This window comes from Biomphalaria glabrata, chromosome 6 (genome assembly GCF_947242115.1).
Source record: "Biomphalaria glabrata chromosome 6, xgBioGlab47.1, whole genome shotgun sequence".
In the NCBI taxonomy this organism is placed as follows: domain Eukaryota; kingdom Metazoa; phylum Mollusca; class Gastropoda; family Planorbidae; genus Biomphalaria; species Biomphalaria glabrata.
The window spans coordinates 25,443,264-25,699,012 of NC_074716.1; the positions used below are offsets into that span (position 1 = coordinate 25,443,264).

General features: G+C 34.6%; 7 protein-coding genes and 1 long non-coding RNA gene across 25 annotated transcripts in view; 5 read left to right on the forward strand and 3 right to left on the reverse strand.

Moving 5' to 3' along the window:
• The first annotated feature begins 234 nt into the window (after nucleotides 1–234).
• Nucleotides 235–27,077, forward strand: LOC106050821 (MORC family CW-type zinc finger protein 3-like). Of its 2 annotated transcripts, none has more exons than XM_056032864.1 (18): nucleotides 235–318; nucleotides 6,772–6,844; nucleotides 7,784–7,916; nucleotides 8,097–8,321; nucleotides 9,448–9,600; nucleotides 10,018–10,159; nucleotides 10,393–10,521; nucleotides 10,633–10,758; nucleotides 12,350–12,447; nucleotides 13,182–13,274; nucleotides 13,409–13,537; nucleotides 13,756–13,836; nucleotides 14,084–14,138; nucleotides 16,744–16,827; nucleotides 19,106–19,252; nucleotides 20,210–20,259; nucleotides 21,361–21,887; nucleotides 22,750–27,077. In XM_056032864.1, the coding sequence occupies exons 1-18, from the start codon at nucleotides 286–288 to the stop codon at nucleotides 24,261–24,263; spliced, it is 3,792 nt and encodes a 1,263-aa protein (XP_055888839.1). In that variant the 5' UTR covers nucleotides 235–285; the 3' UTR covers nucleotides 24,264–27,077. The 2 variants fall into 2 exon arrangements, with proteins under 2 accessions (XP_055888839.1, XP_055888840.1); XM_056032865.1 differs by having other exon boundaries at nucleotides 295–313.
• A 10,588-nt stretch (nucleotides 27,078–37,665) lies between these two features.
• Nucleotides 37,666–46,913, reverse strand: LOC129927020 (small nuclear ribonucleoprotein E). The gene is made up of 5 exons (XM_056034218.1): nucleotides 46,740–46,913; nucleotides 42,342–42,368; nucleotides 41,217–41,279; nucleotides 40,609–40,687; nucleotides 37,666–38,103 (listed from the first exon to the last, which is right to left on the reverse strand). Exons 1-5 carry the CDS (start codon nucleotides 46,791–46,793, stop codon nucleotides 38,051–38,053), a joined length of 276 nt encoding a protein of 91 aa, XP_055890193.1. The 5' UTR covers nucleotides 46,794–46,913; the 3' UTR covers nucleotides 37,666–38,050.
• On the forward strand, nucleotides 46,678–72,111 carry LOC106050823 (calcyphosin-2-like). Of its 5 annotated transcripts, none has more exons than XM_056034215.1 (19): nucleotides 46,678–46,696; nucleotides 48,976–49,082; nucleotides 53,856–53,926; nucleotides 54,037–54,159; nucleotides 56,580–56,631; nucleotides 56,849–56,947; nucleotides 57,235–57,363; nucleotides 58,977–59,132; nucleotides 59,315–59,382; nucleotides 61,894–61,992; nucleotides 65,306–65,380; nucleotides 65,520–65,612; nucleotides 65,749–65,842; nucleotides 65,968–66,086; nucleotides 66,850–66,935; nucleotides 67,086–67,240; nucleotides 69,276–69,395; nucleotides 69,855–69,951; nucleotides 70,477–72,111. In XM_056034215.1, exons 2-19 carry the CDS (start codon nucleotides 49,008–49,010, stop codon nucleotides 70,647–70,649), a joined length of 1,884 nt encoding a protein of 627 aa, XP_055890190.1. In that variant the 5' UTR covers nucleotides 46,678–46,696; nucleotides 48,976–49,007; the 3' UTR covers nucleotides 70,650–72,111. The 5 variants fall into 5 exon arrangements, with proteins under 5 accessions (XP_055890190.1, XP_055890189.1, XP_013061325.2 ...); XM_056034214.1 differs by lacking the exon at nucleotides 46,678–46,696 and adding an exon at nucleotides 46,801–46,919; XM_013205871.2 differs by lacking the exon at nucleotides 46,678–46,696 and adding an exon at nucleotides 47,116–47,218.
• LOC129927021 (uncharacterized) lies at nucleotides 49,708–52,432 on the forward strand. The gene is made up of 3 exons (XR_008778736.1): nucleotides 49,708–50,126; nucleotides 50,747–50,823; nucleotides 51,103–52,432. It is a non-coding gene; the product is annotated as an uncharacterized LOC129927021 (long non-coding RNA).
• LOC106050817 (trichohyalin-like) lies at nucleotides 71,906–130,279 on the reverse strand. 3 transcript variants are annotated; one of them, XM_013205863.2, is made up of 26 exons: nucleotides 130,170–130,279; nucleotides 129,373–129,569; nucleotides 128,750–129,055; nucleotides 122,595–122,746; nucleotides 115,117–115,293; nucleotides 114,711–114,799; nucleotides 114,428–114,607; nucleotides 112,581–112,835; nucleotides 112,100–112,151; nucleotides 111,466–111,578; nucleotides 111,186–111,251; nucleotides 110,835–110,920; nucleotides 110,638–110,710; nucleotides 108,406–108,890; nucleotides 105,200–105,322; nucleotides 104,811–104,973; nucleotides 104,593–104,696; nucleotides 103,860–104,057; nucleotides 79,701–79,796; nucleotides 79,262–79,431; nucleotides 78,419–78,569; nucleotides 75,835–75,903; nucleotides 75,288–75,400; nucleotides 74,610–74,712; nucleotides 73,993–74,186; nucleotides 71,906–73,810 (listed from the first exon to the last, which is right to left on the reverse strand). In XM_013205863.2, exons 2-26 carry the CDS (start codon nucleotides 129,448–129,450, stop codon nucleotides 73,696–73,698), a joined length of 3,711 nt encoding a protein of 1,236 aa, XP_013061317.2. In that variant the 5' UTR covers nucleotides 129,451–129,569; nucleotides 130,170–130,279; the 3' UTR covers nucleotides 71,906–73,695. The 3 variants fall into 3 exon arrangements, with proteins under 3 accessions (XP_013061317.2, XP_013061318.2, XP_055890187.1); XM_013205864.2 differs by lacking the exon at nucleotides 130,170–130,279 and adding an exon at nucleotides 129,689–129,708; XM_056034212.1 differs by lacking the exons at nucleotides 105,200–105,322; nucleotides 130,170–130,279 and adding an exon at nucleotides 129,689–129,727.
• Nucleotides 86,086–90,797, forward strand: LOC106050819 (uncharacterized). Of its 4 annotated transcripts, none has more exons than XM_013205866.2 (3): nucleotides 86,086–86,494; nucleotides 87,733–87,910; nucleotides 88,373–90,797. In XM_013205866.2, the coding sequence occupies exons 2-3, from the start codon at nucleotides 87,773–87,775 to the stop codon at nucleotides 89,723–89,725; spliced, it is 1,491 nt and encodes a 496-aa protein (XP_013061320.2). In that variant the 5' UTR covers nucleotides 86,086–86,494; nucleotides 87,733–87,772; the 3' UTR covers nucleotides 89,726–90,797. The 4 variants fall into 4 exon arrangements, with proteins under 4 accessions (XP_013061320.2, XP_013061321.2, XP_055890191.1 ...); XM_013205867.2 differs by having other exon boundaries at nucleotides 86,086–86,289; XM_056034216.1 differs by lacking the exon at nucleotides 86,086–86,494 and adding an exon at nucleotides 86,773–86,958.
• LOC106050818 (uncharacterized) lies at nucleotides 95,109–105,206 on the forward strand. Its single transcript, XM_013205865.2, has 3 exons — nucleotides 95,109–95,306; nucleotides 100,995–101,189; nucleotides 101,754–105,206. Exons 2-3 carry the CDS (start codon nucleotides 101,043–101,045, stop codon nucleotides 103,485–103,487), a joined length of 1,881 nt encoding a protein of 626 aa, XP_013061319.2. The 5' UTR covers nucleotides 95,109–95,306; nucleotides 100,995–101,042; the 3' UTR covers nucleotides 103,488–105,206.
• Nucleotides 130,280–160,763: 30,484 nt separating the features above from the next.
• The window catches only part of LOC106050822 (CUGBP Elav-like family member 2), a 186,560-nt gene continuing 91,574 nt past the window's right edge, over nucleotides 160,764–255,749 (reverse strand). Inside the window, exons 3-19 of one of the 8 annotated variants that reach the window (XM_056034063.1) lie at nucleotides 207,417–207,515; nucleotides 184,844–185,010; nucleotides 182,238–182,320; nucleotides 181,748–181,805; nucleotides 180,544–180,678; nucleotides 175,863–175,942; nucleotides 175,581–175,709; nucleotides 175,199–175,253; nucleotides 175,050–175,115; nucleotides 174,849–174,938; nucleotides 169,569–169,613; nucleotides 169,012–169,032; nucleotides 166,975–167,112; nucleotides 166,372–166,467; nucleotides 165,937–166,080; nucleotides 163,653–163,820; nucleotides 160,764–162,715 (exon numbers count right to left, since the gene is read on the reverse strand). In XM_056034063.1, the coding sequence (XP_055890038.1) occupies nucleotides 163,693–163,820; nucleotides 165,937–166,080; nucleotides 166,372–166,467; nucleotides 166,975–167,112; nucleotides 169,012–169,032; nucleotides 169,569–169,613; nucleotides 174,849–174,938; nucleotides 175,050–175,115; nucleotides 175,199–175,253; nucleotides 175,581–175,709; nucleotides 175,863–175,942; nucleotides 180,544–180,678; nucleotides 181,748–181,805; nucleotides 182,238–182,320; nucleotides 184,844–185,010; nucleotides 207,417–207,515 (1,534 nt within the window). In that variant the 3' untranslated portion in view covers nucleotides 160,764–162,715; nucleotides 163,653–163,692. Of the gene's footprint in view, nucleotides 162,716–163,652; nucleotides 163,821–165,936; nucleotides 166,081–166,371; nucleotides 166,468–166,974; nucleotides 167,113–169,011; nucleotides 169,033–169,568; nucleotides 169,614–174,848; nucleotides 174,939–175,049; nucleotides 175,116–175,198; nucleotides 175,257–175,580; nucleotides 175,710–175,862; nucleotides 175,943–180,543; nucleotides 180,679–181,747; nucleotides 181,806–182,237; nucleotides 182,321–184,843; nucleotides 185,011–189,071; nucleotides 189,223–207,416; nucleotides 207,516–255,749 lie in introns of those variants that run through there. The other 7 variants (XM_056034064.1, XM_056034062.1, XM_056034068.1 and 4 more) reach the window with 7 other exon arrangements.

The following is a 255,749-nucleotide window of genomic DNA, read 5'->3' on the forward strand; positions in this document are numbered from 1 at the left end:
ATAAATACAAAAAGCTATCCGTTGCACCAGAACTTAGCAAGATCTAAAATATCATGATGTTGGATGTTCAATATGTTTTCAAATTGTTTTCTAGTTTTTGCGATCTCATTGGGACGGACGGACAGACCACTAAAAACTATTATATAGTGGCTATTCCCTTTTCAGTGGCCGCTAAAAATAGTAGATCTAGATCTACTAGGTCTATAGGTCAGTGCTCTAAATTTCTAATATAAACTTGAATCGAAATCCCTTCGATTCACATTAAAAAAACCAGATTCCGTTAAGATGGCGTCCACATTGGGAATCCCTTTGAGTAAGGTAAACAAATTTGTAAATATTGAATTCAGATCTATCTATATAGATCTAGATCTATTTTTTTAGACTTTTTCTCTTATCAAAAGTTAGTTTTTATTGGTTGGGATAAGTGTTCTTTTTTTTTTTTTTTTATAGTAAATAGACTAGATGTAGAAAGTAGACTAATAAGTAATATAGATCTACACTGACTACAGTAACTTAGTACTTACGTTTATCGAACAAGTTAAGCTCATTCGCCGACATTTTTTATGTTTGAATTTGTGTATCTCCGTAAAAATTAGACCTAGAAAAAAACTGATTGTATCTGTGAACTCCTCATCCATTTTTCTTAAAAAGTAGACATGTTTTATTCTATTACTACTCATAGTTAAACTTATATTTGATGTTAAAATGGGTCAGGTTGATGATTTCAAAAGCTTAAATTATGGAACACTTTTTTACCTTTATCTTATCTTATCGAACATATTAAGAACTTATCGAACACACGAGAAGTATGGTGTTTTAAAAGTGTTATAATCTTAAAATTTTGTGAAAAGTATGGTGTTTCAAAAGTGTTATAATCTATATTTTTTTTTATTTATATATCATTTTCTTTTTACGCCATGTCAAGAAAGACAGATTTTTAGTCATTTTCAAATGGTCCACATCGAAGGAATCTATCACTGATCAGCTCTGCTTAGAAACTGACGGTGCTAAGCCCAGTAACGCATTACTTTAGTACTTATTTAGGTCTAAGCTATTTTGAGACATAAGGCCATTAATAAATTAAATCCAGATATTATTTATTTGAGGGAGAGCCTAATAAGCTTTGGTAGCCAATAGATAATCCCGCCCTCCCCAAGTCATTGCAGGACACAACAGTTTACTTGGTTGACCTAAAAACAAAACATACGGTACGCGGCCCTACGTAACTAGCCGCCGATCTAGCACGCTCAGTGTATATAACAGCCCAAAAATCAGTGCTAGATATTTTTCGATCTGGGCGGGGAAGGGGGGGGGGTGCTGAAAAGCTATGGTAGCTTGCAAGCTGTGTTACCTATAGATGTAGATAAATCCGCCCTCCCTAAACCACCTGGTTGACCAAAAAAAAACACCGTATTTTAGAGCACGCTTAGTATATGTCACACACACACATAAACAACATATCTATATATACTACGTATCTATCATGCCTAGTGTTTGTGACCTAATTAGCGGCTTGACCGTAGGTACTCGACTGATGGCTTCTCCCCCTTTCCCCTCAACATTGTTCTTACTACAACTTGAACAATGTTTTGGGGCCGTGTTGATGGCCTGGTTTACACCTGTGTGTTACGCTATCACTGACCATTTTTTTTTTGTTGTGTGTTAGTCTGGTGGCTGCGTTTGGATTGAGTCTTGATATTTACGTTGTTACTTTCCACTAAAAAAGTGTGAATGTTGGAGAGTGGAAGCGCGGGTAAGGGGGTGTAGGCAGAATAAGAGAGTGGTTAAATGTGTTATTGATATTATTTTGTGTATTTGTGATGTTTCAAAGGAGTGTCTTTGTAGCGCATTATGAGCTTTATCATACTTTATGACAAATATATATATATATATATATATATATGTAATTTTATAGACCCGGCGCCACACGTCTAGATCGAGAGGCACAACTGACTCTTGTATTTGAGGCTGACGTCAAATTCTAATGGTCGATCAATTAATTATTGATGATCTCTGGATACAGTGTCTTGACTGTTTCTCTCCCCCACCCCTCGACCTTTTCTTTTTTACCTGCCCAAGACATTTTTATTTCAAAATACCATATCTGCATTCTATACCTCCCCCTTTGCCCTTTCATTTTATTAATATCTCTTCACATCAAGCACATGCGCTAGGTATTGGTTTATAACACATAATTCAGAAGTTAATAGAATGGGGCAAATTCAGAAGTTAATAGAATGGGGCATCTAAAAAAGAAACAATAACTGAATACATTCCACTCTGTTCCTCCCGGCAGTTTCACATAGATGCTATTAGCATCAAGCTATAATATATGTATCATAAAATCAAGCTTTAAAAATGGGTACAATTAGTGCATATCGATGTAAATCTATTTACTTAAAAAAAATATAGCACATTTACGGTAAACCACAAATAGCTGATACAAATTGTAACATATGATTAATTTATATCTGTACTTTGCATTACATTATTTTAAAAAATAACAATTAAAAAATATATAATTTAAATATTTTGTCTTCTTTGGGTTATATCCCTTTGATGTTTATTTTTAACATTAAAATGGCGTTCGATATCTTACGAAGCTGAGATTGCTTATATAAAAACTGCTATTATCGAACACCCCCTTTTTAAACCTCAATTTTCATGTTTAGGTAACAAAGGACACTTTCAAATAAATAGTTGTAAATATTTCTCGGCCTAATTAGAAGCGTATTATATAGTTTTTTTGAGCTGAAGCATCATTAGCATTAAAAAATACCCTTAACCCGAGACTCACTCCACTCTTCCCAAGAGTTAAAAAAATGTGAATTTTTTATACCAATATTACCAATGCACTTTGAATATAAGTAAAAAAATGATCCTCGGGTGAAAATGAAACTAATTATAACCTAACTATAAAGAAATGGACGATGCACAATAAGAATGGACTAGTTTCTTTATAATCATCGAAATAAAGGAGAATTTTAAAAAATACAATGGGGTGTTCGATAAGTACCTTAAAACGAAGGTGTTCGATAGATGTAAGTTACTCTAGTGACAATCTAGTCAATCTAGAGTATAGAGTATAGACTTAGACTCGAGTCACAAGAGACAAGAGTCACAGTGACTAGACTTAGTCGACTTAGAGTATATATATCGTTTATAGTTTATTTATTTATATATGCCTACCTATATAATCTATGTGTATAAACAGACAGAAATAGATCTATAAATTAATTATTTTATTATAATTTAATAAACATGATATTTTCAACTAGGCTACATGTATTATCTCTCTCTCTTTTAATGCCCATTCAAGGACCCTCTTCTTTTCATAATTTGGATGTTCGTTTTGTTACACCTTAACATCCCCTCCCTCCCATAGATGCTTATAATTCTTTTCATGACTTTCTCCCCCTTCCCTCCACTGCCTGTTTGATAGGTTGTGACACTACACGCTTAGTGTATACCTCTCCTCACCGCCAGCGCTCGCCTGGCGTGATCACCTGCAGTGGGCATGGTCTATGTCTCTGGCTTCAAATTAGCAGCCCGCACTTTTTCTTTCATTCATAAATTATATATTCTAGATATCTCGATCTAGGTCACGTTTATTCATTGAAAAAATCATAGATTTATTAATCCCAATAATATTTATTACGATTTTGCTATGTGCACTATAGGAGAATGTGTTAAATTCATTATTATTCGTTGAAACACCTCCTTTTTTAATTTTATTTAACAGCTAACAGTATAAATGTGATTGGAATGTCTTTCTAAAGATGTTTGGAAGCTTATTTTGATATATCCACCAGCCTACGATCAAACAGGCTAATAATATCTAGCCTTCATCCCTTATATGGGTATGAATTGCCCGGGGAGGTTAAAACAATAGCTTTACATACTTGGTTACAGAGAATCTAAAAAACTGCCATCTGCTTTGGAAACGCGGAACGAAAATTCAGGAACTTATCTAAAATTGGACATGCGCTGTCCCGAAACGTCGTTTTTAGCTCCAAACATAATAACAAATGAATTATAAACAAAAAAAGTGATGCGTTTGTTAAAGGAGAATTCGGTGAGTTGTGCCTTATAAAAGAATCTACTATATATAGAGAAAGACTTAGACTACTAACTAACTTTAAACTAAATTAAACTTACAATTACAAGTTTAAGTTACTATGCCTACTTAGAGAAGTACTACTGTCAGTACTCATCATTGCATTATTTGTACTGACACTGTACTGTAATTTCTTAAAAGTACTTAAAGTTAATAAAAGTAGTCAGACATCATGTGTTATGCAGTCCAGATAATAAAAATAAGTGCACTGAAATTGTAAAAAAAAAAAAATTAAACCTAGATATAAAGATAGGAAGATAAGGTATATAAGCTAGATCTAAAAGGCTAATTAAATAGACAAATTACTATGGGGAAAAATGTTTTGAGAATCGTAAAACTTTTGAAAACAACTCACTAGACATGAGACATTGACTTGAGTAAGTTGAGTGAGTCTCACTAGTCACATTGTCTCACTAGAATTCACTAGATTCACTAGTCAATCTATGGTCTAGAGCACTGGCGGATCCGGGGGGGGGGGCGGCCGAATTTTATTATATAATTCACACAATTTGTATACGAATTTATTAAATGTTAAAAATATATACTAATTATTTATATTTCAACCTATTTTTAGATTTCCCCCCCCCCCCCCCCCCCCCAGTATGTTGGCCGATTTGGTGGGGTCGGGAGGGGGTAATGGTATCATTGCCTCCTCCCCCCCCCCCCCCCCCCCATACACTTTCGAGTGGGGGGGCGGTCCAATTTATTTGTAGAAATCACAGCTTGCTAACAGAATCATATTTTAACCGATCTTTATATTATGTCGTTCCTTGTTTGCCGATTGCTGGGGGGGGGGTGCGAATACCTCTACTGCCCTTCCCACCTAAACCCTTTGAGTGGGGGGGGGGGGGTCCTTTTTTATGGAGAAATCATAGTTTGTGAACAAAATTAGTTGAATTAATATATAAATTTTATATTATGTCGCTCCCTTTCTGGTATTTTGACCGATTCGGTGGGGTTGGGGGGAGGGCGATTGCATGTACTGCCCTCCCCACTCTAGCTCTCTGATTGCTGGTGGGGGGCGGTCCTATTTTTGTGGAGAATCATAGTTTGTGAACAAAATTAGTTAAATATATAAAATAATATAAACTACGTATTGATATGTGACCCATTGTATATTATGTCGTACCACACTCTAATCTCAAATTGTATCATTAGTAAATTTAAATGTCAATCTAGGTTTACTCGAGTCTAGTACTCGATTACTAGATCTAGCTGGTCTAGTCATTAGTGTCTAGTGATATAATGATATTATAATTATAATGATTGATTTATATTTTTCTTTTTATTATAAATGGATCTAGACTAAATCTAGAGTCCCTAGAATGATTAGATGATAGATCTAGTAACTATTATTTATAAATTTATAGTAATAAATATTTATTTATAATATTATAATTATTATTATTTAAGTAACTTAAGTCTAGAGTCAAGTAGATTCTATTAATTTAATTAATTTATAATAATACTAATCACACAATTCAAAACTTCTCTCTCTTTGATTTCTTACAATTGCACAGGTTTTTCTCTAACTCAAAAACTCATATCATTCTGACCAGTCTAAATGTGGACGATAAGAAGATATTATAAATTATGCTTTCTAAAATGTTAGTCAAGGGGATACAGCAGATTAAACAAAAATTATTTTAGCATATCCATTCTAAATCTAGATCTAGCCCATTTAAAATTCATTCGCTTTGCATTTTCCAATGGAACAGACATGCCCTTTTTACATTTTAATATTTTAATATGTTCTTGCAGGTTTATACAGCTATTCCTTTAAAAAAAAAAGTCCATACATTGTGTAAACAATTGTACTCATTAAATAAAAACAACAAGAAAAGGAAATTAAAACATAATACTATATTAAAGAAGTGTATATTTAGCCTTCAAAACATAATAAAAATAATGAACTAAAAATCTATATGGGTAGAGTTGACTGTTGTTGATAGTTTCAAGACATCTAATGCATAAAAAACTTTTTTTTAAGGTCTTGGGAGGAAAAACTAGATATAAATTACATTTTTTGTATCACTTCTAAATAGTAAGATTAGTGATGAGGGAGAGAATAATTTAGGGATTAGGATATAATACTGTTTTACCTCTGCAATGCACATCGCTGTCCAGGCTAGTTCAGAAGGTGCGCACTTCTAGAAACCAAACTGAGAAGGATGTCAACGTTGGGAAGAAGAGAACGATTCCCGCCCAAGTCTAGAGCCGAAGTGAAAGGACTGTGCTAGAGATAGATGTTGTTATAATGTATTTGTGATGTCCTGCCTCCTTGAGTTGCCTCCCTTAAGTTATTACAATACATAAGGTACAACTACTCAATCAAGAAAAATCTATTTAAATTCTATATACTCATTCTTTAGTTGGTAATTTTGTCCATCCATCCATCCCAGGAGCTCTGACTTGCCTCAACACATCCCTCCATTCAGATCTCTCCCTTTTGGTGGTGACTTGGCTACTTTCACATGGATTGTTGTGTTTTTTTAAACATGTAACATTGATGTTGCATCAGTAAATGTATGCAATGAAAATTAACTTAAAATTTGAAATTTATTTTTTTTTAATTGATAATTGTAATCATTCATTTAGTTTAAAAACAATACTTGGTTTCAGTTAAAGGGACAACTTTTATTTTTACATTTTAGGTGAGCCCAGCTTTCCTTCACGCTAATTCGACCAGCCATACCTGGGTATTTAGTGCTTTTGCAGAACTTATAGGTAATGTATTCTAACAAATGCTGGCAACCAGTAGACAATTATTTTTGGTTATCTGAAATGTCCTCTGCTCCGTGTCCTTGACATCACATGCTTGTACACATTGAGTCATTTCTGCATTTAGGGTTATGCTCTTCTGGTAACAACGTCAATAGCAATGCACCCTTTATAATGTTTGTGCATTAATGAACAAATAAGAAGTTGACTCTAAATGTATACAATACAAGAAAAGTGGACACACTTTTTTTGTGTGGAATATGTTAACAAGCCAACATGTTTGATCTGAAAAGAAAGTATGGCAGTGGTAAGGGCAAGTCACAAAGCTGCTCACATTTTAATGTGTAAATGCTAGCAGTGAGTGCAAAGAAGTCAAAGCTGACTGTTAAGTTGAGGAAAGGCACCAAAACAACTTCTGGTGCTCTTAAATGCTAATTTTAGTGTAAGACTATTCAGAAGCTGGTTTCCAATAAATTTCAAACATCCCATAAATTGATCTAGGTAGCCTACTACATTATCTAGATCCGCATTTTTCTAATATAATGGTTTCCTTTTTTATATTATTTCGGTAATGTGACCTGCGACACAAGTGTTGGATATTAAAGTGGCCTGCAGGCTGATTAAGGTTGGGCATCACTAGACTAGGACAAAAATTTAGTGTATTTGGGTATTGTGGGTCTACCTAGCTTATTTAATAAGGGTTTGGTATTTTTGGTATGGTCTTGGTGTTAATGCTTTCTTGTTGCACTAAACCATCATGATTTGAACTCATCATTCATGTTTCACCCATAGATAATGGGAAGCTGACATTTTGTAAGAAAAGTAAGGGAGGGTGTTTTTTTTCTTTCTTTTTGTGAAATTGTTATCACATTTTTAATGCAAAAGTAAAAAAAGAATCTCAGTTATGAAACAAATGTTTAAGTTGGTATGTTTTTAAATTTCCAGATAATGCTTATGATCCTGATGTAAGTGCTTCAGAACTTCTCATAGACCAGATAGATATCCGTGATACACCTAGTCTTATTTTCCTTGACAATGGAGCTGGCATGGACAGAGACCATCTTCTTAAAATGCTTAGGTGATTCGAGTGTTCTAGTTTAAAATTATTTTCAAATATGCGTATTTAGCAGTGTTGTACTTGGCTATATAAAGGTAATGGGATGAAATACAAAGCTGTTTTATTAAGGTAGTGAAATTCATAGTGAACTCTGTTTAAAATGACTTATTCACTAATTTTGAGTTATTTATGTATTTTCAGTTTTGGTTTTTGTGAAAAAGATATTTATGAAAGACAAGGATCCCATCAACCCATTGGTCATTATGGCAATGGTTTCAAGTCAGGATCAATGCGTATAGGGTTGGATGCTCTTGTTTTTACCCGAAGCCAGCGTAGCGCATGTATTGGCTTCTTATCTCAAACATACCTTAAAGCCATTCAGACAGATTGTGTTGTGGTACCGATACTGGAATATCGTTTGCCCAAACATATCCTTTAAAAAATAAAAAAAAATAACAGCTGAAAATCTTAGCTACTGTAACTAGTTGCAGGGCTAATGATGTGTGCATTTAATAAAAAAAACAAACAAAAAAAAACACTGCCATGCATAGATCATATTAGTAAACAAACTTTTACACCTCGCTTGTCACAGTTACCTGTAGTCACCCTAATTCACAGTCTACTATTGGTACACACACCCTGCATCCTACCCTCTTTTCTCTCACTTGTTTCCATTAGGCTTACCTTAATCTTGTCTCCTCTCTATCATCCACATCTACTTCATTGGCATCGCTTCTCAATGGGGAATAACTTATCTATAGAGGCTTTATAGTCTTTATTCCTTTATAATCTGGATAAGTCTATTATACTACAATGAAATATTTCTTACTTTCATGCCATTAATTAGTTATTATAGATGGTAGACTGAACAGAGAAAAATGATTATAAATTTGTAGATTTTACTTCCTCTTTGGTACATTTTTATGTATACTAGCTTAAAGGAAAATTCCAGAACTACTCACTTTCACCTCCACCTATCCCTTAATCTTTTGGGGTACAACATAAGATCTGTTGACAGTTTCCATTCCTCCCTGTCTTGCCTTGGATAGAATTTCATTCTCTGACAGGCCTGTCCATTTTTTAATGTTGTCTTCCCATTGCTTTCTCTTCATCTTTTTCCTGATACTGTTCCCTGAAGGAAGGTCTTTGCGAGCCCCGAGGACCTTGTGATGTGGCCATAGAGTGTAAGCTTGCATTTTTTTTTTGACAGTGGTTAGCAGGTTATTATGGAGTCCAATCGCTCTATTTATCCTGCTTCTAATCTCTTCATTTGTGATGTGGTCTTTGTTAGTGAGCTACTATTATACCTCAATATTATTGACACTTTATGCATCATTTTATTAAGATGTAATCAACTAAAATTATGAAGAAAATGAAAACAAAAAAGTATTGTCATTATTTTGTGTGTGTGTGTTGTTCTGTCTCTTAGCTTATGTCAGAGATGACTTTTGAATTGATTTTAACTTACACTTTAACACTTAGAATTTGGATATACCAATAAAAATATCAGAACTTATTACATATTAAAAATGTTTTGAACCTTAACTGGTCCACTAGAAAGGATAAAAAGTCAAGAGTCCAGAAATAATTTAAATGCTATTTTGCAATATTCTGTGTTTAAATATGAAGAAGAGTTAAAGGCAGAACTTAGTGCTTTGGAAGGTTCCAAAACTGGGACTAAAATAATTATATCCAATCTTAAAAGGTAATATTTACTTTTTTTGTTTTGTTTTTTAATTTAGAACAGGTAGTATGATAACATCCTATTATTGTGTTATAATTTTCAGGTCTTTAGTAGGATTGTAAAAATCCTTCATGAGTCTTGAGATACAATTTTAAAAAAAATGTAATAAGATTTTTGGTTGAGTTTATCACTCTTGTAAAAAGGTAATGATGTTAATCTTAAGAAATTCTTTTCATAAAGTAAAATTAATTGTTTTTCTACTCTTTGCCAGTTCAGTATTAAAAAGGTGCAATTTAGCACCTGTTTGTTTAATTAGCCAGGTGTGATTAGTCATCTGATGATTTTCCCTAAAGTATAAATAGAAACAGCAAAGATATAGACTTTTGTGTGCAATGTTTATAATCTCTGTTTCTAAATCAGTATTGTTTATTTGTGCAGACTTCAAGATGGTACTTATGAGCTTGATTTCTCTAGTGACCCCACTGACATTCGTTGTCCTGAAGCACACGAAATTGATCTGACTTCTGTTTATCATAGGCCAGTTCAACATAATGCTTCAGAGTATAAAAGTTCTTTGAGGGTAAATATTTGTTAACAAATTATAATTATGGTTATTTTAACAAATTAGAAAAAAACTTATTCCTTGATTTATTCAATAGGGTAGCAGGTAGGGGGAAGCCAAAATTTTGTTTATAATGTAAATGGATAAAGTTATGGTAATAGCATTTATTTAAATATTAGCATAATTTTGTTTAAAAAAAGCTATTGTGGTTTTTAAACAATAAAAAATCAGACTTTTTTTTTTCATTGCAGGAATATTGCAGCATTTTATTTTTACGCCCAAGAATGAAAATAACTATCCGAGGTGTACGTGTTAAATCCAAGTTAGTCTCCAAGTCCTTATCTAACACAGAAATTGATATGTATAAACCCACATGGCTGGTATGTTTTTGTTATCTTAATTGTATACTATTTCTATATTTATAATTGCTCTAAACATCAGTGTTTAACTCTTTTTTTTTTTTTAAATGTATTACTTTTGTCTTTTAATAGTCAAGACCTGTAAAGATTATTTTTGGTTTCACTTGTGAGACTGAGAAATCTGAAGATTACGGTATGATGCTATACCATAGAAACAGATTGATTAAGGCTTATGAAAAAGTTGGATATCAAAAACAGGTAAGAAAAGAAAATAAATTTTTAAATTATTACAAGTAAAATATCTAGTAGCTTTGTTTTAGAAAATTTCTTTTCCACAGATTTTTTGAAATCCTAGAAGTAATTTCTTTAATTGTAGCACTTTCTATCATATATTATACTTTGGCTCCCCCTCTGTCAAAAGCGACTTTTGATCAGGTCGTAGAAATGAGATGAATGCTTGGGCATTAACTATGGATGTAATGAAGTCGCCCACACAACAGTTCCCCCCTCTCCACACAGCTGAGGTCTCCGAACAGCTAATGCCAATACAGTTTGAAATCCAAGGCGTCGCAGGCTCTGCCAGGGTGTAGCACTGTGTGCTGCTAGCTGCCTAAGGGTCACCAGCTCCTGATTTTTCCTCGGGGTTGACTCCCTAAACCTTTCCCATATTTGTGTATAGCTGCTAGGCAGCAGAGGTTTGCATTGAGTTTTCCTTCTCCTAGATGGGTAGACAGCCAAGACTAATAAGCCCCTCCTGCCCAAAGCTTTCTGAATTAGGTGCCAGTTACTCGCCTATATCCTTCTCCTGTCAGTAATAACAGTTCAACCGGACCCAATATCTGATCCACACAAAAAGGCCACTTGGACTTGGAGTCAGGCTATTTAAATGCTATTTAAAAGAAACCTGTTATGCACCTTTGATATTTTTTCATTTTGTTACAGACCTAGGTACTGATTTGAGCTGTTGTTAAAAAATTGCTATTAAAAGGTTTTATCAGTTTTAGAACTATTAGTAAAGCAACACATTGAAATTTGCATTTACAAAACTTATATTAAGTTACACTGTCTGTCTGTCTTGTAAAAAGTTTGTACACTTTATTTTTCCGACACCCAATCTCGGATCAAGCTGAAATTTTGGACAATTATTTCTTTTACCTGACAACACAAGAATCAGTTTAAAAAATTAACCAATTAGTTAATTTTAACTATTGGTAATTAATTAGTTTGTTTGGTATTTCAAAAAAGGGAAAGAAATTGTACTTGACTGAGGTGGTGGTATAAGCTTAATTAATCCCCTTTATTGGTTGCCACTTTAAAGTAAGTTTGAAACAAACAATAGATAACTATACAATCTTCTATTTTCATACACACCTAACTAGGGACGTGTTTAGAATGTCAGCTTCAAGAGGCTTGAGTCATAAGATTAAATTCAGGTCATTCCCTCTTTTTTTTTTATTTATAAATGCTTTTAAAAAATGATTATGGTAAAATTCACCCAGAATACCTTTCTCTCTCTCCCCCCGCCCCCATTTCTCAACTGGTCCAGATAAGTAATAGGATCATTGCGTATTAAGAAAGCTAAAATCATGAAATAGCATTAGCACTAAACAAAAATAAAAATATTTCTAATCACACAGGTTCCTGGTTGTTGGTCTAGATCTATTACAAATTTCATTACGTGACTGATCCAAACTAATTGATACCTCTACACTTTGTATAAGCTTTGTTTTGTTTTGTTTTTTTAAAAAAAAAAGCATGTTTCGTGTTTTTCTTGATATCTTTTAATTTATAAATCTCTTTTAACTATCATTTCATTCTAGCTAATATATATTTCTTATTATTCTTTCAGCCTAATGAACTAGGTATTGGAGTGGTTGGTGTCGCACAGGTAGACTTTCTACAACCCATCCATAATAAACAAGACTTCAACAAAGATGAAAAATTCAAGTGAGTAACAAAAATGTCCAAATTGTTTCATTTATAGTCAAAACATTTCCTATTTAACAATTATTAATAAAAATGTAAGATAACAGCTCGTCCATGTTCAATGCATTCGACACCTTCACTAATTCACTAGGGAACTGGTTAGAATGCAGTGCATCAATTGCATACACTTTTTAATTGAATATGACTATGGTAACTGGCAACTCAAAAGCAATCTTTTAAAACTCAATTTAGCCTTAGAAATCTTTTAAAACTCAATTTAGCCTTAGAAATCTTTTAAAACTCAATTTAGCCTTAGAAATCTTTTAAAACTAAATGTATCCTGATGCCCCACCAGATATTAGAATTAAGCTTATCAATATAGTGCCTGATATCAAGAAGTTAAGCTCTTCAAGATTACAGTACCATCAAAGTCATTAAACCTTAATTTTTCTGATGCTTATGCTGTATATTTTATTATACAGTTGTTTTCTACTTAAAAATTAAGTAAAATATATAGGAATATGGTTTAATTATTATTATTATTTTTAAACAAATGGGGAAAAATCCAACCTATAAAATAAGCAAAAGCTTCTGCTAAATTCTTAGGAAATGGGAAGTGTTCTGTTAAAGAAAAAGTTTGGAAAACTCTGAACCAGATGATTAGAAACTGCCACCATCATCACAATAGATTGACATTAGAAACTTAAACATTTCTGTTAAACTGTCTATATGTACATTTGTGTCTATTGTTTCAGCTCTGTTATGGCTGCTTTTGCCCTTAAGCTAAATGAGTATTGGAACGAAAAAAAGGGCCAACAAGCAACAGCATCTACTTCTCAAACTCATCGGTATTTGTTCTAGAATAATTTTAAACAATATTTTATCAAATTAATGTCTTTGGCCATTATCAAACATCAAAAGAAAGATAGTTTGTGAAAATAAATGGATAACATTGATTTTTAATTTTTTTTTTGGTTGACAGCAATAATCCCGATTGGTTATGGGCACAGTGTGACCAGTGCCTTAAATGGCGGCGACTGCCTGATGGAATAGATGGAAAAACACTACCTGATCAGTGGTACTGTCGAATGAATCCAGATGCAACTCACAAGTAAGTATAATAAATTAAACCCAACAGTTCTTTGTTGGTTTGGTCTTTAAATATTTATTACTAGTTATTTTCATATAATTGTAAAGCTTGCTTTTAGAAATATTTATTTTTATGTTTTGTACACTGTAAATTGTTGTTTTTAAAGAAATTAGTCAATACAAGAATTACTTATAAAATTGGTTGACATAAACTTTGAAGAGAATCTCATTATTTTCTAGTCGTTGCGACATCCCAGAAGAACCTGAAGATGAAGACTTAGCAGTGAAGCCAACATATGAAAAGACTTTTAAGAAAAAAATGTGAGCATTTAAAAAAAAATTATAAATCATCTCAAGAGTCTTTAGTTTCACAAACATTTGTCATGTTTTACAAATATTGTTTGCATTATGTTTTTTTTAAAGTAGGAAAGTAGTAGTAAAGTAGTGTTGTGCTATAGCTTCCATTCTGTAATGCTTGATCAATGTCAGTGTATTCAAGTACTGTAACAAAACATTACTGGCTTATGTGAGGATATTTGTAATTAATTGTTATTATTCTTGATTTTAGGGAAGAAAGAAAGAGAATTAGGCAAATGGAAATGGAAAGAGAAGATGAAATCAAGGTCAGCTGCTAAGTACATTAGTGTTTAAAAAATTAATGTTTAGCAGTGATGTGAATTTTCCGAAAATTTTCAGAATTCCGAAAATTTCATCTGATCCGATTTTCTAGCAAAAAAATCCTAAATTTTCCCGACATTTATATTGGTTCTAGAGTCACTAGAGATGAAGATCCAAAGTATTAGATTTAAGTCGATAGATCAAGATTTATAGTGAAAAATATATACGTTTTTTCTATATCTAACTAATAACTAATCATTACTAATGCTTTAAAAGCCCAGTGTGGTAGAGATCCACTTCTTGTAAACAACTTGTATCAGCATGAAAAGAGTCACATAAGTATTTAGGAAGCCTCAATATACAGTTTTATTGCTAAACATTCTCTTCCTCTAAACATTGCTCCTCATCTGGTTGTTCTTGCTGGCCTTGCTTAAGAACTCAGCAGAGATTCAGCAGCTTTCTCTCAATTGCTTTTCAAAGCATTTTTGGTGGACTTAATGTGCAAAGTTTAATAAACAGTTTCTCCTGTACAAAATTTAATAATCAGTGAAACAAACAGAAGTGTAGCTCATACTTTTGAAGTATTTCCAAAACTAAAGCATGTTTTGATTTTCAAACACATTTATTCTTTATAGTTGTTTGAGAGAGAAGCTGTTACAATACCAGTAAAGCAGTTATCTATTATAGAATGCTTAGACTGCCTGGACCAGACATAAATTATAGAATCTGCAAAAAGCTTTCTCCTCTCATCTATATGTACAAACAATAGTGCCTTGCATGCATTTTGTGTGCATGTGTGCAGTAAAGCTTATACAGTGTAATTATTATGTAATACAACATTAATTAAAGAAAATATGAAATAAAATGATTCTACATTACTTTTAAAAATTCAGCAACATCTTTTTTTAAGTCGCCGCCAAGGCCAGTTAAAAAACGGGGGTGTGCATAATTTCCTAAAATCTTTTCAAAGTCTGTTCCCATCACTGGTTAAGCAACCCTCCTACTGAAGCATTCCTTTATTACAAAAAAAACAACATATTAACTCTTTGGCTCCGGAATTAATTCGGAATTATTTGCCACTTTTGGACGGAATTAATTTTTCCGCCATTTCAGAGTGCGCTACTTTGCTTCGATATAACTTGTATAACTTTTTTATTTATTATTGGAAAATAATAAACTTGTAATAGAATTAAAGAGAAATGGATGCTCTTTCCATTTCTTATGTTTTCTAGTTTGCAAATTATGTTGTTTTTGTAATTTTGGGTTTTGAATATAAAAATGAAAAATTAAAAACTCACCAACTGACATTGAAAATATCCATCCAAGTGCATGTTTAAAGAAATTTATTGTTCAAATTGAATTGAAATAGCTTTTTTTCTCATTTTTATCCATTTGTTTACAGAACACCACAGAAGAAACAGCAATAGATGCAAAAAATAATAAACTGGAACTAATAATCCAATGTCACTACTTTAACAAAAAAGCCCATAAAAAAAGCAACACTCTTGGAACAAAACACTTTTACCCTAAAACTAGTCCAACTGTACAGCATATATATATTTATATTATTTTCTTCTAAAGTTCTTCATGTACTTAGTATATAAATATCCCTTCTAGTTGTGATATTCATGGAAGCAGTCAATATGAATGTGTGGGTTCGACTCCCATCCAGCGCAAACATAAACCGTTCTCCCTGACCCAAAGTGTTTACATACTCTGTCTTTCTTTATAGTTATAGGTCTCCATTCTCTGAAAATGGATCTTATTCTAGCAGGGGTGTTCCATTTAATCCTATGGTCAGCATAGCTATTTATTTTGCTAACAAGACTATCAACAATGTGATTGTCAATGAAAAAAACATTCCATCTCAATAGATGCAGTGCTGACTAAGTCTAGGTTGACAACCCTATTTCTTGGTGGAACAAATCTGAAATTGTTCTGTTTCAGTGCCTAGATGATAGATCTAGAGATCTACATCTATCTGATTAGATTTAGATCTAGATAATGTAGAGACAGCTAAACTTGTTCTAGATCTACATTGAACATTAGCTGGGGGTGGAGCTGCTTCATCAGCTGATAAACTTCATCATTACTAGACCTAGACATAGGTCTAGACCTATAAATTAATTTACTAGATCTAGATTTATATAATTAGATTTATCAATATCACCATCAGATGAAACAAAACCACTGTCATCTGAATTCTTATACTTCTTTATCAAAGAAATATTTAGATCTACAAAGTTTATATGGCCTTGGTTGAAGCTCCATGTTAAAAAAACACGCACACAGAAAAAATAAATGTCATCTCTTAACAAACTTCGTACAAAATAAAAACACGTTAAATGAAGGAAATTCCGGATGTTTAGCTAAGGGAAACTATTCTAGATAAAAAATTAAGCAATAAAAAACAAGAATTGGAGAAATGAAAACGAAAAAAATAAAATTGAAATAGCCGATGCCCCCAGCGTTGGTCCGACTTTTTTCCCCCTTTTTAAAATCAACGTCCTGAGCGTTGTTGCCGAGCCAAAGAGTTAACTGTGTAAATATCTGAGCCCTAGATTTCTGTTAATTGGAAAGTTGAAACCCAATGTTTACTCTGCTCTACAGAAAAGAAAGATGATGGAGAAGGAAAGAGAGCTTAGAGAGAAAGAAGCAGCATTGAGAGCTATTCAACGTGTTCCTCCACCACCTGTTAGTAAAGAATATTTCTTTTGTCTACATTCTAATATTTTTAAATTTTTTTTTAAATTTTTGAGTTTAAATCAAGCAAAAGTTACATTTTAAAGACAAAACCCAATTTGTCCATTATCATGCTTTAATTAACAGGTTTAGTGATTACCAATTACTTTTATTTGCATTATTTTTTGTGTGCTCATATAAGTGTGGTTAACATTATAGTTTTGAAAATGCTATGTATACTCAATTTTTTTTTTTGTACAAAGCTTCTATCAACTCCCTCTGTCTGTCTGGTACAAAGCTTCTATCAACTTCCTCTGTCTGTCTGGTACAAAGCTTCTATCAACTCCCTCTGTCGGTCTGGTACAAAGCTTCTATCAACTCCCTCTGTCTGTCTGGTACAAAGCTTCTATCAACTCCCTCTGATACAAATAGTGTACACATTAGTTCTCTCACTTTCCATTTTCGGATCAAGTTGAAACATAGCACAATTATTGATTGCCCCTAACTACATGTGAATCAATAAAAAAACAAGGTTACATAGGCAGTTTGTGTGGAGACACAAACTCAGAATCAGCCCCCGAAGTGGTCCACCCAGGCAGGTAAAAGGCAGGTTTCAATATTTTCAGAAAGAACATCAGAATGAAATTCTCTTATAGGCAAATGACAGAGAAGAATGGAGAAAGAAGGTTGACGGATCTTGTGTGGTGCCCCAGCAGTCCACAGACCAAAGGATAGGTGAAAGTGAATGTGAACCTGGCCTAACTAATGTTTTATAATGAATATATAATTGCTTTAATTGTTTAGTAAAGGGACAATCTCTTATTCCTCAAGAAAAAAACATTTCCGTAAAAAAAAATAATTCTTTAGTTCAGTGCTCTGTCGGCATATGGCAACACTGCAGTTCACAGGATAATATGAAAAACTACTTATTAATTGTTTTTTAAAATTATGTCCAACTTATATGCATACTAAATAGATTTTTTATCTTTAAAAAAAAATAAAAAGATTTTTTTGGTAACTGTAGTAGTTATTATAACAGAACTTAACTTAACTTAGCACTACAAATGTAAAAAAAAAAAAAATTTTGACAAAAAAATCTAAAACCGTTTGCATAAATATGTTAATAATGTGGTTAATAGTCATAGTCATCTCCCCTATTAAGGAGCCTCCTGTATTTGTTGCTATTTATAGTGAATAGTTGTAAAAGTGGTGTATCTTTATGAAAAAAATGCTTGTATAAGTGATTTAAAAAATTAGATTTTTCACTTTCAGAAAAGAAAAAAGTAGCAGTTGCATCAGAACTTTGAATGGTCTAAAATATTATGATGTCGGATTTTCACTACCTTTTCTAGTTTATGAGATCTAAACAGGATGGACGGACGGACAGACATTTCACACAAAACTAATAGCGTCTTTTGCCCTTTCGGGGGCCGCTAAAAATTAAGTAATTTTGTTAAATGTAGTGACAGTACTAACTAAGGGGAGATAAGCCTTCTGAAGAGAATTAGGTCAATTTCAATTAACAACAGATAACAACTATAAACCCTTCTATTTTCATAAGCACATTTAGCTCAGTGGCTAGTGTGTCTGCCTTCCATCAAAAAGGTTTGAGATCTCATTTGAATTCAAGTTGAGTACCTTTTTTAAAAATTGTTTTTGAAAAGTCAGCATGTAAACCTTCTCCCATGGATACCCCCTCCCTCTCCCCTTCTGGTCCATACAAGTGATTGGACCATAGCACATTGAGCATGCATTAAAGCATGAAATTTTGTTAAACAAAAACAATTAACCGCACAAATTTATTATTGTTTTCTAGATCTATTACAAATTAATTATATGATTGAGTCAACATAATTAATTCAATTACACTTAATAAGGGGGCAGAGTGGCTGAGCGATCAAGCGCTTGGCTTCCAAATCTGGGGTCTTGGGCTAAATCTCAGTGAAGACCTAGATTTTGAATTTTGGGATTTTTAAGGTGCCCCTGAATCCACTAAACTTAAGTTGGGGAAAGGTGATTAGTCATTGTGCTGTCCACATGACGCCCTGCTCAATAAATATTGGCCAAAGAAACAGATGGCCATAAAATCATCTGCCCTTTAGATTGCAAGGTTTGAAAGGGGGAGCTTTATTTTTTTTTTTAAACCCTCACTGAACACCTTTCCCCCATTCAGTGTCTCAAATGTTCTACTTTCCATAATTATGAAATGTAACAACTACAATTAATTTATCAATCTAATGATATCTTAAGCATGTTCAGATAAAAAAAATATTTTTTTTTTTGGGTTCAGGATACTCACACTGTTACAGCTCTGCAGAAGGAATTGGCTGCTGCAAGGCAGCGTGAGGAAATGCAGCGACAGTTAATTCAACGCATCCAGGAGGAAAACAAAAAAATTATTGATAATTTAAAATCTTTAAAAGGAAAACCATCAAAGGTTGGATCATTTGTTATCTTAAGAAATCTCTAATGTTTCTGTATTTCATATAAAGTAAAGCTTTTTTTTGTGGTAATTGAAATTTAAAAAAAAACATTTTAAAAACACTTAAGAATTATTCCTCTTTTTACAATTCCTCAATCAGCTTTTTTAATTCATTAGTGGAGCCTGGATGGACACAGTTCTCAAAATTGGCTCTTACGATTTTCTTAGAAATTTGACTGTTGATGTATATCTTTAGGAAATGAATTGCTAGCTAATTGGACACACTGGGAAAACTCTAGTTTGACTCTTCTAATTTTTCAAAGTATAATAAAAAATTAATTTAAATTTGGCTAGAAGCCTAGACAACTAGACAATCTTTTTCTTGAACAGACATATGTCATAGAGTTTCCTGTTTGTATGCCTTATTCATTTAATAGTTTAAAAAATAAATAGACGTTCAGGAACATTTTGGGCATCAAGTCTGGATCTATAGGCCTATCAGAAAAATTGTACATGTTGTGAGTAGATTTATATATTTGCTTAACCAGATTTTTTTCTTGTGTAAGGGAAATGGGGCTGGGGTAAAAAAATGTTCCATTTTGTTTAAATCTTTGATTCACTAGTTGTTGAGAGTAAAATATTTGCTCTTATTAAAAAAAAAATCATCAGCTTCATAAAGAAGGAATAGTTTTATTTTTAAAGTATTTTTTTTAAATTTTGTTTACCTATAAAGTTCTTGACTCCCTCATTTATATTTTTTGTGTTTAAATAGAAACACTTCTGAATCTATTGGTTGACAGACCATTGAGAGTGAGAGACTATTTTTAGTCTGTTAGTTCTAGCTGATAGAATGCACAGCAATGGTCTATAGACTGAACTGATTTTGCATCAAAAGTTTGTATTCAATAAGTGATATTAGAAACACATTTTGACTAAACCCAACAATTACATGTCTTTTTTTTATATCACCAGGATGCTTTGGATCAAATGAATCGGATCCTAGAAAGTTCATTAGCTACTTTGTAAGTTTTAAATTTCAGTTACCCATTTGAACAAAATTATTTTGGAGTCTATAATTTTCCTTAAAATTACTTTTACATTAAATAGTTTAATAGTGTTTGTATAATACCTTCATTTTATCAAACAAAATATATTGCCCAGCTCAATTGTTCACATTATATGTTTCTTTAGTGTTAGTTGTTTATGATGTATTTTAAAGTTTTGTCCCTAGTAACTTTTAGTTAAGTGAATTTCTGTATGTCCACTGAATGAATCCAATAATACAAAACATATTTTCAAGAGAAAACATTTTTAAGTTCTTCACCAACTAACAAAATGTACATTTTTTTTATTTTTTAAATTTCATTAAATTGTAATATTTAGAAGAAACTTAGCCTTTCTGGCTTTTAAGAGAAATTAGTGAACTTTACTTCATTTTTTATTTTTCTTAGAGTTAGATGTCAGTCTTATCATGTTTATCTTCTATTCAAAGCTGCACTGTTCAGGATAATTTGAAAAGAAAAATCTATTTAGGTTTCTTAGTGTTTTCAGCAGGCATTTCAGACATAGTTCTTTTAATTGACAAAGTTTTAAAGTATCTCTAGACATTTACCTTTTTCCTAACAAGTAGATCTAATAAAATAAATATATTTTTCTTGATGTCTGTATAACATATAATGTAGAAACAAAAAGAAGCATATTTTACTATAATGTTTTTAATGTTGATTATGATCAGGAAATAGACTTGAGTATCTTTGAGTATGGGGAAAATCTGAGATTAGACAAATGCTGTTTTCTTTTCTAGCTTAATTTTCAGAACTGTATGTTTTATCAATCCTTTGACAATTTTATTTAACAAGATCTAAAAGATTTAAAACAGTGCTTATCAAATCTTGTAGGGAAATTTTAGGAAATGTATGATACTCAAGGTGGGGGTTGAGGTATAATTCTGCCATACTTCATGGCCTCTAAGGATTCTTGGTGCAAATTTCATCAAGATTCATTGAACCATGTTGATCTGAATCTATAATATTCACCAGCTTTTACATATTAGATACTATTTATGCGATTACTTAAGTAAAGAAATATTTTTTAAAACAATCTTTTTTAAAATGATTCTTCAGACCCAATACAAAAGATCTTCAAATGCACACTAGAAAAATCAGCAAACCAATTAATATTAAAACAGAGTCAGGAGAAGTTGTATCTGTTACCCAGAACAATATGAATGGTACAGATTATGATGGTGACGACAATGAAGATGTTGTTACTAAGCACAGTTCTCAGGGGAAAACAATTTTGCCAAAAAAAATCAAACCAAAAGAAGTAATGAAAGTGTCTACCAGCTTTGTACAGCCCAAATCAGACTTAAAGACAACAGTGAATGGTCACCCACTCAAAAAAACAGACGCTGTGTCAGACCCCCAAGCTTCTCGCCAGGTCTCCCGGCAGTCACGCCAACAGCGCAAAGCAGAGAAATTGTTGGCAGTGATAGATCTGACAAGTGATAAAGAGTTTGGAGAGCTGGTGGACATTAAGCCTGATCTAGATGAGCTGCGTTCATCTATACAAGATAGCCTGCTGACTGACAATGCTGATATCAAACCTGATAAAGGAGAACTTGATGCAGTCATTGCTGCTAACAGCAGTGGTAAGTCAGTTTGAGATGAATATAATTGATTTATTTTACAAAGGGTGCATGATACTTAAGTGTATTACATGATATACAGCAAATCTACTATACAGTACATACTTTTAGGAAACTTTGCCAGCTGTTGTGTTAAACAAATTGTTAATATTCCACAGAAATTATTACAAATCCATAATTTTTTTACATTTAATTCATGTACATATATAGTTTACTGTCACAAGACAGACCTTTAGATTTTTCAGTATTACTTGACCAAATCAATTTGAAGTCATTAGTATCTGAACTTATCATATGTTCTCTCTAGCTTTGAATAACTTGGTTTACTTTTACAGCTAATTTCTTTTTAATTCCTATGTTATACAAGTCTCCAGTAGCCATCTCCATGTATTCAAGGTCCATGGTGGATAAAACTTAATCATAGCCAGTAAAATAGTTGGCTGGCTGCTTTACCAAATCTTCATATGGTTTATATCACTTACTTGCAAAAGGGTTGTTTGCCATTGGTATCTTAATTGCAAATTTCAAACTGTGTTCATCATTATCAAACTCCATTTGAGTGAGGGCTTGAGAGGCTCAAATCCTCTCTTGCGAAAGCCCTGAACAGAAACCGTGTTAGGGTGCTTTGTTTTTCTAAAGACATAATTATTTATTTAGACAACAGTTTATTCAAGAACAATGGCCTAAATAATATTATTTACTTTAAAAGAAAAGTCAGTTCCTATTCATTGATGAAAGGTCATTAACACAGTATTTAGACATTTATTAATACTGCCTTAGGAAGATATAAAATATTGAATTTCTTAGCTACAAATGTAAAAACAAAATGAGAAAATATATCTATATATGCTTATTTATCTTTCAGATAAATCTTTGAAAGAAAAATCTGCTAAAGTCATCCCTGAGACCAAAAAGGAAATTATAGATTCAGCCTATTCTGAAACACAGCACAAAAATAAACTGCCTAAATCTGGGAGTGATTTAAAGAGTTCACCTGTTAAGACATCTTCTAGTCATCAGGATGTATCAGAAAAGTTTTATGACAATCTTGAAGCTGCTCTGGTGGCTGTGAGACAAAAAAAAGAGAAAGAGAGGTTAGAGAAAACTCAACAATTGTCCAATGGCTCTCTTGATCTGCCGACTTCGTCAGAAAACCTGGCTAGTGACCAGTTACAAAATTCCAATCCCAAAAGTCCTTTAGACAATGCTGATCCACTCAAAACAATGGACATTAAAACAGAGAAAGATGAACAGAGCATTGTCAACAGACTTAGAAGATCTATGAATGAGCAGTCACAAGATGACATGGAGGAAGACAACAATGACGACAGTAATGATTTTATTCATGATTCTTTTTCCAGTGTCCCTCAGGATAAAGACACAAAAGTGATCAGTGAGACTACACTTGAGACCACCATCAGTAGTACCGACCACTGTAAACCAAAGAAAAATTGCAAAGACAGCTCCAGTTTTCCATCATCAAGCATTCCCAATGAAGAAAGTGAGACTGAAAATAGTCTTCATGCCTTTAGTAGTGCAGATGATGAAGATTCCATTAAGACAAATGATCCTGAACTTGAAAATGAAAAAAATGATCATGTATCATCTGTTAGTATTAAAAGTGTGCAACATTCAAACAATCAAAATAGTGTTTCTCAGGAAGATATGACTTCTATAATTAATTGCTCTGTTAGGTATGATCAAACAGAGAACATAAGGGATCCAACTCTTAGCCCTGATGGTGACACAACAGATAGTTTCTCTTATATAATTCCATTGGCCAGCCTCTCAGATATAACTCCTGTAAGCAATCAAACTGAACAAGAAGTAGCTTCAGGGGAAGGCAAAATAATTGATGCAGGAAAACATACTCAGCATATTGGTGTAAATGAAGACCTATATGTGCATGGTGAAAATATTTCTTTCAAGTCCAAACAAAATACTACATATTCTTCCAGTCATAGTCAACTATTAAATCACAATCAACGTGTGTCAACAATGAAGAATGTGGCTTCTGGCAATAACTTGAACAGAAATGCTAATTCAAAGGTTCTAAGTGAGCAAACACAAATCTCTTCTTCCTGTAAACCTGATGTTGCAGTGTGTAATAAAGAAACACAGACTCTAACTGGAAATGTTTCAGTAGCAGAGGTTCAGACAGAGGAAAGCACTCTAGATTGTGAACTGAGGGAAAAACTAGAAAAAACTCAGTTAAAGCTTAGGAGTTTCTATAAAGATGTTCACCAACTGCTGAGGCTGAGTTATACTGACCTAATTCCAGGAAACGAAGAAGATTTGGAAAACATAATACGAAATTTGATAGAAGTTAAACAGGAACAACAAGATCAGCTTCAGACACAGACTCATGGAGAAGACTGATAATTCTCTGACAATTCTCAATAGGACATGTTACATCTGTGCAGCAAAGTAGAATTAATGTCTAAATGTAGTAAAAAAAAAATTATATGTTTTTACTGAAAGACTATATATTTCATATGGTCCTCTGTAAATGATTGTTTAAACTGAAAGATTATTTTATCTTGCCCTGTAAATTAACTAAACATTCTATGTGAAAAAGTCAGTTCCATTTACCTATACTCTTGAACTTCTAGGATGATTGCTTATAAATCAATTGTATTTGTTTATTGGTTTGATTGTCTATTTGGACTGTGATCTGGTTTAAGTGAAGTAATATGTACAAGGTTTTCAGATGAATGCATTTTGTGTAATGACCAGCCCCCTTATTTGTCCCTATAAGAGATGCAGATCTATTTAGTAGTTGTATGAAACCATTAAATACAAATGTACAACAGCATTCAACTCCCAGAACCTTCAAAACTGAAAACCTTTTTTTAGCATATAACTTTTTTTTCAGCTATGCTCTTAACTCAGGCCAATATTATGTGCAATATGTATGCCAGGTTTGTTTGTATTTTTAAAGTTTCTTGAAATATTGAAAAAAAAAATCTCTGTTGTGTTAGGGTGTTTATTCTTCCATTACCATTGTAATTAACATTTGTAAACAATGGTTGTTAAATGGCTTTATTGGAGTAGAAAACAATGGTTTGTTAAAGATATTGATTAATAGTAATATAGAATTCAAATGTCAATTATTATTATTCTACTATATCTCAGCTCACTTTGAACCAAGCATTGTCCAGTTGAAGAGTTTTAAAAATATTTTATTTGTTGAGCCTTGTGCTTGATTTCATGCTGGCAAAGAAAATGAATTAGAAGAATGTTTATAACACATTTCTTCTTCTTCATCGTTCTCATTGTTATGTTGGAGTGTTCATATGACTAGACCAATACATGAGATGAACTGCGCAGTGGTTTCCAAATCAGGGAGCTCTACATATAGTTTTCTTTCTATTGGGGTGATTTGGGGCCAATGTCTTATACGGGCCTCTTGGTAGAGAGAGCAGTTTTGGAGGACGTGGTCTGCATTTTCTGGTGATACTCCACATGGGCAGATTTCACTGGTTCCAATTTTGAGCTTCCGGAACATGTGTTGTCGCATTCTGTTGTGTCCGGTCCTGAGTCGAAAGATTAGACGTTGGTCTTGTCGGGATAGCTTATAGTAAGCGTCATCTTTCTTGTGATTTGGATGGGAGCTCGTCCATTTCTCATTTATTTTATCTACAATTAATTTCTTCATTTCTTCTGGATAGAATGCAGAGTTAGTTCTCCCACTCTTGGTGAGTGTGTCAGCCTTCTTATTTCCTGCTAGTTGTATGTGAGCTGGTATCCATTTTTATAACGCATAATTGAAGAAAAGTTATTGTAACAAGAGTTTTATTTCAGCAAAAAAAAATTTTTTAGTTATAATTGTTTCTGCACTATATAATTTTAATAGGTGGAATAATTCTGTGGAATAATTTTTCTTTTAATAAAAATGTCCTGTTTGTTTTTAATTGCATTAATTAGTATTGCAGATGCTCTATAAATTAATAGCTTTAAGTGTGATAAATATGTTGTGCTTTAATTGCTAATCACATGAATGATTAGCCCTGAAAAAAGCTTTACGTAATGGCATAGAATTCTAGTGATTGCATCTTTAGCTGAGAAGGAAAATACTTCTCATAATTGAACAGATGAACTAGCAACATTTTTAGGTCACTTTAAAATGTATAGAATGAAGCATATTGGCACTTAAACAGGACTTTATCATTGTAGCTAAGTTGTTCTAAATGGCCTACATACACATAGTGTAAGAAATTGTACACATTCATAGAATAAAAACCCAACCCAGTGTCAATAGTCATTACAGATATTTATATATTGAGAGTATGAGACTTTGATGATCTGTTTTAAGACTATCAAAAACTTAAGAAATGGTTGAGTCATGAACATTTTATTGTTTGCATTTCAAACATGAACAATTGTTTTTGTTAACTTTATTGTGTTTTAAAAAGAAAACAGCTATTAAATATTTGAATTCTTTTTTTACTTTCATTTACTTCCCTTGATCTGCTATTTTATTTCACTTGCTTATGGTGTAAATATTCAATCAGATTATAAATATAATGATGGTACTGCCAACTATTTCTTGGGGGAAAAAAAGCCATGTAGAGTGGTTTTTTTCCCCTCTGTACAGATTCTATAGACCTATAATTTTGTGTTTGATTTGCACAGGTATTCACCATTTAAAACAAAAAATCTTTTTCTATCTATTACAATGTATTCTAAGTTGTAAATAATTGAGTTTTATCAATGTGATAAAAGAACACACTATGAACATATTGTTTAAACAATGTTTCTTTTGTTCAAGTATCTGTACATTTCATTGGGTATCTTGCTTGTCTGACATGTTTGACTTGTGTTCTAGATTTTTCTAAAATATAACCATAGTTAAATGCTAATTCTCTAGCATTGTCAAAATGAGGCTTTCATTAAGAAACAGGACACCTATTTTATTTCTTATGTTTTCATTCTTCCAATATTTTTTAAGACTGTTAAAAACCTGAACATGCTTAATTTAGTTCAACTTCCATACTGGTGGTTGGGGATCTGAGTATTGTGTATATTTAATGTACCCATTTCTATGTTACATTTTTGTTATATATTTTTGTATTTTTAATTAATGTGCATATATGTTTGAAGTCTAACCAGTATGACACTATTATGTGTTCAGATAGTATGTCCAACATATTACAAAAGTTGTCTAATGAATAAAGTAAATGATTTTTTTCATTCAAGTTCTCTCATTGCTTCTGATGCTCTTCTGATTTAGTTAACTGAAAACAGAAATTACTTTTGCTACTTATAATTGTCATTGAAGTTAATCCATGTTCTGTATTTCAATCAATCAAATGTCACAAGTATTTAACTTTACTTCACATAGAAATGATGTTCCCATGGAACTAATGCTGTGGCCAACATTATATTAGAAAAGCAACCCAACAAAACATGAATAGTCATTACACTTAGGTAATTTTAGAGTTTTCTAACTGGTATCTATTTGGATTTGAATTAGAAGTCCAAGCTTTGACAAACAGATGTTTGCTATTAGCCACTATTAGCCACTATTGCATTACCACACTTTAAAAATTATTGTGGAACCCTTTTTTTTTTTAAATTGTAGGCCTTATTTTTTAAAATAAGAACTTCATTTAGTCTGGTCTGATTGCCCCAGACAGCTTAATATTGGTTTTAGCAAGTAACAAATAGCTGTTGGGGTGATACTCTGTCTATAGCCACAAAGACAACATTTGAACGTTAGTAAAAATGTTGGCTAGCTTCTTAGTTTATTGGCAATGCTTCCCAAAAATAAATCCATTCACAGAAAAGTCATCTTTGGAACTATGGGAAAGGACCAATGGCGAACGCTTTTGTGCCAGTTTTTAGTTTAGAATTTATAACTCCACATTAGTTAAACTTATTTAAAAAATGAAAACATCTGCGGACTCCTCAGCTATTGGGCGATAAAACTACATTGGACTCTTTTTTTCCATATCAGCTTTTAAATTTATAATTCAAGCCAACTTGCGGTAGGGGTGGGACCTAATCAGCGAACGCAATTTTCGCGAGAGTCATAATGAGCGAAAGGCCGTAAAAAATAGCGAAATAGCATGTTAAAATATAGGAAATTATGCTTCAAATAGTTCTATCATGAAGCATTATAACTATTGTCCTCCTTGTGGCATTAGGCCTAAATTTGTTTGCACTTTTCTCGTGCTCCACATCTCGTTTCTCTGCTTGGAACTGATGTCTATATAGCCTACGAAACTTGCGATCAATTTTTTTTTCTTAAAAGAAAGAAAGAAACTACAAAATTATATCTCGCCACCTTCCTATAGGCTAGTCCACGTCGTACTACTCTCCATTTCATAAACTCTCGTTACTGCAACTATTTTTTTTAAAAGAACTTATGTTCAATGCACTAAATCACCATCAACTCGATCTCCCCCCCCCCCTTACACACACACACACACACGCTGATTGACCCAAAGGCAGATCCCGAATGCGATGGATTGATGATGTATGGAGACAGATCTACAACAGCTTGGGTTTCGGGTATGGAGACGAAAGGCTCAGGAGAGATCTTGTAATTTTATACATGTATATTATATGGTAACTCTTATATTTATTACTAAATATATAGTTCGCGTTTTTTCCGATCCTGAAATCGAATATTTTCTCCTGGAAAACTCTTGGAAATCTACTGAAATCCTAATCTCAGAATGGTGGGGGGACCCTGTGAAAATGAATTCTGCACTTCTTTTAAACATTTATACACATATTAATATCATTAATTAGTAACAAGAGGTTAACCAGCCAGTTACAAAAAAAGGAGGACGGCAAAACAGAGGTCCCCCCCCCCCGTATAAGCGCTGTTAAGATCAACTGAAGCGTCATTTCACCCTCACTGGCAAAGAGGAAAGTAACTGCCAGCATATGACCTCTGAGAGACTGTTGGAGAGCTGCGAGTCAAACATTTTAGACGGAAAGAAAATGCGGGAAAATACGCTGGTCGTAACTGGGCGTAGTCATGTGAAACACGTACTGCAATCATCCTTAATCTTCGAAATCGAAGATATTGGGTTACGATTAAAAATAGGCCTATTATTTTAATATTTTAGTTTACAAACAATAACAATAGATAAGACAAAAAGAAAAACAGATTAAATCAGTAACTAAATTATAATTAATGGCTTTTTAAGCTTATAATGGGGACACGACAATTCGTTCACTGACATTTCGTTCACCGACAAATCGTTCACGACTTTTCGTTGCGCGACTATTCGTTCACCAGACATTTCGTTCACCCGACAATTCGTTCACGCGACTATTCGCTCACGGACTATTCGCTCACAGACAACTTGTTCAACGACAACTTGTTCAACGACAGTTGGTTCACGACAAATCGTTCACGCGACAAATCGTTCACTATCAATTCGTTCACAGACAAACAAATCGTTCACTGGATATTTCCAAAAACAAACAAGGTTACAAAAGACAGTTTGTGTGGAAACACAAACTCAAAATCGGCCCCCTAAGAGGTCCACCCAGGCAGGCTTCAATATTTTCAGAAAGAACATCCAAATAAAATTATATCAAAGACAAATGAGAGATAAGAATGGAGAAAGAAGGTTAACAGATCTTGTGTAGTGCCCCAACGGTCCCGCAGATCAAAGGATAGGTACGTGTAAGTGAATGTAAAGTTCATCTGTTTTTGTGGCCTACGGTTAGCCAGCACAACGACCAACCGCCTATACTTTCCCCCAACTATAATGTCAGGTACCCATTAGAGCTGAGTGGACTCAGAGGCGCCCAAAGATTTCAAAGTTGAAAATCCTAGTCTTCACCAGGATTCGAACCCGGGACCCCCGGTTCGGAAGCCAAGCGCTTTACCGCTCAGCCACAGCGTCTTCCCTGGCCTAACTGATGTCTTATAATTGATCTAATTGTTTTGAAAAGGCTCAATCTCACATTCGAATCCTCAAAAGAAAAAAATAATAATAATTTCCGCAATAAAAAATTTTTTCAGAAAAATGAAGTTTGTAAGATTACTATTCATTTTAAATTAGGTCTAATTTATAATTAGTTATATTTTTTCTCTTTAAAAAACTGCTTGCATAACTGATTTTAAAAATTAGATTTTTCGTTTTCAGAAAAACAAAAAGTAGCCGTTGCATCAGAACTTTGAATGGTCTAAAATATTGTGATGTCGGATTTTCAATATCTTTTCTAATTTACGAGATCTAAACGGGACGGACGGACAGACGGACAGACATTTCGCACAAAACTAATAGCGTCTTTTTCCCTTTCGGGGGCCGCTAAAAATTGCTAGAGATCGGGCCTGATCAGAAATTCTTTGTTAATTTTTGTTTGTTTGTTGTTAATATTTTGTTTACGAGGAAAGTATGTGATAAAAAATTATACTGAAAAGAAAAAAGAGATCTTACAAGCAAGCTGAAACATTTAAATAGGTCCTCCCTTTACTCTAGGTAACATTTTTACTTTCAATTATTTTGTTTTCAACGGAATGAATAGCCTCAGCTATTCTAGCTAACTATTTCCTCATCTATTTAGAAGCATAATATGCATTTTTTTTTCGGCCGATGTCCACTGGTGCTTTAAAATCGCCTTAAGTTCGGACCTATTCTCGTTTATCCGGAAACGTTTTGATAATGAAATTTCCATACATGTCAACTTTGACCTTCAGCTATGCTTTATTGTATGAGGGAAAACGAAAGTGAATATGTGGGAAATGTAGAAAAATGGAGTCTTTGTAATACCATTTTATTAGTTCTGCAGTTACTTTTGAAATAAATAAGAATGGATAAAAATTACGGGGAGGTGTTCGCTTTATATGCCATTTCGCTGATGGGCCTTTCCTATAGATGCAATTATTTTGTGTGGTACTATTTCTGTGGCAATTTTTGTCATGTGTGGAAACACAAACTCAAAATCGGCCCCCTAAGAGGTCCACCCAGGCAGGCTTCAATATTTTCAGAAAGAACATACAAATAAAATTATATCAAAGACAAATGAGAGATAAGAATGGAGAAAGAAGGTTAACAGATCTTGTGTAGTGCCCCAACGGTCCCGCAGATCAAAGGATAGGTACGTGTAAGTGAATGTAAAGTTAGATGTGAACCTGGCCTAACTAGTCGAGAAACCAGTCCTTCAATAAAATGCTTGTAGAGGCCTACACAGAGATCTAGAGCAATGTTTCCCTTCCAGAGTTTCCTAACGCTGAGTAACCCTCAATAATTAACGTACGTTGAAAATGTTTGTTATAAACTAGAAATAAATTTAATTGGATCAACGAGAAGGGGTGAAATGGTTTGTCTTGAGATGAAAGATCATCATAATTTGGTTTCCTGGTTGTTAATTTTAATCTATGATGCGGTTCCACGTCTGGAACATTTTTTTCGACTTAACAACTAATGCTGAAAAATACTTCACCTACACAGGGGTGGACTGGGTGTCTAAATCGACCCGGGCATTTCTTTACTATCCGGCCCTTAAATTGTATATATTCATAATATAAGATAAACGGATGAAATGAAACCTACAAGTATGTATGTAAGTTAATTGCGATCTATGGACTGTGGAGCATGGGCGTAGCCGGGGGGGGGGGTTCTTGGGGTTCAAACCCCCCCCCCCCCCGAAATGAAATCTCCCCCCCCCTTAGGGGGGGGGGGGGGGAGTCGGAATTTAGTGACTGATTTTTTGCTTTGATTTTGTTTATTTTAGGTGAGATTTTAATACTAAACCATCACTTGCCCTAGCACAACCAAAGGGCTTTTGAGTTTAAAACCCTCTACCAGGGGGGTTCGAGTTTAAAAACCCCTACCAGGGGGGTTCGAGTTTAAAAACCCCTACCAGAGCGGTTCGAGTTTAAAAACCCCTTCTAGGGGTTTTGAGTTTAAAAACCCCTACTAGGGGTTTTGAGTTTAAAACCCCCTACCAGGGGTTTTGAGTTTTCAACCCCATACCTGGGGTTTTTGCAGTTAACTCCCCCTCTTCTATAAAACAAAACAAAAAAAATGCAAACGAAAATCCCCTAATTCCAAGAGCACAGTTAAGGAAGATTTTGATTTTAAAACCCCGTCTAAAATTTACGATAAACCCCCTCTTTAATATAAAAAAAGCTAATTACGCACTCAAAATGTTATGAGCGTAGCTAAATGGGTTTTGACTCAGATTTCAGCGGGGGTTTGAAGGTAAATAATACCTCTTTAATAATAAAAAAAAAAGCAAATTATACACTAAAAATGTTATGAGTGTAGTCTATGGGGTTTTGAGTTTAAACTCCCCTCCAGTGGAGTTTGAAGCTAAAAAGTACCTCTTCAATATAAATAAAAGAAAATTACTCACTCTAAAATCTATGAGCGTAGTCAAAGGGGTTTTAAGTTTAAACCCCCCGCCATCTTCAGTGTAAGAAAAAAAGCAAATTACGCACTCAAAATGCTATGAGCGTTGCCGAAAGGGGTTTTGAGTATAAACCCCCATTCAGAGGGTTTTGGTGCTAAAAATACATCTTCAATATAAAAAAAAAAGCATATTACACACTATAATTATTTGAGCGTAGCCAAGCCAATCGGGGGTTTTGAGTTTCTTCTACAGATGGCTTTTTTTTTTTAAAGTTTAAAACCCCTCCAGATGGTTTTAAGTCTAAGATTCCCCTACAGAGCATTTTGAGGTGGAAAACCCCCAACAGAAGATTTTGACGATAAAACTTTTCTTTTCGATATAAAATCTAAAGCAAACTACAGTCACTTAATTCCAAGAGCGTATTCAAGAGAGGTTACACATTTTTACCAGTGGCAGGGCTCCATTAATAAACTGCAGTGAATAGTCATCTGCCGAAATTGAAAAACACTAAATGTGGCTCAACAAAGATGGCTAAGACAGATTCTAGGAGTCAGTTATAGAGATCGGATCTAAATCAAGGAAATCCTATGCCGAACTGGGAGTCGACCCCTTAGTAAGATTGTGAGAGAACGACGCATGAGATTTGCGGGATATGTTCTCCGACAAAATGAATTACGCATAAGAAAAGTTGCAATGATATCCTAGTACAACTTGACGCCACTCATTCATGGAGGTCCTCATGGTAGGTGGGAAGAGGCTTCAGACATTACCAGTGACAGATTTTTATGGAAACTGCTTGACGTCAAATGCTCCGAACGGCGTGGAGGGTCTAAGTCAGTAAGAATAGCACATTAGGTTTTTGAAATAAAACTTTTTAATAGCATTAAAATGGACTGTAGATACCTCAGAATATGCATTTTGTTGGCTTTCAATACCAGAAATAGTGCTAGGCGGCGGGGCTTCGCCCCGCGCTGGGGAGCTCCTGGCGCTCCCCCAGACCCCCTTGCTAGTAATGGCGGGGAGTCCACAATTTTATGGAAACAGCTTGATGGCAAATGCGCCGAACGACGAGGGAGGGTCTAAGTCAGTAAGAATAGCACATTAGGTTTTTGAAATAGAACTTTTTAATAGCAGGAAAATGCACTGTAGATACCTCAGAATATGCATTTTGTTGGTTTTCAATATCAGAAATAGTGATTGGCGGCGGGGCTTCGCCCCGCGCTGGGGGAGCTCCTAGCGCTCCCCCAGACCCCTTTGCTAGTAATGTCGGGGAATCTACAATTTTTTCACTAACTCATGGAAGAACCTATTCTAGGGCACAATAAACGTCTTCCGAAAGAATGAAGGGTCAGAATGTAATACATATACTTTTTTTCTCGGGAGGGGGGGGGGGGGGGAGAAAAAAAATCCCGAAAAAAAATCCTGGCTACGCCCATGCTGTGGAGTATGCCCTATCACTATGCTGAAAACGACCAACTGTCTTCACTTTTTCACCCAACCAATGTCAGGTACCCATTAGAGCTAGATGGATCCCGAAATTAAAAACCACAGTCACACTAGGATTCGAAAGCCAAGCGCTTTACCACTCAGCCACCGCGATTCTTGTCTACGGGTGTAGGCTAGTACATTAGTTCGAAAACAAAATGTGTTAGATAAAAGTAGTAGTACACTGTAAAAGATTATTTGAACACGAAAAAGTCACTTTTATAAGATTATATTATAAGACCTCAATCCATGAGGCCCTTTAGGTGCCCTACCAGCCCATTTTGGGTACCGGCCCACCGGGCACTTGCCCAAATGCCCATATAGCCAGTCCGCCCCTGCACCTACATATATGAAGTTGGAAAAGGAAAGATGTATTTCATAACATTTTCTCTAAAAATGTATGCACTTTTGTAACCACACTCTTTATGTTAATTTTTTGAAGAATCCGTCTGAAGCCAATGCCAACCATAGCTCTATTCCAGTGTGCCGCAAACTTTCTGGCAAGGATGTTGTTCAACGGATATCTTATCCATTCGATATTTTTGTTTAGATTAGGAAATAGTTTTTCAAGATCATTTGCTTATTATCTAAATGCTTGGCTATGCATTTCGGAGTATTAGCATCAATTTTAATAGCCGAAGAGAAGGGGGAAAAGTCTATTTCTCCAATAACCATCTCTCTTATGCTATAAATTTAGTTCACTTTATCTTGAACGTGATAAGTTGAGTCTAGTCAAAACAGAAACTAGATCTGCTAATTATGCTTGTTTAAATACATAAATAAATATAAAAACACCCGTTTAACTGTCGTGTACAATGTGTGGAAAACCTAGAAGAGTAATTTCAGATTGCAAGTTCAATTAAAATGGTATAAACTGTACAAAAATGGTAACAGACAATATTATATGGATCAACAAACCAAATGCAATGGAATAAATGATAATATAGAAGCCTCTGGTAGACGCATAAATATGAATAGTTGAAATCTATGCTCCAGTGACAGTTAAAACAACAACAGAGTTTTGGATAAATTAGGCTACTATTTCTATGTTCACGGAACCCGATAGTTTGATGCTGGTAATTATTTTTATTAGGTCTATATTAAACATACCATTAGCGGATCCAGGGAGGATTGCGATAGGGGCGATCGAAAATAAAGAGAGGCGCTGACATATTCTTTTGGAGAGTGTTTACAATGTGTCAAAAATGTGTTCGAGGGGCATTCAAATAGGATATGGCTTACGGTTTCAAAGGGGTGGGCGTAGTATCTGCCAGGGCGGAGTTGTGTGGAGTTTATTTTGTTCAGGTGGTAATTTAATAGTGGTGTGTGTCCAGTTTGTTAGGCGTAGTCATTTCTCTGTACATGGCTCTGCCTGTGTTTTCTGATGCCCATTGGTTGAGCCTTTCCTCTTTGTGATTGTTGACTAACATTGACCTTAGGGTGAGGTAGTTAACAGGTCTATCTGGTTGTTCCATAGATGAACCTGCCTTTGATAGCTTATCTGCCTTTTCATTTCCCATGATGCCAATGTGTCCATCAGGGATCCACTGTAGTGTGATATTGATATTTAATTTTGATATCATCTGATGGATTATCACAATTAGTGTTGTCAACTCTCTTTGGCTGTTTGAGGTGCTGCATGCTGTTAAGTGCTTGCAGAGTAGATTGGGAGTCTGTAAAGACAACAATATCTGATGGTGGTTGCACTCCTTCATATAATTTGTTTTCCACTGTCTATAGTGCTATGATAATTGCCTCAATTTCGGCTTGGAAGTTTAAGCAGTAATCGCCACAGGGTGCGCTTATTTATTTTTAGGGAAGACCAGGAAGGCACCAAGACCAGCATAGATTGTGGCTTTGAAAGCCGATCCGTCTGTATATATATATATATATATATATATATATATGGAGAGCTGTTTTTTGATAGCTTTCAATTGTTTCAAGCGTGCCTACTTTGAGCTCCAGTGGATTTGATTCTTTTGTTAAGGTGTTATTTAGTAAATGTGTTTTGATGGTTGGTTGTTTGTAGTTTAGTCCGGGCGTTATGTTTAAAAATCTGGTAATTTTTTCTCTGTTATTGGGTAGGTGGTGTTTTAGGGCTAGTTCGTCAGTAAGTTGGATCAGAGTCCTTTGCTTTTTTTTGTTGTTGTTTTTCCAATTTCTCTGTGTTAGTAGTTTATTTGGATGATCGTCCTCCAACCTTCTGTATCTCTCAATAGCTTCTAATGCTGCTCTGTTGCGCCTTAACTTAAGTGGTTCAATATTGGAGTCTATTTCACAGGCTGCTGTGGGAGTAGTTATCATACCTCCACTAATTAGCCGCAAGGCTTGGTTTTGGATTGTGTCTAATGATGATCGATAGGTTTAGTTGGCAGCTACTTGTATGGAGAGACAGTTATATATCCATTACAGATCTGACGTATCCAGTGTATAACAGTCTTAAGGTTTTCTTTTCAGCTCCCCAGGATGTTCCTGCTAGGTGTTTTATTATGTTTAATCTTTGTGATGCCATAAAGTGCTTTAGAGGCAGCCTTTGGTCTAGTTTGTAATTGCAATATAAAATGTCTGAACGTAAACATTTGAGAAGTTACACTACAAAGACTTTTTTCCAAGCTAATAATTTATTATAGGCCAATTGTTTCACACATAGCGCTGGATGAAATAATATGTAAAACGACTTGTGAGCTGCGGTAGGGTGACTTTAAGAGACTTTCTATTCTAAACGCTATATGCATGTACGATATTTAGAACTACGTACAGCTAGAACACAAAAAGATTTATTTTCGCCATTACAAAATATTTCCGACAATAAGATACAATTTAATAGAAATTTTAAGATTCGTTTTTTCACGAATTCAGGCTGCAAAAAATAAGAATATATATAACTTCGAATCCTTTATACAAAGTTAACTCATAGAGCAATTATTTTTCTCTTAATCACTAAAGAATGTTATGAAGTAAAGTTCCGCTTTCAGACCTAGTGGTCTTTAGTGCAGATGATGTAAAGGTCATCTGTTTCTGTGCCCTAGGTTAACGAGGGTGTCATGTGGCCAGCACAATGACCAACCGCCTTTACTTTTCCCCAACTAATGTCAGGTACCCATTAGAGCTGGGTGGACTCAGGCGCCCAAGGATCCTGAAATAAAAATCCCAGTCTTCGAACCCGGGACCCCCCGTTCAGAAGCCAATAAGCGCTTTACCGCTCAGCCACCGCACCTCCAAAGAATGTTATTAAGGGGACATTTTTTTAACCCCCTGAGAGATGGGGCGTCAGTTGGCCAGCTTTTATTCCCAAGGTACATTCACTGACACGAAAAATAAGCGATGAATTGAACAACTACCAGCTTGTTAAGGGTGGGTGAAAAATGTAAAGATTTATGTTTCATTCAAATTACAAGGAACCAGCAAAATTGACATTGTCAAAACTAGGGGGAAATTTTTTTTGTTGACATTTTCGTTTATGCTTTTTATATGCGACAACTATAGATAGAATAAGGGATATTAATTTATTTTCAGATTTTTAAAAACTTCCTTTTGACTCATCAATATTTTGCAGAAATAAAAAAAGTGCATTGCTATTTATGTAAAAACCACAATCATTTTAACAAAATCTTAAACTTAACTTTGAATAAAATCAAAAACATTAGGGCATATCTAATAGATTTAGCTTCAGGATTCATTTTTTGTACCCCCAATGCTGATATTTCAAAATAAAATAACAGATCTAGCCCAAAACTTCCGCCCATCACACTATGTATTTTGGAATATAAAAAGTAATATAATAGAGTGAACTTTGTGACCTAAGTAAGATGGAGAGAGATGTTAATGATTCTAAAATCAGTATTCACATTAGCTTCACTCTTCTCTTTGATTACATAAATATATTTATTTAAATACCTTCAATTATTATTCTAAAAACAAGGTCTAGATATATGTATTTATGTACTAAAACAAAAAAACGACCAAAAACTTGTATTAAAAATGATTTAATGTTGACTACAGATTTATGTACATTAAATGGATGCCTGCAGTGGAACATTAAAATGAGTAACATAGATGAAAATTAATAAAATAAAAAAAAAGGAAATATATTTTAAATTGCAAAGAACAAAATTTGTTTTAATGATTTCAAATAAGTCTGTTCTAGAAGTTGCCAAATGTTTGAAACTTGATATAAAAAATGAAAAAGAACCATTTCGTTTTTCAAAAAGTAGAATTTTTTTTCTACATAAAATTAGCTTTCTTGCAAAACTAAAACAAACAGTTTTTTTATTTTCTATCAATTTGTCAATGAAAAAAACAAACAATATAACAACAATCAAATTTACATTAAAACAAAATCTGTTTCAAAAATGTCACTGGACTTGCTGTATCAATGTGATGTTGTCACCTTTTAACATTATACGACCTGTGAGAGAAAACAATTATAATAAGTTAGAAAATTGAAAAGTTGGAGTTTCACGCTTCTGATCTAACAACTCAAAATGTAATTAATATTGAGATAAAGACTTCTAAAATAGGTTAGTTATATATTTTTTAAGCTACATCTAGATGATATGAATGTGTGACAATAAAAATAAAAAGTTTACATTCAAAAGGAATAGAATTGAGCAAGCTTCTCAGCTTTTAAAGCTTTCTCACAAGTGTTGTATTTTTAGGTGACACTTCAGCATCATCAAACACAATGTAAATCTCAATAACAGAATGAAATACATTATATTTTTTCTCTTGAAATGCTTGACTTAATATTTTCTAAGTAAAATACATTATTTTCATGCAATAATTTAAACTATTAAATCTTTGCAATAAAGAGGTTGAATAGATAAGCACTCATGAGCAGAAAGTTGTTACTCTCCAAGTCTCTGCACAATATAAAGAACTGCTTTATACATTTGTGTTGAAGATGTGGATTATATTTTCTAAGACAAGTGTTTTTGACTACCAGATAAGATGTAGAGTATTGAAAGCATGTCTAGCCTGGTTGATTTTGTGATCTGCCTTTGCTTCTCCCTCTTTATATATGATGGTTCCAAGGTAGACAAGGTTGTCAGTTTTTAATAGGTTTACTCCTTTGACACATTAAGATAAGATAACTTTATTGATCCAATCAAATGGAAATTCAGTTTGACTACAATTGACAACTTCAGCGTAACTAACGTACAATAACAATATAGATGCACATACAAACAACATTCACACACAAAAAACACACACACATTCATAACCAGCGCTTTATAAATAGACTTCTATATACTTCTCGAAGATGACAGAATGTTAATTTTTAATGTTGGTCATCCAGGTTCTATTATTACTGAATATTTTAATTTTCTTCTTTGGTACAATCATGTTTTCACAGAACTGGATGTACGAATTAACAGTTGTGGTAAGTTCATCAATGCCTGGGCAGTTGTTTACAATCTGTTTGCTCCAGACAACTTTGTAGCTGTAAAACAGCGTCGTCAGACCATGACTGGATGGACTGTACTTCGTGTTTTGTTGTTTTTAAAACCGGTTTGTAAATGGATTTAAGATGGATCATTGTGTGGTCCGACTCTCCGAGGGGAAATAACGATCAAGATGTGGAGGCCATTTTTATGTTGCTATAATACATGTCCAAGGTTTTATCGTGCCTTGTGGGGCGATTAACATATTGAGTATATGTTGACAAGTGTTGAGCTAACGAAAGATTATTGAAATCTCCCATAACTAGTCAAACAGCATCAGAACTTTCTGTCTCAATGATGCGTACAATGTCTAATTTATCTTTTGTTGTATTCTCTGTGTTGGCAGTGGGTGGTATAAACACAAGTATGACATAAAATTGTTTAAACTCTCTCAGCAGGTAGTATAGCCTGAGATTGATACATAGTAGTTCAATATCGGTTGTACACAATTTAGTTTTGATTCAAATATTGTTGAGACAGCAGTACTGTTTATTGACATAAATGGTCCTCCTCCTCTTGTTTTGCCAATATCTGTTGTTCTGTCCGATCTGTACAAAAGAAATGCATCCAAGTCTACTGATGCGTCAGGAATAATTTCATTTAGCCATGTATCAGTGAGACAGATTTGTTAGCTTTCACAGAATTGGTAGAAATGTCTGCAGCAACAATTAAGTTTGTCCATTTTGTTATTTAGTTAAGACAATAGGAGGCAGATAGACCCTTTGTCCCCTTTTCCTGCTTTTGACACGAACTCCGCCTCTACGGCCTCGTTTGTTTCTCTTTGTCTTTGTGTCGATGGGCTCATGGCGGTTTGTTATGTATCGGCCATTTGTTTCCAAGATGGCGGGTGTGTACATAGATTCATTGATGATCATATTATTCATGCTATCCACTGAAGCACTGGTTTTTAACATGCACACTAATAAAATAGTCCACAAAACTAGAAACACTTTCATTCCCTGAAACACAATAACACAATAGGAAAGGAATAATATAAATCAAATGATGATTATGTCACAATGTAATCTGCCGAGCGTGCACCTGAAGTAAAATCAAATAATAATTAAAAAATACTGATTTAAAAATATTCCTAAATGTCTTCAGCAATAATAATTAGGGCATTCACACTGATTGCACAATTATTAATATTAAAATTTGCCTAGTTTAAGAGCTTTTTTTTCCCAAAGCATCCATATAATGAACTCTCTAGGAAATAAAAGAACTACACTTTTGCTACTGACACTTCATTCAAAATTTTTCAAGGGACAGGCTCGAACTTAAACAGCTCAGCATACAGACAAAAAAAAAAACTTGCCTTGATATATTGTAAGATTTCAGAAATTGCTATCCTTAATCAATAGTGCTGTTATCATTTTTGTCCTTCACTATAATCAGCAAAAGTTTTTGCATTTAATAAACAGGAAATAAATTTTTTTAAAGAATATTATAGAGAACCCTGTAATACCAACCTAAACGTTTTCTGTGTTGTGTTTTGAGGTGAACCTCTTCAGCATCATCTAAAACAAGATTCATGTATTCATCAAAGCCCTAGAGAAAAAAAAAGCAAACGTTTTCTAAAGTAGTTAGAATAAAAGAATATAATAATAATTATATATTTTTATGACAAAACAAAAAAAAAAACATTTTAGTATTAATTTAATCATAGAATACCATAAAATTCTGGATTAATAAGAATACTTCTAGTTTTAATAACTTGCATAAAAAACAAATATTAAAAAGAATGTAAAGACATCAGTGAGTTAACCCAGTTTTAATGGATATATCTAAAGTTTCATGCTAATTCTAATTTATATGCACAATATATTTTTTTATCAGTCTTAAAACATAAGTTTTCTTTAGTAACAGTGCCTCTTTAATAAATCAATGAAAATAATTTAAACATAATAAAGGTAACAAAAAGTCACAGGAACATCATTTTAACAATGACTGGAGGAATGCACAGAGTTTTAAAAACAAAAGTTTATTAAGCATAAATACATGAACCTGATTTGATAGATGTGTTATGTAAATCAAAACTTATGATCCTGCTATACAACTAATTCAAAAGATTACATACCACTATGCAACCTTCAATGCGCAGATTGACCTGTTCGTAAAGCCATACTTGGATGCGTGATCTCTAGAAATAAAGCAATTTAAAGCAGATATAAACAGAATATGCAAATTTCTTTTTCACCCTCAAAGCTCATGTACAATACACCCTACATACTTGGATGGAAAATGATTCCCTTACTTTCTGCTAAATAAATATATATCCATATCTAAATTTCCCCTAAATTTTATGCCAATATGCTAAATATTGTAGCATAACCTTGTTTAGTCTGTTATTTTTAAACATATGATAGTAAGCAAAATGTTTGAACTAAATTCTACTAACATGTCCCCAAAACACTAGAAAGTTTCAATTGTGGCACACGCTGAATTACTTGACCTGAATGTAACCAGTAACACTTAAATTTAAAACTAATTTGTTTCATTCTTAGAAATAGGTGCCATACAATGTTACAGTGGTATACTATCTTAAAATAAAAATAATACTTTTCTTTTTCTGAAGGAACATTCATGCAACTTCTCATAGTTTTGTATTTTTAACCTCATCATTTTTTTGTTGGAAGAATAAGAGCTATGAGTTGTTCTTTTTTTGTTTGAAAACACTTGTTTACTTAGAGTACTTTTTATTGCAAGAAAAATATATGCACTGATCATAAATTCTCTCATGATTCTTTCTGAATACCAGTACTTCCAAATATTTCAAACTAGTATTTTACCACCTACATCTTTATCTTTAAAGCAAATATTAACTATTTATTAACTTTTTAAAGATTTCACATTCAAAAAGTATAAACAAACAATTATAAAAATTAAAATTGATAATAACAAATGTATATTCTTCAAACTTTTCCTAAGATAACTGGTTAATACAGAATAATTATAAGTTATTTAAATGTTCACAGCTAAATAAGTATATCTTCAATCATACTACAATCTTATCTCCCTTTTTACAGGATAAATATTGTTATAAAAAAAAAAAAAAATATATATATATATATATATATTACAAATAATTCACTTTAATTTTTACTATGGCAAAACAAAATTCAATAACAAAAATAGTACTATGCTAATTACTAATAAGTCACTAACCAACTGAAGCAGGTAAAAAAATAGCAAAGTTACTTACGTTCTGCAGATACCTAAAAATCAAGTTCTTGAAAAAGTTAAGAAAAATATATGTAACTTTCAATTTGAATGAATAGTAACATAAACATGAAATACACTACAAATTACTATTTGATAGGGTAGTAAAAAAAATCTATAGGGCAGATGATATCATCTGTTTCTGTGGCCCATGGTTAATGAGGGTGTCATGTGGCCAGCACATCGACCAACTGCCTTTACTGTCCCCAACTAATGCCAGGTACCCATTAGAGCTGGGTGGATCAGAGGCGCCCAAACATCCTGTAATTAAAAATCACAGCCTTCACCAGATTTTGAACCTGGGACCTCGGTTCAGAAGCCAAGAGCTTTGCCACTCAGTCGCGATGCCTCCTTGATCGGATGAAGACTTTCCGTACTATAGATATTAGAGAGAGAGAGAGTCTATATACCAGTTTAGCTTCATGTTGTTGGGGCATGTCAGTCGAATAATGCAACCCATCTAGAAGGAAAAATCTTTGACTCCAAACCTCCACTTTGTGGCGATACTCCCCCGTGTGGGTATCGGGGCTTGAAAATGACCAAGAGTAATAAATAACCCCATTGCCTTTCCACTTGCATTTCACTAAGCAAATAATAGTGGACCTTCCCCCCCCCCCCCTCCAGGTGCTTTTTGCCGGAGTTTTGGACTGCACTACTCCAGACGGAGGTCTAAGTCTCACTACACTCTACTGATGGATATAAACCCATCATGAAGAACTGATGAATGTGACAGCGTAAAGGGACCTGGATTCAGGATGTGAAGATTCCACAGGGCATACACAGGGCACAGTCCACCTTAAGCTTTCGACTGCAAAATAGTTTCATTTGGAATGCTCTGTGGATAGCGGAGAATGGACCATTGGCCAACCCCACATTGTCTCATGGATATTCCAGTTACAGTTTTAGACCCAAATGTTCTTTTACGTCAGTGTTGGAGCAAATTGCCATGACAGAAAACTTCCTTAAAATGTGGTGATTATATATATATAAAGCCTGAGAAAACACCCATTCTACACTAAATATATATGAGAAAGTCTCTCTCTTTATATATAAACTGTTATAAATCTGCTTCTAAACAGATTTATTGTGTGTAACAGCGCGCTGTGAAACTAAATTCAATACATGAACAGTGGAAAGATAAATCATTTATGTTGACATAAATCATCAGAGAAGAAGCAAACAGAGTTCCGCCCAAATATGGAGCCTATGGAGAAGCTAGATGCTGCAGACCTATTTATTTGTCACCATTTGTGATGTAATGTTAATAATCAGATTGATGCCCTACCTAGTTAAGGTCATATTCTTAATTCTTATAATGCTGGACGCTGACTGCAGAGTTAGAGAGGATGATCCTAGCAATGGAACTGAGAGTGAAATGCTACAAAAGTAAAAGGATCCTAGGTTTCACATTTAAAGGCTGCATCACAAACAAAGAGATTAGAGACGGGGTTACTACAGCTTTTGGACCCTACATTGACCTGCTAATTATTGTAAATAAACACAAACTCTTTGGCCATATTACAAGGTTTTCAGGGCTTGCAAAGACCTTACTACAAGGAACAGCACAAGGAAAAAGAAACAGAGGCAGACAGAAAAAGCAATGGGAAGACAACATAAAAGAATGGATGGGCCTGCCATTAAAAGAGGTTCTATCAAATCTATATAAGGCAAAAGACAGGAATGGAGAAAGATGGTCAACAGCTCTTACGTGGTGCCCCAACGGTCCAACAGACTAATATTAATAAAGACCAGTATACATTGAGATGCCTCCATTAAGATAATTAGATTTATTACAATACTTTTAAAACAAATTATTTGGTTTAATTAAATAGATTTGTGACAATATTATCAATATAATGGTGGATGTTAAATTTATTAAGTGTCAATGAAATCTTTCTAATCTAATTCTAATGACCTAATCATAATGTATGGCTGCCTGGTCCTGTGGTTACACACAGTTCACAAGACTACAACAAAGTTTTTTCATAGATCTATGTGCCTGCTTGAAAATAAAGTTAATACCAGTGTCAGTGGTCTTAGGTACGAACCCTGCCCAAGGCCTTCTCCTGTAATCCTGAATGACAGTGAAAGTAAATTCCTTCCCTTCATCTCAGAAGTAATGTCTGAACTAGTCCGAAGCATGTAGATCTAGATAGATTTCTAAAATACTAAAACTAAGTTACAATAAACTAACCTAGATTCTACAGATTCTATTTGTCTTTGTCTTATCAATGTGTTATTTGAAAATATTTGATAAGTAGATCTAGAGTAGTTTATGCTATAAGGACTCCTATAGGCCAAAATTTCAAAGTTTGACTTTGAAAGACTTTTAGACTTATGTTTGCATGATTAAATGTGTGTTGAATCCTCTATATTCTCTCATATAAATCTAGATCTAGGCATTTAACTTCATTCAATGTACCAACCTCACTCCAAATATTTGCCCATTTATTAAAAAAAAATATATTATATAAGTCGATAAGATCATTAACAAAGATGTCCAAAATTGGCTGTTTGAAATAAATTTTGGTAAGAAAATCATAATTTAATTCAAACACCTTATTAATTTCTTTTTTTTTATCAAACAACTTGGCTTGGCTTATGAATCAAATAAATCAGCTCCAAAAATGGCAAAAACAATAAATATTGCCGGGCTCATTAGCATCTAGTCTACTGACTTAGCCAATCAAAAAATATTATATAGTCTTAACCCTAGTCATCCTGGTAACATAGGAAAAAAACAACAACCTGACTTACAAATTTGAAATTCTTTTGACTTTTCTCTTACATAAAAACTTTAAAAAGATAGCTAGATCTATAGTAGTTTATTTATTTCGGACATTACATGAATTCGGACATTCGCTGTTTTTGTGGTCATTAAATAATTATTTTAATATTTATTACAAAACTAGCGCGCTGTATAATGTGCTTGTCCATTTTCCAATGATTCTGACCCAATTTCATTCCATTTAGCTGTATTTTTATGTAAGAAAAACGAATTTCAAATTTGGTAGTTAGGTTGTTGTTTTTTCCTATGTTACCCGGATGACTTTACCTCTTCCTAGGGTTAAGATTATATTTTTTGATTGGCTAAGTCTATACTAATGAGCCCGGCAAGATTTATTCTGTTTTTGGAGCTTATTTATTTGATTTATAAGCCAAGTTGTCTGATTCATGCAAATAAAAAATGAATAGGGTGTCTGAATTAAATTACGATTTTCTTACCAAAATTTATTTCGGACAGCCAGTTTTGAACATCAATAAAAAATGATCTTATATTATATTTGTTCATTTGTTGTTGTTTTTTTAATAGACAATAAATGGGTAAATGTTTGGAGTGAGCTTGGTACATTGAATGAAGTTAAATGCTCAGATCTAGACCTACTAGATAGATCTAGATTTATATAGAGAGAATATAGAGGATTCAGTTAGGCAAGAATGGCTATCCTAACATGTACTATACTACAAAAGATCATTGACATCTGTATAAGAAATTTATTAAATTAATAAACAAAACACAAACATTCAACACACATCTAATCATGCAAACATAAAATAAGTCTAAAAGTCGGTATAGAAGTCACTATCCCAGTGACCTAATTTAGGTAGAATGAGTGTGTTCATATTGTTACTTTTTGTGTTCGTATTTATGCATAATTTCAAAACATCTTAATGATTTAATGTGAGGGGTTATGCCTGGGATCTTAAAATTTAGTTAATGTTAGTAAAGAATTAAAATCTGAGTTTATTGAGGCCTAAATATAGAGACTGTCCGAAATAAATAATGGTGTCCGGAATCAAATAATGTGGGTCAAATTTGTCCGAATTAAATGAAAACACGCTGCCTCTTTGACCTTAAATATAATAACAAATATAGGTTAGGGGTACAAATTACTACAAATATAAGTAGTCATCCTTATTCTCCTTTAACTTAAGATTTTTATGCTTCACTTTCTTTTCTATGTCGAACCATTGTCAAATAATACACTGTCAAAGTCAAACTTTCAAATTTGGGCCTATAGGTGTCCGAATAGCATAAACTACTCTAACTCTAGTAAATGGAAGGGAATACTCCGAATAGCGCATAGGTTTAGAATACCGCCGTTGCCGTTAAAAATCATTGGAAAATGGAAGCACATTATACAGCGCGCTGGTTTCATATTAAATATCAAAATAAAGACGTAATGATCACAAAAAAACAGCGAGTGTTCGAATTTATGTAATGTCCGGATTAAATAAACTACTCTAGATCTATTCTAAACTAAAGTTAAAAAGGTAAAATTATAAAAAATTAGTTGTATCGAAAATAGGTTACCGGTTAAGCTTAACAAAAAATCTGTAAGTATAAAAATCACAATAATTGTACATTCAAAAAGGATACGATAGGCTGAACCATCACTTTCTGAACCTTTTGCCCTGCACCTTTATATGCCATTTTTATTCTTTCTTACGCTAATTTGGATGCACAAAATCTTTTAATGTAATCTAAATCTAGAAATTCACGTTTTTGAGACGCACCGGAAATCAAATTGTAATGGCCGCCATGCAAAAAATTCCCGGGGTTAAAAAAAATGCGTTTAAAATGTTTTCTTCAATTTCTTTTTATGTCATCACAATTCATCACATATTCTAGATCTACTACTTAGAGAATTTTACTTTTAGAATTAGATCTTTGTCTTTTTTAAATTCAATTTTTAAACAAATTGATACTAGCTTTAGAGACAACTAATATTTTTAATTAAGGAAATAAAAAGCGATATGAAGCGGAAGTGATTAAGGAATGCTAACGATCACTATATAAACAAACAAAACTACAAATCTAGATTTTGTTGAACATAAAGAATTAAAAGATTTATTATTGTATGGATACAAATTTAATATTGTGAGATAGATCTAGAGGAAAAAGATACATGATACTTAGTTATTCTACGTTAGATCTGACTATACTTTTTTCCTTTGATTTCTAGATCTAGATAGCAAGTAACCGTCAAGCTGAGTTATACTAACTTATACTAAACTTTAACTTATTAACTAAACTAAGACTAAGTGTCACTAAGTATAGTTATAGTTATAGTAATAGTTATAAGTTATAGTAAAGTTATACTTTATTATTATATACTATATAGATCTACTACGAGTACTAGTTCATACAATGAAATAAATGATTATGAGTATGATACATAGATCTAGTACTTTTTTAGTAGTTCAACTCCTACTAGGCTACTACTCTACTACTAGTCCTAGACCTGGTCTAGTATTTTAAAGTATTTAAATTTAATCCTTAATTTTAAAAACGTAACAAACAAATATGAAAATTATGAATATATTCTCTAGAATCTAATTCACATTTGAATTTGACTTATTATCATTGATATAATATCTATTATCGTATCTATAATCTTATAAAATACAGACATTACTTAATACTTCACTGTACACATTTAGTAAAATCACTAAATTTAGAAAGCTTTCAGGATAGAAAACTTAAGTAGTAAAGTAGCAATTATACATAGAAACACCTAATAAAATACTAAAAAAGACACAAAGATAAAAGCAGATGACAATTGGCAAAAGCCACATTCCTTGTTCCATAGGCTAGGACAAATTTGTACAAATGCTCCTTCTTCCATAGTGCTATTGGAGCATGAGCCAACCAGGACTTGGCAGAATTTAAGTTATTGATTAACATACATATATATATACAATATATAGATGCGTAGGACCTAATCATCATCTTTTTTGAAGTAACCTACTCTGTATTTTATAAGATAAGTTAATTTAAAGCCAGGCTATTTCACACTACTTCAGACTACTTCTACTATTATTAGTGTGCTTAGAAATTTATTGTACTTATTTATTTTTTATTATTTAATTTTTATTTATAATTTATTATACCTGTATCGATTATAATTAATAATAGTAACACTGCTCAATAGCCTTTCTTTTGCATCTTTTATGCAATAGGTATATTATTTAACACTTCTGTTCTCTAATCTATTAATTATTGATAGGGGGCTGCCTTTTATTAATAAATTATTAGTATAATGCAGATCTAGATCTAAATTCTAGACTAGATAGGGTAACCAAATTTAACTTATCATCACATGCACAAAAACAAAAAAAGGAGGACCAAAAGAAAAAAAAAACAAGCTTGGCTAAGAACAGACCTACAATCAGACATTTTAGGCCTAATAATATATATGAAACATTTCAGAAAATTATGGGCTGTAAAACAACTCTAGATCTATCAGATCTTCTGTGGCATTATAATCTCTAGATCATTAGTCAAACTTAACTGCAAAGCTGGTCCACTCCATTTGTGTTCTCTTTTGTCTTCCTTGTTTTCCTCAACCAAGTATTGGGCCATGTAGGTTTGTTCTTAAAGTTTGTTTGAACCAGCATTGTATTTTTGGCTTTGCCATCATTGACACATATCAGGCTTTCAGATGTCTCTTGGGGATCCACAGTTATACACAGTAATAATGCTAAAAAAAAAAGACTTTTTTCTCAGATGGCCAGAGAAGGAAGTTGAAAGGGCCAGTTGCCCAGGAAAAAGAATTTCAAGTGTCACTAGCATTAAAAATACTAACAAATATTTCTTATTTTGGTTTCCTTAGTTTCTGGTAGAAAGGAACTTAATGTGACTGGCATGGCTACAAGCCGCAATAATCAAAGATGTGTGTCAGTGAGAAATCAGAATGGAAAGCAAGTTAATCCCATAACAGTAAGTAAAATCTATTTTTAAACTGTAAGTAAAATCTATTTTTAAACTGTAAGTAAAATCTATTTTTAAACTGTAAGTAAAATCTATTTTTAAACTGTAAGTAAAATCTGTTTTTGTAAAACATTTTTGTTTCTGTAAAATCCCTGTGGATGTTGGTCAGTTTGAACTTGAAATCTTCATGTTTTGAAAGTTCTAAGAGATGCTGCTTAAAATCATTTTTACAAAGCTTATACCAACTATGTTTTTTCTCCCACTTCCCATTCTTGAATAAAGTGGAAACTTTGCATAATTATTCATAGTCGATGACATTACACGAATCATCCCAAAAATTAACCAATTAGTAAACTCTTTAGTACTAAGTAATTATTTTGTTTTCTATAGCAGAAAGAGAGCTAAACCCTGTAATTTTTAGATAAATAGATGCAGTAATAGGCAGTTCTTTCCCTTAGATTAGCTTTGTTTTTAAAAAGTATTATTTTTTCTATTTCTTGTTTTTTCTATGAAATTTATTTTTGTTTGAGTTTAGTTCTTAGAGATGCTGCTTCGATTTTTTGATGTTTTTTTTTTATACTTTATAGCAGGGGTTCTCTCCCTGTGGGTCGCGACCTATTTGGGGGTTGAATCGGCGCCTTCGACATAGAAAGCCTTAGCTCTGACCAGGTCGCGGCCTACGTCATCACTGGTCAGAGGCCAAGGTTATGCGTCACGGATTGATGCGTGTGTACGTAACCACTCAGTCCACTGTGTTGCTGTGTAGTTTACATAGACAGAAAGATTTCTTTTGAAACAAATAGAATCTTCATCTAAATATGATTTAGACTTTTCAAAATATTCATCATGGATTAAAACTCTAGATCTACAATGGTGAACAAATGTCTCGTTTTGTAAAGGATCTAGATCTAGCACTACTAGCAGATATGCTTTCCGATTACCAAAAGATGATGAATGGTGTAATGGTGGCTTAGAAAGAAAAAATGGCCAGCGGTAATACCTTTGGCTTAGTAGAAGGATTAGATCTACGTACCATTAAAGGAGTACTCTAAAGTAAGTAAATATTTCTAGATCCAGCATATTAACATTATACATAATTAATTGACTTTTATGCTTTTGATGATTAACATGATAATCATTATATAAAGTCAAAGTGGGTAGATCTAGAAATCTAGGCTTAGCCTAGGCATTGAATACTTGATCTAGGCTAGGACGATGTAGATATAATTGTAAATCTATTCATTTAATAACGATTCTGTCAATAATTATAGAGTCTAGATCTAGTTTATATACCAATAGCATAGTATAGTCCGTATATTATATAGAAGTACAAATAGACAGGTAGTAACTTATAGATTTATAATAGATAGAGATACATATTATATATATATTTTATATAGATATATATATTATATACATTATATATATATAACCAGTAGAAATACAGATCTATAATCTATTGTAGTCTATTACTAGTATTCTATAGTTACATAGACTCATTCTATTTAGACTGTTAGACAGTTACTATTAGATCTGTCATATTTTATACCTCGGTATATACCAAATTATTCTAGTAAATGTTAGATGTTATATATAGGCCTAATATATACATTTTATTTTATATTTTATACAGTTTGCATTTCATTTCAAAAAAATTAATTGTAAACTTTCAGATCTGCCATTAACATTTTCAAGACGAAGTATCATGGACAGTATTGAAGGATTATGTACTATAAAGGAATACTCTAAAGTAAGTAATAATTATTACTAGCATCTAGCATATAATATTAGTATTATAAATAATTTAAATTTTGTATGCTTTTGATGATCAACAAGACTATAAAAAGAGGCTATTGCTAGGAAGTAAATACTACTTTAGGCTAGAACTATGTAAATCTATTAATTTAATAACGATTCTATCAATAGATATTCTAGTAAATGTTTGATATTATTATATTATATACAGTATTTATTTACAGTTTGCATTTCATCTAAAAAATATTAATAGTAAACTTTATTTAACTTTCAGATCTGCCTTTAACATTTTGAAGACGATGAAGTATTGTGGACTAGCTACTACACATGAAAGAGTAGAGAGTGCATTAAAAAAAGTGTTAAGTCTCAGGAAGTCGCAGGATGGCTGCCTGGTCTTGTGGTTTGCGCGCTGGACTGTCGTTTGGATTTATCGATGTCTCTGGTTCAAACCCTGCCCGCTCCCATCCCCTGTCGTCAACTCTGAAGGAACATCCGAAACATGTCAAACATATAAGGATATAATAGTAAAAAAAACATATCAGTGATTTCAGTGAATTTCAAGATAGTGTAAGAAATATAAATGTGTCTTCGTTTTGGATGTTCTTTGTCAAGAGGAGTGTATGATTTATGTACATTGTGAAGGTTCTGGTCCAGTTAAGGTAGTATATATATATTCTATTGTTCTTGGTACATCTCTTTGATGTTGTTTTTTTTAAACAAACAGAAGTATTTGGTAAAGGTGATAAGCTACTTCTTAAAACTGTATCCTACATTTATGAAATTACTAATTTGTTAGAACACATAGAACAATATTCTACAAAAAATTTTACCAACAATACTAACAGTTTTTAAATGCTATTAAAGAAAACACTAAGTACACAAATACAAAAAATGACAATGAAATAAATATATTAAATTGACTTAAACCAAACAGGACTAAATAAGAAGACCATGTCACTTTTTATGGACTATCTAAATTACCCACATCCTGCAGATTCCTGCTTATATAAGTTATTGACCATGTACACTACATATATTTAAAGGTTTAAGATACAGTGGGATAAATCAAAAAGATAAAAATATTTCTTTTATCTTTCCTAATTTTAATGATTCATCAAAACATCATAAAGGTTCTCTGTAAGTCTAACTGTTAGATGTTATATTAGACCCATTATCTTGTTTTTTGAAGTAACTTGTGTAATCTATAAGATAAGATATGTTGCTGGTTATTGTGTTCATGTGGTTCTAAAGAAATTTAATGACTGCATGACTGGGGATGGGAGCGGCCAGGGTTTGAACTTGGGACCATCAATAAATCTAAGCGACAGTCCGGAGCGCAAGCCGCTCCACCAGGCAGCCATCCATATATATATAATATATAATTTAAATAACATTAACATTATATGAGCAAACCGCTTGAACAGGCAGCCATCCATATATTTAAATCACATTAACATTATATGTAATCATTGTATTTTTAAAATGTTTATTGTAAATTATTGAAATTTTTTTTTTCCATATGTTCATTAAGCAATTGCAATAAAAACTTAACTCATTAAAGTGGTATCCTTTGTCTGCAAATAAAATTGCTATATAACACCACACATTTGTTTTCATGTTGTGTTATTTCTGTTGTGATGCTTGTTATCATTAGTGTGTACATTAAGTTGTAAAGCAACTGATCAATTTTATATTCTAATAACATATGTAGGTGTAATACTGTTTATAGAAAAGTCATAACATACATGACTACACGTTAATGAGTTACAGACTATATCACTTAGCCTAAGCACTAATGCAAACATTCAGCCAGGTGTGCTACAGTTCAGTTTACAACACACACAAAGCAGTCTTCAATCACTTAGTGTGTATATTAAGTAAATACATAAAGTCTAGACCTAGTAATTAGTCTACTTTAATAATACGTCTGTTTATAGTTATGAGAATCTAAGTCTAGATCTAGTAATTTGTCTACTTTAATAATACGTCTGTTTATAGTTATGAGCATCTAAGTCTAGACCTAGTAATTTGTCTACTTTAATAATACGTCTGTTTATAGTTATGAGAATCTAAGTCTAGATCTAGTAATTTGTCTACTTTAATAATACGTCTGTTTATAGTTATGAGCATCTAAGTCTAGACCTAATAATTTGTCTACTTTAATAATACGTCTGTTTATAGTTATGAGCATCTAAGTCTAGACCTAGACCTAGTAATTTGTCTACTTTAATAATACGTCTGTTTATAGTTATGAGGACAACAACTACATGTTGGTTGTGTTACATTTTACAACACTTCGCCTAAGCGCTAATGCTAACACAATCACTTAGTGTGTATATTAAGTAAATACATAAAGTCTAGATCCAGTGATTAGTCTAGTTTAATAATACGTCTGTGTATAGTCATCAGGACAACTACACGTTGGCTGTGTTACAGTTTACAACACTTCGCCTAAGCGCTAACACACAGCCAGGCTCTGGTTACGATCAGAAACAATGGTCGCTGACCTACTACGTCACAATCCAGCCTTACGGCCTGGGGTCACGGAGGTCACGGTTGAATGACCATTTGCCAGGGGTCATCTAAGACCATCGCAAATTTCATTTTTTCATCTTTTTTTCATTGGAAAGTTGTCTTTTTTTTGTCGTACGATTTCTTAAGTGTTGTAACCAGCATGTTTGTACTATAGATGGTATACATTAAAGATAAACTTTTTTTTTTAAACTTAAGCACAAATTTATTATACACTAAATAAAATTACATAAAGTTTTTGCTATGTAAATAAATCATGGATGTTAGACTTATACATTAAAAAAAATGATTTTGATTTTATAACATTAGCAAAATCACATTTAGGGTCTACCTAGGCCTATGAATGAAATACATTTTATGGTTAAGGGTCGCTTCCTAGTGGGGAATCATATTAGGGGTCGCCGAGCTAAAAAGGTAGAGAACCGCTGTCTTATAGTTATGAGGGAAAAAAATATTTGAATATTTTCCTATACTTTTGTTGCTGTTATTGACTAGGGACAAGAAATGCATCAAGGAACACCTCGCACCCAGGCCATTGTAAAAGAAAAATCAAGTGAAGATTTGAAGTAAGAATTACTATATTTTTAAGAATAGGTCTTTCTAACTTATGATATGTATTGTCTTAAAAATATTTTGCTTAATATTAATAAAGCTCTTTTTTTTCCATAAACTTCAGAACTGTGCCTTCACTTAACTTGAAGTACCTAAAAGATGATGAAATAAAGACAGGTGCCATTGATATTGATTTAAGACTCAATGATTACTGCATGGACTCCCCCAACTCAGCTAGCACAGTCAGGTAAAGATAATCACTTTGTGACTTTGTTACTTTTTAAAAGTCTTGAAAAAATCTAGTGTACATTTGGATGTCATTATACATTAATGTACTGTACTATACCAGCACTGTAGCTGTATTAAATGGGATAGAGTGGTCCCTGAGTAAAATGCTTTATTACCATGTAGAATGTCTTGTATTTACAGTTATTGATTCAATATTACTTTACGAATGATCTTAAATGTCTATCAGTTTGACAAGTCGGATTAAGATTTGGCCGTTTTTGGGTGTCTAGGGGATTTTATGGTTTGAGAATCCTCACTTGCACATATAGACTACAAGCACAGCGTTATAATGCAGGCAACAAATACCATATTTAGATGTAAAAATATGTACAGTTTATTATACAAAGGATAATTAAAAGGTAAAATGCTGTACAGTTGCTAGAATGGGGTCTAGCGTATTTATATGTAGGAGACTATCATCATCAGATATTAGAACCAAGTGGTCTGAGTGTCATTAGGCTGGTTGCTTAGCTTTTGGTCCGGTGCTGCACTGGTGAGACAGGTGTGGCTGGTACTGATGCTGTCTGCTGTTGGACTGGCGTAGTCAATCCAGGCTCCGGTTGCAGTCCAACGTTGTATGGTTGCAGAGCTAAGCTGCGTCTACCAATTAGTTAAGCCAGTGACGAGTCTGTGGCTAGCGTTGTTACTTGGACTCTTGAAGGATAAGTAGGACTGATGTCTACAGATCTGGTGCCAGCAAATCTGTTATCAGCTTTAGGTTGCTAAGATTTCAGGCGGATGTTGTCTATAGATAAAAGCTGCAACGATATGATGTATACGTCGGTTTAGCCATAATGATAACACTGGGAGGTAGATGCCTTTCCATGAAGGACATCTTCAGACTTATGTAGAGAAACTATAAGCTAGTTTCATAAACATCAAAGGGAACTAACAAATGAATACAGTGTCCCCTCAAGGGAGATAACAATAATGATGGGGACTACCATAAAGGGAAATATCAAACAGTAATAAGTGATACATGATAAGTAATATAAGTAACGTTCACCCATCACGGTGAATAGCAAGTACATACATCGCTTAGATAAATGAGATGGAAGGGGAGATCAACGTCTGATACTCGCCCATGCTCTCACATAAGTAAACATAGAGCATAAGTAAATACATACTCAGTAATAAGACATGTTTACAGAAATGCTTTGATAACTCCCTGCCAAGGAATTAATCAATGATAATATATTGAAAGCTCGTGCCGAGTTAAATTAATAATAGTTAAAGAGCTAAATACATCTGGTAAGAATTGTTAATAGACTCTAGTCCAGATGGCTTGAACATTTAGCCACAAAGTCATGATAAAAAAATATAAGTATACAGTAATCTACTTACATTATCCATGATAAGAATGCACAAATATGTACACAAATAATGTAGTAATAAATGCACAAATATATATATACATTACTAAGTAAAATGGTTCTCAAGCACTTTACTAAATTACATACCACCAATCCAAAGTGAAATAAGGGAATGAAAATAGTCTAGAGCTCAAGCAAGAGATAGATGTGCTCCCTGTGGGCTCTCCAGCGTGAATGAGATCAGACGATAAAGTTTGTCCATATACACGTGGATAGAAGGGGGGGGTGAGTGGCGGGAGAAGTGCAAAGGTGGTCTAGACTATCTGGCGTCTTTGACAAAGAGATCCTCGCTTGACCGTGACAGCGTTTCCGGGAGATAGACACCGCACGAAGGCGCGAGTTGAAAGTCCAGGGAGTTCGCCAGGTGGTCAGAGGATAGAAAAGAGGGGGGGGGGGTATCAGAGCTCGGCTGGATCAAAGGAGATTATACCTTGATGATGACTTTGCGCTAGACGAACGGGGAGACCGCCGCCCGAGGTGTCGAGTTGAATGGCCCCTTTAAAGTGACCAGCCGCTCCCCACAAGAGGGGGGGGGTCAACGGATGTTTGCCAAGATAGGAAAAGGGGAGCGTACTTTGTCAAGAGTCTAGCGTGGCACGTGTCAAGGTGGGGATAGTAAAATGTGACATCGCTGCCATAGCGGGTGGGGTTGGATTGAAGGGGTGGTGGCTGTGTTTTTAGCGCTTGATCGTAAAATTAGTGCGATTGATGATTAATAGCGAGTAAATAAATTAATTAAATGCTTAGACCTGAGTGATATCTTGAGTGAGCTAAAACGGTTCGTCACAATCAGTTCAGCCAACTCATGCTGTGTTATGAGCTTTTATTGGGCACTGGAAAGCAACCTTGTTTTTTTTTTTATTTATTGTAATACCAACACAATTGAAATAAAACTATTAAAATTAAAGACCATTTAAAATTTGAGTTGAAATAATAGCAGGTATAAAATAATAGACATTAAGCAACATATATTAATTAGTTTTATAAGAATTTATTTTTGTTTTAGTTGGGGAACTGGAAGAAGTACTGGAAGTTATAGACCAGGATCTAAAGTACAGGTATTAGATATATATTCTTTCTTTCTTTTATATATATACATATATTTATTTATTTATATTTCAAATTGATATCATTAAATATAAAAAGTATCAAAACAAATGTTAAGTTTTGTTGCTTTTATTAAATCTTTAGCAATAATATAAATTCCAGAAAAATACTTAAACATAAATTGAAACAAATAAGGTAATATTAGCTTATTAGATTTCTGTTTCATAGATATCTAAATCAGAAAGAATTTCAGTGAGACCAGAAGGTGTTCCAAGCCTTAATTTAGGAGTCAGGCCTTCCTCTGCTAGAAAACCTGCTGTTAAACAGGTAGAGATTAAATATATTTCATGTCATTTAGACTTAATGAGTAGCTGAAACCGTTACATTTAAATAAACGTTTTGATTTAATTCAAAATTAAGAATACAAAAGTAGTAACAACATCTCTTTATGAAACTTAGCTTTGGTCATTTATTTTTATTTTCTCTCTTTTTTTTTTTCTTCTTTTTATTACATCTATACTTTTATTGTCTTTAAATAATCTATTTTGAAGCCTATAGTTTTAGTTCAATACTCTTCCTTTCAATAAAGAATTTCTGTTTACTTATTCACACAGCTTACAGCTTGGGACAAGGAGGCTGTTCCTTGTGATGTTCCTCCCCCTTCAGCAAGACACAAAGAGCTGTATCAGCAGTATGCAGAGGAAATGAAACTATCTTACAGAGAACATGTCAATCCTCCTATGGTAGTTTTAAGTTAAAAAATTAAACTTGAGTTTGCACAATGATCCATGGGGTTGTCTGTTTAAGGTTCATAATTTAACAAAGACTCAATGTAAATATTCAATTTTAACTGTTGTCATCCCCTGCAAGAGTGGGTATAGTATATAATCTAATTGTTCAGAGTACTTAATATAATATTAACAAAAAAAAACAAACTATTCTATAATTACTTTTGTATTTTTTATTCCAATACATTCACCACATTACAAACATTACTGTTAACAACTTTTGTTTCTAATTACTATTTCCTACTAACTCCTTTTATTTATTCTCCATCACTTCCACGTTTCTACAGTAAACAAAGTTCATTCTAGACCCTTCCTTAAAACCATCTACACATAATATTAACTACTTGTCGACCGGCAGCGTAGCATACGCCGCTATTTTGCAGGGCTGGCCTTAGGCCACTGCAACCTATGCTACCGCAGTGGGCCCCGCACTTTCATAGGACCCGTGCTAATTCAAGGTGTATAAATTATTATAACTTATAACTTAAAACAGATTTCCTGCGCCCTCCTGTCGATTTACCAGGAGCTCCTAGAAATCTCCCGAAATCACAAAATATACGAAAAAGTCCTTATAATATACGGAAATATATACACAAAAATTGTCATTTTGGGGTGTCATTCAATATGGAAAATGCCAATCTTACGCGCAGCATTATGCATCAGCCATAATTGTGTAATCTGGTGGAAGAAGTTTCTCGCGCGTCAAAGTAAGGAAGAATTACTTGAAGTCAACAATTCTCAAAGATAGATTGAAACGTTTGGTAAACTTTTGCTATTGAGCGTGATCTATGTAGGAAACAGAATTATTATGATATACTCTATGACTTTGCTACACGCAAGGCTCGTAAAGTAATTCTGTACGTAGTAAAGAATGAATAAAATGCATAGACGAATTTATTTTCTAATACAAACTCTTAAATTTCACTTATTATCTGCTTCCCTACCCAAACTTGGCCCCGCAAAATCCGTTTCGCATAGGGCCCCACATTGGTTAAGTCCGGCCCTGCTATTTACATTTATATATACATAGTAGATAACTTAGATTAGTTCCTAGTCCAAACCTCCCACAGGACAAAGGGGGATGGGAGCGGGCAGGGTTTGATAAATTTGATAAATTTAAACGACAGTCAAGCGCGCAGCCAGTCATAGTGTGAATACTACTCTTGTTTTTTCGTGGACTATCCACAGAAATAAGAGATTGATCTTTCCTTTACTTCTTCTCATCCAAACTGTTGAGGGAAGAAGAGAATTATATATATAGATAGTCACATCAGTGGACTGAAAGGAGAATAGGCTGCCTGATCGTGTGTTACGCACGCTGGACTGTCGTCTTGATGGCCCCAGGTTCAAACCCTGCTTGCCACCATCCTTCACTATCCTGTTTTGGGCTAGGATGTAATAATATTTGTTGTGAAGGAACATCTGAAAAATTGGGCTAGGATGTAATTATCTTCAATTCCAAAGAAAATCTGAAACAAGTAGAACAATTGAAAAATATTTAATCCATTGACTAAATGAATTAAAAATGCAAAAAATAGCACTACCCAGTTTTATTTCTTTTTGTACAGAAAGATGCCGTAAATGGAGTGGATAAAATAAGCAGTGCAAGAGAAGAGAAGTCTAAAGTTGATGGTGAGGAATCTTTAAATGATGAGTTCCATTTGAATGAAAATTGGCTTAAACAACGCTACACTGGAGTCCAGCTCATGAAAAAGAAAGATATAGTGAGATTATTTTGTCTTAAAGATGAATATATATAATAATAATAGTATATGTAAACTTTAGACTGAGAATGACAGGAAAATAGTAACATTCATTTGTTGTTGAAACTTAAGACTTTTTCTCTTTATTTTTAAGAAAAAAGCTTGTCAATAAAAATGTTTTTAATGTTGTTTTTTTAAACTAGGAAGATTTGTTTGAACAGAATAAAAAACAAAAGCTGATTGAAACAGTCATGATTGACCAGTTGTCTAGGTATGTTTAGAAGATTGATTTATGATCTTTTAGACATGGCTATTTATAAATATTGTTATGACTTTGCCATGCGCACCGCCATCCAAGATAGTGCAGAAAGAAGGTGCACACTATCTGTGACCAAACAAGTCGGATGTTGACATTAGGAGACAAACGATTTCCGCCCAAGTAGAGAGCCAATATGGAGAGATTGTGCCTAAGATAGATGTTGTTTGTGTACCTGTGATGTCTTGTCAATAAATATCGATTTTCCTCGTTGAGTTGCCTCACTTAAGTTAGTACAATTGGTCTCAGAAGTGGGATTTATAGGCAACTCAACGAGAGGAGGTAGGATTAGATCTCTATGGCATCGCTGAAGCTATTACATCAGCTCTTAATTAAAGAGCTAAGACAAGAGCTTCGAGACCGAGGTTTAAAACCTGTCGGTAGCAGGGAAACGCTCACGGCTCGTCTGCGGCAAGCTCTGATCGATGAAGAGGAAGATCCGGAGACCTATCAATTTGAAATTGAGCCTGGGATTGTTGATGTAATGGGCAAGATCCAGGACTTTGTGGATGCATTTGATGAACAACTGAACATGATTGGGAACAAGATGGGAAACATAAGCAGGAACATAATGTTGAACAAAGTTGATAAAAGTGTATTACAAGTAGAAGGCCAAATAGACCAAAGTGATAAAATTGTGTCGCAAGCAAAAGGAGGAATAAACTCGTTAGGGAAGGAGCAGTTGCCTGGTCAGGACTGTGGCTGCACAAACAGTGGTGATGGAGGCGTAGGGGATTGGAGCGCTGTCTGTGACTGTGTTGTGGGCAAGTCTGTCGGGGGTGACTTTCAAGGCGAGAAACGTGACGACGATTGCTTCGACGATCTGAACGGTATGTTTCAAATCGAAAGGAAAGAAACAAGAGAAGTCTGTTATGTGCCTGAAGTGTTTGTTCCTGTTGCACCTGTTACTAGTATCTCGGTGAGCCGGACAGATCAAGACAACGTTGGGTCTGCGTCCAAGCTTTCTGCTGTGGACCTTAAAGACCTCTGTTTACCTGTCAGTACCTTTCATAAGAACTCAAGCCATGAAAGCCTCAAGACCGTTTCTGATTCCTTGCCTTTGATGTCGTCGAGGGAAATTGCGAATACGGGCCCCAACAATGGCCGAGACAGAAACAACGAATTTGACTTTGGCAGCGGCTTTGGAGAGAACTCGATGCTTGGCAACTGCATCCAGGCGATTGACATGAACTGTGTATGCGGGGTCCTGCGGGGACAGTGCCCATGCCAAGAAACCCAGCAAAAAGATCTGAACTTAACAGACATTTGTACTTCTGCCTACATCAGTGAGAGTGACTTGAATGATGGTGAATCAATTCCAGCAGAACCTGATGCAGTGGTGGATGAACATTCGCTTATCGAACATTACAAGAGTGCTCCATGGACATACATTACAGATGAAGCTGAGAAAGACTATGTGTTTGAAAACATGGCTACCTGTGGGCCTACAACTGTGTCACGAGACGTCCATGGAAAAGGTCCGCTGACTTGGCGTCTTAAAACAATAGCCCTGGAAACTACAGTGATCGCCACAACCTCCATTTGTGTTAAGTGGCTGGCATCAGAGACTATCGTCATGAGGTCAAAGCGTAGACTGGCCAACTGGAAGAAGAGGAAGCGACGGCCTTGGAAAACTGTGCAGATGGCTTCGTGGACAACAGGCTCCCTGCCGCCTGTGGCTCCCACTGATCGACCTCCACCTAAACTGTCAAACCTCAGCTGCAGTATTTCTTTTCGGGACGAAAAGTGCTAAGACGGGGGCAATGTTATGACTTTGCCATGCGCACCGCCATCCAAGATAGTGCAGAAAGAAGGTGCGCACTATCTGTGACCAAACAAGTCGGATGTTGATATTAGGAGACGAACGATTTCCGCCCAAGTAGAGAGCCAATATGGAGAGATTGTGCCTAAGATGTTATTTGTGTACCTGTGATGTCTTGTCAATAAATATCGATTTTCCTCGTTGAGTTGCCTCACTTAAGTTAGTACATAAATATTATTTTTTTCTTCTTGCAGTTTAATTCAAATTAGGAAGAAAAAAAAGTTAACATTCAAAGGAAAACTCTAAAAAAAAATTGATTTAAACACAATTGACCTAAAAGAAAAAATCACCAAAACATGACATTTCTTAATTGTTAGTAAAAATGTGCTAATAGCAATAGCTTTTGTGATATAAATCACTGTGTAAAAAAAAAATTAACAAGAATACCATAACAGGAAAATATAAAATTAAATGAGATTCAATTATTTAAAAAATAGCTCAAATTAACTTGAAAGGAATATTTCCTTTAAGATATAAAACTAATATGAATGCTTAAACAGTTGCTGACCAGTATTTTGGAGCTACATTTGTTTAAAATATTTGTAATGACATTTAGGATAAATTTATTTTTTTTTAGTTTATATAAAAACACCTTTTTATCAAATATAATTTCACACTGTGAAATGTAAATTTTTCTCTTTCAGAGCAGTTATAAGTGATCCTGAGCAGAATGAACTCTACACCATCAGACCATCTTCTGCTCGAAGAGGAAGAGGAACTAACAGATATTTACATGACACAAAGTGAGATTTATTTTTCTAAATAAGAAAGCTATAGATATTTGCTTGCACATAGAATAGAAAAGAAACAGTTGAACTTTACATCATCTGCCTATAAATCGCAAGATCTGAAAATGCTTGTGGAAAGTTCTATCTTGAATTGAATCTCACTGTTAATTTCCAGTTTTTAAAAACATTTTGAAACATACAATTTGGCTTCTTAATGGTTGAACTCATTCATGACAACACAAACATGCTTGAACTAAAATCTTATTCGACTGAAGGGTCTTTGGGTCTCAAAGATTTGTGCATTAGTCATACCAGAGCAAGCTGATGTTCTAATGAAGTGTTTAAAGCACTTCCACAAAGCACCTCTGATTACTTGTCTCAATATAACCACATGTATGTGTTACGTGCGCATCTTAGTGTGAATGTGAAATGGTGCGATTGCGTGTTGAAAGGAAAGAGGAACCGAAATGGAGGAAGATGAACAAGAAAGTGTTTTGAGTATTAATAAAGATTAAAGTATTTATAAACTGTGATTTGTCGTTTACATGTCTAAAGAGTCTCATCCAATATGAAAACGTAACAAGTGGCGCCCAACGCAAAGGTAAAACCCACGTATCCCTCTATATACAGGGGATCTCCTGTCAGCAGACAGTAGAGATAGTAAAGTCTAGATCTAGAGACAGGAGAACATTCGATTCAATATTATTAGTAATCGACTATGGCGGACAAGGCTGAGGTAGCAGCGTTGAAGGAAGAGGGAAGGTTGTTGGAGCTTGAAGGGGCAGAACTAAGAAAGTACGTACAAGAAAGGTTGATGGAGAGGGAGAGATTAGCAATGGAAAGAGAAAAAGAAAAGGAGAGATTAGCAATGGAAAGAGAAAAAGAAAAGGAGAGATTAGACATGGAGGACAAAAGAGAAAGAGAAAAAGAAAAGGAAAGATTAGACAAGGAGGACAAAAGAGAAAGAGAAAAGATAGCCATTGAAAGGGAGAAGAAAAACGAATTAGTTGCCATTGAAAGAGAGAGATTGGCGTTCGAAAAAGAGACGGCCGAGAAAAAGTTAAAAACAACCCAAGAAAAAGAGAGTGATAAAAGAAAAGGGGAAACTACAGGGAACAAACTAGCAAAATATAAAGGTTTGATATTCAACGAAGACAAAATGGACATAGACATTTTTTTGAAGAAGTTCGAAATAGAAATGAGAGAACTGGAGTACCCTGAAGACAAATGGACATTCTTATTGTCGAGATCATTTACAGCGGAGGTGCCTTCAAAAATATGTATGAACCAGAGTAACTACAGCATTGTGAAAGAACAACTACTTCGAACTTTCGGGAAAACAGAAGCTTTCTATCGCCAACAGTTTGTTAATTGTGAGATAGAACCAGAGGATGACCCGCAGACCTTCTTGGACAAAATGAGCAGCCATTTCGATAACTGGATAGAAACCGCTGAGGTAGAAAAAACCTTTGACAGTCTTAAGACATTTCTCATGCTGGACAAAGTGATGTACGAGTATCAGAAGGAATTAAAAATATTTCTGTTGGAGAGGAAACCGAAATCCATAGAAGAAATAGTAAGACTGATAAGGGCTTATAAAGTGGCTCATCCCGAGAAGAAATTATCTAAAGGCAGTGATATAGAAGAAATAGTTGCCTTTAACAGAACATGTGAGACACAGAATAACTCTCACAGAACAAGGGAGACACAGGATAGACAGTATAGAAGTGGTACATATGAAAGACAAAATGATAGCCACAACGGAAGATATCAAGGAAACAGACAGGAAAGAAAGGACTGGGAGAAAGGTAGAATAGAGCAAGGCTTATCATTGTCATCTGATACTGGAACATTGGAGATTTTTCAGACATTCGTAGGGAACAAGGCAGCCAAGACCATCAGGGATACTGGGAGCACTATTATTGGAGTGAATAAGAATTTAGTGGAAGACCATGAATATACAGGCGAATCTAGGAAGTGTGTTATGTTTAATGGGAACATTGTACAATTACCGATTGCTAAAGTTAGTATAGACACACCGTATGTTAAGGGGACAGTGGAAGCTTGTGTTGTAGATCAGGGTGAGATAGATTAAATTATTGGGAATATTCATGGGGTGAAAATATGTTCAGTAAGGGAGATTGAGAATTGGAAGAAATATTATGGGATAAAGTCTACGCGAGGTAGAAATGGGAATGTGGAAGAAGACATAAGATATCATACATCAGATGACATGGGTAGCAGAGAGCACGAGAAGAAAGAATTAACAGATAAGGTAGAAAGCAATGCAATAGGAATGGGTCCAAATCAAAGTAAAGTAAGGCAATCAGTGGTACAGGGAAAGCGATTTAAACCCATATATAGACGTACAAGTCCATACATCTTATGCTTTAATTGTGGGAGAAGGGGGCATATTAGAAGACAGTGTCAACAGTTAATTAGAATTAAGGATTCAAGGTACAATAGTGAAGAGGCGTATACGAGAAAAGAGAGGGATATTAGCAGCCTAGAAAACAGTACAGCTAGATCATTAGGTAGTAGGATCACAATGGGACATCATTGCAAAGGAGGGAAGCGGAAAGGATGGCATGTCAATAATGTTAGAATTATATAGATATGATTAGAAAAGGTAGGAAGGATGGACAGTAATTATTGTTCTATTCTACAATGAATAAATATATGTGTAATGAATTGAATATTGTTGTTACAATATGCATGGAGCAAGAGAGACTTTGTTTGTTAACTATTTGATTGCGACTGGAATGATGGTGTTTTGTACAGGCATACAATTATGAGTGGGGAGGTGTATTAATAGAAATATGATTACTTATAGATATATGTTAACAGAAGTGGTTTCAATTGCTCATAATAACAGTTATTATTGTGATGAATATAATTGTTATTCCATGTTGGAATTGTATTGGTATTAACATGACATTGTGTTTGATTTTGTTTAGTTATTACATTATGGTTTTATATGTTACCGATTTTTTTTAACTTGGAATAGTCTGATAATATATTCAGTGATTTGTATTTTGGACGTTCGATGTGCATCGAACTTGTTAAACAGGGGGGGTGTTACGTGCGCATCTTAGTGTGAATGTGAAATGGTGCGATTGCGTGTTGAAAGGAAAGAGGAACCGAAATGGAGGAAGATGAACAAGAAAGTGTTTTGAGTATTAATAAAGATTAAAGTATTTATAAACTATGATTTGTCGTTTACATGTCTAAAGAGTCTCATCCAATATGAAAACGTAACAGTATGTATCATCAAACAAGGTTTATCTGTATATAACATATTTACTTCATTGTTAATCAAATTCAACAGAATCAGTACAGCTTCCACAGCCACAGAAAATCTTTTGTCCAAACGAGTGAGATTTGGAGCAAGAATTATAACAAGGTAATTAAGAAGTATATCTGCTATATGTTTTTTTGGTCAAGCTACACAATTGTTAATACATTAAAGCAGTTTCTGCATAGAAATCAATTTTGTATGTTAAAATAGTATAAAATATCATAATATATGTGTTTATTAATAGAGATGGGCATGATGCTATGCGGGAACTAACTGGATTCTATTTTGCATTTGACAAAACTTTGACTGTGTATGAATTTAGGCAATTTGGGAAAAGGTAATTATAATTTTCATTTCCTATACTTATATAACTAGGTATTTATTAGGTGTAATTAAATAATGTCATACTAAAGATAATCTCAAAATATATTAAATATAAGTGTTAAATACTCTATATTGTTTTTCTTTTTCAGTGCTAAAGCAATGCCCTTCATTTATTGTGGTCAATATGTACATAGCAGTGGTCCAAAAAGTGGTCTGCCTTACAGTATCTCAGACATTTATAGTGTGAGGATTACAACCCTAATAGAGCATATTTAGAGTTAGAAAATAACAAATTAACGTAGGACTACAGTTTATTTTTATACATATTAATGTACACATTTTAAATTGTTTAAAATTTGTTTCTTTAGGGAGCAACTTTGAAAATTCCAACTGAAGGACAGCTAGCACTGACAGATTCATTATCAAAGAACAAATACATTGTGCTGCGTATAACTGATGTAGATGAAGACGAAAGAGATCAGCTGATGTAAGTATCAGTGTATTAGTAAAGCTTTCACTACATCATTTTTTTAATACACACTTGGGCTATATTATTGAGTGGGCAGAAAAAATATAGAAGTGCAGATCCTAGAGAGGAAGTGGAGATGGATTGGTCACACCCTTAGAAAAGATACCAACAACAGAGCTAGACTTGCCTTAGAGTGGAACCCCTAGGGGAAGACATAGAGGAAAACCAAAAAGAATGTGGCCAAGCCGAGAGGACAGGAAAGAGTTGGGAAGCCATTAAAAAAATAACAAGACTCAGTGGAGAGAGTTGTGTTTTTTACTGAGGCCCTATGTACCATGAGGAATGCTAAGAAAGATGATGATGTTGATTGGCTATATTATACTAGTTGTGAAATTCCAGTTCTGGCAAAATGAGTCAAAAATTGGTGGTTATTTTCATGTTTCAAGTCTGTATGTATCACACAAATAGAACTATAGAAAAGAAAGCATATATATTTTTGAGATTCATACTAACTTAGTAGCTTTTCCTTTTAATGTGTAAAATATATTTATTTTCTGAGTTCTTGAGCTCTTGCGCCCCCCCCCCTTAACCACTCCCCTGATTACCTCTTCTTACCCCTTTTTTAAATACTATTTCCATAGCAGAATAGCATATCTATTTTACAATATTTATTATTTATGTATTGTATTCTGTGTTCTAAATTAAACAAAATGATATTAAATTATGTTTGTTTTTGTTTTGCTAATGTTTTTTTTTTAAGTTTAGTATTTCTTTCATGTAGTGCTGAAAGAAAAATGGATGACCAGCGATCCCATGCTCCAAGTCAAATAGATATAGATCACAAAGAGTTTTTAAAAAGTGTTCAAGGTTTGTAACCCTTTACAGATTGTAAATTCGTGGTAATAAAATACTGTGAAGATAAAGCTCCCACTTGCTCATTTTAACAACTTTTTATTTATTATAAAATTTTCAATTATGTTATATACAAAGGAATATTTTGTTATTTATTTGGCTCAGATGAGATTAAAACAAAAATTTCTAAGAGAGGAATCAGGACTTACACAGGACTTGGAAGATTTTACAGAAAGCTGGATCATTATAAAACTGGAATCCTAGATCAGTTTGATCTTGAAAAAGGTCTAAAAGTGTATCACATAGATTTGGATCTTGAGGTAAGCTTTAAATTTTGTATAGGTCACAGCAGCATTTGAGGTCTTATATAGAACTCCATGGAAGTATTGCTACAATATATTCAGGCCGTGTTTAGAAAACTGGGTGGTAATTAATACAAAGGTTGTTAAATAGAGCAAGTTTCTTCAACTTTTTCTCATTTAATTAATTTCAGTTTGGTAGATAATAGATTCAAATAACCTTTACATTGGTAAAAAAAAATACAAAAATAAATAAAATAAAGTAGATAAAAAGTTTAAATAGTTTGGTCTTGATATTTATTTTTGTACAAAGTCAAAATTAAAAAAGGTAAATGCACATTCCAATTAGTTAGTGGGGAGAGAAAGCGGTTCAAGGTTAAGATATTTTAAAAGTTGATTGGCTTGTGTTGTTTAGCGTGGGTCTGTATAAGACATAACCATAGTGACCATAGAGCGGAAAGTGGTTGATATCCTTTGGAATAACATTGTTAAGAGTGTTGTATTTTGGTGTACATGCCTTTTGTTTTTGTTGAATGAGTAAGATGTCAATGAACTTGTAGACTTAAAATGTCTTGTATCTTAGTTTGTTAGTTAAGAGTTGGAGACTGGAGAAAGAGCTGCATATTGATATTAGAGAAATGTACTGGTCTTAATAAAAGTTGAAGCTATAATAAGCATTTCTTTGCTGTTTGTCCAAGAATAAAACTGAAGCACTAAATCATAACAGTTAGATGTAACTGATCAAAATATTTATACTTGTTAACTACGTATTTGTAATACAAGATCTAAAACCACATTGAAAGCAATCTATTATTACATTTTTTTATAAGTGTCATCCTAATAAAATAGCAAATAAGCAAGTTGTGTCTTAGATTATACTTATCTGTACAAATGTTTGGCTTCTCCAATGAGCTGTAACTGCTGTTTGGGAGGAGAAAATATTGTTTAAGTATGTTGAGCAGAGGAGATTGATAGTGATTCAGATGCAATATTTTTCTCCTTTTCTTAATTCTATCATTAGAATGACCATCTACCATCTATCTAATTTACTAAGTTGATATTTTGGGCTTTTAGCACATCGCCACAATTTAGGCCATGTCGTGCCCATAAACACTCAAGTGTTACTTCCCCTTTATAGCTCTAGCTCAATGTCTAAATACTATACAGCTAAGTTAAGTTGTCTAAAATAATATAACTTAGGTAAATTAGTATAATCTATTTGAATTAATGCAAGTGGGAAGGGTTCAGAATCATCACCTTGGTAATAAGCAGTAACAAGCAGGCAGCTCTCCTTGCAATGCCATGGTACAGTCTTACCTCCCCTTTCCCTTGTTCATAGCCCTGTCTAGTGTGCTCTCTTGCAATAACCTTTGTTGTGAACAAACGCCTTGTGTTGTATGCCAAATAAATAAAGGGGCGTGGTTGTCAAGTGGTAAAGTGCTTGGCTTCCGAACTGAGGGTACCGGGTTCATATCTCAGTGAAGACTGGGATTTTGAATTTTAGGATTTTTAGGATGCTACTGAGCACCCAGCTCTAAAGGGGTACCTGACATTAGTTCAGGAAAATAAAGCAATTGGTCATTGGTTAACACCCTTGTTAACTGTTGGTCATAGAAAAAGATAACCTTTACATCATCTGCTCTATAGATTGCAATAAGCTTAAAACACCCTGTGTAGTATGCCAAATAAATAAAACTAAATTTTCAATCTTGTTAACCTTTGAATTTAGTCATTATTAGAATTGTGGTCTTTATGTTTAAATGTTTCTAACACTATACAAGTCATCAGTTTTATAAAAAATAAGCTTTCTGTTCCCTTGGCATTCACATTATGAAATAAAATTAAAAAAAAAAACAACTTCTGTTTAACTCACTTCAAAAGTGTAACTATGACTATATATCATGTATTTGCATATTTATCTTTTTTTTTCAGTATTATATTTAACATGTTGTTTTTTTAGTATTTAAAAATGTGTAAAACACACTACTGTAAAACAAATTTCCTTAGGCATAATACATTTTATCATAGAATTAAAATAAAATATTCACTACTGTAGAAACTAGAAGAGGTATTTGAAATATTGGATCCTGAAGGCAACAAACTGTTGGACTATGGTGAATACATGCACAGCTTATTAGGTGAAATGAATGAGTACAGGAAAGCTTTGGTCAGAAAGGTAATTACTGTATAAATCGATTTCTTAGCCATAAATAAGTAGATTTTGTTTTTCAAAAAGTAAAAAAACTTTACTTCAATATTAAACTAATTGTCAAAAACAAATTACAGCTCATTAGTCTGCACAAATGTACCAGAGGTCAATATGAGGTCACATAACAATATTGAATTAATTACTTTATAACTTAATGAACAAGATTAACAGTAGAGATGATCAATTGGGGTTCCTCACAATTATCTGTCTTTTTGGTTTAGAAAAAAATATCTGAGAATGCTGAAGACATTGAACTAAATGTTATTTAAATATTATTGTCAACTTTTTTTTATGTTTCTTTATAACATAATTAAAGCTGAATTAACTTAGTCATTTTCTTTATAAATTAGCTTAAAAAACTTGCACAATAGTAAATTGGCTAATAATGCAAATACAACAGTAATTTTCCTTTTTTTTTCTTAACAGGCTTTTCGTAAATTAGATAATGGCAAGAAAGGCACTATCCATATTAGTGATGTGAATAAGTTCTTCAATGTCAATTCAAAGTACAAACCTAAATCAGGTTAGTGTACAATCACATTTTTAAAGATTCACTTGTTCTATTCCGTGTATATGTAGATTATTAATGGCATTTTAAAATTGACTTTTAAAGTAAATTTTGTTTCAATGTTGCTTGATTCATTTATAGCTGTCTCTGTTAGTTGTTTTTTGATAGTAGTCTTTTTCTTTCTTTTTCTTAACAAATAATTTCATATTTGTAGACTAGATGTTATTTGTGATTTTATGAAATACCTTGACCATGAATTAGTTTAATCAATGAATAATTTTAATAGATATTTAAAGGAAATACAATTTTTGTCTGAAGTAGCTGCTAAAAGGTCTGAATGTAATTGTAAACAGGATAAATATTAAAATATGTTTTTGCTATGTCATATAAGAATCACAATGGACTGGGGCATTCAAATCTGCTGGAGGGATTTTGGGTGGCCATTACAATTACATTTCAAACTTTTTTTTTTTACCTTACAGCATATTATGTTCAATAGATTTCAATGTCTATAAATTATGTAACCCATTGATTTTGCAGATGGACACATGAATCAGAGTGCACTACAAGCTTTCATTGAAGATGTTCGTGAAAATGATAAAGATGAATTCATTTCATATATAGAGTTTGAAGAGTATTATGAAGGACTTAGTCTTGGAATTAAAAGTGATGAAGAATTTGCTAATATTCTGAGAAATACATGGAACATATAAAATAGTTATAAAGTGATAAGCACAAACAGTTCTTAGAGACGGCCCACTTGTGATATGTGATGTTATTGCAATATATGCATACTTTTATTTGTATGAATGTACCATTCCAATAAATTGTTTGTCTTAATTTTTTATGACATATCTTTTTTACTTTTATTAATTGGATACAAGTGTTATAATTTTTTTAGTGTATTTCAAATATGAACTTTCAGTTCTAGACACTGAGGTACCAGTACAATAGTCTGTGTTGGACAAGTATACTTATATTTTGTTCAAATTTGATTTTAGTTTTGTAAACAAATAGTAAAAGTCAATGTTTAGTCAACATATTTGTAGTGCAATGAGTTTTGGCACCATAGAAATAAAAAAAATTTCAAGAATAAATTTACTTGCTCAAATTTTTTTTTCAGACTATCCATTATATAAAGTTGTAATATTAATTGAATTTCTTAACAATACCATTATAAATACTTAAAATGTATACACAAAAAGGAGGGGAAAAAAAGCTTTATATCATTCTATTGTCTTGTACCAAGGCAGTTTTTCTTGTATTTGAAATTAATAGCGTATGGAGAAATACATTAACAGATCTACAAATTAGGAGTAAGGGTAACTAGTTCTTTAGCACTTTTTACTTCTCTGGAGCCTTTCTTGGCAATTTTTTTATATTAACCATAAATATAATTCACTTTCTTTTTACACACAAAGGTCATTTTTTCTTCTTTTTGTACGATGCCCTTCTAACATTCTTATTGGATCAGTCCATTGAGGAATATAACACTGGGTTTGAAAGCAGCACTCAACACCCATAAGAATTTCAGTACAAGAAGTTATTCCAGTTTGTGCTGTGTCTGTGTAATTTACTTCTTTAACTGGACAATAGTGAAATCAAAATTGTAACATTTCTTTTATTGTACTAGTTATTAGGCTTTTTATTGTAATGAGAGTTGACACTGTGTCATACATAAACCTTTACATGGCAATAATCTACCTCTATGCAAGAGTACTTTCAAGAATCCATATTATAGAACATTTTGGTGAAATTTAAATCTTTGCATGCTTGTACTCCTGTTAATTGTTTAAATTTACAAATATTAAACATCATTCCTTAGAGTTTAACTGATTATTTACGATTCTTATTCACCCCCAGAATCACCTTTTTTCCCCAGAAAACACCTTAACTCAGGGAGAAAAAAATATTTTTTTTGCAGTATCTTGAAACAATATTATTGAAATAAAGAACAATAACTAATATAAGATGTAAAAATAAAATATTATTCACTGTATATAAAAACTTACCAAAAAACTACAAGTTTTTACAAGAAAAATTGTAAGAAAAAAAAAAACATTTTGTAGAGTAACTTGATATAGTGTGACTTTAAAAAACTTGCATATAAAATGTGAAAAAGGCACAAAGGAATTTACAAGCTAGGATAAAAGATTAAAAGCAAGAAAAACAAAACTTTTTAAAACAACAAAGCGTATATTACGTGTAAATCTATCATTTAGTTTGGATCAGTCATGTGATTAAAATTGTAATAGATCTAGACTAAAAATAAATCTGTGCGATTAGAAATATTTTTACCAGTTGTTCTTGTTTAGCCCAATATCGTGCTTTTAACTTTCTCAATGCCCTATGATCCTATTACTAAACCAGTTGGGAAAGGGGGGAAGAAGGGAGTATCTGGGTCACTGTGAGCACATTAAAAAAAAGTGTTCACTTAGGGCTCAAGTCTTCAACTGATACCACCACATCTGTCAAGTATGACTTCTTTTCCTTGTTCTGTACCAAACAAAATAATTAATTACCAATAGTTTATTAACTAATAAGTTATTTTTTTTAAATTGATTTTTGTTTAGTCAGATACAAGAAATAACTATGCAAAATTTCAACTTGATCCGAGATTGGGTGTGGGAGAAATAAGATATACAAACTTTTTACCAGACAGACAGTGAGTTGATATAATCTTTTTAAAAATGTTTCACTATAGTATTTTTATTACATCAATAATGATTTTACTATATATATAATAAGATAACAATAATAAGATTAAACAAATGTATGTACACAATTAAAAAAAATATTTTTTTATTTGAAAGACAAAATAAAGTATAAAATGAAGTTCCTTAAGCTAAATGCTTTAAAATTTATCATCCAAAATAAATATTTATTAAGAAACAATTATCTCGTTCCGTTTTACAATCAACAAATGTGTATAAGTTACAACAATCAAAATATAGGCAGTATTATGTGACATATTAGTAAAGTTAATTTCTAGTTGAAATCAAGTCAAATAATTTTAAACAACTAGAAAACCATACATTTAGTTTTATATTCTCTCTATCTGTTAATTACACATACCAAGTCTTTAAGCACTTCTAAAATTAACAGAAGTTTGTTGGAGAAAATAGAGGGAATTGAAGTGTTCTTAGTTGGTTATTTCCAAACACAAGCTGAAGAACAGTTCTTTTACAATGAAATCTGATAACATTTTGAAAGGAAAATAAAATATTTACTATAAGATCTAAAAGTCAATAGAATAGTTAAAGTACCCCTCTCCCATGTCTTCAGCCTAATTGGTCTATGAGGGTAGAATGACTTTCTTATTTTACCAGGTATTTATTAGGGCTGGATATATCTAGGACTGCTCTCTCTTTAAAATGATGTGTTAAAAATATTCTTCAACTTCTCAGTATTTCATAAAATTAAATTTCTGATGAGCAGAAATGAAACAATTCTTAGAATAAGTTAAAATTTAAATCAGATAATATTAGTCACAAAGGATAAAATGCATTAATATGTAAACTAATATGGTTTAATTTACACTTAAGAATTGAAGAGTTTTTGTTTCTTTCATCAAATAGTATTGATTTTTACATATGACATATGTTTCATTTAATTGTATTAATTTTATTTATTTTTTTAAGCAATATTTTGTAACATTGTTTGTTCTTTCAGCCTTGCTTCCAAGGCCATTGCATTTATTATTAAATATATAATAATTGTGGGACTAAGATCATTTCTGGAGTCTAAACAGCTGCTCTCTCACTCAACTGCTGATGCTGCAACTATTTCTACATTCTCTGCAGTATTTTCCTTGGCTGGTTTTGGTTTAGGTTTTTGCATTCCTTTTATTTTTTTAGGGTCTGCTCCCATTAGTCTACATATCAAAGAAAAGAAATGCAGTAACATAACTTTATAACTTTTTCTATAAATCATGTTGTTGTTTTTTTTGTTATATTATTTTGAAAATTATAAATCTTAAAAAACTTGTATGACAATGTTGTAGAGAATGTTTTAAATTTAAAAAATTAGAACAACATTTCTTACAGTAATTCTTACCTCATGTAACTGTCTTTCGGCCACTTAACAAAATAAGAGAATGTCCACGGTTCAGTGATACCTTGAGATTGTTTGATTCTGTCCATATAATTCCTGACTTCAAGATTCTTGTCTCGTCGCTGTAGTGCCCAGGTTCTTCTCTTCTCTAATTCTGCTTGTAGTCTTTCCCTAGCCTGCTCTTCTAGCATTTGTAGCTATGTAGAATTAAAACCAGCATGCATGAAGAAACTCTATATCCATCAAACAAACCTATCTATAAAGTATAGTTAAAATGTGATGGGCTGCTATGTAATCTAATTTGAAGCATAGCATAGACATCAGTAAGAGGAAGCTTCCTACCATCATATTTTGTTTAACTTTCTTGGAAGTAAAAGAGGAGAATGAAAGAAAAAAAAAAAGACTTGCTAACAAAATACAATAAAAGAGACCCAAATGAAATAAATTCAATGTTTCAGATCTCCACCTCCTAAAAACTTCCCCTTCTTCCCCTCAAAGATTTCAAATGACGTCCTTTGTTTTAGTTTGGTGATTTATTTCATTTATCACTTTAGAATTAAATTATTCAACTTTTTTACAGAAAGAAATAATAAAAGACAATTGGAAAATGGACATTTTACTTCTTTCAGTCTGGCTTTTTCTTGAGCTCTTCTCCATTCTTCTTCTTCCTCTTGTTTTTTTCTTTCTTCTTCAAGTCTCTTCTCTTCCTCTAGCATTTCATGTCTAAAACAGAAATTCAATATTATTTTTGTTCATTTGCTTTAAATTTTGTGCAATAATTTAAAATACAATTTAAATATGAATAGATTGGTTAAGTCTTATTTATACCAGTTTTTAAAAATTGCATTAATAGGTTGTTTTTTATCTACATGACTGACATATATCTGTCTCTTGGGGGGAATGATAGTTGAAAAGATATAGATCTATCAGTGTGAGCAAATACAACCACTAATATATAATGTTCCACTTCCAAATGTGCAAGTACAGCAAAATTGCTGACAGAAAATTTCAGTAAAGACCTACTCTTTAGCTTCAGTATATTATTGTAGTTGCCTAAGGTTGAAGACATTACTGTCAAATTGAAAAAAAAACCAACACTTTCTACTGACACCTATGTCACAGTAATTGGAGTAATCAGTTTTATCCCCTTTTGTACAACCATTTAATACAGACTTGTACAAGAGAAAAAAACAACAACTGAGTCTATTACTATAAATGCATTATACTGGCTTAAAACAAATTCAGGAAGTGTAGTTTAAAAAAAACAACTTTTTACTGCAATATAAAAAATAATTTACTGTAATTTTTCCTCCTCTTCTTTCATTTTATGAGCCTGTTCCTCTAATTGCCAACGTCTTTCTTCTGCCTCTTCTTTCTCAAGTAAAATTCTATGAAAAGCTTCCTCTTCAGCCTTAAGGATTACAGCAAGAGATAACATTTTTTGAAAGTAAACATTTCTTAAATTACATGGTAAAGTAATACTGACTAGAATATAATTGTAGAATGTATTGTAGGGTGGTTAAAGTCTTTTTTTTTAAATTTGTTTCTGCACATTGATTTTATTGAATCACTAAAAAGTTCCGAGTTTTAGCTCCATTTGTTTCAATATGTCATTTATATTATTCTTAGGAATAAATTTTGGATGTAAAAAAAAGGATATAAAAGCCAAGGGTCAATTAATTTGTTTTACTGGCTATGTGACTCCATCATAAATAAAACAGTGAATAATAGATCTAAATAAAACACCAGCTGGAACTTTCTATAAGGACCCCTAAAATTCAATGCTGATTACTATTTAAAAAATAAGTATCTAGGCTTTGATCAAAGAAGAATTCATTTCACTACCTGTCTCTCTAATTCTCTTAATCTTTCTTCCTCTTCCTCTGCAGCTTTTTGAGCATTCAGAAACTCTGCCTATATGCATGAGATTATAGAACATAAATGAACCATTAAAACTATAACAAGTATCATTATGTATAACACTTATTCTAATATGATTATCTTTAATAGACCTAAAAAATATAAGGAGAAAAAAAGAATATTAAAAAATAAAAAATTACAAACTTTATATGCCCCCAAAAATATTTCAACATTTATACAAATATATTGGGGACACGACAATTTGTTCACTGACATTTCGTTCACCGACAAATCGTTCACGACTTTTCGTTCACGCGACTATTCGTTCACCAGACATTTCGTTCACCTGACAATTCGTTCACGCGACTATTCGCTCACACACAACTTGTTCACCGACAACTTGTTCACCGACAGTTGGTTCACTAACAATTCGTTCACAGACAAATTGTTCACAGACAAATCGTTCACTGGATATTTCCAAAAACAAAAAATTGCTAGAGATCGGGCCTTATCCGAAATTCTTTGTTAATTTTTGTTTGTTTGTTGTTAATATTTTGTTAACGAGGAAAGTATGTGATAAAAAATTATGCTTAAAAGAAAAAAGAGATCTTACAAGCAAGCTGAAACATTTAAATGGGACCTCACTTTACTATAGGTAACATTTTTACTTTCAACATGTAGGCCTTCTTTTACACTCATGTCCATCATGTAGTCTTGTTCGACCGACCCATATTTGCTTAACTTCTTAATAGCGGTCCAGATGTTTAATTAACATACCCATTTTATTGATATCTTGTTAACAAAAACAAATCTTATCTTATATAGGCTAATACAGACGTTTCTTAAAAAAAGAAGATGATTACATCCTACGCGTCATGCATTCTGCCAAGTCACTGGTTTTCCTGGCTAGCTCAGACACACTAGTATTTTTCCACAATCCTTTCAGTGTTTTTACGAGAGATAATTTAGATTTTTAACAATGGTACTAGATTTGGTACAATATATGGTTTCACTGTTCAACTCTGAACGTCACATACTAGATACAGATCTAAGGTTAATACTTATCAATTAAGACATCTAAGAAAAAAGAAAACTAATTACATGTACAACACTAGGAAATATTTTGGTTCCCTATCAAAAAAATATAATTTATCGCAATACAACAAAATAAAATTGTTTCAATAAATTTGTTATTGAGGTCCAAGCAATCAAATTAGTCTACCAATGGGTGGTCACATATAGAGACAAGTTAACTAAAATAAAAATAAAATAAAACTTCTTTTAAACTTGATGGAAAGTACTATACTAGTGCCTAGTAGATATTGTCAATGTAGACTGAACATGTGTATAGGCAATGTCCAATAAAGTTTTATTACTTCCAGAGGAGCCAGTCTGACTAGCACTCAACTAGGTGTTAACTAGAGTATCCAGATGAATGGGTAGATTCCCGGTAGATGAAAAAAAAAGAGGGGGGTGTAAAGGTATATTAAAGGTGAAAGTAAAAATGTTACCTATATTAAAGTGAGGGCCCGTTTACATTTTTCAGCTAGCTTGTAAGATCTCTTTTTTTTTTTTTTTTTTTTTTATTTTAAGTATAATTTTTATCACATACTGTTCTCATTAACAAAATATCAACAACAACAACAACGAAATTAAATAAACTCAGAATTGACCTGATCTCTAGAAATGTTTTGCATTTGGAAATAATAGCTACAAAAGTTTTAATGTAAATAAATTAAACACGCGACGAGAATATATAATATTAACAATATGTTACTATACAGTGAACGATTTGTCTGTGAACAATTTGTCCGTGCCCTGAACGAATAGTCGCGTGAACGATTTGTCGTGAACCAACTGTCGGTGAACAAGTTGTCGGTGAACAAGTTGTCCCTGAGCGAATAGTCCGTGAGCGAATAGTCGCGTGAACGAATTGTCGGGTGAACGAAATGTCTGGTGAACGAATAGTTGCGTGAACGAAAAGTCGTGAACGATTTGTCGGTGAACGAAATGTCAGTGAACGAATTGTCGTGGAACCAAATATATTATCCAAAATTATATAATTAATCTCACCGAATAACGAATACAAATAAAATTAAGCCCCCTCGCAGAATCCCATTAAAAAAATTGAAAATCTATTGAAAAGTTCGAACTGATAGGGCAATGGCCAATCTTGCACAAAGCTACAATAGCATGGTCATGCAATTCTAACTCTAGTCCCAAGTGCATTTATTTATTTTTTTTTGCAATTCGTCTTATTAGCTTGCAAACTCTTCAAGGATGGATGTACACTGGGTGGAGAAAATTTACAACCTAATTGGCCACATAATGAAAACTCTGGTTTGACTGCTATAATTTTTTCAAAATAAAATTATCTTAAAATTAAATTTGGTCTATTTTGAACTCAACCAAAATGTGCTTTTATATTCAGTAGTGAGGTGGGGTAAATTTTGTTGTTCATTTTTTTTTTTATTTATCATACATTTGTTATTGAGAGCAAAGTAATAGCTTTTAAAAAGGTGGAAGTGATTTTTAAAAAGAAACTTTTTATTTAAAGTTAAGAACATACTTCTAATCTTTCTTGAGCCTCCATCTCCTCCTCTTCTCTCCTAGCTTCATCCTCTTCTTTTAATCTTCTAGCCATCTCTGCATCAGCTATACTCTCTAGCATTTCTTGTTCTTTCAACCTGGCTGCTAAGGCCATTGCCTTTTCCTTTTCCCTAGATAATATAATAAGCAATATCAGTTTAAGACGTTTAGAATTAAACTCAACTACTTAAAACTCCCCCCTACCCCCAATAAAAAAAAGAAATCTAACTTTAAAAAAAAAGCCAAAATTAATATTTTTTTTAGTTGAAAACATAAGGACAAATTTATCGTATTATATACCAGAAATTTTCAAGAGTCTTAAATAATCTGTCATTACATTCCCAGTTTGAATTTAACAGTGGTTGTAAAACTGACCTTTCTGTGGCTGTGTGTTTGTATATGTAGATAAATTTGCACAAAGGTTACACTCTATATACTTTGTAACTCATTTGAAGTTGTTTTAAAGCACTTTAAGGTACCAAAGTATCAAAATGCCAACTTTATATTTTATAATAAAGATTTAAGAAGTCTAAAAGATTTGAAGAATTTCAATTTACTTTTTGCTTCACTTAACAACACATAAACTTGTACACAAAAATTAACACATTGAACATTGCAACATAGAATGAATTCCATTTTAAATTAAATACTTTTTGTGTAACTAGATGCCCTAAAATATAATAGTATAGTTAACTTCATTTTTTTTTTTTTAAAGTGCGTGCTCAAGGAAGCGGTGAAAGATAACTAAAGCTAAATCAGCTCGCCAAAAATTATTATAAAGTTAAAAAATATATATATGTTTATCACTGAAAGTAACCTTCACCTTTTTTCTATAGCTTCTTGTTTTTTACGTTCCAGCTCTGCTTTCCTGCGTGCTTCTCTTTCCTCTCTTTGAGCTTTTCTCACAGCGGCTAATTGTTCTCTTGCATCCTGTTCTGCCCTTTCCAACTCTTCTTCCTCTTGTCTAATAGACTCCATTCTTTCCCTGATTTCCTTTAAAAAAAAACACACACAATTTATATAATTCTATCTTTGACTCTAGATCTCTGTACAATCTAGAGCCAATAGTGGCAGATGTTGCATAAGAAGGATATATCCCCTTATAAATTTTATATCTTTGAATTACATGCTATATTCATAAATCTTAGTTGTTTTTTTTTTGTTTGTTTTTTTAATAACCTCAGCATAACACTAAAAGATACTTCTAATTATTTAAGAATATCCCCAATTAGAAATCTCTTTTTATATAATAAAAAACTCACTTCTGCTTTTCGTTTCGCTTCTGCCTCCTTTGCTTTTCTTGCTTCTTCTTTCATGTGAATTTTTTGCTGTAATGCTTTTGCCTCTTCTAGTCTTCTCTGAAAAGAAAAAATGTATGGAAGATGTAATGATTTGCAAAATTATATGAAGTACAGTTGTCACCAGACGCCCACCTTCTAGTCCTTCTTTCTTATGGTTAAAACCCACAAACTAACTCATAAATATCATCTAGTGATGGGCAAAAGTTAACTAAAAAAGTTAGAAACTTTTAGTTTAACTAAAAAAAAAATAAAGACCATTGTTTGATTAGAAAAAAAAAAGTTTAGTTAAAATCGTAGTTTAATTTTTTTTTTTAGTTACTAACTAAAAAGTTTAATTAAAATTTGTACAACATTTAAACATTTGATCAGGGTTGAAACACACATCCCTGTTTTCTGGTCATGTGATATCAATAACTCTGATTATCAAAAAAAAAAAAAGATGCAATTAACAACTATTTAGTCAGTGTGCATTTGAAGAGGGTAAAGTAAGATGCTGGTAGAAGTTATGGGAGTAAATATTTGCAACTGAAAGTAGCAGTATTATAAAATGTTAAACATTTTAGGCCAAAAGTTTCTATGCAATATTATGAATGGTGTTGTTCCGAATTTTTTTGTGAGCCACGTGGAGGTGTTTAATTTCTGTTTATAGTGGAATCAGATTAGTGAGTTATGTCAATATTTTTTAACTGCAGGAACATTAAGTACACTATTTTTATAGTCTTGGGATTTATTAATGAGATCTAAGTCTAAATCGACAGCTAGGCCAACATAAATCTAAAAGCATTTTAGGATAACCAACTTTAGAAAAATAAAAAAATCTTAATCCACACCCTCTCTGACCATAAAGTAAATAGACTGTGTTCAACTGATTTTAACAACTTGGTCAGCTAGACATACACATGTAGGCCTAGTGTACTGTACGTGTGTAGTCGATGACTACTACTACAAGACTACCCTGCATTTTTTTAAATTATTACGCGTTATGCAATAATGTTTGCTTAATGTGGAGTGGTCAGACAAGAAAATAACACACTGGCATGGCTAGTCAACCATGTTCGTAGATATATCTTTACACTAAAATAGTTACACACCCTCCCTGCCCAGAAAGTAAATAGACAGTGTGTCCGACTGATTTTAACAACCTGACCAGATAGACGTACACGTGTAGGCCTATATAGTGTAGGCCTATATAATGTAGGCCTTCTGAGTGTGCAGTCCATAATGACAAGACCATACCCTGTTGTTTTTCCTTTGCGCGTTTAGCGGTATTATGCAATAGTGTTAGTTGTATTTTTAGTGGTCACACAAGAAAATAGCACAGCGGCATGGTTAGTCAAGCATGTATTTTACACAATAAAATATACAGGTCAAATGCTTCTTAAACCTCCAACGATTTCGTTTCTATTTCATTGGTTACTAGATCTCAATTTGAAATTCTAAATCTAAGTTATTTAATGAAATTTTAAACTTTACCGTTTAAGTAAGATTTTCCGTTATATATGTTAATATAATTTTTAAAAAATAGTACCATTCTTTTCTAAAGGTTTTAATTCAAGGCAAAAATACAAGCACACATATTTATTTAGACATTTTTTATATATTTTATTGCCGTTAAACTAAAAGTTTATCATGAATTTCACAATATAGTTAAACTAAACTAAAGAAAATTAATTAAACTAATCATAACACTTTTTTTTGGGGGGGGGGGGGTTGAACTAGACCTATATAGATATAATCATCCGACTGTATGCCTACGGTTCGATCATATTCTTTTAACATTGTAGAAATATTTATCCATAATAAAATCAGTATTAAGGAATATGTTTCTTACATAAACGTAAATGTACAATAAAAGGTAGTTTAACTATATTGTGAAATTCATGATAAACTTTTAGTTTAACTTTTAAAAGTTAGTTTAGTTGAAAACTAGTTTTAGTTTAACATTTAAAAGTTAGTTTGGTTCCCATCACTCTAAATATCAGATAAAGATAAGTGTGTTAGGTTCATGTGAGGACACGGATTCTGCTGAATCTCTCACAGCGCAACAATTGCAAGAATACAATATCAAAGTGGGAAAAGTTTTGAAAGAGATTTTGTGTTACAACAAACTCATTAGCTGTACTCGATGCTCTCCAGTGCTTTCATTCTCTCTCTCTCTCTCTCTCTCTCTCTCACACACACACACTTTCAGTCTTTCTTTCTCTTTCCAAACTCTCTCTATTTATGTCTCTCTGGCTTACTTTTTTTCTTGTTCCCTGCAGGAATGTGTGGGTAAATGACTGGGTCTTCCAACACCCAGCCAAGCGTTACATTCACATGCGATGTATTCAAGATAGAGTGCTATATGGCTACAAGAGGAAATGCTCTACGAGATGAGCCATAGTCCTTATATGATTGCAGACAACCAACAACCAACAGCTAGGTCATGGCTAGGTCAATGCACTTTTGGAACATGAAGTAAGGGATAAACTGAAAACATGTCCATCTAAAGCTCACGTCCACTGTCTTGTCTGGAGGCACATTTGGTAATATTCAGATCCGCTTCGTTTTCCAAGATAACATTTATCACTCTATATATAGACATTGCAAAATTTGTTCCAATTTATTTTTTTAAAAGTATCAGTTCCCTCTTGAGCCTGAAGGAATAGGCCTACCGAGTCCTAATGACCCTCTATCTTTCTTGCGATTACTTCCTACATTTCTCCAAAAAAGTAATATCAAAATCGCTGGATATATAGATAGAAAGATAAATCTAGTTTGTGTATAATACCTAATGTCTAAGGCCAGTAGGCCTATTTCTCAAAATTTTAGGCCTACTTGTGACGACTCCTCCCCCCCCTCCCCCGCCAACCAAGCCAAGGAGGTCTTTTATAATTATATTATGCTCCCTAGGCGGATTCTGGCGGAGCTCTGTCGTTAAGCGTTATCCTGCATTCTGAACTTCAGCAATTCATTCTCCAGGAGTCTACAGCACGCTATTTATTCAGACCAGTAGGCCTAGAACACGCAGGTCAAATAAAGAGTTACATTTTAAGCATAAGGGGACGGGCTGATACTGACGTTTTGAGAGACAACGAGGCAATAGAGCATGAGGCATGTAAGGGGCTTGTTCTTTGTTAATTTAAGCATGATCTTGATCAGCCTGTTTTGCACGTGCAAAAGACGTTAACAAAAATTCATCACTCAAGAGAATTCGGACCGTTCTGACGTAAAAATAGACAAATAAACTCTAGAAAGTGCGAAAACGTATTGTCTGCGCCAGTGGGACGTTTTAATCTATCTTTTTTTTGCAAACGTCTCTCACAAAAAAAAAAAAAAAAAAAAAGATGGAAGATCCTAATTCCAAAATGAAATGACGTCTCTTAAAATCTAGTCCTCGATAAATGGAGACACTCACGGCCTTAGGGAGTGGCGAGTGGGGGGGGGGGGGGGGGAAACCGCGCATGAGGGGTCCCCGCGATAGTAGAAATGATTATAAGCATGTTGATTTCTTATGCAAAATGTTACTGATCGAATCATTAGTTACGTTGATTAAAGGTCACTAAATCAATATTAGAGCGAAAAGTTGTCACTAAAAAAACTAAAGGTAGAGACGGACACAAGCTCTAGCAAATTGCAATATGCCTTAATCAGGAAGAAAGAAAAAGTTTGTACACGTGATTACTCTCACATCCATTCTCGGATCAAGTTGCACAATTATTCATGGGTTAAACAAGACATGAATCAATAAAAAAAAAAGGTTACAAAGAGACACAAACTCAAAATCCACTCACAAAGTGGTCCATTCAGACAGGTAAAAGGGCAGGTTTTCAATATTTTTAGAAAGAATATCAGAAACTATGAACTACAAATTATCAACAACTACAACCCTATATCTCCTTCGATACAAAAAGAAGAGACGTGAGCGTGTCGAAAGTGTTTCCGATACTGTTGTATTGATAGTTCGACTAACGACCTAACACCACAGATTTATTAATGTTATTATTATTACTTTATTACATCATATGTATTCAATGAACTGATAGTTCTAAAGATATAGTTAAATCCTAGGTGTCAATAGCAAAGACGGCATCACGAATGAAGACATAAAAAACAGGATTAATTAATACAGCAATAGGACCCCCCACCCTATGACCGGCTAACCACTGTAAAAAGACTCGTAAACTCAAACTCTATAGCCACATCCAAGGCCGGTCTTATGCCACTGCAACCTATGCAACCGCAGTGGGCCCCGCATTTTCATAGGCCCCGCGCTAATTCTAGGTGTAAATTATTAAATCAAACCAATATGGAAAACGCCAATACTACGCGCGATTAAAACAAAAGGCAATATACAATGCCCGTAATTGTGAAATCTGTTGAAAGAAGCTTCTCGCGCCTCAAACTAATGAAGAATTACTTGAGGTCAACAATTCTCAAAGATAGATTGAAAGATTTGGTAATTCTTGCTATTTAGCGTGATCTATGTAGGAAACATAATTTTTTATGATATACAGACTTTCCTGATAAGAGTTTATGTTTGGAATGGCCTATGCGTAAGTGGAAGCTTTTTAATCTGTGTTCTTGACGCATGTAAGTTGTCCAGCTCTCACTGCCATAAAGAAGTGTGCTCAGAAAGCAGGCATTGTAGACTAGATTTTGGTTGCCGTAGTGAATTTGGTATCTTCCCTCAAGCGCTTGGAGAGCTTTGCCATTGCTGCAGAAGCCTTTCCTTTTCTTTTTGTCAGCTCAGTGTCTAAATCTAGGTTGCTGGCTATTGTTGTTCCCAAGTATGTGAATTCCTGCACCACTGTAAGTGTGTGATTTCCAATACTTATCGCTGGTATTTCTGCGACATCTTGTGCCAGGATTTCGGTCTTGGAGAGGCTTATTGTAAGGCTAAACTCTAGACAATCATCTGCCAGAGTATTCACAAGCCTCTGCAATCCTTCTTGTGAGTGAGATATGAGTGCCGCATCATCGGCGAAAAGTATGTGCCCTAATTAAGATAAGCTGTCTCTTCGTTTCTTCCAATATAGGATCATGTACCTAACAAAACATGAATCAATTTAAAAATTAACCAATTAGTCAATAAATTATTGGTAATTAATTATTTTGTTTGATATCGAATAAGGGAAATAACTTCTGCGTTATTGAGAGATATAGTTGTAACTGCGGAGTTCTTTCCCTTTTCTGACGCGTAAAAAAATAAAATAAATATCATATATATATAAATAGTAAGTTTGAAACAAACAATAGATAACTATACAATCTTCTATTTTCATAGGCCTAGACACGTGTACCTCACTAATAGAGTGGTTGGTTAAAAAAACGATTACGGTAAAATTCACCCAGATATCCCTTTCTTTCTATTCCCCCCTTCCCGTATACCCAGCTGGTCCAGATAAGTGATAGTATTATAGTGTATTGAGAAAGCTTAAAGCATGAAATAGCGCTAAACAAATACAATTGGTAAAATAAAATTCGCACATATTTATTGTTTTTGGTCTAGATCTGTTACAAACTTAATTACATGACTGATCCAAACTAATTGATATAACTACACTATAACTATAATAGAATATGCATCCTCTGTTTGAGACCCCTCAACTCAAGAAAACATTAACAAACTCGAACAGACACAAAATAGAGCAGTGAGATTCATAAAAAAAAAAACACACGAATATTCACATTTGACTAGAGTAACGTACACCTTTAGTAAAATCACTAAATTTAGAAAGCCTTCAGGATAGAAGACTTAAAAGTAAAGTAGCAATTATACATAAAACACTTAACCATAATCTTCAAATACAAAATTTAATAAAATACTCAGAAAGACACAAAGATAAAGGTACATATACCACTCCATACGCAAGCACAAATTTATACAAATGCTCTTTCTTCCCTTGCGCTATTAGAGCATGGAATGGGTTGCCTGAGCTATCCAGGAAAACCAGTGACTTGGCGGAGTTTAGGTCATTGGTTAATATGCATGACTAAATGCATGACGCGTAGGACGTAATCATCTTTTTTTAAAGTAACGTCTGTATCATATAAGTGTTAACTTGGTAGCCTATAGGCCTAGGGCCTACCAGAAGTTTTTTTTTTTTTTTTATGTATATTATTCTACATTTTATCTCATTGATTTTCAATGGAATTTAGTTAAGAAACAAGAAAAACATAAAAAATACTTCTTGTAGGCGGCTTAGGCTGTATACGAGTCTATAGTCTACCAAGAGAGAGAGAGAGAGAGAGAGATTCTACTGATTAGTATTTTATGTGAGAAAGAGTTCGCTATAAAAGGTCAAAGAAAAAATATAATCAAGATCTGTGAATAAAATATAATTTTATTGTACTTTCTACTGAACGAAACAAACAACGATTTTATAGTTGTACATTTAGATCTACTTTCAGTTGTATTTTCCCCAACTTCCATTTTATTTTTGCTGATTTGTTTGTAGGATTACAACTTACTGGAGATTAATATGACGAAATTATAATTTTTGTTGACTATCAACACGACCTTTCACCTTTGTGGAGGGAAAAAACGAGTACACTCGTACAGATCTAGGTTAGAATAAAGATCTAACTAGATTTAGATCTAGATCTAGTCTAGATGTCGAGAGCTAGCCTGCGTCTTCCGAGAAGTAGAATCTTAGTGAATCTAGATTTTAGATCAGAAAAGTTCGCTGTCTCGTTATGGTTTATTGCATTTCTCTGTAGACTATATGGAGAACTTTTCGTTTTCCCTAAAGTTACATCCGGATAGATTTTAGGTATATAACAAATATATTTAATATATTAGGTCTAGTAGATCTAGATTCTAGTTTATAGTAGTTAGAGTTAGATCTATATAATTATATATCTATAATTATTCTATCCTATGAATATGATTCAGTATGATGATGAATCTAGATCTAGTCTAGTATTATAAATCAATAAAATCTAGATATAATTATTTTTATTATAATTAATAAATTAAAATTACTACTGACTAAAATATACATTTTAGTGTCTAAATCTATTCTAGATGACTATCTAATCTATATTAATAAATTATTATTACCTTAATAATATAGTTACTTTATATAGTAACAAAGTCTAGACTAGTAGTAGTATAGTCCATAGAGATATGATAGGTTCTATTATTAATTATTATATAATCCAATATAATGAAATGTTAAACTAGATCAAATCATTACTTGAGTTGAGGACATTGATAAACAGATCTATCATATTGGTACAGTTATAATAAGTTATATGTATGACATATAGATTATTATAGATCTAAATCTATGTAATATAATATATTAATTATTAATAATAAGATAATAATATTTGAGGGGGGATGAGCTTCCATACACGTACACTCATGCTAAGTCAAATACAAACTGATGAGCTGGAAAATGTTTGCTTAATTGCCATCTCTTCTCTTCAGAAATTTTCTTGTAATGTATATTATATATTAAATACAAACCTACATTACTTGGTCAGTAGACTTAGAACTATATAACGCAGTGCTTGATTTTTATGCCTTGTGCAGAAGGGGGTCACCAAGTTCTAGTCAATAACTAAGTTAAAATATGCAATGAAGTAAAAAAAAAAAAAAATAAGTGTGGTTGTCAATATTGACAATGTTTTTGTTATGTACTATTTTTTTATTTATATACTAACCAAATTTCTGTCCCATTGACAATCATTTAACAAAGATTTAGGATCTACCTTTACTATATATTAAAGGATTAATAATTTGAGTTAAGGCCAACATAAAAAAAAAGAATAAAGAGGGCAATATTTCATGTGGTTACATAGACCCTGCTGGGACCTGTATATATTGCCAAATTCAACGCAGAGCTGGGGTTGGTGTATAAATACATATTAGACTGTCTTTGGAGACAGAATGCTTCATCAAGCTTCCTTGAAATAATTTATTAAATTTTTTTTTTTAATTTGATTATATTATGCCATATGTGATTCATTATCTTTAAAAACTCATCAACTTTAAATTCTACAGCTGTGACAACAATTCAACTTGCAGTTAAAAAATCATTATTATGGAGTTTGCAGAAGGTCTCAAAAAAGCATCAGAACTTGGTCTCAGCAAAGAGGAGTTCATGGTTATTTGGAATAAAGAAATGGATTTACGAATATTAAACCATAGTGTTGATAGCCACAAAAATTGTTCCAAAGAGGTGATGTTGCCAATAATTTACTCAATTTTAACATAAATTTTTTCAATTTATTATTATATAAAATTTTGCTTCAATTAGAATAAATTAGATAAAAATTTTGCACATGGCTGAGCAGTAAAAGCGTTTGGGTCCCGGGTTTGAATCCTGGTGAATACTTAGATTTTTAATTTCGGGATCTTTGGCAACCTCTGAGTCCACCCAGCTCTAATGGGTACCTGACATTAGTAAAGGCGGTTGGTCGTTGTGCTGGCCACATGACACCCTTGTTCGCCGTAGGAAACAGATGACCTTTACATCTTCTGCCCTATAGACCACAAGGTCTGAAAGGGGAACATTACTTTACATTGATTTTTTAACAAAGGGAGACCAAATTAACTTAAACAGAACTACAAATAAAATAGTGGCTTTTTCTTTTTCAAAAGAAAATATAATTTTAAAAAAATATATTTTTACACCTTGCAGGAATGTCTAGCTTCAGAAATTCAGGACCTCAAGGTTGTTTCACAAGAGTTAAAGCTTGAGTTAGTTAACATGAGGAATGAAATGTTCAATCAAAACCAGGATCTGTTATCAGCCATCAAGCAAATAGTAAGTCAGCAACAAAACCAAGAGATTGGAGCTCTTTTGAAATCAGTACTTGATATCGCAATGGAAGCTAAGACTCTCAGGACATACATGGAGGACTTGACAAAAAAAGTTAATAATTTGTCAGTGGAATTGAAAAGTGAAATAGCTGAAATGAAGCAAAAGGTTGTATCTCTTGGTGTACCTAATTCCAGTACTAATACTTCAGATGCTTCTTCTACAGGCTCTCACTCAGACATTGTTAGTAACTGGACAGAAGAGAAACGTCCTAAAGTAAATGAAAACAACAATCATGTGACAGCAACATCTACTTCAAAAGGTTTAAAGGTAAACAGAAATGAACAACTCCCTGACTTTTCCTTAGATACCAAGCAATATCCTTGGAAACTGACAAAGTCTTATACAAAATCCTATCAAAACAAAACTTTCTTTAATTACCCCAAGGTGAAGGAAACAGAACAAAAAGTAGAAACAAATACCAATGTTATTGTTGCTGTTCCTCTAAATAGGTCTACATTTGAAGCACCACAAGCCACTTCACTGATTTCTTTAGAAAATAGTGCATCAGGATTGGCAGAAATCAGCCAAACTGCTGAAATTGTGACCTCAACGTTAGTTCCTATTGACTACGGTGATGGTGAAAGGAACCAAATTGTGAACAATAGTGATAATGATGTACATGCACCTAAAAAAGATTTACAGAATAATGGTGCTGTAAAAAACTCCACTGTTCTTTCCACAAGCAAAGTGTTTGCAGATCGTGGTGTACGTTTTACAATACCAGAAACACATGGATTTTACAAAGCCAAAGAAGAGTTTTTTACTGACTATTATCCACTTAAAAAGGTACCATGCAAAGTGCGAATGAAGCTGAGACTTGACAAAGATGAAAAGATCTTAGTTTCGGCCTTGGTTTCCTTTTTAAACAACAGTGAAGCCATCCTTCCTCTTAGCTTTGAGGGTAATGGCTACATTTCAGCCAAGTTATCTGGTGGCAGAGGTCATTCCAAAATTTGGACTATACACCACACACTCAAACAGAAACCAAAACAAGACACAGAAGTTTGTATTGATGCTCAGGTTTGTTTACAGACCAATCGTAACACTTACACCAGAATAACCTATTCCAAACTAGTAGACATGGGTTATGACGAAGCACAGCGCCTTGAGTTTTTGTGGGATTTAGTTTCCTATCCTGTGCTACCTCACCAAAGTTCATTGTTAAAGTAATCAACCCGCATCCCATTGTTAAATAATTACATACCTATACATCAGTACCATCAAACTTTTTATTGGGATGGGATATGTTACTCATGAAACAGGTTTTATTTACTGTATATATGGTTTGTTAATATGTGTTCCATTAATAATCATTAATTATTGGTTTTGTTTAAAAATATTGATTATGGTTTGTTAAAATATTTTGAAATTTTACTTTACTGTGAATTAAATGTCTAAAGAAACAATTTGTAGCATAAAATCACTTTTAAAAAATAAATTGCATTCAAGTTATTCAATTATTACTAATTTATTATTTGGAAAAGGTTTTCAGTGAAAACAAATAAAAATTGGGATTTATGATTGATCTTGATGAACTTTCATTTCTCACTATGTGACTCTGTGCTATCAAAGAAAAACTAAATTATTTCTTGCAAAGTGACAATTAGCAAATATATATATATATAAAAACAACAACTTTTCCTGTAAAATTTCTTCACAATAAAGCCATTGATGATGGAATTGTTAATGTTGATAATAACATGAGCATTGGAAACGTTGTTAGGCCTTTTTTTAATGACAAAAAATTTTATTAAAAGGCTTTTTACTGCTTTAAATTTTCTTTAAACTCATTAAAAAGTGTGGAGGATATTTGGATCTATGGGCATTGAGTTGGTGTCATTTTTTGGCTCAAATTATTTTTATTACTTTTTGGCTTGTCAACTATTTTGTAATTATCAACATATTCTAATTTATTAAATATTGTCATTTACTCATGAAAAAAAACATTTGATAACATTTAAAACATTTTTTTTTTTACTATTCAAATGAGAATATATTATTTAAGCAGGAGTTTATCTTTAGGGGGTAATATTTTGTTTTTATTATGAGTCTTGATTAAAAAATTTTGCTTTTTGCTTCTAAAAAAATTAATTTGAATTATGTTGAAGTTCTAAAATTTTGTTATTCTGTGGTACAAATTTCATTTTTATTTACCACATCGTATTAAATGAGTTTCAAATTTATTCCAGGTGTTGAATGAAATGAACAAAATTATATTGAAATAAAAATGTTTGTGTTGCCATTTAAGTCTTTCATTGTCATTATAACAATCTCAACATGATTTATGCTCTTCCATCAAGCTCTGCCAGACTCTGATGGTTAAAAAGCTTTCTATAGTACTGCTATCATGTCTTATTTATAAAATTATAAAAAGCATTATAAGTAGCCTGCTTTATTTAATTTTTGTCACCTACCAATTTTATTTTTATAATAGACTATAATGCAACTTTGTTTAATAATGGACTATTTTTTATGTGTATCTTTATGTGTATTACATTTTCTTATAGAAATTTAATTTAAATTACGAATTTGTAGGGTTTATCAAGAATTATAGTTAAGTTGTTAATAATTGCATACCTGTATAATTAACTTTTGTGAAAGTAAGGAAAATCGATTGCACCCTTAGCCCACATGTTTAAAAAATTCAAACTACCATGTAGTACCTTATTATTGCAAGATATTTTTTAATCTTTGATGTAAATGTTGAAATGGAATGCTGCTTATGTTTGATAAAAATAAAAAACAATAGATATAAATGTAAAAAATCTGTCTAGTTTGCAAATTAATAAGTGCTCTTTCTTTTGTTTGTTCATTGACTTTTGGGGGGGGGGGGGGGGCTGAAATATAAAAAAAAAAACAAGAAAAATACAAAATAAACTTTAAAAAAAAAAGTTCCCCTTTCCAGACCTTGATGTCTATAGGGCAGATGATGTAAAGCTCATGTTTCTATGGTCTATGATTAATGTGGATTTCATGCGCCAGCACAATGACCAACAGCCTTTACTTTTCACAGACAAATGTCAGGTACCCATTAGAGCTGGGTGGGCTCAAAGGTGCCCAAAGTTCCAGAAATAAAAAATGACCTAATACCGGTACTCTATACAAAGTATAAAGGGGACTAATTCGACTTATACTACCACCTAAGTTAGTACAATTTCTTTAATAATAATTAATTACCAATATTTAATTAACTAATTTTTTTTTCATTAATTTTCACTTGGTCAGGTAAAGAAATAATTGTGCAAGATTTCAACTTAATCTGAGATAGGGTGTGGGAGAAAAAATGTAAAAACTTTTTATCACAAACTCTGAACTGCATGTGCATAGCCAGGATTTTTTTTTAGGGAGAGGGTGTGTGTGATTTTGTCCCTTTGCACACACAATACAGATATATACATGGGATGTTCGAATGTACATACAATGCATGTATGTCTTAAGATCATCTTCGTGTTCAGTAAGAAGCCTTGCCGCAAATTTTCGATTTTGTCACTTGAGAGAATTCTGACCATTAAAAAATGAATCAGGTCAGCTGAGACGTTTTGAAATGCCTTCTTCAAAAAAGTTTTAAATTGATATTTTGCTGAAGCCTCACACAAAAATTGTATACATTTTAAAAGATCCTTATTAGTAGAAGATACGAAATCTTTATCTTACAATAGTTTTTTTTTACTTTTTAAACATTGATTATGTCATTTCACTGGGTTAATATTCAAAATTTATTGATAACTACAATGAACAGACAACTTTTAAATTTTATTGTGTAAAGCAGTGATGCCCAAAATACGGCCCGCTGGCCAGATCCAGCCCGTGCAGTGATTCCTTCCGGCCCGCCAAAATGCTGGCACAAAGTGTAGAAAATCACCCCCCCCCTCTCCCCCCCCCCCCCCCCCCTCTTACGTTAGGGGCTTAGAGCCCTCAATTTTTCTCCGATGGGTTGGTACCATGACATTTAACTTTTGTGCGTTTATAAAATGGGACTCTGTAGAATCTATTGTACCAGGAAAAGTGAAGGGATCTTAACTTTTTTGCGGAACATGATAATAAACCAACATATTTGATTTGTAAAGAATGTGTGTCTGCTAAAAAACAACAACAAAAAACAAATAAACGGCGTAATAATACAAATATGACGGCATTCTTGGTTTGAGCTGTGAACAAAGGATTGTTAAAGTACGCCTAGAGGTTGGGGGATGGATGGGAATATTGACCGAAAAGAGACAAGAAAATGTGTCAGTGGTAAAGCAGTTACTATGGCTACAATGTTGCTCATATTGTAAGTTAAGAAATGAAGCCAATTTCCAATGCGTAAAAAAAAAAAGAATTGTCAAATATCCCATTAATTAATGAGGAACTAGTTCTACGAATTTCTTATCAAATAGTTTCATGTCAAATTCATTTCGTTTTTGTCGGCCTACGTTTTCGTTCTTGTGGCCCGCGACACGAGTGTTGAAAATAAAAATGGCCCGCAGGTCGAATTAGGCTGGGCATCATTGGTGTAAAGCAATTAGAATTACTTCATCCTCTCCCTCATGAGAGAACAGCGCCCCCCATGGGGGTGTCCCCACCACAGCTTGAGGAAAGCTGCAATAGTTTATGCGAGTTTCTAGGGGCTTGTTTTTTAAGATCAACTTCAACTTTAGAAGGCGTCTTGTGGCTGGTCTGTTCTTTTCATGCAAAAAAACCCCGGGAGAATTGGGTTCGTACTGCCGTAAAAATGGCATAGACTCTAGAATCATTTCTTTAAAAGAGCCTTTTGAATCCATCTTGCTAACTTCTAATAATAAGTTCTTATTGGACGATAAAACGACTTCACATAATTTATAATTTAATTTTTCTTAAAATAAGTAATAAAGTCGCTTTCACCTAATTAATAGGCCTACTAAAATATAAAATAACTGCAAATGCAACCAATTTTGTTCTTAAAAAAAAAAAGACTAGTAGATTTACGTTATTAATGGAATGGTTTCCAGCAACTGGCAGTTTGTTATTTTTAGATTTTCATTGGAGGAAGGGGTTACCACAAAAACTTTTATGGCAACACTATTATAGTAGCTGTAGCCTTGCTTTTTTTTTATTGGAAGGGGGGGTTTAACCTCAAAACTCCCCTTGGCTACGCTCATGGTATTTGTTGACTGTGCTTTCCTTGTAGTTTTGTTTTATTGGGAGTTTTAATCTCAAACTTCTTTATGAAATGCAGAGGCTTTTTTTTTTATTATACATGAAGTGAGATTTTAACATATAAATCACCCTGTATTATGATTATGGATTTTGGTGACTAGTTAAACTTAAAACCTCATTGGCTAAATTTATGGAATTTAAAGAGTGTAGTTTTCCTTTAAGTTTTTATTGGCAGTGTGGGGGCTTAAACTCCCCCTCGCCATGACTACGCTCATGGAATTATTCTTTTTTTGTTTTGTTTTAATTTTTTAAATTAATTAAGGAGGTTTTAATTTTAAAATCTTCTGGAAGGGCGTTATAAACTCAAAACCTCCCTCATGAGGGAGGTTTTAATGTCTAAACACCCATCGGCTATACTAATGGACTTAGGTACAGTAACTGCAGTTTTGTTTTACTCTTTTTTAAACCAAAGATGGGAGTTATATTCATAAAACCATTTGGCTATGACGCTCATATAATTTTAAAAAATCATTTCGGGGGAGGGGGAAGGTTTGAACCCTGAAATAACCTCTACCCTCCGGCTACCCCCATGCTCATAATACATCATATTTTATGCTACCAGTAAAATAATAATATAAATGAGTAAATTTCTAGAAGACAAAACCTGTTAGGCTAAAGAATATCTTTATCTATCTTGTAAAAGTTTGTTTTTTTACCTCCATCCGCTAAGTCTAAATTAATATAGTTATACCTACATTTCATTGCTTTTATAAATGTTTACACAAAAAAAAAAACATTAATTGAGTCAATGTAGGCTTCATATGACAAAAAAAAAAAAAGGTCATTTTATACAATGAATACAAAAGCATGTTTTGCGCCAAGAAGAAATTTACACATAAAAAGTGTTTGAAAATGGAGGGAAGTTAAGTATTATACTTTATGATATGTTTGACTAAAAAATTGTGAATAAAAAATTGTTTCCATTAAATTTAACCGTTGTGGTTTCGATCATGAAATTATCTTAGTTGCCCTAGATCCAAGGTCAGTAATAACAGGTTGTTTTTTTTTCATCCAAAGCTAGAAGAATTAGTGATAGGTAAGTCTGTGAATAAAGGCCCTTATGTATATATTTTAGATTATTCTAAGTTAACTACAATCACATACAATGTAAATGCTTTCTAACATTGGTAGGCCTATTTAATTTACATGATTATTGTTTATAATAATTTTTTGGCTTTTCTTGTTTGAATTATATATAAAATAAGTCTATTTACAATAAAAAAAAACAAATAAATCTTTTTAAAAGATATACTTTTTTTCTGCAGATGGGAATAAGTGATTTATTTTTAACATACATAAACACAAAATACCTAAATTGGCTCTCTTATTTAGTTATTACCCTTACCTTACCAAATCAAATTGTCAACCTAAAGGCTAGTTTTCAGCAGTTAAAAAAAATAACCCACCAATATAAGGTGGAAAAACAAAGTAGGAAGCAGCATTGTGTCATTTGAATTTCAGATAGAGTAGACCTATCTAAAACTAGACATCTAGTCTAGAGTCAAGATAGATTTACGTCTTGAAGTTATGAATATCATTCACTACAGACAGATCTAGATCTAAATCTAGTCAGGTAATTTGAAATTTCAGATTATTTTTTTTAATTTATTAATTTTAAGACATTTAATTCATTTATGATTTAGATTTTAGATCTAGGTCTAGATGATAGATCTAACTTTAACTTTAGTTGACTTAACTCTTACTTCTTATTACTTATAAATCAAATAAATGTCATTTAAGACTAGAAATAGAATAGTCTAGACTCTAGAATAGTCTCTAGAGATCTATACTAAATGTAACTAATGACTATGACGTCTATGACTATTCTAGACTTTGATTACTTAGATTTTAGATGATCATGAATCTGACATGAATCATGATGAATGTCATGATGTAGATCTAGTTACACTACAGTACTACATTCTACAGTGTAACTTACAGTAGTAGTAGGAAAACTTGCTGAACACTTACATTTTTATTTTATTTAATTAATAAAATCATGTGCTGTGGCCTACACGTTACAAGCCGATTAGATTCTACTAGTAGAGTAGTTGGTTGAAAAATTGCAGAACACTTGGAACATATATGATATATGAGTGTTTCTCCAGTACTGGTATCAAAAGTGTCACATTAGGCCAAAAATTAAAGTGGATGTTTTTGGTTTCATTTTAAGTGTATTCACTTCTTCACCCATTGTACTTTAAGAATTTATCAATAGAAAATGAATTGGAATAAGTACATTTCCTCAGCAGTGCTGGCAAAAGGCGAAAAGGGGTACCCACTTTTGCATTTCAGGCAGGTGCATCACTGGGACACCATTGATGATTAGAGTACAACTAACTGTTAATTTGTCTGCTTTTTTAGAACAATTTGAATGTTTTTATTGTATTAAGCAGCTAGATAGAGAAATTGAAGTTTTTGAGCACTTACATTATGTTTGCGCTCAATTTAAAAAATGGGACACCGTAGCACCTGTAACACTACTGGTAAAAGTTTTTTAAATAAGATTTTTTATAAGAAAATATAATTTATGCTATATTTGCATTATAGCTAAATATATAGGCAATATAGGCTATCATTTGCTGCAGTATCTCAATGATAATTCAAGCATTTATTAAAACATGACTATTATATCACAAGATGTAGCAGGTGCTACAACGGGACACCAGTATGAAATATATAGTGTTTTTTTCTTTTGTTAATACATGCTAAAATACAATTTTTTAAAGTCTGTAAATACATTAACAATTATTCTTTTATTAGTGATTCACAAAATAGTTTTCTATAACCACAAATGAATGTACTAGGCCTTTGTGTGTGTGTGTTCAACAATCCTTTAAAAATATATTATACATTACTGCCTCAAACATGACCTAATCATAGACTGAAAGGTGCAGCTTTCTGACTTTCAATGCACTATGAACATAATCTAAAATTAGATTTACATGTAAATTGAAATATAGAGTAGAAATCTATACAAGACCTATATCTAGATCAAGACTTGATTAGTGTCCCGTGAAGCACCACAAACAATGATAAAACAATAAGGTTTACATTAACTTAGATTTAAAAATAGTATTCTATGTATTCTAGATCAAACTTGCAAATAATAAGCTTAATTCTTATTATAATTCAAATCTTTAGTGAGAAAAATACTTATATCTAGATCTCTGAGATGTTCTGGTATGATTCAACATACAGTGTTTCGGGTGCTACAGTGAAAAAATGTGGGACACCATGTCTATTAATGTCTCCTGCTATTTACTATTTAGCCTTTTCCCAAGAAAATGGAGCTAATTGTGTACTAAGCAGTATCAAAGATACCATTAAGTAATTCCCATCACATTAATAACTTTGTTTTAAAAAATATTGTTATTTTTTTCAAGAGCGTTTGAGGTGCTTCACCTGGTACACCAAGACCTATTTTACTAAAATTATATAAATTTTTACAGTTTTTAAGAAAAATAACACTGTGTAAATTAAATCATAGATGCTTTTAATAACAGAAACACAATTGGGAGCAGAATCCTTTACTTTGTTTATAATTGATAAAGGTTTAAAATTTCAAGTTTAGTGGGACATCATATGATGCATCTGTGACGCATTTTTTACAGCGACACCTAGGTAATACCAAAGTAAATATAAAATAAAAAGATATAGATAATGCAATAACATTATATTGTTAACCTATTTCAACAAAAATGTCTGTTCAATAATCCTTGCTTTTAGTAGAATATTACTTCAACCTAAGCCAGGTGTTCCATGTTACATCAAAAGATGCCATTTTGTGCACTAATTCACACATTTTCTACAATTTTAAAATTCCACTATGCACCTTTCAAGCTCAAAATATCACAATTTATAGATAAACCATTTCTAAGTGCAATGAAAAGAAAATTGTGACATTTAAATAAGAAGTTTTTGAGTTATAGACTTTTTAGTGAACCAATACCTATTTGTCACCAGTACTGGAGAAACACTCAGATATCAATCTTGAATGTATACTCTTTAGACCAGTTAGAATTTAAATTTTTATAACTGAATAGATATAGAAAAAGTATAGATCTAGAATCAGTGATGCCCAACCTTATTTGGCCTACATGCCAGTTTAATTTCCAACACTCATGCCCTGAGAAACAACACCGAAATATAAAATAAAGTAGACCAGAAAACATTTTTATTCTCTGTTTCAATGCCATTGATTCTCAATTGCAATTTTTTTTTCTAAGGGAGAGTTCTAGTGGTGATCAGATATACTTGTCAGCAGCAATAGACTGAATAGAAAACATTTTAAAATGTTTTTTTTTTTTTTTTTTTGTCTCTTAGTATTGAAAGTTAATTTACCCCCCCCCCCTCCCCCCTTGCTAAATGAAAACAATTGGTACAAAATAGTATCTATCGCACAGATTTATTGTTGTTTGTCTAGATTTATGACTAATTTAATTACATCAAAGTAATTGATACAATTACACTTTTTAGCCTTTTAAAATTTTTTTAATAGTATTTATATGATTTTCTTGTTTGATTTTTATTTGCTGTTTAACGTTATGTTCTATAGAAACAGCTCTATACAAATGAAATATTTAGACTTATTTTCAATTTGAAATGTGAAAATAGCAAGTTCCCTTTTTATTTATAAGCTGACAATATCAGTTTCATGTGTTTCATTTGCCATCAGGCTTAAAAATATTAAGTCATGGCGTAATGCCCTTCTTCTGAAGAGTTAGAATAATGGATATTTCTGTCAACTTTGGCTTAAAGCTGATCTTTATTTTGACTTCATGTACATTCTAGATATATCTAGAAAACTAGAGCCAATTATCTTTCTTACTCATTAAAATCATTAAATAGACCTACATATTAACTTGCTTGCTTAGCTTTCTGTCCATAAAATATGTGCCCGTATCAGTAACCATAGACTCATTTTGTTTCATTTATAATTAGATCTAGAGTAAATTTAACTCTTTGACTGCTGTGTTTTGTTTTCAAAAAAATGCTACTTTTTTTAAAAAAATAAGAAAATGTTCCAAACATGGCTAAAACAAAAATTTATTGTTTAAGTACCAATGATGCTATAGTAACAAATTTGGTATCAAAGTAAAGGTAAATGAATGGAGAATGTGAAAATGTAAACATCTTTCTATTTAAATATAAGATACAAATTATAATCTAAATAATATGACACTCAGAAAAAAAAATGGATGCCAACTTTAGAACTTTTGAGACCTAAATTTAGATTTTGTTCTTTGTATTACTGTTGAAACAGCATATTTAGACTATTTACAGCATTTTCAAAAAGAAATGTGATAAAACAGTCAATAAAAGATGATGAATCATTGATTATATTATTATTTTTACCTTGTTTTTTAGTCAGAAAAAAAGTGAAAATTATTGCGCTTTTCATTACTACCAATAACAATAGATACCAGTACTAAATCTATCAACCAAATGCACTCAAATATTATGTACATTTGAATCAATGGGATATAGATCTAGATTTGTCTTCTTTTTATTTGCATAGAACATCTTTCATTCTAATACTAGACCAGTGCAAGACATAGGCTAGCGAGAGATCAAAGCCTAAATCTCTACCTAGATGAAGGACAATAAAAATCCTAATTCATTTTACCTAAGATTTAGACATCAAATAGATCATTATTACTGTTCCTTTGTGATATTTTCAAAAAGAAATGTGATAAAATAGTCAATAAAAGATGATGAATCATTGATTATATTATTATTTTTACCTGGTTTTTTAGTCAGAAAAAAAAGTGAAAATTATTGCGCTTTTCATTACTACCAATAACAATAGATACCAGCACTAAATCTATCAACCAAATGCACTCAAATATTATGTACATTTGAATCAATGGGATATAGATCTAGATTTGTCTTCTTTTTATTTGCATAGAACATCTTTCATTCTAATACTAGACCAGTGCAAGACATAGGCTAGCGAGAGATCAAAGCCTAAATCTCTAACTAGATGAAGGACAATAAAAATCCTAATTCATTTTACCTAAGATTTAGACATCGAATAGATCATTATTACTGTTCCTTTGTGATAAATTATGGATTTAGAATAGTTTTATATTTTACTTTTATTTAGTAGTAAACCTTTTGGAGTGCAACTTGAACCAGTATAGTGATGGTGATGATTTTTACCAAAAAACAATACTAAAAAAAATTGCTAGAAAATATATCAAGAAAAGGCCCAGCATGGTGGATGAATATTGGATTTAGATCTGCCATTTCTGTTGTTTTCATTTATCTAAGGGTTAGATCTATAGGAATCTACAAAGGTGTAAAGATAAAAGCATAGATCTAGTCAACCTTGATCTACATTCAAGACCTAGCCCTAGTCTAAGGCTAAGGCCTAAGCATATAAGGCAATACTAGATCTAGATCTAAATCTAAATGCTAATAATGTCCAAGTCTGCTTCATCCTTTGCTAAATCTTGATCAAGATCTTCATTATTACAATTCATAGAAGTATAAATAAAACAATAATAAAGCTTCTTCAGTAGTAAACATTGTGGGTGTGTCTTGGACAAGCATAGCCATGATGTTGTAGATTTTTACAGATAAACAATACTAAAAAAAAAAAGAAAATGGGGAAAAAATGCCCACAGTGGATGATTATTTGATGTAGATCTACCATTTCCTTTCTTTTTATTTACCAGAAGCTTAGATCTAAAGATATATCTAGATCTAGAGTCCAAGTCTAGAGATAAAAGCTTAGATCTAGTCAATCTCGATCTACAGACTACACCTAGCCTACTGACAATAATAGATTTAGATCTAAATACTAATAATATAGATATAATCATATAAATACGCTAAATTTAGACCTACCTGAATCTAATCTAGATCAAATTCTTCATTATTACTATTTATTTGTGATAATTTTTAGAATAATTATAAAGTTTCTTCAGTAGTCAACATTGTGGGTGTGTCTTGGACTAGCGTAGTCATGGCGACGTTTTTTTACATTGTAAAAAAAGTAATAAATAAATGTCTAAATAAAGCCAAAAGCTTCTAATTTCTATGTAAACAAAGGATGAAGAACTCTTTTATAAATTAAAAATAGTTCCACTGTTGTTAGTTAAAATTTTTAATTTAAAAATGCAACGAAACAAAGGTAGGGTAAGAACGTCTATGGGATAGACGTTCCGTGCGTTTAGGGCAGACAGACCGTCTATGGGATAGACGCTCCGCACTCATTGAGTTAAAATAATCAATTTTTTATTTTATTTTAAAGGCTCATTTTTTTAAAAACTACATTGAAATAAGGAAACAGGCTAAAAGAATGGATTTTCTTATTGCTTATAAGGAAGCTAAGCAATTTGGCTTTACTAAAGAGGAATTCTTTAAGATGTGGGACAAACAAATTACTTTAAACATGATTATTGCATCAAAGCTTCTCAGCAAAACAAGATGTGGGGCAGAAACAATTGTAAGTATTTGTATGAGGGCTTTTTTTTTAAACCTTTGGAAGTTTTAGCCATTGATAAATATATAAACTATAGCACATTGTAATAACTAATGATTTTTTATTTGTTTGGTAAAATTAAATCTTGAGGTTTAAAATTATTCTTAAATTGTCCAAAGGAATTTCAAAAGACAATACATGAATCACCACAAGTTATTCCTTAGACTAATGGAAAATTTAAAATATTGGTGTGAGATGTGTGGCTGAGAGGCTTAAACTGCTTGGCTTGTGTTCATATCCAGATTGTTGTGTTAAGATGATGAGCACCTAAAGGCAGCATGGAAAAAAAAATTCCTGATTGCCCCTTCCCCACCACAGGTCCACAAGAGAGTTGGGACCTTAGCACACAAAGGCACTGAGCATGCTATAACATGAAAGTTTTTGTTTGATAAGTTTCCTTATCAATACTTTATGTAAATCTTATTTAAATCAACACAGCAAATTTTTTAGTTTAACCCTTGCATTTTTATTATTATTTTTTTTTTTTTGCAATACATTTTAAGCCCAATTATGTTAAATTCTTTTAAGGTTGAAGCTACATCCCACAAAGCTGAAAAATTACTGGTTGAGCTAGAATCTGAAGCCTCTCAAGGTCATATTTTAAACTCTGATCTTGAACATTTAAAATCTGTTTCACATAAGATAACAGATGTGATAGAAAGATCTATTAGATTGAACGCAGAAAGTGGCAGTCACAAGGAACAGAAAGTTAAAAGAAAATGCAAACAAGCTGACTTGGTCAACTATGAATTGGACAATATTCATGCCAAATTAAATCAGGAGCATGTTTTAATGACTGATAAAGTGGAGAGCCACATAGCAATGATGCATCAGGAAGTGGAAAATCTGCTCCAGCAGACAGTTTCAAAAGATGCTCCACCAATATTGACAGAAGAGCTTCCTGATTTAAAAAAAGCTTCTTCTGCTAGTATGTCTACCAGTAATTTTGATATTTCAAAGGATGCTCTGCCAATAATGATAGAAGAGCTTGATGGTTTAAAATATATTACCACCAATGGTCAAACAGTGCACTCCAAAAGTGCCAATCTTGTCCATAATATATCTGATGAGCCCAATATGACTGCTTCTGACACTATTCCTACTAATTTACTGTCAGACAGTGAAATGTTAGCAACTAATTCTTTTACAAAATTGACACAAGCTGTACATTTTGTATCAAGTTTTGCCCCAAAACTTTTGTTTGGTGAACTTGGAGACAAATGGTCTTCAGTTAATTCACTTACTGAAAGGGATAGTAATTTTTCAAATGGTGCATATGGATCTTCAGTTGATGCTGATAAGATGCAAAGCTCAGTGGATGCCAATCATTTGTTAGGAAAGCAGTCAGGTGAGTTAGACCACCACCAACTGGATTTCAGTGCCACTAACCTTAGTTCATCATTTTCCATGAACGGCTTTGTCAACTTCAGTACAAATAATTCAAACTTGTCTGATATAAGTAACACTTTTCAAACCAACATGTACACAAAAAATTTAAAAGACAATAATTTACTCAGCACAAAAAAATCATCTATTTCAATGGAACTTCCAAATTCCAAAAACACTCCATTAAATCAGGAAATACTTCAAAGTGAAAAGATTGGTATCATTAGAGATCAGATATCACTGACAGACTCTGTTTCATCTTTTTCTGGTGTTAGTGATGCAAACCCTTTTAATAGAATAAAAAAAACATCTAGGTCTCATGAAGTAGACAGATCCACCTGTTATTCATATGAACTTTATACTGCTGACCCAGAGATAATTAAGTGTTTTAAAACATCTGCCATTTCTATCATTCAGAGACCTAGTTACATTCCAAAGTATGGAGATTACTTCTACATGTCCAGCAAACACAGCCTTCATAAACACAGTGACTTATTTTATTCATCTTTTTACACCATTGCTAAAACTGAGTTGAAGGTTCGCCTGTGCCATTTTTTTAATGAGAACTCTGAGCTTTCTGTGTTTGCACAATTTTCTGGAGGAGCCTTAAGTCAAAGTAACAAAAGATCTGTTACTCTTGCTGGAGAAGGCTTCATTTCTTGTGGCATAGTCGGTGGCTACAGATCTGTCCGAATCTGGAAACTTGAAGCCTTCGATTGTCTCAAATTGAGTGATTCACAAGAGTTGTCAGTAAAAGCCAATGTTGGTCTGGTTTCTAATAAACCTGTCACTTTCAAAGAGCTTGTGGGTAAAGGCTATGATTTAAGTGGGTTCTTTGAATTTCTCTGGTATGTGAAAGTAGTGAAATCAAAGTAAATGTATCCAGAATACAATTTGTACAATTTTTTTTTTTTTTTACTGGCACTGATTTCTAATTTTGATGTGTTCACTTTATATTATTTTATCAATGCTTAAATTGGACAAGAATTTTGTTACATGGTCTAAATAGTTTTCTTTAACAACCAAAGTGAAATAAATTATGGTCTGATATTGGAGATTTAATGAGAGCTAGGTAGCTAACATAATACTGACTTTCATAAAATGATCTATAGCTATTACCCCCTCCCTCCTTCAAATAGTTTTCAACCTAATGACTAGTCAGCTTGACTAGCAGATTCTCACTCTATTGATGTTCACTTTTGGTTTCAGTTTTTCTTACTGAATACTACTAAAAATAAAAGAACATACCATCTTTTCTTGCCTTTGTTGCTCTCTTAAAGCTTCTCTTTCTTTAGCCAAATCTTTTTTGGTATCCAGAGCTTTCATTTTGCCTTTTTTTGGTACAGGTACCACCTTTTCAGGTTTGTTTCTTTTAGCTGCCAATTTAGTTTCATTTCTTGGGCTTGCATTTTCCAAAATGTCCTCCTCTGCTTTTTTAATTTTTTCCTGTTGAAAAAGGAAATAAATTAATAGTCAAGCATGAAATGTTAATACCATCTCTCATCTGTTTAATATTTAGTAAAACTTAAGAAATTTTATTTATGTTAATTTTTTTTTTTATACTAGAAAATTGAATTTACAATAGTTATGAATTTTAACAGAGCATTTTTACAATTTATGATCTAAATTTTATCAATAGATCTGAATTTTAATAGCAATTTTATTTATAAAATGTGAATCTTACCAGAGCAACTTTGTATTTACATACATGTATATATCTGGATTGCAAGTGGGAAGTTGTTTTGTTTATTACAGTAGATTTCAATTTTAACATGGCATTTTTGCATTTATAAGATATTTAGATTTTAACAGGGCAAAGTTGTATATTTACAATGTGTCAATTTTGTAATTTACAATTTTACATTTAATAATGGCAATTTTTAGTTACAGTAACAGGGATATTTTATTTTTACAATAATCTTAGATATTTTGATTTACATGTAATACACTATGTAATAGATCAACTTGAAGATAATTCTACCTGCAATGCTTCTTGGGCAGCTTTAAAATCTTCTTCAGTAAAACCTTCTGATTCATTGACTACAGTTATACTAGGTCCTAAAACATTGTTTACTGCTAGTTTCACTGAAATTAAGGAGTTGATATATTTATATATATGTGGGAAGTATTATGTTTTGCTACATAAATAAACATATATATATAGAATAGAAATTCACTTAAATATGTGCCAATGATTACTTTTTAAAATTTCTTCTTCCATTTCTCTTTCTGTTTCCTGAGCACTCTTCCTTGCAAACATTTCTTTCAGGTATTCTGGAACTTCTGGTTCCTGTCTCTGAACCACTATTTTTTGTCTTTGTGGTGGGCGTTGGCTAACTGGTGGTGGCTTGATTTTATTTTGCTGTACCAGAAAAAAAAAAGATTTTAAAAAACAATTTTGATTTATTTGCTATTTTTAAATAAACAATCTTTAAACATATGACCATGTAACACATATATAAACAATGTAATGATATTATGTACAAAATATTTGCAATGTTAATGTATGATGTGTATATTTCGGTTTCAGAAAAGAAATATTAACAGTGCTAACTCTTGAACTTTTAAAGAAAATAAATGTTTATTACTTCAGAATCTTGCTTAACTTCATTATTCGTATTTGTTTGTTTGTTTTGTCTCTTCCAGTCAGATTTGTTTTCCTTTCCTTTTGTAGCAGTTTTTTTTTCACTGGGTTGTCTTGGTTCTTTAACCTTTTCCAAGGAGGCCGAAAATACATGTAATATGTATGTTAATATGTAATGATTATAACATTAGTTACAGCAATAATAGTATGATTGAAAAGGTAGAGTTTCTTGTGTATTACTAATAGATTTACTGGCATGTAATACTGTTTCAAAAAAACTAATTTTCACACAAAAAATAGATTCACACACTTCATCTATTCCATTTTTTTTTTCAAGTTGACAACGGGTCATCAACTAGTCACCAGTTAAATGTTGATTGACCAAAAAAAAATCCACATTGGAAATAAACACATAAACAAGCAAAGTTTTACAACATGTTACAGTAGAACTAGAAACATCAAAGCATCACTTAATAGCATCATATCACCAACCACTATCAATAACATACAATCTAGCATTAACTACCGCCTTCCTGAAATAATAAGCTCTGTGATACCCCCAAAAAAGGAATTAACTATCAACTTGGTACATGGTACAGTATCACATAATAACTAGCACTAGAAGGATTAGATTTTCAGTTCCCATCTCTCTCTCTTTCCCCCCCCCCCCCCCCCATCTCTCCCTAGTATAAAACAAAATGGCTGCCTATGTATGTGGTATGTACTTTGGACTGTCATCAAGACAGTCCAGGGTTTAAACGCCAACCATCCTGAAAGAGGTTAGTGGAAGGGATGTAATCATTTTTATTTCAGAAAGGATGTCTGAAACTTGAAAGCATAAAATCAAATCAAACTATTTTAATTAAAATCAACATTAAAAATCCACAATAAACTACATACTACCCCACTATACCTGGGGTGGCAACCTGCAGCTCGCGAGCCACATGCGGCTCTTTGGATGTGAAGCTGCGGCTCTTTAGTTCCATATGCAAATATTATTTATTTCATCAAAACATTTTTAAAAATAGTTCTGAATAGTTCAACGAGTATTAGGCACAGATTCTATCTATTGGACACCCTCCCCCATTACACGCGTCGTCACTGTTGTCAGTCCGTCAGAAGCTCTCTATTGACACCATCGTCGGATGTTTCTATGTAGCTTTCAAGTCGCTTTCGATGCTTTGGCTGTGACGTAAAGTTTGTTGTTTCAAGTAAATAAGCTAAAAGCGATTATCTTCTCAAACTTAGAAGCAATCTACAAGTAATGCTAATCTGGCAAGCTTGGCGGTACCACTAGAAATAGCACAAAAAGGCAAATCATTTAGTGATGGTATGTCAAAGACTGCTTCCTACGTGCATCTGAAGAGCTGTTTCGGGATTTCAAAAACAAACCAGAAATCTTGATTTTAAAAAATCAAAGCTTTGCCACAATCTACGAAAACACTGCAAGATAGAATATTTAAAATGTCTTCAAATGCAACATATTTATAGGTGGAAGATATTCAACTTTCTTTCGTTCTGTCACTTGCTAATCTTGCGCCATAAAGTTGATAAAGACACGGCACAAGTTGCCCATTATGTTAGATATGTGTCTTCCCAAGGTCTAAAAGAAAAACTTCAAGGATTGCAACCGCTCTCTGAACAAACTAGAGGGAAAAATATAGTGCATGCCATGTAAAATTACATTGGAAAAAATTAGATCGATTTAAATAAAATCGTTTCAATAACAATTGAAGGAGCCAGAAAGATGACAGGAAAAAAATAAAAGGGCAACAACGATTTTTCAAAGCAAAATAAACCATGAAATTCTTACGTTTCACTGAATAATACACACAAGAAGCACTTTGTGCCAAAACTATTCGAACAGAAATAATTGCGGTATTGAAATTGGTAATCAAGATTGTTAACAGCATCTTGTCAAAAGCACTCTACCATCACCAGTTTAAAGAATTGTTAAACGAAATGAAGACTCAGTATTCCGAGCTCTTTCTTCCCAATAAAGTGCAATGGCTTTCCAAAGGTAAGGTGTTGAAATGTTTTGCTTTGTGCTTGAACGAAATAATGATAAATGCATTAATCACCCTGTATTAGAGCACGACAAATATTTGCAAACATTTTAATTTATGGTTGATATAACAGAGAAATTAAATGAGCTGACTCTAAAACTGCAAGGAAAGGGAAACCCATTCTATGTTTTGGTAGAAGAGTTGGTTTGTTTTGAAGAAAAGTAAATTATTTTTGCAGAAGTTTTTCAGAGCGGTAAGTTACTTCATTTTGAATGTCTAAAGCGAATTATTTCAGCATATTTATAAAACCAATGATGAATTTCTTGATAGATTTGAGCAGTTCAAAACCAACAAAACCTTTCTAGCATTCCTAGTAAATTCCCTAAACATAAATAGTAAAGAAATCCACATTGATCCATTTGGGATTGACACTGGATCTCTAAAAATGCAATTGGTCGATTTAAAAAGTAAAGCTTTATGGGTTGGAAAATTCTCAGAGTTGCAAAGCAAAGTTGGGAGAGTTGGAATTCCAGAAATGTATGTACGTAACGCAACAAAATGGACAGCTTTAAAAGAAATGCCACGAGTTGATTCGGCGCATGGAATACTCTTCCAGATAGCTACCCAAAGGGAAGAAGTTGGCATTTGGAGTGCTGACTATCTTTGGATCGACATATTCGAGCGAGAAAGCGTTTTTTTTTTTCATGAATATAATTAAAAGCAAAGTAAGAAGTCAACTAACAATTGAAAATTTAGAGTCGTGTTTGAAACTAAAAACAAGTTATGAGCCAATGGTACTGTATCTAAACTTTAAAAAACCATGCGAAGCCAACGGTCCCATTAAATTTGCTAGCTCAATTGTTTGTTATTGAAATTCAAGTTAGTGTTGTAAGGAAATGTTTAACTTCTTTAGTTGTTAACGAAATTTAAAAAAATTATCTAATAATGCCATATATATATATATTATTTAATTTGTTGTGAAAAACACTACTTAGGGTTTTTATAAATAAAAAAAATGTGCGAGTAAAAACTTTTTGGCTCTTTAAAACTTTAAAATTTTGTAAATTGTCATTTTTGGCTCTTTCGACTCAAAAGGTTGCCAACCCCTGCACTATACAAATAAAATACAAATTAAAAACATTTTTTTTTTTAGAAATAAAGAATTTAATTAGTAGTTGATTAAACAAAACAAAAAAAGATTGACCTTTAGGTCTTTCATTTTGTTTTCATTTTCCTTGATGGTCTCTTCTTTTTTCCTTGCTGCTTCCTCTGCTTTTTTTCTCAGTCTTTCTTCTGCAGCTTTGATCTTTTCCTCTTTTTCCTGTTTTATTTTCTCCTCCTTCTCTTGCTTTTTAATCTCTGCATTCTCTTTCTCTTCTCTTAGTTTAGCTGATCTTCTCTCTTTCTCTTCCTTTTCTCTCATCACTCTCTCTGAAAATTGCGGGATCTCTTTCGTTTCCTCCACATCATTATTTTCTTCTTCCATCGTTGCTGTTTTTATCTCCACTGGTTTGGCTCTTCTTTTGGGTGCCAGTGGCTCAGTGATACTTTCGTCTGGTACTGGTAAATCTTTACTACTTTCAGGTCCAATGGTTGGGACTGTGTTAGGCTCAGCCTGGGGCAAAGGTGTGTCTTCTAGAAGAGTGGCTGGAGGCTTTAGTAAAAGTTCCATTGCAGCTAATTTTGTTTCTGAAATTAAGAGAAAAAGACAAAGGAAATAAAAAAAAACAACAACAGAAGTTGTTAAGTAAGATCATTCTCAAACATGGACACAAAAGCATTGCAATGGTGTCAGAATTGTATCACAAAATAAATGCAATAGGAACTTTAGAATGTCAATTTGATAAATGTGATATGTGATGATTATGTCAGTTTAGAGAAAAAATTTGAAGTAATTTTTAAAATTTCAGTAACATTGTCAAATATGATTAAGTGTGACCTAATTAGAATTTTAATTTAGCCCAAGTACCTAAAACTATTTCATTCCCCCCCCCCCCCCCCCAAAAAAAAAACTAGACAACCTATTTTTGCTCTTTTCCCTGTGCTAGAGGCTACTTATGTGATAATTAAACTTCTACACATAACAAACATTGTACCATTAAGTTTAGAAATCAGTTTTTATTTGTGAGACTGCTACCTAAAATACTTTAAAGTAAACAAAAAGTTTTAATAATGGAAAGCAAAAAAAAACTGAAATTAAATACAGGTACTTAAAATTATTTATTTAAATCTGTTGTTAATTTAATTTCATTTATTTTTTGGCTTTTTACTTGCATTTTACTTCTGTTTTTAATCTCACACAACTAAGCACATGCTCTTTCAAGAGATAACATTAAAAATATGTATTTTAAAATCCTCAGAGGTACCGGTACATAAATAATGTATAATGTCATGGCTATATATCTAATATATAAAGTAGAATGTAAGGAGTATGTATGTATGTCCCACATAGAAATCAAAACCGCTTGACCAATCTTGATAAAACTTGGCATAAATATTCCTATGATCATAGCAGAGACTGGAGTGTATTAGTCACTCCCACAACAATAAGGGCTCAAAAATTAAAATAAAATACCCAAAGTTATCTCTAAATAGAAAGAAAATATTTTAACAAATCGAGTAAACCTGTTTTCATAGTATTTTATAGTTGATATCTGTCAGCTAAACTGGTTAATCCATTTTCACATTCTTCTTTCATTTTCTTGGCAAAATAAAAAAAAAAAGTTAAGTGATCATTTGCCATGTTTGACAAATCTAAATCCAACCCACTAGATCAGTAATACCCAAACTAAGGCCAGCAGGATGCTGGTCATATCCGGCTAGTAGATTTATATTTTTTGTTTCACTTTTGTAATTTAAAGAAAGTTGCAATTTAACTTTAGAGATCTTGCAGTGAGAATACATTTGTTTAATCAACGTTCTATCGTGCCTTTAATAGAAAGGAAATTAAATTAAACATCAAAGAATGAGTCTTCTAAGTGAATAAAAAATGTTAAAGTATACCCATTTAAAAGAAATAAATAAAAAATTATTTTTTTTCCCAAGTGTTTCAATGGTAATAACAATAATGGTGATGATCTCTTCTATAACTCTAAGCAAATTGAACCAAGCTCTAGTTCTGTTTCTCATTTTCCTTAAGCAAAAATCAACTGTTTCTCCTGCTCATCTAAATAGTATGTCCATATTAAGTGATTAACAGTCTGTTTACATCGGTACAGGAGCAGAGTTAATACGATATTGACAGTTTATAATCATTAGCTTAAATAGCATAAGTGATTTAAATATTTATGAATTATGCCATCTAAATTAATAATAATAATATTAAAATAATTAAATAACTTTTTTTTATATTTTTAACAATAAAAATAGACACCAGAATTGTTTTTACTTTGATCAAATAATTCAATTCAAAAGTTTTATTGAATCAAATTCTTACCTCTCTCTTGTTTTTCTTTTAATTGAAGGTCTAACTCATTCATAGAAACAGATGTACTTTGCTCATTTTCTGTCTTTAAAAATAAAAGAACATTAGTTGATTATATTTAAAATATACAAAAAGCAAAAAAAAAAATCTTTTCTTAGATTTTTTTTTTTTACAAAATGGTTAGCAGTATATTTTTCAAAAGTTTATACCTCTACAGGTATTTGAGTGACATATGCTATAGGGGATGTGCCACGAGTAGATGGAAATGGTGTTCCCCAGCTGGCTCTGGACAGTGCTAGATATATTCAAAACAAGAAATGAAAACTATTAAAATTAGAACAAGGCAATCAATATAAACTTGGGTTTATGTTTATCTAAAGACTTTTTTTTATTTTAGATTCCTTTAGACAAATAAAAGAATCTCACTATGCAAGTTTTAATGTTTTGACACATTTAAACCAAAGTTGGTTGTTAGCATACCTAATACAAGGTAAATGTCTATTTATATTTAAAACCTTTGATATTATCAGTCATTCTGGATGATCAGTAGCACCACTTACCATGATCAACATCATGCTCATTCTGATTTATTACAAGTGAACCTTTTTCTGCTTCATTCATTACATCTGAAATTACAATTTAATAAGTAATTTAACAAACTCTGGAAATGGTTTTTAATAGAAACAAAATTGCATATAAAAAAATAAATTTTTAAATATTTGTTATATTTATTGAGTATTCGAGATGAAGTGATAAATTAAGAGCATACTTCAGTATTAATTATCAGTAGTGATAAGTGAGTGTATTCTAAATATGGATGTATGATAAAAAAGTGTATACTTAAGTATTGAGGATAAAGTGGGTGAGCTAGGCCAGGCTGTCTTCCATTAACTGGACTGTTTTCTATTGTCATTTGATTTTGACTGTGCATTCCACTGGGATAAGTCTGATCTCTGAATATAAAAAAGTCAAAAAATTGAACATAACATCTGTTTAAATGTTTGCAAATAAAGGAGAACACAAACAACTTGCAGTACCGTAGTGTATGGGTTTAAAAGCTCCAAAAACATATTTAATAGAATCATACAAAGTAACCAAAAACTGCAGATTTCAAAATTAACTTGAAAGTTCCGATGAGGTTTACACAAATCAATTGCCAATTGTTTAAAGGAGATTTTTAGCTTCAACACCACCAAACTTTAAATATGATTCTTCACTTTTACTGACTGTTATGAAAGACATAAATGTGAGCACAAAACATAATATGGCTTTACTTCAAGCAATAAGAGTTAAAATTCTGGACAACTCAAATATTGAATGTTAAGGCTAATTTTTTACTTTACTATAAATAAAAAAAAAAAGAAGGGAGGAGGGCATTTAAATTTCTGCATATCAAGAGTTTATAAAAGTAAATCAGGTGCCATTAATACCAATGTTCTAGTAGATTAATGCAATAAAAAAAAAATCCACTTACCTTGACCCTTGTTGTTCATCTCCTGACCATGCCTCCTCTTCAGAATAATCACCTGGGAAAAAAAAAACAATACCAGTATTCAAACAAAATAAATTTTTCACCTTCAGATGTTCTGATCCAAGGGGCAGATATAGTATATGGCCCACATTTATCTAGGTTATCATGTGTCCAACACAATGACCAAACCTCTTTACTTTCCCTGACAAATGTCAAGGACACATTAGAATTGGGTGGATAAAAAATGTTCTAAGGACCCGAATTTCAAAAACATAGTGTTCAGTTGGACTCTAGCTCATGACCATTTGGTGTTTACCACTTAATCCCCAAAAACACACATACAAAAATAATTCACCCTAAAAACAATACATAAAAGATGAGGTAAAACTATTTTTAAAGCAGTTGGCTCTTATATAATACCTATTTAAAAAAAAACAAGTACCAGAAGTTTATATTAGGATAAAAAAAAATGAAACAAATTTACCAAAACTTGCATAAGGTACATCAATGTCTTCATCTTCAACTAGTGATGACAAAATGGTTGCAGCCTCAGCCAGCATGTTCTCTCTATCTCCTGTTTCATCTAATTGAGTAGATTTCAAAGTCTTACTAACTCTGATGGTATTTTCATACCAATCATTGTCAGATGACTCCATCTCTAGTTCTGAGCTCACTGACTCAGCATCCTGTATAGATTTTGACAACTCTTCAAAGTCATTGAAGTCTGTGTTAAGTGAATCTGGGGGGGAAAAATATTATGTGTAAGCAATTATTCTATTCTTTTTAATATTTTTTTCCCAAAGATTTGGACACTAATATAAAAAAAAAAAAGTTGATAAAAGTGCATTATACTTTGTGCTTCTACAATGGTGTCTCTATTTAATAACTTTGTTTACCTAGCTAAAGGTTAGGTCAAAACAAATATGAATTAAAAATAAAAGAGAGATCCTGGCAAAGTCAACCCTATCATATCAGGTGGGAGCTATTTGTAAAAATTAAAAATGTTAAACATTTCAAGCTATGACTGGCATGGAAGCTTACAAAAAAAAAACACTCTCAACCAAACAAGCCAAAATTTAGTTCTCAGTAAATGTAATTATTACTTTGTTTTAAACAGTTTACTAGATAGAAACCTACACACAAAAAAAGCAATGTGGAATAGTGAAGTTAAAAGGTATATTTTTGTGCCAATCTTATCATATATATTACAGACGTTACTTCAAAAAAAAGTTCAATGACAAAGAACACTTAAAACCACATATAAAAACATTATGCTCAACACTTCTAGCTTTTTATGATAAACTGAGATTTTCTATAATTGCTGCCATACAATCTTAGCTTTAGTCTAAACAGTATTAGGGGCAAAATGGTCTTTGTAGCAAGCAAGTTCATTGTAGCATAAGCCCTTCTTGACATTATAAGATTAGTTTTTGTTCTAGCTTACTACTGCTTCAATTCTTTCAACTCATTAAGAATGCATGAAACCTCTGTCAATCAATAACACAAATGTTAGCTGTGAAATGGTTGCCAATGACAACTTCCCTTGTTACATAAGAGTGATCTAAATATATCTAGCTGGCTGGACAGAATGAATGCATAATTAAAGAGTGTTATAGCACTCAATTCTTTTACCTCATCTTTATTGAAATCAGTGTTTCCTAAGTGTAAAGAATTTAAAAAGTGAATAAAATGGGACCATTACCAGAATTAGAAGAGGCTTGGTGGCTAAGTGCTTGGCTTCCAAACCAAGAGGTCTTGGGTTCATATTCCAGTGAAGACTGGGATTTTGAATTTCTGGATTTAAGGATGCCCCTGAGTTCAGCCAACTCTAATGGGTACCCAACATTAGTGATATATATTAATGAGGCTAGTTTTCAAAACATCTTATAAGCAATCTAGTATTAATGTTTTAACCTGGTAAATTTGAGACAGATGAGTTTTAGGGCTTCTGCATTGCAACAAAACTAGCCGTAAGCAGGAAAAAAAAAAGAAAAGCTAAGAAACTTAGAGCAGCTGTCAGTTGCTGCTGAATTCTAACAGTAACTTGCTCCTGAAACTACAGATGGGAATTCAAATTCATCTTTGAGTACACACTCAAACTCAAATCAAAGGTCATCTTGGCTAACCAAGAAAAAGCTTTACATAATACTAAGTAGTAAGTATCATTTATTATTATTTTTTTTATAAATGTCATTTTATTATATAATTTGATGATTTAGTCGACCAATGTGACTTCACAACAGAATAACAATAGAATGTGTCATTACACTGTATCATTTTTTTAAAAACTTTTTGAAAATAGTTGTTATAAGAAGTAAAAATTTTAGATACCTTTCAGATCAGCTGATTCTGTTGCTTCAATGACTTCCATTGCTGATGTGGATGAGACATTCCTTTGTAGGCTTTGTGCTGTTTGTGGTCGTTTTCTCCTAATGCTTTCATCAGGGGAGCTAACTTGAGCTGTGGCACTCTTGGATCTTGCATATTTTCCAAGAGATGTTTTGAGAACATCTGTCAATAGACATATAATGTAAGGTACATTAGAATAGTGTAAAATAACATTATAATACTACAAGAATAGTAAAATTTAAACAAATAAATCTTTTTATCCTACCAGGTGTAAATGGTCTTCCCATGTAAGTGACAGATTTGAGTGAGCCGGCCAACTTTTTGCTAGACAGGATCCTATGTCGAGACAGAGCCCTGGAAATTTGTGGCACAATATATTTAAATACAATTTAAATCAAGTAGATTTTAAAAAGTGCTTTATTAGAAATGACCTTTTTCTAAAAAGCAATGTTTGTCTTAAAATACCGGTAGATGAAATAAGAAAGACAAAAAACGTTTCAACTTAAATAAGTTAAAATAAACTGTAATTTTAAAAATTGTACTCATTCCATCAAACTTGCTCATAAAATTATATCATAAAAGTATTTATATATCAAAGTCAAATATTATTCTCTAATTGTAGAGCACATACAATTTACATAGCTGAGTTAACTAACTGTGAGTGAAGTCACCTGGTGGAGCCAAGGCTGGGCGTAGGCGAGGGGGAATGAAAGAACTCTTCTCCATGAGGAGTACAACTTTGTTCCTTGTGGTGAGGCCAAGCTTGTTCTAACTCATCTAAAATTTCCTGTAGTTCTGAAGATCGTGCTTTGTACAATGAAGCTTCCTTGGCACTGTGAGACCTGCAACTAAACAAAGATTATAAACTCTATGTTAAGTTCTGCATAACTTTTGTCTAGAAAAGAAAATGTTGAAGTTATCTGTGAACAAGGTCTAGATATTTTATTTTTATATTGGTGTGGATTTTAACCCAGTGTCTATAATGGAGTAGGTGGAGATTATTCAACTTTATACAAAAACACTCTATACAAAATACTATATACTCTATACAAAAAAAAAATATATATATAAAAATTATACACTATAGATTTTGTTCTGTTAGTGGGCTAACAATATAAGCAACAATCTCTTTAGTGGTTTCAAAGAAAGGAAACCAGATGCCCAGTGACACATAACAAAGTTATCATTGAAGCACATCACTAAAGCATTTAAGTTGTGCACACCTTCTAGAATGTATGCCAAGGACTACTGTATGTGTTAAGTAGTATTGTGTCATTGTTTTATAGGTTAATGATATCACTGTTGTGCAGGCCAAGGATATGTAAGTGTTGTGCAGGCCAAGGATATGTAAGTGTTATGAAGGCCAAGGATATGTAAGTGTTATGTAGGCCAAGGATATGTAAGTGTTATGTAGGCCAAGGATATGTAAGTGTTGTGCAGGCCAAGGATATGTAAGTGTTATGTAGGCCAAGGATATGTAAGTGTTATGAAGGCCAAGGATATGTAAGTGTTATGTAGGCCAAGGATATGTAAGTGTTATGTAGGCCAAAATACACTGGTATGACAAAGTAGAAAACACCAAACTGTGGGAGATGAGTGGACAGAAAAATATAGAAGTGCAGATCTTAGAGAGGAAGTGGAGATGGATTGGTCACACCCTTAGAAAAGATACCAGCAACAGAGCTAGGCAGGCCTTAGAGTGGAACCCCCAGGGAACAAGACGCAGAGGAAGACCAAAAAGAACATGGCGACGCAGTGTACTTGAAGAAGCAGAGAAGACCGGGAAGAGCTGGGACACCATCAAAAAGCTAGAAAGAGACCGTGGAGAGTGGCGTGTTTTTGTCGAGGCCCTATGTTCCATGAGGAACTCAAAGGAGTGATGATGATGTAGGCCAAGGATATGTAAGTGTTATGTAGGCCAAGGATATGTAAGTGTTGTGCAGGCCAAGGATATGTAAGTGTTGTGTGGGCCAAGGATATGTAAGTGTTATGTAGGCCAAGGATATGTAAGTGTTGTGTGGGCCAAGGATATGTAAGTGTTATGTAGGCCAAGGATATGTAAGTGTTGTGAAGGCTTGTCAGTGTCAAAGACAAATATTGCAACATCCGCGTAGGGGTTGGTAGTTTTAGTTTAACTGGAGCGAAATATTTCTATAACCATAATGTGCTAATATGTTTATATTACTTCATTGTTTGTTGTGAATGTTTTTGTGAGAAAGTACTTAAAAAGGGTGTGACGTAATAAAATGATAGTCTTCAATGTCTACATTTATCAACACGAAGTCTCTTCATTAATTGTTATTATTAATGTCTACACTCACTATAGTATTTTATTTATTTCTCTGTGACAACAGAACACATAACTAGACCATAGACTTATCATAAGAAAATATGCCCCTATTAATAATATATTCATAGAAATTCATACTAGTAGTTTCACATTTTACCTTTACCATTTTCAATTCAATAGGTTCATATTTAACATTTATTTTTGGCTTTTATTTTTTTGTTAGTCTGTTTTATAATTTCGATTTTCAAGCTTCACTCAAAATATCTTCGTGAAGTGCCTTCGATCACCGCCAGTAGTGAAGGACAATTGATTACGAATTAATACAGTCAGCGAGACTTAAGCATGAAAAAGAAATGTTTAGTAATTCAAGTGTCAAATACTAATGAACCTTGAAGGTCTACGTTGGCCATTGAGGAAAAAACTATCTAGAGTCGTATGAATCTATATAGTATGAATGCATCGCATATATTGATCGTGTTCTAGGAATAGAAGATACAGTGTTGAAAGTTCCGAAACAAGCTCTATTATTATTATTATTCGATCAAAGATCGATAGCACCCAACATAATACACCAGGTAAATGTGTTGGAACAAATCATTCGTAGACATCGAAAACATGTAGAGTAGGCCCTACGTTCTAAGGTAGCTTAAAATTATCTTATAAATTACAGACGTTCTTTCAAGACAGAAAAATAGTTACGTCCTACGCGTATCCATGTGTTAATATAGTTGTTCATGTTACTTGGAGACTTAAACTTTGGGAGTTTTAGTCACGGAATTGAAATGCTATAGAAGGATTGGCCAACTGGGCATCACAATTGAGGAGATTCGAAAAATAATCAAAATGCCAACCACTGTAAAAAACAACAACAACAACACGCAAATTAAAACTTGATGACCATATCTTAAGGTGTTCATTCCCGCTGAGAACAGAAAGCTACCAGGAAAAAAGAAGAGGAAGACGTAGAAAGCGATGGGAAGACAACATTCAAGAATTTATTGAAATCGTTTCTACTCAAGACATAAGACAAAGAGTTTGAGTTTAGGAACATCGGCACAATTTAGGCCATGTCGTGCCTGTAATCCTTTAAGGATCACTCTCCCTTTACACAATAAGGGCTAAATTCTATACAGTTAAATCATTAAAAACAAGGTCTATTCACAGTTAAAATAGTGCCCGGGTCAGATGAAGGAGAAACTCTTCCAATCACTGGTTTTGATGGCTGATACAGGCAACCGCTCCATGCTCTAATGGCCTAAGTAAGAAGGAGCCCTTTATTCATTTAATTCTGGTATCTCTTGTATAACACTCAAACAGCTTGAAGGTTACGCAACTTTAGGATCTAGATATATACAGCCACTAAGGTGCACAGAAAAAAAAATGATCATTATATTTTATGTTCTCTTTTTCTTTATCTATGAAACATGCGACGAATTTTAATTCTGGTATTGCAGACGTCGGGCACAGCTTTTGTCCACCTTGAAACTCAAACAACACTGTTCGTGAACTTGTTTTGGCCAAATGTCATTTCATTGTGTAAATTGAAGTGATCAAAATGTTTACGTCAGAGCTCTGAGGTATTTAACTCATGATTTAGACTCTAGTGTCTAATGTATTTCTGGCTTTGATTTCGTAGATTAGTTGTATTTAAAAAATGATAGAATAATAAGATGTTTAAAACAGCTGCACTTTTAAAACACAAACTATGGACTAAGTGAAAAAAAAGGGAGAAAACTTACGGATATTAGGCGTACTTTTAGAAAGCATATACATAGAAATATAGGTCTGTAAAAGAAATGCTTTTTCTATTTGTTAACATTCACATTTTGTTATTTTAAAAAAAGTAAATTTTTCCTTTCAGACCTTACGATCTACGAGACAGATAATGTTAAGATCATCTGTTTCTATAGCCAACGGTTAACGAGCAGGGTGTCATGTGGCCAACCGCCTTTACTTTCCCCAACTAAAGTCAAGTAACTATAGATTAGAGCAGTGTTTCTCAAACTGTGTGCCGCGGGAGTTTTCAGAAAGCCACAAGTGCAGCGTTACACAAGTCTGCCTACTAATAATTTTTTTTTACGTTGCGATGACATCCCCACTTGCAATGACCAGTAATAGTAGTGGGTCGCTCCATATTGACGGAAAGGGTTGTTAGCTCTTCAGGTTATGGCCGTTATGGCATTGTCCACTATACAAATATTATTATAATGACTCAAATGTAGGCCGCCTTAGCAGACTCACGTCAGTTCTTGAATTGGTTACGATAATAATGTGATAGTAAATGTTATTGTTTTGTCAGCCCCGTCCTGTTAGTGTAACCCAGTAACCCACAATGCTGGCATGTTGAAAGAATGTGCTCATTAACAGATAGGGGGGGGGGGGTAATTGAATTCCTTTTAAGCCTATATATATGGACAATCTAACTTGAATAAACCAGCATTTAAACTTTAAACAGACAAGAAAGTGTTTGTTAGTCTGTACTAGCCTACTATTACAAATAATAAGCGATGTGTTTCATGTAAATTGTTTAGGTGAATTTTAATAATAACAAATTATCAATAAGCATTATTCATTGTTATCCATGGAGAAATACGTTAGCAAGAATGAAACTGCGCAAGCGTTTAATGAAAAGCAAGGAACCAAACGAAGGTACAAAGAAGATTACATCGGATATGGTTTCATATCTTCGGGACCTGAAGATGTTCCATTGCCATTCTGTCTGATCTGCAATGCAACTCTATCGAATGAGGCACTTGTTCCAAGCAAATTGAAGAGACACATGGAAACAAAACATCCACCTGTAAAAGCGCAACCGAAGGAAAAAATTAAAAAAGTTCCTTTGTCAAATGATACTATCTCGCGCAGAATTGAAGACTTATCGTCAGATTTACAAGATCAAATCTGCGAACACTTCGACGTGACTGACGATGAAGTGTCTCTGCTGTGGTCTCTTCAAGTTGATGAATCCACAGACGTTAGCGACAAAGCCCAGCTGCTAGCTTTTATTCGGTTCATAAAGGATGAAAAATGTGTCAACAAATTCTTATTTTGAAAAGACTTACAAACTACGACCAAAGCCGAAGATATTTTGAAAGTGGTGAACGAAAACATTTTGCTATTCAAACTACAGTGGAGAAACTGTGTCAGCGTTTGCACCGATGGCTGTCCTTCCATGAAAGGAAATAGAAAGAGATTCGTCACTCTTAAGCGTTAAGAAAATCCAAATGTATTAGTTGTTCACTGCATGATTCACATCTTCAAATCTTTGCCGAAAAATTTTATGTCTGTTCTGGATCAAGTGATGGAAGTTGTAAACTTTATCAAATCTCGACCGCTTGCATCCCGACTTTTCTCTCAGCTCTGTGAAGCAATGGACTCAGACTACAAATGTCTGCTGTATCATACCAACGTTCGTTGGCTCTCCAGGGGAAAAGTGTTAAAACGTGTCGTTCAACTCAAGGCCGAGTTGATATCATTCTTGGAGGCTGAAAAAAAAGACTTTGGATTTTCAATTCATGACGAGATCTGGTGGGTTAAGGTGACATTTCTCTCTGATTTATTTGATAAATTAAATTAATTGAATTTGTCTTCAAGGACCATCGGAAACCATCATCACTGCATCCTCAAAACTGAAGTCATTTGGGGAAAAATTGTCTTTGTGGCAAAGTAAGATCTCGAAAGGAGTCTTCGACTGCTTTCCTACTTACAATGAATGTGCTTCAAATGAAGAAATCACCCCCGAAATTTTGGACACTTTGACACACCTGCAGTCAGCATTGCAGCATTACTTTCCAACAATTGGAAGTAATGAGTATGGATGGGTCAGCTATCCATTTGGAAACAATGAAGCTACAAATCTGACAACTGAAGAAGCAGAACAGCTCATAGATTTAAAAAACGATGCAGTTCTTAAGTCAAGTTTTGCCGAGAAAAGCCTGGATGTCTTTTGGATTTCAATCAACAAGTTATATCCTGCAATCAGTTTAAAAGCAATCAAAATAATTCTTCCATTTGCATCTTCATGGTTTTGTGAGTTTGGATTTTCAGCACTGACTGAAATCAAGTCTAAGAAAAGAGAGAGACTTCTTACAATAGACGATGAAATGCGAATTTGTTTGTCGGCTCTGGAGTCTCGATAAACAGGCACACCCTTTACATTAAATGTGATACTTAAAAACGGGTAAAATCTTTTTTCTTTTTTATTCTAAAACAACTGTTGCTCTTCGTGGTGTGCCGCGACATTTTTGTAGTTTTTTTTACTATTCCGCCAGACAAAAAAGTTTGAGAAACACTGGATTAGAGATAGGTGGACTGAGTGACGCCCTAAAAATCCCGAAATACAAATTCTCAATCAAGGACCTCAGGTTCAGCAGAAGCCGAGCGCTTAACCACTCAGCCACTGTGCCCCCACCTTTTGTTATTAAGTCTGGGAAAATTGCTTTTTTTTTTTTTTTTTAATTTTTACTATATCAAACTTAAATTTTCAAATAAACCAAAGTATTCTTATACTTTCTGCCTCTAATATAAACACACAAAGGTACAGAAACTCCAGATTAAAAAAAAAAAGATTCATTATATAATTGTAGTAAGTGTTTGGACCAATAAAATGATCTTATCTTATTAGCAAACACTTCATGGAAATAATAATTGGTCAGAATGATTAGAAACTCAAGTGCGCAGTGTAGTGTGAATGTAGACTTGTGTAAATGTAGGCTAATCAGACATCATGGAGGCTCGAGTTCCAGACGTCCACTCAGTGACTAACACGTCCGCCTTCCATCGTGGAGGTTCGAGTTCCAGACGTCCACTCAGTGACTAACACGTCCGCCTTCCATCGTGGAGGCTCGAGTTCCAGACGTCCACTCAGTGACTAACACGTCCGCCTTCCATCGTGGAGGTTCGAGTTCCAGACGTCCACTCAGTGACTAACACGTCCGCCTTCCATCATGGAGGTTCGAGTTCCAGACGTCCACTCAGTGACTAACACGTCCGCCTTCCATCGTGGAGGTTCGAGTTCCAGACGTCCACTCAGTGACTAACACGTCCGCCTTCCATCGTGGAGGCTCGAGTTCCAGACGTCCACTCAGTGACTAACAAGTCCGCCTTCCATCGTGGAGGCTCGAGTGCGAATTTAGGCTCGAGCATTTAAACAAAAAATGCGTTTGAAAAGGCAGCACGGAAACCTTCTCTCAGATACCTGCCTCCCACCTTAGACCTCCCCCCCCCCAACTGGTCCACAAAAGTGATTGAACCATAGCGTAGTGAGCATGCTATAAGCAGGAAAGTTGCGCTTAACAACAACAGCATAAAAATAATATAAATATTGTCAATCGCACAAATGTATTATTGTTAGTCTAGATCTGTGAACAATTAATTACATGATTGATTCAAAATAATGTTTGCAATTTCACCCAATATAAGTAAGATTTTTTTTTAAAGTAATTTTGTAACCTGTTGTAGCTCTGTCCTGTACCGGCACTCTTATGGTGAGCACCAACGCACTATTTAACAGTGAGCAAGGACATACTGCTCAAAGAGAGTGGCATTCTTTGGTCCAAAACAACACTAAGTAATTAAGGAGTCTGGAGTTCTGGAACTAGATAAGTAAAGAACCTTTCTTCGTGATAACTGGATTATAGACCTGGAGCGACACTAGCAATGGTGTCGTTGGTCTGGAAAGAGGTTTGACAGAAAGGACATGTGAAACTATGGACTAGACAACTAGACTCCATGTAAAATTAAAAAGGCTGTGTTTGTCGCTATAAATAACTATCAATGATATTTACTGTTAATTTTCGTTGAGATGCCTCTCTTCAATCTATTACATTAAAATAAACAAATGTGAACATTAGTACAAACCTAGCTCTGCGTTTTAAGTCTCTAAGATAAAATTTCACATCTGCACCAGGTTGTGAATGTAGATCGCCATCTTTTTGATTTAGATCATGGAGAAAATTGACAAATAAATTGTTTTCTTTATCACTTACGCTCGCAGACTCCTTATCATAGGACTGAAAAACAAAACAAAAAGCAAAAGGTATAATGAGAGAAACTGAATGAAAGTGTGCATTGTACTGGCATCTCCAGTGCACAATATGTCGTAGTGAAGTTAATTTAAAAAAAAAAAAAAAGGCACAAGTCAAACCACGAAAGAGGCGGCACGGGCCGAAACAGATGCGTGAAAGGCATTCGTCGCTCAGAGTATGGGCGTTTTGTAATGCGCGTTATCGTTGTAAAATTATATTCATGCAAAACGAGACGCCTTTTAGCGATAGTACGCTTAGTGAAATACTGGACAGTTTAGTGAAGTACTGGACAGCTTAGTGAAATACTGGACAGTTCGTTCTGACGTGAAAAAAAGAATCCATCTGAAATGTCTTCTTCAAAGAACATTTTGAGAATCTTGTTGCAGACGCTTCTTCCAAAAGCGTTATTGATTGTCTTTCTTTGAACTTGAAACGACTTCTTAGTTGATTTCATGTCTATTGCACTTTATTTGCCACTGATCTATGAATGCTGCAACGCTTTTATATTTTTGAGTAGCTAGGCTTACATTCTCAAAAATCATTTTGTGAATCTTATTTCTTATTTATTGAATGCTTACAACTTGAATGAATAGATGACGTGGCCCGATCGTGTTATTATCATTCTGCTATTTTCTTTCTTCTTCTTCTAAACATACTGAAATTGAGATGTGGCGTAAGAACTTTACTTGTGTCAAAAAAAGCTGTCTCTGTTGTCACCATTGCTTGCCCAGCTGTCACCAAGGCTGACCCTGCTATCACCAAAGCTGGCCTGCTATCAACAACACTGGCGCTATTGTCACCAAGGCTGGCCCAGCTGTCACCAAGGCTGGCCTGCATCACCAAGGCTGGCCATGTTGTCACCAAGGCTGGTCCTGCTAAGGCTGGCCCAGCTGTCACCAAGGCTGGAGTGCTATCACCAAGGCTGGCCCAGCTGTCACCAAGGCTGGAGTGCTATCACCAAGGCTGGCCATGCTGTCACCAAGGCTGGCCCTGCTAAGGCTGGCCATGCTGTCACCAAGGCTGGCCCTGCTAAAACTGGCCATGCTGTCACCAAGGCTGGCCCTGCTAAAACTGGCCATGCTGTCACCAAGGCTGGCCATGCTAAAACTGGCCATGCTGTCAGCAATGCTGGCCCTACTAAGGCTGGCACTGCTTAGGCTGGCCATGCTGTCACCAAGGCTGGCCCTGCTAAAACTGGCCATGCTGTCAGCAATGCTGGCCCTGCTAAGGCTGGCCTTGGTCTCACCAAGGCTGGCACTGCTCAGGCTGGCCATGCTGTCACCAAGGCTGGCCCTGCTAAGGCTGGCCATGCTGTCACCAAGGCTGGCCCTGCTAAGGCTGGCCATGCTGTCAGCAATGCTGGCCCTGCTAAGGCTGGCCTTGGTCTCACCAAGGCTGGCACTGCTCAGGCTGGCCATCAAGGCTGGCCCTGCTAAGGCTGGCCATGCTGTCACCAAGGCTGGCCCTGCTAAGGCTGGCCCTGCTAAGGCTGGCCATGCTGTCACCAAGGCTGGCCCTGCTAAAACTGGCCATGCTGTCACCAAGGCTGGCCCTGCTAAAACTGGCCATGCTGTCACCAAGGCTGGCCCTGCTAAAACCGGCCATGCTGTCACCAAGGCTGGCCCTGCTAAAGCTGGCAATGCTGTCACCAAGGCTGGCCCTGCTAAAACTGGCCATGCTGTCACCAAGGCTGGCCCTGCTAAAACCGGCCATGCTGTCACCAAGGCTGGCCCTGCTAAAGCTGGCAATGCTGTCACCAAGGCTGGCCCTGCTAAAACTGGCCATGCTGTCACCAAGGCTGGCCCTGCTAAAATTGGCCATGCTGTCACCAAGGCTGGCCCTGCTAAAACTGGCCATGCTGTCACCAAGGCTGGCCCTGCTAAAGCTGGCCATGCTGTCACCAATGCTGGCCCTGCTAAAACTGGCCATGCTGTCACCAAGGCTGGCCCTGCTAAAACCGGCCATGCTGTCACCAAGGCTGGCCCTGCTAAAGCTGGCCATGCTGTCACCAAGGCTGGCCCTGCTAAAACTGGCCATGCTGTCACCAAGGCTGGCCCTGCTAAAACCGGCCATGCTGTCACCAAGGCTGGCCCTGCTAAAGCTGGCAATGCTGTCACCAAGGCTGGCCCTGCTAAAACTGGCCATGCTGTCACCAAGGCTGGCTCTGCTAAAACTGGCCATGCTGTCACCAAGGCTGGCCCTGCTAAGGCTGGCAATGCTGTCACCAAGGTTGGCCCTGCTAAGGCTGGCCATGCTGTCACAAAGGCTGGCACTGCTAAGGCTGGCCCTACTAAGGCTGGCCATGCTGTCACAAAGGCTGGCACTGCTAAGGCTGGCCCTACTAAGGCTGGCCATGCTGTCACAAAGGCTGGCACTGCTAAGGCTGGCCCTGCTAAGGCTGGCCATGCTGTCACAAAGGCTGGCACTGCTAAGGCTGGCCATGCTGTCACCAAGGCTGGCCCTGCTAAGGCTGGCCATGCTGTCACAAAGGCTGGCACTGCTAAGGCTGGCACTGCTAAGGCTGGCCCTGCTAAGGCTGACCATGCTGTCACAAAGGCTGGCGCTGCTAAGGCTGACCATGCTGTCACAAAGGCTGGCACTGCTAAGGCTGGCCCTGCTAAGGCTGACCATGCTGTCACAAAGGCTGGCACTGCTAAGGCTGGCCCTGCTAAGGCTGACCATGCTGTCACCAAGGCTGGCCCTGCTAAGGCTGGCCCTGCTAAGGCTGACCATGCTGTCACCAAGGCTGGCCCTGCTAAGGCTGGCCCTGCTAAGGCTGACCATGCTGTCACAAAGGCTGGCACTGCTAAGGCTGGCCCTGCTAAGGCTGACCATGCTGTCACCAAGGCTGGCCCTGCTAAGGCTGGCCATGCTGTCACATTGTCTTAAAAATGTTTGCTAGACGTTTCTTACGTTCATCTATTTCATCACACAGCAAATCATAGAGTAAAAAAAAAAACAAAAACAAATGAAGAAATAATTGAATGATTAAAACTACCGGCCTTTAATTGGTTGAAATATAAATGATTAGAATATATTAACATAAGTAATAAATATTCGTATACAAATTGTGTGATTTCTTTATTAAAATTCGCCCCCCCCCCCCGAAGGGTCGGCCGAGTGGCACCAAGGCTGGCCATGCCATCTTATAAAAATACAGACGTTACTGGGAGCTCCATCACAGAATCATTCCAATGAATGAAGAATGAATGTGGCAAAGCTTTTTACTCCAGCAATGGTATATAAAGCCAGATAGGATTCTACTTCAAAAGAGAAGCAATCAGCGCCAGTGAAATGCCTGTTGTCTGAGAGTATCTATCAATCTATATATATTTATAATCTTCAAATCTTCGTTACTTCAAAAAAGCGTCCCCCCTAGGGCAATCTAGTCAATGTTAATCAATGACTTTAACTCTGCCAAGTCATTGGTTTTCGTGGCTGAATCAAACAACCCATTCCATGCTCTAATAGCATTAGGGAAGAATGAGCATTTGTACGAATATGTCCTAGTATATGCTACAAGTAATTTGCCTTTATCTTTGTGTCTTTCTTAGTATTTTATTAGGCTTTGTTTTTGCATTTGAAGATTATGGTTCGGTGTTTTATGTATGATTGCTAGTTTTTGCTACTTTACTTTTGAGTCTTCTATCCTGAAGGGTCTCTAAATTTGATGATTTTACTATTTAGTGTTACACTAGCCTGAGGGCAAAAACTAAAATCACCCTCGTAAGAGATATGTTAAGAGACGCAGCGGTAGTAGCAGAGTCACAAGAGGAGCTTCAGTTACTAATGTCTCGCTATTCTCAGGCTTGTATAGAATATGGCCTAACCATTAGCACTAAGAAAACTAATGTTATGGGACCACCAGCTACAGCACCACCCTCCATCCTCATTGACAATAACAAGCTGGATACCGTAAATGAATTCTGCTACCTTGGATCTACAATTCAAGATGACCTGTCTCTAGAATAGGGGATAAAAAACACAGGGAAGGCCGCATCGACCTTCGCTAGACTCCGACCAAGAGTTTGGGAAAACCAGTAGCTCACTAGAGCGACCAAAATGGAGGTCTACAAGGCGTTCTGAGTACACTACTGTACGGCAGTGAGTCGTGGACTAGGTACGCAAAGCAAAAGTGAAAACTAAACTCACTCCACTTGCGCTGCCTTCGAAGGATCTTGAAAATCTCATGGAAAGAAAGAGTGTGCAATACTGAGATCCTCGCGCGAACGAGCCTTCCCAGCATGGCTCGGACATATTCAACGGATGAAGGACAATCGCATCCCGAAAATCATTCTGTACGGGCAACTCGCGTCTGGCTCAAGAAAAAACTGGTTGCCCCCACATCCGTTACATGGATGTGATAAAAAGGGATATAAAAATCAGTGAACATTGATACTGACGATTGGGAAGACATAGCCATAGACCGCACTAGTTGGAGAGAGACGGTGACCAAGAAAGTTATGAACAGCGAGAAAAGCGTGACATACGAAAAATGGCCGACTCCTCTACCACCAAAGCGAAAGCCACATTGACCTGCAATATATATGGACGGGAGTGTCTCTTCAAAATAGGGCTCCACAGCCATATGAAAAAGTGTTCAAGATTAACCATAGTCGTTCTACGACTGAAGGAGGCCAATATATATACTCTAGCCAAATATGAATATTCGTTTGTTATGAATCTCACTGCTCTCTCCTTATATAGGCAAAGAGAGAGTAATAGAGATGAAATAAATTATAAATATATAATATCATCCCTAACTACCACAATTGTTATTCAAGAAATAGTCAAATATGATATTCAAGGGGATTGGTTTGTGTGTAAACATTGAGAATCAAAACTAGTCTCTTGTAAGAAATTACAATAAAAACGCTGCAGGACTACTTTATAACAAAGGACATTTGGGACACAAGGCCTTCATCGGGTACAAAACAAACTAAAAAGACAAACAATTAACACAAAACAGGCTTATGGTTAACTTATCTGCCCGATGTTTTTTCTCTATCGAGACAGAAAAGAAATGAGCTATGCTGGTGTAAAAGCGTGGGAACTCAGAAGTGGCGATGATATTTCAAGCCAGGTATTGAATTCGTACTTAGCACCGTCAGCTCGGTGTACCAAAAAGTAGCAACTGAGGCTACACTTGGATAAATGTATAATTATTTATTACTACTTTTATTATATGGAGGTGTGGTAGCTGAGTGGTAAAGTAATTGACTTCTGAACCGGAGGGTCCCAGTTTCGAATCCTGGTGAAGACGGGGCTTTTTAATTTCGGGATCTTTAGGGCGTCCACCCATCTCTAATGGGTACCTGACATTAGTTGGGGAAAAGTAAAGGCGTTTGGTCATTGTGCAAGCCACATTACACCATTGTTAACTGTGGGCCACAGCAACAGATGACCTTATATCAACTGCATTATAGATTACACGGCCTGAAAGGGGAACATTTTTTTTTACTTTCATTATTTAGACATCTAGTAGGGCCTACTATATTTTGATCTACCTAAACTTCTGATTTAGAACTCTTAATATCTAGTCTATAACTAGATATAGATGTAATCTATATTAGATTTACACAAAAATATAAGCAAAGCTAGATAATATAGCAATTAACTGAAAGCAACTTTAAATTTAATAAAGAACTCAGTAATCTGTACACTATGGCTGACTCACCATGTTTTTTATAGCCAAATTTATATTTATATCTTTTTTTTTTACTTTGAAAATTGTAATGGTCAAACTAAAGTTTTCCCTATGCAGCCAATAAGCTAGTAATTCTCTACAACATACATCAACAGTTAAATTTCTAGGAAAATCGTTTGAGTTGTTTCTGAGATCAGTGTCCAGGTTCCAGCCACCACCCCTCATGAAATTGTGACTTGAATAGAGGTATTGTAAAAATATAAAACCTTGCAAAGAAAAATCCTTCTTATTTACTTAAACACACAAACAAAAGATACAGTTTGTAAGGAGGTTGTTCTTACCTTATCACCAAACTGCAAAATAGATAAAGAAAGTCTCTCTAATGTCTTTAATTTTAAACTTAGATCAATAATATTTTTATGTCTCTTTATTTTTCTGTTAGGTTGAACATATTTCAAGGACTCTTTGGGCTCTTCATCAGGAGCTGTAAATAACATTAATGCACCTTTGCGTGTTAAATATGTTTTTGGTAAATCCAAATGTCCACCATCAGCAACTGATACTGCAGAAATGGCAGAATGAGGTCTTGGAGTTATTCCATGTCTATGTAACATTTGACTAGAATCAATGCTTGGAAGGTTTTCCTCCTGGAAATGTAAACAATGATGTTTATTTTGTCTTAGAAAAAGCTCTCTTTCTTTTCTTTTTTTTTTTGTCTAATTATAATATGCAGATATAGATGCATACTATATTTTAAAAACAAAATGGAATGCTTTAGACACTTTAATAACACAATAAGTAGTTGTTGCATATCTATGCATATTCTATGAATCTCCTTATCAGATTTTTAATTTCTATGAACTTTTAAGATTAAAAGTAATTAAATGTAATAGCAGTAGGCCTACATAATCATCAATTATCCTATCTAGATTTGGATCTATATAGCAATAAAAATATTTCTTACTTGAAATTTATAACTGTCAATTACTCCTGTCCATGTTCCATATCCTCTGGAAAGATTACTAAGTAAACTGGTAGACATTTTGTTATTTGTTACTTTTTTTTTTGTTCTAAACCATGGACTCTACATCCAGGTCACACTTAGCTCTGGTTAAATCATCTAGATGAGTGTGCAGATGGCAGACTTGCCAGAATATTGATCTAGTATTATAATAAAATTATTATTTAAGGACTTTGAATCTCTATTTCTCTACATAAAAATTTGGTTATCAAGATGTAATCTTCAATTAAGACTTAAATCTAGATCTAAGACTACGTACATAAGTGACCTAGCAGTTGAGACTAGTTGAGTTAGAGTCTGGATCTCTGGTAGTCTTTATATTACTTATAAAATTCTATAAATAATAATTGTAGATCTACACACAAAAATAATGCTCAATTTTTAGATATATAATAGGCCTACTATAATTATAATCTATTAGTATTAGATCTAGACTATATAATATATATATATAAATATACTCATAATTCTGACAGTACTGTAAATGGCTAATCTAACACTAATTGTAATCGTCTAATAATCTAGAATTCTAGATCGAGATAGATCTATCATCTTGTATTCTAGTAGTAGACCTAGTGAACAGATTTTTAAGATACTTGACTTAGTCACTTATACTAAGATTAACATTAAGATATATTATATCTAGATCTAAATCTAGATCTGTAAAAAAATTGTTAATTGTTTATTTCTAAATCAAAACAATAATTAGATCTATATCGTTCACAAAAACTTAAATGCACCATGATCTTCATTGAAACTCATTGTGATTGTCGATCTAGATCTATTTCAAACATTAAAAAAAAAAAAAGAATTTGTATCTCCTATGACGCTATAAACTCCAGGAAGTTAAGTTGTCGGGAGAAATCATTTATTTTAAATAATTTTCTTCCTTATTTTTTATCTAAAAATTTATTAAAACTATAAACTATGACATTTGCTTAAAAATAAATTACTTAAAATATAATGTTTTAGACAATTTAATGAAAAACTACATAAAATTATTTAGATCTAGATATATAATCTAGAATAGATAGCGGTATAGGATGTTTCTCAAACTTTAAAAGAGACACTCCCTCGTCCTTCTTATCTTATTTTAAATAGGCCTAATACAGACGTTACTTCAAAAAAAAGAAGATGATTACGTCCTACGCCATTAAGTCATATAATGCATATTATTATTAACCAATGACTTAAATTCTGCCAAGTCACTGGTTTTCCTGGCTAGCTCAGGCAATTTAATCCACGCCATGCCCTAATAGCACTAGGGAAGAAGGAGTATTTGTTCACATTTGTCCTAGCATACAGGACGAGGAAGGTGCCTTTATCTTTGTGTCTTTCAGAATATTTTATTAAATTTTGTATTTGAAGATTATGGTTCAGTGTTTTATGTATGATTGTTACTTTACTTTTAAGTCTTCTGTCCTGTAGGCTTTCTAAATTGAGTGATTTTACTAAAGGTGTTACTCTAGTTAAATGTGAATATTCGTTTGTTATGAATCTCACTGCTCTATTTTGTGTCTGTTCCAGTTTCTTAATGTTTTCTTGAGTTAAGGGGTCCCATACGGAGGATGGATATTCTATTATTGGCCTAACCAAGGTTAAATAACATTTTAGTTTTATGTTCTTTTTTTATTTATAGAAATTTCTTTTAATAAACCCTAATGCTTTGTTTGATTTTTAGCGGCCCCCGTAAGGGGAAAAAGCCGCTATTAGGTTTGTGCAAAATGTCCGTCTGTCCGTCTGTCACACTCAGATCTCGAAAACTAGAAGAGATATGAAAAATATTATTTCATCATTAAATCCGGCTTGAAAAGTTTAGGTGCAACGGCTACTTTTGGTTTTCTAAAAGCAAACCGTTTAATTTATAAAATTAATTATGCAAGCGATTTTTTCATAAAAATACACCAATTCTAAAACAATTACGTAAATGTAAGGGAGGCAATGTTACAATATGCTAACAAAGATGGACAATTTTTGTGTATTTTCAGTATCACTAAAATATATTTTTAAAATGTACAGGAAATGTTTACAACAAATACAAATAATAGTTGAAGACGTTTTTTCTGGTCAACTAGCTGCTAAAATTAAAAGAAAACATTTCTGTTTGTTTATAAAGGCTAATAATGCACTTTGTATGTAAATATCACGCACATTTTTTTAAATGGACTTTTTATGCAGCGATTTTCGTGCAGTAGCGTAACGTCGCAACATGATCAGGTGCTAAACCAATTCCTTAAACTTTTTTTAAAAATCAGATTTTATTTATTTTTTGTTTAGTGCCCCCATCCGAATAAAAGAAGCTTACTTTTGTGCGTTTTGTCTGTTGGTCGGTCTGTCCGTCACGATTAGATTTAAAAAACTAGAACTCTAAAAGCTATTGAAAATCTGATTTACCCTTTAATGTTCCTCCCATAACATCTCAATAGTTTTAAGTATCTAAAATTGATTGTTCCGGATTTTTTTGTGCAAAACTAATCAACGCCAACAAATGTTTGTTTGCTCTTCTAACTTATATTACATTCAATTTCCATGCTTAAACATTGCAAAAACACATTATCAATAATATGTTGTTCCGTTTTTTATGTAAATAGCATATTAATGCTAAATCATAATCTCTATACTGAGTTATATTTCATTAAGTGTAAAAATGTTCCGGATATTGTTTTATAAAACATGAATTATGCCTAATGATTGTTTGAAATCGCATAAGGCTTTTAAAAAAAGTAATTTACTAGAATTGATTACTGAAAATTACTTTGTAGACATTTAATTTTCTTGCAAAACATAACATAGAAGTTTTGTAATCGATAAAGAAAGTTCCGGATTTTGTTTCTTACAAATCGTCGCCAGAAATTTCCGAATTTATTTAAAAATCTACTAACGCCAAATAATTGTTTGAACTCCCTCTTCTAATTAATAAACAAATAATCTTCTCATTTACGAAATAATGTTTTTACGGATTTTTATGAAAAATATTTTAACTCACTACTCTCTTACAGTACATTTAACTTTCTACCTAAAACATTAAAAAATCTAATTATCGTTAATATTATGTTCCGATTTTTAAGGAAAACAGAATCCAAACACCAAAGTAAGGTATGAAAATCTCTCCACGTGGCTGTAGTACATCTAATTTTTATACGAGACCATCCAAAAAATTTAATTAACGGTATTACATTTATCTGAAATTCTCTTTTTCTTTTACTATTTATACAAACATCCGGAACAATCTATTATATAAACTTTTCAATTGTGTTCATACCTAAAAATTATTGCGATGTTTTGAAACGTAGAATAAAGGTTAATCAATTTTTAATAACTTTTAGTTGTTTTTTTTATATCAAGATAACGGACAGACCGACTGACAGACAAAACGCAAAAACAATGTGGCTTTGATCCTTTTTAAATAATATCTATTAGAACTCAGTGCACCAATGTCTATGAACCCTCGTTAAATATCTCGTGTAAATAAAGACATTTTTTTTTATGGTACCGGTACTAGCCTATTGTGAGGTAATGGAATTTTTTTTCTTTGACGTCATATGAATGGACTCTTTAAATGTAATGTTAAAAGAACACACTCGGTGCACCAATGTCTATTAACCCTCGAAAAAATTGCTTGTATTAATGAAAACATATTTTAGTCTAACTAAGCCGTGTGACGTAGTGTTTTTTTTTCCTTTGACGTCACATGGAATGAATTCTTTAAATGAAATGCTAAAAGAACGCACTCGGTGCACCAATGTCTATGAACACTCGAGAAATGGCTCGTGTTGATAAAGGTGATTTTTAGTCTAGCTAGGCCTTGTGACGTAGTGTTTTTTTTTCCTTTGACGTCATATGGAATGAATTCTTTAAATGAAATGCTAAAAGAACGCACTCGGTGCACCAATGTCTATGAACACTCGATAAAAGGCTCGTAATGATGAAGGCGATTTTTATTCTAGCTAGGCCGTGTGACGTAGTGTTTTTTTTTCCTTTGACGTCATATGGAATGAATTCTTTAAATGAAATGCTTAAAGAACGCACTCGGTGCACCAAAGTCTATGAACACTCGATAAATGGCTCTTATAGATGAAGGCGATTTTTAGTCTAGCTAGGCCGTGTGACGTAGTGTTTTTTTTCCCTCTGACGTTATATGGAATTAATTCTTCAAATGAAATGAAAAAAGAACTCGGTATAGTAATGTTTATTAAGCCTCGTTATGTGACTCGCGTTTAAAAAAGGAATGATATCTTGATTTAGATCTAATCTAGATTTTTTAAACTAGATCTAGATTTTTATTACAGTATATCTAGATCTGGATTTATATTCTAATTAAAATTATTTTAGAGTCTAGATCTAGAATTTCTAGATCTAGTTTAAACTAAAATAGACTAGATTAAGATGTAGAATTTCAATTTCTAAACTTAAAGTGTAAAAAAAAGTGTAGATTTTCATTTCCAAACGTTTTGATCAATATTGTAATATACTAAAACTAATCTACTATTTTTTTATTAAATTTAAATTTAAATTTACGGCAAATGAATCTTTGAAACATTATTACTTTTGACCATCGGATGGCTGCCTGGTCGTGCGGTTTGCGCGCTGGACTGTCGTTCAGATTTATGGATGGCCCAGGGCATGGGCGTAGCCAGGGGGGGGTTCTTGGGGTTCAAACCCCCCCCGAAATGAAATCCCCCCCCCCCGCGAGGGGGGGGGAACGGAATTAAGGTACTGATTTTTGCTTTCATTTTGTTTATTTTAGGTGAGATTTTAATACTAAATCATCACTTACCACAGCACAGCCGATGCAGTTTTGAGTTAAAAACCCTCTACCAGGGGTTTTTGAGTTTAAATCCCCCTACCAGGGGGTTTTGAGATTTAAAAAACACCTATCAGGGGGTTTTGAGATACAAATCCCTCTACCAGGGGGCTTTGAGTTTAAAACCCCTACAGGGGGTTTTGAATTTTAAACCCCCTACCTGAGGTATTTTGCAGTTAAATCCCCCTCTTCTATAAAACAAAACAAAAAAAATGCAAACAACAATCCCCAAATTCCAACAGCACAGTTGAGGAAGATTTTGATTTTAAAACCCCCTCTAAAATTTACGATAAACCCCATCTTCAATATAAAAAAAGCAAATTACACACTCAAAATTCTATGAGCGTAGCCAAAGGGGTTTTGAGTTGAAACCCCCCTCCCCTCCAGTTAGGGTTTGAAGCTAAAAAGTACCTCTTCAATATAAAAAAAAAGCAAATTACACACTATAAAATCTATGAGCTTAGCAAAAGATTTTGAGTTTAAGTCCCCCTTCTCCAGATGGCTTTTTCTTTAAAGTTTAAAACCCCTCCAGATGGTTTTGAGTTTAAAATTCTTCTACAGAGCGTTTAGAGTTGAAAACCTCTCTGTTCAATATTATTTTAAAGCAAACTACAGTCACCAAATTCTATGATCGTAGCTAAATGAGGTTTTGAATTAAAAACAAAACAAAAAAACTCCAGAGATTTCTTAGTTTAAAACCCCTCAATAGATGATTTGACGAAAAAACTTTCCTTTTCGATATAAAATCTAAAGCGAAATACAGGCATGTAATTCCAAGAGCGTAGTCAAGAAAGGTTACAAATTTCTACCAGTGGCTTGGGCGCCATTAATAAAGTGTGAATAGTCTTCTGCCGAAATTGAAAATCATTAAATGTGTCTCAACAAAGATGACTAAGACAGATTTTAGGAGTCAGTCATAGAGATCGGGTCTAAATAAAAAAAAATCATATGCCGAACTGTGAGTCGAATTTTTAGTAAGGTTGTGACAGAGGTTTTGCGGGACATGTTCTCACACAAAATGAATTACGCAAAATAAGAGTTGCGGAAACAGCTTGCCGAAAAATGCGCCGAACGGCTCGAGAGTGTCTAAGTCAGTAAGAATAGCACATTAGGTTTTTGAAGTAAAACTTTTTAATAGCAAGATAATGCACTGTAGATACCTCAGAATATGCATTTTGTTGGCTTTCAATACCAGAAATAGTGCTCGGCGGCGGGGCTTCGCCCCGCGCTGGGGGAGCGCTGCGAACTCCCCCAGACCCCCTTGCTAGCAGGGAGTCTACAATAAACAATAAACGTCTTCCGAAAGGGTCAGAATGTAATAAAGATTAATTATGTACACACACACACATATATATATATATACCTCCTGCGGGAGGTTTGGACTAGGAAGTAATTATCTTCAACTCTGAAGGAACATCCGAAACGTGTAAAACATTTTACATCAAAATTAAATCACCTCTTGAATATTATTTGCGAATATGCAGATCCGACAGGGATCCGACTTCGACGGGGGCCGCCTCTGAGTATGTGTAACACAAACTCTCTTTGTAATCTTGTTTTTTTATAGTTTCATCAATATGTGGATTCCATGACAGTTTTTCATTTATTATAACACCTAGGTATTTTGCGTTTTTAGTCTGTGTTACTGGTTAGCCATGAATAAGATAAGTGGAATTAATTTGTTTTAGTTTTTTTTTTTTTTTGTTACTTTTAACAACTGACATTTTTCTGGGTGGAATAAGACATGCTCCAATTTGATTCCCATTTCTGTAACTCATCTAATTCTCTTCTTATCTTATCTTATATAATACAGACGTTACTTAAAAAAAGAAGATGATTACGTCCTACGCGTCATGCATTTAGTCATGCATATTAACCAATGACTTAAATTCTGCCAAGTCACTGGTTTTCCTGGCTAGCTCAGACAACCCATTCCATGCTCTAATAGCACTATAGGGAAGAAGGCGTATTTGTACTTATGCAATCGTCTGCGAATAATCTAACTTTTGTTCCTGAAGTAGGCCTAATGCAATTTGGTAAATCATTTATTTAAATTAAAAATAGTAGTGAACCTAAGACTGTTCCTTGAGGTACACCTGAGTTTACTGTTATCGGTGTTGATTTAGAGCCATTTAAGAAACTAATGATAGTAATATTTATTAGCGACTTATTGAGTTATTGTGTGCTACTTTTGAAGAAGTGTATATATCTGGACAATATAGCATTGTAAAAACCTTTTGTTTATATAAGGGTCATAGCAATTCACTCTGTCTGGTAGATGTTATTTCTCCCACACCCATTCAACTTAGAACATTTATTCATTGGCACAAACAATTAATGAATCAATTTAAATTATTTTATAAAATTTAACTTGTATACCGACAAGGTAAAATAATTCTTCAGTATTCAGATATGAGGCTATACATATTCTCTCACACCCATTCTCGTATACGTTTAAACTTTAAACTATTTATTGTAGGCTTACCTAACAAAACATCAAAAGAGGGAAATAACTTCTCTTTTAGTTGACAGATGCAGTTGTACATGCTGAGTTCTTTCCTTAGATAATTTTTTCGTAAAAGGTATTTTCTGTATGTTTTGGTTTAAAGGCTGAAAGAAAATGCTCTGCTTCTGATACAATACGATGCGGACCATGCAATGCTACAGACTTTGAAGTAACCTAGAAGGTAAGATATTGTTCATAAATGCCTAGCAATACCCTTTTTACATGGATGAATGTCCATATTATAAATAAGGGTTTTGTATTGATGCTGTATTGATTAGGCTCTACTGTTCAATAAATCTTCATATTTTGTCCATGGTTTGAAATTATAGTGATCACTGACGAGGAAAGGGGGGGGGGGGCTGTGGACAATATATGTAGGCCTAATTATTGTTTAGATCAACACTATTATTATTCCCCTTTATTTGAAAAATTAGCTGTAATGTATGGTTTGAAAACAATGTGTAGAGAGATAATATGATTATGAAACACCGAGTCTCAATGTAATGCCCCTATAACATATGCCTTGTATACACTGGCTTTTAGACAAAACATCACTTTTGATATTGGTGCTATGTTCATTTGTGTGGTCGCTCCTGCAATTTGTGTGTAAAATGTCCCAAATACTTAACCTACCTGATTTTATTAGCTTGGAAATCTTATTGTGTTTCTGTGTGTGTGTGTGTAAAAAAAAAAGGGGGGGGTGATAAGATTTTTTTTTCAGTAAGTATAAAGCAAGATTTTTTTTCAGTAAGTATAAGGCAAGATTTTTTTTCAGTAAGTATAAGGCAAGATTTTTTTTCAGTAAGTATAAGGCAAGATTTTTTTTCAGTAAGTATAAGGCAATATTATTTTAAAGTTCTCAGCCTTTTAGTGCTGCGACGCTTTTGCAATTTCCCACTATAAGGCACACTGTTATAAATTATAATCATAATGTATATATATCTAATAGAAATCTACTAAGCTTTATGTCTAATCATGAAACACTTTAATTTATTCTTATAGCTAAATTATAAATAAATAAAAAATTATTTCTACGGCTTGCATTTATTTACTTTTAAATTTCATAATCGCCACATTCATCTTTTATATGCCTACTTATGTCAAAATTTGAAAAGCATGGCTCGAGCAACTGTATTCTATATTGCTACAAAATTGTTGCGACAGTTAGTAAAAAAAAAAGCCAAAGTCATCGCGAAGGTTGAACTTATTTTTGTTTTAGCATATCGAGAATTGGTTAGCTATCTTTGCAAGATTAGAACAGTGATCTTCTGTCTCTACTGTTGTATTTAACAAGTTGTAAAATCCCTTTTCGCAAATAGGAAAGGCCCATCAGTGAAATGGCATATAAAGCCATCGACTTTTCCGCTTGATATCAAAATATTTCAAAGGTTTTTTGATGCTTTACGCATGAACCTTTTTTATTATTGCATTCTGCGCATCGAACCGTGACCTCCATGACTATGGCGAAGGTGCCTATCAAATACTCACATAATACTTTGTCCGCCCATCCGCCCCTTTTTTTTTTCCATTTTTACTCTCTTGTAACATATTTTTGACACGTGATCAATAGTTGAATGACAACGGCATTCCATGCGCAAAGACTTAAAATGCTTCTGGACTGAAAATATAGATTTCACTTTTCTATCTTTCCCCGTTACCACCCCCTAAAAAATGATTTTACATTTATTTGTTATCACTCTGACGTCGTAACGCTCTATCACCCAAGAGTTCACTTGTCTTTTTTTTCACCCTCAGCACACAAAATAATATTGTTATACCTATATTAAAACGTTGTTTTTTTTTATACATTTTTTTTTACAACAAAATCACTTATTCAGTCATATTTGGCTTCATACGACAAAAAAAAAACACAGGGAAGAAATGACAACTCTTTGCACACAAAATGCAGAATCTTCTGGGGTGCCAGGTCACCGTTCATCCTCCGTGTAAGCTGCTCAGTACACCTCGGTACGCACGGCAGACATAAAAAATAAATTTAAAAAAAAGTTTGTTTAAATTACCAAATAATAGCAATAATAATAATGATGTAGATAATGACGTAAATACTTGTTACAATGATACAAAGTGACACTAGGCATTCCAATAATCTAATTAGTTTAATACTTGACACTAGAGTAATTCAATCAGTTCAGTAATCCACAATATACGGTATGTAATTCAGTCAGTTCAGTAATCCACAATATACGGTATGTAATTCAATCAGTTCAGTAATCCACAATATACGGTATGTAATTCAATCAGTTCAGTAATCCACAATATACGGTATGTAATTCAGTCAGTTCAGTAATCCACAATATACGGTATGTAATTCAATCAGTTCAGTAATCCACAATATACGGTATGTAATTCAATCAGTTCAGTAATCCACAATATACGGTATGTAATTCAATCAGTTCAGTAATCCACAATATACGGTATGTAATTCAATCAGTTCAGTAATCCACAATATACGGTATGTAATTCAATCAGTTCAGTAATCCACAATATACGGTATGTAATTCAATCAGTTCAGTAATCCACAATATACGGTATGTAATTCAATCAGTTCAGTAATCCACAAATAACGAGAAGGTACTCAATTCAAATAGTTTGATATAGTCGACTTGAAAAGTAGCAATAAGTAATATTCCCATCCGTGTGTAGTTCAATGTGTTATCTACATTGACAAAAGATGCTGAAGCACAAAGTTTTATTGAGATTCTTTCTTGAATATATTACTGACTTGATAGCAAAATAACTTCCATGTGTAACAGTCACAATCGTGTGTAGAGGTCAACCAGTGAAAAATAAATGCAGGCTCTGGCTAGTTCAATGACAATGACTTTCAGTTGCATACTTGTAAACTGATTTTGCTTGAATAATAACGTGTTGACTCACTTGTTACAATTTAAAATAGCAGGCTTAAGTTGAAATGTTATTATAGTCACCTTTATTAACTTGTACTTGTAGAAAAAGAAAAGCTTGACAGTTCCTCCATGTTCCCAGTGTGCTCCAAATTATAAACACTTATTATGTGACACACAAACAAATATATAGTTTGTTTTGTATCCAACTTTAGTAGTAGACAACTGGCAGGTATAATAGATAATATACCTGACCGGACGAGCCCCCATTTATGTCAGTGGTTCTTTTCTTAGCTTGTCTTGACTTGGCTCGTAGGGGTTTACACAATTACTCAATTCTTATTAATTAATACTTGCTACACAAATACTTGTTACACAAATAAGAACAATTACTACCTGATACACTTTAACTCCAACCCAGATATCCATGGAAATGCAAATAATACTTATTAATACTTAATAAGCACACAATTATATTAACTGTCAGTAAATAATACATAAACAATAGGTCCAGGAAGCGACTGTCCAACCTTCCTGGACCGGGAGCAAAACCTCACCAACTGAATACACTCTCTTACATTCAACGAAGACTTAACCATTCAGTTCTAAACACGTGCTAGACTGTTCACATTCACAACCTGGGAATACATATACAAGGAGATATAACTATCATACCAAAATAAAAAAACTAACATTCACTCTCGCCATATCTCCCCCTGACAGTTAGCCACACTGAGAAAACTATAGTTTGGCCGTTAAAATGTTTCGATAAAAAAAATTTGCTAGAGAACGAGAAAATCTTTATCTTGAACGGGACAATACAATTTCCGCATTCTTTGAAGAGTTTAATAAATTAATGTTCAGGAAAAGTGTGCGCATCGTCTTTTAAGTGTTGATCTAAAGGTCTATCGTTGGAAGGAATACAATTAAATGTTCCATTGGTTTTTATCTAACATTCATTAGTTATTAGGAGAAAAACAATCGCTTTATTATAAGTTGTATGAAGGATAAATTGTCTTAGAAAGTATTTTCAAAAAATGTTTTTCTTGTTTTTAAATACATTTTATTTCATGTTGTGAATGTTTAATGCTTTCTTTATACGTTATTATTATACATTGTAATCAGTGCTTGTACCGCCACCTTTTTCAATGTGGGGAAAAAGTATTACTTTTCTTGTATTTTAACGTTTATTATTAATTTATTTGTAGTTAAAAGTTAGGCAATCCATCATGGCATGGGTACCGGCACCTATTTTTTTTTTACCAAAAACAAACAAAAAAAAAAGCACCTAACCCTAACCCTAACCCTATGATTGTAATTAATTTGTGTTAAGAATGGAATAGAGCTTAGAAAATTTCATTCTGCTCTGCTGAAAAGTGCAAAAATTATATCTCTTTAAAAACATAGCTTATCAAGGCTTTCCTTGTTTTGTACACCGAATATACCAAAAACTACATATTTATATTTTTTTCCCGAGATATAATCTATGAAAATCTTAAAGGAAACAAAATTCCGTTGTCCATGTTTTGTCAATTTTACGGATATTAAATAACCAGAGTTGGCTGCAACATTAGCCAACACTACTCTTAATATAGTATAGTAATATAGATCTAGATCTAGATCTAGCTTATTCGGGTTGTAACGCTGATAGATCAATTCAAAAACGCAAAAATGGTAAATAGATCTTGATCTAGTTAGATCTACTTATATGTATTTTTTTTTTGTATTATATATTACGGTCTAAATGTAAAATTATATTAAAAATTCCATTCAGACGAGAGCTATAATCTAGACTAGACGATCTAGAAAGAAATTTGCTAGATCTAATCTCAGACTATGTGAAGTTAGTGACGTGTACGTTTTTTTGATCAGTTACTGAGTTACACTAACTCACTAGATTCTAACACTACTTACTACTAACAGTATCGTTTTGCCACGTCTAAAATAGATGTCTAGATCTATCATTTAGTCTTAGTAGCTGATGTCTCTAACGGCCATGCATTATATTCTAAAGACTACAGTTAATATACTATTATAATATTAAATAATAAATAATAATATTATCATAATATATAGAATATTAATATAATCTAGATTATAGATCTAGTGTCACAATCTGAATCACTAATAGTGCTTCTGTCACGTGTCATCAATGGTGCCAGATGTCACAATCAGACTTGAACTATATTGCACTATCAATGATTGTGTTGCCGAAGATCTTGAAATAATCTTTCAATAAGATGATCGTATAAAAGTAGCCAGTTCTATGTTGATAATACGATCATTCAGAATGTTGCCAATTGATAAGAGTTAAGAGGATCATCTAGGTCTAGGAGTTACTACTTGACAAATATGATCTAAGTACGTTCTATATTCAATAAAGAAACTTCTCTTCGTCTAAAAACAATTACTTTAATTAATAACTTGAAAACACTATTCACAAATAGTTACAATGGTTAAATGTACTTGAATAACTGATCTACACAATAATATATCTGAGTCTCAATACAAAAAGGTATATCTTCTAGATTTCATGTTACATGCAAGTTAGATGTTATCACTACAAGTTCCAAACACACGACTGACTAGAAAATATAGAAAAATACAAAGCTTTGGGCGATTTGCCATGTGACCCATATCTCATTGCCGCTTGGTTGAGATCTGACCAATAAATGCAACCCAATGTACAACAATTAACTTTTGAAACCAATGAAGTTCATTTTGAAAATGAAAGTAATTACAAGTCTGTTTTTCCCGAGCCAGTTCAAGTTCCGTCGACAAGCTAAATATAGACTGTTGCCAAATATAGATATAGTGTCCGTGACATCTAGTAACCTAGTATGATAGTATCTAAATTTAAATAATCTAATAGAGAGTATACTGAATACTGTATAGATCTATAAAATAAGAAGATAATTACTAAAATCTAAATTAGATATCTGAATATCTCTTACTAAACATTATAAATTTACTTTTTTTATCATAATATTTAATTAATTCTATTTATGATTATAGATAATAAATACCTTGGGGGGGGGGGGGGGTGGAAGACAAGTTGACAAGTAGTAAAATAAAGTGATAGAAGAGTTTGAAGGGTCTCCATGTGCCTTGTTTCCCTACTTAAACACATGTATTAGGGTTTATTCAGACCTAAAACTTCTTTAAAAACTCTAACCGTTTTAACTCTGTTCAGTTTTGAAAAAATCATTTTTGGAAATATATATGCGTAAATTATGCAAATTAGCTTGGCTTATTTTAGTAATTGTTAATATTTCAGATGGATTCCATAAAATTTTATTAGTTCATTCATTGCTCTCCAATAATATATATATAGTTTTGTGTATGTAAAGTAATTAGTTTAAATTTGCTAGGAATTTTTTTGTAAGAGAAGTGCTTAGTCTGGAAATAGTGCTGTGTCTTTTTGGCACAAGACATGCTAAAATGCTCCATCTTAAGAGGGTTAAACCAGGGGCTCATTACTCATCCAGGTGAAGAAAAACTCAGAATCCAAACTTTCTTTGCCTTCTCAGAAATATAATATAGGAAAGTCATCTGGAATCAACTCTGATTAAAAATGAGGAACCCTGAGTACCTTTTTGCAGAACCTGTTATTCTGATGATAACTTAGGTGACCAGATATTTGGGTAGTGAAAGCAGGACACATGTCGATCATTGGAACATTGCTCTCAACAACTTAGATGCTATAACAATACATCATAATGTACACACACACCCACAATTTACACAATGAATACACTTTTTCTTCTTCTTAAACTGTGAGGTAGAGTTGAACCTTCGGCTCTTGGAACTCTAGGCCAGCAAAAGTGAACAAGAGCTCCCTCTCACCGGCATGAATGAGAACAGTGTACACTGTTCTGTCTGACAGGTGGGTCAGACTCGCGGCAAGAGACCGCGTACACTAAGACCCCCGCCATTTTCCTTTTCTATGCCAGGCTAACTGTGCGGGACACGCCGTTTATGTAACGGCCCCTTGAGGAACAGCGCCTGGATTGTGACAAGGTTGTGGGAGCTTTTTTACAACTCCGCGCAGTGCAATGAGGATGCTCTCGCACCCCCTTAGGCACCCCCACGGGAGTCTTGTTTTGCTACCCTTTAGCCTAATCGTTTCCTCTTACGATCGTTTCCACCCGGGCGCCACTATGAGGCAGGGTAGCATGCCCGGGACAATGAATACACAGAATAACTTAAATTATTGAAGACTTTCTGAAATGTTTTTCCAAGATAGAGCATCTTTCTGTGCGTTAACCTGTGGAATAGGCAGCTTCTCTGTCTGAAATGCACAGTACTTGGCACTAAGTTTTGTAAATGTTTACGATTGTCACTGCTACATCACTTTTTTTCATCCAAATAGTAAGTCGCATGCGTACTTCTTTGAGGAGCAGAAGATACTTCAAGAGCCCTGACATTCTGTTCCTCAATAAAGAGAACTGTTACATGGAATATTGACATATACAATTCAGCACGCTGGTTTTCAAAGAGACTTTTCATTATGGTTTGACACTTCTCTTGTGAAAACAAATTTGATTTCAAAGAAGGATATTAAATAGTCTATCCAATGAAGGCTTCAAAGGTTTTTAAATGGAGACTTACTAGGAGCTTCCATTTAAAAATTACAATCTCATTCAGATGTTTTTTTTAAATTAACACAGGTGCCTATGCAGCGAACATGAAATAAGAATCCAGAAGAAAACGCCACAAGGGGGTACTTTAAAGCATGACATTGGTCACTTTTTTATTCACACGATCATTGGCCGTCATGGCTGGGCATTTTATGAAAAGCGTGATAGACAATCCAAAGCGGGACTGTTACGTCTAAATCAGGACGTCTTGTCACCTCAGTGATAACTAATTGTATCAGTTATTTGCCATTTCTTTAGACTCATCAGCTGCTTGAAGGTATAGAACTGTTTACAACAGTGACCTGACAAAATAGTGCGAAATTTCCCAACAAAATAGCGCATACTTATATAAGGTCTCTACCTTCTTCAATACTTATATATCTAAAAGTATGCCATATTTGCAGAGAAAGAGAATACTTTAAATGCATAACTTGGTGACCCTGTTCAAGGGTTAGGTATATGATGATGTGTGTGTTACACATGTGCGATATAGTATAAAAAGAAACCTTGATTATCTGCGGCATCTCTCTTTGATCAAACCAGGGCGTCTCTAGAGATGGGAATCGGTTCGGTCAGATTTAAGTTCGGTTGATGATGTCAAGAATATAAACACTGCCTTCCTTTCGTTATGGTACATTCTTCAATCTTTTCCATGACAAAAATCAGCAGTTGTTTCTTCTTAAATGGTGTGTAAATCTGACCAGTATGGAAATATCTTTGCATGAAGTGCACTTTTGGAATAAAAAAAAAAAAGATATATTTTGAAATTAGTCATTTTAGCTTTTTAAAATTCTTGCAAAAATGTTTGCCTATTTTTATTTTAAGATATTCAAAGTCTTTCCTGTTAAATGACTGGAAAGTCATGAAAACATTAAAATAAAAAAGAAACTATTGGTTCTTGTCACCACCTCAAAGTTGGTGCCATAGAGAAGAAACCCTAATTCTGTATTGTGTATGTTAATTCCATATTGTGAATCTTATTCACAACCCATGTTGCACTAAGGTGAACACTTTTGACCTTAGGTGAACCAGAGAGTTAAAGGCAGTCAGTCCACATAGAGATCTTGTAGCAAGCACTTGTATTGAGTCACTTAATATTTAAGCAGTAGAGTTAGATGTTTAAAGTAGTTGGTTATAGAATAAGTACTAAGTTGTGATATTCGTATATTACTGTTGGATTAATACTGACCATTCCTGGGTCGAGTTGTATGGTGTATTCACTATGTGGTGTTATATTAAACTTATTGTGTCTGCTACATCCAGCGTCATTTCATTATTCTGTGATTTGTAACAAGAACCCAATGTCACCACCACGCCTACATTGATAACCACAGCCACATTCATAATATATAAAAACAACGCGGTGACATTTTGGTGTCAGAAGTGTCCAAAGTGCAAGGCATTCGGTGACAGTTCTATTCATATTTTACAATTTCTAAAGTATTTCTTGCAAAATTAATGAAAAATATTTTTTCCACATTATTTTGTTTACGCTATTTTGTCTGGGAAACGTTTACATTTTTACTATTGGTAAGCCCAGTTTTTTTATCATTTCTTGAGAATGTTCCGAATAAGGGCTCTACAGCCACAGTAAGAAGTAACCTATGAGATAAATCATAGTTGTTCTACAACTGAAGGTGGCAAACGTAAAGCTTTTCATTTTTACTTTTTTTTTTTTTTTTTTTTCAGCTGGACATTGAGTTGATGAGTCGCTATGTTTCACCAATTAATCCTGCCGTCTTTCCCCATCTCACAGTTGTGCTACTTGGCATTGGAATTTTTTTCATGGCCTGGTTTTTTGTGTATCCTTAAATTATTGTATAAAAATCCATAATTTCAATATATTATAATATATTTGTGTAAATTCACTTTTATTTTTAAATTTTGCAGAAAGAGTCTTATTTTGAAATGATACTTTTGCATCTGTAATTTTTTGAATTACCAACCAATAGTGCTAAAGAAAGTTCCATTTTTTTCATTTAGTATTATATTGCTTAACTTCTCCATCACTGCCCCTTTTCCTGGGTCCACTGAGAGTTTTAAAGCATAAATATTACATATATAATCTCTACTAAATTGATCAATTAAATTTCAATACTACACAAACTACAAAAAAAAGAAGCCCAAGTTAAGTTGTTAGTTAAAAATAAACAAAATTTTCAAGCCTAATATCATTATTTTCTTAAGTAATCTGGACTGAAAAATCTTAAAATGCTGAAGTAATCATTAGCAACATGCAAGATTCTCCATAGCCTTCTATAATTTAAAAACAAAACAACTCAAAGAAAGCTGTCAATATCGATTTCAATTGTTTACCCAGCCAAGTAACATGTTGCAGTAGATGCCAAAAAAAGATGCTGACCTTATCTTTTATGCTAGCAAACTGTACCAACAGGCTGAGTCACAAGCACCAAGATAGCCCTCTGGCCTGAATAGCACTTAGCTGTTCATTTAGATCAGTGTTTCCCAAACTTTTTTCTTAATGGAACACTTTGCACATTTTGAGTATTTAGCTGAATACTTTAAAAATATTTTTTAGAGAGATTAATTCATATGGTGGCCTACTAGTTAATTATTCCAGTAGCTTGTGGAACAACTATAATTATAATACTATTCAGGCCTTGTGGATCACTAGGGTTCTGCAGAACACTGTTTGGGAAACACTGATTTAGATATTTATTTAACCTGTCCATGGCTTTATAAATTTATATGTAAACATATAAAGGAAAAAGAAAATTTTTACCTCACATTCACACATTGTATGAAATGCATTGTTGTTAAATGAATTTCCTTGAGTAAAGGTTATAAAATATTTTTTTTAGTTCTTCATATTTTATTGAGAATTACTGAATTAAGGAGAAAGTTGCAATCTGCATTGAGAAATATATTCCTTAATTTATATCAGCTATGAGGTAACCAGCACAAAATTTGCAAGAGATCTTAAAAAGGAACTTGTGGTATCTCTGGTGGCATCCATTTTTATGGGCTTTGGAGTTTTGTTTCTTTTACTTTGGGTTGGAATTTATGTCTGACACATGATTCTGGCTGTGTAAGCAATCTTTTTTATAACCATGTTTGATTAATTCCTTACCATCCAGTTGATTTAGCCTATCTCACATAAATAACAAAAAAAATGTTAATAATTGTTTTAGTTTTTAGCAGCTATTAGTTTTGTATGATATGTCTGTCACATTTATATCTAAAAAAAAAAAAAAAAACAACTAAAATAACTATCGAAAATGTGAATTTTCCATATTTGTAGCATTCAAAGTTTACAAGCAGCAAGATCAAATTTGTTCTTTGTCAAAATATTTTTTTAACAAAATAATTAGTACTGAGATTGAAGTTAGTTTGAAATTCAGTTTCTTATATCCACACAAATTTCCTATGAACTTGTTTAACCCAAAAAGGTTTTGTTTCGTTCCTCAATGTGGACAATTCAACGATTAGAAATGATAAGTACCATTGTAATAAAATAATTTAAAATCATTGTGCCAAAATTTTCATAACCTTCCTTTTCATCTGAGATGAACTGCAATTGGCTTCAGGATTGGTAAGAAACTGTTGAGTTACACTTAGACACATCCTCCCTCATCCTACCCAGCTAGGGACACTCATACAAGATATACTTACTTAACTGTTTCCACTTAATAGGAAGTGTAGTTTGGCTGGAACCTGGCAAAATATGACATCTGGGGCAGTGTCCTTTGAGCTATCATTGATTGCTATGGCCTGTTTTAGCCGTAACTCACTCTTTTTCTATTTCTTTGTCTTAAAGGCTTTTTCTTAATTCAGATTCATTGAAGCTACATTTTATTTTCTTCTGGTTGGTGGAAAAGATGCATCTGAGTCTGTGTAAAAAAATTTCTGCTTTCAGATCAGTAATTATAGTTAAAAAAAAGCTATATGTAAAACGCATATTTAAGTAAAGTAAAGTTCCCCTTTCAGACCATGTGGTCTGTAGGGCAGATGATGTAAAGGTCATCTGTTTCTGTGTCCTATGGTTAATTAGGGTGTCATGTGGCCAGCACAATGACCAACCACCTTAACTTTCCCCCACTAATGTCAGGTACCATTACCCATTATAGCTGGGTGGACTCACAGGCCCCCTTAAGATTCCAAAATTAAAAATCCCAATTTTTATCAGGATTCAAACCCAGAACCCTCTGGTTTGGAAGCCAAGCCCTTTACCACTCAGCCACCACACCTCCAAAACACATATTTAACCAATTTAAATCATCTATTATACAAATGGAAAAGTATAATTTTGCCTCTTTATTTAAAAAACAGAATTGGGTAGCATGTTTTCTTTTTAAAAAGTTTATATCATCTCACTCTGTCTGTTAAATAGGTTTTAACACATTATTTCTCCCACACTCAAGTTGAAACTGTGCACAATTATTCATTGGCATAGACAAGACATGAATCAAAAATAAAAGTAACAAATTGGTCAATTAATTACTGATAATTATTTTGTTTGATACCAACAAGGGAAATCAATCCTTCGGTAGTTACAGATCTGGCAAAATATGTACCGGGTATTGTTTCATCTTCTTTGTTATTGAACATGTTATTTCTCCCACACCCATTCACGCATCAAGTTGAAACAGTTATTTTTTGTTCCTAACACTCACTAATTTTAGTGTTGAGGGCTTTACCTTTCCAGATTGTTTTGAGTTTTGCAAAGGCTGCTGTGGACTTAAATTTTGACCAGGAAACCTTTTTACGTCTTTAATCAATTGCTAGTGTGAAATTAAGCCCTCTTGTTTGTATCTGAAGTATATACACTATATGATTATCATTATACTAACTTTTAACAATCTGGTAGTGTATTTAGATCTATAAATTGCTTTTTAAATTATAATTATTTTATTTTTCAGGTAAATTGTTATTGGTTTGAAAGTTGATGATGGCTGTGTGATTGGATTTTTATGTACCAGTATGGTGATTAGAAATAAAGTACTGAATTACATTGGTCAAAATTTTTTTTAGTGTTGACTTCATTGCTACTTAGAAGTGCTAACATTTTTAGATATTTTTATAAAGCTTATATCACTCTCTCTGTCTGTCTTGTACATTATACACATTATTTCTCCCAAGATGAAACTTTGCACAATTATAATCAGTGTATTCATTAGTGGTAATTACAAGGTTCTTACAACCTTTGTGAAGATGAATTCCAGACCTTTTGCAAACATTTTTTTCCCAGATTCTCTAACAGTAAATTGGATGGCTGTGTTAGGTATGTGCTCTGGACTGTTTTATCCATAGTCTTGGGTTTGAACCATCTCCGCAGTCATCCCACACTGTCCTGTGGGAGGCTTGGGCTTGAAACATTCGAAATGTAAAAAAAAAGTCACTAATATTATACACCTAAGCATCTATTTTATATATATATACCGTACTAGCCATATGTTACCCGCGGGTCTTAATTTGCATATCACTACCGATATAGTCATAGAGTGTTTTGTAAACAATTAAACGAAATAATTATGTAATAAGTATAGCGAATGCGTGAACGTAAAAATGGTATGAATGGAGCTATCAAAATAGCTAATCGACCTGAAATTCAGAGTTGCCTACAAGTACGCATCTTGCGTATTTTGTACGCAAATAGACACGAAAATACGCGAGTACGGTTTATCATCTGAAAATGCGCATTTCCACATCAACAACACCCCCCCCCCCCTCGAAAAAAAAAGTAGTTCTTGCTAATCCTATATAGATCAGTGCATCAATGCCTGGAAATGGACTATTCTTAATTAATCTACCACGAGATAGTACCGCTTTTTTTTTTGCGCGCACTGACGCGCGAGGATTTAAATCTTTACTAGATCTTACTGATCTAAAGCGAAGTTCCTTTTGGTTAGATTAGTTCTTATCTAGACTTAGATTTAGATTAGGGTATAGAGATATTTCACGATGTCAGGCACCTTTAATAGAATTTACGTAACTCTAGATTTAGAATTTAGATCTAAGATCCAAATCTATTCAAGTCTAGATTCTAGATCTTAAGATGTGACCATGTGTTTACTATACTTAGATTTAGAACTAATCTAAATGAAATTACAACTAATAATAGATTTAAACTACTGACTAGATCTTGGTCTAGTAGCTCAAGACTCTGGATATCTATAACTAGATCTAGATCTACTTAAAAGCAGCAATTTTTGCCATCTTATAAAGAGATTTATTGATCTCCTTATCATTTATGGAATTTAAAAAAAAAAAAAAAACATAGTTGACGAATTTTCAAGATTCCCGTTTGCATACGCCTGTTCTGGTATGTCGGCTTCATCAGATGTCTAGATAATTTATTTGGACTATTCGGAATGCCTATGTACACATACCTCATCATGGGCGTAGCCAGGGGGGAGTCGGAATTTAATGACTGATTTTTCGCTTTGATTTTGTTTATTTTAGGTGAGTTTTTAATACTAAACCATCAATTGCCCCAGCACAACCAAAGGGGTTTTGAGTTTAAAACCCCCTACCAGGGGGGGGGGGGGTTCAAGTTTAAAAACCCCTTCCAGGGGGGTTCGAGTTTAAAAACCCCTACCAGGGGTTTTGAGTTTAAAAACCCTTATCAGGGGTTTTGAGTTTTAAACCCTCTACCTGGGGTTTTTGTAGTTAACCCCCCCCCTCTTCTATAAAACAAAACGAAAATTCCCTAATTCCAAGAGCACAGTTAAGGAAGATTTTGATTTTAAAACCCCCTCTAAAATTTACGATAAACCCCCTCTTCAATATAAAAAAAAAGCTAATTACGCACTCAAAATGTTATGAGCGTAGCTAAATAGTTTTTGACTCAGATTTCAGCGGGGTTTGAAGGTAAATAATACCTCTTTAATAATAAAAACAAAGCAAATTATACATTCAAAATGTTATGAGTATAGTCAAAGTGGTTTTGAGTTCAAACTCCCCTCCAGTGGAGTTTGAAGCTAAAAAGTACCTCTTCAATATAAATAAAAGCAAATTACTCACTCTTAAATATATGAGCGTAGCCAAAGGGGTTTTGAGTTTAAACCTTCCGCCAGTGTAAAGAAAAAAAAGCAAATTACGCACTCAAAATGCTATGAGCGTTGCCAAAAGGGGTTTTGAGTTTAAGGGGGGTTTGATGCTAAAAATACCTCTTCAATATAAAAAAAAAAAAAAGCAAATTACACGCTAAAATTATTTGAGCGTAGCCAATCCAATCGGGGGTTTTGAGTTTAAACCCCTCTTCTACAGATGGCTTTTTTTTTAAAGTTTAAAACCCCTCCAGATGGTTTTGAGTTTAAGATCCCCCTTCAGAGCATTTTGAGGTAAAAAAAAAAAAAAAAAAACAGATAATTTTGACGATAAAACTTCTCTTTTCGATATAAAATCTAAAGCAAAGTACAGTTAGTTAGTTCCAAGAGCGTATTCAAGAGAGGTTACACATTTTTACCAGTGGCAGGGCTCCATTAATAAACTGCAGTGAATAGTCATCTGCCGAAATTGAAAAACACTAAATGTGGCTCAACAAAGATGGCTAAGACAGATTTTAGGAGTCAGTTATAGAGATCGGGTCTAAATCAAGGAAATCCTATGCCGAACTGGGAGTCGACCCCTTAGTAAGATTGTGAGAGAGCGACGCATGAGGTTTGCGGGACATGTTCTCCGACAAAATGAATTACGCATAAGAATAGTTGCAATGATATCCTAGTACAACTTGACGCCACTCATTCATGGAGGTCCTCATGGCAGGTGGGAAGAGGCTTCAGACATTACCAGTGACAGATTTTTATGGAAACAGCTTGACGTCAAATGCTCCAAACGGCGCGGGAGGGTCTAAGTCAGTAAGAATAGCACATTAGGTTTTTGAAATAAAACTTTTTAATAGCAGGAAAATGCACAGTAGATATCTCAGAATATGCATTTTGTTGGCTTTCAATACCAGAAATAGTGCTTGGCGGCGCCCTGAGGGAGCTCCTAGCGCTCCCCCAGACCCCCTTGCTAGTAATGGCGGGGAATTTACAATTTATGGAAAAAGCTTAACAGCAAATGCGCCGAACGGCGCGGGAGGGTCTAAGTCAGTAAGAATAGCACATTAGGTTTTCTAAATAGAACTTTTTAATAGCAGGAAAATGCACTGTCGATACCTCAGAATATGCATTTTGTTGGTTTTCAATATCAGAAATGGTGCTTGGCGGCGGGGCTTCGCCCCGCGCTGGGGGAGCTCCTAGCGCTCCCCCAGACCCCCTCGCTAGTAATGTCGGGGAATCTACAATTTTTACACTAACTCATGGGAGAACCTATTCTAGGGCACAATAAACGTGTTCCGAAAGAATGAAGGGTCAGAAGTAATAAAAAGACCCCCCCCCCCCCGCGCGAAAAAAAATTATATGTATTTATGTGTGTGTGTGTACATAATTTTTATTACTTCTGACCCTTCAGAAAAAAATCCTGGCTACGCCCATGTACCTCATTCATGTCAAGAGAGGTGCAGGAATTTTTACACGAGAGAGGGGTGGCCACAAGAAGCACGACCCCTTATAATTCCAGAAGAAATTCAAGTAGAAAGGCTAAACGACTCATCATGGAAAGCTATAACCCTGGCCTTAAAAACTCAAGGACCGGTTTCCAAATGGGAGCAGGTGTTAAACCAAGCCCTGCACTCTCTTCGTTCTCTGCTCTGTAGGTACCGCTACAAACGAGACACCGCACGAGAGCATATTCGAGTTCTATCGCAGGTCCACCTTCGGCAAATCACTCCCGACATAGTTAACTCATTCAGGAAAAGTGTTGTTAAAAAAGGGAGCCCGTGCATCAAAATATGACGATGGTACAATAGCTGTGGACTTAATCACATGCAACCCACAGTATGCCATTGTAAGACTTCCTGATGAAACAGTGTCACTACGACATTTGGCCCCCGCTGCAAGAGAGGGAGAATCAGAGGTGTATCAACATATGGAACATGAAGACCTTGAGCCGGAGACAAACCCATCACAGATGCAGGTGCCTACTGACCATGTGACTATGGAACACACATGTACACATGGGCGTAGCCAGGATTTTTTTTTGGGGGGGGGGGGGTTAGGGGGGGATTTTTTCTCCCCCTTCCCCGCCCCCCCTCCCTCGCGAAAAAATTTTTTTGTATGTGTGTGTGTGTTCATAATCTTTATTACATTCTGACCCTTCATTCTTTTGGAACACGTTTATTGTGCCCTAGAATAGGTTCTTCCTGTAGTTAGTGAAAAAAATTGTTGACTCCCCGCCATTGCCAGCAAGGGGCTCTGGGGGAGCTCTAGGAGCTCACCCTAGCGCGGGGGCGCCAAGCACTATTTCTGGCATAGAATGCCAACAAAATGCATATTCTGAGGTATCTACAGTGCATTTTCCTGCTATTAAAAAGTCTTATTTCAAAAATGTATGTGCAATTTTTACTGACTAACACCCTACCGCGCCGTTCGGCGCATTTGCCGTCAAGCTGTTTCCACAAAAATCTGTCACTGGTAATTTCTGAAGCCTCTTCCCACCTGCTCCGAGGACCTCCATGAATGTGTGGCGCAAAGTTGTACTAGGATGTCATCGCAACTCTTATTATGCGTAATTTATTTTGTCGGAGAACATGTCCCGCAAACCTCATGCGACGCTCTCTCACAATTTTACAAAGGGGTCGACTTCCAGTTTGGCATAGGATTTCCTTGATTTAGACCCGATCTCAATAACTAACTCCTCAAATCTCTCTTTGTTGAGCCACATTTAGTGTTTTTCAATTTCGGCAGATGACCATTCACTGCACATTATTAATGGAGCCCCGCCACTGGTAGAAATGTGTAACCTCTCTTGGATACGCTCTTGGAATTGGGTGACTGTAGTTTGCTTTAGATTTTATATCGAAAAGTGAAGTTTTATCGTCAAAATCATCTGTTAGAGGTTTTAAACTAAAAATCTCAGGACTTTGTTGTTGTTTTTTAAATTCAAAACCCAATTTAGCTACGATCATAGAATTTGGTAACTGTAGTTTGCTTAAGAGTAATATTGAAGATAGAGGTTTTCCACCTCACAACGCTCTGTAGGGGGATTTTAAACTCAAAACCATCTGGAGAAAAGGAGTTTAAACTCAAAACCCCCAATTCGCTTGGCTACGCTCAAATAATTTTAGTGTGTAATTTGCTTTTTTTTATATTGAAAAGGAATTTTTTAGCACCAAACCCTTGTGAAGGGGGATATGAACTCAAAACCCCTTTTGGCAACGCTCATAGCATTTTAGTGCGTAATTTGCTTTTTTTTTTTTTTTTAACATTGAAGATGTATTTTTTAACTTCAAACCCCGCTGGCGGGGGTTTTAAACTCAAAACCCATATGGCTACGCTCTTAGATTTTAGAGTGTGTAATTTGCTTTTTTTTTTTTTATTGAAGATGTATTTTTTGCTTCAAACTCCACTGGAGGGGAGTTTAAACTAAAAACTGAGTCAAAACCCATTTGGCTACGCTCATTACATTTTGAGTGCATTATTTGCTTTTTTTTTTCATATTGAAGAGGGGGTCTATCGTAAATTTTGGAGGGGGTATTTAAATCAAAATCTTCCTAAACTGTGCACTTGGAATTTGGGGATTATCGTTTGCATTTTTTGTGTTGGGGGATTTAACTACAAAAACCCCTGGTAGGGGGGTTTCAAACTCAAAACCCCGGGTAGGGGGCTTTAAACTCAAAACCCCTTTAGCTGTGCTGGGGCAATTAGTATTAAAATTTCACCTAAAATTAACAAAATCAAAGCAAAAAAACATGTCACTAAAGTGAAGTAAAGTGCGTCTTCCTCCCCCCCCCCCCCCCCCCCCCCCCCCCCCCCGTGGTAGGGGGTTTCAAACTCAAAACCCCTTTGGCTGCGCTGGGGCAAGTAATGGTTTAGTATTAAAATCTCACCTAAAATAAAGAAAATCAAAGCAAAAAATAGTCACTTAAGTCCGTCTCCCCCCCCCCCCCCCCCGAGGATTTCATTTCGGGGGGGGGGGGGGTTGAACCCCAAACACCCCCCCCCCCCCTGGCTACGCCCATGCATGTACAACAAGGAGAAAATGGACATCAAGAAGAAGTAAATACAGGGGCTGAGTCTCCAGTTAGAGAGCCGCCGATGTCACCAATTCAAAGCGACGGCAGTATTGGTCCTGGTAGATATAACCTAAGAACAAGCAGACTTAATTATAAGGTCTAACATTTATTTACTTACTTTTCCATATCACAAGTTCTAACTCAGTATCTATAGGCGTTAATATGACTTATATGACACACTTAGAACTGATCATTTTATAGTCTAGGGCATATAGCTTTTCTAGTTAATACTTTTTGTATTGTATTACTTATTACATTATTATTCAAGAGTACGGTACTTTCTCTACTGGTGTAACCTAATATTTGTATGCATAATATGACACTTAGGGACTGATAATTTTATAGTGTATAATGTGTTTGTTTATAGTTATACAATGGTTTTCAATAGAGTAACTCTGTAAGTATTCTGTAGGGATACTAAGGCCTCCTATATCGTTGTCCTTCACTATTATTTACATGTTTATGTTCCTATAACTTTTAGGCGGGGTGAATGTAGTGTAACTGAGTTGATTTTCTGCGTCCGTTCAGCGTGCGAGAAACTCAAGTCCAGTGTGTGTTTGGAGCAGTACAGTCGATTTTAAAATAAGAGGCGTCTGCAATAAGATGGAAATAAATCCACCCATAGCGTGTCAGAATGGTTGATTTCACTTTTAGCATCGTTCAGTTGCGTGAACAAAACTATCCCCTTTCAAACTAGCTCTACAACGAGCCTTTCAACGCAAGGAAACCGACTCTTATAGGCACGTGGAATGTAAGAACCCTGAATCAATGCGGTAAACTGGCCCAACTTTTAAGAGAGTTTGACTCTTATCGGCTGGACATCCTTGGGATCTGCGAGATGCGGTGGACGTCAAGTGGAAAAATTATCAATGATGGCAAGACAATAATATATTCAGGACATGACAAGGAGCACATTGGTGGTGTAGGAATCATCATGTCTAAAATAGCAGCTTCAGCGCTAATTGCTTGGAAGCCGGTCAGTGACCGCATCATTACAGCTCGACTCCAAACAAAGCAAATTAAAGTCACTACCATCCAAGCTTATGCCCCTACAGAGGATGCAGAAGATACCATCAAAGATCAGTTCTATAATCAACTACAAACCACTCTTGATGAAACACCTACTCACGACCTAATTCTACTGATGGGAGATTTTAACGCCAAAATCAATCCCAACCGAACTGGCTTTGAATATGTAATGGGACCATATGGCTCTGCAGAAAACATCAGTGATAATGGCGAGCGTTTGATTTCTCTCTGCGCATCCAACAGCCTTTCAATTGGAAACACATATTTTAAGCACAAACAAATACACAAAAAAACATGGTGATCACCAAATGGGGAAACCTTCAACGAGATAGATTACATTTGCATCTCCAAACGATGGAGGTCATCTCTGTTAGACGTGCGGACCCGCAGAGGAGCTGATATCGGCTCAGACCACTACCTTGTCAGTGGCAAATGTAAGCTCCGATTGAAACGCCAACCAAAACGAGCCACACGACCCCGCCCATTTAATGTAGAGAAGCTTAAAGACGGCAATACTGCAGCACAGTTCCAATTGAAACTAACGAACCGCTTTGAGGCTCTTGCAGATATATTGACCCTTGAAGAAGAGTGGGCCAACTTCAAAGATACCACTATTGGGTGCGCAGAAGAAGTTATCGGAAGGAGGCGAGGTTCATACAAGGAACGGTGGATACAAGACAGAACATGGAAATTGATAGATGAGAGGAAAGAGGCCAAACGTAGACGAGATCAGAAAAATGAAACACAGGATCGCAGCCTAGCGGAAGAAGCCTATAGGGAAGCAGATCTGAAAGTAAAGAGAAGCTGTCGGCAAGATAAACGGGACTGGATTGAGCAGAAGGGACAAGAGGCACAAGCAGCTGCAAGCAGAAATGACACAAAAACCCTCCATCGTATTGTCCGAGATCTCACTGGAGCAAAGAGTGGACATGGGGCACCAATAAAAGACAAGCAAGGCAAAACTTTGTTAACGAAAGAAGAACAGGATGCAAGATGGGTAGAGCACTTTAAAGAGACCCTTAACCAACTGTCGCCAGACATAACTTACATATTCAAGGACCCCTCTCCAGACAATGATCTCAAGGTCAAGACAGACCCAATAACTGCTGAGGAGGTTACAATGGCCATTGCAGTGCTAAAGAATAACAAAGCACCAGGACTAGACATGATATCAGCAGAAATGCTAAAATATGGGGGACAGTGCATTGTTAACAGAATGACTGATCTCTTAAATCTCTGTTGGCGAACTTCAAAAGTCCCAGAGGACTGGCAAAAGGGAGTGATTGTAAAGCTTCCAAAAAAGGGCAACTTGGCAGACTGTAACAACTGGAGGGGCATTACTCTCCTCTCTGTCCCAGGCAAAGTTTTCAGCACTGTTTTGTTGAGACGGCTTCAACAGTCTGTAGATGAAAGGCTCAGAGAAGAACAAGCAGGTTTCCGAAGAGGCAGATCATGTACAGAGCAGATTTTCGTTTTACGAAATATCATAGAACAAAGTTTTGAGTACCAACAACGGCTAACGATCAGTTTCGTGGACTTCAAAAAAGCGTTTGATAGTGTCCACCGAGAATCACTATGGAAAATAGTTAGAGAATACGGTATACCAGAAAAATTCGTCCAGATCCTACGACACCTTTACAGTCAGTCTAGTTGCTGCATTAAAACAGAAGAGGGAACAACAGAGTTTTTTACAATCGAGACAGGTGTGAGACAGGGGTGCATCTTATCTCCCTTCCTTTTCCTCCTAGCCATCGACTACATAATGAGGAGAGCAATGAACCAGACTGCCTTTGGTATTCCATGGCATGAACAACTCCGATTGACGGACTTGGACTTTGCTGATGATGTTGCACTACTCGGGGCTACAAATAAATGCATTCAAGAAATGACGGAGAGCCTAGACAGAGAGGCACCCAAAATTGGCCTCCGCATAAACTTGGATAAGACTAAAATTATGCGAGTGGGATATAAGGCAAAGGGTGTCCCCGTCAGACTTGGCGAGTCAAAGCTTGAAGAGCTGGACAAGTTCACGTACCTTGGCAGCATCATAACAAATGATGGAGATGCTTACCATGATGTAGCGTGCCGAATAGGAAAGGCAGGGAGCATTTTCCAAAGGCTGCAGCCTATTTGGACTAGCCAAGCCATTGGACTCGAGACAAAAATACACCTTCTCAACACAATCGTCATTCCAACTGCTACATATGCATGTGAGACGTGGAAGTCATCTGTCAAAATTGAGAAAAGACTAAATGTGGCTCAACAGAGATGGCTGAGACGGATTTTGGGAGTCAGTTACACAGACCGGATCTCAAACAAGGAAATCCTTTTCCGAACTGGGAGTCGAACACTTAGTGAGGTTGTGACTGAGCGTCGCATGAGGTTTGCGGGACATGTTCTACGTCAAAATGAATTACGCACACCAAGAGTTGCGATAACATGGAAGCCAAAACGAGGAAAGCGCAAACAGGGACGTCCTCGTATTACCTGGCGACACACCTTCATGGAGGACCTCAGAACAGTGGACACCAGATGGGAAGAGGCTTCAGACATTGCCAGTGACAGATCATTATGGAGACAGCTTGCCGCCCAATGCGCCGAACGGCGCGGGAGGACCTAAGTCTAAGTCTACAACGATCAAGCCCACGAATGTCTACCTTTGATTTCAATCGGACTTGCGCTGCATTTCTGAATAGTGGCGCGCTATTAAGTAAAGTAGAAACCTTTTATACGAAAACTTAAAATTCTTTTTCAAAGACGATGCATACATAGTGCGTCATATGATGGAATTATCTAGTTGTAGGCCCTTTATGGTTCAACTAAAATTTATTTACTCAAAGAACACATTTTGTATTTTTTTACTTTATTAGGAAATGAGGATTTTTGTATAAAATGTATTATTCATTTTTGTAATAGGCTACTTACATGCCAGTATAATGTCCCAATATGGGGGGGGGGGGGGGATGGGGTGTTCTAAAACTAATCCATATCATAGACCAGGGGTGGGCAACCTTTTCCTACCGAGGGCCGCATTACAAAAAAATTGGGAATGGGGGGGGGGGCAGCATATATATATGTAGGCTACCTACAAAATACGCTAGCTGTGTATAATGTCTTTTAATTCACGTTTATACCGTATTATACATTTACTTCTCTTACAGTCCCAGTTGAGAAAAAAGAGCGATTTCTGAAACTAATTTTACGAATATTTTTTTTTTAATTTTACATCACAGTATTTCAGCACAAATGAACATTTATACTTAATTTAAAACGTTTAACTATTTACGCTCGTGCATAATGTTCTGGAACTGTGGAACTAGCTTTACTATTTGTTATCTTCGTGACTGCTTTCAAATTACAGTCAGTCAGCATCGACCTGTTCTTACACTTGTTTATTAAAAAACAGAAAAAAAATGTATGTGCACAAAAATAATATGAAAATTTAGCAGCTAACTTTTTTAAAGTGAGGTAATACAGCCTCTGTCACCCATAAAACTCCCACGAAATAACTGAATAGAGCTTCTCTTTGAGTTCGTAATATGCTTGAAAAATGTCCTTTACAGTTGAGTCAGCTTCTGCATCAAATGCTGAACTAATTCCAAGTTCTTCCACAATAAAAGAATTCAAATAAGTCTTGTAATTTTCAACCATTTCACTAGAAAGTTTCACTTTTTAACAAAGGAAAATGGAAAAAAATTGATTTCACTTGCTTGCCTGGAGAAACGGCAATGCTTTGTATGAAAAGATTTAACATGCACATGCATTTCATACGCAATACCGGTCCTTCCACTATTCATTAGAAATATTATCAAAGTCACAGTCTATGTCCCTCAAAGAGCATAACAACGTTTTCCTTGAGATCCCATATTCATCTCAATAACTTGCCCATGCTAACCAAGCGGACACTACTGTGGTACCTACCAAACATCGAAACGTTTAGTTTCCGTCTTCAAGTACTTCTCGGAACTGCCAGTGGTTAAAGACCCTTAGCTCTAAGTTTCATCCCTGACATTCCTTGGTAAATAATACGGTATTTTTTATATTCAATGCAGCTTTAGGCAAACTTTCCAGATGTTCTTTAATTTATTAAAAAACCTGTTTTTCTCAGTCAAAACACGTTCCATCAGCTGTTACACTTGATATGTTGTTCAAAGCTAACCCAAGACTATAAATGAGTTAAAACACAGTTCTTTAAAACATTGAATAAATAGTGGCCCGAGTTTGAATCTGTAATTGGATTTTTTCGAAATATTGCAAATAAAAATACTTAATGACATGTAGAGACAATGTCTTTTTTTTTGTTTTTTGGCTGAATTTTTTTTTTAAATTTATAGGTATCCGCGGGCCGCATGTGGACCGCAGGCTGTTCTTTGCACACCCCTGTCATAGACAATAAGAAACAAAGTCGAAGTTTAAAATGCTTTTTTTATTTTTCCTTTTTTTTTTTTTGTTGAATACATTTTTTTTTCAAACTGTTTTAAAATAACACAAAGGTACGTGAACCAAAAAAAAAAAAAAATCACAAAGATACAATACAAACCCTTGAAATAATGGACATAGAGGAACTGACATATGGCAACTTACAAAGCTGCAAAGAAAAGGTGTTTTCAAATGTTTATCTGGTTAAAAAAGAAAACAACAGAAAAACAATGTGTATTGTCTAGATTATTAACAGCTGGGGATAGATTCTTTGTACAGGTTTGCTGTTAAATGCATTTTATCAACTTGGAAAACCACTGAAAAATGTAAGCAATTTTTTTTATAACAATATGTTAAGTGAAAAGGAACGACACTTATTTCATTGTCAAAAACATTGACATTTTAATCCAAACAAATATTGTTTTAGTGACACCAGACAGTGACAAACAAGAATTTCCTGAGTACAGATTCTTTCTCTCACAGTTCTCTACAAAAGATGCCATCGCAGAGGCAATTTACTGACAATGGAATATGCTATCAATCATGTTAGCTATTAAAAAAAAAAAAAAACAACGGCTTTACTTAACAGAGGACAGAGCTTTCCCCTGGTTGATTTCTAGATATTTAAAAAAAAACATTAACTGAGGAGCCAAATAACCTCAGAAAGTAACATTATGTGTACAGTTTCTATACACAAATAGGACAATTTGACAAATAAGGACACTGTCAAGTCAATGGAAACAGTTAAAACAAGCTAGGACAAGTGAGGAATGGAGATTTTGTCATGACTAGTGTAGAACAAAGACAAATGTTTTGAACAACTGATTGTCAGGGAAGTAAGAAAGAAGCATAGGACTTCTGCAATGAGATGTTCATGGAGTCACATAGAATATGCTGCTGCTGGGCACTTGCAGTTCAAGTAGAGAAAGGAACACATAGTTAAACATGGAGTTCACTGCTACATTTAGGATGGCAGAAACAAATGCATGTCACCATTAGCTGATTGCCTTTTTCACAAGGAAACTTCTTTTGAAAATAAAAAAAAAAACAAATAAAACTGAAGTTTAAAAGTAATGAGCAATATATAATAAAATATATATATATATATATATAATTATATGATCCAAAGGCAGTACATGGGGCATATACTAAATCACATAGAAATATGGAACTGGGATACCCATTTGTAAAAAGACTTTAAAAGTGATACTGTCATTTTGTTTCATAGCATTTTGAATTATAGGCCTATATTTCAAAGCAAGCACTAGTAATGACAAACATAGATTTTTTACCACAGAATATAAATTTAGTTCCATACTTTAGGTTAGAACACTTAACACACTAAACTCGCACAAATAAAGGTTTAATAATAATAATATTTATAATAATAAAAAAAAAACATAAGAAATACTTTTTAAAAAATATATACAATAATTTTTATCAATAAGCCAAACCAGTTCAGTTTAAAAAAATGTGTGTAAGTACACTTCTACAGATTTTTAGCAATTTGTTGTATTTTTTTAAACAATAGGTCAAAATGATGGTGGCTGCAATGTTACAGATAGGACATTCTATAGAACAAACCCATACAATGGTAATAACAAGACTACCAATTTCTGAAAATCAATTTTCTAAAATCTTTTTATTAAAAAATTTAATTCACGAAAGAAAAAAAAAAGAACAGAACAAACTAAAAGCACAAATGGCACCCCAGCATGAGATACGCTAAAAAACTACAGGAGAAACAACAAACAGCAAAAACAAAAAAATAATAAATGAAACATTGACAACAAGGAACCAACCGACCGACGAGAACTGCTTGCTGGACACATGGACAGTGGAGAAGAAAAAACAAATGCACGATGGGACGTAGTACGGACGCACGACGACGCCACAGGGACACAGGAGACACACGCCATGTCACGCCAGACGCCAACGTGATCTCTACATAGAGAAGAAAAAGTAAAACAGTCAATAAACACACACACAAAAAAAAGTACAATATTTAGCAATGACAACAATAACAAACAGGTGCATTTTTAATACATTAAATTTTATTTATTTATTGAAAAATGAATACTAATTGGATGTAATGTTCATATCAGATAAAGCCTCCACATAGAAAAAATAATAATAAACAACATTAATACTATTAATTGACATTAAGCATGCAGTATTTAGTGTACATTACCAAACTAAACTATAATATTTCAGAAAACTGAACTGCACAACAAATAACTATCCAACTGAAGTGCATTTGTTCTATTTGAAATAATGTATCACTTGAAATGGTATAGTCAAAATTGTTGTCTTATCTAAATAAATATAATAACTGCACAAGCGTATTTTGGTAACACACAACAAAACAATGCAGGAATATCAAATCAAAACAATTTTGTCAAAAACATGAGAAAAAAAAGGGTTATCTTATAATGGATAACAGGGTGCTATCATACTTTCTTAATGGCACCAAGCAGGTGTTTAAATTTAGCTAGAATTTTTCAATGTAAAACTAAAACCAAACATTTGTCTAAATTTTTGCAGAATTAAAATATCACAGAATTGAATTTCAATATCATTAAGTTACATCCTCAATGTAAGAGGATCTATAGAAGTTATTTTAATAAAACAAAATAATTAGATAGGCATAAAAAAAAATGTGTAAAATTAACAACTGAAATTTAGTTTGTCACCTACGGGAAATAAAAAAAAAAAAAAAAAAGTTACTTCACAGAAGTAAAATAAGTGTTCACAATGATAACATAATACAACAGCTGAATTCATCACAGATTTGAGTAGAGTAAGATAGCACCATTTATCACCAAAATAGATTTAATGCTGCCCAAGAAGATTTTAAAATAGAATGATTGTAATCCCTCACCTTTCCCTCACTTCCTTCTTTCCACACAACTTCAGTCTGTCTAGTAAGGCTTGCTGTCATTCTTGGGTCGCTTGAGCTGCACCTTGAGTCGCTTCATGCCGATCTGGAAGCCATTCATGGATTGTATGGCTCCTTGGGCAGACACAGGATTGTCATAACTAACAAAACCTGAATGCATAAATATATATATATTTCTCAAATGACAAGCCTTTAAGTTAATGACTTACAAGTTCATAAATCATTTGTCCTCAAAGACATGCATTGAGAAGTTCCTTTTATAAAAAGCTGTTCCACCACTTCACTAAATATGCAAATGAATTTTGTGTTAAATTTAGCATTCATTTGTTGAGTCATGTAATAAAAAGAATAAATAATAATGGGAATATTTTTATCAAAGCTACAAAAAGAAAAACTTGTAAAATACAAGAAGACAACACATTTACAAACATTTACATCAACATTTCTCAAACTGAGGGACATCCTGCTAGACTTAGAGATTTTCTAATTAAAATGTAGACCATTTTCAAAAGAGACGTCTGCAACATTTAAAAAACTTTTGAAGAAGATAGCTTATTACTTCTCAACTTTATATCAGAAAGACTGAATTTCTCCCAGCTCTTATTGGGAGATTTTCATACATGGTAGAAAAACTATAAATAGTTCATTTTTTGATGTATCCAGTGCTCAGGGGTGCCACCCATGAGACCAAGTAAACCCTGAAACCCGAATTTCCAAATTTTACAAACCCTGAAATCACAAACCCCAAACTTTACCAACCCTGAAACGTACTGCATATACAATTTAAGCACCAAAATTTTACGAAAGAAGAACAGTATTAAATTACTACCTAGATCTATATCATAATATGCCCCCCATGTTTTAAATATGTAATTAGTAAGCCTATCATTATAATAAATAGAGTTTGTGTGTATTTATTGATAAAGCTTGTAATACAAGTTAAGAGGATTTAGTACAATTTTATATCAACAATGTTTGTACCCCCCCCCCCCCAAACACACAGTTATTTTAAATGATGTTTCTCTCTTAACATTTTCCCCTCATTATTCATTTGAAGCAGCCTACTTTAATCAACATTTTAAAAACTGATTCCATCAATGTACATGCATGGACCTGTAAATCTATTGCAACAAGATAAAATTGATTTAGTCCAAATCTACTCCAAAATGAACATTTAGATTATTTTAGATTTAGTTTCTAGATCTAATATTTAAATGATGGCTAGAATGTGCTGGACTGCTTATACATAATTATAATTTATTTGTATAAATCTATAGACCAATCGATCTATTTTTTCTAGCCTCTAAGTCTTCAGGCGAACGCAAACTTACTAATTTAATTCTTCAATCATTGATTCTAGATCTAGATCTAGTTCTGATCTAAAAATGATGTAAATATCCTAAATCTAGATCCTACTTCTATAATACTCTAGACATAGGCTAAGACTCTATGTCTATATGGAACCTATACAAATATTAAAATATAAAACACGGAAAGAAAAAAAAAAAAAAATTTCTCACTCGTGAATTTTTTTTTCTTTCTAATTCTATTTCTAGATCTAGGACTAGCCCGTAGCCGCTAGGTACGCGAGTAGATCTAGAGTTTAGACTATATCTATACTAAATACAAGACTTTACAGTCTAGATTCACTCTAGATCAGATCTAGATTGATCATAGAAATAGATCTACACTCGAGCCGATTCGATGCGCGTTCCGTAGATCTAGAAATTCTCTATAGATCTAGAATGTTTACACTTTTCTGTACCGGTAAATAAAGCTTAGTGCGCATGCAAAGTGAAAGTCTCGCGGAACTAAAACTAAAATTAACGGGGGAAAATGACCAGAAATTTCGAAAAAAATCTAAATCAACTAAAACCCTGGATTTTTACTAAATTGTAGAAGGCAAACCCGGAGGGGGGGGGGAAATCGGACCCCCTCAAAACCCGGATTTCCGGGTTATTCTGGAAAAGTGGCACCCCTGCCAGTGCTCAAAATAAAGGCAGTGTTGATTTATGTTTTCTAAAATGTACATCATTTAATGCATTTTTGAATAACTGAATCAAATTTTAGAAACTCTTTTGTAACACTAAATAATTTCAATATGAACTTTCACTGCAATTTAGCGGCAGTAAAGAAGACTTGATACGAGGATCAACCGATAGACATTGAGATATTGAAAATAAAGATCAATTTTCTTTTTAATGGGTGTGTGTGGGGGCTTGATAAACACTGATTTACATTAAGACCAAAAGAATTATTCACTTACCAAAGCATTTACTTAGATTCGTTTGTTTATCTATAAATACTTTGGCTGAAATAATAGTACCAAAGGGCATAAACATCTGCATCAAGTCACCATCCCCAAACTCTTGGGGAAGATGATATATAAACAGATTAGCACCATCTGGGCCTGAAACAAAACAAAACAAAGGTCAAAATTTAATAGAATATTTTCTTTTTAAAAATATCTTAAGAAACAGATGTAAATTAAATATTAAATTTGAACGGATAAATTATACAAAATAACATGAACTGTTTATAAATAAAAGGACAAACATTTATTAAGGAAATACTGTTATTTCTTTTTTGATTCAATTAAAAAAAAAAACTATATGAAAATTAGAGTAAAGTTGTTAAATGTGTGTCTCCTTTATTTAAACTCAATTCACTGAAGTCTGACAAATCACAAAAAAATGCACACCTTCTTGGTTCATACCTTCCTGCTGCTTGTTACCAACATTATTGTTAGCAGCTTGGAGCTGAGCAGCCTGTGCATTAAAGGCATTAGGGAAAGAAGCTGCAAATACAGTACATTTAATTATTGTAGTTTGTTTTTTTTAAAGTTGAAACAATTCAATCTAACTAGTTAGATGATGATAAAAAATATGTTACGCATAAAAAAATAAATTCTGATTACTTTTTAAATAGAAGTATTTCTAAAATGAGATTTTTTTTTTTTAAATTTGCAAAGCGATTTGAAGCATAGGAAAAAAGGAAGTGTAGCAACAACAAAGCTTCGAAATTAGGTGCTTGAAAGTATTAAAAAAAATCATTATGTTAAATCCCTTGACAATTATAACAAATAAATTATAGACCAGCTCTAGAAAAGCTTGTGTAGTGAAACTTTTTTACTTTCGTTATTCAGGGATTTTAAACAGTTCTTTCAGAGGGAAAAAAAAAGGCTCTGGTAATCCTTGTTTTCTTTTTAATGCACTAAATGTTATTTGAAATCCTCATCACTGACATAAACTAAGAATATATAGCACAAATCATACTACAGAATAAATACAAAGAAGTGATTTACCAGCATACTGTTGAATCCCTGAATAAGCTTGACTCAAAGCATCCATGCTGTTGGAATTATTGGTGCCAAAGCCATTCATATTACCTCCCATGCCACTGTTTCCCATATTGCCCAAGCCAGAGCCACCGCCCAAGTTTCCTGTTAGATACAAAAGTCGTAAGCCCTTGAAGTTGAACTTTCTTTAATTAAAAAAAAAACAACTATGCAAGCAAGATGATATTTATTATTTATACAAGGTTTCACTTGCAGGCAATAAAAAAAAAAGTTTTTAAACTATTCTTTTGATGACATTTTTGCAAGAAAAGAAATACATTTTAAAAACAGTACTTTGAAGCTCAAGTTATGTTTTACATTCTCAAAAAAAAACCCAAAAAAAAACAAACCTTTAAGCATTTACCACAGCCATAAAAAGACTTTTGTAAATAGGAATTAATAATAATAGTGCACTACTAAAAACAAAAAGGCTTAATCTATTTTTAAAAAAAAAGGTGGAGATGTCATTCATAAGTCAAATATCACCTTTGATAAAAAAACAAAAACACAACTAACAGAAAATAATTTGTGTAACTAAGGCAATGAAAATATTTTAAAAGAGTTGGAGCACAAATATATATATATATGTTTTTTTCCTTCTGAAGTTTCAAATGGTATTATGTGTCTAAGCATTAATCATGTGCAGCTGCAGGGCATGAGAGGCTATCACACTTTGTTAATATGTGCTTGGCTGAAAGCTTTACCATCAGATTACATGAAAAAAAAAAAAAAAGTAACTAGCCAGAGGTAATGAGTACATGAAAGGACAAAAGGATGACTACATGCATACACATATTAAGTTAATTTGCAAACAATTTCTTTGTTGTTTCTGTTTTATTGATTCTGTAAAGACACTGATTAAAAGTTGATTTGACCTGGCCCCTAGTGCAAAGATCAACGCCGATCTTAACAATAAAATAAAAAGAGTTTCCTACTAAACATCTGGACCTTACTTCTTTCAAAGTTATTTACCAAGAAGGTTGTTTTTTTAAAGGTTCTATTTTCTATTTTCATTAGATTGGTGTTCCAGATTGTAATGATATGGTATAATAAGCACAAGACAATCATTTTATGTGCTTTTTTAATGTGTTCTATATAAAATTTAGTGAAAATATGAATAAATATTGTAATTTTTAAAGATATTACATTGGATAATAATAATAATATATTTTCTTTTCCATGGTTGGTCATTTTTCATTTTTTCATATGGTAGTGATATGGAGAATTAGCTTGATTTCAATTTTACGTTTTAAATACAGAGATGCCAATATGTATTTTAAGGGGCGATTTCCTAAGTATAAAATTTTTTTAGCAATCCTAAAACTTAACACAGCATAAAGTAATACAAGACATTCAGAATATTCTCTAGAATATGTTAGAATGTTGCAGTTATTCCCACAAACAAGAAAATTTATTCAAAAGAATTATGCCAAAAGGGAATTTAGACTTAGACCAGATGCAATGATTTGCTCGGCTGGGTCAGTGACATCTAGTTTTATAAAAGTAGATTTGTTTATACACAATTTCTTTACAAGTTCTGCAGACACTGGAACTATTTTCTCACATTTTTAATCTATCAAACCATTCTTTGCAGAGTCAACAATGAATGCTTGGGCATCCTTTACAATCATTATTCAAAAAATTTGTGTAAGATTTTTGTTCAGACAGATAATCCTTCCTTTACTCTATAAAAAATGTAACAATTTTATGATAAGCACAGAGTCAAAAGTTTAATGAAGCATTGAAGCACACTCAGAGAGGGCAAATTGTTTTTTTTTTATTCCATCCAAATGTGCAAAATAATCCCAAAGAAAAAGAGTTAAGATCATTAGCTATAGCAGTATTTATTATACATTATCCCCATACACTTAAAGGTTTGATGATTATTTTTTTTTACACAAAAATGGAAATCGTGTTAAATACTTATAAACATTGCAAATGCAGAAAGAACAAAGCCACAACAACAAATAACAACAAAACATGTTAGTGGTGTGTAATGCTTACCAAACTGATTTCCTCGTAATGCTTTGTAATTTGAGGGAAAAAGATAATTACATATTAGCTTTAGTATAGTTTTAAAAGCATATTTCTAGCCTTATACACAATTTCATATGTAAAAGATTACATCCCTCGGTTTATCATTCTTAATAACTATCATGCATTTATTTTAATATTTTAGCCTTTTTACAACTTTAGTCGCCAATTTTGACACAATTCTAATTTTTGAATTTTTTTCCCCTTGATATTCAAATGTTTTTGTCTTTATGACTTTAAACATGATGCTGATCTATAAAAAGGTTGTTTTTTTTTTAGAATGTATTAAAAAAAAATGTATTTAAATAACTGACAAATAGTTATATCTGTTCTTTTAGGGATGGGGAAAATGATTTTTGACAACTGCTTAAGGGCTAAAGGGTTAAACACAATATACAAAACTTTTTTTTCTTTAAATAAAAAATAAATTAGTAAAAAAAATTAAACATTTGAAATGTAACAGTTACTGGTAAGTTGCATTAAGAAATTTTATTGTGACTATGATAATAAAATGATATTTTACTTACCATTGTTGCCAGGATTTCCCATTTGGCCAAAACCACCCAATGCACCTTTTTAAAAAATGTGAACATCATTTGTTAATTACAACACAATGAACAAGATTTTACATTGTACTATTCATATTTACAAAACTAAAAAAAAAATTTTCCTTAAAAGTTAGCAAAATAATTGTTCAAACAAATTGACTTGATCTATAGTAGAATTAAATGATAAGAATTTTTCATATCTTCAATTATTTTAGACTATAATTCTAGATATAGCTCAGACAGTTTTATCATGTCCCAATTTTTTAAAAGAGTTTTTAAGAATTGATGTTAGTGTATAACATTTATATTAATGCATATTTATTGTGCATAAAAGCTGCATTATAGCATAATAAATATGACATCTCATGACAAAATGTACTTGTTAATTTTTTTTTTTAAGGTTTCCAAGATTAAAAAAAAAATATTTCCAAAGATTTCTAGGAGCTTTGACACCACAGAAACCCTGATAGTTCTCAGATCACATAAAAGTGGAATATAGCCTGGAATCAATATCATAACTTCAAAACATCAAATCACAGCAGAACAGAGAAAATATAGGATGAAAAAACATTGCCAAAAGAATGGACCCAATCTTTAATAATTGCACAGCCCCCTCCCCCCAAAGGAAACTTGAGACAATGCCAAAACTATAGAACTATATGTCATACGAGCAACACAATGCCAAGACTTATTTTAACAGACAAAGAGAAGTCATAGAGGTACTTTCCAAAGAGCAGGTAGGCTTCAGAGAATGCAGAAGAATTGTTAAACAAATATTTAACACCATACTGTTAAATGAAAAATGCCTTCAACACAAAAAAAAATGATACACAACTTTATAAATTTTTTAAAAAGTTTTTTTGACCGGGTTCGGCATGATAGAAAGTAATAAGGAAGTTCATCACTGATAAAAACATAAACATTATTGATATTACCAAAGCATTGCACCAAATGCAAATAGCTCAGTGCTTCTGAACAACCAAATTGGAAAAAGTTTTAGGAATTATAGGAGTGCTGCAAGGATGCCTTATCGCTCAAGCTCTTTATAACATTATTTCTGGAGCATAGTATGAAGGAAACTCTCTAGAAGGAGTTACTCTTAGCCTGACCATAAATAGGAAGCCTATTTTTAATCCCAGGTTTGCAGATGATATAGACCTGGTAAAAAATCTTACTTCTAATCTGGACAATGCAGCTACAGTGCTTGGCATGAAAATCAGTGCAGAAAAAACCCAACTAGTTTGTGGTGGAGATAGCACAAGAGCACAAGATGTTGCATGGCCAACCATTAGAAAAAGTTGACTCATTTAATACCTATGGTCAAACCTAACAAAAGGTGGAGGGATGATCAATAAAAGAAATAAAAACCCGTTTAAGCTTGGCATTCGCTGCCATGAGCAAAACTGGAAAAGTAACACCAGCTTAAAAGTAATATTAAATTTATATACTTTGTTAGTGGTCTCTAACTCCAAAATGGTTGTGAAAGTTTGACATTGAATGCAAAAAGAAGAATTCAAGGTTTTAGAGAGTATCACCTTCACCTATCCCTTAGTCTGTTGGACTGTTGGAGCACAATGCAAGTTTTGTCTTTCTACATTCCTTTCTGTCTTTTGCCTTGGATAGAACCTCTTTCAATGGTAGGCCCATCCATTCTTTTAGGCTGCTCTCCCATCACTTTCTCTGTCTGTTCTTTTTCCTGGTACTGTTCCCTGAATAAAGGCCTTTGCGAGCCCAGAAGACCTTAGGGCCATAAGAGTTCTGTTTGCATTCTCTTTTTACAATAGTTAGGCCATCATGGGGTCCAATCGCTGTAATAACCCTGTCTCTAATCTCTTTATTTGTGATGCGGTCATTAAATGTGATACCTAAGATCTCAATTCCATTGTTGGGTGGTTTCGCTGGTAATGGTTTTGAATTTCCTACAAATGCACGTTAAGATCCAGCTGAAGGCCAGACCATTAGCACAAATGTAGACTAGATCCAGTAGATTCAAAAGAATGAATAATGTTAGTAGTAGTCCTCTAGCAGTACTAGATCCAGATCTAATAAAAAAAAACGAAGATGACCTACTTGTCGTTAGAGTGGGTTTGGCATTTCTGTTGGGTGGTTGAAAGTTTACCCAAGTGATGGAGATGATGTACAATCTGTTTACTTGAGAGAAGGGAACAGCCGTCTTTTGTCCACTATTCTTCCTAACCTATTTTCATTCTAACTTATGGATGTACTTTTGTGTCACTAAGGAAATACCCAATTAAACCTAACTTCTATGTGTCATACTATTAACTAATTACATCATTGCTAGGATCCTCTCTAGATCTGCAGTCAACGTGCAAGACTCGCAAGCATATAGGAATGTGGCCATGACCAGAGAGTGCATAAGTCTGATTTTGGTGTGGAGGGCTATGCCTTTGTCTTTCCATATTATTTTGAGTTTTGCAAATGGTGCTGTGGACTGTGCAATTCAGGCCACTAGCTCAGGTTTCCTTTCTTCATCTGAGACGATAGCTCAGAGGTTTTTGAAACTTCTGACACTTGTCAGCTTTTTACCTCCAATGCTTATGTCCCTTTTAAAGCCCTACTGACTATTAGCCATCATTTTTTTTTTTGGCATTTATTTGCATAATAATCATCATTTTTTTTTGGCATTTATTTTCATACCACATGATGTGGAAGTCTTTGTCTATGCGCATCACTAAGTCAGTTCTGTCCCTGCTAGGCCATCTATGTCATCTGCGAAGCGCAAGTTAGTAATTCTTTGTCCCCAATGCTAACAGTACCTTCATAGCTCTCAAGAGCATCTTCCATTGTCCTTTCAAGGAAATTATAGACCACAAGGTCTGAAAGGGTAACTTTATTTTTTTATTCTGAGGTTTAGGATTTTTTCTTTTGTGCTTCGACCTTGTCTAAAACCCACTTGATCTTCTGATATAAGTTAGTTTGCTATCGGTTTTAGCCAGCTTAATATAATTTTTGACAGGACATAGCTGGGATGGCTTATGAGGCTGATGGTGGAGTAGTTTTGACAGTTGTTACGTGCCTTTCTTTGGAAGAGTGATGATGAGAGATTGGGTCCATGGGCTTGGGCCTTTCTCCTGACTGCCAGATCTGGTTGCTAATATCTTAAAAAGTGTGTTTATCATGGTCTCTCCTCCAGCCTGTAGAAGTTCAACAGAAATGTCTAATTTGGCTGATTTTATTTGACATCCATTGAGAGTATAGGCTACAGAAAAACGCTGGGTATCAAATACCAGGAAAAGAAGACAAACGAGTTAGTACAAGTCAAAACTCTAGGTGGCTGAGCGATAAAGCACTTGACTTCCAAGCCAGGGTCCTGGGTTCGAATCCTGGGGTTTTCAATTTTGGGACATTTGGGCGTCTCTTTTAAGTCAAAACTCTGACTGGCAAAAAGAAGAAACTCCCTACCGTGAAGAGACGCAAGCTGAGCTGGTTTGGTCATATTGGAAGACATGACTCCATGTCCCTTCAAGGTACAGGTAGAAGGAGCATGAAAAAGGGGTTGTCCAAAGAAAAGCTGGACAATGCTAAAAAATGGTCTGGGTTCTCTCTTGATATCCTAAGAACAGCTGCCGACAGGGAAAAATGAAGGGATTTGGTTATGCAAACTGTCACAGCACCCCAATGACGAAAGTCAAGGGATAGATGATGATGATGAGATGAATGTCAGCCATTTGTCACATAAACCATTTTTGCATGTGAACAAATAGTCGGTTATAAGTTGTCAAGAGAATTGTGTGGACCAAATTGCTGAAACTCATCAATAGGTCATGACCAATTGCATTATGGATGCGCGGTGGCTGAGCAGTAAAGCGCCTATCTGCCGAATCGGGGTCTGGGGTTTGAATCCTGGGATCTTCGGGCACTTCTGAATCCACCCAGCTCTAATGGGTACCTGACATTAGTTGGGGAAAAGTAATAAAGGTGGTTGGTCCTTGTGCTGTCCACATGACACCCTCGTAAACCATAGGCCACAGAAACAGTTGACCTTTACATCATCTACCCTATAGACCATCAAGTCTGAAAGGGGAACTTAAATTTTTTTTTTATATTGCATTATAAACAAATTGAGAGGTATTGACCCATTCTATTAAATGTAAATAACTGGCTGATCATCAAGTGAAAAGAAAGACAAATTAATAATGCTGAAGGAATGAATGACAAGATACAATAAAATAAGAAAAATATTTTAAAATACTTAAAAAAGGTTATATTAAGCATACTTGTATCAATTAGTTTGTATCCGTTATGTGATTAAATTTGTAACAGATCTAGACCAACAATAAAAAATAAAATAAAAAGGGGGAAATGACCTGAATTCGAACTCCTGGCTCAAACCTTCTCAGGCTTTTCAAGCCAACAAGGTAACCACTCTACTAGCAAAGAGCCTATGAAGGCAGCCTAATATAAAGGGGACTAATTAAACTATATACCTCCACTTAAGTCAAGTACTATTTCTTTCCCCGATTGAGAAACCAAACAAATTTATCACCAATAGTTTGTTTTTTTAAATTGATTCTTGATTTGTCAGGTAAAAGAATTTAATTGATTCTGCAATTTTCAGCTTGATCTGAGATTAAAAAGTAGTTTCCATTTCTGACCTTGTGATATATTGGGCAGATGAAAAGTCATCTGTTTCTATGGCCAATGGTTGACGAGCAGGGTGTCATGTGGCCAGCACAACATGGTTGCCTGGTCGTGCGGTTTGCGCACTGGACTGTTGTTCGGATTTATCGAAGGTCGAGGGTTCAAACCCTGCCCACTCCCATCCCCCGTCGTCCTGCGGGAGGTTTGGACTAGGAAGTAAACTATCTTCAACTCTGAAGGAACATCCGAAACATGTAAAACATTTTACAAACAAACATTTTACAACGACCAACCGCCTATACTTTCCCCAACTAATGTCAGGTACCCATTAGAGTTGTGTGGACTTAGGGTCGCCCTGAAAATTCTGAAATTCAAAATCTAATTTTGCCTAACCTCTCAGCCACAGCGTTCCGTGATTGGGTGTTGGAAAATTAACATGTCAAACTTTCTGCCAGAAAGAGTGAGTTTATATAAGCTTTGTAATTAAACCTCATTATTAAGCCTGAGGACACACTAAATACAAGTAAATACCTAAATAACAAAACAGTTTGAATATTAATAGTCCCCCCCCCCCAACAGATAAATAAAGATAAAAAATTAACTTGTATAAAGCAGCACAATTTTAAATGTAAAAAAAAACAACAACAAAGTACCTACCTTGGTTATTATTTCCAACAGAACTTAAGCCCTGTTGATTGCCTGCATTATTAGCTAAACTACCTAAGCTGGCTAGAGCGGCTAACAAAGCTGGAAGGAAAAAAGTACAACAGATTAAAAACAAAGGAGAAAAGTAAGCATTAATTCAGTAGTTTTATTATTAATTCAGCATATGTAGTAAGCATAGAGTAAAAATGTCACCTGGGTTATTGCCAGCTGCTGCAGCAGCTGCAGCTATTAATTGCTGCATATTTAGTCCCATGTTACCTGCACACAAAAAAAAAAATCTCAAGGAGTCATCTTAAACAACCATCAACTACTTTTAACTTACTTTAATATATAAAATGTACCTTGTTGTTGATTATTGAAATTTGTCAAATTTCCTGTTGTGATCTGCTGTAACAACTGCTGTTAAAATAAAATTAAAGTTTATACCAACAAAGCTAACATACTGAAATAGCCAAACGGGTATTTTAAACTACAAATATTAATTAAAGGAAAAAAAGTAAAACTTTTTTATTAATTATTTTTATCTACTATTTTTTCCGCTCACCCATCCATACCTTTTCATTCAACTTTGGAGGAAAAAAAAAAAAAAAAAAGAAAAAGTCATATAAAAGACATTTAATAATTTTTTTGGCACCTCAATACAAAAATTCAAAATGATTTTACTGGCTAAGTATTCTGAAATGTATTTAACAATAGGATTTTAAAGTGCTTGAAAAAACTTACTGCAAGGTACTGAGGCCCTAGCGCTCCAAAACCAGTGTTCCACATATTTTGATTCATTTGTTGTGCTCTGCGTTGTTCTTTTTCTCTTATAGTGTCAGCAAATTTCACTACTAGAGGAGAAGAACAGCCCTAAAGGATAAAACATAAAATTCACTTTAAAAAATCAATACTATAAAGAAAATAAAAGCAATTTTGGAGACTTACCAAAAAAGTGAACTAAATATTTAATAATTAAATATTTATTAAGTAAAAAAAAATATTTCAAAATGCTAAACTACAAACCTCCATGGTCTGAGAATGATGCATGCTCTTGATTGCATTCTGCGCACACTGTCTGGTGGCAAATGTAACAAATGCACACCCTAGATAAAAAACATGTTCATTAGAATTATAGATGCATATACTTAAACAAAAAGCAGTACTTCACTTAACTTTACCCAAGCTTTGTATCCCTAAGCCAGGATTACACAAAACATTTAACATATTGGGAAGCACTAGAAAAAAAAAAAAATTGAGAGTATGAAGTGCTATCTTCCAATAGTCTACTGTTCTTAATGCTGAAGGGACAGGCAGATATATTTTTAAATTTCAGTATTTGTCTTAAAAGAGAGGTAGCCCACTTATTGTCATCAGCTGATCATATTGCCTGCATTATATTTCTGTGGCGACTCAGCATATTTGATTGTGCGACTGGATTGTTACTTTCTATTTTAAACCAAGATTTTAAGTAGCCATTTTTAAATGCCGAAACTAAATTTTCTTCCAGTCAACACAAAAAAATATTGCTTTTTTTTTTTTTGGCGTCGTTTTTTTTTGCATGTATGTTGGTTATTTATCAGATTTTTTTTTAAAGCCATGTCCTATGAAAGTCCTGATCCATCAGATGTTTAAATTTTTTTTTTTTTTTTTAAGGTTAAGAGAATTAGATTTAGATCTAGTGATAGTATTTTACATATTAGATTTTGTGATTGTCATAATGTCCATAGCTGCTTGTGTTTAGGTCTAGACTAAATTTAGTGACAATAAGTTTTAGGATGGATTAAGCTTAACCTATCTAAATGACATTTTAAATTTTCTTCATACTTATTAATTTTTTAAACTTTCTATTAAAAAATACTTTTGTCTTACTTTTTAAAATAACCATCTTTTATTGAAATAATGGTTAGTGCACTAAAAAAAATCAAACATTAACAAAACTATTCTATGTATTTGGAAAGAAAATGAATGAGCTTTCAAATGACTTTTGGGTAAGAGCTAAATAAAAAATACAACCACTGAATAAGTATGGGACAAGTCACATAAATTGATTCTAGGAGTTCAATATTTGATTAAAAATATTCCTTATACAATTAGCTTTCAAAAAAAAAAAAAAAATAGTTGCATGGCTACCAACCAACTAGACTATAACAAATATAAATAGCTAAAACTTCCTGGACACCTAAGAAAGTTTGTTAAGCCAATGCGATTTTTGGCATTAAACTGGCATAATGTATAGTGAGGCACCTATTTGTGTTTAATGGCAGGTCAACTTTACTAACAATGCCTTTTATATTAAGGACAGCTTAAACCCCCAAATAGAAATTACATGTTTTAATAATAAAAAATGCTTTTTTATTATGTGTCAGCATGCAAATAAGAAGAAACTAAATATTTTTTCTTTATATCTTATCAACTTTTTGAGAAAAAATTTTTTTTTGGGGCTATTTTTAGCTAAAATGATGAAAAAATAGCTATTTTTCATGTCAAGATTTCTTGAAAACTACTAAAGCTAGTTCAATAAAACTTCAGCTGTTGATTATTCAATACTAGTAGAAGATTGTGAAGCAGAATAAACCAAATTCATTAAATAGAAAAAAAGTTATAGCTCTAAGCATGGTTGCGGCCCATTATTTTAAGTTTTTATAGGGGGGTAGGCATAGAAAAAAATTAATTACTCTTAAGTTTTCAACCTTTTCTATTTATTCTGCTTCACTTTCATACCTATATATAGAACATTATTTGTGCCAAATTTCAAGACAAAATATTCATAAATAATTGTTTTATCACGCCAACTCTGAACAAAAAAATATGAAAATGGCTAATAGAAGAAAACGACAAAAAACGACAATCTCTGTGTTAAAAACTAAGTTATTGTGTTTTTAAAAACATTTCTGCCATACAGTTAATATCTCTATTGTTCATCTGTGTTCCTAGTATTATTTTTTAAACTTTTAAACCTTTTTTTACTGTTATATCCTATCTTTTTTGACGATACGATGCGATTTATCAGATTCTAGGAATACTACATTGATGTAATTTATGGAGGAACATATTCTAAACTTGCTATATAACCTTAAACTGAGTAGTTCACCTTCACTATATGATGAAACTAGCTTTATCTACTGCTATTTCAAGACTTCTTTTACCAAAAAAAGCAATTTTACGATGATAATATGGTGGAAAGTCTCATCAACATTTTGGATTTGTCAAGCGTTCCTCGAAAGAATTACGGCCTTAAAATGCTAGTCTAGTTTCATTCACAGCTTTTGCTTTTATTCTCAATAGTTCAACTAATTGTTGCAAGCATTATGTTTTAAAAACAGTGAAGGAAAATGGTTGAGGTAGACCCATGGATGATATAGAAAACTTTAGGTCACCTTATGCCTATCACCCTATGTGAAACTATGTCTATATTATATATAGATCTATATATTTACAAACAAATCCTGGTACTGGTACTTAAATTGTTTTGAAATTTCTTAGCTGCCTTTAGATTTAAAAATAAGATTCAAGCTTTTCATCAATTCCATAAATGTCTAAGTAACAGTATTGTCCTGAAGTCTAAATGAACTAAATCTACTTTCTAGATCTAACTACTATCATTTGCTACACTAGATCTACGACTTCTATGGTACTATTAGATTTAGTTAGATCTAGATCTGCTTTTATTATGGATTATTAGTAGACATAAATCTAAAATGCAAAGAGTAGATCTAGAATAATCTAGATTATAATCTAGACTAGTCAGACTAGGCTATTGCTAATAGACTAGCTAGATCTAGACTAGAGAACTAGGTCTAGTTACTAGTAGTTAGATCTAGTCTAGTACTCTACTAGACTAGTGTTAGTAACAATCATGGCTAATCATGCCTTTGTTTATGGGGGCTGAATGAGCTAATTTCCGCAAAGCTTACTTATATTAGGTAAACCTTTCAAAATTTAAGTGTAGATCCCATTTCTTATCCATATTGAGTTTGAGAACTGATAGCAAATAACAAAAACAAAAGTACTAAAACTTTATCAAGCCACTTAGCTTCTCAGCAAAGGGTTGGAAGCCTAAAAATACCTGCGCAGTTGTTTACATGTGTATCTAGGTCAATATTTGTAAAGTGTTTTCTGATTGGTTTAAACCACATAAAGATGTATCTTAAACCAATGAAAACGTTTGTTTTATTTGTTTTCAGCTTTTATTTATGGAACATAGAGGATTTTTTTTTCATGTATTGTGGTGAAAAAATTATTGAAATCGGACCAAAAATAAAAAAGTTATAAAATTTTTAAAAATTTGCATACTAATTAGGTGACATATAAATGTCTAGTATACAAAATATAAAAAAATATTTAAAATACTTCCACTTTGAATTTTGACATGCTTTATACACCAAATTGTTCAGAAATGAATACTGTACAATATTCAGTAATAAAAAAAAAATCGAAAATTTTGACATTTTGACCCATAGGGGGGTTTAAGCTGTCCTGAATATGTTGCTTACACTAATTGCGTAATAAAAAAAAAGTACTGTAAAATTACAAAACCATGAAAATAATTAATTAAAAAAAAAAAACAAGGTTACAAAGACAGTTTGTGTGGAAACAACTCAAAATTGGCCCCCGAAGTGGTCCACCCAGCTAGGCTTCAATACTTTCAGAAAGAACATCCGAATGAAATTATATCAAAGACAAATGAGAGATAAGAACGGAGAAAGAAGGTTGACAGATCTTGTATAGTGCCCCAACGGTCCAGCAGATCAAAGGATAGGTGTAAGTGAATGCAAAGTTAGATGTGAACCTGACCTAACTAGTTCCCCTTTCAGACCTTGTGGTCTATAGGGCAGATGATGTAAAGTTCATGTTTTTGTGGCCTACGGTTAACGAGGGTGTCATGTAGCCAGCACAACGACCAACCGCCTTAACTTTTCCCCAACTAATGTCAGGTACCCATTAGAGCTGGCTGGACTCAGAGGCGTCCAAAGATTCCAAAGTTGAAAATCCCAGTCTTAACCAGGATTCAAACCCGACTATAGCCAAGCGCTTTACCACTCAGCTACCACGCCTCCCCTGGCCTATCTGAAGTCTTATAATTAATGTAATTGTTTTGAAAAGGCTCAATCTTTTATTCGAATCCTCCAAAAAAAAACCCTGCAAAAAAATTTTTTTTTTTTTTTTTTTTTACAAGAAAACTGCAGTTTACAAGATTACTATTCGTTTTATATTAGGTCTAACTTATAATGCATACTAAATAACTTTTTCTCTTAAAAAAATGCTAGCATAAGATTTTTCACTTTCAGAAAAAAAAAAAAGTAGCCGTTGCATCAGAACTTTGAATGGTCTAAAATATTGTGATGCTGGATTTCCACTATCTTTTCTAGTTTACAAGATCTAAACGGGACGGACGGACAGACATTTCACACAAATCTTATAATAGTGTCTTTTCCCCTTTCAGGGGCTGCTAAAAATAGGTGATCACCAATTTTAACCCTAACTTTGTTATATATATTATTAAAATATTGGTTTCTTTTCAAAAACTATGTTAGCATGGGAAGCATAAACACATTTGTGAACATTCGACTTATTGGGTAATTTTGATCACATCCCAATTCACAGCTTGATGTAATAAACAATGCATAATGCTCCATAGAGATAGATTAAATTGCTTATGAAACTGTCTGTTAAAAAAAAAGATAATGAATATTTTTTTTTTTACCTTTGCTAGAGGTGCCAGTATGATCTCGTAAAACAGTACACTCTTCTATTGTCCCAAATGGAGCAAACATCATTCTCACATCACTTTCACTATATTTTTTAGACAGCATGCCAACAAATAATTTTCTATCCTCAGCTGAAATGTAAAAAAAAATATTAAAAAACTAGCATAACACCTTTTTCCCATATCAAAAATTAGAGATAAATTTAGAACTACAAAACTATGATTTGGATGTACAAGTAAGAACACTGTTAATTAAAATACTAACACATACTATTTTGCACTTTAAGGAGATCCAATTATGCCTACCTAAAAAAACACTCTTATTAGGTGTACTAAACAACTTATTACATAATTTTTTTCTTACTTTGAAAAATGCATTACGTCTTGATTTACATTCATAAATATGTTAACCTTTAGGTTAAATCTACACAATTTTAGTTAAATTATTCAGCCCCCAATAGTACTGGGAAAAAGTTAATATAACCAATCTGTTTCAATAATACTAGACTCAATGATTACATTTACTACGCTAAACAATGTACATCCATAAAGTTCAACAATATTGACAGTGGGATATTATATCTTAAGTTTCTGAAAATCTTTTTAAAAGAATAGTATAAGAACTAATGAGATTATAATCTGTATACGTAATTCTCTACGTCGTCAAACCATGGGGGACACCATGCATGCACACTGACTCTCCCCCAGCCTGCACCTGCCTCACTCTCCAGGCATGCGCACAGTCATTTGCCTAAACCCGACCCATTTGGACAACTGTCTATCATGAATTGTTCACCCGCCACTAAATAGTGACGTATGCTACACCGTGGGTTGGCTAGTCTCATTTATTTATAATAGGCCATAAATTATACCAAAAAATTTAAATAAAATCTAAAATAAATAACTGCTGGGATAAGCCTACACAAATATATAAAAAGGGCTCATTATTTAAAAAGATGTAATTCATTATTCTAATTGCAGTATTTTTTTATAATTAAGATTTAACTGGGCAATACATAAATTTTAATGCCCATAACCATTTTAAAATTGTAGTGTTGTTAGCAATATAGGTGGTATAATACTGCTTCAATCTTTCACTAGTGATATAGTATTGTATTACTGAAATTGAACACAAGGTCAATGAAGTTAAAATATAAGAAAACTAGAATCAAGACAGAAACAATTATTAAACCAAACTGACCATAAGCACCATTCTTTTTTTCACTATCTGCTGGTTTCATCTGAATAGGGTGATGCATCTGCAAATAAACAATCATAAGAACTGCATGGTGAACAATGATTTTTTTTCTTTAAATTTTTTAGAGTTAAAATGAGGTAGTTCCGGATTTCTTCTCAGTCACGTGGGTGTATTGTTTACATTAATGACCTCATTGTAATTTAAACATGAAAATAGTCTAGATCTATACATCTTTAAGTAATACAAAGTATGTTACAGAAATTCACAAATTTTTATGATTATTTAGTAGGTCTACTAGATCTATGCTAGCACTAAATCTTCTAGATCTACGTTCTTATCATAGGAAGATATTGCCATTATTGCCATATATAAGACCAGAGTCATGTGACTGTATAAAGTAGGTTAGAGATTCGAAACTACCTCATTAGTAAAAAGAAATATTTTGTTTTTAACAAAAAAAAAAAAAAAATGCACGCATCAAGCAATGACTTACTGTTGGCAAAGTTTTAACGTTGTGTAAAGCATTCTGTGCATCGAGTGCAGCCTTTCTAATAAAAAATGTAACAAAGCAACACCCTGTAAACATAAGCATTTCATGATTATGCTAAATACAATATTTATAAATGGTAAGATAAATGCTTTAAATTCGAAATTAGTTTTTAATTTTTTTAAAATGAGTTTTTTTTTCAGTTACATTATTAAAAGTCTCTGATAGGACTAGCCTTATTATGTATAAATATTTCACTGTTGGTTTAAAGTAAAACAATTTTTTTTTTAATCAGCAAATTATTTAAAATGCAATTTAAAACTATTTCTTTCCAATTCTTAACCATTTGGCAACTAGAGTCGCCTCTACCGGTAGACAACTTGAGTCGCCGATTTTAGGTTGTTTCGTTACCGGCGCTATTTCGAGTTTTTAATAATTGATTTTATACCTTTTCTAACTCTGACATTAGAGAGCGATAACAGTGCTATTTTTACATGCTTATTTGATGATACTAGCTTAAACGATCGACTTTTTGTGAATTTTTGAAAATTGTCTTTTTTTTTTGCCATCGGGCGAAAATGGAAGATATTTTGAGTATGTTTAGAGACTATACTGGATACGATTACGAAGGTAATACACAAGTTTTAGATCTAGAACCTGAAAATAATGATGGGGAAAGTGATATTGACATTTCATTGGAGCCATTTGGGTCAGATTCTAGTGATAGTGAAGATGAAACTAGCCTAGATCTAGTAGATCTAAACAATGACAGTGGAGATTGGAGTGCTACTACTACTGATGTTGTGGTAGAGAATTTTACTGAACTATGTGGACCTACACATGATCTACCATATGATGCTACTCCTTTTGATTATTTTAGCCTTCTAATACCTGAAAACTTTTATGAGCATAAAGCAGTGCAAACTAACTTATATGCCAATTATCGTCAACAAAAAGAAGGCAAAGTCGACAGAGCATGGCAGCCTACAACTGCTTCAGAAATCAAGCTGCTGTTTCATATCTACATTACTATGGGTATTCATGTTTTACCTGAATACAAAATGTACTGGGCATCAGATGAACGCCTGAGAGTTGATGGGGTGGCTGGTTCTATGGGAAAGACAAGATTTGAAAAACTATCCCAGTATTTTCACCTCAACGATGCGACAACATTTGTACCTCGAGGTCACCCTGGCCATGATCCCCTACACAAAGTCAGACCTTTTTTAGACCTAATTAGGACTAATATTGCTACAAGATTTGCTGCTGGCAAAAATATTAGCCTAGATGAGGCAATGATACCTTTCAATGGGAGACTCATGTGGAAGCAGTACATCAAAGGAAAACCTAACCCTTGGGGCATCAAGGTCTGGTGCGCAACAGATGCATCTACTGGGTATCTGTTGAATTTCAGTATTTATACTGGTAAAGTTGAGGATCCTATGCCTCATGGAACTGGACATTATATAGTTACTCAATTAGGTGAAAGGTTTTTAGGAAAGAGACATCATTTCTTCTTTGACAATTATTTTAGCTAAGTTCAGTTAGAAGAGGACCTTTTGCGTCAGCAAACCTATTGCTGTTCAACAATAAGACCTAACAGAAAAGATTGGCCTCTTGATCTCAAACCAAAGGCATTAAAAAATTTTTAAAAGGGTGACGTCATGGTTAGGCAGAAAGGGAATCTTGTTGCTACAGCCTGGAAGGATAAACGTTGTGTCACTCTTTTGAGTACCAACACCACTTCAGGTACCGCTGAAATTACTTGCCGAGGACCAGGTGGCAACTTTCAAGTGAAAGTCCCATCTGCTGTTAATACCTACAACAAATCAATGGGAGGTGTTGACAAATTTGATCAGCTCTCATCCTACTATCCAGTAGGAAGGAAATCTGTCAAATGGTGGAGATACATTTTTCGATTTCTTCTCCAGACTGCTGTCATCAACAGCTGGATCATTTATGCTACCTCTCACAGGCCCAGACCCAAAAGCCTATCACTAGGACATCTAGAGTTTCGGCTTGAGATAAGCACAGCCCTTCTAAAGGGAAACATTGTTCGTAAAAGGAAGCAAAGTGATCTCCAACCATCAACTCAAGGAGTTGGCATGAGTGATCTTCTTGAGCATAGGCTCATTCAAATGGTGGGAAACAAACGTGCCTGCCATTGGTGTATGAAGAACAATTTGGAAAAAGAAACAGAGCACATGAAACTGTTTATGGATGTAATCTCTGTCAAATAAGACTCTGTAAAGGAGAATGTTTCTCTAAATTTCATAACTCACTGACACTTCTTAGTCATGTTTAACGTCAAGTGCTCCATAAACATTTTTTTTTTTGTTGTACTTTTGTCTTATATTGGCATTATTTTTGGTTTATATTAAACTTTATCCATTTGTCTTTAATCTTTCAAAATTTGACTTAATTTGCTTCATTAGTTTTTTTTCTGTGAATTTTTAAAAAACATATGTTGTCAAAAATACGGAGTTATGCCCCTTTTGTTAGGGATGGGACAGTTATTGGTAGGCAACTGCATAGTGATGAAAGGGTTAAACAAAAAAAACAACAACAAACTTGGTTTAATTAGTAATAGCTTAATACAAAAAATAATATACCTTTACTTTGGCCTGTAATTTTATCTCTTAAAATATTCATACTATGTATGGGTCCAAATTCCTCAAACATGGTTTTAAGGTCATTTTCATCCCAGTTTCGAGGAATCTGACCCACAAACATTTTGATGGCATCTGGGTCAGGCTCTGTCTGTTGCGAATTCATGGTTCTGAAATAATACAGCTTATATTCAATCTATTTTCTAGTTAGGAATGATTATGGTCAAACAAGGATTTGTATTGCTAGTTTTGTTAAGACCATAATTCTTTTTTTTTAACTTAATATGCATAAGGACAAAGGATGTCTTTAAATCTATCACTCAAACTTGCTTAACCCTGAAATAAAGCACATGCCAGCTGAAAACTTTTTAATTAAAATTTTTGCAAGAAAAGAGTGAACAATCAAACTTGCTTGGTTTAATTTGTATATAATATGTAAAAATACAAATTATTCTTTGTTGTTATAATCAAATGTCGCTATGCACACATTTTTTAAAATCCCCATAAATTAAAAAAGAAAAAAAAAAGGTGGGCAGAATTTATAACCTTTTCTTTTTCAAAATGGCATCACTTCACAAAATTAGAACATTTAGGCCTAGATCTATATCATAATATGCTCCCATATTTTAAATATGTAATAAGTAAGCCTATCATTATAATAAATAGAGTTTGTGTGTATTTATTGATAAAGCTAGTGATACAAGTTAAGAGGATTTAGTACAATTTTATATTAATGTTTGCACCCCCTCACACACGCACACAAAATTATTTTAAATTTTCTTCTTCTTCGTTCTCATTGTTATGTTGGAGTGTTCAGATGAGTAGACCAATAATTGAGATGAACTGCGCAGTGGTTTCCAAATCAGGGAGCTCTCCATATAGTTTCCTTTCTATTGGGGTGATTTGGGGCCAATGTCTTATACAGGCCTCTTGGTATAGAGAGCAGTTTTGGAGGACGTGGTCTGCATTCTCTGGTGATACTCCACATGGGCAGATTTCACTGGTTCCAATTTTGAGCTTCCGGTACATGTGTTTTATTTTAAATGATGTTTCCCCCCTCATTATTCCTTTGAAGCAGCCTACTTTAATCACATTGATAAAACTGTAAATCTATGTTTATGGAAGGTTTATTAGCAGCATTTTTTTTAAATTTGTTTTTGTAAGGAATTCTTGCGTTTGTGAATACCATGAAGTATTAAAAAAAAAAGAGACAAGATCTACATTTGGATTTATGTGACCCTGTTAAAAAAGGTAAGAAACATATAAATACATGCTTACCATTTAGAAATGGTCATAGTACACTATTTATATATATAAAGAAAAAAAAAAGTAAATAAAATGGTTCTTTTGTCTTAAATTTGAAAAAAAAAAAAAAAAAAAAGCTTCGCTGCAATTTCTGAAGTCGCCAAACAATGTGTACATTTTATCCAAAATATTTAAATATCGCCGGTTTTAGTTTTAAAATACATATTGTTAAAATTTTTATCATACAAATGTATTTTTTAAAAATTACTATTCGCTATTTAAAAAAAATAATTTTAAATCTCGTTTTTTTTTACAACCAATCAGAATGGACGTTGGCCCGATTTAGCTTCATGACCCACTGTTCAATTTGCTTTTTTTAGTCATTCAGTCAGAATAATTCAAAGCCATAACATCTATCAAAGGTAATTATAGACTCAAGCTTCTACAGAAAATTCCATTGAAAATATTAGCTGATTAGGTAATTATTCTGCTTTAATATTGGGATGTCTCTTTCTTCAATTTAAATTAAACTACAAGCAACTGGACGAGTAGAGTAGATCTATCTTTTGCCTTGGGCGCGCGCAATGAAAACAACACGCGTTCTAACTCTAGAACAAAAGGTTAATTATTATTGCTAGATTCCAATAATCTTTATACTAAAATTTATATAAATAATATGTCAAGACATCACAAGAAAAAATGGGAAGGGGGGGGGGGGGGGTGGGGAAGGGGCTTATTTATTAGAAAAAAATATTAAAAAGCAAGTGGTGTTATTTTTTTCACATCTTCTAAGAATATACTTTATTTTGTGACACATTTTTCCATTAATACTTATGTGGATTTGTGATGGATTAAAAGAGATATCTTCTGTGAGTGATGGATTTTTCATTTTGAGGGCTAAGTGTGTTTGACCTATTTTTTGTTTTGTAAATACTTGTCAAATGCTAATGATCTTATTTTATTTGTATTCTTCTGTTCTTGGGCATTAAAATTGATATATTAATATGTTGAAAATGATGATGGTTTTGTTACTGAGAATGATAATAAGGTATATTAAGGTATAATAATGCCCTGGGGAGGCTAAATTAATAGGCATAAATGTTTTAAGAAACTATTTTTTTTTGTTTTTTTTTTTTCAAATGTTCTATAAATATACTTTATTTTATGGCACATTTTTCTGTTAATACCGGTACTGTGAATTTGTGAAATTCATGGATTATTGGACATATCTTCTGTGAATGATGGATTTGTCATTATAAGGGGTGAGTTTGACCTAATTTTTTTCATGTGAAATAATTGTCTGCTGTTTTTTTATTTTATTTTTTATTTAATTCCTCTGTTCTTGGGCATCAAAAATGATATATAATATGTCCATAAAAGCCAATTTGAAATTGGTCCCAAAAGTACAATGTTGAGAGCTCAATCTGTTTTCCGCCTTATGCTAAAATACAATGAATTTATTAATTGGTCTTTGTTAAATTATCAAATGGTGTCACGATGATGCACCTGTGAAGCAAAAGGGGGTACCCCTTGATTCTTGAATGGACGCTGTTGTCACAATCTACATCTTGCAATTCATTTTCTATTGATAAATTCTTAAAGTACACTGGTTTGAAGAAGTGAATACAGTTGAAATGAAACCAAAAACTTCAACTTTAATTTTTAGCCTAATGTGACACTTTTTGGCACCAGTACTGGAGAAACATATATATATATATATAATATATATTTGGGATTAAATGCATATTAGTTGTAAATATGTTACGGTTATTTTATTAAACTTAAACTATTTTTTAATCTGTGTATTTCATATATAATAATATATACCTAATACAGGTACCGGTAGTTCATTAATGACATTATGGACATCGATGACATTTAAGAATTATTAAAATGTGTTGGATACATGATGTAATTGTATTATCATTATGTTCTTAAAGTTCTTGCATTTTTAAGAAATTCAAAATCAATAAGTTATTTTAAACAAAATGTTACACTGTAACTTACAGTAAAGTTTCAAAAATGCGTAGACGAAATAAATTTAGATCCATTTTACTTAGTAACCAACAATGAAAGGGCGGGGTAAGACATTTGCTCTGTGTAAGAGTAGATTCTCAGTAGATCTAGATTAATCCTTAACTTAGATAGACTTAGTCACTTAGATTTTAGATCTAGACTAGATTACTAGATCTATAATCTAGATCTATACATTAACCTAGACCACTAGACAACTCGAGCCTATTATTTATGCAGAAGTAAAAACAAGGCAGTCTTTAAAAGTCTTTTCATCTTGAACTTTTATTTTAGATCTAGACTCTATATTTATATTATTTATAACAACTTTCAACTAGTCAAGTCAACATATTGAACATAGAATCTATCGATTGCACACTAGACTAGGCCCAGGGCTATCTGAACAATTCAATACGCACTGGTCTGCTGTCCAACTTTTACTAGATCTACTTTTAGTGTTCTCAAGTTCAAGCTTACTTTTGACTTTTGCCACTTTTGGTATCACTATTGATTGGCCATTGGGCAGAGAGTAGATCTAGAGAGGGAGGGGGGTGGATGATGTTTCTACAGTCACTAGGCCTAGGGAGTAGGGTTGGTAAGTTGGTTACCCGAATAAGCGAGTAATAACTCGACTGTATAACTGTAAGTGTAGTCTGTGTAGATCAATAAATCTATATCTAGCTATAGTCTATAATAATAATCATAATATTTATAGAGATGGATGTCTAGATCTAGTGTCTACTAAAAATAGTAAAATAAAATATATCATATTCAATAATTCATATGCCTTTGTTACTTTGTAACTTGGATTTGGAGCAAATCTGAAATCAGTAATAATTGGAGACCGGGCCGGGGTATCACTTTTACGTGAATGAAAGCAAGACTTAGATATTAGATCTAGGTATGTTTTCAAATCATGTGTATAATAGTCTGCAGTAAATATGTTAAACCCACATAATACTTGATATCATACCTATCTTCCACGTGTAAACAAAGGACGCACAAGACACCACAAACATACACTGAACGCAACGAAAATGGCGGACGGCAAGTGTGAGAGAGGACCACAATGCAAGTTGATTGCCAGGTCGAAGCCCCATCTCGAAGAATCTCAATAGAACAACACAGACATAGTAGAATCTTCACTAGTTCTTTTCTTTTTCAAACTAGATCTATATCTATATTATATAAAATATTGTTGATTTCATTACATTTGTGGAACGTGAAAATCATAGTTCTTAGACAAAGCTGAAAACTTAGTAAACACGCTACAAGAAAAATATATCTAGATCTAGAAGTAGATCTAACACAGTATGAGAAAAAATGTAGCATAATAATTAATTTAAAATAATTAAGTATTTTAAATATCTTATTTTATTAAATTATTTAAGACTTAAGACAAAACAAAAGCAATAAGAAGTAGGAAGTTAACACAGTGCCCATAGCATAAAGGCATGCGCAAAGTTCGCTTATTAGTGTAGGACATTCTAATTTTATTTTCAATAATAAACTGTCAGTCGAATTAGCTAAAATAATTCTTTCAAAAAATATATTAGATATAGATCTAGCATATTTAAGTAAATCTTTTCCCAAAGAAAATTGTATAGGAACATTGATTTTAATACGTAAAATAATTCAAATTGTAACTATTGGTTCGGCAGACTTTCTATAAACCAACTTGGCAATAGTGTCAGAGCATTGACGATAACGAGACACACGTGCTACTTTATCGAGCAAGCCACGAGCTGCCACTGTAGGCGGTTAGTCTACGATTCGAGCCAAGACTGGAAGAGGGCGAATAACGTGTCGATCTCGTGTAATTCTCATTCCAGTGCAGACTGTTTTTATCCTTAGGGAGATAGAGCATTATTTTCTTTTCTTTACGCTTTTTGAAACACTATATTTCAAACATTACTTCAAAAAAGAAAATAACGTCCTACGCATTTCATGTGTCAATCTAGTCATGCCTGTTAATTAATGCTAAGTCGTTGTTTTTTTTTTCTGACTGTTCAGGCAACCCATTCCATTCTCTAATGGCACTAGGAAATTTGTAGCACGTGTACGAATTTGTTTTAGCGTATGGAATAAGAAATGTGCCTCAATCTTTGTATCATTCTGAGAATTTTATTAGTTTTTTTTTTAATTGTAAATTATGGTTTAGTGTTTTATGTATTATAGCTACTTTACTTTTATTATTCTGCCTTGAAGTGTCTCTAAGTTTAGTGATTTTACTAATGATGTTACTCTAATCAAATTGGAATATTCGTTTGTTGTTCTAAAACTCACTTCTCTATTTTGCATTTTAGTTTCAGTGACGTCACTAGGATCGGTGTCACCCGGTGCGTAAAATCAGGGTGTCACTCCCTCCCTCCTCAATCATGAACAAAAAATCCCTCCCAAAAAAAAATATCGTTAGTTTCTTTTTTTTTTTTTTTTGGTTGAACTTTGAACCATAATACAGTGAGCTAATTAATTGATTGTTATGTTGGAAAATGATTGTCGGTTCTATTTTAAAATTGCGTTGTTTATGAGCTATTACATAGATTAAAAATGTAAAATTACTGAAATTAGAAACATTCAGTTCACAAGTTTTCTTAATTAAAAGTTATTAAAGACCTCCTCACGGAAACGGTTTTACATTATATTAGTGTTTCATGTTTCATGCACTGAACATATTTTCGCCCCGCGAAGTGGCGAAAACCATCATCGAGCGAAGCCTGGAATACCAACAAAAGGGACTGCTTATCAGTTGTGTGGATTTAAACAAAACAACCTTTGACAGCCTGGAATACCAACAAAAGGGACTGCTTATCAGTTGTGTGGATTTAAACAAAACAACCTTTGACAGCCTGGAATACCAACAAAAGGCTGCTTATCAGTTGTGTGGATTTAAACAAAACAACCTTTGACAGCCTGGAATACCAACAAAAGGGACTGCTTATCAGTTGTGTGGATTTAAACAAAACAACCTTTGACAGCCTGGAATACCAACAAAAGGCTGCTTATCAGTTGTGTGGATTTAAACAAAACAACCTTTGACAGCCTGGAATACCAACAAAAGGCTGCTTATCAGTTGTGTGGATTTAAACAAAACAACCTTTGACAGCCTGGAATACCAACAAAAGGGACTGCTTATCAGTTGTGTGGATTTAAACAAAACAACCTTTGACAGCCTGGAATACCAACAAAAGGCAGCTTATCAGTTGTGTGGATTTAAACAAAACAACCTTTGACAGCCTGGAATACCAACAAAAGGCTGCTTATCAGTTGTGTGGATTTAAACAAAACAACCTTTGACAGCCTGGAATACCAACAAAAGGGACTGCTTATCAGTTGTGTGGATTTAAACAAAACAACCTTTGACAGCCTGGAATACCAACAAAAGGCTGCTTATCAGTTGTGTGGATTTAAACAAAACAACCTTTGACAGCCTGGAATACCAACAAAAGGCTGCTTATCAGTTGTGTGGATTTAAACAAAACAACCTTTGACAGCCTGGAATACCAACAAAAGGGACTGCTTATCAGTTGTGTGGATTTAAACAAAACAACCTTTGACAGCCTGGAATACCAACAAAAGGGACTGCTTATCAGTTGTGTGGATTTAAACAAAACAACCTTTGACAGCCTGGAATACCAACAAAAGGGACTGCTTATCAGTTGTGTGGATTTAAACAAAACAACCTTTGACAGCCTGGAATACCAACAAAAGGGACTGCTTATCAGTTGTGTGGATTTAAACAAAACAACCTTTGACAGCCTGGAATACCAACAAAAGGCTGCTTATCAGTTGTGTGGATTTAAACAAAACAACCTTTGACAGCCTGGAATACCAACAAAAGGCTGCTTATCAGTTGTGTGGATTTAAACAAAACAACCTTTGACAGCCTGGAATACCAACAAAAGGGACTGCTTATCAGTTGTGTGGATTTAAACAAAACAACCTTTGACAGCCTGGAATACCAACAAAAGGCTGCTTATCAGTTGTGTGGATTTAAACAAAACAACCTTTGACAGCCTGGAATACCAACAAAAGGCTGCTTATCAGTTGTGTGGATTTAAACAAAACAACCTTTGACAGCCTGGAATACCAACAAAAGGCTGCTTATCAGTTGTGTGGATTTAAACAAAACAACCTTTGACAGCCTGGAATACCAACAAAAGGCTGCTTATCAGTTGTGTGGATTTAAACAAAACAACCTTTGACAGCCTGGAATACCAACAAAAGACTGCTTATCAGTTGTGTGGATTTAAACAAAACAACCTTTGACAGCCTGGAATACCAACAAAAGGCTGCTTATCAGTTGTGTGGATTTAAACAAAACAACCATTGACAGCCTGGAATACCAACAAAAGGCTGCTTATCAGTTGTGTGGATTTAAACAAAACAACCTTTGACAGCCTGGAATACCAACAAAAGGCTGCTTATCAGTTGTGTGGATTTAAACAAAATAACCTTTGACAGCCTGGAATACCAACAAAAGGCTGCTTATCAGTTGTGTGGATTTAAACAAAACAACCTTTGACAGCCTGGAATACCAACAAAAGGCTGCTTATCAGTTGTGTGGATTTAAACAAAACAACCTTTGACAGCCTGGAATACCAACAAAAGGCTGCTTATCAGTTGTGTGGATTTAAACAAAACAACCTTTGACAGCCTGGAATACCAACAAAAGGCTGCTTATCAGTTGTGTGGATTTAAACAAAACAACCTTTGACAGCTTCCATCGCGAATCGCCTGAAAAATAATAGACCATGGCATCCCGCAATAATCTGCCTACTAATTATTTAATTTCATCAACAAGCTTGCCAAAACAAACAGACACCATGAACGACTGAGAACGGTGGATGGTGTAAACAAGGAGCACATTGAAGAAGTTGACAAGTACTGACGGAAAGTCATTTCATCGCATAGTGAATGTTAGTTTTGACTTGAGCATGCAGCACCTTTCATTTAGTAGTCATCGTGTGAGACAGGTAACAACGACAATGTCTTAGCGGTACATTAATTCTTAAGAAAACAAAATCATAGCCTTTACCTCGACCCACAGATTCAAAACGAGATAATAGACCTGTTGGACGGTGCCATTTTAGAAAAAATACTAAAGGAGATCCAATCTGTGCCATTTTTCTCTATCAAGGTTTACAGCACTCAAAGAGAATTAAAAATGTATTAAATTTGCATTTTTTTCTGAAAATGTTTTGTGAACTCCGATGACGAACTACCCAAAGAAATTGCAATCAGAGATTCATTTGTAGGTTTTTATATTTGTGAGAACCAGAAGTCTGCAGGATTGATTGAACAAATACTTTCAAGTAATAAAATAGCGCCATATTTCTTTAAATTACTTACGATGCCAAGGCAATGATGGTTATTCAATATGAGCGGACAGTACAATAGTCTTCAGGTATTGTTTCAACAAAAGCAGCCACTTGCACATTCTGTTCAGACAGTGTTCAACAGAAACATGGTCTAAAATGATTCTGTCAGATGTGCTCAAGAACTTATGCCTTTTATTAAATGTACCGATACATACAAACTACTGGATTTCTTTGACACACAAAATTTTTGTCACATGGAAGGCGAGGGGCGGGGCCATCAACATATTCTTGAACCCGGGCCCACGGGTACCTTGCTACGCCACTGGCTAGCCATCGACATTGTCTTAAAGAAAACCTAAATCAAGCTGTAGTCGTTATTCCATGGCATGAACCAAACGGACTGACGAATCTAGAATTTGCAGACGATATAGAATTACTCGGAAATACAATTAAATGTCTAAAATAGATAACGGATAGCTTCGATAGAGACACACTCAAAGTTATAAGTATTGGCTGCAGGTCATCCAGTACTCACATCAACATTGGTCATGCAGATCTTGAACAAATAGAAAAGTTCACCTATTTAGGCAGTATTATCACAATCGATGGAGATGTATGTCACGATGTTGAATTCGGATAGGAAAAGCCGTCTATCCAAAAGTACGGCCTATCTGAACAAACCAATCAATTAGCAAGGAGATCCACGTCCTTAATACAATCATTGTCATAACGGCCACCTACGCTTCGAGATGTGAAAAGTTGAAAAGAGGCTAATCGTGGCACAGCTGTGATGGCTGAGAAGAATCCTAGGAATAACATACCGAGATATTTGACAATAGAGTTCTCCGGGGAAAAGCCTCGGGCGCCAAGAGTTTTTCTGCATTTTGAGCTTCAAAAACTTACTTCCTGTCGTCTGCAAAGTCTTATTTCTCTTACTATAATAATAATAATAATAATGCTTGTCTTCGAGTCCGAAGAATATTGAGGAATGCAGTATTTTCCGTGCCTGCGCAGCCCCAGCTGTGACCTATAAATTTTGCCACATTCAGGGCAAGCATAACCATTGACCGCAGTTGGTCGATTTAGGTTTTCTTTTCGCCGTCTGCGTCTGTTCTCGGCAGATGATTTTCTTTTGGTCTCAAATGAGTATCCCGCGGCCTTTGTGAGTGACCTCCAGCTTCTCGTTCTGAGGCCCATGTAACCAGGTGCTCTCTTCTATGTCAGCTAATGTAAGTTGGCGACTAAGCTGGTCTTTGAAGCGTTTCCGTGGGGAGTTTTTTAGCCCACCAAAAAAAAAAGACTTCCTTTGGCATACGTTCGTCTCTCTTATAGTAAGAAGATTACAAGCCCAATAGAATGAAATGATTTGTCAAGTTGACTTGTAGCGGGCATGTTTAATTCAAAAGAACCATGGTACTTTAGTTGAGAAACATTGTCTGTTCTGATGCTAGAAGGTGGCAGACTGCGTTGGGGATGATGCTTTGAAATATCTCCTTCATAAGATTCGATTTTCTTGCTAGCTAGTCTTACGAAAAATAAAAAGTTGTACTTAAAAGATGAAACGACGTACCTTTATTGAATTTCTTACAGTTTGGATATCACTTCGTTTAGGGCCATTAACAGGCTACTCAAATATGAAGCAACTATAATGCATAAGTCTTCAAAGGTGCATTTTATTTCTGCTTCGGTGTCACCTGGTGTGGTCCGCACCCCCCTAGTGCAGATCCGTAGTTAAGGGAGGAGGGGCACGATGCCCGGGAGCGACTCGTAGGAGGCCACCGCACGCAGAGGATCGCCAAAAAAAAAACCCAACAAAAACATGGGCGTAACCAGGGGGGGGGCGGGTTCGGGTAAAACCACCCTCTTCCGAAATGAAATCACCCTCCCCAGTGGCATAGATAGGGAGGAGGGGGGAGGATCTGAAGATCCCCCCGGGCCTCCACTTGAGGGGCCTCCCAAATGAGTGTCCGAAATTTGTTTTTAAATAAATTAAATATGACGTCACTGTCATGTTATCTTGCTTTTCACATTGTTATATAAGTGAGTGACCCTGTTGCATGGCCTATGTATTCCACACAGAGTATTAACTCTTTCCTTGCGGGGTTACTCTCAATTTCAAGGAAGTAACTTGGTATATAGGGTAGTTTATTTCATCATCCTTATAATGTAAGAGGAAGCCTGATAAGAGCACTGAAATCAAAGGCGACCACGAACGTGTCGAAGAAAAATATCACTATTCAGATGATTCATACAAAGATACAGCAATCGAAGAAGTGAAAATGTCTCTTGATGAAAGAAGTAGTGCTGAAGAGACTCCACCTTGTACTACAGTCAGAGAAAACATCTGAAGTAAGTGATGATGAGTCATGCGATGGTAATTAAGTACAAAGACTTCGGATAGATCCAGCCTTGAATTTTATCTGAGGAACTGCCAGCAAAGATTGTGTTAAGGGTAACATATGCCAAAACAAAGATGAACGGTATTTGTTTCCAGTAGGGTTTACCCAAAATAAATCACGAAGTTTGACATCATGGTTCACCAGAAAGCTACCAACAGGAAAAACTAGCAACCGATCTTGGCTCCTCTTCTCTTCACACTTGGGGTGTCTGCTTTGTTTTCCATGTGTACCGTTTTCTGAGGCATCAGAAAAGACATCTAGTGCATTGAGCAAACCAGGACTTATGTTTCACCAAATGGAAGAAACCTGAGAGACTGAAATAACGTAAAGAAGGAGTCCACCACAGACATGCTCTTTTGAAGAGGAAGTTAGAAGAAGAAAAGCTTTAAGCAGAACCAGATGAAATGTCATATGTTTCATGCACACATTTTGAAAAATCAGCAGTACATGTATTGGAGAGATATTCTGAAACATGTAGCAAAAACAAACTCAATCTTACGTGGTCACAACGAAAAACCGAATTCACCAAATGCTGGGAACTTCCTAGAATCTTCGAAATTTCTTGCAGAATTTGATGAAGTTACGAAACACCACTTACACAGAATCGAATATGGGAAGACATTATTTGTCACCAGAAATTCAATTTAATTAACTTGATGGCAATAAAGTTAGGGAATCAATTGCTGGGACAGTCAAGCAAGTTTGTTACTTTTCTCTGATGCTTGATTCCACCCAGATGTTTCTCATCAAAAACAGGTATCCCTAATAGTTCGTTACTGGAATGTTGATAATTTCGAAATAAAAGAGTCATTCATTGGTTACTTTGAAATTTGAAACCTGATGGACAACATTGTGACGAGATATTTAATTTATTATTATTTGGCTTGTTTGTTTAAGTCTAGGGGAAATTGTATTATTTTATCCCGCTCACATATAAGATTTTGTACAGGCACACCGCAACTAACAGTAAGAATGGACCAATATTATAAGTTCATAAATAAAAATAATTTAATAAATGAAAGTTTACAAAAGATAAATGATCAAATAAAATTATAATTAAGAAATGACATGAAGGTGCTAATATCTAACATAACTGTTCATCATGGATTGCTAATTGGTGAGTGATTGGAAGAGAAGATTGTTCCTATGGCTGGCTACTTATATGCTTAGCTGCTAGCCCGTGGGTCGTGGGTCGTCTTCTGGAGGTCGGGGGACTGGCACTCAGAAGGATGATTCATCCGGCTCTGTCTTAGGACGTCGGCTCGGGATAGTCTCTATGCTGTAGGCAAGCTGGCTCTAGGGTGAGGCCGCTGCCTGTTTAGCAGTAGAGAGGGTTGGTGCTGCAGACTAAGTTGTAGTTGGACGATCTCTCAGCTGTGATCTCTAGCTCGTAGAGAGCCGTACTAACTCAACACCAGTTTATCTTCTGCAGCGAAGGTTGCTCTAATCTGTCGGCATTAGGCAATAGCTATTGGGCAGTGGACAGTTTAGGTCGGGTACTGGGCAGATGATACTGGGCAGTATAAGGCACTGTGGACACTGGGCAATATGTTAAGGCCAAGGACAGTAGGCAATGCCTTCTTGCTAACAGGTATATAATTGGGGGGGGGGGTTATCTGGTGTGGTCTGCTCCGGTTACAGATTTGGGTGGAGATCTGTCAGTTATAGCGGTCGGGTGTAGCAATCGTGTTTAGCAACCAGGGGTAGCAACCAGGCTGGGAAAAGACAGACAATTAGGAACCTCCTAAAGGCATTGAGCAGGGATTCCAATATGCCTTGCAATCATTCAGATGCAGGCATTGGTATCAATCCCAATAAGGCACTTAAGACAAGCATGTATATAACTGAATAACAAAACAGATACGAGTAAGATAACCACAATAAATATGTTATCATACAATGAAGGATGATACTAGTCAAGATTCATCCATTAAATTTGATTACGACGATAAGTAATCAGTTATAGTAAAACGGGGAATGAGCATATTAGACCTATATACTAAAGGATAAGATGAAAATAAAATACTAGGGATTGATATACAATGATAGGGTTTGATAAAATTAATCAAAATTAAACTCATCCAAGGAACTGTAAGTTCATAAGCTTGTGAGACATAATAATATGTATGAGAGACATAATAGAAATGTGAAATGATTAATTTCACAAGGGTTCTGTAAGTTTAGAGCACTGTGATCTAAGTTCTTAGACAGTACTTAGATTCACGCAAGGGTATTGTTTACATCAATCACTAAGATACAGGAATGGATGAAACATAACAATAATCAAATATAATAACTATGGTTTCAAAGGTAGACAACCATAGCGGCATTAATAATACTATGTGAAGAAGATATGGCATAGACATAAAATAGTACAATGTACATACATAATAAGGTCATAATGTAATGACGGGGAACGTGGTTGTGTACTAATGTGTACTCACACATTCCTATAAGATAAAATAAGTAGAGTAAAATATTTACACTCACCCGTTTGTCCCTAATGAAACCTCACGAGTTAACTTCCTAACAGAGAAGACTGTATGAATCCTAGCGGGCCTAACTTGGAATGCTTAGATCTCTCTCTATATATATGTAGTGGAGTGGATACCTTTTCAGGAAACACCGGCCACCCCGATATCCACGTGACCCTTCCCCCTAGATAGCACCTTGTGTCCGCGCATAAAGAGGCAGACCAACGTGGGCACTGTCCATTTGACCGGCATTTCTTGTCGCTGTAATGTCCGTATATTACTGGACCTAAGTCGTCTCCACTCCCCTTTGTGCTTGGTTCTACACCATGTGTTCACGTATGGCTGCAGGTAATCACATTTTACTTATTCATATTAGCTTGTAAATTTAATTACCGGTAGTAGTTTATATAGAATATCACTACCGCGGTTTTTGTTCATGTTGGACTATTCTTATTTTTAGAAGCCAGCATGTAGATGAATTCATTTATTGAAATGCGTACCTGTAGTATTCTATATAGAATGTGAACTGTCCATCTTGTAAATGTATTTTTACAACAAGTGTTTAGATACTGGCTTGTTAAGAAACAGTATATTTGTGAGTGTATAGATTTTTTATATTTAATTATAGTTTTTGTAAGGAAAGGAAAGAGCGAAACTCTTCAAACAATGTATGTTAGTGTTATGTAGAACTAGTTGATTTATTTTTAGAGAACTATGTTGTCATTTATTTATTTATTTTTTTTTTTTTTGGTGTTCCATATCTCTCTTGTGTTTGTAAAAGAGATGATATAAGATTTTCTTTTTGTTTTTCGTTAGATCTAGTATTTAGGCCTATTAATTATGTTTAGTTTATGTTTATTTGTAATTATGTTTTATGTTTGCCTTTGGCAGGTCTTTAGTGTATAATAAAGTTTGGAATCGTCCTACGAGTTGCCTTCGTCATTTAGAATTTAGTTGTCTTCTGTGCCAAACCCACCACATATAGTTGAGGCATTTTGTTTAACGGGGGGGGGGGGGGGGAAAGCAAGGTGATTTTCTCACATGTATCGATGTACCGGAGATGTCAGGCGTCAGGTCAGATTTATGGACAATATTCGTTGCCTACCGTGAGAGTAAAGTCTTAAGCGAATATGTATCTGTCCAGCCCGAGTGCAATGCTATTCTTAGAGCGATGCGTATCCTGTGGGGGGGGGGGGGGGGGGAGAATAGGTGTGAAAAGTTATTAGGCCGCTGCGTGTAGCGCTGGTGCAGCGACTATTGTGTGTTGGTCACCTGCACAGCGGTCAAAATTAAAAGTTAGCCCTAGAGAGGCTAGTTAATGTTTTACGTCGAGATTCGTCCCGTGAGAAACAGTGCGAGGGGAGATAAATCCTAAAAGAAATTAGTTATGGGTGGACAAGAAAATAATTGTTTAAGTTAAAAATTAAAGTTTCTCACGGTTTGCTGGGAAAAACTCAAATGAACTTTTGCATGCAAGTTTCGTATCGTCACAAACATTATGAAGAACTTGTCCATTGGACTGGACTTTGATCTGTGCAGAGGTCAAACCTATGATAACGCAGCAACAATGAGTGGCCGTCTGTCTGTCCTGCAGAAAAGTCTCTTACACATAAATCCAAAAGTAACATTTCTGAACTGTGATAATCACTCTCTGAATCTGGAAACTCTTTATTTTGCTGAGATAGATCCAGCAAGTCACCCTTTTTTTTTTGAACTGTACATGAATTGTTTCACTTTTTTTCCAATTAACTCCAGAGATTGGCCAAAATGAAATAAGTTGGAGCCTGGAGTTTAGGAGAGTAATACAAGGTAGTCTGCAAGAGAAGAAGCTACGTCGGCAGTTTCCTTGCATCTCGACAAAATCATCAAGCTGTTGGAAAAACTTTCTGAGTCAACAACTGAAAGAATGGACACAAGAAGCAGTGCACAGAATCTTCTTCATGCAGTGGAAAATTATGATTTTTTTGCTTATCCGGAATTCTGGTCCAATCTCTTGCGCCCAATTAATATAGTTCAGAAGAAATACAAACGTCTGGACTGCACATAGGGAAGCTGCTCAAACCTTGCAACCTCCATCCTGCTAACTCAGGCACTTCCATTGCGTCATGTGAGAGAATATTCTCAAAGGTCAAGTTCATCAAAAACTATATCAAAAACTATCTCAGGGCACAATGACGCAAGAATGGCTTAGCATGGCTTTAATGTCAGTGGAGTCACAAATACTAGACAGTATCGATGTAGATGATGTTATACATGCCTTTGCTGCACAGAAATCACGACGTGAAGCCATATGAATTGAGATTTGTCACTTGTGCATTATCTCGCCAATAAACAACGGTATTGTTTATTAAAAGATTCCTAATGCTTATTTCTTGTTAATTTTACGGATATACTGTACCAATTTAAATGTAGGCGTATGTATTTATTAAATACATTATCTTATGTCATGATGTCGAATGTTAAAATGCAGGGGGCCGCCAAGGAGTTCAATCCCCCCGAGCCCCCCAATCCCTAGCTACGCCCCTGCCCCCCCCCTGAACTCTATAATCTCTTCTGCCACTGCTGGGAAGTAGGTCATGCCCCACAGGACATGCGTGACGCAAGTATAGTCACAATATATAAGAAGAAAGGAGATCGGAGTAACTGCAACATTTATCGGGGTATCTCTCTCCTCAGCAGTTGGCAAAATCTTTGCTAAATTGGCTGCAAGTGATAGCTTCTAGAATATACTCTGAGTCTCAATGTGGATATAGGAGTGGCGGATCCACTATAGACATGATATCATCTCTACGACTACTGCAGGAGAAATTCCGAAAGAGAGAGAGAGAGAAAGACAGAGAGACAGACCCATTTACATCGTTTTTGTTGTTCTGTCAAAAATCTAGAGCAGGAGTGGGCAACCTTTTCCTATCGAGGGCCGCATTTCAAAAAATTGGGAATATGGGGCCGGACACACACACACACACACACACATATATATATATATACAGTGCTTTTTTTCTAAACCAAAATAGTAGCCGGTACTCAGTAGTTCATTGCTTAACTTTTAACTACTAAAAATTAATAATATACGTTAAAATACAAGAAAAATATTTTTTTTCAAAAAGGTGACGGTACGCCATACCGGTATGGCGTCACAAAAAAAAACCCTATGTATATATGTATATGTACTTACAACTTAGAAAATTACAATAGCTAGCTATATATAATGTCTTTTAATTCACATTTATACTGTGTTACAGATTTACATTTAACTTTTTGTTATTGTCTGTTTACATCTCACAATTTCACCACAAATGAACACACAAATGAACAGTTGTACTTTCTTTGAAGTGTTTTACTGTTTACAGTCGTGCATAATGTTCCAGAATTGTGGAACTAGTTTACAAGTTATCCTTGTGACTACTGTCAAATTACAGTCAGTCAGCATCAACCTGATCCTACACTTGTTTATTTTCAAGCAGAAAATAATGTTGGTTAACAGATGTATGTGCCCAAAAATAATGTGAAAGTTTAGCAGCAAAGTTTTTAAAGTGTAGAAATACAGCTTGTGGCACTCATAAAACTCCCGCGGAATAATTGAATGGAACTTCTCTTTCAGTTCATAAGTTGCTTGTAGGTATGTCCTCTAGAGCTGATTCAGCTTCTGTACTACATGGTGAGCAGAGTGTATTGAAAACTGATTCAAAGTTCTTGATGTCTTAAAATTAGCTATTAGCTTTCAAATTCCACAACCAAAGAATTCAAATAAGTCTTGTACTTTTCAACCATTTCACTTGAACTAGTTTCACCAAAGGAAAATGATAACTGTCTTCACTTGCTTGCCTGTAGAAATGGGAAAGCTTTGTTTGAAACGTTTGAACAGGCACATACATTTCATGTGCAGTACTTCCGACGAAAACATGAAGTGTGTCTTCCACTCTTCATTAGAAATAGTAGTAAGAAAGTCACAGTCAATCCTTCAAGGAACATTACATTACAATTTCTTCCTCAAAATTCTATTTCTTCTCAATACCTAGCCCATGTTAAGCTTCTTATTCTTATATAATACAGACGTTACTTCAAAAAAGAAGATGATTACGTCCTATGCGTCATGCATTAAGTCATGCATGTTAACCAATGACTTAAATTCTGCCAAATCACTGGTTTTCCTAGCTGGCTCATAGGAACTGTCTTTGGTTAAGACCCCTAGCAGTTCTTCTTCTTCGTTCTCTTTGTTATGTTGGAGCGTTCAGATGACTAGACCAATATATGAGATGAACTGCGCAGTGGTTTCCAAATCAGGGAGCGCTCCATATAGTTTTCTTTCTATTAGGGTGTTTTGGGGCCAGTGTCTTATACGGGCCTCTTGGTAAAGAGAGCAGTTTTGGAGGACGTGGTCGGCATTTTCTGGTGATACTCCACATGGGCAGATTTCACTGGTCCCAATTTTGAGCTTCCGGAACATGTGTTGTCGCATTCTGTTGTGTCCGGTCCTGAGTCGAAAGATTAGACGTTGGTCTTGTCGGGATAGCTTATAGTAAGCGTCATCTTTCTTGTGATTTGGATGAGGGCTCGTCCATTTCTCATTTATTATATTTACAATTAATTTCTTCAATTCTTCTGGATAGAGTGCAGAGTTTATTTGTGAATTAGTTTTCCCACTCTTGGCGTGTGTCAGCCTTCTCATTTCCTTCTAGTTGTATCTGAGCTGGTATCCATTGAATAACAGTTTTTTTTTTGCTGTGATAAGTTACATTACTGAGATATTAGGTAAATATATGGCTCCTTCTGTCTCGGAAGACAATAGATGCGCCCAGATGAGTCACTAGCATTGGTTACGTCTTGAGATGGGGCAGAATCTGGTGTGACTGATCAATCCAATTCTGGAGCGGCAGAGTTTGCCACAGTTCGTACATGTATATGCATCTGTCCTAGGGCTAGATGACAGGGTAGATTTCTTCTTCTTTCTCTTGGCTGATGCAGCTTCGTTTCTTTTGCACTCGGCGGAGTTCGTACCAGCACGTGCAAGCTACGGAAACTAGTGTCATGAAAATATGCAGGGCACCGTACAGTTTGACAGTTCCGCCTCTAGGCCATTCTCCATCAAGAGTAAAACAAGGATGTGTTCTGGCTCCAACACTATTTGGCATCTTCTTTTCAGTTGAACTCACCAGTGCTTTTAAATCCCTGGAAGATGGAGTATATATCCACAGTAGATCCTATGGAAGGCTTTTTAACCTGGCTGCCTTAAAATCAGAACAAAGAGACGGTATATCTTCAGATGTGATCAATAATATAAATGATACTCAATTCTGCTTTGAGAAAACTTTCCCGTTTAAAGTTTATGGTTGAGATATCTTCTTTAAATTATTAAAAATCTTTACCTCAATTTTTCGAGATATTGCAAATTAAAAATAATCTTCTTTTACTTTAAACTTTTTTAGAATGACATGTTAAGACAATGTTTCTTTCGCCTCAGAAATTACAATAATTTATATAGATATTTAAAATTAGCTATTTTTTTTTAAATATTTGTATTTTTTATATGTATGATTTGTGGGAACACCTGATTTTTGTAGGTGTTCGGCGGACCGGATGTGGCCCGCGTGTCGTAATTTGCCCACCCCTGATCTAGAGTATTCTAGACCAGGGGGGACAGCCTTTTTATATCGGGGCCCGCAAATAAAAAAAAATGGGAATGGCGGGCCGCATATCTAAATACATCATAGAAAGATACTCTAGCTAACTGTGTAGAATGTCTTTTAATTCATATTTACACTGTATTATATTCATGTTTCTTTTTTTCATACACTTCACTTTAAGGAATTACAACAAGAGTTAGCAATTTTTAAAATCAATTTTTAGTATTTTTGTAAAATAGCTGTTGTCTTTTTAAATTACAATATCCCCACAAATATACAGTTGTACTTAATGTGCAGTATTCAACTTTTTACACTCGTGCATATTGTTCCGGAACTGTGGAACTAGCTTACTAGTTGTTACCCTTGTGACTGCTGTCAAATTACAGTCAGTCAAAAGCGAGCAGTAATTATACTGTTTTAGTTTCCACAAAAAAATAAATGCTTGTTTACTGAATGAGACAATATATGTTCCGGAAGTGAAATGTCGAAAAGAGCAATACTTGCCATTGTGGAGCATCACCAGAGAAGGCTGACCATGTCCTTCACCTTCAGTGGTGCATACTAAATCAAGAGACCCGAACAAGACTCTGGCCCCAAAGCACTCCTATAGCACCAAAGCTATTCGGAGAACTGACTGATCTGGAAACCACAGCGCGGTTCAGGAGAACAAAGTAGAAGAAGAAGAGCAGATTTATGTGTACACAAATAGTGTTAACAGCAGCATTTTTTTTAAAGTGTGGAAATACAGCTTCTGGCACCCATATGACACCCGTGGAAGTACTGAGTGGAAGTCCTCTTTGCTTGGAGTTATGTCCTCTGGAGCTGAATGGTGAGTTGATGGTATTGAAAACTGGTTCTTGACGTCTTAAAATTTGCTTTTATAAATTGCACAATTAAGGAATCTAAATAAGTTTTGTACTTTTAATCATTTTACTAGAAATAGTTTTACCTTTCAGCAAATGAAAATGACAAAACCTGTTTTCTTTTGCTTGCTTGTAGAAATGGGAAAGCCTTGTTTAAAAAGATTTAACATGCATTTACATTTCATATGCAAAATACTCTTTGCAATAGCAATTATGAAACACGTGAAATCTGTCTTCCACTCCTCATTAGAAATATTGGTAACAAGTTCACAGTCAATGTACTTTCAGTAACATTACAATTTCTTCCTAGAGATTTTATATTGTTCTTATTTGCCTTGCCCGTGCTAAGTTATCGGATACATTGGATTACTTTGTTCCTAAATTGGAACTACCTGTGGCCAATATCCCTAGCTCTAATATTCGATAACTATGTTTCTTATCCAATTATATGATGAAATTTTATGCAGCTTTGTGCAAACTTTCCTGTTTAGAGTATATGTTTGGGATACTTTTTATAAAAAAAAAACCCGCCAAAAAAAAAACAAAAAAAAAAAAAAAACTCAGTCAAAGATCGAGTTCCATCAGTTGTTACATTTGCTTGTTGCCTATCCAACATTTAACACAGTTCTTCATAGCATTGAATAAATACTGATCAGAGATTGTGTCTTGAATTGAGTGTACTGATGTAGATATTGATCAGAGATTGTGTCTTGAATTGAGTGTATTGATGTAGATATTGATCAGAGATTGTGTCTTGAATTGAGTGTATTGATGTAGATACTGATCAGAGATTGTGTCTTGAATTGAGTGTATTGATGTAGATATTGATCAGAAATTGTGTCTTGAATTGAGTGTATTGATGTAGATACTGATCAGAGATTGTGTCTTGAATTGAGTGTATTGATGTAGATATTGATCAGAGATTGTGTCTTGAATTGAGTGTATTGATGTAGATATTGATCAGAGATTGTGTCTTGAATTGAGTGTATTGATGTAGATACTGATCAGAGATTGTGTCTTGAATTGAGTGTATTGATGTAGATATTGATCAGAAATTGTGTCTTGAATTGAGTGTATTGATGTAGATACTGATCAGAGATTGTGTCTTGAATTGAGTGTATTGATGTAGATACTGATCAGAGATTGTGTCTTGAATTGAGTGTATTGATGTAGATACTGATCAGAGATTGTGTCTTGAATTGAGTGTATTGATGTAGATACTGATCAGAGATTGTGTCTAGAATTGAGTGTATTGATGTAGATATTGATCAGAGATTGTGTCTTGAATTGAGTGTATTGATGTAGAGCCAATATGCGTACTTTTCGTTTACTTAAAACTTTTTATAACGAGACAGTTTCAATCATTTATAGAGATATTATTTTAATTATATTTGCATTTTTATATGTATATATTGTGGGCACACCTGATTTCTGTAAGTGTCGGCAGGCCGCATAAAACAGGCCGGCGGGTCGCATGTGGCCCGTGGGTCGTAATTTGCCCACCCCTGATTTAGATAAAGGAATATGATGAAGTCTGTGAACGTAATTGTGGTCAGCAGTGGTCACGTCACAAACTACAGATAAAGAATATTACGATTACTAATAAAAAATGTCCTCCTTTAGTGTTACGAAAAAGCTTTGTCAATGTTTTACCATGCTCAACTACGCAGTATTATAAACTTTCGATATCAAATGTTGGTAGTTGGTTAGTAGTTAGTAAGATCATTGGCTACAAAAAAAACCCAATGGGCTTTGTTGCTGCACATAAAAATTATATATGTGTCAGACACGAATAGCCCAAATTTTCAGTAAAAGAAATTACAAAAGTCATTTCTCTATAGAAATAATTACGAAAGCTATATAATATAAAACCACAGACCTATATATACTACTATAAATATAGGTATTAGTTCTCTATTTACGATTTATTTAGGTAGATACTGTTTTACTATTACAGACCAAGTATCAGATTTTAGAAAAACCCAGGCTAGTTTTTTTGTGTAACGCTATTAGCGTTACACCGTATAGATCTAAATTACATCTCTTTATTAGTATAAAAACCATGGCGTGTTATTAACTCTTTATCCCCGTAATTAATTTTTCACATTCTGACAGATTTGTTCATTTTTCCTATCTCTACATTCTACCCTGTTAGGATTAAACTTCAATAACAGTTTTATTAGTATAAAAACCATGGCGTGTTATTAACTCTTTATCCCCGTAATTAATTTTTCACGTTCTGACAGATTTGTTCATTTTTCCTATCTCTACATTCTACCCTGTTAGGATTAAACTTCAATAACAGTTTTGTTTGTAATCAGAAAACGTTACTTTTGATATAGAATTATAGGAGAATGCATGCTCTTTTTATATACAAATACATAAATACAAGTTTATAACACCCGAAATTAATTTAATGTGATCAAATCAACGATGTTATCGTTAATTAGGAAATAATTAATACCCAGGTATCCCGATGTCTCACTAGACTAACTAGAATGCATGCTCTTTTTATATAGCACAAATACAAGTTTATAACACCCAAAATTAATTTAATGTGATCAAATCAACGATGTTATCGTTAATTAGGAGAGAAAGCGTTACCACCCAGATGTCCTGATGTCTAACTAGACTCACCCTACAAAAATGGTGGATCCCTCTATTTTGGACTTTGCTTTCTGTCTCCTGTTGCTGGAAGACCGAGAAGAACCTTTGGATCGTTTCCCGTTGTTGTTTCTGCAAAGAAATAGTTCAAGAGAACGTAGTTAGCTGACAGTGTAAAGTTCTTGGCTTGGCACACCCACACACCCACACACACCCACACACACACACACATGGGTGGGTGGGCACGGTTTTTGTAAACGGCTCTAACGATGTTCCTAGAAATATGACACTTAATGTATATCGCTGGAAAAAGAATGACTAGCTCATTTTCCCCCACAATGTTCAGTTTGCAAGCTAATATGAGGAATTGTATAGAGATATTTTAGATCTGTTAGAAAAAGTTATTCCTTTTTGAGATACAATGCAATGAGGATAGTTGTGTCCATCAGTTAAACGAAAATGAAAGAAAATTCAATATTGTTGTAAAGATGTGGTTCCATTCAAAGACATTATAATGAGCTAATATACATATTATATATTATACGGTTACTCTCAATACTGTATGATTAAAACAGTGTTGACAATTCACTGAATGTTTTATCGGGATAAGGACAATGTGTGGATGGTTTGGGCGACGTTGTAAATTATGGGCCTCGTGTGTGTTGACATTTTACAATCTATTGATATAGTTACAATGTATGTATAGCTATTTCATGGAGGTTTTGTCTTTTAAAAAATGCGGAAGTATGAATGTTTTTCTTGTTACCACTCAGTATCCAGTTAATAACTTTTTAAAATTATTAAACTTAGTGTAGGATGTAATTATCTTATTTTTGAAGAAATATCTGTAATATATAAGATAAGATGAGAAGTGTGTATTTAGATGCAAGAATATCATATTTAAAACATTGTCTACGCAGCCATATACTCTGTTACTTCCCTTTAAATCATTTGTACCACTGATGTTTAAGCGCTCATTGGAGAAAGGGAGGTAAATGAATTCAAAACGTTCACAATTTTAAAATACACAGTTATTTCCCTTTTTAATACACACACACACACACACACACACACACACACACACACACACACACACACACACACACACACACACACACACACACACACACACACACACACACACACACACACACACACACACACACACACACCCCCACCCCCACCCCCTGAAAGAATTGAAAGAACTATTGCACACAGGATGAGGACTGGGGGAGAAGAAAACATGGAGAGGATGAACAAGAAGAAATGACATCGGAATGGGCATGAACCAATTTGTGGGGAATGGCCCAGAATAGAGTCCAATGGCCCTCCACTGAGAGTCAAAAGGAATAAGTAAATAAATCATTCAAAGAATTTTTAAAACCCAGATAATTTGATCATTTTAGCATTACTCTCTATTAAAAAATTATTATTCGTAGTGAAAGATGTTGGTTTAATCCTGTTGGTACTGGAGATAAAGCTAGTGGATTTCCAGAGTATTGTCATGTGCACAATGTAAGACTTGGAATAGCTGCTGTAACGTAATGATGAAGGTACAACATGTACACACACATTCACACACACACACACACAAACGTACATAGATACATATTTATAATAATGATAATAATGACCATCCTATTCCGAAGATTAATGGATGAGTACAGTGTTTCACATGGCTACGCAAACCCACTTGCAACCTGCATATTTCCCCCCCCCCCCCCTGATGTTTGCAAAGCCTTTGTCCTCCGGGCGTCTATTTAAGTTTTCTTGTCTCCTGCGCCAGTCCTCTATAAGGGCTCTCCCCTGGGCCTCAAATGCGTGTTCCGCGGCCTTCGTGAAAGCTCTCCAACTGTCTATAGCGTTTCCAGGGGGAACCTCTATTACGCCGTCCTCCTTAAACCTCGCATGTCTATTTAAGTTTTCTTGTCTCCTGCGCCAGTCCTCTATAAGGGCTCTCCCCTGGGCCTCAAATGCGTGTTCCGCGGCCTTCGTGAAAGCTCTCCAACTGTCTATAGCGTTTCCAGGGGGCACCTCTATTACGCCGTCCTCCTTAAACCTCGCTTATACACGGTTCTCTCGGCACTGTTTCTCATAAACTTTAACCCTAATTTATTAGCATATTTAATATCAAAGCGAGGCCCCTTTTACCTTGAAGAAGTTAACTCTATACTGAGAAAACTAAAGCAAATCTTATTAGCTTGGTTATATCTAATCTAGTCATTGCAGTACTTCCAATACTATCAACGACTGAACAGACATCTCTGATGGGATTGTCCAAATGGGCACTCTTTACCGCGGTCAATCTTATTATGCAAAAAGAAATATGGAAAAGAAAAGGAATCCCAACAAATTATGTAAAGAAGAAATGGAAATTCGATTAGCGTGCAAGAAAAAATATTTTATCAACTTGGCACCTGGTTGTAGGACAACTTGGTTCTCAACCTTTTACTTGTAACAGACAGAGGTAGTTGTTGCAGGACAACTTGGTTCTCAACCTTTTACTTGTAACACACAGAGGTAGTTGTTGCAGGACAACTTGGTTCTCAACCTGTTACTTGTAACACACAGAGGTAGTTGTTGCAGGACAACTTGGTTCTCAACCTGTTACTTGTAACACACAGAGGTAGTTGTTGTAGGGCAACTTGGTTCTCAACCTTTTACTTGTAACACACAGAGGTAGTTGTAGGACAACTTGGTTCTCAACCTTTTACTTGTAACACACAGAGGTAGTTGTAGGACAACTTGGTTCTCAACCTTTTACTTGTAACACACAGAGGTAGTTGTTGTAGGACAACTTGGTTCTCAACCTGTTACTTGTAACACACAGAGGTAGTTGTTGCAGGACAACTTGGTTCTCAACCTGTTACTTGTAAGACAGAGGTAGTTGTTGCAGGACAACTTGGTTCTCAACCTGTTACTTGTAACACACAGAGGTAGTTGTTGCAGGACAACTTGGTTCTCAACCTGTTACTTGTAACACACAGAGGTAGTTGTTGCAGGACAACTTGGTTCTCAACCTGTTACTTGTAACAGACAGAGGTAGTTGTTGTAGAATCTTCTTAGTGTCGTCTTGAAGTGGACATTTTTACAAAGCTTATATTATCTCACTCTGTCTATCTGTCTGTCTTGTACACGTTATTTCTACGACACCCAATCTTGAATGAGGCTGAAATTTCGTACAATTATTTCTTTTAGCAGACAACACAAAAATAATAATAAAAAAAAATTAATCCAATAAAAAAAATATCAATTAGTTCATTAACTATTGGTAATTAATTATTTTGTTTGGTATCTCGAACAAGGGAAAGAAATTGTACTTGACTGAAAGGGTGGTATAAGCTGAATTATTCCCCCTTCTAGGTCGCTGCTTAAGTTACTTTATACAAAACTATAAATAACTATACAGTCTTCTATTTTCGTAGGCGCCTCACTAGTAAAGTGGTCGGTTTGAGGAGGCTTGAGCCATGAATTCAAAGTCAGGTCGTTTCACCTATTTTCATAGATGCTTTTAAAAAGGAAATATGTTAAAAATGTCCCCAGGTATCCCTTCCCCAAATATTTCTAAGCGCATAGATTTATTGTTGTTGGTCTAGAATCCCTAGATCTATTACAAATGTAATATTGCTTGACTGATCCAAACTAATTGATACAATCACACGTCGTATAAGCTTTGTTTTTTTTTTTAAGTATTTAAAAAGTGTTTTTCTTGTTTGGTATCACAGAAAACGTCGCCAGAGAATAGAGGAGCGAAAATTGTATACCGGCAAAAATCAAAAGGCAGGCAACCCAAAGGAAGACCGCGACTTTCTATGGGCTGACGATGTGAAGGCAGATCTATGGCAGCTTGAGGGTTCAAGCGTGGAGACGAAAAGCTGATGAGAAATTTGAATGGAAGTGGCCCGAGTCATCCATCGAATGGAAGTGGCCCGAGTCATCCATCGAATGGAAGTGGGCCGAGTCATCCATCGAATGGAAGTGGCCCGACCTATCCATCGAATGGAAGTGGCCCGACCTATCCATCGAATGGAAGTGGCCCGAGTCATCCATCGAATGGAAGTGGCCCGAGTATAATAATGTCGATTTTACTTCACCAATATTCAAATATAAATTCGCTACTACAATGCAAAACAAAAAATCCAAACAACATCTTTACGCCTCAGTGTTGGCACAGGTTGAGAAACGGGCTGCACGACTGTAAGAGGAGGACACTCTAGCCTCCCCGCTTTGTTTTTTTGTGGTCGTCGGTAGAAACATCTCCTGTCTTTTAGAACACATCTCTTGTCGGTAGAAACATCTCCTGTCTTTTAGAACACATCTCTTGTCGGTAGAAACATCTTCTGTCTTTTAGAACACATCTCTTGTAGGTAGAAACATCTTCTGTCTTTTAGAACACATCTCTTGTCGGTAGAAACATCTCCTGTCTTTAGAACACATCTCTTGTAGGTAGAAACATCTCCTGTCTTTAGAACACATCTCTTGTAGGTAGAAATATCTCCTGTCTTTTAGAACACATCTCTTGTCGGTAGAATACATCTCCTGTCTTTAGAACACATCTCTTGTCGGTAGAAACATCTTCTGTCTTTTAGAACACATCTCTTGTCGGTAGAAACATCTCCTGTCTTTTAGAACACATCTCTTGTCGGTAGAATACATCTCCTGTCTTTAGAACACATCTCTTGTCGGTAGAAACATCTTCTGTCTTTTAGAACACATCTCTTGTAGGTAGAAACATCTCCTGTCTTTTAGAACACATCTCTTGTCGGTAGAAACATCTCCTGTCTTTAGAACACATCTCTTGTCGGTAGAAACATCTTCTGTCTTTTAGAACACATCTCTTGGCGGTAGAAACATCTCCTGTCTTTAGAACACATCTCTTGGCGGTAGAAACATCTTCTGTCTTTTAGAACACATCTCTTGGCGGTAGAAACATCTCCTGTCTTTAGAACACATCTCTTGTCGGTAGAAACATCTCCTGTCTTTAGAACACATCTCTTGTCGGTAGAAACATCTCCTGTCTTTAGAACACATCTCTTGGCGGTAGAAACATCTTCTGTCTTTAGAACACATCTCTTGGCGGTAGAAACATCTCCTGTCTTTAGAACACATCTCTTGGCGGTAGAAACATCTCCTGTCTTTAGAACACATCTCTTGGCGGTAGAAACATCTCCTGTCTTTAGAACACATCTCTTGTCGGTAGAAACATCTCCTGTCTTTAGAACACATCTCTTGTCGGTAGAAACATCTCCTGTCTTTAGAACACATCTCTTGGCGGTAGAAACATCTCCTGTCTTTAGAACACATCTCTTGTCGGTAGAAACATCTCCTGTCTGTATAATTCTAATTAAACCCAATTTAAAATGAAATAGAAAAACATAATTAAAAATCATCTAAATTGAATTTATTTGTTAAAAACGTTCAGAAAAAATGATTTTTTAAATTTCATTATTTGTCAGACAGAAGTGTGACTAGATCAAACTGAAACAGCAATTACAATATTTAAAAAAAAGGCTTTACAACTTGACAATTATTTTTTTTGTTACATACTTTTCTCATTATTCAAAGTAATACGTTTAGTCATTCAAGCGTTCCAAATTCACCAATAGCATATCGTTGTTGTATGTAGTTTCATAAAACATCTCCAAATGTATATGCTCTAACAGAGACATATTTGTGACAGTTTCATAAAACATCTCCTAATGTATATGCTCTAACAGAGACATATTTGTGACGGTTCCATAAAACATCTCCTAATGTATAAGCTCTAACAGAGACCTATTTGTGACGGTTTCATAAAACATCTCCTAATGTATATGCTCTAACAGAGACCTATTTGTGACGGTTCCATAAAACATCTCCTAATGTATATGCTCTAACAGAGACCTATTTGTGACGGTTTCATAAAAGGCGGGAAAATAGCTAGCGTTATGGTGTCTCTGGTGTACACACTTAAGGAAGGGTTTATAAGAGTATGTTGTTTTTTTTAAAGGTATAAAGAGATTTTTGTGTATTTTTGAGCACGGCAGAATCCAATGTTCTAAGCTCTTCTATTTATAGCACAAACTACTCTGTAAACGGAGGAAGCATTAGACTTTTGTTTTTCTTGACTATAGTTCGCGTGTGTGTGTATATGTTGACTTAAGCCCATTTATACATGTGTGTATGTGTGTTGTGTGTTGCTGAATTTTTCTTTCTGCATTCCTTTCTAACGCTTTGCATTCTGTGATTCTCAACAAGGTTTTTTTTCAACTGTAAATAGAGGAACCAGGCAGAATGACAGATTTAGGTGTTCATACCAAACTTTAGTGCCATATGAATAATTGGATGACATTGCAGGTTGAGCCTAAATGCAACATTAACACCTAGATAATACTGTTACGTATTTCTGATTTTCTGGCTAAATGTACTAGGCACACAAATAAAAGAAACACTGCAAAGAACTTGACGACTCAACTTTCAGCTTTAAATAACTTTATTGAATTATAACTATAACAATTCGTCACTGTAACATGTAGCGTATACGTCTTACATCGACTGTATCGACTGTAACGGCTCAAGTCCACTCTCTTCTACTGTCTCGCACAGTAGAGAACAGTATCGACGACTGTACTGACTCTTTTCACATGAACATCTCTGGTTTATAAATAGTCCCTAATCGCTTGTCTATTGTTGCAAAAACACTGCTAGTATCCTCTGGAACAACATGGGAGGAAACATCACATCCTGTTGTTGTTTATACATGTCGATTCCAGAGGATGCCTGCTGCAGTGTCATCTCGCCGAGGTCACACGTAGTGACCTCTAACTGTCACTGTTCATTTGTCACAATGCCCCCCTTCGTAAATCTGTTCGTCCTCTGGAACAACACGTGAGGCACGTCCCATCCTGTCTTTGTTTACATGCATAGATTCCAGATAACACTCGGTGCTGTGTCATCTCGCCGGGGTCACACATAGTGACCTCTACCTGTCACTGTTCATTCGTAACAATACAAACTAACATTTTGTAAGTTAAGATTGGTGTTAACATGCCCAATGTCAGGAATGAATTGAAATAAACGTAGGTGTTCTGAAATTATCGGGATATTCCCCTTTCCCTAGTGATTTGAGAAGAATACAACCTCTACTTGTCCAATCAGCATCTCGATTTTAGATCCTGCTGGAGGCTCGAGACCTATAATTTAGACTCTAGGTTGCGTTGCTAGCCAGAATAAAAAATACGCAGAAATGTTGTAACACATTTGTAACACTGCGTATGATCCCTGGTGAAAGAAAGAAATTTACCTTTGCAGAAAAAAGATTTACCTTGCAACAAAACTAGCAGACGACTTTGATGTTCACTGACTTGAAACTTTAATGACTGAGTGTCCCTGAAGTAATTCTTTCTAGGCTGACACATACAATTGCAACATCCACGCGTTGAAAACTATTCGGCATTCTTAGAGAGGCAATTTAGTCTACTTCAAGTGAGGACCAAACATCAGAAATGCATTGGGGAGGTCGAGGAGTCTGCCATGACCCTTCACCGCTAGGGGAGAAACACGGGAAGCTCCGTGGATTTCAGCAGGCAATACTTCTTTCGATTGAGACGATTGGTTGTAAAAACAAAGTTTAGATAAAACATAAGTAACCTGACTTTTGAAGAAAGAAAACTTTTATTACTACCGTCTCGAATAAATACAAGGGCCCTTCTAATCATTACAGAAAAAACTAAAAAAATTGTCACTGGAACCAAGAATTATTGAACTGTCCACTGTTGATTCCGTATTCTGTGTTCCGGAAAATGCCGAAAAAAAATTAAAAAGATAAGACATGGGCAAACTTGGGCAAGGTATTCTCACCAAGAGACAATGAGCTCTGTACTTACAAAATAGTTGTGATTTCATTTCTCACTCAAACATCATCAGTAAGATCCCTCCAATAATAAATAAATACATACAAAATTAAATATTTTTTTATGCTTCAAATATCGATAAACAACAAAAAAGCATTTAATTTTTTTCATCTGTTCTGCTACAACGCCAAAGGTTTCATGTGTTAAATGCTGTTTTCTAAACGTCTTAGGACGTCATTTGCTGGTATCAGTAGGAGAAAAACTGCACAACATGCTGCTCCATTTGAATGGTCATTGACTAGTAAAAGAAACAATTTAGAATATATCCATTGAAGATTAAAAAAACAAACTACGTACCAAAAAACAAAACAAAACAACAACAAACAAACAAAAACAACAACGTTTTTGAGCCACAATGTACTTTTTCGAGCTCCATTACAGCTACACTTACCCCCTTTATGCTCGTCACCATTAGTTACTCCTTGCTGCCCGTTGGAGATACAATATTACATTGCTATTTAAGGTGACTCTATATATCATCGTTGTAAGGTGGATACAAACAAAGGAGGTGTAACAGACGTACTGTAGAACTGACATACTTATAAATGACATTAACATTCTGTCAATTGAACTCTGATCTGATGCCCACTGGGTGGTGAAGTGTAACAGACGTACTGTAGAACTGACATAACAACTTATAAATGACATTAACATTCTGTCAATTGAACTCTGATCTGATGCCCACTGGGTGGTGAGGTGTAACAGACGTACTGTAGAACTGACATAACAACTTATAAATGACATTAACATTCTGTCAATTGAACTCTGATCTGAAGCCCACTGGGTTGTGAGGAGTAACTCGTGATACAACAATTGACGCGTATACTAAGTGTTTATTAGCACTTTTCTGTCGCTAAGCGTTGTCAATATAGCTCTTTTCTATCTTTTCTGTCGCTAAGTGTTGTCAATAGTCTCTTTAAAGTTTCTACGTTATATTTCATACTACAGAATCTCTAAAAAGGAGATTGCTAAAAAATATTTACATATCTCATAATTATTGTTTCAAAATAAAAGGATCTAAATCTAGAACTAAATCTAGATTCATGTGGCATGTGAGATCTGTTAGGAATTGCGTTTCCTCAGATAAACATTTTCCACGAACTATTCAAAAGCACAGCTCGACGTTTAAGGGAGATAATCTATAAGACTGTTTCCGACATTTACAAGAGGCCCCCTAATCACATCCATCGAACACTTCCCCCGTTTTGTCCTTGTTGTGAAGAGTTCTCTTTCCTTGCCAAATTGCTTTGCTTGTTCTTTAAAAACATTATTCGATTTTATTTCGTCTATCAAATGTAACCCTTTATATCTTTAAGACAAGTGTCTTGCAAATATGGGAATTCAGAACAGGAAATGCACCTCATTAAAAAATTGAAATCTCTCTGTCTGTCTGTCTGTCTGTCTGTCTATCTATCTATCTATCTATCTATCTATCTATCTATCTATCTATCTATCTATCTATCTATCTATCTATCTATCTATCTATCCATCCATCTATCTATCTATCTATCTATCTATCTATCTATCTATCTATCTATCTATCTATCTATCTATCTATCTATCTATCTATCTATCTATCTATCTATCTATCTATCATTTGAAAAATGTCAAGTTGTCTTTTCTTGTTATGTTTCTTCTTTACATTGGGCAAACACCTCTCCTCACATTAAACAGCAAAGATCTATTCTAGAGACAGCTCTTGTTGTTTCATGTTACCGCTAGGTTGAGCTACTGTTTGTAGGAGAGTAGTATATGGGGACTTTTTTTTCTTTCCTCTTCTTTAACTAGCTTAAAGGGGAGCAATCTGAGGTTTGCCTTTTTAAATTCCAAGTTATGTCACATTAAAAACAAAACTGCTACTATTAAATGTCAATGACATGTTTGGGCCACAGACATAATGGACCTCATTCACCAATCGTAAACAAATAACATTTAGCCACGTGATAATATTGATAAAACAATGAAAATTACGTGACAGCCTTAATGGATTGCGAAATTTGTATAGAAGATATAGAGAATCACGTGGGAAAATGTTGTTTGTTTACGATTGGTGAATGAGGTCCATTTTGACATGAATGACAAGAGCCTCCAAAAAATGAGCAAATGGCTTGCCAATTGTTTTGGAACAATATTATGGGCCGTAGGAGTTGTCTGGGATAATATTATGGGCCTTAGGAATTGTTTTGGAACAATATTATGGGCCTTAGGAATTGTTTTGGAACAATATTATGGGCCTTAGGAACTGTTTCGGAACAATATTAAGGGCCTTAGGAATTGTTTTGGAACAATATTATGGGCCTTAGGAACTGTTTCGGAACAATATTAAGGGCCTTAGGAATTGTTTTGGAACAATATTAAGGCCTTAGGAACTGTTTTGGAACAATATTATGGGCCTTAGGAATTGTTTTGGAACAATATTATGGGCCTTAGGAACTGTTTTGTTGGAACAATATTATGGGCCTTAGGAATTGTTTGGGATAATATTATGGGCCTTAGGAATCGTTTTGGAAAAATATTATGGGACTTAGGAATTGTTTTGGAACAATATTATGGGCCTTAGGAACTGTTTTGGAACAATATTATGGACCTTAGGAATTGTTTTGGAACAATATTATGGGCCTTAGCGATTGTTTTGGAACAATATTATGGGCCTTAGGAATTGTTTGGGATAATATTATGGGCCTTAGGAATCGTTTTGGAAAAATATTATGGGCCTTAGCGATTGTTTTGGAACAATATTATGGGCCTTAGGAACTGTTTTGGAACAATATTATGGACCTTAGGAATTGTTTGGGATAATATTATGGGCCTTAGCGATTGTTTTGGAACAATATTATGGGCTTTAGGAATTGTTTGGAACAATATTATGGGCATTAGGAATTGTTTGGGATAATATTATGGGCCTTAGCGATTGTTTTGGAACAATATTATGGGCCTTAGGAACTGTTTTGGAACAATATTATGGACCTTAGGAATTGTTTGGGATAATATTATGGGCCTTAGCGATTGTTTTGGAACAATATTATGGGCTTTAGGAATTGTTTGGAACAATATTATGGGCATTAGGAATTGTTTGGGATAACATTATGGGCCTTAGCGATTGTTTTGGAACAATATTATGGGCTTTTGGAATTGTTTGGAACAATATTATGGGCATTAGGAATTGTTTGGGATAATATTATGGGCCTTAGGAATTGTTTGGGAACTATGGTAAGTGATAAATGACTTTTGGTATGAAAATGGCCTTTTCGCGCTCCTCACAACGCCAAAAGTCTGGCGAGTACTCTGTTGACGTCATAGCAACGGATTAAAAAAATAAAAAGTATGATGATTGATGGGATGAATGGCTGTCTTACTTCCCCTGCCCCCTCTTGTATTTAAGTTAAAATTATTCGCACACACTTGGACTTCATTACATCATGCTTTCTCTCCCTTCTTTGCTTCTATCATTTGTCTCACTAAATAAATCGATACGTTGAGAAAGGGGAGACTACAAATTTCGTGAACTATTCGACCTACTCTAATCAATGAACTGGAAGAAATAGTCGATTGTGAAATGTCCATCGAAGGCAGAGTTTCACGAGTGCAGATTATTGTCTGAGATCGTCTGCAAGAAACACAAATTTCCGCTCAGTTTTCTTTTTAATATTTCTTTTCCACCCAAGAAGCTGAGCCATTGCCCAGATTTTTTTTTAAAGATCTCATTAATTAAGCTCGTGAAACTTGAGTCTGGCTAACTTCTATTTTAATGTTAGGAGATTTTTTGTTTTGGCTTTAGCGGGCAAGGTTTAGTTAATACAGTTAAATATGAATGTAATATACAAAGCAGATTGAATGTGTTTGGATGAATGTATGTATATTATTTATAGCAACAGTATCATTTGACCGACCTCGATCAAACTTTGCTTGAATATTCTTTAGAAACAAATCATTGCGGAGGTCCAAGTAGATACGGATACAAAAGTTCAAAGTAAAAAGAAGGCAATAATTAACTGTTCTTAGACATTAACAAAGGAAATGTGGCTATTAAAGATTTGAAGATATTTGAACACCAGTTTCAGGAATTAGCTACAGTAATTTGAAACCTATCTGCTGATAAATGATTTTCCCTTATTCAAACAATCTTTTTGTTAGTCCCTCGTGTGATGTCGTAATCTTCATCTAACGACTTCTTGACAAATGTTGTTTTTATTCAACAGCGCTAGTCTCTTGCCATTACAACGACAGGCTACCTTCACATCTCGGGTCTAAGACGTAGGCTGTACCGATCCTCTGGTGAAAGCAAGGCTTGGGTCTATGTTGATGGCTTTGGTCAGCCGCCGAGACTATTATCTTCCTTCTTGACCGACTGGGATCTTTCAACAAGATAATCACGATGAAACATAATTCATGGCTAAAAATAGCTCCGCGCGTATGAGACTTTTATAGAGCAGGCAGGGCTACCAGTGGTGACAGCGAGTGATTTACAGAATGAAGCCTTGTTTGTGTAATGTGAAACTCTGACCCATGGAAATTGTTCTCTGGATAACATGGGGAGATGGCGAGTAGCTGAGGAGTTGGCAATGTTTAGGTCAGACCAAGAGCTAGATCTTCAACTGATCTTGTGTTTATTATCATCATTATCTAATTCTGAATCTATAGGCGTTATTTCTCTCTATTTCAATCTGTTTCCACCTTTTCTCTATCCAACATTTCTCTCTCCAGCTAAGCTTGGACGTATTCAATGTCATTAGACCATGTAGTTCTCCACTATGCACCTTCATCCATTTGTCTGCATACTTTCTCAACCGATCAATCAATCCATCAATACAATGTCTGCATACTTTCTCAACCGATCAATCAATCCATCAATACAATGTCTGCATACTTTCTCAACCGATCAATCAATCCATCAATACAATGTCTGCATACTTTCTCAACCGATCAATCAATCCATCAATACAATGTCTGCATACTTTCTCAACCGATCAATCAATCCATCAATACAATGTCTGCATACTTTCTCAACCGATCAATCAATCCATCAATACAATGTCTGCATACTTTCTCAACCGATCAATCAATCCATCAATACAATGTCTGCATACTTTCTCAACCGATCAATCAATCCATCAATACAATGTCTGCATACTTTCTCAACCGATCAATCAATCCATCAATACAATGTCTGCATACTTTCTCAACCGATCCATCAATCCATCAATACAATGTCTGGATAAAAAAAACTAATACTTCGTTATGCAACTAGAGGCCCACTGAAGATCTATTTCTTTCATCTCCCCACTTTTCCAAATGTTTCGGCAGCAATATCGTTACAGTTGTTGGTACTCTTGACATAAACCAGGCAGATATTTGAACAAGATCTGAAGCAGGCTGCGGATGTACACCCACTTTATGACAACTGATATCAAAGGCTATTACTGGCCATTTCCTACACAGCACTGCGCTGCGCCAACGAGCCAATTACTTCTTATCAGGACTGTTGCCCGGCACTTAATAACGTATGACTAGAAGCTGTTGCTACGTGCACGGAGGACGTAGAGTGAAATGAATAATAGTAATATAAAAAAAGGTTTCAAGAGATGCTTCTCTTATCTGAGCTAATTGGAAAGGGGATTATAAAATGACCAGCTCCAACAGGGCGCACTCTCTGTCGTTAGATGTTGAGAGCTAAGTATTGTACTAAACAAGATTCAAGTAAAAGTAAAAATATAATTAAGTTAATAAAAGAAAAACACGAATGTAGTGAAAGGTCAGGACCTCAGCTCCTTTGCGTCATGGTCGAACCAATGGAATGGAGGAGAGGTTTATGACACCGCCTCGCATTGCAAGGTGCCAAGAGACCGTCTCGTATTGCAAGGTGCCAATACAAGACACATTTCTGTAGGTGTACGTATTGTCCTCCTCATCTACTGGACAGGGAGGTCAAACTTCTTCCTTGCAAGACTAGGCCTAATCCGTAGTTTGTTTCTATTTTCCAGATCTTCACAATCAAGTCAACAATGTCAAGGACTCTAAATAGAACGTCACTGTTGCCAACTAGATTAACAAAATAATTAAGACATAATGTTGACACTATTTCATTGCGTGGTAGCTTCTCTTCGTTTAGTACCGCGCTATTTGATTGCCCGTTTGTTTTTAATTCAGTTTTACAAGTCCTAGAGTGAAAGTTGAATGCTTCATTCACATTGACATTATTTTGAGCTAGACCGTAATCAGAAGAGCTTAGAATATTTGATTCTGCAGTAATAAAAAGTAAAATAAACCTTAAAAAAAAACTACTTATCTATAATTCCTTTATCGTGTACACCGAATAACCAGCATAAATATAGAACTAGAAGGAAATGAGAATGCTGACATCCTGGCCAAGAGTGGGAGAACAAACTTACAGTTAAACATTGCACTCTATCCTGTAGAAATGAAGAAACAAATAGTAAATAAAATAAATGAGAAATGGACAAGCTCTCATCCGAATCACAAGAAAGATGATTCCTGTTATAAGCTATCCCGACAAGATCAACGTCTAATCTTTCGACTCAGGACCGGATACAACAGAATGAGACAACATATGTACCGGAATCTCAAAATTGGAACCAGTGAAATCTGCCCATGAGGAGTGTCACCAGAGAATGCTGACCATGTCCTTCAAAACTGTTCTCTTTACCATGAGGCCCGTACAAGACTGGCCCCAAAACACCCCTAAATGATAGAAAATTATATGGAAAGCTCCCTGATTTGGAAACCACTGCGCAGTTCATCTCATAGGCCTATATTGGTCTAGTCATCTGAACGTTCCAACAGTTCATCTCCTATATTGGTCTAGTCATCTGAACACTCCAACAGTTCATCTCATCTATTGGTCTAGTCATCTGAACGTTCCAACAGTTCATCTCATCTATTGGTCTAGTCATCTGAACGTTCCAACAGTTCATCTCATCTATTGGTCTAGTCATCTGAACGTTCCAACAGTTCATCTCATCTATTGGTCTAGTCATCTGAACGTTCCAACAGTTCATCTCATCTATTGATCTAGTCATCTGAACGTTCCAACAGTTCATCTCATCTATTGATCTAGTCATCTGAACGTTCCAACAGTTCATCTCATCTATTGGTCTAGTCATCTGAACGTTCCAACAGTTCATCTCATCTATTGGTCTAGTCATCTGAACGTTCCAACAGTTCATCTCATCTATTGGTCCAGTCATCTGAACGTTCCAACAGTTCATCTCATCTATTGGTCCAGTCATCTGAACGTTCCAACAGTTCATCTCATCTATTGGTCCAGTCATCTGATCGTTCCAACAGTTCATCTCATCTATTGGTCTAGTCATCTGAACGTTCCAACAGTTCATCTCATCTATTGGTCTAGTCATCTGAACGTTCCAACAGTTCATCTCATCTATTGGTCTAGTCATCTGAACGTTCCAACAGTTCATCTCATCTATTGGTCTAGTCATCTGAACGTTCCAACAGTTCATCTCATCTATTGGTCTGGTCATCTGAACGTTCCAACAGTTCATCTCATCTATTGGTCTGGTCATCTGAACGTTCCAACAGTTCATCTCATCTATTGGTCTGGTCATCTGAACGTTCCAACAGTTCATCTCATCTATTGGTCTAGTCATCTGAACGTTCCAACAGTTCATCTCATCTATTGGTCTAGTCATCTGAACGTTCCAACAGTTCATCTCATCTATTGGTCTAGTCATCTGAACGTTCCAACAGTTCATCTCATCTATTGGTCTAGTCATCTGAACGTTCCAACAGTTCATCTCATCTATTGGTCTAGTCATCTGAACGTTCCAACAGTTCATCTCATCTATTGGTCTAGTCATCTGAACGTTCCAACATCACAATGAGAACGAGGAAGAAGAAGTACACATGATACACTAAAAAGCTATTCCCATCATGTTTGAAAATCTCCCAAAATATTTTTAAAAAAATATATTTTATTAATTGAAATCGTTTATTAGTTTTATATTGAATTGAACCAATTCCATTGTATAGGTATAATTTAGACTGTTTTACCAGTATCGATTTATCGATTCTTTCTAATTGCATAATGTAGCGTCATTACGTCTTTATTACCCATTGCTATCTAGTGTCCAGTCCTGTCATTTCACACTGTCATTGCCTCGTCCTTGATCTGTCAGGAAAGCGGAAGACGAACGCCCCTCTATCACAAGCGGCCTGTGATCATTACCAGCGCTCTAAGATAGCTATCAATCACCAGACCTGCTATTACTGTGACATAGAGAGAACAAATAAAAGAAAAGGACCAGTCTAAGCATTTTGTGGACGGATGATTGTGTCAACCGATCGTCAAACTCAGCGTCGGACCAGCGGACCACTTCTGGCCTGCTGGACATGTTCCTTAACAAATTAAATTATAACTTCATAGTTGAGACAGTTGAGACAGGTTCTGGAAAGAGAGAGAAATAACGAACACGAGAGATATAGACAGACAGACAGACAGACAGATTGAGAGACGGAGATTGAGAGAGAAAATGAAAGTAACAGATAAATCTACTCTAAAATCTTTAGTTCTAAAATTCAAATATATTTTTGTCCCATTTCACAGATATAACAAATTGTGAATACACCAAGATTCAGAGATCTGATAATGCGGCACAAAAAAACAAACAAAACAAAAACAACAACAATAACAACAAAACACAACAAATTTTATGTTGTTAAATGTATTTCTTGTACACTATTTTATCTTCTTTATTGTTTCTTTAGTTATCAGCAGATATCTCTCCCGGAGACTCGTTATAATTGGAGAAATATTATTTTCAGTGCTACCTATGACGAAAAGTAACACGTTGGCAACATCCAGTGAACATTCCGAACAAGTTTTTCACGTCCCTGGCCCTTCCTCTTGTATCCTTTCCTTTTCTCCTGACTTCAATTACACTGTTCCATATTCATGCGCAGAAGTAATAGCCTCCCCTTGATATCTCCGCGTGGGGATCTGTGTACAAGTCTTGGTTTCGATACACGCGCATATAACCGGGGAAAGTTATTTTGTTGTAGTTATTATTTTGATTGGAGGCATGGAGTAGCTGCATAAAAAAGGCTTTATGCATGTCCTCGTGTGTCACTGGAAAGGCTCTATAGAGTGGATGACACAGTTGAACCATGTGCCACAGATTTCAGTGTATAGGCTCACACAATACCAGCGCTCTCAAAAGAGAGAAAACTCCCTCTCCAACAAAACAACAGCGTTTCAGCAAAGTGAGGAATGTAAACACACAAAAAAAGATAATTACGATGGACTGTTTCAGACTGTTTCAATAACTAGATTCCAATAGGGTAAAAGGAATTCCCCTTTCAGACCTATGGCCGAGGGTAAACGAGGGTGTCATGTAGCCAGAACAACAACCAACCACCTGTACCTCCCAAACGTGTTAGGCACCCATCGGGGGGGGGGGCGGGTCCTAAAAATCCCAGCCTTCACTGGGTTTCGATCTTGAGAGCCCTCGGTTCGGAATCAAAGCGCTTTACCACTCGGCCTCCACGCTACACAAATTCGAACAGGACTACATGATTCACACATGATTCACACATGATTCACACATGATTCAAACATTATTCACACATGATTTAAACATGATTCACACATGATTCAAACATGATTCAAACAATATGATTTACACAACATAATTTACACAACATGATTTATACAACATGGTTCACGCATGATTCACACAACATGATTCACACATGATTCGAACACTATGATTTACACAACATGATTTACACATGATTCACACAACATGATTTACACATGATTCACACAACATGGTTCACGCATGATTCACACAACATGATTCACACATGATTCAAACAATATGATTTACCCAATATGATTTAAACGCCATGATTCACACATGATTCAAACAATATGATTTACCCGCCATGATTCACACATGATTCAAACAATATGATTTACACAACATGGTTCACACAACACGAATAACGAGCTTTACATCAAGTGAATAGACTCTCTCAGTTTGTCGTACTCAAGGCACAGGTTACAACTCCAAAGAATCGCACAAAAACAGCCAACGAGACGCTTTTCTTTCCCAATGCATTGAATACGTTAATAAATGTCTGCACCATTCATAAACCTCCACACATAAGGGCCACTGCTGTGATTAATCCCTTGACCTAGGACTTAATCATCTTCTTTTTTGAAGTAACGTCTGTATTTTATAAGATAAGATAAGATAGCACGGTCCAGATATCAGGCAGTGTTCTGTAAGGTTTGCCTGACTCCTTACAAGGCAAGACACCCGCATGTACCAGTTCCATCGATTGCAAGACTAGTCGTATTATCGAAAACGCTTCTGAGTACCCTGCAGCCGTTGAGGATATGTACCACTGTCTCGTCTTCCATGTAGCAGTGTCGACACCAAAACTTGTATTAATATTTGTAGGGAGCTGAGTGCAAACATCTTATATTAAAAAGAAGTTTTAAAATTAAAGTGTGCATATTAAAATAAAAAAATTAAAACATTCAATCCCACGACTAACTCGTAATTAGCACGGCTGTGACGATACGAAACTTGCATGCAAAAATTCATTTGAGTTTTTCCCAGCAAACCGTGAGAAACTTTAATTTTAACATAAAACAATTATTTTCTTGTCCACCCATAACTAATTTCTTGTAGGATTTATCCCCCCCTCGCACTGTTTCTCACGGGACGAATCTCGACGTAAAACATTAACTAGCCTCTCTAGGGCTAACTTTTAATTATTGACCGCTGGACAGGTGACCAGCACACAACAAGTCGCTCCGCGGCCTAATAACTTTTCACACCTATCTCCCCCCCCCCCCCCCGCAGGGTACACATCGCTCTAAGAATAGCATTGCACTCGGGCTGGACAGATACATATTCGCTTAAGACTTTACTCTCACGGTAGGCAACGAATATTGACCATAAATCTGACCTGACGCCTGACATCTCCGGTACATAGATACATGTGAGAAAATCAGTTAGCTTTCTTCCCCACCCGGTAAACGAAAAGTCCCATCTATATATAGAGAGAGACCAAAGCATTCCAAATTAGGCCCGCTAGGATTCATACAGTCTCCTCTGTTAGGAAGTTTAGTTGTGAGATTTCATTAGGGACAAACGGGTAAGTGTAAACATTTTACTATACTCATTTTTATCTTATAGGGATGTGTGAGTACACATTAGTACACAACCACGTTCCCCGTCATTACATTATGACTTTATTATGTATGTACATTGTACTATTTTATGTCGATACTATATCCTCATATAGTATTATTAATGCCGCTATGGTTGTCTACATTTGAAACTATAGTTATTATATTTAATTTGTTATGTTTCATCCATTCCTGTATTTTAATGATGGATGTAAACAATAACCATTCGTGAATCTAAGTACTGTCTAAGAACTTAGATCACAGTGCTCTAAACTTACAGAGCCCATGTGAAATTAGTTATTTCACATTTCTATTGTATATCCCTCATCCATGTTATTATGTCTCCCACCCTTGTGAACTTATAGTTCCTTGGATGAATGTAATTTTGATTAATTATATCAAACCCTTATTACTGTAGCCATATCCCTAATATTTTATTTTCATCTTATCCTTTAGTATATAATATGCTCATTCCCCATTTTACTGTAACTGATTACTTATTGCCGTAATCTCATTTAATGGATGAATCTTAGCTAGTATCATCCTACATTATATGATGACACATTTACTGTAGTTATCTTACCTGTATTTTGTTTGCTATTGAGTTATACGCATGCTTTAAGATTTTATACATGATTGTCTTAAATGCCTTATTGGGATTGATACCAATGCCTACATCTGAATGATTGCAAGGCATATGGGAATCCCTGCTCAATACCTTTAGGAGGTTCCTAATTGTCTATCTTATCCCCAGCCTGATTGCTACCCCTGATTGCTACCCCTGATTGCTACCCCTGGTTACTACACACGATTGCTACAACTACCAGATCTCCATAGAAAGCTGTAACCGAGGCAGACCACACCCCCCCCCCCCCAATTACATACCTGTTAGCAAGAAGGCATTGCCTACTGTCCTTGGCCCTAACATATTGCCCAGTGTCCACAGTTTCCTATACTGCCCAGTATCATCTGCCCAGTACCCGGCCCAAACTGTCCACTGCCCAATAGTTATTGCCTAATGCCGACAGATTAGAGCAACCTTCGCAGCAGAAGATAAACTGGTGTTGAGTTAGCTCGGCTCTCTACGCGCTAGAGATCACAGCTGAGAGATCGTCCCACTACAACTTAGTCTGCAGCACCAACCATCTCTATTGCTAAACAGGCAGCGGCCTCACCCTAGAGCCAGCTTGCCTACAGCATAGAGACTATCCCGAGCCGACGTCCTAAGACAGAGCCGGATGACTCATTCTTCTGAGTGCCAGTCCTACGACCGCCAGAAGACGACCCAGGAGCTAGCAGCTAAGAAAAATAAGTAGCAGACATAGGAACATTCTTCTCCTCCAATCACTCAATAATTAGCAATCCATGATGAACAGTTATTTTAGATATTAGCACCTTTACTTCTTTTATTTTCTTAATTATAATTTTATTTAATCATTTATCTCTTGTAAACTTTCATTTATTAAATTATTTTATTTATAAACGTATAATATTGGTCTGTTCTTACTGTTAGTTGCGGTGTGCCTGTACAAAATCTTATATGTGAGTGGGATAAAATTAATCAAATTTCCCCTAGACCTAAACAAACAAGCCAAATATTAACTAATTACATCTCGTCACAACGGCGCTCTAACAACTTAGCCAACCAGCCATAGTACAATGTGCGAGATTTTAGTTCGAAATAAATGATTCAGATTTTTCGACTTGTGGTTAAGACAATGACGAAAGTGTAAGGTAACAGTAAAAATATTTTTCTAATGTTAACATCAAACTTTTTTTTTTCTGTCAACCGTGAACCTCTCCGCTTCCCCCTCCTCAAGTTATATTTTTTTGTCTTACTTAAAATTTATTCAGAAAGTACACGACCAATCATTTTTCTTAGCCCCTACCACTTTTGTCCCCGCCCCTAAAATGTGCTCAATCCCCGCAGCCACAAAGACGTTCACGATGAACTAAACGAAGTCTAAATTGAACGTCACTGTTGCCAACTAAACGAAGTCTAAATTGAACGTCACTGTTGCCAACTAAACGAAGTCTAAATTGAACGTCACTGTTGCCAAATAAACGAAGTCTAAATTGAACGTCACTGTTGCCAACTAAACGAAGTCTAAATTGAACGTCACTGTTGCCAACTAAACGAAGTCTAAATTGAACGTCACTGTTGCCAACTAAACGAAGTCTAAATTGAACGTCACTGTTGCCAAATAAACGAAGTCTAAATTGAACGTCACTGTTGCCAACTAAACGAAGTCTAAATTGAACGTCACTGTTACCAACTAAACTAAGTCTAAATTGAACGTCACTGTTGCCAACTAAACGAAGTCTAAATTGAACGTCACTGTTGCCAACTAAACGAAGTCTAAATTGAACGTCACTGTTGCCAACTAAACTATGTCTAAATTTAACGTCACTGTTGCCAACTAAACGAAGTCTAAATTGAACGTCACTGTTGCCAACTAAACGAAGTCTAAATTGAACGTCACTGTTGCCAACTAAACGAAGTCTAAATTGAACGTCACTGTTGCCAAATAAACAAAGTCTGAATTGAACGTTACTGTTGCCAACTAAACGAAGTCTAAATTGAACGTCACTGTTGCCAACTAAACGAAGTCTAAATTGAACGTCACTGTTGCCAACTAAACGAAGTCTAAATTGAACGTCACTGTTGCCAACTAAACGAAGTCTAAATTGAAAGTCACTGTTGCCAACTAAACGAAGTCTAAATTGAACGTCACTGTTGCCAACTAAACGAAGTCTAAATTTAACGTCACTGTTGCCAACTAAACGAAGTCTAAATTGAACGTCACTGTTGCCAACTAAACGAAGTCTAAATTGAACGTTACTGTTGCCAACTAAACGAAGTCTAAATTTAACGTCACTGTTGCCAACTAAACGAAGTCTAAATTGAACGTTACTGTTGCCAACTAAACGAAGTCTAAATTTAACGTCACTGTTGCCAACTAAACGAAGTCTAAATTTAACGTTACTGTTGCCAACTAAACGAAGTCTAAATTGAACGTTACTGTTGCCAACTAAACGAAGTCTAAATTGAACGTTACTGTTGCCAACTAAACAAAGTCTAAATTTAACGTTACTGTTGCCAACTAAACGAAGTCTAAATTGAACGTTACTGTTGCCAACTAAACGAAGTCTAAATTTAACGTTACTGTTGCCAACTAAACGAAGTCTAAATTGAACGTTACTGTTGCCAACTAAACGAAGTCTAAATTTAACGTTACTGTTGCCAACTAAACGAAGTCTAAATTGAACGTTACTGTTGCCAACTAGACTAAGTCTGAATGGAACGTTACTGTTGCCAACTAAACTATGTCTAAATTGAACGTTACTGTTGCCAACTAAACTATGTCTGAATTGAACGTCACTGTTGCCAACTAAACTATGTCTGAATTGAACGTCACTGTTGCCAACTAAACTAAGTCTGAATTGAGCTCTAATTTTAACACTATCTCAATGTATAGCTATTGATCTTCGTATCAAATATCCTGTATTACCGCTTGTTAGTTGCCAAGTTTATTAAATACGTTTTAAAACATTGAGTAAAAGTCTCTTGACATTATCTTCTGCTATAAAAGAAATACCTTAGAACATTTGGCTTCTGCAGTTCTAAAAAAAATGCACAAAATGATCATATACTTTTAAAAAAGCATAACTTAACAATATCTTAGTGACATCTAGGGGAGGAAGATAACAAATAGGTCTAATAAATTTTTTTTCACTACGTCTCACTACTAGTTACTATCTCACTACGTCTCACTACTAGTTACTGTCTCACTACTAGTTACTATCTAGTTATTTTTTAAGGTCATGATAATACTTTCAAGCAAAGCGTTTCGATGTAATTGTAAAAAAAAAGTATTCTAGCACTGTCCATCTTGTGACTCACTTGACTACGTTTAATGAAGGTCTAAGTTACACTATCAGACATCAAACCAAAATAAATCACGCAAAAAATCACTGACAAAATGTATTCAGTTTGAACAACTGGCTTGCCTTTGAGCTTTTAAAAAATATAACAAAGCTTGAGATAGAATTCATAAAATATTTTTTGAAAGTGAAATCTAACACTATTTTTTTTTCTGCAATGTCTGAAATCTGATTAACTTGGGGGAAATTATTTAAAAAAAAAACACATTGAAACACATGACGTGAAACACACAAACACATATTCTTTCTCTCAATCTATATCAAATCTCTTTCTTTCTCTCTTTCTCTCTATTTATCTTTCTTTCTCTCTCTTTTTCTCTCTCTCTTTTTCTCTCTTTCTCTCTCTCTCAACATTTAACCATTTAAGTGCTGAGCTGTTTTACAATGAGGGCATACAAAATGGAATAACAATTCTGATGTTTAGAGGCTAAACTACCACACGCGTTTCAAGGGTTAACTGCCACATTGCCAGTGCTTATTGAACACTTAGCTATAAATGTAACTTTACATAATTCTAATTTGTTTTAAAAAAACAATGGTGTATGTAATATTGTGTACACGTTTCATCACCCACTGATCACGCAGATAGACAAGTTTGACTAGAACAAAAAACAACACACAACTGTGACCAAAAGTTTGTTCTGACCTCGGGGGTGGGGGGAGTAGAGAGCTCTTTGTTTCGACTACTTGGAATGATGAACAGTGGCTTAGGAAAACAACGGGTCAAGTTGACCCTTAAACTCTTAGCAGGAGAAGAAAGCCAGGTACACCAACACAAGAAAACAAGCGAAATATAGAAAAATAATAATTAGTTAAAAAAGCAAAGCTTTTGTAAGGGAAGAACTCCTTATTTTCAGTCATTTTTTTATCAATACTGTATGATTTATTTCTCTTTTCGAAATCAAACTAAATTAATTAATTACAACTATTTAATTAACTAATTGGTCATATATTTTAATTGATTCGTGTTTTGTTAAGAACTATCAATAATTATGCAAAGTTTCAACTTGATCCAAAACTTTGAGAAATAACGTACCCATACTTTTGACCAGACAGACAGACAGACAGAGTGAGTTACTAGAAGCTTTGTACACAAATAGATTCAAATCAGAACATAAACACACACACACACACACACACACACACACACACTAAGGCCTTACATTGAGACTGCATAACAAATTGTGTTTCTGTGTATTTCTATGTATAAAAGACAGTAAAAACAATTGCAAGGGAATCACTAATAGCAATCGAGTAAATATAGTGTGTTTTAACTGACGGGAAAATATTCATTCTTGGAATTACATCTTTATAAAGTAAATACGATAGATCGATTACTGTGGAACCTATAGCAAGAAAACAAATAGTTCTAGTATCGGTATCGAGACATTTTCTCTCCGCTCGGCTCTGACGATTGATGAAATCGACTCACAGGTCGATACTTAAAAGTACTTGAACTAATAAAGGATCGGATGTTTTGCAGATGATGACTTCGCAATTATTGTACCATACGAATATTCATGAAGCTAATTACTTAGAGAGGAAACAAAAGTTAATAGCTTTAAGTCTGCACCATCGCAGCGTCTTAAGTAATAAACATAAGAGTGGTGGGAAATAAAAATATAATAATAAGAGATCAATAAATGTAAATTTATTGATTGGTTGACTACAATTAAGGAAACATTCTGAAGTCATGGTGCTTTATAGCGACAAAATCTGTTTTTCTTTTTTAAAATGCGATCTTTATACCAATAGCCCCCCCCCCCACCCCCCCCAAAAAAAAAAGAATATATGTAGGCCTAGTATGGTGAATTTTCTTCAGGCGCTATACAAAAACAATTGCTAAAAATATTATTATATTATTAGTTTAGATCTATTAAAAATTTTATTACATGACTGATCCAAAGTAATTGATACAACACTTACTATAAGCTTTGGATTTATTTATTTTTTAAAGTATTTATTATGTTTTTCTTGTATTATTTCCCTTGTATTTTAGTATATATAAATAATTCAAATAGCGTTTTCCTCCATGTTGTTAGGTTATTTGTATTGTTGGAGAACAAGCAGGTAGATCAATTATGAATGCTGTACCTGTACTAGACTATAGCTACATCTATCAACTGCACACAATTCTGATATATTGTTATGAGAAAAAAAGCTTGAATTGTTAACTGGAAAATATATAAGTTGTTTATTGTGCATTTCTTAAATGTTTTTTTTAAACCAGTGTGTAGAGTCCAACATTTGTAAAACCAGCGGATAGATTCGAACATTTGTAAAACCAGAGGGTAGATTCGAACATTTGTAAAACCAGCGGGTAGATTTGAACATTTGTAAAACCAGCGGGTAGATTCGAATCAAACATGTAGAATTGTACAAAGTAAAGTTCCCCTTTCAGAGCTTGTAATCTAGAGAGCAGATGATGTTCAGGTCATCTGTTTCTTTGGCCAATGGATAACGAGCAGGATGTAATGTGGTCAGCACAACAACCAAACGCCATAACATTCCCCATCTTAAGTCAGGTACTAATTAGAGATGGGTGGACTCAGGTGCGTCATAAAAATCCCGAAATACAAAACCCCAGTCTTCATCAAGATTCGAACCCAGGACCCCTGTGAAATCAATTTAATTATGTTCATTTTATCTCTGATATTTAATTGATTTTTAAGAGATATACTTTCTGAATTATCTTCTGTTGAACACGTCGCTGTTTTTTTTATGTTTTTGTTTTTGTGGATTTTATTTAGAAGTACCCTTGTATGTTCATTAGTGTTGATCGATTTTCAATGGTTGAAGTGGTAGTGTGAAACCTCATTCAGCCGTATCAAGATACTGATAGGAGAGTTTTCAAGAAATTTGTCAGATGAAGATTGGCAGACATTGCACTGTCATGGCCGGCACATGTTTTACGAATCTAAAATGAAACCTAGCCACGTTGAGAATAATCTATCTATCTATCTATCTATCTATCTATCTATCTATCTATCTATCTATCTATCTATCTATCTATCTATCTATCTATCTATCTATCTATCTATCTATCTATCTATCTATCTATCTATCTATCTATCTGTCTGTCTGTCTGTCTGTCTATCTATCTATCTATCTATCTATCTATCTATCTATCTATCTGTCTGTCTGTCTGTCTGTCTGTCTATCTATCTATCTATCTATCTATAGATAAAGATAGATATATAGATACATATAAAAAGATATAGATATAGGCCTACTGATTTGGACTGTTGACACAGGATGTACTTCCTGAGTTACTCTTCAAAAACACACACATACACACGCATCTATTTGCTACAGACACAGGTCATTGTCTCTGTGAACAGGCTGTAGAACTGTACTGGCCTTATAACTTCAAAGTTAAGTGTTAGCTATAGATACAGGTCATTGTCTCATTGATCTTAAGTTAGAATCGAATAAATCTGGTCTAAGTAATATTATAAGTCTAATGACAGAGTACATGCAGTGACGTAGGTAGATCGTGGGGACGACTGTCTACTGGTATGAACATTTTGTACATGTCAAAGTTGTTTTTTAGCTTCTTTTTCTTTCAGTATATGCCCCCCCCCTGCCTCTCGTATAAGCATCAACGTCCAACTATGTTTCAGTCAGGTTACAAGAGGAATTCAGCCCTCTGCCTCTCTCCCCCCCCCCTCATCCTACCCACCCCCTTACCTCAGTGATTCCTCACATTCCTGAAATCGTCACCTTTTACTCACACATGAGATGTTACATGTCAGTGAGTACACCATCATTTCACGAACCGACTCGATGAAAACTGAGAGTGTGAGTCGTGTGTGTGTGTGTGTGTGTGTGTGTGTGTATCTAAGTGGGGTATATACCCAAGCGTGAGCTTGTTCAATTAACCTCACTTAAAATGGATGGGGGGAAAAAACAACCTCTTAAGCTGCGTTTCTCAACCTTTTATTGGAAACGTTATCTTAAAAGAAAAATTGTATTTCTGCGATCCCCAGCAAGGGGGGGGGATGTGGACTTTCCCTCTGAGCATCCCTAGCCATGCCAGCGGCGGCACCAAGCTATTTCCTGTATTTTGATCTGCAGAAAAGCTTTTCCTCTGGCGTAGAGAGCGCATTCTTTATCAATGTGAAAAATGTCCAAGTCAGATAAACTCAAAAATTTGGATTGAAAGTCTGGAACTAAAGAGAAACACTCGAAGCCGATGAACGTATCTCACGGGTTGAATCTTCCTTTAAATCATCTCCAGTGTAGTGCCGCCTGTTGGGGTCACGATACCAAAAAAATGGCATCAGGACTAGATTTACCTAGCGACACCCCTAGGAAGTAATCATCTATAATTATAAGATAAGATAATGTGCTAGATTTACCTAGCGACACGCCTAGGACGTAATAATCTATAACTTATAAGATAAGATAATGTGCTAGATTTACCTAGCGACACCCCTAGGACGTAATCATCTATAACTTATAAGATAAGATAATGTGCTAGATTTACCTAGCGACACCCCTAGGACGTAATCATCTATAACTTATAAGATAAGATAATGTGCTCGGTAGAAAATCGTCCAGTGTGACGTCAGCTAGAATCGAGACCAATCGTCATAGAAGGCCTGAACACTGACCGGTGACGTCACAGCCTGTGGGCAATATAGACCAATAGCTCGTTGCAACGTCACAAGTCAGTCTTCAATAAATTATTGGTCTAAATTTCCCACAGATTGAGACTTCGTAGGTCTGTGTTCTATGACGATTGGTCTCGATAGAATCACCTTGTCACCAGAGATAATTTGAAAAGGCCTACCTTTAATTGGAACAAGTGGCTTTTAGTTGGCTAATTTCGTTGTTAAAATATTGGTTTAATACATTCCTTTGTTTACCTGCTCAATACTCAGATAAGAATCTATTACTAGAATGTTATGACAGAAGGTTTTGTGCCCGTAACAAAATAAAATGACCCGCCATTGCGAACCTTCGGAAGGGTGCTCTAGACAGGTTGAAAGGACAAGACAATTGAAGCGAACAATTTACAATCAGGACAGAATGACAGAATTTGTATGACCATGCCTGACTAGTCTTATTGGATAGACATCAAATAGAGGCAAACTATTCAGGCAAAGAACTTCAGACGCATCTCTCTCACTCTATTTTTCTCCTCTCTCTCCCTCTATCTCTCTCTCTCTATATATATATATAGAGAGAGATGTGGAGATAATCAAACCATTTTATTTAAGATAATTGAAACAATGTAATAACTGTAAGTTATTATCTCTTATCAGTTCACTTTATTTTACATTATATTGCAAATCTCTTATCGATCAACAATTTCAGACTCTATCGCACGTGCTCCACTTTAAGATCAACACAAAATAAATTCTTTTCAAAACAGCTTCCTTTAGACATTTACAAGCTATCTGGAAGGTAAAGTCAAACAAATAAGAACAAAGACGCCCCCTGGAGGGAGTCAGTCTCTACTTCTGATTGTTCTCAGCGGTATTTTGATCTTCTCCAACAAGAGAGCTCCACAGGCTCGTGATGCGGTCGTGAGCCAGGAATGGAACAAGGTGTTAGGGCGCAGCGTCCTTTGCTGCCAGTGTTTCTGTCTGAGTGGTTCTATCAGCACTGTACATTTCCGATCCCCCCCCCCCATTTCCTAAAATACAATTAAAAAATTGTTAGACTGTAGATTGCACAAATGGAAAGTGTGGCTGAGTAGTTTGAGAGATGGCTGCTAAATGGTTGATGGCTGTGGGAGTCCTAGAGGAGAATGTAGTTAGTTGCAAATCTGTATTTATCTTTATTTACTACCTTTATGGTGTGCTTTCATTACGCACCGCACTGCTGAGTGAATAGTCACAAAAAGCTGTGTGAATAAGCACATTTAGCCCTACCCGTATGTGAATAGACATACTAGGCCCTACTTGTGTGTCAATAATCACATTAGGCCCTACTTGTGTGTGAATAGTCACATGAGGTCCTACGTCTGTGTGAATAGGCAGATGAGACACTACTTCTGTGTGAATAGTCACACGAGGCCCTACTTCTGTGTGAATAGGCACATTTGGCCCTACTGTGTGAATAGGCACATTTTGCTCTACTTGTGTATGAATAGCCACACGAGGCCCTACTTCTGTGTGAATAGACACATTAAGCCTTACTTCTGTGTGAATAGGCAGATGAGGCCTTACTTCTGTGTGAATAGGCACAATAGGCCTGTTAACAAATGGCTGAATTACATAAAAAACTAAAAAAAACAACAAATGTATGATGCAGACACAAAACTAGACAGAAATGATTATTCTAAAAAAATAAGTAAATAAATGAATGTAATACAAAATACAAACAACTTATTTCTTTTTATTTCCTTGAAAGTATTTAAAGAGTGCGCTTATAAAGACTGGAAAGGGGTGATAATGGAGTGAGTGTGTGTGTGTGTTTCTATGATGACAGTGGAAGGATGCTAGCGATTAGTTGTGAATGATGCAAGATAGGTAGCATTGTGGTCATTTTCTTAGTTAGGACAGACGTCTTCAGAACGTGTTATTGTAGTGCAGTGATGCCCAAACTACGGCCCGCGGGCCATATCCGGCCCGCGACGTGGCTCCATCCGGCCCGCCTAAACATCGGTATAAAGTGAAGAAAATTTTTAAAAAGGTTGAAAAATGTATTTATGATACGTTAGGACTTTTTCTTGGATGGATTTCATTCTAATCTAATGTTTTCTAATATTCATATTTTTTTTAATGAACACGCCTTTTATTTTGTTCGGTGACAAGTGTTGACAGTTGTTTTAGGTTCTTGGATAATTCTGCTGCTGTCTTGAGCTAGTCGTGCTCTAAACAGGTTGTGTGTAATATAGGGCATCAATTTGGTATCAAGTTTGGTAACGTTCTTTTGATATCAAAGAGAATAATACGTACCATTTAATATTTGTGCCTTAATGAAATGGTAGAGCCGTAGGAACAAAGACTTGATTATGAATGTAGATTGTTGGTTTGAGCCGCAAAGAAAAAAAATCGCTAACTTACGGCTAGTTGAGTGAGTTGAGCGACTGACGAGAAAACAGAGATAAGATTTGTGCCCACGGTAAGGACAAACTACAGAGTTGTTTTAACTTATGAGAAATGAAGCGTAAAAAAATGTTTTTAGCAGTGATGAAAGAATTTGTCCTGGGGAGAAAAACAGGTAAAGCATTGCAAACGATCGGACGATATTGGTACAAATTTCCATTCAAAACTAAACGACAGTGCTGCAGATTTTGAAATGTTTTCTGTTGCCACTGAGGACTGCTCCGACAGATCTGCAAATGGAGCTGATTGACTTACACAGCCAGACATTCCTGTTTGAGAAATTTAGAGCGATGCAGACAAGACATTTCTTCACCAATTTGTATGAATTTCCGAAATCAAGTGTTACGGACATTCAGACAATCCCAATGTTTACAAGCACTTCATTGATTAGACAAACTTTTCATTGATAAAACGGATGAAGCCGATCTTACATAATCGCCTGGCACTGCTACGGGTTTGTAATTATAGTTTGTAATAAAACTATTTAAAATGGTTTATTCGCTATTTCATTTTGTTAATGTATTCCATGATGTGGCCCGCGACACGAGTGTCGAAAATTAAAATGGCCCGCCGGCAGAAAAAGGTTGGGCATCACTGTTGTAGTGAGTTAGATGTTGTTTAAAATATTATGACTAAAGTCTACTACATTTATTTTATTTCATATCAGCTTGATTTTGTTTTATCATAATAAAAGTTATAATTAGTATTGTTCACAAGGAAGTTATTCAAGTTATTTGAAGTTTTATTAGTTACGATCTATTACGCCTACAAAGATTTAATTGTCTAACAGCAGTTACATTCTATAAGTCAACTACCGTCCACACCAATGTGACATCTACTGGATGGGGAGACCATTGAATGTCATCATTTAGCTCCACTCCGAATATAAGGAGTTATATAGGAATTCCCTGGCTATTTCTTAATCTTATCTTGCTGTAACAACAGGAAACTGACTCAGATTTTATTTCGTACATTTTAACAGAGAAAAGTTCCAAGTCAGGCCAACCCACAAGAGTTATGCGTTCCATTAAGCACGTTAATATTGTCAATACAACAAAACACTTTGATCTAAATGTTTCTTAATGTCCAGCGTTAATCCGAAGCTCATCTCACAGTTGCGTGTTTCTGTTCACTTATTGTGCGAGTGAGTCTTTGCACGTGTGTGTTTTTCTTTTATAGTGTGTGTGTGTGTGTCTGCTTCGAGAGCATCGATGCATATGTTAGCGTTTGTGTGTATAGGAAATGAATTAGCATGAGTGGGTGTCTGCGAGAGTGCGCGTGTGCGTTTCAACCGGAGTCTGTTTCTGCCTGCCATCCATCCTCCTCACGTAGTGGGTAGCATCATTATGATTGATTGAGAAAGAGTGAGGGAATAAAAAAAAAAGGAAGTAGATTACTGAAGTGGAGGAAGAGAAGAAAGACGGATTCCCAGATGAACAGTGACACAAACTTTCCTTTTTTTAAAACCCGGATTGTCTTCACACGATAACATTCAAGGGCTTTTAAGCAACCATTGTACTGTTCACATGGTATCCTCATAAACACACTTTTGATCACATATAAACGCCTAGAGGTAATCGTTTCTTTTTCCTTGGTAACTTCCTGAAGTATCTGCAAGGATCGAGGCAGTTGATGTGACTCAGCAGCAATGGCTAAGACGAATTTTAAGAGTCATTAATTAAGATCAGGTGACAAACAAATGAAATGTTAGGCCGAATGTCGCACACTCCTGTTCTTCGGCAGAATGAATCGCGCGCACCAAGTGTAGCAATAACACGGGGGCCAAAACAAGGAAAACAGGAACGCCCGTTTGTAACATGGTGCCGCACCTTCATGGGATAGCTCAAAGCAGTGGACACCAGACTAGGCTGAAAACATCGTGGGGAGGAACCGATCTCTATGGAGACAGCTTGCCGCCCAATGCGCCGAACGTCGTGCAGAGGTTATAGAATAACCTAAAGAAAATATTTTATACTTTTGAAACACAAATTCAACTAAAAAGATTGACATTGTAAGTTTGAATATAGTTTAATTTAGAGATAAAACACCATCTAGTCAAAACACGATTTCCCGCTCACTTCCTTCATTGGCGAGATTTGAAGCATAGACCTAAAACCTCAGGATTATAGTTGTACTCCAACAGTACGGACAATCGAGAAACATTTGGTTTAAAATTTCTTAACCTTCTGTACGTGAGTGTTAAGAACACACATACAGACACAAACACATACAGACACACACACACAGAAACACCCATCAGACTCACACAGGTACATACAACATAAATGCACATTGTAAATTGAATTCAAACTGATTCAATTACGACATCAAAACATTTGGACAGATGTTATTGTTTAAGCCCAAAGGGAAAGCCGACCTTTAAACTCTTATACGATACCACGTGATTTGTTTAAACGTCAGGTAAAACGACTTCTTGTTTTTTTTTTTATTTCGAGTCTTGGTGTTTAAGAGAAAAAATCTACGGTTAAGTTATTTGTTGACTGGTCAGTGACGCCAACAGTTCTCCATTATCTCAGACATACCAAGTTGGGAGAGTCTGGGATAGACAGGAAGAGTAAGGGAGAGGCAGGAAGAGTAAGGGAGAGACAGGAAGAGTAAGGGAGAGGCAGGAGGAGTAAGGGAGAGGCAGGAGGAGTAAGGGAGAGGCAGGAGGAGTAAGGGAGAGACAGGAAGAGTAAGGGAGAGACAGGAAGAGTAAGGGAGAGGCAGGAGGAGTAAGGGAGAGGCAGGAAGAGTAAGGGAGAGGCAGGAGGAGTAAGGGAGAGACAGGAAGAGTAAGGGAGAGACAGGAAGAGTAAGGGAGAGGCAGGAGGAGTAAGGGAGAGGCAGGAGGAGTAAGGGAGAGGCAGGAGGAGTAAGGGAGAGGCAGGAAGAGTAAGGGAGAGACAGGAAGAGTAAGGGAGAGGCAGGAGGAGTAAGGGAGAGGCAGGAGGAGTAAGGGAGAGGCAGGAGGAGTAAGGGAGAGGCAGGAGGAGTAAGGGAGAGGCAGGAGGAGTAAGGGAGAGGCACAGAGAGTAAGGGAGAGGCAGGAAGAGTAAGGGAGAGGCAGGAGGAGTAAGGGAGAGGCAGGAGGAGTAAGGGAGAGGCAGGAAGAGTAAGGGAGAGGCAGGAAGAGTAAGGGAGAGGCAGGAAGAGTATGGGAGAGGCAGGAAGAGTAAGGGAGAGGCAGGAGGAGTAAGGGAGAGGCACAGAGAGTAAGGGAGAGTATGGGAGAGTAAGGGAGAGGCAGGGAGAGGCAGGAAGAGTAAGGGAGAGGCAGGAAGAGTAAGGGAGAGGCAGGAAGAGTAAGGGAGAGACAGGAAGAGTAAGGGAGAGGCAGGAAGAGTATGGGTGAGGCTTACAGTAATGCGAGAAGAATGTTCTGCACTCCCTCCTTTCATGCACACAGTAGTTCTCAGTACCTATTTACAGTGAGTTCTTCCAATGACAGTGCTATTGTGTGTGTGTGTGTTTCTCTTTAGTTAGGACTTATATACACACAATGGAACATTCCATGAAACACACCTGGATGACACATTTATGATACACGCCTGGATGACAGATCAAAAGATGTCATTTGATTACCTTATAGCTAGGGTGTTGATGTTATAGAGACTATTCCTTTATTCTCTCAAGCGTCCGAAAACAGAACAATGAACGCCTACACTTTGTAGGCATATTGTTAATACCTCTAAAAATGACATATAGATAAGTGTAGTTCTGGACAATTGTGGACACGACTACCGGGTCTACCCGATTAAAAAAAATTCAGTGAAAATAATTTGTTTTCTATGTGAGAATAACGATACATCAGAGTTATGGCAATGTTTTCTATGTGAGAATAAAGATACATCAGAGTTATGGCAATGTTTTCTATGTGAGAATAACGATACATCAGAGTTATGGCAATGTTTTCTATGTGAGAATAACGATACATCAGAGTTATGGCAATGTTTTCTATGTGAGAATAACGATACATCAGAGTTATGGCAATGTTTTCTATGTGAGAATAACGATACATCAGAGTTATGGCAATGTTTTCTATGTGAGAATAACGATACATCAGAGTTATGGCAATGTTTTCTATGTGAGAATAACGATACATCTGAGTTATGGCAATGTTTTCTATGTGAGAATAACGATACATCAGAGTTATGGCAATGTTTTCTATGTGAGAATAACGATACATCAGAGTTATGGCAATGTTTTCTATGTGAGAATAACGATACATCAGAGTTATGGCAATGTTTTCTATGTGAGAATAACGATACATCAGAGTTATGGCAATGTTTTCTATGTGAGAATAACGATACATCAGAGTTATGGCAATGTTTTCTATGTGAGAATAACGATACATCAGAGTTATGGCAATGTTTTCTATGTGAGAATAACGATACATCAGAGTTATGGCAATGTTTTCTATGTGAGAATAACGATACATCAGAGTTATGGCAATGTTTTCTATGTGAGAATAACGATACATCAGAGTTATGGCAATGTTTTCTATGTGAGAATAACGATACATCAGAGTTATGGCAATGTTTTCTATGTGAGAATAACGATACATCAGAGTTATGGCAATGTTTTCTATGTGAGAATAACGATACATCAGAGTTATGGCAATGTTTTCTATGTGAGAATAACGATACATCAGAGTTATGGCAATGTTTTCTATGTGAGAATAACGATACATCTGAGTTATGGCAATGTTTTCTATGTGAGAATAACGATACATCAGAGTTATGGCAATGTTTTCTATGTGAGAATAACGATACATCAGAGTTATGGCAATGTTTTCTATGTGAGAATAACGATACATCAGAGTTATGGCAATGTTTTCTATGTGAGAATAACGATACATCAGAGTTATGGCAATGTTTTCTATGTGAGAATAACGATACATCAGAGTTATGGCAATGTTTTCTATGTGAGAATAACGATACATCAGAGTTATGGCAATGTTTTCTATGTGAGAATAACGATACATCAGAGTTATGGCAATGTTTTCTATGTGAGAATAACGATACATCAGAGTTATGGCAATGTTTTCTATGTGAGAATAACGATACATCAGAGTTATGGCAATGTTTTCTATGTGAGAATAACGATACATCAGAGTTATGGCAATGTTTTCGATTCCGACTCTAAGGATGAAACCAGTTGCGACCTGCCTATTTTTCAGAATATCTTTTTTTTTTCATCTTTAGTATGCCTACAAACAAAATTTTGCCAGATTTAGACTTGATGAAGCCCTAAGCTATTACAGATATGGGGACCCTTGTAAAGCAATTTTTGCAAAGCTTATATCAGTTTTTCCTGTTGAAATTTTGCGCATTCACATGACATGAATCAACAAAAACAAATTAAAGAATTAGTTAATTAATTTTGGGTGATTTCCTCTTGATCAAACAAGTAGAGTTATCTTCCCTTTTCCTTACCATTTTTTCGTTTATAAAACTATTATAAAATTGTATTATTGTCATTCCGATGAACTTTGCATTTAGCTTGATGTCCACTTTGACACACACATTTAGGGGGGGGGGTGGCTATGTACAAGTAGGTTGAAAATCGATCGACAGTTAATTAAAATCTTGTAGCATCAAAAAGGTTTCCTCTCTAAACATCATTAAGAAATCTATTCCATTTTTCAGATTGTGTGGGAATATTTTCACTCGATACTAGATCTAGTTCTTAAGATCACACACCACTGTTAGTGTCTGTTACAGTCTTTGCTTAAAACATTTGTATATTATCTGGTGCTCTCTAAGTCAAAGCCAAATATCCGAGTGTCAACAAGAGAAAATGAAACTGTTGAGCAGAGTCCTCATCAATCTAATTAACTTACTGGGTCTGCTCCACCTGGAGCACTGGTTCCCACCGTTGTCTCATGCTACACCTGGAGCACTGGTTCCCACCGTTGTCTCGTGCTTCACCTGGAGCACTGGTTCCCACCGTTGTCTCGTGCTCCACCTGGAGCACTGGTTCCCACCGTTGTCTCGTGCTCCACCTGGAGCACTGGTTCCCACCGTTGTCTCATGCTCCACTTGAAAGAAACTGAGTGACACCCAACATGTCCGATTGGTTTTGTGACAGGCGAACATAGAACGCACTGGCGGCTGTTTCACTAAGCCAGACATCTGTCTGGCGGCTATTTGTTGAGTCAATCTTTACATCTCTGAGACAGATCGATATCTGAGTCTCAAATATTGAGCTCACAGATTTTCTGATATTACAGTCGCTTTATTTTTTTTGATTTCGCAACAACCTAGCTAAGAATGAAAAAAAAATCCCTTATAAATCCCCCCCCCCCCAGCTTTTAAAATAAGGGGGAAAAACAACTTTTTAAAGCCAAATTCAGTGAAAACCAAGCTTACGATGCAATGAATCGTTGATGCTTAGATTAGAGCATTAATTAATTTGAATGAAACAACAATTCTAAATGAATTATTGAACTTCTTAAAATAACATTCTATTTCTTTAATGAAATAATGATTTTTCTTTAAATAAATTAACTAATTCATTGAATGAAATATTGATTCTTTGAATGAAATATTGATTACTATTAACTATTGATAGCAGCTTTATAATGCATATAATAATAATAATAAAAATAATAATAATTAAATCGCAATCTTTTACAATAAGTGACTTAACAAATATTCCTTACCAACTTTTGGAGGTCGGCGCTGCTTCAGATATGACGTTCCGTAAGAAAACCCTAGAGACTTTAGTTTTGAAAGAAAAACAGATCGTACATTGCATGGTGTTTCTCGTTAACTTGCTTTGAAAGTGGCAGAGAATGGCAACTCATGATACATAATTATAACACCTGGTACTTATAACAAATTTGGGGTAATTTGAATTCTAAACACATTACATGAGAGAGAAATAAATAAATAGATAGATAGATAAATAGATAGATAGATAGATAGATATTGATCGAGGAGATAGATAGATAGAGAGATAGATAGAGAGAGAGAGAGAGAGAAAGGGAGAGAAAAAGAAAGAGAATAAAAGAGTAAAATTTATAGGACCCCATCACCTACGGACTACTATGATATTGTCCACTTGGTCACTGTCCAGGAATGGTACATAGTCTGCGTGCAACCCGTTAGAAATCATAGCATTTAAAAATATCTTTCTTCTTTTCCTACTTTCCCTGCTCACTTTCTGTTTACCATAATATCTATTACTTTCTCCCAACAGCTCATTTTGTTTCTCTGCATCTCTTTGACTTCTATCTCTCCTACATACTTCGACCCATCTATTTCTATCTCTCCTTCTCTCTCTCCCTATCTCTCCTTCTCTCTCTCTCTCTCTCTCCTTCTTTCTCTCTCTCTCCTTCTCTCTCTCTCTCCCTCTTTCTTCTTCTCTCTTTCTCTCTCTCTCTTTCTCTCTCTCTCCTTCTCTCTCTCCCTCTTTCTCCTTCTCGCTCTCCTTCTCTCTCTCTCCTTTCTCTCTCTGTCTCCTTCTCTTTGACTCCTTTTCTATCTCCTTCTCTTTCTCTCTCTCGTGTCTCCCCACCTCTCCTTCTCCTTTTCTCATTCTCTCTCTCTCTCTCTGTTGCCAAGTTACACTCAGACTGTGTATGTATATTTTATTTTATATAATTGCCACTGTAGTATAGAGAAATTGAGGAAGAGACTTGATGATATATCACTGAGGGTCTAATAGTAACATCAGTAATACAGGCACCTGATGATATACCACAGAGGGTCTAATAGTAACATCAGTAATACAGGCAGCTGATGATACACCACTGAGGGTCTAATAGTAACATCAGTAATACAGGCATCTGATGATATACCACTGAGGGTCTAATAGTAACATCAGTAATACAGGCACCTGATGATATACCACTGAGGGTCTAATAGTAACATCAGTAATACAGGCACCTGAAGATATACCACTGAGGGTCTAATAGTAACATCAGTAATACAGGCACCTGATGATATACCACTGTATGGCTAGCTTACTCATCATTAGCACAAAGCACCGAACTAAACATCTAGATTTACAAAATGTAATTTATTGTAAGGAACATCCGCACAGACAATGTTAGTTGTATGACTCAAGCTGCTAAATATTTCCAAACACAGTTACACACATAATTTAACATCTTTTTTTGAAGTTTATATTGCCAATTAGTCACTAATATATGCTCACGTTCGTGTCATTCACCTGTCACACCTGTCACACAGGGAAACTAGTGAAACTAAGCCGCATCACATCCTGTTTTAGTTAGGTCCAATGCATTTACTGACAGGAGAGTTTCTATATTTTTTGACAAATTTTTAAAATCCACATTTAGACGTATCTATTAATAGAAAACATGTATACTGTTGAGCTGTACTTAAGATCTATTTTTGCTGTTTTCAACTAATTGCATGTTTTGTGAGAACGATTTCGTTGTTTCCCTTTTCATACGTCATGTTTACAAGACACATAAAAAGGGAAAAATAAAAACCAAGAATATTCCTTCTCTTTTTTTTTCCACTTCCGCTTCCCACATCCTGATATGTTCAAATTAGAACGCGGGTATTCACATATTCTTGTTACCATCTGGCCCATAAAAACCTAGGTAGGGCTAATTTACCTTCATGTAGAGTTTGAAGGATAGGTGGCAATGGTGCTACCTGGGTCCTCGCAGTGACGTCATAACTTGATGCTAAAATGTCTCACATGAGCCTCAACCCAACTAGAGGAGTTTTGTTTTGAATACTTCACTACAATCCGACTAAGTCAACACTAAAAAGACTCCAAGCTCTGCGTCTAGAGAAAAAAAATGGCGCAGGCTAAGTCTGGCAGGACACTAAAATAAACAGGAGGGTGAAACATAAAAACTTCAAAATCTCTAGTAAGCGAAGCCACTTTAAAACATCAACAAATAGAGTGTCTGCATTATTAGTCGTTGGTTTTTAAAGCCAGAACTATGTTTTTTTTTTAAAATCATACATAAATATAGAGGTTCAGTTTTTTTAAAAGTATATTTATATTATCGACCTTTGCTGCAGCGGAATGTCAAGAAGTTGATCATCACATTGACCAGTTTATTTTAGAGTTAAAGAGAGGTACGAAGAAAAAAAAAAGTGACGCGCTTCAAAAAGATGTTTGATATCACATTTTGATATTTGACATAGCTGATGTGTATGTGTGTTATAGCAACAACATATGAAGAATGTGCTAGCGTGTGTGAGATATGTGTGCTAATCTAATGTGTATGTGTGATACAGTAACTATTTGTGAGAGTGTAGCATCAGGAACGCAGCACCCAGACTGACTGGCACATGGCACGCATGGAAATCGTTCATTAGTTGATTGGATAAATCGTTTAATCTGTTCAGCCTTTCAAGTAGGCTGAGCCGAGTTGTTTTGACATGTGCTAGCATCACAGAATATCTTGTCCTCTTATAGTGCGTTCTTCACACAAGGAAATATTTTAAAAGCTTTTTCCGTTAAGTGTTGAGTTGAAGAGCTGTTTTTTTTTAATGAACCTAGCATTGCATGATGTAACCCACAACTTAGCATTCACCTTCTTATTTGTATTTATTAGCATTCTTACACTATATCCTATAGTCCAATATTAAAGGGTGTAACAATAGAATGTAGCAGAATGTAGCAGTACATTTAGTGTAGCACGTTTAGAAGTTATATATGATTGACCCAATGTCAATACGGAGATATATGTTTAAGTACAACAAAACAACAACAACAGAAATCTTCTTTACCAAATAAACACTTTCATTCTACAAGTAGAAAGAACGACACTCACGAGCACATAATATTAACACAAAATATAACTTACTTTTCAATAATAGATTCAATAAAAAGTGTTGAACATGGAGCTTGAAACTTGTTGTCTGATGGACCCTGATATAAGCTTGTCTCCTTTTTTTATAGAACCTTTCTTGAACACGAATAAAAAACAACTTTTCATTTCTAATTAGCTTGCTTTCATTCTCCAACCTGAGGTTAAAAAAACTTCATGTTTACACTTCTCTTGAGACCTGGAAAACCTTTTTAATAATAAGTTTTGACTTTAAAAAGATCGGGCCACAATGCAGACAAAATTATCTGAGTCTTTCTTTTTAAATGTTAATTTGAAAAATCTATTGGGTTTGGGTTCCAAAGCTGTACCAAACTACTTAACAGCCTATAACTATAACTATACAGTGAATATATCTAAAATAGAAAATAAATACAACTAAAATAAAAAATAGCCTTCGTATTTTTTAAGTTAAAATTAAGGCTAAAACAGATCTAAAATCCAAAGCCTGTTCAAATTGTAAGTCTAAAACTGGTCTAAATTCGGAGGAGTCCAAAATAGGGCAAAGAAGGTCCATATTAGAATTTAATTCAAAGTAGAAGTAGATCCAAACTGGGTACAAAGCAGAAGTAGGTCTAAATTTGGTCCTCAGGAAAATGGATCCAATATCTGCCCGAATCTGAGGTAGGTCTATAGTACAAAAGATCAAAATCTAGATCAGTGTTTTACAACTACTATGGTATTATAAATGTATAGGCAAGTATTATATATATATATATATATATATCACTGGCGGATCCAGGGGGGGGGCGGTAGGGGCGATCGCCCCCCCACTCGGCCGCCCCCCCCCCCCCGAAGGGGGGGGGCGGACGAACTTTAGTATAAAATTCACACGATTTGTATACGAATTTATTAATTATGTTAAAAATATATATTAATTATTTATATTTCAAACTATTTTTAAATTATTTCGCCCCCCCCCTCTAGTATGTTGGCTGATTTGGTGGGGTCGGGAGGGGCGATGGTATCAATCCCGCCCCCCCCCCTTACACTTTCGAGTGGGGGGGCGGTCAAATTTATTTGTAGAAATCACAGATTTTGCTAAAAATATCTATATCATTAAAACTTGTTATTGATATTTTAACCGATCTTTTTATTATGTCGTTCCCTGTTTGCCGATTTGGGGAAGGGGGACGAATACCTCTACTGCCCTTCCCACCTAAACCCTTTGAGTGGGGGGGGGGGGCGGTCCGTTTTTATGGAGAAATCATAGTTTGTGAACAAAATTAGTTGAACTTGAATTAATATATAAATTTTATATTATGTCGCTCCCTTTCTGGTATTTTGGCCGATTCGGTGGGGTGAGAGGGGGGGGGGGGCGATTGCATGTACTGCCCTCCCCACTCTAGCCCTTTGAGTGCTGGGGGGGGCGGTCCTATTTTTGTGCAGAATCAAAGTTTGTGAATAAAATTAGTTGAATATCTATATAATATAAACTACGTATTGATATGTGACCCATTGTATATTATGTAATCTCAAATTGTATCATTAGTAAATTTAAATGAAAAAGGGTTGTACCAGGTGGGAGGGGCGATACATGCAATCGTATTTCCCCCATTGAACAAATCAATACTTTTTCTTTTTGTATTATAGTTAAGAAATTACAAATTTAAAAAAATCTGTCATTAATATAATTTATATATACTATAAATTAAATTCTTATATCGAGTCGCCCCACCCCTATTCTTTAATGCCAAATGCAATTTTTAGCAGAAATTATTAAAGAAGCGAGGATTAATCGTTTTCATTCTACCGCCATTCCCATTTCCAGACAGAGTTTTTTGTAATTTCACATGAATTTATCATAATTATTTTTAAGAAAGAATTTGCATTGGAAAAGTTAGAATTCAAATGAAATTTTTCAGTATAAGAGTCATGATTGAGATGAGTTCTAAACTCAAATAATGTTTGTATAGTCGCCTTTTCCCAACCTTTACTCAATCTGATATTTTTCTAGCTAAAAATTTTGGAACTATAACTCACAATCCATACTACAGTTTTCTTGAATACTATTTATCAAATAATTTTTTTTTTCGGCGGCGATCCTCAAAGCAAAAATCTAAATACGTGGGGTATCCTATCTTTTCAAGGAACAAATCGGTTTTAATTGCAATGTATTATGGGCCTATAAATTCATATTAGAATATTTTTCAAGTACAACATTATTCGAAAGGTCCTTTTTTAATAGTATGAATAATGAGCTTTAGGTCAGGAGAATGCTTTTCTGCAGTGAAGAATGCAAGAAAACGCTTTTGGCGTCGGGGCTTCGCCCCGAACTCCATTTATAAATAATGAGTTGTAGATGTCAGGAGAATGCGTCTCTGCAATGAAGAATGCAAGAAAACGCTTATGGCGTCGGGGCTTCGCCCCGAACTCCATTGATGAATAATGAGCTGTAGATGTCAGGAGAATACGTTTCTGCAGAGAAGAATGCAAAAAAACGCTTTTGGCGTCGGGTCTTCGCCCCGAACTCCATGGATGAATAATGAGCTGTACTTGTCAGGAGAATGCGTTTCTGCAATGAAGAATGCAAGAAAACGCTTATGGCGTCGGGGCTTCGCCCCAAACTCCATTGATGGATATTGAGCTGTAGATGTCAGGAGAATACGTTTCTGCAGTGAAGAATGCAAAAAAACGCTTTTGGCGTCGGGTCTTCGCCCCGAACTCCATGGATGAATAATGAGCTGTACTTGTCAGGAGAATGCGTTTTTGCAATGAAGAATTCAAGAAAACGCTTATGGCGTCGGGGCTTCGCCCCGAACTCCATTGACGAATAATGAGCTGTAGATGTCAGGAAAATACGTTTTTGTAGTGAAAAAAGCAAGAAAACGATTTTGGCGTAGGGGCTTCGCCCCGAACTCCACAAGAGAACCTTAAAGCGCTGCCCCAGTTGTTTTGTTTTTCGCCGAAGGTTGAGAAATGCTGCTTTTTTATTCTCAAATATATATATATATATATATATATATATATGTGTGTGTGTGTGTGTGTATGTGCTGTACGCACGTTTATGCGTAGGGTTAGGGTTTACTGGGCGTTAGGGTTAGGGTTTGGAAAAAAATCGCCCCCCCCCAGTCCAAAGTTCTGGATCCGCTAGTGATATATATATATATATATATATATATATATATATATATATATATATATATATATATATATATATATATATATATATATATATATATATATATATATATATATATATATTTATATATATATATATATATATATATATATGTATATATATATATATGTATATATATATATATATATATGTATGTATGTATGTATGTATGTATGTATGTATGTATGTATATATGTGTGTGTGTGTGTGTGTGTATGTATTAGCGCTGTGACGATGGATGATTTCGTTATCTTTTAAACTTGACGGCAATGAACTATATGTAGGCCTACCCTGCGAGAAACAGAGAGAGTAAACATGTAGAGAAAATCTTTATCAGGGCCGCCGCTGCCTATTGTGCAATGTTTGCATTGCAAGCAGGCGGCCGATTGTAAGGGGCGTACAAATCATTATTCCAAGATTCCTTTTTTCAAATTTTTGGTTTAATAGTAAAAAAAAAAAATACGTAAATATTTAATTTCAATTCTAATGATTCCATTACCTTTTGAAACCTTGGGGGGGGGGGGGGAATCGAAATAATATTCGTACAATAAGAAGTTATTTGGAAACTTTAAAAAGAAAAAAAAAGTGGCGTGCGAGCAATTCCCACGGGTTTTTATATAGACGCCGACAGGTCCTGGCCTTGAATTTTCGCGGGTTGTTTATAATATTTGTTTCGGGCCGAATAGCCCGCTCTGTAAGTAAGTAGAAGGTCAATTTTAAAACATTGTCACTTATTTTAAATGGCTATTAGTTGGCCGATTATAAAGTGTAGATGTAGATTGTTATGACATGATTAGGATTTAGTTATTTGTTTCGGGAATAAGGGGAAAGTTTTACTTAGCGACAAGTGACGTGGCAGATCTTTAAAAAACAAGAACGCTTTAGGATTTGATAGAAACGAGACGTTTTCCCATCCTAGCAAGAATAAGAAGTAGTTTACGGACATAGCTGACATCGGACGATTCCCTTCGTGATTATTAAACATATTTGTAGACCAACATCAGCGTCGACTACATATTTTGATTGTTTCGGTCTTTCGCCGGTGTTACTGAAGTAGTTTGAGTTCAGTGTTACTTCCAGTCAGACGTAGATCTACACTAGTTATATTTCAACATCGCGCGGAAGCCTTAACAAGATCTACATGAAGTTCATTCGTGTTCTGGTTTAAAATACATTGTAAAGTCTCTTCTTTTCTAATAAAATCAGTTCAAAACGGAATCTGTTTTATAAATATTTAATATTAAAAAACTACTTAATATTTAATTATATATAACAGTATTTAAATTTATTTTTAGTATTTTTTTAAATTGTGCAAGTATTGCGTATTGAATTAGTATTACTATCATTCCGTTTTTCATTATGAATCATCTGTATTTTTAATGCAGCGTTTCTCAAACTTTTAAAGAAAATATTTTAAAACGTCTCCGCTAGTGTGATTCTTCTAGATTTTTTTGTCTCAGAATGGTTGAATTTCTTCCGTCTATTACAATTTATTATAGTGACGACTTTTGTGTGAAAAAAAACGTCCGCGACAGAGACGTCTTACCACGAAGAATATCTATAAAAGATCACGCCCATTACAAAAGTCCGTGTGCAATATGTAGGCCTACCCAGAATGTCCCTCGCATAATACTATTGGCCAGGGCTGCCTCTTTATTATTAGATTTAATATGGCCCTCGCCTTTTTTAAAATTAGGATGAATAGTGCGTTCTGAAAGAAAACACATCAATATTAGCCTTTTAAACATTCTCTCTTCTTACTCAGAGAAGAAGGCCAGAATACACTTAGTGCCGGGTCCCGCTGGGAATCAAACCCCTTGCCGACTTGAGCGCATCTCTTTCATCTCCATGAAGAAACTTTACAACGCTTAAAGTGTATGTAGGCAACACAAATTCGGAAAAAAATAACTGACCATAGACCTATATACAGTCTGTGAAACTGACCATAGACCTATATACAGTCTGTGAAACTGACCATAGACCTATATACAGTCTGTGAAACTGACCATAGACCTATATACAGTCTGTGAAACTGACCATAGACCTATATACAGTCTGTGAAACTGACCATAGACCTATATACAGTCTGTGAAACTGACCATAGACCTATATACAGTCTGTGAAACTGACTCATTTTATTGAAACTTCATTACCTTAATTTGGATTCCATACATAGGCTTAGTGTTAAAACATATAAATAAAAAAAAAATAAAGAATCAAAATTGTGTTATAATTAAGACAAAGTTTTCTTTTCTTTTTCATTACATTCTTTACAAAAAATCAAAGTTAAAATTGAAAACAAAACATCTCGGAGGGGACGGGGATACGACAACAATGCGAATACGAATGGAAAAAGGAATGGTCTACACAAATGAATTTAAATCAAAGAGCGCTTTAGGTCCAGTGTCTAGCTCAGTCGAAATGGGGGGGGGGGGGTATCTTGTAATTTCGTAAGCAGGCGACCCCAACCCTCGTGGCGGCCTTGACCTTTAGCAACAAATTTCTTGGTGTGATCAATTTGAATTATTTTAAGAGCAGAATGAAATGAACAACAAACTGAACACCAGGACAGGAAACATTGCCAACCTTAGTGTCAATAGATAGAGAAAACAACGAATACCGAACTATCGTGGGAATGGCACATGTGTCGATATTAGAAAGGAGGGCGTATGCGAATTAGAAAAAAAAAAAAAAAAAACAAGTATCGATACAGAAAAGCGTGTCTAGAAGATTTAGGAGGCACGTGATTATTTCCCCTGTAATGAGACTGTAATGTGCGATTATGATTACAAGTTAAAAAAAAAGGGGGGCGCAAGCGGTGCGGAAGTGATGAAATGATTTATTCAATATCGTCTTGCTTCTGCCTGGACCCAGAAAGATGATTAAATTGTATCTGGCCAGGACAATCATCTAGTTAATTGATTTTACAGGGACAGGTGTAATCATTAATGTCGGTATCGATACTGTCCAGAAGGAGGCAGACGACATTCATTGACCTCTTCTTGTTCATGCACCGCTTGTCCCACAACCAGAATTTGGGCGGCTAGTTAAAAAAAAAAACGGGCAAGGCAAAGAAGAATTCTGAAATAATTTATTTTTGTTTCTTGTGCGAATGATGATACTTTTAAGAGAATTTTTTTCTCTTATGCTTTTTAAATATTATAAAAGTTAAAATGTGATCTAATAAATATTCTTATTTCTTCATATTAAAAAAAAAAAAAAACTGACGGTGAGATGAGAAGAAGTTGGCGATTGGTTGCTGGTAAGGATGATGAAATTACAATAGGGTCTAGCGCAGTGATTCCCAAAGTGGTCTATATAGACTCCCAGGGGTCTACGAAGACTTCCAAGGGGTCTACGAAAGTGAAAAGTATAATTGGGGGTCTATGAGATGTCCACGGGGGTCTACGATAATAGATTTCATTTAAGCAGGTCGTGACTTTAACTTTTACATCCCATAAATGTAATACATTAATTAATATATGATTTGTACCTTAATTAATCATTTAAATATTTATCCTGCTTTTCAAACAAAAATTGTTGTATTTAATTTCTATACTTTTTTTAAATAGCCGTTGTAGTTGTAAAAACTGTTTTACACAAACCTACATCTGATGCTATTAAAAAATTTCATTAAGAGACAATACAGTTCAAGGGCACATGAGTGACATGAATTATAAAATTAAAAGCTTCTTATGTAATTCTTTGCAAATGACATATATATAGTTTTGGATCAGCGGCGTCACAGGCTTTGACAGGGTGTAGCGTTGTGTGCTGCAAACTGCATAAAGGTCGCCGGCTCCATATTTGTCCTGAGGGTTGACCCACGAAGCCTTTGGCCATGTTTGGGTTTAGCTGCTAGGCAGCAGAGGTTTGAATTCAGTTTTCCATCAACTAGGTGGTGGCAAGCCAAGGCTAATGAGCCCTTCCTGCTCGAAGCGTACTGGTTTAGGCGCCAGTTACTCACTTTTGCCCCTTCTCCTGTTAGTAAAAATAGTTCCGCGGAACCAATATTTGAGCCAGACGTGAAAGAGACTGGAGACTACTCTTTGCGAAAACTTTTACAATGATACTTAAGGCAAATTAATTTATTAATTAATATTTAATGTTTGAATGTCTACTTTATAGAACAACAAATTCCTATATGAAACATAATATTCGTAGCAACGAATGCATATCCTGAAAAACAACACATTTCCAGCGGGTTTAGTGGTTCCTGCAATACATATTTATTGTTATTTTAATTGGTTTAAATTTGAATTTTATCAATAAAAATTATAGATCTCTATACATTTATTGTAGCTTTAAATTACTTTTAATCTCTTTAACTCACTACAGTTAGAAATAAGTTTTTAAAAAATGACAATGACTTTGCAAAAACATGGCAAGGGGTCTACGAGACAAAAAAGTTTGGGAACCACTGGACTAGCGTAATGCAAATGTAAAGCGGTAGACTTAGACGATCTTAGAGACATGAAAGAGTATTAGATTTTTTTTTTTTTAAATATCAGTTTTTTTCATTAATATTAGAGCTATATCTCATCTGAAGTTAAATCTGTGTTTATTGTAATACAAGTTATATTGAGTTTTTGTTCACAATAAAAGTTTGTTTAAGTTATTTCAAGTTTATTTATTAAAAGTATAATACACATACATCGGTTTAGTTGAACCCGCTGTCCAGAGCTACACGTCAACGACCGATCAACAAGTCTGAAATACTCAATGACCCTAATACAAAGCCTATATTAGCTGTAGCTTTATTTTCATTTCAAAATACAAGAGTCTGTACACTGGCCTTGTTCACTGTCATCACAACACTCGTGTACACCTTCTCTTCTAGTAAAACAAACTGGCATAGCTCTTAGAACAGTACAACCAGCATTCAGTTGCTCCCCCTTTAACATAACACTTCAAGGAACTTACCTCCCTTGCCTTCACGATCTATTGCTTAGGTAGAGACGTTTATATAGAATGAACTAAATAGCATTAACAATATGTGCTTGTGAGATCTCATTAGCATTCTCCCATAACACAAGATTTGCTTGTTTAGCAGTTAGTAATTACATATTATTGTTTAGCTAATGGCTCGTCTAACTATATAAATCCTATAACATGGGGAAAAAATTGTTGTTGTTTTTTAAATTACATAACACTTCTTCATGATATCACAGATATCTTACTGGTCGAAAAATGTTTACGGAAACCCACAAGTGTCATTTTTCTCAATTTATACCGGAAACAAGATAGACAAAATACAGATGCCAACCCATGATCATATTATTTCAGACAAATGTTATTGTTTTGATATGGTTATGACTAATAACTTTGCGTATGATTGTGTT

Excerpts from the sequence above, each read along its gene's own strand:
- LOC106050821 (XM_056032864.1), top strand. The coding sequence starts at position 286 with ATGGCGTCCACATTGGGAATCCCTTTGAGTAAG. Across the intron at positions 10,522-10,632 it reads TGTATAAACCCACATGGCTG|TCAAGACCTGTAAAGATTAT; the intron begins GTATGTTTTTGT and ends GTCTTTTAATAG. Across the intron at positions 21,888-22,749 it reads CATTGCTGCTAACAGCAGTG|ATAAATCTTTGAAAGAAAAA; the intron begins GTAAGTCAGTTT and ends TTTATCTTTCAG.
- LOC129927020 (XM_056034218.1), bottom strand. The coding sequence starts at position 46,793 with ATGGCATATAAAGGTGCAGGGCAAAAGGTTCAGAAAGTGATGGTTCAG. Across the intron at positions 41,280-42,341 it reads TTTTTAGGTATCTGCAGAAC|AGATCACGCATCCAAGTATG; the intron begins GTAAGTAACTTT and ends CTTTATTTCTAG. Across the intron at positions 38,104-40,608 it reads ACAACACAGAAAACGTTTAG|GTCGTATAATGTTAAAAGGT; the intron begins GTTGGTATTACA and ends TTTCTCTCACAG.
- LOC106050823 (XM_056034215.1), top strand. The coding sequence starts at position 49,008 with ATGGCTACAAGCCGCAATAATCAAAGATGTGTGTCAGTGAGAAATCAG. Across the intron at positions 57,364-58,976 it reads AACATGTCAATCCTCCTATG|AAAGATGCCGTAAATGGAGT; the intron begins GTAGTTTTAAGT and ends CTTTTTGTACAG. Across the intron at positions 66,087-66,849 it reads GACGAAAGAGATCAGCTGAT|TGCTGAAAGAAAAATGGATG; the intron begins GTAAGTATCAGT and ends TCTTTCATGTAG.
- LOC106050819 (XM_013205866.2), top strand. The coding sequence starts at position 87,773 with ATGGAGTTTGCAGAAGGTCTCAAAAAAGCATCAGAACTTGGTCTCAGC. Across the intron at positions 87,911-88,372 it reads ACAAAAATTGTTCCAAAGAG|GAATGTCTAGCTTCAGAAAT; the intron begins GTGATGTTGCCA and ends TACACCTTGCAG.
- LOC106050818 (XM_013205865.2), top strand. The coding sequence starts at position 101,043 with ATGGATTTTCTTATTGCTTATAAGGAAGCTAAGCAATTTGGCTTTACT. Across the intron at positions 101,190-101,753 it reads GATGTGGGGCAGAAACAATT|GTTGAAGCTACATCCCACAA; the intron begins GTAAGTATTTGT and ends AATTCTTTTAAG.
- LOC106050817 (XM_013205863.2), bottom strand. The coding sequence starts at position 129,450 with ATGTCTACCAGTTTACTTAGTAATCTTTCCAGAGGATATGGAACATGG. Across the intron at positions 111,579-112,099 it reads GATGAACAACAAGGGTCAAG|AGATCAGACTTATCCCAGTG; the intron begins GTAAGTGGATTT and ends TTTTATATTCAG. Across the intron at positions 79,432-79,700 it reads AAGCGAAACGAAAAGCAGAA|GAAATCAGGGAAAGAATGGA; the intron begins GTGAGTTTTTTA and ends TTTTTTTTAAAG.